This window comes from Strix uralensis, chromosome Z (genome assembly GCF_047716275.1).
Source record: "Strix uralensis isolate ZFMK-TIS-50842 chromosome Z, bStrUra1, whole genome shotgun sequence".
Classification (NCBI taxonomy): Eukaryota; Metazoa; Chordata; class Aves; order Strigiformes; family Strigidae; genus Strix; species Strix uralensis.
Window position 1 is genome coordinate 58920116 of NC_134012.1, and position 288358 is coordinate 59208473.

At 38.7% G+C, this 288358-nt stretch overlaps 1 protein-coding gene across 8 annotated transcripts; it reads right to left on the reverse strand.

The window, feature by feature from the left end:
* Positions 1–1879: 1879 nt before the first annotated feature.
* On the reverse strand, positions 1880–215010 carry FER (FER tyrosine kinase). 8 transcript variants are annotated; one of them, XM_074855735.1, is made up of 21 exons: positions 214944–214989; positions 212044–212145; positions 201313–201420; positions 195806–196064; positions 188194–188367; positions 184707–184806; positions 165491–165674; positions 162891–163028; positions 161833–161952; positions 148056–148178; positions 143213–143402; positions 118075–118167; positions 109060–109263; positions 104057–104179; positions 79327–79383; positions 76216–76331; positions 74669–74763; positions 56575–56698; positions 17516–17670; positions 14595–14717; positions 1880–10380 (listed from the first exon to the last, which is right to left on the reverse strand). In XM_074855735.1, exons 4-21 carry the CDS (start codon positions 196010–196012, stop codon positions 10238–10240), a joined length of 2469 nt encoding a protein of 822 aa, XP_074711836.1. In that variant the 5' UTR covers positions 196013–196064; positions 201313–201420; positions 212044–212145; positions 214944–214989; the 3' UTR covers positions 1880–10237. The 8 variants fall into 8 exon arrangements, 7 of the variants coding, with proteins under 7 accessions (XP_074711836.1, XP_074711835.1, XP_074711838.1 ...); XM_074855734.1 differs by lacking the exon at positions 212044–212145 and having other exon boundaries at positions 214944–215010; XR_012627031.1 differs by lacking the exons at positions 1880–10380; positions 14595–14717; positions 74669–74763; positions 212044–212145 and having other exon boundaries at positions 17649–17670; positions 214944–215010.
* Positions 215011–288358: the final 73348 nt, after the last annotated feature.

The following is a 288358-nucleotide window of genomic DNA, read 5'->3' on the forward strand; positions in this document are numbered from 1 at the left end:
GAGGCATGTCTGCCACTTGCAGAGAAAAAGAACATGCAAACGTTGGGTGATTAGCACTTCTGTGCCCAAGTGTCTTCTGTGTGGAGTTTTGCCAGTTGTACTGTACCTGCAAAGTTAGGGCTTACAAGTCAGCTAGGCAGGAAAAGTCTGAAGCAGAAAACTTGAACTGAAATACAAAATGAGGTGTTATGGTCATGTTGGAATTGAGATGTGTGTTCTCCTGCATGGGACCAATCTTGCTGCTGCAGATTGTTAGGTTTGTTAGGGGAAGATGTACCTGCATGGTTAAGTCAGGCATCTGAAGACTATGGAAATGCTGTGATCTGCCATTTAAAGTGGTCCTTAGGTGCCTAATGTCCTTTGGGATCTTCTGAGAGGTCTTATCAAGTTAATCTTTTAAACTTCAAGTCCTCTAGATCTACTTATAAACTTTAAAAAATGTAGGACTGTACAAAGGCCCTGATCACCTTGAAGGTTCTTTAGCCTCATTCCTAATTAACTGCTGTGACACTTCAGATGAGGAAATTTGATGACCCTCTGCTGCTCAGTGATTGGCAGTAGCAGGTTTTCAAACAACATATTTTTATTATTTGGAGGCCAGGCATCACTGAGCAGAACAGATTCAGTTGTAGTAATCTTTTCTAAAATTATCCTGCTAATAAATTAGTCTCTCAGCAGAACAGTACCAGAGCTATGTGCAATCCCATGCTGTGTTGTCTTCTGTTTCAACACACACTGGTGAATTCAGGGAAAAAGCTTTGGACTTACATCTCTCCCATTCACGATTACTGGGATATGGTGGGGAAAAATATCTCAAAGAGTTTGTAAGAGGGAACAATAGAAAAAACACAACACAAAACCTGGGTACTCCAGTCCCACTTACAAACCAGTGCTATATATATTTGCTTCTTTGCTAACTCCTTCAGTCAGGCACCAAGTCTTCCAGATTGCAGTGCTGTGTCAGCACACAGTGTGCTTAGTAACACTGTGCAAGGGTGCAGGTACACAAAAATCTGGTTTTCCACACATTGGTGGGTGTTTAAAAAAAGTGCATCTGCAGGGACCATAAGGCAGGGGAAGAAATTCTTTCAATGGGGTATTCATACTTTACATTAGCCATGAAATCTCAAAAGATTAGTTTAAATTTTTTTAAGGCACCATAATTCTGATTTTTCACCCCAGTCATAATTTTGGTATCACAGTCTTTATATTAAGAAGGGATTATGGAAATCAAAGAAATTGCATCAAAGTGTGGTGAAAATGGCAATTATTACGGAGATTGGTTTCATTCAAAGTAAAGCATAAAGTAGCTTTAAACAATTTGGTTTACAATGCCACTTGTATTTAGAATGTAATTTTTTTTTTTAATAGAAAGGGAACAGAGCACTAGATCATGTAAAAGAAACAGTATAAAGCTTGGATATGCTTTTATATTGCTCCATTGCTCTTCACTGGAAACACTGCAGATTTTGGTTTGCTGTTGGGGTGCTTTTCAGTGCCTAGCTTCTTAACACAATTCTGGCTTGAAGAGAAACACGTGGTGTAACATCCTCAAAACAGAAGAGCTCCAGCCCTGAATTTCTCAGCCTGTTTCAACATGTCCTTTCCCTTCTGCTCACTAAGTTACTCCTTCTTTTAATACCTTCTGATATACAAAAGATAAAAGTGACAGCCAAACTGTGAGGATCACACAGACATTAACTTCAGAAATTGCCAAAAAAAAAAAAAAATCTGGTAAAATTGATTTTTTTCTTTGTGAAATAGAGTATTTTGAATTGTAGCTATTCCCAAGAGCAGTGCTACTAGAGTCGATCTTTCACTTGACTACAGAAGCAAGTGAATAAATACAACCTGTAAATACTAAATAAAACCACACAGCTTGATAGAAATATTTTACATTTATTGGAAGAGTACAGTAAAAAGGGGACTGCAGACTCACAAGTGGTAACTGTTCCACAGGAAAAGACAAAGGACTATTCAAAAAAGGTCTGCAGATTACAAGAATACTGCAATTCTGTTTTGTAACAGCCTAAGAAAATAAAAAGTTAGCTTAAGTTCAAAAGTGTAAAGTATATAAAAAATTGGCAAATAAATAATGTTAAAATGCAGAACTATTTAAAATTATAAAGGACAGACAACTAGCAACTGTATTACATAGTTGTAATTTTCAGACTTGCTCAAAATCCAGATAAACATGTTGGTTCCTTTTCTTTTACATGTGTACTTTTGGGAAAAAAAGCACCCATTTCCAGTGTTAAGTATTATTGATCTGTTTCACAGATATATTTTTTTTAAACAACAAAGAGTATAAAAGGTGCTTTACCTGATATTAACCTTGCTGGTGCATACTTTGGCACAAAATTGAGTAGAAATCTGGACACATCTGCAAATGGTATCTGTGCCCCACTCAAGGTTACTGGTGTCAAAAGTCTTGCATGTGCTAGCAGGTCACTGAAACAACCTTCTCTCTTCCCCAACATCCCTCCTCTGTCTCCAGATGCCTACAATTACACAAAGGAAAAGTAACACATGCAACTGAAAAAACAGCAGTCCTGCCAATCTTAGTCCAAGTTTCATCTCTGGAAGTCATTTGAACATTCATATAACTACACACTCCTTTAATAGAAGGGACAAGAGAGGTGTTTATTGTTGAATTTCAGTCCTCAAAATTTTTTTGTAGGAGTCTGCTTGTCTTATGTGTCCTGTGTGATGAGCCTGCATCATCAGTTTTTCCTATTACGTTTTTAGCATTTTAGTGAAAATTAGGTGGGAAGCTTGGTGGAAAAACACAAGTTAAATTGTCAGTTACAGGTAATTATACAATTAACAGCAGAAACACATATGGTTTTCTAGTTGCTCCATCTATTGAACACTTTGAATCTGTGACATGACCGAGCAGGTGGAAGGAAGGAAAATAGTGCAGAGACTGCCCATTGTATATTGCATTTCTGCATTTTGTGAGAAAGCAAAAAATGTCACTATTTCTCCTTAAGCACCACAACTTCAGGTGTTTTACAGAATTAGCCACACTCTAAGATATAGGAAACTTCCAGTCTCTGATGGATTTATTAGTTACTTGCAGTTATAAAGAGGGGCCATGCAGACTGCAAGACCTTCTCTATGGCATCCTGGCTGCATCCACACTATGTATCAGAACCACTGACAGCACTTGAATTGGCAACTTGAACCTATCAGTTCCCTTCCCTGATAAACTGGAGAGGAAGGAAGGTACAATTCTACCTTCCTGTTGAGTTGAAGACAAATACAAGTATTACTATTGCAGAGACATCTTTAGCAAGGAATACTGCTGTTCAAACTGTGTAACAGGTTTTAATTGAAACAATTACTTTAGTGGTATTTAAAATGCATTAAGCTGTATCACCTCAGACACCTAGTGAAAGACCAGTTCCCTGTAGACTTTTATTGACTTCGCAATGCTTATCTTCTGAAGTTGCAAGTCTCAGCACTTCATGCTGGTGGTGGGGGTATAATTATCAGTATAAGTAAATGTTATATGATATACAGAAGTCAAATTTCTAACAGCAAAATGGATGACAATAATGAAAGTTAACAGTATTTGGAAAGGTCTGTTAAGAAGAAGGAAGGTTACTACATGGCTTGGTTGGAATTAAGTCACTGCTGTTAATTTTAAAGATACTGTTTGGATTTGGTCTGACAGCCATATAATTCCTTTTTCAATGAACATACTTAGCTTTATATTGTTCCCTAGTAGGGGCAGGATACAATATCACCTATTGTAAATTAGGCAGTCAGGAATGTTGTTTTTCTGATGTCTTTTACAACGTGAACAATTCATGATATATTTAGGGTTTGTAACTTAATCAAAAACATGATTTGAATAATGTGCTTCACACTGATTCACAGTCACTTCAATTTTCATACAAACACATTGCCACAGGTATCAAGGTATAACCACTACAATATTTTTGAGTCACACAAAGCAGGGATATATTTGAACTTTTCTGTCACAAGAGTAATTTTTTTGAAGTAAGCGATAAGGCACCATTAGTGGTACATGGAGCCATCAGAATCAAGAAATGTTTGGGAGATGCAAAAAGGTCAGATCATTACAGCAAAGCTCATCTAGAACTGTAAGCTTACTGCAGCCCTTTTTTAAAGAGCAGAAAGAGTCTCTAAGAATTGAAGCAAAAGATCAGAGCGAAGTAGTTTACATATCAGTAATCCAAGGATTTTGTATTACTACTGCATTTAACAATGATGGAATTTATGTGTTGAGAAAGACTGAGCTGACTGCATATAAAGACAGTAGTGTGGATCTTTTTTTAGTGGTGGAAACTTCTGGCTCATACTTTCAACATGTGTAATCTACAAGGAATTGCTGATCAATCTGATTTTCCTTTTAAAAAGCATAACTGCCTTAAACTGATGAAGGGTTTCAATGGAGAAGCATGCGCTGTCTCTCTTACCATACTCACAAAACTGAAGTTATGTACTTATCTATAAACACCTGTAGTTCTAAAACTAAATGATAGTTCCAAATAGCAACACTTTTTTCCAAGCTTTCTTTTCTAGTGGCAATGTGAGTCCTAAGTACAGGTTCACGGGTCACAATTATCTATAAACACAAAATCAGTTATTGCAGGTTTTATTTACAAAGCATTCAATTCTGGCAGGATAGAGGAAGAAATAATGTAGTTCATATCTCTTTCATGTTTTCACTTTATGACCTCAGTCAACTGTATTTGAGGGCTTTATTTATGCATTTTTTGTAAGTATGGCTAACAGTTTTTGATTTAGAGAAGGCATACATAATCTGAGATCTAGAAATGAACTATTCTCTCATAGCTATAATCTGAAAGAGCTGCAAAATAGCAATGCACCTAGCTAGCAATCTAATTAGTCCTTTATCTCACAAAAATAACCCCAAACCATCTGAAAATTCTAATTTAAGTCATGCCTATATGATATCTGAGAAAATGGTGTTCGAGAACAGCTAATAATATACAACTTCCTGAAAATGAAACAACTCAGAGTTAACACCTAAGTTCTATACCCGGAGATACATTTCAGTTAGAATTTTATGTCAAAGAGACAGAGGGACATAACAGGGACATAAGGGTAACTTACGGTTATTGGTGAAGGTAGCATTCCCTTGGAGAGAACAGTAAATATATCTCTGAACCTTCCTGTTTTATAGATCAGTAGTAAGGCTGAAATACAGAAACTGCTTTTGCTTATTTGATAGAGAACCAAAACCAAGCTGGCTTCTAGTCAAAGCTGTGAAATTTAGGGGGATTAGCTGCTTATTTAAAGACAATGTCTAGCTTCCAGCTCCTGTTCTATGTGGTGCTTATTGTAATGAATAGAATGATAACTGAATGTGTAAGTTAAGGAAAATGTGGGAGATACCAGGCAGAACTTGCTGTACTTTTTAATGACAGAGTCATCCATTCCTTGGTCTGAAAGTAAAGTTGGGTATTAATAATGCACTAATATGCAAGGCTGAAAAGTATGTAAGAGCTGGAAATCACAGGTGTATTATCAGTTTCACAAAAGAAATTGTGGCAATACTTGAACGACTGTTCAAAATGTGACAAGTGAAAGGATTCTTCTGTTTCAACTTAGAACTTCCAGGGGTTTAAGCTTTTTTTTTTAATAATTAGTTTTAAATTTCAGTTTTTTAGAAAGGAAAGCTATTCTAGGGGAATTCTAGTACAAGATTACAAAGAATATTCTTTACTCAGGTTACTCTTAAAGAAGCTTGATAGGTTTCTGATGTTGATGCATTTTTCTTGTAAGTTGTTAGCGATGATTGTTTAAGGACTGCTTTTTTTAGTATGTGGATCTGTGGAAGGAAACTAGAAGAAAAGATTTTTAAGAGCTGAGGTTCCAAATTTACCAGATCACTCTTACAAAACCCATGGTTGTTTGGAACTTCAGGAATACTGGACTTGCCCTGTACTTTCTAATGACTAATTAAAGTCCTGTATTCCTGAAACTGAAGGACTGCATGAATATGATTCTAAGAATATTCCTTGGTTGGTAGTAGGGGTATTCTTCCCTCCACATATCCTGACTTGCCTAGCAAGAATGCTTCCAACAGTATCACATGTCCTTTTGTGCTTTAGCAAAAGAAAATTAATTGGTGAACTCTCTTTTAACAGCAAACTATTTTATGCTCAGTCATAAAAATGTTACAAATCCAAGCCATTTTCAGAACTACTGCTCTTGAATATAATGTTTGATGACACTATATACACTAACTCAGGTCTTCAAATATTGCACTGTTTCAAGCACGTCAGTGGCACTGCCATTTAGAGGATATGACAGCAAGAATAACGGAAACAGGGTAGTAGTTAATCACTATTGTTAATATCTGTGCAGCAGCAGATCTGTGAAAATTTGGGGAGGAGGGAGACATTTTTAAATGCTTCTGAGAGTTAGTTACTCTACAACCTCAGGAAAGTGGTTTTTTCTTTAGTATCTTTACAATGGGTGCAAAAGGGATAACAATATTTATAAGAGATAACAAATTGATAACTTCACAGTCAGTTTTAATGCTGTGCAGTAAGTTTTCATGATGTGCTTGTACGATTTGAGTAAGCATGACAGGTGGTCAAAGACATGGATAAAAAATACTTAAGTATGAATAACCTAATATTTTCTTTACCAGTTTTCTGTTTCTCATCAATAAGATCAGGCTTACTTTACAAACTGCAGTTCTTACTGATAGCCTTCTGGTGATGCATGTTCCAATAGCAACTTCCAATAAAAGTATTAGGCAACTCTGCAAAAGGCAGATTTTTGTTAAGAAGAAATGCAATGTAACTGTAGTTGCTAAATGAAAAACTAGTTCATTGTTTTCATTAGAAACTAATGAAAATGTACATTTCGAAGAGAATGTCTTGGTGGGATGCTGACTCCACAAGATCACACTTTGCTGAAGCAAGGTTTGCTTTCAGACAAGATGCTTTTCACTATTCTACTTTCCACAAAATTGAAATGCTTAGGAATCCTCATGATTTCACTGATGACTGAACTCTGAAGCTAACATGTGCTTAATTTCTATTGAAAACAAACTAAAGATGCATTTTTGCCCTCAGAACAATCTCTCTTAAAATGATGAATGCAATTCCTTGAAAAAAGATTAAAATAACAGATAACCTGTTGAATTCCATCTCACGTAACAGGCTGAGGTATTTCTACCTGACCCTTAAGAGTACTCAGAGTTTCTCTCATTTAACAGTGTAAAAAATTCAGGTTTCCCTCAGGGTCTCCCTGGTTGGGACAGTGCTGGTGTAAGAACCTATCTGAAACACTACACTTGCAAAACTGACCGAGTCTTAACTTTTTTCTAAGTTCTCTAGGATAGACAACAGTACAGGAGCCAAATGACCAGTATCTGGCTAACCTATGACTAATGCAAGACCAAGTCATCAAAAGTCCACAGAAAGCAAATACGGCAGCTTTGGTTCTTGAAAACCACATCTTTCTTTTAAATGTCATTGTATGGCAGGTTTGTTTGTGAACTCCCTTGTGACATGTTTACAAAAACTTAAAAACAGTATCTATAGGTAAGGATTCCACTTCCAAAATTATATAATTGCAATAATTACAAGTGAGACATGATAAACAAGTTCTGCCACAAACTGCCAAATTAATGATAAGAAAATAGTTTAAATAATTGAAGAGACATGTATGTGTGTTTAAATTTATTCTATACCTATAAACTCATTCTGGTATTCTCCTAAAGAGTTACTATTTTTGAAGTTAACTGATGCCTACTTCAGCAATAAAAATAATTTTTCTGGTTCCTATAGAAATACCACATTTAAAAACAGTATTTAAACAGAAGTGTGATATGAATTACAAATGTTAACTCTTTCAGAATAAAATATGAGTGCAATTTTTATCTTTCAGTGAGAGTCAAGATGGTGACTGGTTAATTTAAGACAAATAAAACAGTATTTTATTTTATAAAAATAAAACAGTATTTCTTTGCTGTTAAGAGGGTATATAGCAAAGATACAGTTCGTCTCTTTCATAGAAGAAGAATATTAACTCTCCAGAGAAACTACGGATGCTGACAGAGGAGACACTGTTATCCTTACTTGCAGACTTCAGTGAGGCATACATAAGGATCTGCAGTTGGATGAATCTTGGATTTTTCCAGATGATTGTGGAACATTTCTTAGCTCTTAGTACACTTGCATTTGCATTAGCATACTAGCAAATTAAAGCACAAACTTTGTGTAGTACTTAAAGGCATACAAACTAATGTTTCCCAATGGTCCTGAAAAATATCTTTAGGCTACTTGGAAGTACAGAACTAAGTAAATATATCCAGTATGCTTATAAGGAAGTTTAAATTTATGCCACCAAGTTTTCCAAGCACTATGCCTTCATGGGTATGTATAGGCTTCCTTACTCCCTGAAAAAAAATCACTTAAGAAATGCAAGAAGCACTCACCATTCCTTATATTTGGATGCTGACGTTCCACCTCAGATGCAGGTGATGTGCTCCAACACGATCATTCACTGTTTTATTTGGACACTAACTCCAATGTAAGAGACAGACTCTTCTAGACTACACATATTTTGGTCACACAATAGCCCTTAAATATTACCATTCAGTACTACTATAAATACACTTCCGAGAGCAAAAATGTTGTGGACAATAGAAAAGTCACCTTAATAGAAATAAAAATGTAATGTAGTCCCCAACTTCACTACATCTCAATCCCACTGTAACAGTAAAATATAGGGTTAATTAACATTCCAGATGCTGTGTAGCTTACAGTCCCTATTTCTTACTTGCATTAGTAGCAACTGGCATCCCTTGATCCAAAAAATTTAAGTTAATTCTTAGAAAAATTTTAAGCACCTTAACTCTGGAACTCAGATCAGGATACTGTAGCTTGTTTCTGTTTCTATGTAGGGCCCTAGAAAATAATTCCAGCTACAAAGAGGACCCAGAGACAGAGTAACAAACTCTGCCTTTCCTCCCTCTCCTATCTAATAATTTGTGTTTTTTTCTGGCTGAATTTTTTTTTTATATAAACAAGGTTTTTACTCCTGGTGACATTTAAAACTTGCCTGTCTCCAGTCTTTTGAAATCTGATTGCAATTATTTAAAAATTTAGAAGATTAGTATTTCTACTCTGCCTTGCTCAACCTGTCAGAGGCTTTAAACTTACTTCTTTAGTTTCATTTCTTGAACAATTTCCTTATGCCATACAGAAGTAGTATTTTCCTTTGGACACTATGCATGGAATGTACTTTTGCTTAGCATAAACTTCTGTAGGATCCAGCTGCATTCTGAGAATTACTCCCAATTCAAGGAAAAAAATCAGGATCAAAAGCAAATCTAGCAATTCACATTCTTTAACTCCTCTAAGATCAATGACATTTATTATCTGCTGCTATCATTAGTAAACCTCTTTCTGTTGGCCTACTGCTTTTACATATTTGGAAGGCAGATGATTTGCAGCATTTCTTAGCATGTGTAGTCAAGACTTGATATTGGATTTTTTGTTTCTTAAATAAACATAGGTCATTGTAAAGGAGACATACTACTGAATTCTGATGGCTTTGAAGGAAGAAAAAGCATGGCTTAAGTAAATCACATCAAAAGTCATAAGTATTTACTATAGTGTGGTAAGAAACGCACAAGTAACTTTATTTTCCACAAAAGAAAATTCTGGATTTCACTGTTCAGTAAGCACATTTGCGTCCACAATCTAACTGACCTTCATTCTTAAAGTATTAGAAAGAATTTAAAAAATATAAAAGTTTCAAGTTGAAATACTTGTCAAAACTGTCTTCAGTCTTAAGGCCAACATGTATGACAGTCACCACATTAGAGTGCTGCTGGTGTTGACATACAGGACAGGGATAGCAGAGCGAGAACACAGCTTAAAGTAGAAAACCTCTGAAAAATGTCACTAGCAGTTACTTGTAAAACAGATAGAAGCCACAGTCCCTTAAATCTATATAGTATGTGCTTTTCTATTTACATGTAACCTAAATGACAATATTACTGTGACTGGATATATAGCATTTTGCAGTGTATATCTTTAATGCAGATGTAGACATCATTCGAGATGGTACACCTGAATATAAAAACCCAGATAATTTCAAAGTAATCCTAGAAGAATATTGCAAATAATGTTGTAAAAACGCATAGTGTTTGAGGGGAAAAATTACTTCACTGGAAAATAAAGTCATATACATTGAGTTTGGCACTTGTTTATCACTATGTCACTTTCTTTTTGATTGAAGACAGGTCTTTCTGAATCTCACTGAATTTTGGACGGTTTTCTGGTTTGTAGTCCCAGCACCTCTGCATTATTTTATATATTTCTTCTGGACATTTTTGTGGTGCTGACATTCGGTAGCCTGATACACAAAAAAAAAGGGGAAAATTCTTAGCATTGAAAACTGATGCATACTGGCAAATCTAACAAGAAATGAGAGAAGTTCAAGATCGTTACGTTAAAAAAGATCTTCAGGCTAATATGGGGAAAGTCTTCAATATATAACTCATACAAGATAGATAATTATTACACTAATCAAAGCTCAGGTACCAATGACATTTAAGTTGGGCACGGTAAATTGTCAGTATGCTTCTCATCCATAAGGGCAGCAACCTGCATACATTTGTTTCCTGTATCTTAGGAAGTAGTTACCCTCTAGGTTTGAATTGTGTTCCCTTCTTTCCCTCCACTGAGGAAATCAATAATAAACATTAAGATGGGAATAAATTTCTTTGCTCTTTTTCAAAATGGATAAACATTTATTCTCATGCCTCTTCCCTTTTTTGTCTCCTTAAGAAGTTCCCTTCCCACTTGCACTTTAGCCATCTATTTTTCCTCCTTCCTGTTTTCCTAACTTTTATATTTTCCCATCATCTTAACTCTTACTCTTCTGGTTTGCTTAGATAGGCAGTGGTCTTCCACACCTCTCTGCTGCCATCAGAGGTCTCTGACTTGGTGATGAACAGGAGAATGAACAAGCAGTTAAATACCTTAGCGGCTAATCATTCAGAAGCCACAGACAAGTGGCCATTCCAGCATATCATCCATAACTTGGACCAAAGAGATGTACTCACAGCAATGAAGGCAATTTCCTAGTGAGTAGAAAGTTGGGCAAAAATGCCAGGAGGACTGCATGGATGAACAAGGAGCTCCTGGACAAATCTGAACACAAAAATGTGTAATGTGGGAGGAATACATAAACATTGCCTGAGTATCCATGGATGATGTTAGGAAAGCTAAAGCCTAAATGGGATTAAATCTGGCCAGGGATGTCAAAGATAACAAGAAGGCCTCTTTAAGTACATAGGTGACAAAAAGAAGGCTAGGGAAATTGTGGGCCCACTGCTGAATGAGGTAGGGCACTTTCTAACATAGGACATGGAAAAGGCTGAGGTACTGAATACCATCTTCAACTCAGACTTTACTAGCAAGACTGGCCTTTGGGAATCCCAGGCCTCAGAGACCAAGGAGAAAGTCTGGAGCAAGGAAGACACACGCCTGGTGGAAGAGGATCTGATCAGGGTATACTTAAGCAAACTGGACTTGCATAAATCCATGGGGCCTGATGGGATGCATCCATGAGCACTGAGGGAGTTGGCTGATGTCACTGCAAGGCCACTCTCAATAATCCTTCATCCATCATGGTGACTGCGAGAAGTACATGAAGACTGGAGTAAAGCAAATGTCACACCTATCTTCAAGGAAGACCCCGCGAACTGTAGGCTGGTCAGCCTCACCTTGATCTCTGTGAAGGTGATGGAGCAGCTAATGCTAGGAACGATTTCGAGGCACATGAAGGACAGGAAAGTCATCATGAGTAGTCAGCATGGATTCACTAAGGGCATGTCATGCTTGGCCAACCTGATCACCTCCTGTGATGAAACGACTGGCTTGGTAGATCAGGGGACCTAAGGCTTTCAACACTGTCTCCCATAAAATCCTTATGAAGACACTGTTGAATTATGGGCTGGATGCATAGACAGTGAGGTGGATTAAAAACTGGCTGAACGGCAAATCCCAGCAGGAGATGATCAGTGGCACAAAGTGTAGTTGGAGGCTAGTGACTACCAGTGTACCCCAGGGGTCAGTCCTGTTGAACATCTTCATTAATGATCTGGATGATGGGGTAGAGTGCACCCTCAGCAAGTTTGAAGATGACAGCAAACTAGGATGAGGGGCCAATACACGAGATTGTCATGCTGACATCCAGAGAGACCTGGAGAGGCTGGAGAAATGGGCTGACAGGAACCTTATGCAGATTAACAAGGAGGAGTGCAAAGTCCTGCACCTGGGGAGGAACAACCCCAGGCACCAGTACATGCTGGGGGCTGCCCAGCTGGAAAGCAGCTTGGCAGAAAGGGACCTGGGGATCCTGGTGGACACCAAGTGTTGAACATGTGGCAGCAATGTGTCCTTGTGGCAAAGAAGGCTAATTGCATCCTGGGCTTCATTAAACAAAGTACTGCTAGCAAGTTGAGGGAGGTGATCCCTCCCCTCTGCTCAGCACTGGTGAGAGTCCACTTGGAGTACTGTGTCCAGTGCTGGGCTCCCCAGTACAAAAGAGACTAGGACACACTGGAGAGAATCCCATAAGGGCCACAAAGATGATGAAGGGACTGGAGCAGCTCTCACCTGAGGACAGACTGAGAGAGCTGGACTGTTCAACCTGGAGAAGGATCAGGGGGATCTCATCATTGTATCTAAACACCTGAAGGGAGGGTGCAAAGACGGCAGAGCCAGGCTCTTTTCAGTGGTGCCCAGTGGCAGGACCAGAGGCAATGGGCACACACTGAAATGAACATTAGGAAACACTTTTTCCCTGTGAGGGTGACTGAGCACTGGCACAGGTTGCCCAGGGAGGCGGTGGAGTGTCCATCCTTGGAGATATGCAAAAGCCATCAGAACACAGTCCTGGGCATCCGGCTCTAGATGGCCCTGCCTGAGCAGAGGGGTTGGACCAGATGACATCCACAGGTCCCTGCAGACCTCAGCCATTCTGTGACTCTGTGATTCTATGAACTCTTTACTACATGTAGCTCTCTGACCAAATGGCAGACAGTGCACAGAAGAGTGAGTTGGCACATAGGACCTACAGGTAAATGCAGCCCTGTGACTTCAGATGAATGGCACAGGTCTCTGCATCGCTCCTTCTAAAGTAGAATATAAATCATACATGGTCTCATACAACTGGTACATCTGAGGAACATTCTTCACTATATTGCATGCATCTGCTCTAGGTGCTGTATTAATGCATGGAACTTCAAAGGATAAAAGCTGGGCTCTAGGATACTTACAGACAAGATAATATGAAACTATCTAAAAATCCTTTCCTTCACAAAGTTTCCCCTAGAAACTACGTTCTTCAAAACAGTGACAGCAGCAAGTACTTTTTGTCCTTAAAGTGAAGTGATTCTATGAAGTTATTTAGAATTGAAATTATTGTGGTTTAAAGCAAGCATTCAAATAACTAAATTCACTGATGGCTCTTACTGACTAACTGAGATAGATATGATCAGGAAGAGAATCTGAGTGTCTCAGCTGACTATCATAACAGAAGAGCTGTTATATACTGAAAACCAAGAAAACAGGCTGATAAAGGACATGAAAATGCCATTAAAAACAAAATGAAAAAGAATTGCTGACAGGCCAACAGGACTATTTTCCCCACAGTATAAATAGCTGGGAAAGCATAAATGTACTTCTAAATATTTGCATTTTATAAATTTCAAGAAATTATTCTCAGTGGATTAAAACACAATCTCAGTATTTAGGTAGTAAGGCTTCTTTTTACAAACACTCTTCTGCTCTGGAGAACACTGGATTTTTTGATTTGGCCTTTTAGGGAGAAACTTTGATGGTCATCTGCAGTGCTTATAAAAAACACTGGCAATATCTATAAATTAGTAAACTAGTTGGGAGTTTTTTTAAATCATTTAGCAGTTTTACTAGCTTAGAACCTGTTTATGAGTTACACAGTAGTACTATGTAGAGGAGGAACAGTTCTGAAACACCACTGAAGATGATGAAAGTAAATCAAAGTGCTGAAATCCTGCTTACAGTTATTTGCTATTTTAAATAAAAGCCTTTTGATTATTTTGTAAAAGAGAAAAATGGCTTTCAACACTCCACTAGCTTACCATTCTCCACCATAATTGCTAAATTTTTGTATGAAATGCTTTAATAGAGAAGATTAAATGATACAGATTTTTTCTTCTGGCAGTTTAGAATATTTATACCTGCATTAGCATAATCTTAAATAATTCGTTCTGGTCAAGCTTCTGCTATGCACAGCAGTAAATCCCCCCACTTCATCTCACCTCTTAGTTCTGCAACAATGAAAGTCAGTATGCTGTAAGACTTCCGTCCTTCAAGTCACTGGTCAGTATATTCCTTTTTTCAAGAAGCCTATATATCACACTACTCTCAGAAAGCCACATTCAGCAATTAAAAAATCTCATAATATTTTTGCTAAAGTTGCTGGATAACTTGTATGTTATTTCTTTGCTATTTTATACCGTATGTACTACATACTTATGGTTCTATACAGCATTTCTTTCACTCCCTATGAATAACTACCTTTCTCGACTTGTTCTCGTGCTTGTTGATTGGTCATTCCAGGGTACGGACATACTCCTAAACTGAAGGTCTCCCACAAAAGAATTCCAAAGCTCCATACATCACTCTCAGATGTGTATCTCCCTAAGAAAAGGAGAGAAGACTCTCAGTTTAACGTACAGAGAAATTGTTTCAGGTAATTATGGCATCAAATTTTCTGTAAAGTGTTACATTGGCAAGCTTTAAGCAGAACAAAGCTGTAGCTACTAATAACACATTCTGCAGATATCCTAGTCTTCTGTATTTCAAATGATAAACAAATTAGCTTAAGGTCAATACCTAGGAATAACATAAGCTAACAAAGTTCTACAATTTGTCAGACCTTACCATGTCAGTTATTTGTCACACAAGAATTTCCTTCCTACTTAATGTACAAAAATATTTTTTTCCTTTTAATGTAAAAGGACAGAAAAATTTCTAGAAAAAGGGAAAATACATGTAAATTATAGTGACAGTTGGTGACATTACAACTGTTCTGATGTCAGAAAGTTCAGTTTACTGTTAAACTAAATATCACTTCCAGCTGTGCTACACTAGCTTGTGTGCCTCCTAGACAGCAATTATGGGCATTCAGTATGCTCTTTGTAGTAAGATTAGTTTTCCTGTCTATGCATCAACTCTCTTCTGAGTTTGGCATCCAGTAATTTAACACTTTCCATTGAAATAATTCAGTAGATATAAGATAGGTGATTAGTTTTTTTTAAAGAAAGCACAAGTTCTGCACAGTTAATTATATTTTTCACTATGACATTATCTGGGAAAAAAAAAAGGCCTGTTCATTCACAAAAAAACGCCTCCACATAGTGATTTCTTAACATGACAAGCAACTCAAAATGTTGTACTGGAAAAACATACATATTAAATGTGTATTTTAATTTTGAGAGAAGATGAAGCAAAAATACACTACACTTGGCCTAAATATGTAATTTTATTAGGAACTTCTCAAATATATTTTTCCACTTGCTCAAAGTGATGGAAATCTATAGCTCCAAGAAAAAATAACAGTCTGGAATGGCACTGAACAGCACTCACTGAACCAAAGTTTCAATCTCCAACAAGCTCCAGTAGCATCAGGATTGCAGTTATTACTTCAGATACAACTCCCTAACCACCCCAGTTGCCCTAATCTGGTTTCTATACTTCACAACTTGTGTTTTTTTAATTTAAAATCTTTTTGTGACTGCTATTAATTTGTCATATACAGTGAATCCAGAAGTGACTAAAAAATGACCTTTTACACAGTTTCTTAGGCACTGTATCATTCATGTAATGGCCAAATGAACCCATCTCTCATTTTCTTCCAAACTTTAAAGCTTGCCATTAAGAACCGACATAAACAGTGGGTGCCAACTAGTTTTGAAATATTGCAGATTTAGTTCTATTTCATTCTGGTATCCTTAAATACCTTCAGCCTTACCTACACAAATTAATTCAATACTTATGACCATATTATTAGGATGGTAAATGGTAAAACATAAACCAGTTATTTTTACCCACATCTTTCAATGGAGTGGAAAAAATGATCCTTCAAAAACACACAGAAACCTTCTACAGCATTTTGAAAGTTGTATATTAGACTGCTGAACACATTAACAAATTTTGAGCAAGCTTATTTTCCAATGCATTTTAGGAAACACAAAATAAGTAGATGTTAATTAACTATCATCTCCTCTCCTGGACTATGCAGAAAAAAAGACTCAAAAGTACAAAGTGAAGGTGTTGTCACAAGAGCCCATTTCCTGCTTAATGTAGTCCACCGGACTGCATACGGCTATGAAGGATAGGTTTCCATTATATATCAAATAAACTGTGCACATTTCTGAAATAACAAAAATGAAAATTCAAAACACCTTTTAACAACCAAAATAGAAAAGTGTGTTCCCCAGTGAACGCTAGCAACGCTAACACCTCTTAGAATAATTGATAATACAGGATCAACTACTGTAACTAAATTTATTATTATCCTTTCAAAGGGAAGATCTGCTTTATTGTGTTATGGCATTAACTCCTGCAAAAGTGCTAGAGGAAGCATCTTGCTATCAATTGTAACTATGATTTCCAATGCATGATTTTAAAAAAAAGCTCTAAGAGATGGCAGAAATATTTATAGACACTTCAAATGAAGAATTTAAAACAATTTTTTTCCAAGTACTCAACTAAAGAACTGGTTGAGAGAACCACATCCAAAATATGGCATCATTCATTTAATATGCTGCTTGTTAACAGCCCACTTTACTTAGAAGAACTTATTTTTCTAGTTTCATATAAGCTAAAAAGTTAAACAGCTTCTGTTTCTGTTCTGGAACTATTACCCACACATTATGGACCACTTCCCTCAGTCAGAAATAATGGATTTTTTTCCCCAAGATAATAGCCTAGCAATATATAAAAATGCAGGTAAAGCAAAGCTGCAGTTAAAAAAACCATAAATTAGTGACTATACTTTTCTCTAATGCAATGATTTATCTAACAGAGTGTTCTTGTATGTTAATGCTTTCTAACATTTTCAAAGAGGAACCAGAACAATCATTGCCATAAATATGCAAACTTTTCTTTTTCAATTTGTTAACGATTATGACTTAGATAACTGACTAGGTAGTGTACCAGAATGAGTCAGCAACATAAGCAACGCATAATTTTATTGCTGCATAATAGTAATTTTGATGTTGCTGGCTTATTCTTTTTGAAGGCAAAATAGTATTTTTTACATAACTTAAGACTGAAATATTAAAATTATTTTAAACATTATGGATTTGAACTAGGCACTAGGAATAGGTATATATACTGAAATATTGCCCATGGTGTACTCCTGGTGCTCCTTATGCTACTTTTGATTTTTTTTTTTTTTTTTTTTCCTCAGGGAGATACATGTATGTCCTTACCATAGTTGAGAGCTTCTGGAGCAGTCCACTTGATAGGAATCTGCTTTAGGCCTGATGATGAGTACACGCCATCATCTTCTTGCCGGGACATCCCAAAATCACTTATTTTCAAAATGTTGCTTTCTCCTACCAAGCAGTTCCTTGCAGCCAGGTCTCTAAGTTAGAACAAGAAATAAACCCCTGTATTTTTACGCATTTGAAAGTACTTGAAGCAGTTTAAAATGGCTGAGCCCCTCAGCCAAGATGGTGGTGCCTCTCAGAAAACATATTTAAGAAAGGGTAAAAAATGCTGCATAGCAGTTCTGGAAAAGAGGAGTGAAAGAGGAAAAAAAAGTCTGAGAAATAATCCTGTGAACACCAAGTTTGGTGAAGAAGTTGGGGGAAGAAGTGCTGGAGATGCTGGAGTTGCTCCAGGCACCAAAGCAGAGATTCCCCTGCAGCTCTTGGAAGGACCCAAGATGGAGCAGTTCATTAAAGACTGTATCCCCTGGGAAGGACCCACACTGGCACAGAGGAACAGTGTGAGGAGGAAGGAGCAGCAGAGAGGACCTGTTATGGACTGACCGCAACCCCCATTCCCCATCCCCCTGCACCTCTTGGAAGGAAGGAGGCAGAGGAGTCAGGAATGAAGGAGTGAAGGTGAGCCTTGAAAGAAGGGAGGGGTGGGAGAAAGGTGTTTCAGTTTTTGTCTTTATTTCTCACCATCCAATTCTATTTTAATTGGCAATAAATTAAATTAATGTTCCCCAAGTTGAGTCTGTTTTTCTGTGATGGTAATTGATGAGGGATCACCCTGTCTATCTTGACAAGCTCTTCTGTCTTATTTTCTTACCTGTCCTGCTGAGGAGAGAGAGTGAGAGAGTGGCTGGGTTGGCATCTGGCAGCCAGCCAAAATCAACACACAACAACTGCCCTCTGAGGTTGCAGAAATAAACCCCCAGTTTAACAAAACAGATTTTATGCAAAAAGAGACAGAATTTGAAGAAGCACCCTGAAACATATTCCCAGAATTATGAAAGACAGTGAGAAACCAGAGAACTGGCTCCATCTTCTCTCTGCCTATCTTATCTTAGCATTAAGATACCCATTAAAAAATACAAAGCTCCTCAGTATTACAGGAAAAGGAATTTTGGCTCACTGATGGGTGAGAAGCTCAGAAAATCAACAGCCTTCTTTTCTGTCCCTCCATCTGAAACATGTTTTTTTAGATTAGGAGACAGGCTGTAGTAATACCTGATAAAAGACCACTGTGGCTTTGCTGCAGCATATATTTGGAATAACACCTGCTAATAATAAGTTATTAACATACTGTATATATTACATTTCTTGTTTCGTAAGTTAAAATACTACATAATAAAAAATCTATTATTCCCATCTTAGTGTAATAAAATACAGGAAATTTTTGAATGTTAAGCAACAGAATTAAATCTATAACATTAGGAACATTATGGGCAAAGTAATTTTAAACTAAATTTACACTGGTTGTTTTCTGCTTAAATAGCTAATATGCTCACAAATGGCTTGTCTTATGTGAATATTCCAGAATAATTATATTAGCTTTAATATTTCGGATTGGAGCTGTAGCACAGTTTTGAAGTGAATCTCTGAGCACTTAATGCACATTCATTGGTTTTGAAGAATGATTTTGATGCATGCAAACTAGATTACTCTTGGAAGAAACTAACCTAGAACTCTGCCAAAGGTGTGCACCACATTTGTTTCTAGAGCTAACACAGAAAGAAAGGTCTCCACCAATGACAAACAGCTTCAAATGATATGCGTGGTGGGGACATTCATGACAGAAGACTGAACTACATTCAGTCTAAGTCCTGAGCCCTATATAAGGATGCTAAAGCTCGTACAGCTACAAATACTTTGATCAACTGATACATACTGATAATCACAGAATCACAGAAACATCAAGGTTGGAAAAGACCTTGAAAATCATCCAGTCCAACCATTAACCTGACACTGACAGTTCCCAACTACACAATATCCCTCAGTGCTATGTCGACCCTACTCTTAAACAAACACCTCCAGGGATGGGGACTCCACCACCTCCCTGGGCAGCCCATTCCAACACCTAACAACCTGTTCTGGAAAGAAATACTTCCTAATATCTAGTCTAAACCTCCCCTGGCACAACTTGAGGCCATTCCCTCTTGTCCTATTGCTTGTTAATTGGTTAAAGAGACTCATCCCCAGCTCTCTGCAACCTCCTTTCAGGTAGTTGTAGAGGGCGATGAGGTCTCCCCTCAGCCTCCTCTTCTCCAGACTAAACAACCCCAGTTCCCTCAGCCGCTCCTCGTACGACATGTGCTCCAGACCCTTCACCACCTTCGGTGCCCTTCTCTGGACACGCTCGAGTCATTCAATGTCCTTTTTGTAGTGAGGGGCCCAAAACTGAACACAGTCATCGAGGTGCGGCCTCACCAGTGCCGAGTACAGGGGTAAGATCACTTCCCTGTCCCTGCTGGCCATGCTATTGCTGATACAAGCCAGGATACCATTGGCCTTCTTGGACACCTGGGCACACTGCTGGCTCATGTTCAGCCGGCTGTCAATCAACACCCCCAGGTCCCTCTCTGACTGGCAGCTCTCCAGCCACTCCTCCCCAAGCCTGTAGCGCTGCTGGGGGTTGTTGTGGCCCAAGTGCAGCACCCGGCATTTGGCCTTATCGAAACTCATGCAGTTGGCTTTAGCCCGTCGCTCCAGCCTGTCCAGGTCTCTCTGCAGAGCCTCCCTACCCTCGAGCAGATCAACACTCCCACCCAACTTGGTGTCATCTGCAAACTGACTGAGGGTGCACTCGATCCCCTCGTCGAGATCATCAATAAAGATGTTAAACAGGAGTGGCCCCAAAACCGAGCCTTGGGGGACACCACTCGTGACCGGCCGCCAACTGGATTTAACTCCGTTCACCACAACTCTTTGGGCCCGGCCATCCAGCCAGTTTTTTACCCAGCAAAGTGTGTGATCATCCAAGCCTCGAGCAGCCAGTTTCACCAGGAGAATGCTGTGGGAAACGGTGTCAGAGGCCTTCCTAAAGTCAAGGTAGACAACATGCACAGCCTTGCCCTCATCCAATGAGCAGGTCACCCTGTCGTAGAAGGAGATCAGGTTTGTCAAGCAGGACCGGCCTTTCATAAACCCATGCTGACTGGGCCTGATCATCTGGTTGTCCCACGTGTGTTGTATGATGGTACTCAGGATGAGCTGCTCCATCAGCTTCCCGGGCACCAAAGTCAAGCTGACAGGCCTGTAATTTTCCGGATCATCCTTCCGACCCTTCTTATAGAAAGGCGTCACATTGGCCAGTTTCCAATCTGTTGGGACCTCCCCGGTCAGCCAGGACTGCTGGTAAATGATGGAAAACGGCTTGGCGAGCACCCCAGCCAGCTCCTTCAGCACCCTCGGGTGTATCCCATCTGGTCCCATAGACTTGTGTGTGTCTATGTGATGCAGTAGGTCACTGACTATCTCCTCCTGGAATGCGGGGGGGTTGTTCTCCTAGTCTCTGTCTTCTGGCTCAGGAGGATGGATTCCCTCAGTACAACTAGTCTTGTTATTAAAGACTGAGGCAAAGAAGGCATTAAGCACCTCAGCCTTTGCCTCATCACTTGTTGCCATGTTTCCTCCTGCATCTAGCAGGGGATGGAGGCTCTCCCTGGTCTTTCTTTTGCTGCTGACACACTTACAGAAACATTTCTTGTTGTCCTTGATTGCTGAAGCCAGATTAATTTCTAGCTGGGCTTTAGACCTCCTGATTTCTGCCCTGCATAGCCTCACAGTGTCTTTGTAATCACTGTGAGTGGCTAGCCCCTTCTTCCAAAGGCTGTAAACTCTCCTTTTCTCCCTGAGTTCCAGCCAAAGCTCCCTGTTTAGCCAGGGTGGTCTTCTCTGGCACCGGCTTCTCTTACAGCACCTGGGGACAGCCTGCTCCTGTGCCATTACGACTTTCTTCCTAAAGAGTGCCCAGCCTTCCTGGACCCCTATACCCTTCAGGACCGTCTTCCAAGGGATCCTCTCAAGCAGGTGCCTAAACAAGACAAAGTCAGCCCTTTGGAAGTCCAGGATGTCAGTTCTGCTGCCCCCTCTCCTGGCCTCTCTAAGAATAGAGAACTCTATTATTTCATTATCGCTGTGCCCTAGTTGGCCTCCAACCACCACAACATCCACCATTCATTCTCTGTTCACAAAGAGGAGATCCATCAGGGCACCTTCTTTGGTTGGTTCTCTCACCAGCTGCGTCAGGAAGTTATCTGCCACACATTCCAGGAATCTCCGGGACTGGTCCCGCTCTGCTGTGTTGTATTTCCAGCAGATGTCTGGGAAGTTAACATCTCCCACAAGAACAGGGGCAAGCGATCGTGAGATTTCTCCTGTCTGCCTATAGAATATTTCATCCACCTCTCTGTCCTGGGTGGGTGGCCTATAGTAGACTCCTACTGCAACATCTGCCCTGTTGGCCTTCCCCCTGATTCTAACGCAAAGACACTCCACGCTGTCTTCACTACACTTGTGCTCAAAGCAATCAGAACAGTCCCTAACATACAGCGCCACCCCATCACCTCTCCTTCCTTGTCTATCCCTCCTGAAGAGCTTGTAGCCATCAACTGGCACACTCCAGTCATGGGAGACATCCCACCATGTTTCTGTAATAGCCAGAACATCATAATTTTCCTGTTTCATCATGGCTTCAAGCTCCTCCTGTTTGTTTCCCATGCTGTGTGCATTGGTATACATGCACTTCAGATGGGCTGATGTTTTGCCCCCTTCCCCCTTCAAATCTAGTTTAAAGCTCTCTCAATGAGCCCAGCTAACTCCTGCCCCAAGATCCTTTCCCCCCTCTGGGACACGTGCATCCCATCTAATGCAAAAGTTCTGGCATCCTGTATACCAACCCATGATTGAAAAATCCAAAGCCCTGGTGGTAACACCAGTCTTGGAGCCACAAGTTCATCTGTTGGGTTCTCCTGTATTCTTCTTCATCCATCCCCACAACTGAAGGGATGGAGGAGAACACTATTTGTGCTCCCGACACCTTAACCAGTTTCCCCAGACCTGAAATCCCTTTTCATCACTTTAGGACCTTTCCTGGTAATATCATTGCTACCTACCTGAAAAACCAGGAGAGGGTAGTAGTTCTTGGGTCTTACTAGAGCGGGGAGTTTTACTGTGAGATCCTTTACCCAGGCCCCAGGGAGGTAGCAGACTTCCCTATGAAACGGGTCCGGTCTGCGCATTGGACCTTCAACACCCCTCAGAATGGAGTCACCCACTACAATGACCCTTCTGGGGTTCTTTTTAGAATTCATTTTAATACCTGGTCCAGAACGACCCGACCCCTTCCTCCTTGTTTGACTCATTTTCTTCCTCCTTCTCTGTTTCATTCACAAGTTCCAGGGCCCCGTATCAATTGTGAAGGGACACCATGGAGGGTGAGGGAGGTCAGGTGAGGATTTTCCTGCCTCCCTGAGCAGGGACCTGTTTCCAGCCTCCCCCATCTCTTAGGTCCCCTCCTTCTGCCTGGTAGCAAGAGGGTGAGGGATCACCTGCCTCATTTGGAGCCTCCATTTGCTCCTTTTGCTTCAGGGGTGCCAAGGTGCTACTCCACCTATCAATTTCCCTTTCGCACTCGCTAACAATTCTTAATCTTTCAACCTCTTCTCTGAGTTCCTCCACCAGGCTGAGCAGGTCATCCAGCTGATCACAGCACACAGGGGTCTTGTCACTGCTGCCCTCTGGCAGGATTGACAGGCTCAGGCACTCCCTGCAGCCTGGGACCTGGACCGCTGCATGTTGGCATGGCAGCTCCGTCTGGGTTGCCACGTTCTTTCTGGTGGTGGTTTTGACCCGAGTGGAGACCACAGCTCAGTCTACTCGTGGAGGACGATAAAATGAAACTAGTTCAGATGAGCTCTAGACCCAGGAGAGGGACTATGCCCTGTCCGTGCGAACTGCCACGCAAACTGCCGCGCCACGCCCTGTTTGCCCGTCCTGGTCGCCGCCTCCCTGGGGAGCTCTTGTACCTGAGGGGCGTTGGGTGTCGTCACTCTGGTCTCTGCCCACCCTGATTCCCCGCTGCCCTCGTTCACAGGTCGCTCTTCCCGCTCGGGGGGGGGGCGCGACTTGAGGCTCTCCCTCTGCCCTGGGCTTCTGCCTTCTCAGCTTGTGGTTTTGCCACGGGATTTTTGATGCTTTTGGAAGGGTCCCCTGCTGCTATCCTCTGCTTCGGAGCCCCTCTCCTCAGCAACAATGAGACTACATTATTTGATATGCAGACAGAGCCTGTGTTTGAGATAGCTACTATGACTTGATTTAATAATTTTAATATATATTTGACTCACACAGCTTGTCTGCACTAAGAATATTTATGCCTCTTGAGCTTGATGCTACAGTGATGAAAATGTTATTCTTGCAGTTAGAGAAGATGGACCACTTAAAAACAAGTCTGAAGTCGTAGTCTGCAGCTGAAGATATGCACAAATGTATAAAACAGCTGAATACTCAGTATGTTACATAGTTTCATGTTAGCATGTGGTATTGTTCAGTGAAAGTAAGAGAGCCACAAAACAAAACCAAATTGTTATTGCTTATACTCAAGTCTGTAAAAAGTATCACCGTGAAACTTCCAAGAATTTATGGCTTAGGTTCCAATCATACTTTAGTCATTAGTTTTTTTACTGTGTTAATATAAGTCTAGATTTTGTGACTGATGCACATAAGGACTGGAAAATGTAATGAGGTCGTATCTCAAAGAAAATTTACAGAGTTAATTAAAATCATGGATACCTTCCTACCTGAGTCTGACCTAGCATTTAAAGAAGTTTTGAGTCAGACTAAAAAAAATCTATATACTGAGCTGTCTTAGGTTTGTTTCTCATATGTAGCCCTGAATATTAGGGAAAATATATTGCAAATAGTACATATATTGCTGCTTGCAAACAAAGATTACACTCAGTTCACATAATTTTTGTCTGTTTTGTATGTGACAGTTTTCTTTTTCTTTCAGAGTCATCTAGAGGAATTTTATTTCACTATTACTGAAAATATACAAAAACATTTCCATGAAAATCAAACTGGTATTTGAGAAAGTTAGTAAAGATTGTGATACTATGTTCAGGATATATGCAAATTAACACTAGACCATCTGAAAGGCCACAGACACACAAAGTCTTTACTTCATGAAAGAATGGTTTTCAAGCTGTCTATTAGCTGGCAGTGGACCGGAGAATGATACTATTCAAGTTGCCATGCTGCACACAAGTGCCAAGGGAGGAATCACAAGTGGTTAGCTAATGGCCTACAACTTGTGCGGGGGACACAACTGTCAAGTCCACCATCAATTTTTCCAGGCAAATTGCTTCTTTTTCTTTGTCTCAGTTTGTATTGAATAGAGAAGAATTTTCATTGCCATCTTCCACAGAACATCAATAAAATTTTATGAAATAGTGAGTGCCAAGCTATTAGCAATAAGATAGATAAGGATGCATTATGATAAAACTTAACTTATTAATAAAGCTACAAATACCAAAGTAAATGTAGTAGTGCTGGTTACAAGCCTCACAGTATTAAGACCTTTTTCTGCTTTTAGCTAGAACTCACATTCTGGAAGTGATAATACTATGTATTACTTTTAATACATAATCTGTGTTACTGAAGCCTTTTGAGCACTTAATATGCTTATTTCTGACTTAAGCAAATTTATTTTCTTCCTTTCTCATGTGTAAGGTACACTCTTTCTCTCACTTAATTAGAAAATACTTCAGTTGTGAACTTTTTTTTCCCTTTTTCATTCACTTTAGTCATAGTCTTTTTAAAGGACGTTTGTAATCCCCCTCTCAGGCACTTAAGTTTTCTTTTCACAATTCTTGTGAGGCGTTGGTTCTTGTAGTATATAGAAGACAACAATGTTCAGCAGATCCAGTGATATTTAATATCATGCTAAATCCTGTCAGAAGTACTGTTGCTTTGCACTTTTAGTAGCGTGCCATCCAGTGGGGTGAAACAGTATAAGTACAATTTCATTTTCAGTGCTCCACCACCAGCCACTTCAGATGCTGCAGTTACATCACTGTAGATGTATTTTTCAGGTTCTCTTTTTTCCTGTTCTCTTGTGGTTTTTTTTACAATGTCTGTTTGACCAACATTTATTATTTCATTCCTTGGGCTTATAAATGTCCTGAAAGTCAGAGTTTCTTGTTAGTATTTCTGCTGTCATTTTACATCTGTTTCATATCCTCAGAGATTTGTTGTTGAATTTACCAGATTTCCTTAACATCTATTTGCACGCTTAAAAGCATTTTTAAAAACACTGTTACATTGTAGGCTATAGCTACATCAAGCTTTGGGGTTTTTTTAATTCTGAGGGTTTGGTTAAGATTTTTCAGTATTTTTCAAGCAATTTCTTCACTGTTCCTCCTCCTGTCTGACAGCCTCCTTTAAAAGGATGTTCATATTTTTCAGTCTCGATACAAGAGAAAATTACCAAAAATGTATTTTGGTTACTGTGATTTATTTAATTTATAGCCAGAATCTGAAAAAAGAAGCATTAAAAATTATTACTTCTCCAGCTTTAAATTAATAACTAACAGCTTTAATTTTCTTCCAGGATTCTAATTCATTTCAATTTGCTACAGATAAAAGGATAAAGCTCTAGTATAATAGTGTTAAGGATTATAAAAAAACCTTTACATCTTAACCTTCCATATGAAATACACACAATGGGGTTTCATCCAAGTATGTATGATAGGTGACACAAGTGAGGGAAAACAAGAAAATATAAATATATATGGCTGATGACCAAAAACAAGTATGAGGAGTCAATATTACAGATAACTTCAGTGTTAAATATTTGTAGTAAATCATGGCAATTTCTAGATGGCCTTTTTTAAAAAAAACCAAAATCAGCTATGCTCTACTTGTCTTCTTTTCCCTAAAAACCCCAGGTATGTTCTATTTGTTTTCTCTTCCTTCTCCTTAATGTTCCCTAAAACCAACATCCTGAAGAGGTACAGATATAATTGCATGGAATTAGGTGCTTGGGCATTGGGTTTTTTTTCTCATACAGCATTTGCTACTTGCTGCAGTAATTCCATAAAATCAGTATTTATTTTTAACATAGAAAACAAAAAAAAAATTCTTTATTTTGCATTGTGAAAGCTGTACAAATTGGACATGAATTAGACTGAACTGCTACGGAACAAATTCATTAGTAAAAGAGAAGCTGACTCTCACTATTTAGTACCAAGAGTATGTAAGTTCCTAGTGCTATTAGAAACAAAGTGCCTTCCCCCCAACTACTAAGGAATAAAAATTAATATGTAAACTGGAAATTTCTTTTTTAAGCACTGCTGTGCAGTTCCTATAAACACAAACAGGGCATGGACTAGGAATGACTAATATGGATTGAGTATGCTGAAACTGCAAGAGATAGCTCATAAGACTTTTGCTAAAAATCCAATAGACAGTTAAAGGGGAAGTAGAGGCAACTTCTCTGTGCTGGGAATTGTTACCACCTGGATGTCTGTGAGTAAAGACATAAACCTCATAAATTTTTCTCTAAGGATACTTATGCCCCACCCCCACCCCTCTGCGCTTCCTTCGACTATGCCAAAAGAACTACACAGCAGGTAATACCTAGTATTTCAATGGAATTTCATCAATTAAAGCAAATCAAAACAAGAGAGTAAACTCCTCATTAATAACCCAGCAGGACAGACTGCCTTACTGAACTAATTAGCCATTTTATATCCCATCCCTGGATCATGCAGTTAAAACACTCTTAGGTGATAAAAGCAAGCAATTAATTGGTGAACAGGATCAGTTTATCTCCTCAAAATCAGTCTACCTGATCAAAAAAAGAAGGGGTGGCAAATCTACAAGTGAAACTGTTGAGTTTTTGTGGACTATAAGACACTACCTCTCCTTCAATCACCTAAGGTAATTTCCAGTGGTGTCTAAATCAAAACACACCTATTTCAGAACTTTCTTGATAGGCATATGTGGCTACTTTTGCTGGATGTGGAGAACACAGCAAATAGTATGCGCCTAATAACAACTGGCAAAATATCAGAGGGTCAGAAACACATTCTATGTTGTCTTCCCCCTTTACACTTTGTTTTACTTATTTCTTCATATTATTTTAGCTATCAGTTCATGAATACTAATGGAGCAATATTAACTACAATGCTAATCATTTCTCTGACTTCCTCATATAATGCAAGTCCATTTTCATCTTCACAGATGAACAGTGCTAAGAAACCAGAGAAAGTCCAAGTTAGATGCAGTAGTGATTTCTCACTAATGTCTGGTGTTCTGCTTGCTATCTGTAGTTTTGGATATTGCTCAGTTCTCCTCAACTATAAAATGAATAAATTTTCCCACATCACACCATTAGTGACTTAATCACTCCCTCTAATGCACTTTGCAGTTTTCAGATGAAGTATGTAAAAATTTTGGAAAAAGAACTCAAAAGAAAAAAGTAACAAAACAAAGTCCAAATAATTGTATTCAGTAGCTGAACACAAGCAGAAAAACTAGCTTGTATCTAACAACGCATTTTTTCCACAGAACCTTTATTTCTTCCACCTGTAAGAGTAAAATGTATCCTACTTTCCAGAAATAGTCTGCATTGCGCTGCTCACTCTCATTGCCATGATAGTAAGAGCTACCAGTTAAAATGCTTTATAGTAGCTTGGTGAACACACTCCTGTGAACTAAGGCTAGTAAGATCACATTAAACAAAAGGCAAACTTCCAGTAATAAAGGCCAAAGAAAACAGAAGAAAATATAAGAGCCCAATAAAGCTTAATCATCTAAATTACTCTAATACACTATTACATGGTGTAAGTAAAAAATTTGTTGGTAAGCCGGTAAACAAAGAATCTATTCATATATGTCAGATTTCTAAAAAATAACAAAACTATATTCAAATACAAAATATGCTCCTTAGATACTGGGAGGAGTTGTTAAGTGTTTTTAAAAATGCTGTAAGGATAAACACACTGCTGGGGATCAAGTGTTCCTAATTCAAACTTCCAAACATCTATGCATTATTATTGTCATTCCCACCCTCAAAAAACATACTGTTATGTACCTGATTTTCTCTTAAGTGTTTTGCTCAGTATGTTATAGATTGTGACATGGGTGACTGTAGTAGAAAGCTACAGCATCCCATTCAGAACTGCAGATTGGGATGCATTTGGATCATGAGGACAAAGCTTATTGCTTCGTCTATTGGGGTTTGCATAGCTCAGTAATGAAACCACCACTTTTAGTGAACTTAACCTTCAGTCCCACCCCACAAACTTTCATGCTATTTACATTTCTACAGCTACACTTTCTAAACAAGTGACAGCTGTCCTGGACTGTACAAACAGCAAGAAGAAACTTCTTATCAACTGCTGTACAGAAAAATATGTTCACATTTTCTGTGCCACAGTTCATTACTGCAAATGCCTTCACATATACATACTTGAAAATAAAATTAAGATATAAAGTCAGATAAAAAGTTGTTATTGTACAGTCATTTCTGATGAACAAGTATAGTGTAAGAATCAGCAGATTATATTAATTTTTATAGTCTGCAAAATGGTCAGCTACTAATGAACAAACACAATTACAGTAAGGTATACCTTAAGGTAGGTACAAATATTGGACATACTAAATTAGATACATTATTTAATTACTTTTGTAGAGAAGTAGCAGTACTGACTTTAGGCCTTCGAACAGAATACTTTCCCCAACATGTTTATGTGTCAGAGTTAAACTTTCTATTGTACTTCTTGACCATGGTAGAGATCACTCATACCTCAAAGGGCATAAAGTGTCCATTTAGAGATACAAAAGTGAAGCACAAACGCTATATAATATTATCACTTCTCACAGTTGTAGTTCTGGTCTCCTAATACCTGGTGTTTGATATAAAGAAGTCCAGTTCTTAGAGTTGAATTGTTAGGTATGAATCTAAATTTTCATTAAGAAGAAACCGTTTAAGATGGATGGCTGTGAAGAAGACACTGGAAATGAGTTTGGAGGTAAAGAGGAATAAAAAGAAACACAAGCTTCCTATTTTCTGAATGTTTTGCATTTTTAAGTAATGCAGTGGGTTTTTTTAAAAAAATTGGTAATTCTATATGGAAGAGAGTTGAGCTGATCCATACTCCAGCTCTGAAGCGTGACAAGGTCACTCCTGTATCTTGAAGCCTTCTCACCTGCCTGATCTGGGTACATTTTTACTAGAAAGAAACCCAGGTTGCTGTTACACATTATATGGCACCTGTCACCAACAGAGGTAATAGCAGAGGAAAATTAAGCAATTGTAAACTTATTGTTTGCAGCTCAGAGATGTCTCAAGGGACTATGCAGATCTACTAACACATTATAAAACTTACAGTTTTATTCAGGTAAGCTACTATGTGTCCTCCATTTTCCTAGTAGGAGAAGGTTTCTGTACCAGCTATTTTAAAAGAGATAAAGATGGGCATAGTAGACAATGAGCACTTCCTGAAGAGAATCAAAGCAGTAGACTATGAAGATGGCAATGAAGCAATAAATCAATACATCATCTATTTCTCCCACCTTTTTCCTATTTCTGAGGTTTTCTTCACAATCCCTGTTTCTGGAATAGAAACATTCCTATCAGCACGATCTAAATGTTTTTCATCTGCATTGTTTCTCAATATTTTTAGAAGTTAACAGTTATTGTCTGTATTTTTCTGAACAATAATTTCAATGAAAACTGCATCACAGTAATTTTAGTCTGTAATAGTCTTCTTTGCATCGATATCCCTGTAGACTTTTATAACCCATTTATCCCATGCACTGCTGATTACATGTAATGTGCTAAGCAAAATGTGAGACTTTTTTTCCCTTGTACTTCATTTGTATCTTGAAACAAAGGTATGCAATTCAATTTCTTTTGTGTGCCGATTTATTTCATTTGCTTGGCAGAAAAGCTCACCTTGCCTTTGTCCAATGTGAATAACTTAACAGAGTACATTATTACTCCCTGCAATTTTATAGTAATACTCATTCTTCTATAGGTAGCTGTTTTTTCCTTTATAAAGTTACAGAAATGAAAGATTTACATAGCATATATTTTATAGCCCTGAGAAAGCCCTTTACAAATTAAGTTTGTACAGTAACCTATCCAGCCTCCTCGTTTCTCATAAAGTAATAGTTTACACCATAAGAGTGAACTCTAGGAAAAAAATTTACAAAAAGCAGTCCTAGTGATAGTCTTAATGAAAACTAAGGGTCTGGATAGTCCTAGGACTGGATGATAAGTAACTTTATGGAAACCCTACAATATTAGGGCAACTGGAAAGCGCAAAACACCTTCCAGAAATCCCCAATGACATGACACACACAGGAACAATACCACTGCTGAATCCCATGCAACCACTCCTATGCTCTTGAAGTTTTTGATAGAAACATTACAGAACATAAGAAGCACAAATATGGATACATTTATTATATGCATAAGCTTTTTAATATTCCTTAAAAATCTATTTGATATTAACTGAATTATGGGGGAAATTAAATATCCAAAAAGTAATTATCTAAGATGGATAATTATCCAAGAAAGTTTCAGTGGACTGAATTCACAACCACAGATGTCTTTAATTTCCAAAATCAGTCATACAAGTAGATTCTACTATTCATAGTAAGGCAAATACCATTTTCAAGCAAAAATTTCCACAAGTACTCTATCCTTCACAGAAGCAACTAAAATGAAACACAATAAAGCATACAATTACACTAACAAGTGTATTTTTTGTGATAATATCATGGCATTATTCAACCTGTAAGATGACGCAAAACTTGCTACAGTAACTGTCCTTGCCCTTTTATACAAGGAAGATGCCTCAATTTAGTTCTAATTAATCGCTGTGCTGTGCTGTGCTGTGCTGTGCTGTGCTATTCTATTCTATTCTATTCTATTCTATTCTATTCTATTCTATTCTATTCTATTCTATTCTATTCTATTCTATTCTATTCTATTCTATTCTATTCTATTCTATTCTATTCTAATTCTATTCTATCCTATCCTATTCAAAATATTATTGATTTCTCTGTACAGACGCACTAAGTATTTAACTTGTTTACAAACTTGGTAACATCTGAAGAGGCAAACCAGTTATGGTCAAAGATCATATTCACTTGTCCATTATACATCAGTGATAGAAAAGCTTGCAAGCTGAGTTTAAAGAAAATGTGTAAAGCAGGTCAGCTTCTAGTGCTGATTTTCTGATGATTAAGCTTTTTAGAAAATAATTTTCTCATTTTATTAAACAAAGCCATTTTCTAGAATCAAGAATTTAAAGCAATGATTGCACTGTGGGTGTTTCTTACTTAGGAAGGGAAAAATTTAAGTGGATGGCACAGGTAGCATATGCTTGCTAAGCATTCTTAGCAATAGAAGCCAGATTGACAAAGACACATAATAGTTTACCAATTCATAATCTTCTAATTAGAGTAAAAAACATTTTGTAATTTGTACCTTACAATATCACTGTACTTTTAAATAAAGATTATCAACACATGATTACTGGCATGTTAAGGTATACTAGTATTCTAAAAATAGACTGTTTTGTAACTGTCATAAAAGAACCTAAAGTAAGGATGAATGAAAATGAAGATACGTAATAATTTACTGATTGTTCTAGACAGCTAAGTAAGATTTGCGGTTAGCTTACAGAAATACATAAAAAATTTTATGTGGCTAATACATTGTAGAAAATTATACATAGAAATTGAAAGGAATAAAATTACCTATTCATTTTCTGTAAATTAACAAGTTAGGAATTAAACTGAATCTCTCTCCCCCTTTTTGTTGCTATCACTTCCAATCTACAATAAGTTTTCCATCCAAAAAAGACCCATAAAGGCGGAAGAAAAAATTGCATTCTTTTGGTCAAAAGAGGATGAAGAAAGTGATGGGATATTGAAAATTTGGGTGGGATACCTGAAGTAGGAAATGTGGAAGAAACATGAGATCACAGTGTGCTGATTAAGGATCATGATTACATCTCATTGATAGCAGCAGACATGACAGGACTGCCATAGCTTCTGGAAACTGGAAGAACTCGTATGTACATGGATGTTCATGATGGTAGGATTTTATAGCTCGGAAGAGTCAAGGAATACATGTTAATAAGCCCAGGGGCTCTGAGTTCATCACCTATTGAACTCCATACTTTTTCTCCTGTTAAAACTTCATGCTATCTCGTGAAGTCATCTGTTACAATATTGTCCTTCCCCTGGAAAATCCAGACTTCTATCCTTAGAAGAAGCCACCCTGCCTCTGGCTGTTACCTGTCTCTGTTGAAGCATGCTCACTCACGTATAATGTTTATTGCCTATGGATCTGGAGTGCTCCTGTGTCCTTGAGGGGACTGAGAAGTTTGTCAGAGGTGCAAGAAACACTTTCCTGTGCTCAATCTAAAGACAGGAATAGAATGAACTATAAGAAAACTATTGCAAAGCTATGGATTTACTCAACTTGGCTATTACTCTGAAATATTTCCACACACAAAATCATTCTAGCACTGTACTGTAGGTACACAGGATCCTCTTTACTATTTAACATGTTACATTTATTTTAGCATTTGCTGTGGGCAAAGGTTATGAAATAACCAACGTTTACCTAATCATTTGCTGAACTCCTCAAATCTTCCTGCAGAAAGAGATTATGGGTACAAAAAATTGTAAAAGATAAAAGAAAGTGTTACAATACATGACAATGCACTTAAGTTGCCTGTTTTCATTTAGCAGCTTTGTTAATGATCTGAAGGAAAAGTCAAATAGCAATGTAATTGAATTTCCAGATGATATCAAATTAGGAGCTGCTGCAAACAACAGTAAGGACAAAGAAATAAAAAGAATAAAAGAGAGAAAGCAAGCATGAGGAAATGTCTTGGAAACAACAAAACTAGATTTAACCTATAAAACAGAAAATAATATATTTTGAAAAATTAAGCCTAAATACGTTCAGCAAAATACAAATACTACTAATCAGTCATGTGGGAAGAAGAGAACAAACAGGCATGGACTCTGATTAAATACAAGTAATAGAATTAAATTGAGCATAGGCAAAGACAAGCTTATTATCTACTGATTGTGAGAAAGCTGCCTAGGAAAATTAAGAAATTCTATTTTATTAATGCAGTTACTTAAAAAAACAAAACCAGTTAAATAGGTGTACAGACCAATGTCAGTTTCAAAGAGATGAACTAAATAACTAATACAACTTTTTACTTGTATAAAATAGACATTTGAATTATCAGCTGCCCTGAAATCTATTATTATACTATCAGATACATATTACACACCAAAAAGGTAGTAGTCAAAGTCTGAGTGACCCCAAGAAGCATTCATTTTCTGAATGAGTGCTTTTGTTCATTTTATCTTATATTAAAAAATTACTTTTTGAATCAGTCACATACATGTAACCTCCGTATCTCATAAAAAAGGTTTGAAGTATGTATTTTCCACTTATAACATGAATTCCTAGCACCTTACACTAAAAATAGTGCTACAGATTTATTTTCACTGTACATTTATTTCAGTTTAAAGTAGCATGCATAGAAATTGCTATAGGCAACTTTACGATGGTATTTTGGTATCATATGATAAAATAAATCACTGCTTGCTAGCTGCTAATTAATTGATAACTGGAGAGTAACATTTTTTGAAAATAAATTTTAAAATGTTTAATAATGGGCAAACCAACAAAACTTCAAATGCAATTTGTATCACAAACTGCTCATTTCTGTACAGAAAAGTACTACAGATGTTGCCAGGTGGGTACAGGTAAGTTCCTACAAAGTCAGATGTCAGAATTTTAAATCACTGCTACATTGCCTATATTATTTGCATTAAAGGCTATATCTGCTGCATCTTTAATGCAGTCCCTCCATTCAAAATATTGAGCTGATGTGAACTTTGCTGCTACCAGAAGCATGCTATTTATAAAATCTCAGCATAAATACTAAAAACTCTAGATAATTCCAAAAAAGCTGCTGAGCTACATGGTTATAATTTTGTAAATTTCCACTGTCAACTTGAATGCAATACTGACCATAACATACAGAAAGTTCAGCAAGTGTGTAGTGACAATTAGCACTTCAAAGTGTGCCATCCCATAGACAGTCCTTGTAGCATATCAGAGACCGCCAAGACCTCATCATGAGTTGCCCACAGCATTATTTGCAAGGAGGTGATGAAACAGGAACATGAAAGATGGAGGTTTTAATTTTAATTATTTTGGATCTTAGATAATCTAAGATTAGAGCATAATCGAAGACAGAGCATGTTTGAAAGGTCATTGATATCATAGCACAAGAGAGACATCTTAATGCTCGAAGTGAAAGCTCCCACAGAAGAGCTTCAGATGATGGATGCAGCCCTCCAAGCCCCAGATAGCAGGGAGCATCTTGCAACCTCTCTCTGATGTCAGGAATGATGGCCCTCTGTCCTGCAGGAGGAGTGCTGTCTTGGGAGGTGCTGTGCTGCCAACTGGAGGAGTTACAGCAGGAAGTGAGCAGGCTACACAGCATCAGAGAAAATAAAAGGGAGATAGAAGGGATCTTCTCTGAGATGCAACAGCTTGAAGAGCTCCAGATTCCACCTGCAGTAGAGATGCAGGCAGTATCTACCCTTGGTAGAAAACTGGCTGAAAGGCTGGTCCCACAGAGTGGTGATCAGTGGCACAAAGTCTAGTTGGAGGCCAGTGACTACCAGTGTACCCCAGGGGTCAATACTGGCTTCAATCCTGTTTAACATCTTCATTAATGATCTTGATAATGGGTCAGAGTGCACCCTCAGCAAGTTGGCTATGGCTCCTTTCACCAAGCAAAGCAGTAACTTCCTATCAGTTCTTACTGGTAACAAATGTTCCTTTACGCAGTTCAGCTCTGCTGACTTCTCTTCCAATGTAAAAAGTTTACATACTGCTGAACAGAGGACTTACAGAAGGAGGTAAGAAATATTTTGCCCTACTGTTGTAACCAAGCATATCGGCAATCTTCGCCATGACAAAGTAATTGTAGTAATACAGTATCATCAAAGGTAATCATAATTGTTTATAGCTTTGACTTGGGAACATGACTTTTCCCTGCTCATTAATACGATCTCATACAATCATTCTGTGTATAAACAGCACAGGTCCCGGGCCTTCCACAGTAAGGGAAATCAAAACAAACAAAATGGAAAAAAAGTTATAGAAGATAAAAGGAAGGGCATCACCAATGGTAAAAATGAAGTGTAACTTAAAAGCAGAAAGTCCAAAGTATTGTTGTTATTATGAAGCTATTTAAAGGCAAAACCCAAAAGAAATAACAAATGATTCAGAACAATAAGAGCAGCTCTGAATTGGAAATGACCATATGTTTTCAGTATTTCTCCACAGGCTTTAAAAGCATGTTAGTGACACCGTGGAATCACACATAAAGAAAGAACATTTACTATGGTTTCTTAAAGGTAGGAAGAATAAGATCAACTTCATAGAGGTATGCATATTAAACTAAAAATAAAGATAGGTTAGGTAATTTGGAAGGGATATTAGGTAATCTTGTCATGCATGATTTTTAAACGTTTATCTCCTTTGTATTATCAAGGCAAATATGTCAGCTAGTATTGAAAGGTGTATGTATGTATAAAATCTCTAAACTCCACCTATTGAAATGCAATAGAACTGAATCACAAACTGAGGAAGTTATAGGAATTCTTCTTTTCATTCATCCCAGCATCACCTTTCATGTACAAAAGCAAAAACACTTCCACAACAATTACCTAATGTGTTAAAGGCCTATGACATTTAGGACAACAGCAATTTTAATAGGGACCAGAGATCAAATTTTAGCCTATTAAACCTTACATGGTAGAAGATGGTAGTGCATTCACTTAACATCCTTATTTACTTTTCCCTCTGTAAATATTTGTGCTTTTGATTTGTAATGAATTGATAATCAATAAACTTTAAGAGTTCAGTTGATCTTACAATTCTATATGCCCATATGAAGCACTTTCTCTTTCATTTTCTCATAGATGGTTCTCACTACAGAAACTGGGCATTTGTCAATGTGACCTAGATGACTATTGGAGTACTGAGACCTCCTTTCCATGGTACAACTTGCAATCTTTTAATTATATTTTCTTCGATGTTTTTTAAAATTTATAATCCTGTGGTGGTGGTGGGGTGTCCAGCTGGAAAGCCTGAGACCACTTCCACTATCTGACATTAAAGGAAGCCTTCCCTGACTGCAGCTATCACACTGCAAATCAAAAGATCTGGAGACAGATTTCTTGCATTCCTACTTTTTAATTTTACCTTTCTAGCCTTTTTTTGACTTTATAATCATATCACTGGTGAAAAGATTTGCCTGCTTCTCCTGGACCTCTGTTCCTTTCAAAAATGTTTACCTAGAGCATATGGAATATTTAGGGGAAAGAAGGGTGTGCTGTAAAGTGTGTGGAATAGTCTTTGCAATACACAATTTCCACAGGACTAAAGTTCTATGTTATTTGGATATGCAAGTCAACTGTAAGTCAGATTGTTTAAAACATCATTAAAGCTGGATTTAATGATGAAAAAACCAAACCTCTCGGAAGAAACTGACCAGTCTCCAGCTCACCACAGAGAAGAAAGTATGAAAGAGATGAGGTTGGAATATGAACAGATAATGAAGTTGGCATTGTGAGACAAATCTTCCTATATATAAACAAAAAGAAAAGTACTTTGTGTACAGTTAAAAACAGTCAATGCTTGTTTCTTAATTACTTCCTGTAAATACAAGCCATGATGTGAAATCCTGGTTCTACTAAAGTTAGCTAACCTAATGGAATTAGGATTTCAACCACTGTATTTAAATTGAGTTTCTTCAAACATTTGATGATACTTTTTTCCAACTTTGTTTAGTTTTTCTAAAAGTAAATATAGTGTCGAGAAAAATTCTGCAAAACTGCTCTGCATATGAATTAACACATGGGAGTGACACATAGAAAAGTGGGCCTTGGTGACAGAACAAAGTTAATTCCCTTTTTCCATAAAGAATAAAAATATCAGCTTCCTTTAGAAGCACATAGCGTTGGCCAGCTGCAACCAAAGCAACTATGGCAACTAACATCCTAAGAAGAGAAAAACATTCTCCAAATTTAAATGCTGGTTTTCCCTAACTTGGCTCATGTTTACTATATGCACCTCTCCCATATATAAACAAACATAAACTCCAAATGACAGAATCTTCAGCTTCCGTTTCAAAATATTTTTATTAGGTCAAGCAATAATATTTTACTTCTATTCACAATGCAATTTGTTACCTTATTGGATAATTTAAATCAAGCACTTTTTATGCTTTGGATTTTTATTATTCACAGAATCACAGAATCATCTAGGCTGGAAAGGACCTTGAAGATCATCCAGTCCAAACATTAACCTAACACTGACAGTTCCCAACTACACCATATCCCTCAGCGCTATGTCAACCTGACTCTTAAACACCTCCAGGGATGGGGACTCCACCACCTCCCTGGGCAGCCCATTCCAACGCCTAACAACCCGTTTTGGAAAGAAACATTTACTAATATCCAGTCTAAACCTTCCCTGGTGTAACTTGAGGCCATTCCCTCTTGTCTTAGCACTCATTACTTGGTTAAAGAGACTCATCCCCAGCTCTCTGCAACCTCCTTTCAGGTAGCTGTAGAGGGGGATGAGGTCTCCCCTCAGCCTCCTCTTCTCCAGACTAAACAACCCCAGTTCCCTCAGCCGCTCCTCGTACGACATGTGCTCCAGACCCTTCACCAGCTTCGGTGCCCTTCTCTGGACACGCTCGAGTAATTCAATGTCCTTTTTGTAGTGAGGGGCCCAAAACTGAACACAGTCATCGAGGTGCAGCCTCACCAGTGCCGAGTACAGGGGTAAGATCACTTCCCTGTCCCTGCTGGCCATGCTATTTCTGATACAGGCCAGGATGCCATTGGCCTTCTTGGTCACCTGGGCACAGTGCTGGCTCATGTTCAGCGGCTGTCAATCACGTGTCTTTGTCCATCAGTTTTGTCTGTTCTTTTGCTTTTTTCTGAGTTACTACTTTATTCACCCCTTTCTAATATCAGTGTTCAGACCTGCATGCAGGTGTTCTGTTCAGTGTATCTCTTTGCAGACTGGAGTATTTTTTATTTTCTCTACCTATTTCTAGTATGTGGATAACTATTGCACCTCTTTAAGTACCTCTACAAAACAGATACAACTGATACAGTGTACTAGATATGAAATGAATTTGTCTTGAATATACATATCAGAATATAAAAGAAGCATATGATTCATCAGTGAAATGAAAGTTGTGTATATAGGCCCGAATCTTGGGTGAAATACTTGAACAATATTTCAAGATGTTTTTAAAATATTAAGGCAGTAGCTGCAGTTAGTAACTTAGTCTATGGGAATTTCAACTGTGCCCAACAGGCACCTCTACGTTAGCAAATATTTTGGTGCAAGAGAAGCAGATGAACAGACTGAAGTAGCTGGTGCTAGACTCCTCAGATTTCCATTACATGCCATTACAGCAGTTTACTTGGGATTAGATGTATTCTGGTTTCACATGCCAATCATGGTCCTACAGTGCATGCAGCAAAGCTATCATACAAATTTTGGCTTCCTCAGCTGCAGGCTTCTTTAGGGAGCATCATTTTGTCCTTTCCCCTATTCCATGCTGACGTCAGCAGCACAAGTGGACATTAGAGCCCCTGCCATTATTGCTCACAGAAGTTCTGCTCCTCCTCATAGCATTTTTGAGTTATGTCATTGTGTCTGATGGCTGTCCTACCTTCCAGCTCCAGGTTTAGACAACATCTACTGCAAGGGACTCAAAACATGAGTAGAGGTGAACCGTATAGTTTTAAAGAATAGGTTAAAACTACCATACAAAAATACTATCTCACTGTCAAATCTAAGAGATTACCAAGCACTGTATCAGTTGTGCTAAAATATTCCCCAAAAGGAAGCTGAAGCACTTCAATTTAATAGTTACTTAACAGTGAAAAAAAGCAACAACTCCCCATTTAAGGACAAAATATGTCTTTCTATTTGACATAGAAAAATCTCCCATAACTTTTACAGTCTCTAAGAGTTCTGTCTGCCTGACTCTCTCTGAAGGTTACAATGCTCTCTTGTGGTAGGAAAGATGATTATTTACTTCTAAATTTATGAACTAGGTTCAATTTAATAGTTGAAGTCCAGCTGTGGTATACAAGAATAATGATATATACAGAAGTTAAACAAACCCTTTGAAATTAAAATAAATTAATAAATATATGTAACCACAGTAATATTCTTTCACACTTGAGTTCAGCTAAAATAAGACAATAGCAGCATGGGAGATCCTGTACTCTCAATTTTGCTATCTGTTTATGATACTCAAAATTTCCATTCAAGAACATGATAATCCCTGATCATTTCAAGCTAGAGAGATACTGAACTCATATCTATGACTAGTTTTTTATCTAAGCAGTTACACTAGCTTCCATAAGGATTATTTGCAGTATGAAAAGGGAGTGGGACTTCATGATTCCATCCATGACCCTGCAAGGAGGATAAGAAACTAGTCCAGATAACCATGTGAAAGAGAGGACAGTCTACACAAGCAATAACTGGAAGAAAAGTTGGCTTCCTGGAACAAAGTCTATGATATCAAACAGGAAGGACCATCAATTAATTTGTTAATGAATGGGAATGGAGATGTTTATAACCACCTAACTATTAAGAAGCAATATTCATAGCAGGAAAGTTAAATACTCCTTGTTTAAGCATTTGTAAGCTTATCATACTGACCTCCAAAATTCTGCCCAGGAATTACTCCAAAAGCAGGAAGCCTTTCTAATCAGGTGTTTTTACTTATTCTGCCATCCTATCTCCTATATATAGTTTTTTAAAACTGGGACTTGGCCCTTACTTCACTGCTTTATATTTATTTCCCAGAACCCATGAGACTTGATGAAGTATCTGACATCCAGCTTTGCCAGGAGCTTCTTCTGTTAGGCTTGAGTGACTCAGCTCAAATCTGTGAACAGCAAAATACTGTAACATTGGTTCAACAATTCTTACAGCTCCATGTACCTTGATGATCTCCCTCAATCTTCCAAATCAGTTAACATGGTGATAAAGCTTTCTTCACTGACTACTGCCTTGCATAAGGGATTCTGAAATAGCCTTTGACAAAGAGTAAGTCCCTATTTCAATCAATACTCACAGTGATATAAAAATGTTTCATAAAAGCGTATCCCTGTACTATAATTCTGACAAACGTGATAGAAAGAGGCTGAGAACTACAGAGCAATGACAGAAAGTGAGAGAACATAACATGCACTTATCTTACTTTACTCAATCTCAGCAACTGTGATTCCTTTAAGATGCATTAAATTTGTTCAGAATCTTTTTGTGAGCAGTACCTACTGGAATTGAATTTACCTTTGAACTGAGCTGAACACGCATTACTTCACCTAAGTTTCTCTCAGCTTTATTAGAAAAATGTCTTGATTCTCAAAAAGAGATCAACAATAAGCTGGAAAACAGCATTTCCTTCATTATTTGATACCTAGAACTATATGTCATCTATGATTATGCGGAAGTAATAAATTTCTAAAACTATGTTTTTCAGTTGCAAAAACTTTAAAAGTAATTTCTTTCATGAAGGCACATTAAAATCCATTTTACATTCTTCATCTGTTTTTCACTATGTACACAGCCACACACCTATACTGAATGTAATATTCAATGATAAAACTACAGCAGTGTAAAGCTTGGAGGCCCATCTGAAAAACCTCCTGAGGCACTGGGAAGAACTACATTAGAGTAAGGCATATACCTTACATCACTAGTACTCTGAAAAAAATAGTGGATAAACATTTTGTCAAATCCACAAAACAGGTGTAACTTCGTGTGCATATATAAACATATATGTATGTCTGTATAAAAATTAGAAAAGGGAATTATGTTTATTTTCCTCAAAAAAGCAATTTGGGAATTCACTATTCATTACTATTGACATGCAGCCTAAGAATTTTTTATTAAAATTAGTTTCTTGTCTGAGACAACTGGGGTACATTCCTCTTTGGAATGTCAAGAATCAGTATCAGGAAGCCAATAAAATATTGAACCAATACACTATATCTTAGTGCAACATGTATTTCCTTTCCTAGAAACACTAATTAGAATTTTCTGCTATAAGAAATAAAATAGGAACAATTCTACCTCCTAAAGAAAACAGTGTACATGAAAGCATGCTTTGGCTTTACTAAACAAACATTGCCATACATGCTTACCTGCTGGTCAAAAATCCATGATCAAACGAGAATCCTGTACCTCATTTCTGAGGTGATTGACAATTTAGTTGACTGCATTCTTCCTCTCCTTCCCAATCCATCTTCTGCTTTGTCTTATCCTATCATCTAGTTTGCTGTTTATCATCTACCACCAACACCTCCTTTACCCACTGCAAAAATGAAATCCTGCAGTCCTTCTTTCTTTTTGGTACACATTATCAAAAACATACATCAAAGATTCTGTGGAAACACCACCAGTGCTACAGTTGGCCACAACCATGGTTTTCATTTCCTGGCTGTGAAGTATTTGGTATCTGCTGGTATCTGACAAGGGAGTGTCTCAACTTTCTGAGCAGATTTAATGTGAAACTTGGAACTCCAAAATACAGTAAATGGAGAGGAATTACTGCTGTAGCTTCATGACAATGACAGCAACTTGTTAAATAGCATGTATTGAAGTACAGTAAAACCAGTCATTATCACCTAAGGCCTTACTTCTTTTCCAGTTGACTTCAACGACAATTTTTCTATCACTTCCAGCATGGCAAGTTTTATTTCATGCACTTAGGTAAACACACAACACTGGTTTTGCAATGTCTCCTCCACTTAAGACTTCGTCCTGTGGGATCAGTTCATTTTTCACTACAACTGAACAGTAAAATTCTTCAGAGATGGCAAGCAAACCACTATTTTATTTTAAATAACGAGAGGTAACAGGAAATTAATTTACTTCTAACTCATTGAATTCAACTGGCTAAAGAAGTTGCAGCTTTACATTTACTATTGAATTTCAGTGGGAGGTTAGGAACCTTGGTTGAATAATGGTTTCCCTTGATATCTCTTTTGACACTTTCACATTCACACCTTACCATTTCCTCCTACTTACTATTACTAAAGCTACGACATTCTCCAAACTTCACTTTTAAATCCATTCAAAAACCACTGTTTAAGGAATAGATAATTACTTCAAGAAAGTGGGTAATGGAGCTACTCCTGATAGACTACGTAAATGTTTACATTGTTCAACATTTTTCCTCTCTGGAAAACATTAGGGACTTTCAAAGTTACTTTGAAATTATGTCTTTTCCTACTGAAAGAAAGTAAGTCTACACAAACTAGCAAAATCTGGAGAAACATGTCTGATGGCATACGGGAACTTCTTGTTCTACCTCTTAAAAGTTCAGTAGTAAGTCACAGAAATTAAAATTCTTGTTTAGAGTAATGAAAGCTAAGAGAACATGGAACTGTTAAAAATTAATCCCCTCAAACTAAAATGAAGATATGAGGTAGAAATGTCTAGATGTTGTAGATGACAGCAACCCAGTCAGTGTTGCACACATATAAAAAGTATAATATTCTCTTTTCTGTACTTGCTTCTGCATAAAGTATATAGGTGTATCCTTTGACAATAGTTTCAGAGTACATGCTTTTATTGCCCTTGTATAACACAAGAGAGAAATTCACAGATTGTGAACTTAAGGCTTGCTATTTCTCTAAACAGTAGATGTCACTAAACTGTTTACATTTACCATAGAAAGTAATTACATTTCATCCAATATACTCCCATCACTACAGGACTATGAGAGTAGAGAGAGTATTATTTATTTATGTAGGAAAGCTATATGACCTTATGATCATTTGTGAAAAAAGCAGTTTCCACAAATACTAGCTGTATGTTATTTTTACCATAGTTTCAATATCCTGTACTGTCATTTTTAACTCTTCACTTCTTAACTAGAGACAGCCTGTCACTCTCATGCAGTGAGGAGATTTATTATTCTAAATAATATGATTCTAAATATATATTCTAATTTCTAAAAATCAAATAATAATTTGATTATTTTGTCTGAATAATACTTGTGAATTCCTAATATTTATCATCAGGAAAGTGGCATTGCAGTTAAATAAAAACAACCTTAACACAATACCATAACACTCAAAATGCTATAGCTTGTTAAATAAAATGAGGGAGTCTTAAGAAAATTTGCTTACATTTCTTTCAATCCCATTTGCTTTATTTCTAGCAATTTCTTATTTTTTAAGAGGGAATTTTCTGTATCAGGGATATCTCATGAGAAAAAGATACACTGACTCAACTCCACAAAGGCAAAAAATTAAATATTTTTCATAATATGCATCTTCTGTAACAAGAAAAAAATCTAAACCTCCTCTGAAATGTTTTATGAATTGTTTATAACCTAACAATTTCTTCTGATTTCTTACAATAAATATTATCCTTTCTATAATTAGCTTTTGACATTTAACTTTTCTACCCACTGTCTATAAAACACTGAGTTTTGTAATGCAAGAACTTTGTTTTTACACGTAACAATAACAGCTGTCTCACAAGAATAAGATAGATACACTTCTAAAACAACAGATCACGTAACTATATGCATCATATAAAATACTACAGTAACTCACAGTATTCTGAACACATACTTTGTATTGTCCTTTTGGGCCCTCTGATGACCATTAGGACCAAAGCATGAGTTCAACATGACAGAAAGACAGATCATTATCTAAGGTTTCTGGGAACAGATTAATTGTTACTCACTCAAACATGTAAGAGCAGAAACACCAGCTAGCTAGCAAAACAGTTGTGCTTTACGTATGCTATAACAAGAACAAATAATATTTCCTTCCTAACAAATTTTCCTTTTCCAATTTTTTTCTCATTCACATCTTAGCCAATTAGGCAGTAAAACCTGGAAGGTAGGGACAATGGAAATGAGAAGCCCTTGGACCATCAGAAAGTAAAGGAACTTTAAAAAGTGGGTTCAGGCTCATTTTCTTACAAAATATTCTCCTAAAAATGGCACATTTCCTGCCTTTTGTATTTGTATACAAAGGACGCTCCTTAGCAAGAATTTCTCATTTCATGATGCCAAATCATCTTACCATTCTGTGTACCCAGGAACCCAGCTCCACATTCAGCCTCATTTCTTCCCACAAATGACTGGGCAAATGCCTTGAAAGTTATCATCATCTCCCATCTGTAAACTACTCCTCCCCCCAAATTATCTGATCATAGATCTTATATCTCAGTGATTTTTAGACATAAATCAGGGATTGAGGTCCTTCAATGAAGAAAGCTGACCATTTAATTAGAACAAGAATGTGGATTATATGGACGTAATTATTTAAAATTAGTTAATACTGCAAAATATTTAATTTACAAATGAACTTGGATACTATCCTAATACTTACTTTATTAATTCAATACATTAGGTAAATTTTGGTCTGGCAGTATGCCCATGAATGCACTGAATGGAAAACCCAAGCTATGACCTGCTGCCCCACCCCAATAACAAAACCTGAGTTCGTACCATGAACTTTCAAAATAGTAAGAATGGGTTTTGGTAGGGTAAAAAATAGATGTTTTCAGATACAGATACCACCTCTGGAAGGTCATTCATTTCAACACAGACCAGTTCAGAAAGAGGCAAAAGGATGTTCCCAGTTAAGCAGTATATAACTTCCATCCAATATAAACCCAGTGAGTGTCATTTCCACTTTCCACATGGCAAACAATGTGTTATGCTTTCTTTAATGAAAAGACAGAGCAGAGAGGCCAAGAAACTCTAGTGGCTATGGAAGCCCTGAAATCTAAGGAAATCTTAGGCAGGACAGGACAAGACATCAGTTGGGATGGGCTGGCAGGGGCAGTCTGAACGGAAACTTTGCTCTGCTCTCATCTCCATTCAAAGGACTTCATTCACCAGGGCTGCTATATGAGTTTCTTTCAGAAGCACAAAATCTGTATTAAATTAAGGTATCAGGTTACATATAAGTTATACATAAATACATGAAACACTCATAGTTCCTTAAGAATACAATACAGAGAGTCAATTGATGAGAATGAAGAAGCTACCTTCTAAGGGTAAATCTAACCTCTAACTGCTAATTATGATGAGATGTACCAAAACAGAAAGCAAAAATGGAACCTCCTGATTTCCGCCCTGCATAGCCTCACAGCATCTTTGTAATCACAGTGAGTGGCTAGCCCCTTCTTCCGAAGGCCATAAACTCTCCTTTTCTCCCTGAGTTGCAGCCAAAGCTCCCTGTTCAGCCAGGGTGGTCTTCTCTGCCTCCAGCTTCTCTTACAGCAATTAGATATAAGATGAATTAGATATAAGAATTAGATATTAGATATAGAATTACATATAAGTTATTAGATATTAGATTAGATATAACATGAAATCGAAAGCAAATTTCAGTTAAATAAAATGAAATGTTGTAACTGTTTTACCATAAGAAAATTCAATCATTGAAAGAAAAAAGTAATTTCTCCTTATTTATTTCATATGAAGAAACTTTAATTTGCCATTTCAAACTGAGAAAGAACAGAACCTAACATCCTATACTAAACTGGCCTCTCTGAACTATTAAGTATTAATATTAGCCTCAGAACAGCCACTGTTAAACAACTTTGTTTTGCAGCTGTATTAATAGATGCCTTATAATTTAATATTTAAAAAGAATAGCAAATGGTAGAGATAATTGATGCCTGAAATTCTCAATGGCAAACAAAATCTGTCCTAATAGCAGCTGAATAAAGTAATGTGTTATGCTTAAAATAAAGACACCAGAGTTTCCAGTTCCACCATTAATGTGCCAATCATGAAGTTAATATAATCATATGTGTAGCCTACTGCTTATTTATGTTACAAAATAACACCAAAAAGCCACAATTCAAATATATATTTCCTACATACTGTGACTGACTCCTCTGATAACAAGACTGCAGTGAGCATAATTCAGGAATATATGAAAGATAGCATGGTCTTATTGAGATAACATGATATGTTGAGATTTACAGTAAAAAAAATGTATTCAGACATGTCTTACAGTGTACTCTGACCATCCAAATCCATGCACCTTTTACTCTAATTGCAAGCCTTCTGCAGCTGTGGCAACGCTAAACCTGCGGTAGCTAATTTGCTTTTAATAGAGGTTGGGGTGAATGTCAAATAAAGTACATAAGGTGAAGCAGTATCAACCTCTACAACAAATACATAGAGTCTGCAAGGAAAAATTGTATTCCTCTCCCTTTTAAAATCTGTTGTTATTCAGCCATGCCAGAATTCAATAGCTTAGATAATAGATTAGAAGGATGCTCACATTTTATTCAGAAGCAGCTCTTCATCATAGTTCACATGCACTTATATTACAGCATACTTAGAATTCAATAATCTCTCTAATTTATTACAATGAGTTTAAAGTATACAATATTCATAATATTTAACTTAATAGGTTTGGATACTTAAGTTTCCCCTGTTTTTTTCCATATTACTTTCAGCTCAGAATCACACAAGCTCATTAAATAAAAAAATAATCATGTTGCTCAAATAAGATTTCAGACAACCAGAAGTACCAATTCAGAACTGATTCAACTTTAAGTGTAAATGCATTTCTCTGGGATCAAACCATATTTACCAATGTGACAGTGGGGACAACTGTAAATTGCAGAAAAAAACTCCTTGAAAACCCTTGAAAATTATTTTTAAAAGCTGAACCCTGGTATATAATACTCTAATCTATTCCTATATGGCAGGCAGAGTGAAACATGGCAGTGTTCACCTGTCCCTCCTCCTAGATGACAGCAGTTGAAGACCACTGTATTAGTTACTTTAAGGCTGGAAATACCATATTTTGAAGAAACGCAGTAGCGTGAAAACTATGGAAAATAATTGCCTGGGGCATTTGAAAGCATGGACATATTTGTATTGATAAATATTATGGTCTGGAATGCAGTTTTAATAGATGCTGCTGAAAAAAGGATCTTGTGCAGACTACCTACCTCAAGAGCATGGCACCCTTGGAGCGCAGAGACAGGCTGAAGATTCCAAGTGCCTTGGTGAAGTGCTAAGGCTTGAACAATAGGCCCAAGCCAGAGTTGACCTATAGATGAATCCTGTATATTTTATAACTGATAGCCATTATGCTAATACGTATTATACTAAGTTATAACAAACCACCTATTCTGATGTAAAAAGTGGAAGTATTGAAGCCTGAAGAACAGGCCCTGAGCCAAAGCTGTTAACTCAGTATGTAATCATTAGTGAAATATGTATGGAAGATGTAGCTATCTTGAATGTATATTTATCTTTCTTTGTGTGTGGATAAAATAACAGGGTCATGGAGACCATTGTCTGGCACTGTGGCCTGATGTGAGACCTTGTGCATAATCCAATTAGATAAGCAGAGAGACTCCCTTAGCTTCTCCCTTGAGCCCTGGCCAGGCTCTGGGGGAATCTAATGTGAGATTGAAACCAGATATTTCCGCTCAAAACAAAGGTGCCAACTATTCTGGCTTGCTGATTTTTGTTATATAAGGCTGGACCTGCTCACAGCGACTTTGGAAGCCTCACCTACGGGTGGACGCACCGCGTAGGATTTCCCACTTGCCGGGACAGGCTCTCCAAATCCTCGCTGTAACCGGGGCTGCCCAGCGACTGCGGATCTGGATGATGGTAACGTATGCAAGTGGTGATGGATCTTTCTTAATCACTGTTCTCTCTCTCAGGTAGTAATGATTTGATGCATTACCCTGTATTTTCCTATTTGTTTCAGTGCCCTATTCTGTCTTTTTTTACTGTATGTTTTCTGTATTATTCTGTTATATTATTTAGTTATTTCTAGTAAAATACACCTGCTCTTTTCACTCTGGTGTCTGAATTTAACTGGTATCCTTAACCAGCAAATCACTTGGTACAGCACTAGCAGAGCATCAGTAAACACCGCAGCCTTAACCCAAGTGCAGCATTCCCTTCTTACATTAGAAGCGGAGTGCCAAGCAGGGCTGCAAGGGGAGCAGCATCACTGTTTTGGCAACAGTCAACACTTCTTTAATTTGTTTAGCAACAACGACAACTCCCAAGACCTGCTCTTTGAACTTATGTTTTTTGGAAAGAGTTAGCAGACAGATCCTCATTTAGCCACAAAAGAGCTGGGAGAAGAAGGGCTTCAGCAATCTTCCTGTATACTTGCAATCTGTATCACCCGTCCAAATAAAAGCTAAGCACATTTGTAATGGTTCTTCCATTAGTGCCTCTTACAACCAACAGACCAAATGAAAAATCAATAACCTGTGTAAAATCCACAATGTTGTAACTGGAGAGTGTCTCTATAATCTAATAAAATCAATGGAAATACTGGTTTTAGTGGAAAAAAGCTTACTAGTGAAGAGGCAACACGGAAGGCTGCATAAAGCACATGCATATTAAGAAATAAAAGCTCAATACACAGTACTGTAATGTGCCAATTAAATTCAAAGTTTGGCTAAAAATTATTTTACAGATATGAGAATAAATTTTGGTGGCTTTTCTTTTTTTAACACTAACAACATACCTACGTAAAGTGGCTTACAGAAAGTAACAGTTCTTCAAAGTTCCCACTTGTGGTTTTGCTGAGAAATTCTTTTATCAAACAATATTTAACTTTGTATTTAACAAGGCCAGTGAGTGATTAAAGTGTACAGAGAAGATACCTTAACCTTGAGAATAGATACATCCTGGCAGAATTGCTCCAACAAGGCTGGTAAGAAAGAACAGCTCGGCTGGATTACAAAGTTGGGAAACATCCAAGGAGAATAAATTGTCCTCAGAAGACTCATGACCATAAAAGGGAAAAAGAAGTAGAGGGCTAACTCCCCAAATGACCACCGATGACCACTCTAGACCCCCACACATGCGTAGTGTAGTTTTGCAACGCTAACATTATGTAAATGTAACAGATAGGTGGAAAGGTGGAGACTTCTTGAAAAATCTATGAATATTCATGTCTTTAAGGTACATAAAGGATGAACTTTTGTTTTAGTGTGTGCATGTTAGGAGGAATGATCCCCCATGCACCCAGTACCGAATAAAGAAATGCCTGCTTCTTAATGCTACATTGGTGTTAAGAGGTTTATTCCCGATTTCGGTGACAATTTTAACTTTAAATAGAATGGAAATATTTCTAATTTTCATATTGTAAAAAACATGCTTTGAAACATCATTTTATATAAAGCAGAGACATCATCTTATAAATAAGGCTTGAAATTACAACTATTCATTACATTTATGTGTTGTTTCAACTACTACTGACAATAATTCTCTGAAAGACTTATTTGTTGAAGCATGATCAACCTCTATTATTAACACAATAGTACAGAATTTTTTTATTCAGTAATAAATGATTAAATATTTTCTATGAATGAAAGCTATAGAAATGGAATCTTGCATCATCACTTAATTTTATACATGCAGTTCTGAATGGATCATGAAAAGCTAATTAATAATGGCAAATTAATGCTTGCACAATAAACCTTGAAGAGGCCATCTAGTTATAGAAAGGCATACTTATTCAATCGAAATGTTGTCTTTCTTCATAAGTCATCACCAGCTCAGAAAATCACAGAAAATACAATAGAGGTCTTATGTATTGCAGTTGACCAGGAGGAAATGCAGTATTCAGAAAAACACGTTGTGCTCAAGGAGAGTAAGCTACTTCAGAACAGAACCAAAGCAGCCATTCCACTGAGCACTGAATTGTTTGGAGCCAGCCAAAAGCAGGCACAGACAAGTGTTTAGCTCCTGTCTTCCACTGCATTTAGGTAGAGAAATCAAGCAGGCAGGTTCTTCCCTCTCCTTAGGAAAGAGACCTGCTCAGTTTTGGAGCTAACCTATCACTCTCCTTCTCCCAGAAGACTTGAATCACTACTGACACACTAAGTTGAACAGCACCTCTGCTAAATTGAATAGGATTACTTTTCATCCTTTTTGTGGTAGCTGAACTATTGCCCCAGGAAGAAATGGAAGATTCACAGGAAAGGAAAGACTAACTTAAGTATTTAGTATAGTTCTTAAGAACTGTATTCATGATTATGAAAGAGTTCTGGCACCTCTTTCCAAAATTCTTTACATTAGTAGTTACCAGACTAAAGAGGAAAAAAGTTCTGGGAGCAGAGTAGATTAGGTAAACTAGATTAGTAACAGTGAAGCAAGTGTTTTCCTAGTAATTCATATGTAATTAATATAAATGGTACATATCTAATGAAAACTATAGCAATCTTGAATTAACATCCACAGATCCAGGATTTCATAGCATGAAGCTAAACCAGTCACTTTTCATTTAATGTGGGGTTTGTGGTGGCTAGAAAACTAAGGCAAAAAGAAGCAGTAGTAGTATGACTAAAAATGGAAGAACTAGATCATAGAACATGATCATCTTACCAAACAACACATCTTCTTTCATTCAGAATATGGGAGACTTCTAGAACATTTACTGAAAGGAAAACTTGACTAAGGAATATACCTTGAATGCAGTTAGTCCGTATCTTCTCACACACACAGTGCATATATTGAAAATAAGTCATTTGAATCGAGTACCAACTTTATGCTACATTTGGCAGATGCACAGTTGAAGACTACTGCTGGTAACTTTAGCAAAAAACTGACATTGGGAAGGTCTATTGACTGATCACTTCTAAGATTCTAACTTTTATCATAGCTCTCTCCTAATAATGCATCTTCAAATTTGTTTAATCACAGAATGGTTAGGGTTGGAAGAGACCTTTAAAGATCATCTACTCCAACCTGCCTGTAACAAGCAGGGACATCTCCAAATAGATCAGTTTGCTCAAAGCCCCAACTAACCTGACCTTCAACACTTCCAATGATGGGGCATTCACAACTTCTTTGAGCAAACTGTTCCAGGGACTTATCACCCTCATTGTAAAAGATTTTTTACCTGTATCCAATCTAAACCTACCCTAATTCAGCTTAAAATAATTTTCCCTTGTCCTGTCACTACAGCCCTGGCAAAAAGTCTCTCTCCATCTTTCTTGTAAGTACCCATTAAATACTGAAAAGCTACAAGGTCTCCTCAGAGCCTTCTCTTCTCCAGGCTGAACAACCTCAACTCTTTCAGCCTTTCTTCATAGCAGAGGTGTCTAGCTCTCTGATCATCTTTGTGGCCCTCCTCTGGACCCACTCCAATGGGTCCATGTTCATCTTATGTTGGGGACCCCAGAGCTGGACACAGTACTCCAGGTGAGGTCTCATAAGAGCAGAGTAGAGGGGGAGAATCACCTCCCTCGACCTCCTGGCCACATTTCTCTTGATGCAGCCCAGGATACAGTTGGCGTTCTGGGCTGTGAGTGCATATTGCCAGCTCATGTCCAATTTTTCATACACCAGGATCCCCAAGTCCTTCTCCAAAGGGTTGCTCTCAATCTATCCATCCCCTTGTCTGTATTGATTGATACTGGGTGTTGCTCTGACACAGGTGCAGGACCTTGCACTTGGCTTTGTTGAACCTCACGAGGTTCACATTAAATTATTTAAAAAATTAAACTGGTTCTTAATGTATATGTAAAAGCTTTTAAACAAGGTAAAAATCAATCTACTTCTCAATAAAGCAATGAAACTGCATGCAGAACACTATCAAGAAGCACGGTAGCTAACTGAAAAAAAATATTTCTGCTAGTTTCAATTAGAATTATATATGTATTACTTGTAGATAAAGCTACAACAGAATTTTCCATACAGAAATATTTGCAAGACCTAACTGCATCCTTGATTTTGAAAGTTTGTATGGCTATCAAATGGTAAAAACAGAGGAAATTCTACAGATAATTGCTTCTCTCAATATTAAAACATTTTTTCATTTGAGTTCTACCATAATTTGCATTATTTTCATTACAAAATGACGGTGGTTAAGAGAGGGTAAAATAAAACAAACAATAGGTACGTGCAAATTCTCTGAATTGGGTAGTTGCAGCTTCTCTCCTATACTCCCACAGGATTGGTTTGGAAACCAAACATAAATTATGGACAAATGCATTCATCACATGCAAATCAAACACTGGAAAAGATGACCACTCATAAATGCCTATTGAACCAGCTGAAATTATCACGTATCCATCCTTATCTTGTGTTTCCCATTAACAGAAAAAATTGAACTATCTCAGCAGTAGCATATGGTAAAAATGAAAAGAAAGAAACAATTCTTCAAACTCATGTTAATTAAGTGGAGATGAAATGACTACATTCTTCTTTATATGTTCAACCACTCTTTTTATTTCTTTTAATAACATATTTTCATGCAGCTTTTTCTTTAAACCTACTCATTTTTGCTCTTTAAACACAACAAAGAGAGAGCAAAGAACAAGTGATATCTGGATGCTAGAAGAGATGAAAATGCAGATCAAATAGTCACTCACATGCATCAAGCATTCTAAGTCTGACAAATTTTAATTTTATATTTGCACCTAGTGAAACTCCACAACACACACAAAAATAGAAAACAAAGAGCGGATTATCTGTTGCACTGGCTCCACTACTGAAAGGCTAAATCAAAGTACGACTCAAATAGCAATTTCAGAAAGCCAGAATTAGGTAGAATTTTAAAATATAAAGGCTAAGTATAGTTAGTGCAGTTACAACTGAAAAATGGCATTAAAAATAATTTTAATAAACTGCTGAGTAAATTTTAGTTTCACATTAACAGCAAGTCAAACACACATGGTATTAAACTATGGTCACCTAAACTACTAAAAAAACGTGAGGATTCTGAACAAATCTTTAAAACAAGAAATAGAATACTGCAGAAGAACAATAGCATGAAGCAAAAGAATTTTGGTTTGGTGCAATCTACATAATAGAAACTACTTCTAATTATATAATTACCGATCATTCTTAAGTAATACTAATCAAAGCCCACGAACTTTTAAAAAAAATAAAAATAATTTTGCTGCTTAGTCCACTTTCTCTCTAGTGAATTTTCTTACCTCTTTTCTATCTAAGAATGACTTCTCAGTTCACAAAATTTCTGACAAGAAAGAATAAGTTTATTGTTCTTTCAAAAAATTACTGTTGTTTTTAGATAGTGCGCAATCTTCTTCCTACTATGAATTAAAGTGTTCCATTCCAATCTACATGCTCTCAACATTAGATTTATGCATGACTAACCTACCTCACCTGATCTAAAAAGGAGAAAACAAGGGCTCCCAAATTCCTTGTACAGAGCATGCAGTCACACAGCTGCACCTTCACTGCTCGGGTAAGGAGGGGCTGAAACTCCAGTGGGGTTCTGAGTCCTGAACACCTAAGAGCTTGCTTACAAAGCACTAGACAGTTTGACTTTTCCCTGCTAGCCTGTCATTCTCTTGTTCAGTGTATTTCCAGCACAGCACCAAGAGCGTTTCACCCACTAGTGTGCAACAGGGTCAAAGTACCCAGCAAGCAACATGCTCTGTGCTTCTGGGGCAGTCAGGGTTTCTAGACAAAATCTATCTCAGCCCATCTCCCAGGGTGCCTGGAAATCCTGGATAAATGCTCAAAATTCTCAAACCGGAAACAGAAAAACTTTATGTATGCTAATTGTACTAACATGCAGTTTAGCCTTTGGTAAAATGCATTTCAAAACTTCATGAGCTACTTTCCTCAAGTAAGCATTTGTCAATTAACCTGCATTAGCAACTCAAAAAAATCCCACCCAGAAGTGCCTCCATCATTACTGCTAAAATCACTAAACTTGGTTCTTGTCCTTCAGAAATTTTCATTACATTTACCTATCAAATTTAGAAGAATTAATTCATAAATATAGTAGGCACGTATAATGGCCAATCACATAAACCCCCAAATATTCTTGAATATCCCAGAATATAAGATTGGTAAAATAATACTGGAAATGTATATTTTGATTTATTAACCTGTGTGTTTCATAAAAGTAAGCAGTTTTCCTGAAGATACTGTTTGCTTTCTTGGTTGCACTTTAAAACTGTTACTAAAAATTTTGTTTCTGCCTTTAAGGAAAGTGGTAGCTCTGACAACCTCCTGTGACAATCTGTGATAATAATAAACTTTGTGAAGATTTTGAAAGTTAAAAAGTAAACAGGGGGAAAGGGCTTTTTCCCTACTTGTACCAGAGTACAGGTATGGTACCCCAGGCTGTGTGCATTGGCAAGTCTATGGCACTAATAAAACAGGTTAGACTAAAGCTTTTTCCTCACTTGAGATCTAGGACACATTTGTATTCAGATTTTTAACTGAAAACAATGAAACAATGAAATCTTCATACGGTAAGACATTGCTACATATATCTTGTCTCTGAAATATTGTATCTGAGTAACTATTAGCTTTGTAAACACACCATAACAAAAGCTCTTCCTAGTCACTGCTGTCAGCATCTTTCATAGATACACTGAAGTTACATTGTCATCTATAGTAGTTACAACAGTACTAATCCTTATAGATAAGCAAAGAGACACTTTTTTCAGAGTTTAAAAAAAAGGGGTGAGGTGGGGATAGCAGTTATCCACAAATAATTGTTTCTAAAATTATTTATGTTTTGCAGGCATCACACTATCATTTAATGAATAAATACCATACTCTTCTTCAGTAATTGCAATTACCAACTAAGACATTACACAATGCAGTTCTAATAAATTTTAGTTATTCAAGCTATTACTTTTCTCCTTGGTTTTATTTTCTAAAAACACAGGAGTTCTAAACAGGCACTTCTGATTTAACATTGATCTGACAGTTACAGAAATTAAGCACTAGAGCATTTATATATCATGATCTTGCAGAAGTGTTTCAATTATGTTTCAGAGTAATTTTCCAAGTTTCCAACAACATAAGATTACTATTCTATTTAAGCTTCCTTAAATCAAGTTGAACACAAAAAAAGAGCAAAAAATATATAAATGACACAATAACACTGTAAGATTTTATGAATAGGTTTTGAGCTTACTCTCGTTGGAAGAATGTTTTTAAAGATAAATCTACTTCTTGACCTGCATGATTGCAACTGAAAATTCACTGTTGATAAAAATGTAAAAGAAATGCCACTCAGACTTCCAGTCACAGCATTCATCGGAGTCGTGCTAAATATGAAACGGGCTCATTATGTAAGTGAAGTGGCACACAGTTCACCTACAAATGTTCTACAATGCAAAGCCAAAGTCATCAATATTACAAATGAAAACTAGTCCTTCACAATTTTTCTGTGAAGTGGATTATCATCATGTTTATGTCTCATATTTCAGCCGTATCATTGTGGCAGGGTATACACTGTGATATTCTGAGAGAAAAATAGGTGGAAAATAAGTACATTCCCTTTGATAGAAACTGAGTATAAGCAGTGCCATGGCAGAGTTAAACTAGAGAAGAAACAACAAAAAGGAAAGGGAGGCACAGAAATAAGGTACCCCAAAAGCATAACGCCTGATAATCTATATTTTAGAGAAAGCAGTCCAGGCAATTAATATTTTAATATATAGAACTCTACATTTTCTCCTGTTATTATCCGAGAAACCAGTGGATTTTTCTGAAACACACTTAAAGTTACACACTTAAGGTACTGAAACATAACTTCTTCATTGGCCAGGCAAGTATCTGTAAATTTCAGACAGAATATAAGCCTAAGATTGGTTTTTGTCATGATTCATTGTCACTGTATGAACTGTGCTCCTTATAATGCAAATTATTATGGTGAACAATCATTATGAACTTCTATTAATAGCAACAAACTATGTAGATCAAATAATGTAGTACTTATTTTTACCCAAATGAATGGAAGTTTTGAATTAGACAAGCAATAATGACCTCCTTTTAGAAAAAGTGTAAAGTTTTTTTTGAATTGTAGGGATTATTCCTGTGGATAACAAGCACCATGTACACTTAAACAGCTAACATTTCCAATGATCAAAATTACAATAATGAGAAAAAAAAAATCTTCCTTACCTATGTATACAATTTTTAGATTCGAGATATGCCATACCAGAAGCAGCATCTAATGAAAATTTTACCAACTGTTTGGTTTTTAGCTCATCCTTCTTTTTTCTTAAAAAGGACAGGAAATCACCTCCTAGAAAAATAAACAGACAGACAGTGAGACACAACAGATAGGGTATTCACACTTATCTCTCCTTAGGGGTTCGAGACCACACAAAATGCAGCTATTTGCTGTTCTCAAACAATCAGTTTCAGGTTAGCCTAAGAAAAAGGAAGGAACTCACCTTTCAAAGTGCAGTTTCCCTAACTTCCCATAAATACCAGGTGCTTAAAAGTGAAAACTCACAGCATGTTTTTTTTATACCCAAAATCTTCACCAGCGTACTTCAAATGCAGACTTACATGGAAACTGTTGACAAACCCAATTGATAATTTGTGATAAAGATACTCATCTAATCACAGAGTAGTTGCTGTAGAGGTTTATAAAAATTGTGAATAAATAGGTTAAGTCCTATTAGTTACATGAGAGTAATCAATTTTTAATTGATCATTTACAGTGGTGTTTCTCAAATTCTACATTGATGTGTTTGGAGGGGTAACAGAGTGTTTTATTTCCTGGACAATGTTAACTGCGTATTTGACACTGGCAATTGAAGGCAAACAACTATTACTATGACTTCAGAGTCTTCTGCCGTGGAGGAACAAAGGTGTGGTCCTCTTGTCTGTGGAGGGGAAGGGGTCAGCATGGAGGATTTCCAAAATGCAATTTGTGTTTGCAAAAAATGTTTCTGAAAAACTGATTTAGGACTAAGATAAGCAGGAGAGACATTATATGAACACTGCAGTGCCATGTTCTGATTGAAATAACTGTATAAAGACTGTTTCTAAAATATATTTTATTGTTCCAGTCAAAGACAAAAAATAATAGGGGACCTTTCCACTCTACATGACGGTCTTTGTTTCCATTCACTTTGCCCTGATTTGACTATAGTTATCCTCTCTTGCAAATCACGCACTGTTACACAATTTTACATACTGCCTTTCTTAGGAATATGAAAAGACACTATATATTAAAAGTTTCATATGGGATTTTCTTAGGAGGCCATTTCTATATATATTTTGTACTGTAAGAAATAAGATAATATTAAAGAAAAAAGTCTGCTGTTATGAAGTGTAACTTGTAACATCCTTCAAATATTAAGTTGGATTAATGTAAAATGGATTAGCACCTTAACTGCCAACTGCTCTGTTTATTCATTTTGCCTGGCATAGGTTTCTTTTAGTACAAACGATGTGGATATGATGGCTTTTTAGGCTGTCCCTTAATGAAAACTCTCAGAAAATTTGTAAGAGTAACAAAGGGTTTGTATAAACCACATAATCCAAAACTATGTACCATCTAGGTACTTAGACTGCCAGAACACATTGTTAAAGTGCAAGGATGAAAACAAAGGTGAGTGACCCTTTTTACTCACAATGCAGCGAATGCTCTCATGTTGGTCCAATCAGAACCCCTCAGGTGAGCAAGCAAATATTGCATCGTGAGTACACCAGCAGTACTGCTGGGATGCATGGAGCTCACGATGCTCTTCACTGCCAGGCTAGGTAACACACAGATGGAAAATCAAGAGCTGAATGGATGCCAATGACTCTAAAGCCAATTTGAAATACCCTCTGTTTTACAAATGATAGTTACACACACTACCTCTCCAAAGACTGACAGGGTGAATCTTGAGATACGGAACTTTAAATTCTAATTAAATCTTAAAAGAACAGAATACTACTGCAAACTGGACTGCGTAACATTCACCCTTCCTTTAATTTGAGAGGTTACTGACATAGTCTGGTAACTGGCAAAAAATAGGTATTGACAGGGAGAAGGAAGGTAAACACTCCATCGACATATGTGTTATTTCTTGCACATGTAAACAGAATTATTCTGGTTACAGCAGACAGTTAACAATAACTTTTAAGCAATTCCTCCCTCTAAAACATACAAACAAACTGATGAAAATTATTTTGTTTATATACTGAGAACTCACTGCTCTGCGCATCGGAATCATCTTTTAATTAGTAAGTATGATTATATGTCTTTATAATGTGATTATCTGTCTTTATGAATGTGAAAGTCTTCCAGTCTTGACAAATTGCAGCATTACTTGAATGAGAACAGTAAATCAAGGAAGCTTACAGAAAAAAAATAGAAGATCATCCTAAAAAAAACCTACTCTCAATCAACCAGTGTTCCAATATTGAAGACTGAGAATTTCTAACTTACTGCAGGAAGAACTGAAGAGACAGATAAGCTCAGTTTGACATACTAAAAAAAAAAGATGCCTTCTCACATAGCCATACTAAAAATGAAGGAACAAGTCCTAAGTAAGAAAGTGTTATAACAACACCAGCGTGAGTCTAAATTCATATTCCTTACAATTCATATAATTCTTTGTACAAATGAGTTACTGCTCTCCACAACAGTAAAAAAATCTGTTCTCAAATAACAAGGTACTAAAGATAACAAGGTATCAAAAGAAAAGCTAACTATATCCATTAAAAAATTTAGAAATAATACATGATATAAATTTGTTTCTAATATATTCAGGCAATCAGATTAAGATCCTAATTTTCATCAGTTCATTTCTGAACAGGATTAAAAGCTGTTCGGTTCCTTACATCAGAATATGTCAAATTTGCAGAGCACAAGCCTGTAACTTCCCAGTGTAATCATACCATCAGGAACTGATTTAGAACTTGCTAATTTTCAGTGTTTGGCATGTACTGTATGAACTTACAGTGTTTTGAGCAAAACCAGTAGAGCATACCTCGAGCTCTATACAGTGTATTTTACGTCTATCATCAAAATACAGTTTTAATAAAATTATCTTAGTCTGTCTCAGTCTCTGTAGTGAAAAAAATCAGCAAACTGCTATGTTTTTGCTAGCAGTTGTTTTCTTTTATCTGCCTTTGCATAGAGATGACAAAAATATATTTTAAATACTCTGTTCAATATTGATTCGAATGCACTTGGTTGCAGACAAAATAAAAGAGCAAAGTGATATACATCTAATTCTGTGCAAGATATGTCATTTTAGGTTAAATGTGATTATCCTCATCATTGTGATACCAGCTTAAGTGTCTGTCCTTTAACTAACAGAATTACTCTTACTAGTAAATTCTGACTTTTCCTGTCTACTGTGGTCAGTGTTCCAGCTATTCATCTTCACAGGAAAGCATTCACATGAATACCTTCAAAGCTGAGTTAAGAGGATTTCACTACAAACTCTTCAGCATGGAACTGTGGTTATGTAATATCTTTATGTGCTTCTTAAAACAAGTTTAAATATAAAAAGCCATAATCCACTATTTGCAGCACATAGTGTCAGAGCATTATCTCCAGTAAAATAGCTGTTGATAAAAATGAAATAAACAGACCAGTTAGACTATGAAACAACTGAAACAAAACTAGATGACTACATAAGAGTAAGTAATGCTTTCTCTTATATGTGGAATTTCCACTGTGCTTTACATGACTACCTGTTTTTCCAGTTAATGGCACACAACACTACCAGGAAATGAGGTTTGCTCCAACCACTCTAAGTAATACAGAAATATTTAAACTATTATAGTATTATTACCAAGCAGAAATCGACTGCCTGTTTTGGGTTTACAGGAGGACAAATAACAGTACTGGAGTGTCTGCCTAATACAATAGAATTATTTTACTAAGTAGATGACAAAATGTAGTACATAAGCAGAAGCTCCATGAGAGCAGCTTGCTATAATTGGATTCCTGAAAACAGCCACAGTATTTCACTGTGAATGTGAACTGTTTCTCATTATATGCAGAAATTTTAGGAGACTGAAAATACCACATATCAGCATCTCCTAATGTTGGCCCTACTTATAAGGCATTAACCTTATGCTGTATGTTAAGTAGTATTTTATGGCAAGGTAACAGTTCACTTAATGATGCACACAAAAGAAAGCTAAAGTTTTGCAAGAGGAAAAAAACTAGTTGTGATCTATGAGAAGAAATCAAACCACAAGAAACATCAAAGAAATATATTAAATCAGTTTACAAAATATTTAATTATAGCAATCTCTGACTTTAATGGCATTTATAATCAACTATGAGTACACCAGTCTTCTCCTGAGCTGGTGCCCAAAATGGTACCTACCTACTTGTTCTAGACACTCATTATTCTGATAACCAGTATTGACACTGAACATAATTAAAATACAGTTTTGAAATTATGGGTGAAATCTCCCACTTATTGATACTTAGATATATAGACATACATTATTTATATATCTATATAGTATCACACCATTTAAATAATGTTATAAATGATAATTATACAAATATTAATAAATGTGATAATATAATAACAATTATTAAGAATGATATGGAATTATGTATATTATTATTTACATATCAGTTTTAATAAAGTGGGAGAATTTCCTTTATTACACAGCCTTGTTAAGTAGCAGTTTGTTTAAAGAGTACACTTAGTTCTTCTTACACTTATACACACATTAATCATACAGATGCAGCATACAACTTAAAGGTCACCTAACACAGAGGAGCTCCATGATTCAATATTCATAATTGCTTTATAAGCTATTATAATATTATTGAAATGACCTTTATCTGTACCTGTAAGTATTTATAAATTTGAGGATTCATATGGTCAGTCTTTTAACTAATGTAAAGAAATTTATCGTTTCTTTACTGCCCAGTATCTTAGTCCCATATACATTTATCAACAAAACAAACCCAGCCACTGTTTCTTAAACCTATGAATTTAAAATAGCAAACATGCATCTGCAGCAATTCTAGAAGACAGTTTTTTAAGAAAGTAAGAAGCTATTTGACAAACTACTGAAAATGTAAGGGTTTAGAAATGCTGAAGCACTCTTTTCCCTTAAAATAGTGTGCCTTCACTTTTCAACTAATGGATCATTTGTGTGCAATGCAGTGCTTTCACTTCTTTCTATTTTATGTAAGTAATCACATAAACTGTAAATAAACCCAAGGTTTTTTAACTGCCTACAGACTACTATTGCAAAATCCAGTTAAAACTTTGTTTTTACTGATTAGCAAAGCTAAAAAAAAGTTGCTATAATCATGCAAGTTTTGCCATAGTAATATTACCAATGGTAGTAATGAAGTATGAGTGGAAATGCATGTAAGTGAAAACAGAAGATGAAGGAAAAAAACCAAGAGTTAAAAGGATGGTGTACATTAAGAGTCAAGGACATGATTAGCAGCAACAAACAAGTAAACACAGAGATGTTGCCTGCATCAGGACTGTTGTGCAGATGACTCTAGCAGAATACCTGTAATGAGACCACAATGGAAATGACTCACTAGCACAAAATAACTACACTATAATAAGATGAAGATGAGAAGGTTACATTATATGTGCTACGTCCTTTTAATGGGATGACAGACTATATATATACGATATTCAAAATGAGGAAAATATTGACAGTGGTCAGCAACCTTGTCTTAGATTTAAGGTGGATCAAACAAGCTAGAGCGTGAAGCCAATGATCCTACCACATTAACTTACTCCCAAATGTCCTAAAAGCCTGTCCAAAACCAAGTCTGTCATCATCTGTCAAGAAGAAACCAGAAATCATAGCAAGACATCAATAGCCAGCACCCCTTGTCCTCTGTGCTGCACAGAATAATGCTGCCCAGACTACTTAGACTCTATGTTTTGGTATTGTGGCTATGAGGATATAGGACAATGAGTGGGTAGATACAACCTACTTCAGAAATTAATTAAAAGGAAAATCATCCTCCCCCAGGAATTCTTCCATTCAGTTTTGTTTCATTAATTCCTATAATTGGACTATGCTTAAAAAACAGTAATCACTAGCCTTTAAAAGGATTCCAGATTAGAAAGCCATGATAGCCCATGTGAAACAGAACATACATGAAGGACAGGGTTTTCTTTAGTCTAGAGAAAGACAATGAATGTTTTTTAAACGCAGACACATTAAATAATAGGTATTACTTAAAAGTTGTTCTAGGTAAAGCAAAAATAATAACGTGGAATATCAACAAATAAAACTAAGCAAATACGATGCATACAGAAGTTCTTGCAGCTACCAAAACACTGCTTAATTTTTATTCAGTTTTCAAACAGATTTTCTAGTTTAATCTACTTGCTAATTAATTTTTGTACAATCTTGATACAAAATATAGTATCATCAAAGCCTAAAATATTTGAAAAGAGAAAAATCAAACTCTAGTCTCAAATGTTACAGTAAAAGAAGACTGTATAGTGGGCCTTTGGTCTTGTTTTATCAAATAGAGAAGCTATGAGTCAAAAGGAACTTTTAATCACCACCACCTACACCCCAACAAAGGAATCTGACTGTTCCCTCTCTTCTCTTAATATCCTCACAGCTGGAAACCATGCAGCAAATAGGAAGGCAGAAGCCCATATGAAGGTACAAGATGAAAAAGAAGGGAAGGGAGGAAGAAGAAATGGGGTCTGTATGCGGACTCCATAGAGGGCTGGGGGAAGAGAGTGAAGTTGGACATGTATACGTGGAGAAAGGGAATCTATGGGAGGGTGTCTGGTTCATAGGGTGACGTGCCCAACCAGAGGGAAGCAGGCAGAAGCATGCAGGTTGCAGAGAAGTAGAGACAAAGAAAAATGGAAGTTGGAAGCTTAACTGAATGCAAGAGGAAAGGATAAAGTAAGAGACAAAAACTAGAGAAACAGGCAGTGGTCATATTTGTGTGAAGAGAAACTGTAGGGTAGACAGAAGGTGGCTTTCACAACAGTTGCGTATTTAGCCAGATAACTTATTTGACTAGATAAAAAAAGAATTGAATGGAAAACAAAGCCAGTCACTATCACTGTTAAAAATCTGCATCTTCTCTCTAATTTGAGGTTGTCTAGAATTTGACTGACCTTTTTTTTGTTGTTGTTGCATTGATTTTTGACAGTGTGCAGTAAAGATTCAGCATGGGACTTCAAGATAGGACACATCTGAAATTTGCTGGCAAAAGGCAGCTACTAAGGACACACAATACAACCAGTGGATCAGATCATGCAAAACTTTATAAGGGATCTCTTTAGAGTAGCGATTGGAAAAAAATCTGAATGATCTCTATAGAGACCTCATTGCCTCCAGAAGCAGGAAATAGAAGAAAAAACAACCAGATATGGAGTAGAAAACACAGCAGCTAAATCACATAATGTGAAATTAAAAGTTAACATTTTTTCAGCATTGAGCAGAATTCCAGGCCTGTGTATGATATCAGCTGCACCTCAGAGACAGCAGAGCTAACTGTAGGCTCAGGTAAGCCACAGTGTCAGCATTCCTTCATTCAAGATGATAATTAATTTAGCAGAAAAGATCAGATAATATGGATATCATACATCATATCAACGAATAAATTATATATAACTCAGTCTCAGCACTGAGACTTTGGTTATAAATGAGCTTGTTGGCTTCAGTGCAACTAACAGCAAAAATACATGGAATTAGCTGTGATTTGGTGCTATACCCTAAAGTATCACTACATACAGAAAATAAGAGTAATTCCACAAAAGTCGGTTAAGATTTAGTAGGTTGTATCAGCTCTACCTCAGCACCAGCTCTAATAGATCCATAAGCATTTCTCCATGCTATGCCATGTAGCCCTCTTTTCCAAGAAAGAGCAAAAAGAGGACCTGATAGGTCAAGCAGAATATGGGGCTTTATTTGCAAATGCCTCTGACCTAACATGTCCCATGGAAGCAAAAATAACATACAGAAAGTAGCAATGGAGTTACCTTAATTTCAGAAGAGATGGAGTGAGTAAGCCAAGCTGGACCAAAGTCAACTGCAGGGAGGATAGTATGAACAGGGTGCAGAGGTAACCTCAGAGCTTGGGTTAAGAATGGCTTATCAGGTCCTCTTACAGGCACTACAGAATTGTTGTGCTCTTTCTGAATGTCACCGGGAGCCAGTGTAGCTGAAATCAAGCAGTGCTGCACCTGAGCTAATAAAACCTGTCACCTCAGTGACAGGTTTTGCATCACCTGTCTGCATCAATGGCACAGACAATTTGCATCCCATATGATTCAGTACAAATCTGAACAGGTTACCTTATCCAGTTGCAAAAATGCATGTTACAACCTTGCTGAACTCCACCTTGAATACATATGTCTAGATATAAGCTGAGCATACATAGTTGAAACCTTATTCAGACAACTTTCCCATACTACTAGATTACTGGATGTTTTCACAGATGTTTTTATGTACAAGCACATCTCGACCTGTTTCCAGCTACAAGTGTTCAGCAGATCTGCTCTAATGTATGTCAGCATGAGACTAAATAAAACAGGGAACACAAACTCTGTGTTCAGCTAAGTAGGGGGTTGTGTTTTTTGCAACCATGTATCCATTATCAAATAGGAATTCTATGGTGGTGTCAGGAATGCACACTAGTATTCCAGAGAAATGCCTACAAATCATTTAATATTAAAGTGCAAAACGTGCAGAAATGTCCACTGGGGACGGGGTGTGGGAATCACACTCAGAGCAGATCACTGACAGAATAGACTAAATAAGGCCTATGGCCCCAAAATGGATTTGAAGATGAGAAACAACTGCTGGAAAACTGATCAGAACTGTATGAGGTAAGGATCTTGTACAGAAAGGAGATCTAGTTTTCATAATACTGTAATATATAATATAATCATAATGTATTATATTATCATAATATATATGCTAGAGAAGTTAAATTAAGACTCAACAGACAAGCCAGATTCTTGAATTGCCTATTTTTGAATGCCTGACTTAGCAAAAAGAAAATTATTTCAAAATATTTCTGCAGATGTAATTTTAACTATGTTGATTATAAAAATGTTTAAATATATAGAAACCTGATACAGAAAGTAGGCTATCAGCTTGCGATTAAACAGTCCAACAGCTAAAAGAAGTAGGTCAGAAAAAATGTGACTATAAGCTTCCTTCTATTACCTTTAATCAACTGCTGGAACATATAAAGATGTTTGCATCTATTGTCAATTAGACAAATCCTTCCAGAGAGCTGGTGCAGGTGTGATGATAGTGCTTATCCTGACAACCTGTGCAGACTCTTTTTGCTGGAGGGACAGAGGCAGCTTTGAAGGTTCTACAAGATAAACTATTGAAACAGTTGCATGAAGTGGTAACTGCACCACAGGATTACACACCTGTCTTCAAAACGCCCCACCCTAGAACACACAGTTCACAATCACATAAAAATCCTACCTCTAAACTAAGTTCTCTGGGCAAGCTAAAATTTAAGTAAATTGAAATTCACATAAAGAAGGAGAAGAAAGAATTTTGTGGCTTGGGATTGCTTTTTACACCTTACAGATTACATTCGAATTTGATTTCTTCTTCCCCTAAACCTAGGAAAAGCAAAAAACATTAAAAAGTTTAAAGGGACTCCTGCAATATATTTCTGATTACATGGGAGATTGCACAATAAATTAAGAGCAGATGAAAACACAGTTAAGTGATCCTGAGCGTTTCAGTGAATTCAAATCCCTTATTCTGAAAACAGAAATACCATAATAAGATCCATGATCACTTAGAGAGAAGTTGGGACGAGGAAGGTAGTACTGAGGAAGGGTAAAAGAGAAGGATTTTCTAGTTTCTTCTTTTCCTGTCTTTTTCCATGAAAAGATGCTGAGTTCACTCTGACAAGAGAAAAGAACAGGAAGCAGGTCTTGTCAACCCCTTGATAATCTTTTCGACACCCCATCAAAATCCAGCATCCATTTGTCTCAGGTTACCAGTGTGGGCTCTGGTCGGCTTACAGATAATGCTAGCAGCATTCCAGGCAGTCTCTCCGACCATCATCTAAATTTGCTAAAAATGAGCTGTTACGAAAACTCCTTATGCCCTGTGTGGCCTTAAAGGAGACTGGCAAATTGTTCTTCTGTTCTGAATACTAGAGCAGCTTCTCATAATTACCTCCCTTTCTTCAGTTTTAAGGTCAGCAACTAGGGATAAAGTTAGAGCAAAGAAAAATGAATAAATAACCCAGAAAATATGAGTTAAATGCTCAATTTTTTAGATTGATGTGGCATCACAGAAATGTTACGTGCTTTCTTACACTTTACACAAACTCCTGCTGTTCCTCGTTTTGGAAACCATCCCTGACAAAAGGGAAATTAGAAAATTCCTGTGGTGTAGGCTACAGACTGCATTCACAGTCTCAAATATGCAGCAACTCTCACTGAAGAATTTTAAGACTAGTATCCCACCTTTACTACATCACTTTTCAGTCAGGTTAGTCAAGTCCACATGACAATAAAAACTCATGGCTCTATACTAACATCAAGCGACTGGCAAATCTCAACATACAGGGTTTCTTTTTCTGAAATTCATTAGCAATTCTCATTTTAACTACTTCTGTCTTTCTTAGGATAAACTGAGTACTTAAAATGTATCACAACAGATTATTTAAAAGTTACTCTAGTAAGTTATGAAATAACATAGTATTAATATTTTTAGATCAGAAGATATCAGAAAAAAATCTCCATCAATACCACCTTTGCAACAAACCTTATCAAATCATCTTAGCCGACATTTCGTTATAAAATAGTAAGAAGAAAAGGAAGAATATTACAAAGAAAGTAACTTATAGCAACCTATATAATTATCAGAGTTCTTCATAATACTAACAGGTTGCAATACCCTAACTTTTTTAAGCAGAATTTTTGAAAGGTATGAAAATCTTGGGCAGTATATATTAACGGTAGAATTATACTTCTGCTTTTCCTGGAGCTGAGCTGAATCATTTCTACTCCTTCAATGCAGGATTTAAAATTCACTGCATGATATTGCAATACAGTAAAATTTATTTCACTGTATTGTAAAATAAAACATGACTTTTTGGCATGGAATTCTCATTAACTATATGCTAATATAGCATCTGAAATCTCCTCTTGTGCAGTGGAGACAGAGAAGAAACTGGTGGTCAAATACCGCTTTTCTTTATTCAGCAGCATCACTGGAGTCAGAATCAGTAGGGAGACCTTAGCCACTGTATTCTCTCCAGGTATTGCTGCAAGGTAAATCTTACAGACAATGCTATAATAGATTACTATTAAAACACAGTCCTCCACTGAGTGCATCCCGCTTATTGTGCATATCCTACACAGGTGATCAGCAAATGCTCAACAAATTAGATGGTGTGGCTCACTGTGCAGAGAACTCTACAAGAAATTACACTGATTCTGGAACTCACATCATGCGCTCTCTGGCTCAAGACATCACACCATGTGCCCAGGGAGCTGAGATTACTTGTATCTCTATCTAGAAACCAGCACATCTGACCTACCACATCAGTGCAGAGGGCATGCCCATATCCATTGTTCAGGCCCAACCTAAATTAGGAGTCCTAACAGAATGTGAAGAGTAGAAGCTAGCAATATGAAATCAGAAAATATGAGCAAAGGTAAGCACACAGTGAAAGAGAAATAAAAGTCCGACTTCTATTAGGAACACAAAATCCATGCAAAAAATCAGCATATCAATGCATAGGTGTTATGCTCCTCAAATGTTCTTTCCTTTTAACAGTCTTAGTATTTTCAAACTGGTAACTATAGTTGTCATAGAGAAAGAGTCATAACTACCAAACAAGAAGAGGAAATCTCTATGAGAAGTTCTCCATTAGCAAAATGTTGTAATACAAAGATCATTTCCAAATAGAGGTTTTTTTAAGTTCTTAGTCTACTAAAAAATTCACAGAAAAAAGTTCAGGTTAATTTTTATTAAATGGTAGTTGAGAAGCCACACAGCAACTTCAGCATTGGGCCCATGTAAGGATCTGGGCAGTAGTTCTTTTTAGTTAATATTTCGATATCATTTAGGTAAAAAGAATAGAATTAATTATCTGGAAGACTGCTTTAAAGGTTATTACAAATTTATCCATTATGCAAACACAGATCAAAATTTTAAAAACATCTGCTTTGCTAAATTGCTTTTTCGCAGCAGCTAGCTAGCATAATTTAAGCATGCAAAAGAGTTTTCTATAGATCTGTTAACTTAAAATGTTTATAAAAAAATATTAAGGACTCATTGACCCAATTTCAATGGCTATCTTCACAATTTTGGGAAGGTGAGGGGAGGAGCAAGAGAACAATTTGCTTGGGATTTCAAAAATCATTAATTTTACTTTTTGGTAACTCTCATCATAAATTCCTGAATGAGAGTTTTACACCACACCTTTTCTATACATGTAACTTTCCATGTATATATGAAGGATGTTGTTGCTGCTAGATACATTTTAGCTTCTGTTTATGTATGACAGGGAATATTCTAATTAGGTTTTTTTTATCAATTAGAAGTGCTTTTAGAAAGCAATAATAAATCTAAGTTACACAATAAATACTGTTCTACACAAAACAGAAGTACATACCTCCCAAACAGCACTCTTTAGAATACTGATTGGGAGTTTCTTATTAGTAGGTAGCCACCACAACTTACTGATATTTTTATTTGTGGTATCTGTGTTACAAAGAATAAAAAGCAGTTGGCAGAACGTGCTCTTCTGTACTCAGAGGAACTATTTATTATATGTCTTTACTTGGGCAGTAGTATCAGTTGCTTACCTGGAAAACAAGAAAAACGAGCTCTTTAAAAAATATTCCTGTAGCTTTTCTCCTGTATTACAACGCAAGGTGCCCAATAAACGTTCATTAAAATGTAAGAAAGCTTCTCTTGTGATGGTCATTGGGCATACTTTATTTGACAACTGTAAAACATATCTTTGTTAAAATACTAGTTCTGATCTCTGAGTCCTCAGAAGAAATTGTTTTCAGCAGTTTACAGGAGTCTCTTAATTTGATATAAGAATCATGTGCAGCTTAATTTTTAAAAATCATTAAGACTCTTACTCCTATGTTTCCAATTTAGTGGATTAAGCATCCTAAATCCATGTCATCATCAATGGTACCATCATAAAAACATGGTTACAGTAACAAAAAACCCCAAGTTCTGTCTTTTCAGGCCTTCTCCTTTCTCAGTTTAAAGGTCTGTTTTTTTCATTAGATATTGTCTGAGAAGCTAGAAGGACTAGAGTAACCTCATCCCAACCAACTCTAGAAAATGAGGCCACATTCTGCTTACAGGATGTTCCTTCCGTTCCCAACTGTAGAGGTTCCTGCAGAAAGACCTGCAGGACAACACAGAAAACAGACTTGGCCCCTAACAAGCCAGCCAACAGCAGGGAGATAGGATGGATTTTTCCACATATGCATCCCTTAAAGAGAATTTATATAATACAGATATGCATTACATTAAGATATTTCCCTCAGTTCTTGACAGGTGGTGGATTCTGAAAAAGACAACCAAATCTTTCGGTACTGAAGTAATCTGTGATGGATTGACACTGGGTGGATATATACAGTGAGATCAGTATGACCAACAGCAAGTAAGTGAATAGTAAGTAAATGACAGTTCTTTTTCATTAATACATATAATTTCTCATCTACCTTTTCACTTTGGCTATGTAACTGCAACATTGTCTGCTACCATTTTTATTATTTCATTAATCCTTGCTACATCACCCATCTTGAAATTTCTTTATTAATGTGATTCCTACTTTAGGACACGTCACTTGTTATGTTAACACACACACTAAGAAAAGGGATCTACCTACAAAGGGTAATTGTCCTTGACAACTTGCTTTATTTCTGTTATCTGTTGGCAACATCTGGGTTGTTTTTGCATGCAACAATAGATGCACAGATGCTTAAATAAGCATCTGCCACCTTCTATATTATTTTATCCAGATGCATCGTTTTTAATCCCATTTACATTGGCAACAAGGAAAAAAGGTTTATCTGCAGAGACAGTTTATGACAGAATAGTAACATCTCTCTACATGAAGTGCTAAGTTTCAAAATACATTTTTAATACCTGAATTAAGAATCTGGACTGAAATCTGAATCTGGAATGAAAAGCAGAATTAGCTGCTGTTGAGCCACACCCCAGCAGTCTCAAAAGACATAGTAAGTGTATAGCCTACAGGTATCTGGGATATAAAAACAGCAGAAAAAGTGCAAACATTAAAGGTAACTCAGAAAATACAGGAGAAATCCCACATTTTATGGAGATTTTTCTAATTTTCTCCACAGGGAAAAAACTGTCAGACACTTATTAATTACACACCTTCTCAGCCATACATTTACAGAACACAATTCAAAGCTAAAACATGCCATTTTAAGTTATTAAAATGAATGTCAACTGCTTAAACACATTTAAGACAAAACACAAAGCAGATACTGAGAAAGTATTGAGTGCAAGTCAGCAAGCCTACCACTATTCTGCTGTTTGAGGGGCAGCATTAAATACCAAATCAGAGCACTAATATTTCAGATAATCTCATCCAAACTTGCCATTACAAAACATAAAACCAGTAACATCAGAATCATTGCTTCCCTGAAATGTGCTAAGAAATGTTTCATCTTTACCCTGCCAACTTCTTCAGAGTTGGCATCCTTATAGTTTCTAGCTGATTTGGTCAGTCTCATGGTGTGATAGCCAAGGTGTAAGAGAACACAGGAAAGTGTGATAGCTTGAACACAGTACAGTGTCTATGAGGGCAGGCAACCACGGAAGCTAGCCAGAGGACTTACAGACCAGCAAATTCAAGACAGGAGACAGAAGAATTATTGGATAGACTTGGACTGCAAAATAGGCATGAGAATCACAGAAAGGTTTGCACTAATTCCTCCTCAAATTCTAATATTATGTTTCAACAACTTGTCCTAGGCTCTGAAAACCCTGAACCAGAATGACAAAGGTGTTAAAAGATCAGGATTTATTTTTCTTTTCAGAGATGTCTGGAGAAGCTGATTACCAAAGTGTGCCTTAAAACCCAGGACACTGCATTTAGTCTCCATTTAAATAAACTTAATCACATGTACAAACAAAATAATCTAATATCATCTAATTGAATAAAGGCAGAAAATTCCAATAGGTCAAAGATTTCATTAGTGCTTTTGTACTAAAGCCAGCACTCAAGAATTATAAACAATCTAAGTCTTCATGAATGAAAAGGTTCTTAAAACAGCTTGCTGTATAATTTTAAAGAGAAATCCAGTGATATACAAAACAAATATAGTGTTGCATATTAAGCAGTAATGGGTTACCAAACCGTCATATTTTCCAGCTGCTGAGAAAATGAACAAAGGGGAAAAATTGCACAAAAGCTGTTATCATCCCAAAAGTTTGAAATTCTCTCCAGCCATTGCTGAATAATATGAACTCAAGATTCCAAAAATAAATCAAGAGCAACCCATAAACTGAAAAATATATTTTAGTAAAGAAAAAACTTTTATATTACCAAATATAAAACCAAAGAGATATAATATATTGAAACAACCAGAGAAGGTGCCCTGCTGGATCTCCTCTTTGTGAACAGAGAAGGACTGGTGGAGGATGTGGCAGTTGGAGGCCAACTAGGGCACAGCAATCATGAAATAATAGAGTTCTCTATTCTTAGAGAGGCCAGGAGAGGGGGCAGCAGAACTGACATCCTGGACTTCCAAAGGGCTGACTTTGTCTTGTTTGGGCAAGTGCTTGACAGGATCCCTTGGGAGACGGTCCTGAAGGGTATAGGGGTCCAGGAATGCTGGGCACTCTTTAGGAAGAAAGTCGTAATGGCACAGGAGCAGGCTGTCCCCAGGTGTAGTAAGAGAAGCCGGCGCCAGAGAAGACCACCCTGGCTGAACAGGGAGCTTTGGCTGGAACTCAGGGAGAAAAGGAGAGTTTATGGCCTTTGGAAGAAGGGGCTAGCCACTCACAATGATGACAAAAACACTGTGAGGCTATGCAGGGCAGAAATCAGGAGGTCTAAAGCCCAGCTGGAAATTAATCTGGCTTCAGCAATCAAGGACAACAAGAAAGGTTTTTATAAGTATGTGAGCAGCAAAAGAAAGACCAGGGAGAGCCTCCATCCCCTGCTAGGCGCAGGAGGAAACACGGTAAGAAGTGGTGAGGAAAAGGCTGAGGTGCTTAATGCCTTCTTTGCCTCAGTCTTTAATAACAAGAGTAGTTGTACTGAGGGAATCCATCCTCCTGAGCCAGAAGACAGAGACTAGGAGAACAACCCCCCGCATTCCAGGAGGAGACAGTCAGTGACCTACTGCATCACATAGACACACACAAGTCTATGGGACTGGATGGGATACACCCGAGGGTGCTGAAGGAGCTGGCTGGGGTGCTCGCCAAGCCATTTTCCATCATTTACCAGCAGTCCTGGCTGACCAGGGAGGTCCCGACAGATTGGAAATTGGCCAATGTGACGCCCATCTATAAGAAGGGTTGGAAGGATGATCCAGGAAATTACAGGCCTGTCAGCTTGACTTTGGTGCCTGGGAAGCTGATGGAGCAGCTCATCCTGAGTACCATCACACAACACATGTGGGACAACCAGATGATCAGGCCCAGTCAGCATGGGTTTATGAAAGGCAGGTCCTGCTTGACACCTGATCTCCTTCTACAACAGGGCGACCTGCTCATTGGATGAGGGCAAGGCTGTGCATGTTGTCTACCTTGACTTTAGGAAGGCCTCTGACACCGTTTCCCACAGCATTGTCCTGGCAAAACTGGCTGCTCGAGGCTTGGATGGGCACACACTTTGCTGGATAAAAAACTGGCTGGATGGCCGGGCCCAAAGAGTTGTGGTGAACGGAGTTAAATCCAGTTGGCAGCCGGTCACGAGTGGTGTCCCCCAGGGCTCGGTTTTGGGGCCACTCCTGTTTAACATCTTTATTGATGATCTCAACGAGGGGATCGAGTGCACCCTCAGTAAGTTTGCAGATGACACCAAGTTGGGTGGGAGTGTTGATCTGCTCGAGGGTAGGGAGGCTCTGCAGAGAGACCTGGACAGGCTGGAGCGATGGGCTAAGGCCAACTGTAGGAGTTTCAATAAGGCCAAATGCCAGGTGCTGCACTTGGGCCACAACAACCCCCAGCAGCGCTACAGGCTTGGGGAGGAGTGGCTGGAGAGCTGCCAGTCAGAGAGGGACCTGGGGGTGTTGATTGACAGCCGGCTGAACATAAGCCAGCAGTGTGCCCAGGTGGCCAAGAAGGCCAATGGCATCCTGGCTTGTATCAGAAATAGCGTGGCCAGCAGGGACAGGGAAGTGATCCTGCCCCTGTACTCGGCACTGGTGAGGCCGCACCTCGATGACTGTGTTCAGTTTTGGGCCCCTCACTACAAAAAGGACATTGAATGACTCGAGCGTGTCCAGAGAAGGGCACTGAAGCTGGTGAAGGGTCTGGAGCACATGTTGTACGAGGAGCGGCTGAGGGAACTGGGGTTGTTTAGTCTGGAGAAGAGGAGGCTGAGGGGAGACCTCATCCCCCTCTACAACTACCTGAAAGGAGGTTGCAGAGAGCTGGGGATGAGTCTCTTTAACCAAGTAATAAGTGATAGGACAAGAGGTAATGGCCTCAAACTGCAGCAGGGAAGGTTTAGACTGGATATTAGGAAGCATTTCTTTCCAGAACAGGTTGTTAGGTGTTGGAATGGGCTGCCCAGGGAGCTGGTGGAGTCCCCATCCCTGGAGGTGTTTAAGAGTTGGGTCAACTTAGCACTGAGGGATATGGTGTAGTTGGGAACTGTCAGTGCTAGGTTAATGGTTGGACTGGATGATCTTCAAGGTCTTTTCCAACCTAGATAATTTTGTGATTCTGTGAAAGATGATCCAAATCTGCATTATTAAAATGGAAACATTACTCAGCCGTGAAGTTTCTTTACATACAAGCATCTTAACATTCACTATATAACTCTATTGTTAAAGCAAGCACCATGTAATATCCTATCAGGAAGAAAGTGAAGATAGAGCTGCGATAACTTTCAGCAAATTCTGTTGTCTCAAATGGCTACAGAAAAACTCAGATTTGTGAAGCGCACTCCACTCCAAAGCTAGTAGAACCTAGTTTTTCCAAAAATTCATAACACAGGTGACTTCTGATATCAGTCATAAGAATGCAGATAAAGATAAATAGAAAACAATACATTTTACATTATGGCAACAATACCTATGAAAATATGCTGCAAAAAAAGGAAAAAAATTACCTGGAACAAGTTCCATAACAATATATATAGGTTGTCGTTGTGTGCAAACTCCTATAAGTTTTACAATATTAGGATGATCATACTGTTTGAGTATTCTGCAAAACACACAGTAAGTTTATTATATTAATAAACTTTATTGTACAAACTGATTAAATATTATAGGAAAATATCTTAAACCGTTAATGTTATTTTAATGAAACATGCCATTACTGTTATCATAGAGGAGAAAAATCAACATAATGGATCAGTCATCATTCTGTTTGAAATGGAGGGCATAATGATTCACTAATAAATCAAGAACACTATATTATTCGTATTGCAATTGTCTACATAACATTTGTCTATACAACTGAAAAATGGCCTGACAAGAACCCTTGCAATTAAGGATCATTTCAATGGTGGACCAGAAGCAGAGCTACATCAAAAAAACATGAACAGCATGCCTCTACACTTCCCTGCTGCACTTTTCAAAAGCACACTCATTCCAATTTTACTTCAAGATATTAATACCAAAAGTTTTAGAAGAATATAAGCACAGCAATTTTAATTTTGGAAATTAAACAAAGACATTTACATCTTTTTACACAAATACTTTAATAAGAACATTTGCAGCCTAAAACAATCATGCTATGATTTGTAAGTGAAATAAAGGTCAAGGAAGAATTCTACAGAGACCTTTTAACTTAAATGTTTCTTCTTTGCTGACTTAAAGCACCTCCTCTTTATTCCTTTTTTTTTGACGACCAGGAGTAGAAGTTATAAGCTGTTTAAAATTATTCAATAGATATGGTGGCTGATCTTCATTCTCTAAATGTAGATAGAATCTTTTACTTTTCCATATTAATCATACTAGTTTGGGAGTAAAAATGAAAACTATGAAGCTTCATAGAAAGAGGGAGCAAGTTAATTTAAACAATTGTGAAATTGTCTCAATACACCCCTCTACCCTGAGGTCTCAGAACCTACCTATCTACATCAGCCTGTATTCGGAATACTTAGCATATTGTGGCATGGCTGTAACTTAAAAAATAAGTATGCAGTCACAAGCATAGAATATCTCTGCTGGAGTGAACTCATCTTACAAAGAGAAAATTACTAAATGGGGTCTATACAGTAACCTTGCCACATTTGATCAGGTCTGTTAGTCATGCATGTAAGGTAAGACTTATGACACAAATAATCACATTTAAATTAACAGCATCTTCCAGTCTTCTTATCCTAATCTTCATTGCACATCTCAGAAGAAATTCTAAATGGAAGCACTTTCAACAACAAAATTGTGTTTTATAGGCATAGGCATATTGCTTTGTCTAAGATGTAGTTTCAGCAAGTACAGATGCTACTGCATTCACACGTTAAAAACGGTTATGTTTAGTTACTGGGGCAATAGCTGTAGAATGTGAAGGAGAGAAAAGAAGGAAGAAGTTTGACTACTGTTTCTTTGAGTTTTTCTGAAGGTCAGATTTTGTAAATCCATCTAGTAATAAAGGTTGAAAACAAAAAAACCCCCAACAAGTATATATTTCAATTAAATCTAGAGAACCTACCTGGCTTCTGACAGAAATTTTATTTTCAATTCCTGAGGAAGATCTTCTTTACACGTTTTTACAGCAACAGGAGTTTTATCCTTTAATGTTCCCTTATACACCTCACCAAAATTACCCTGAAATCAGGACAAAAAAAAAAAAATCATCCTAAGAAAACAAAATTTTCACAGGTCTCCAGAAAAATAATGTAGACAACTAATGTAACTGGCACGGAACTTTGAAATGTGTTTATGAAGTCAAACAAGGTGTTCTTCCAGTACCTGCCCCTAACAATGTAGTTCTACAAACATAGTGCATCTATTATATGGACACAGCACATGAGTTCTACTTTGACCTTGCTCGAAAGAAACAAAACTACATTAATTGTGTAATTACAACTTTCACATAAAACCTCCTAGTAACCTCTAAAGTCAACAGATATGGATAGTAGTATATTTTTTTCTTATTCTTACTCCTGCACTCTTACATTTTCACACTATTGTATTTTATCAACAGTTTTTAACTTGCAGTCTGTAAAACACCAAAAGATGATCTGTGAAACTTGGACAAAACACATCAAAATAACACAAACGTTCTCACATATACAAGAAAGAAAAAATGCAAAATAGGAAAAATAAAGACACTGAATATTAATTTTGATCATAAATTAAAACCACTGAAAAAAATGTACTTTAGTCTCTGCCCTGGAAAACTCACAGTGTTTTTAAAAGCTAAGCTCAGCACTGCTCTATAAAGGCAATTATGTAAGGCCTCACATTTGGACAAGACTTTAGAAAGTAGCTCCTTTTATAATCAGATTTTTTAAGTCTTCAACAACATACCTCCAAGGTAAGTTGTTTATTATTTTAGCTTTCATAGAAAAAAACTGAAACAATAAAGATCATACAAAAATCTCCATCAGATTTTTTACCTAAATAAAAATAAAAGAAAAATTAATTAGGACACAAATTGAAGGGAGAAGGAAATTGTGGGATATACAACAAAACACTGGTATCAATGAAAAACACCTTAGAGAAAAAAAAAAAGAAAACTGAAGATCTCATACCTTTAGTTAAATTTTGTATTTCGCAAAGAATAAATACAACTCAATTTTAAATCTATGTCTGATAAATTTGCACATGAATTCCACTTCTGCGTCCTGGTATCTGGGGCTGCATGTGACTTCAAAAACCAGCAAAACTCTGCTAGAAATGTTTTTTTTTTTTTTCCTGAGTGATGAAGATTTCACTGTATCATGCATTTAAATATCATATTGCCAAAGGAAAAAGATGGAAAAGGGGAAAAAGAAACTCACAGATGGAAAACAGTAAAGTGCTGCTAGTAACAACGGAAGAAATTTAGGCCTAAATGCAGGTTTCCAGTATTATTTATATATCTTAGGATAAGGAAGATATAGCTGGCAAGCAAGGCAAAGGATCTATGACAGCAATCTGCCCTTCTGAAATAGCACTTCTAGAGGCCAGGACACTACTTCCTGTCTAAAATGGCAAGAGATGCCCAAAGGTAAGAAGCTGAGTCACTCCCAACACACTTTTCCTCCAGCCTTCTCATCAGAATTATTTAACAGTGAAAGCTGAACACACCTTAAGGACTACTTAAGTATTGAAAATGCCTTTTTTCTTTATTTAAAATATTTAATTATTATCATATATATGATTTTTAATATAACATGTTCCTTTCATATAGCTTACATTTTGTGGGGTATTATAGAATTAATACTGAGTAAATAAACAGACTGTTCACTCCTGAGGTGAAAGAAAACCTTCATCTCTTCTAAAGCTCTAAATCCTCTTATGCATTAAGTTTTTATGATTTTCCCCCTCATCTCTTTCAGGACACTCAAGAATTTATAGACCATCAGATTTCTCACTTCCATGGTGAACAGCTGTAGTTCATTTAATATTTTGTCATATGGATGCTGATGATTCTGTCATTCTTATCTTTTCCAGTTTGACTATTTCTTTTTAGAAATGGATACATAACAGATTTATACTGTGTTTGAAAAAAGTTTTTATCCTGTTCTGTACTTTTTAAAGAACATATCCTTCTATAATCACTTTTAAGCACTGCGTTGTCTTTATTGAGTGTTAAAAATGCTTTGTGTCAAAACCATGCAATGCACATGTAAAATCAGTTTACTAAATTAATGCATTTTCAGATTGCTTTGTGTTTACTCATCAAGACTAATTCATATTTATTTTTTAGCAAGACAAAGCTTTTTTAATGCCAGAAACATCTTTATTTTTCTCCATTGATACCATTCTGTTTAAGTATGTGAAGCTGTCACAGTACCTGAATTTTATGCAGACACTGGTAGATAATGCTTTTTGTCATCGTACACTGCAAATGAGATTTTATCCTGGGTAACAGAATTTTCTATCTAATTCCCCCATTTCTTCAAAAGTTTATCAATTCTTTTAGTGTCTATCAAGGTAAGAAGGTGATTATTACTTTTATTTGTCTCCTCCTCATTTAAGCCTATTTTTCAGGTTTTAGGAAACCTTTTGGAACATCATGTCCAGAGTGGCATTTGCCACTGTGTCTTTGTAGGTGCAAAGGTACTAAAAATGTAAGTGAAGAACGGGGCTTACCTGATTTTAAAGACTCCTAAGCAGAATTTTTGATATGAACTACATTGCACAATAATTAATTTCATACATACATGATTGTGAAGTTACCTAACACTCAACAAACCATACAAAAGCAACAAACATTTAATATAGATTTAGTAATTTTATCAAATTTTATATATAAATACATAAATTTTATAAATACATGAACGTAAATCTATTTATAAGGTTTTATTTATATTTTGTAACATTTTGTAAGACACACAAAGTAAAACAGCTACATCTTGCTTTGTAGAAATCGTTAGCTTAAAAGCCTTCCGAAATAGAAAAATACATATGCTAGTTTAACACTTTCATCACACATATAATTTACCAGTAAATGTGATTTACATTTATTTAAAGCACAATGCTGTCTTGTGTATTAAAGTAAAAGAATTGATATAAGAATACCACACTAATATAAAAGGCAAACAGGAAATGTATAGGCTTAATGATTAATACATACTTGTTTAAATGTTATTTAGCTCACTTTATTACTTACTTTGCCCAGTAATTCTGCCAATGTGACATCTTCATGATTGAGAACCCATTTCTTGTCCTATGGGAAGAAAAGGAAAGAAGAATTTTTTCAGTCTGTGCAAATATGTAAGATACAGTTTCTATAAGATACATTTCAGTAGAAATTGAGCTAATGAAGCATTATAGTCAGACTGCTCAATCAAAAGCATGACATTAAGTTTTAAATCTATGACTTAAAGTTATAAAATGACATGAAGTTATAAAACAGAGTTTAGAAAACTTGGTACACAATAAAATATTGACATATGCCATACACAAAATTTCTATCAGAAGATTAAGCGTACAACATAACAGTATGTATGTAGATAGAGCACTGTGCAAATTTTCACACAAGCTCTGGAAATGATATCTAGCACCCTGTTTTTAACAATTACCTGAGTCAAAATCAGATAACAAAAATTTCATTTTAGTATGCAAAATAACTTACTAGTAGATCAAAAAGAACATTTTTCTCCTCAGTGTACATGAAAAAGAACTGACTTTTCTACTTAGTGACTATTAACAAGAAACATATTTGCATCTCTTAGATCTTCTGTGGTAGTTTGAAATATTACAGGCAACTATTTGAGAAGACAACATAACAAATGGCAGTTAAAGTCTCTGTTCATGATCAGCCCTGCAGATGCTCTCCAACAGCCTAAAGACATATAAAAACCAATTATAAACATATTGCTACTTAGCTAAAATGCTAGAGTAGGGTATTTTAAGTCTAACCTGTATTTACTATTTTTCTATTTTATTTCTCTGTTAGCACGTCATCACAAACAAAACACTATTACTGCTTCTCATGTAAGTGGCAAGGTCCTAAGCATTCTTTATTACTAATGAAAAAGGCAAATATCGAAACAAGCGTATACCAACTCATTAAATAATTTCTCATTAAAGCTCACAGAAAACCAAGCCAAACACGCTGGCTTTGAAGTACACCTAATATATCAGATGACCAGGTTTTCAGGACCATGAGGGATCTGCAGCGATCCTGATGGGAAGACTGTCGTACATCAAAGTGTTAGTGATCCACACAACAGCTAACTGCAGTGAGTGAGCCCAGGCCTGTGCTATGCTGCACAACATCCTTGGCCACAGGGTGAACAGCCACCACATTGCAATAGAGCCCACAGGCAGCTCTGACTGGGTACCAGCAATTATGCCACCTGTGTGGCCTTGCCTTTATCTATAAGTGCTCCCAGAAGTTCTTATGTGGACATCCTTTCTGTTTGCCAGTGGAAATAACGAACAGAGTTGTTTCCTTGTAAGAAAATCCTGTTACAGCTCGAATGACCAAAATAAAAGAATCTGCTACAGGCAGAGACTGCCCAGCACGCTCTATTAGATCAGTGGCCCATTCAATGTTACACCACCCGAGGCTCCCACTGTCTAAAGGTATGCAAGATTGTCTACTCCATTCTCTCTTTACAATGCTAGCTCTAATAGATACTATTTTAAATGATACCTTAAGACTCTGAGGGCCTTTCTTACTGGGATCATAGCAGCACCTCCTGGTGAAAAATTGGATCTTTTCAATGTGTATAAATACCTGATGGCAGGAAATGAAAAAGCAACTAGACTCTTCTCAGTGGTGCTCAGTGACAGGACAAAAGGCAATGGGCACAAATCAGAAAACAGGAAATTTGTTTTGAACTCGAGGAAACACATTTTTTAGTGTGAGTGTAGTTAAATGCCAGTACAGGTTCCCCAGAAAGATTTCAGAGTCTTCATCTGTGGAGCCATTCAAAACCCAACTGGACACAGCTCTGAGAAACCCACAGTAGCTGAACCTGCCTGAGTAGGGTGGTTAGACTAAGAATCTCAAGAATACAGTTCCAACCTAAATGAGCCTGTGACTCCAAGACAGAGAAACACCATCTGTTTGTAAATAGAACACAGAATCACAGAATGGTTAGGGTTAGAAGGGACCTTTAAAGATCATCTACTCCAACCCGCCTGCAACAAGCAGGGACATCTCCAAATAGATCAGTTTGCTCAAAGCCCCAACTAATTTGACCTTCAACACTTCCAATGATGGGGCATTCACAACTTCTTTGGGCAAACTGTCCCAGCGTCTCACCACCCTCATTGTATCTAATCTAAACCTACCCTAATTCAGTTTAAAACCATTTTCTCTTGTCCTGTCACTACAGGCCCTGGCAAAAAGCTTCTCTCCATCTTTCTTGTAATTACTCTTTAAATACTGAAAAGCTGCAATAAGATCTCCCCAGAGACTTCTCTTCTCCAGGCTTACCAACCCCAACTCTCTCACCCTCTCTTCATAGCAGAGGTGTTCCACCCCTTCGATCAATTTCATAGCCCTCTTCTGGACCTGTTCTAATAGGTCCATGACTTTCTTGTACTGGGGACCCCAGAGCTGAAGACAGTACTCCAGGTGGGGTCTCACAAAAGCAGAGTAGAGCGGCAGAATCACTTCCCTCACCCTGCTGGCCCCGCTTCTCTTGATGCAGCCTGGGATACAGTTGGCTTTCTTGGCTGCAAACACACGTTGCTGGCTCACATTCAATTTTTCATACAACAGGATCCCCAAGTCTTCTCTGCAGGGCTGCTCTCAATACATTCATCCCTCAGTCTGTCTTGATACCGGGCACTGCCACAATGCAGGTGCAGGACCTTGCACTTGGCTTTGTTGACCTTCATGAGGTTTACATGGGCCTTCTCCTCAAATTTCTCAAGCTCCCTCTAGATGGCATCCCTTCCCTCTAGTGTATCAAATGCACTACCTCAGCTTGGTGTCATCTGCAAACTTGCTGAGGGTGCACTCAATCCCACTGTCTATGTTATTAATAATTATATTGAACACTACCATTCCCAATATGGACACCTGAGGGACACCACTTGCTACTGATCTCAATTTGGACATTGACCTCTTGACTGTTACTCTTTTGATGCAGTTATCCAGCCTATTCCTTAAACACCCAAATAGTCCATTCATCAAACCCATCTCTCTCCAATTCAGCAACAAGGATGTTGTGTGGGGACTTTGCTCTCTAGTTATAGGAGCAACCCGCCTGTAATATGCAAGGTCAAACTATGTTATCTGCCGAGAACCAGGTATTACATTAAAAAAATTTCTGCCGAAGACTGAAGAGCTAACAGAAGGCATTGCAACAGTCATCAGTGCCTTTAACAGATTTTCAAATTTAAAGGAAAATTTAGAGTATACAATTACTATTTGTTTAGTTATTAGTGAGACAGATAACCAAAAGGAGAAATTTTGACTCCCTGGGTAAGGAAGCCATTTTAAAAATTGTATCTATCTATGTATCACCTGCAATGGCTAAATTCTAGGTCACTGGTACAGAACAATGAGTACAACCTGAGTACAAAGCTTCCTTATAGGGGCCTTCCAGTTCTTAAAGGGGGCCTACAGGAAAGATGGGGAGGGACTCTTTATCAGGGAGTGTAGTGATAGGACGAGGGGGTAATGATTTTAAACTGAGGGAGGGTAGATTCAGATTAGATATAAGGAAGAAATTCTTTACTGTGAGGTTGGTCAGACACTGGAACAGGTTGCCCAGAGAAGCTGTGGATGCCCCCTCCCTAGAAGTGTTCAAGGCCAGGCTGGATGGGGCTTTGAGCCACCTGGTCTAGTGGAAGGTGTCTCTGCCCATGGTTTCTCTGCCCATCTTTAAGGTTTCTTCCAACCCAAACCATTCTATGATTCTATGGCTGACCTTTTTGTAACATAAAGCTTGACATCATCTCAAAAGAAGGTGAAATATATATATACATATATATACAAACTGTGAAGATTCTCCTTCCCCTTCAGATGGGGGCTAAATCTTTAACAAAACGTTCCCCAAAGGCAGCAGTGTGAATCAGCACTATTTCATTTGACCTACAAAACCAGTAGTCTGCTGTTAAATCCTAACAAAGGTGGAGGCTAGTACTGACTTATGTCTCTCTGGTTTTGTAAGGAAAAACCATTCAGCAGGTAATCCAGAGATGTTCTGGGTAACTGAAAGAATGAAAAGAGTACAGAACAATGGGGCTGCACAGTGGACCTTGCTGGAAAGGTAGCTACTGATTACTGTCCTCCACATTTTTTCACTGACATGAATTCAGGAGAGGAAAAAAAAAGGAGGGGGGATCATTGCTATTGCAATTTCTATGCTTTTTTGTTATGTATAATGTCACAAAATCACACAGTCCGTTGCTTCTATAAACTGTGCTCAGTGTGTATTCTAGAGACTCTCTGAATGCCTCTTCACCCAACAAAACTCCAGTCAGCCCCATCACATGAATTCCTGTACCACACCACCATGCTGTGTGATGGGATCCATGCCTTGCCATTCTTCTTCCCTGGGTGGGGCAGTGGAAGACTTTTGAGGAAATTCTCAATAACCATCAACTGATTTTTCTCCTACAGACAAGATTCTTAATTAAAACTATTGCCTCACTGATCAGACATCATAAGTAGCATATTTCCTTCATCTCCTCCTTTAGATTTTGCTAAAAAAAACGATATAAATGTTCTACTCACTGAAGATTTTCTATATATTTTTTGCTGATTGGATGCCTCATTCGGAAGCTGTTACACTACAGATAGCAAGTGCCATCAAACTGCTCACTTTCCTTCACCAGTAAAACTCAAGTTTAAGAAAACAATTTGCAAAGAAAGCTATAAAGAAAAATCCACAAAAAAATGACATCTTGGATGTTTTTAACATTGAAATAAGTACTGTAAAAGCCAGAAAGTTATAGAAATAAAATTTAATTCATTTTTTACTGTGTAATTCCAAGGATTCAGTACTTCAGTGAATGACTTGATAATACTGACAACATGGCATTTCAAAGGCTTGTTTATTAAGAAAAAATCTGATGCATAATCCTTTAGAGGACTAATTAAAGAAAATGGCACTGTAATCTGGAATCAAATAATCTGTTGAAGGATTTGTTATCACTGTATCAGTACATTAATCACTATCTGTACTCTTCTATGAAAACTTTCAGTCATTTATTATACCAGTGTAACCCATTCATTACATTATCATGGTTCTGCCAGATTTTCCACAATCAAAGAATTATTCAAAGTTTGATAGGCTTTGTTACTGAAGTTCTTGGTTTTGGTTTAGAAAAGAAATCTTTATTGATGAGCACATGCAAATTATGCTATCCTAGTATTAGTTTCATAAGGTATCAATAAGTGAATACTCATCTCAGTGTACGTAAATTGAGAGTTTGCTGCTTGAGAGCTGCCTATGAATGGAAATCTTTAATTTGTAGGTATACAAACTACACCTTAAATTGAGGAGACTTGTCGTATGTGTCACTCCTGTGGCTAAGTGGCTGAGCCAGCAGGCTGAAAAGGAGCAGGTACTGTTTCAACGATCCTTTCTGCTTCTAGCTGGAATCTCTTCAGAACTGTTTGTTTACTACCTGCACAGACCTCAAAAGCAGAGAGCTAAATAAAATGATCCAAGACTTGGCATATTGCACTCTTTTTGATCGCACTTCTCATCATTCATTTAGGTTTTTAACTTGTGTATTTAACACTTTTAACACTATGCAGAGATATAACACTATGCAGAGATATATAAGCCTATGCAGAGAGAAGTGCCTAAGCCCTAGCACTAGCTAAGCCTGTAATTTTCTCCTAAGATTATAATTTCCTCCTAAAGTACATGACTCCTCATGCACTGAGAAAAGAGGCTGGAAACCTAACTCAGGGCTTTGCATTCTGTGACGGTAGTGAAGCACTTCCCACTATGGTCCCTAAGTCCACCTGTGAATTCAACTCTGAAGCTGCAGATGATCCCTCTAGCCCACAGCACTAGTCAAGTTGGTTGAAAGAAGCATTTCAAGTAGAAATATTAAGTTAAAAAAGGCTGGAGCTTCACATGCATTTCAGTTTTATCTAGTGTCTTAAGGCACTTATGGAGTGACACAACTCCTGTTAAACTGCACCAAAGCAGTTTCTTCAGCAGATAGTGAGAAAGAGTCTAAGAGAAGAGATGCTGCCATCTACATCATATCAGTGTACAATTCTGTCATTAAAAAAGAAAAGAAAAAATCTAATTTGCAATGTGTTAGATAACCATTTACATACAATTTCAGAAAAAAGTGTCACTGGTTCAGATAATTACCTTTAATAAACTATAATATGAACAGCACTGTAAGGTATACAGTAACAAGGACCAGACAGTTTCTACAGCAAGCATGTTGTTTTACTAATTCTGTTGAAACTGCACCGACTTGAGTATGTCATCATTCAATATTTTTGGATAGGTGTCGGTAATTAAATAAATCAGATAAGCACACAAACGAGTGGATGCATATTAGCGTATCAACAAAAGTTAGAAATAAAGTAATGTATTTTTTCTGTCTGATCATAAACTTCATGATCTTCTGTAAGTGCTTAATTCTGGTTGTGAATAGAATGCAAGTATTTTTCCAGTTGTTAAATGCTATTACCCTACAGATTAATCATGTGTGAAAAAGATACTTAAAAGTTACAAAAGAAATGTGACAGCAAAATGGGAAACCAAAAATAATCTTTACTGTAGGTATAGTTAAACAGACACTGTAATGCCCATCAGTCCAAGTCACTGAAATTTTCATTTCAGTAGAGTTGCTTCTAAATCAAATAGAGCAAATCCACATTTCTGTACCTAATCATAAACTAATCTGAATGAGAGGAGGACAGAACTCTTGAGATTATTAATGCCATTACTATTCCCCCTAGAAGGAACCTGCTTATGATGTAGCCCTCTTCTTGTAACACTAGTAAAATCTCTTTACCTCGTACTTGTTCAGATTTTTCTGTCGTTGATCTTGGACAGAGTATAGAGCACTTTAGACAAATCCAGTTAGAGAAATCAGAGTTTGAGCACAACTGTTTGTTATCTTAATGGTATACTTTATTTCCAAATGGAATTACTTAAGAAATCCAGAAACTTTAGCACATTCTACTTTATTTATGTCCTCTGGTTTACCCCAGGAGGGGAAACTGGATTACATGAGTGCCATACTTCTTCACCAAGCACAGTAACTGACTTGGCTCAGCTCAGATAGTGCTTCAGTGCCTCTTGAGAGATAACCCTTTATCAGACGTGATGAGCTACTTGGCAAAAGCATGCATTCAAGATCGTCTATGGAAGGATACCAGGGAAATGACAAGATACCTAAAGGACAGGAAGGAACTACCTCAAGGTGAACAGTTCTTGGGAGGAAAGTGAAAAATGAGCAAGAGCCCTACTGAGACTGCTCTGGTTAGTACACAGTTGTTTCCAGAGCAGGCAAAGGGGTTCCTTATTTCCTGGCTGGGAAAGGCATTACTGTCTTCTGTAGCCACATCCTACCACCTACTTTGTTCAACGGTGTTACCATTCCCTGATTATTCTTCTTCATTTGTTACTGAGCAGCCAGGGTCACGGTGTGCAAATGAGGGCTGGCTGCTCCCAGGGGATGAGCAGCCATCGGAGACCCCTGGCCAGCCGGACCGAGTCTTACCAACCAGGTCCCACCCCACCGCCTTCAGCAACAGCACAGGGCAGGCAGGGGATTAGCCCCAAGTTCAGATCAGTCAAGTCTGCAGTGATAAAGCACGTCTGGGGTCAAGGTGGGAAGTCAGCCTGTGGGCAGGGGTCAGGATCAGGCACAGTGAGGTGAACCAGCACCAGACACAGCCCCATGACTGGTGGGCAGGTTCATAGTGACAAGACACTGCCCGGGTCAGTCCAGAAACCAGCCAGGAGTCAGGGTCCAGGACCAGATGAACAGGGTGTGTGGCCAGGCACAGGCAGGGCTGCGAGGCAGCAGCAGCTGGGGCTCAGATGGGGCTGAGCAGTAAAGCCTCAGATGAAAGCAGCTCCCATGGGACAGGGTTTGGCCCTCCCTGGGACATTCACCCCAAGGAGGTAAAGCCTCCAGCTGAGGGCTGAAAGGAGCAGTCCTCAGCCAAATTATTGTATATTGGTCCTGACCCTGGTCAGGAGTAGGGATACTCTCAGAGCCCTTACTGAGATAGTTGTTTACTAATCACATGTTTGGAGTCCTAATCACTGTATCTAACCTTTGGAGATACTGCTAGATCTGTTGGCCAAACACTGAGAAACAAGTTGTCAACTAGGTAATTCACACAGATGAGAACTTGCTCAGCCCTGACACTGCTACCCTTCCCCAGTGGTCAGGTACTAGCTAAGAGTCATCATACTGGAAGTTTATATAAACAACAGTTCGGTAGCGAATACCTTTTCAGACTTTCTGAGGCTATCCAGGATGTTTGGTTTCAACAAAGATAAGCATTTTCAAAGAGAGGAGTTATTTCAAGGGTTAACTGTAACTCACAAAAAAACCCCCAAACCAGTAGTTAAAGAAATAAAATCTTCAACTGAGAAAAAGAATACTTCAAAAATAATCAGAAATTTCTCTTTTTATTTTAAACTAAAGTATTCTGGATACGAGAAGATACTAAGTTTCACGATTCCTTGGACCATGGTAAATTTCAAGTCTTGAGCAATCAGCAGGGAATCGACTGTGCACTGGTCCTCTCTTCAGCGGAGATGTGGGTACTGAAGTTGTGTGAAAGGCCACTAAGGCCACAGTACGAACAGCAGCTGGTCGCTGTACAAGATGAAATCTCTTTTTCTGAGCTATGAGACTGAAATGTTATCACTATTATCCTAAATTTCTTCCAAACATGTAAGCTTAAGCCTGAAGTGCAGTCTTCCTCCTGCCTATCTCCCTTCATCAAAGAAATCACAAATTATTATGCCAGGAAGAAGGCTCACAATTTAGTTGCAGTAAATTATAACAGTTTTCCATAAAATGGAAAACATAACCCAGAACAAATACTTAGTGTTCAAACTCCCCTAGCATTCTTTTTCTATAATTTTAGGTAATGACTTCAATCATGAAGAACTCTAAAATAGTACTTTTTCAAATTAACAACTAACAGTAAGGCAATTAGATATTAAACATTTTAAGAACAGTCATTTTGGGAATTAGATATGAATAAACTTGGTTTTAAAAATCTTACCATTTGTAACAGGAGAGAGAAAAAGGGATAAAAAGAAAGTTACTTGTACTCAGTTTCAGAGCACCATCAAAAAATCCAAGATTCTTACTCAGACTCCAAAGTAAGATTTGCAAAAGAGGAAGAGTGAGAAAATCCTGATCAGGTTCCATCACAGTATGAATAAGACTTCTATGTCATCACCACTGTTATTATCTCATGTTCTCTGTGACATTATTTACTCTAGCTAGTTCAGACCACATTATCATAAAGCTAGATGCCATCATACTAATGAAGGCAGCACCTATACCAAATTTTACCACTGCTTTTCATCTTAGCAGAGGATGTAATGAAAGCCAAAAAGCCTAAAAACCTCTAGAAATTGCAAAACTTAGTTGATTTAGGGAACATCAGAATGACTCAACCAAGAGCAAAACATATTGCTTTGAGAGAACTGAAAACATAAGACTTTCCAATGTAAGAATCTATCTGAACACAGCATGGAGAATTTACCAAAAACCTAAATATCTGTCCCCTTTCCCCCACCCCAGTGATTTCTTCATTAACCTTCCTCTAAAAAAAAACCAAAGTAGAGAGATATTGTCAGCATCTCGTAAGTATGGTGCGTAAACATCCATTGTGCAAGTTTCTTCATGTTCTAAGCAGAAAACAAGCATTCAGAAAAAGAGTTTGGAAAGTAGTATTTGCTCTCCTTCTTCCAAATGAAATAGAAAATATCACTAGTATGAATTACTGCAGCTAAGAGCAATTTTCCTAAAACAAAAATGGAAAATCAATCTTTCATTTTCAGTATTAAGGATAATTAGAGTAAGATTCTTTTTAATGGCTAAGAAAATAATAATTGCAGATAATTTTTCATCACATGGGTATTCAAATAATCAGTTACCAAAACTTGATGAACCAGAGAAAAAAAAAGAGAGTAACAGTTGTGTACATGTGGATACAGCCTATCAATGTAGAAACGAGAAATTATCTTCTTAGAGAAGTACTATTTTTGACACCACCTATTCCAGTAAATCTAATGTGCATATCAATTTCATGAATCATAAACTATGTGTTTCATGTCCTTCAGATTAAGCACAGAAATAAAGGTAGCTAGTGGAAAAGATTTTGCATAAGACCAAGTGAGATTTACAAGAGGGGTTTTGAAAAACCCCACTGACAACTTCTTTAAAACTATTTCAGAATAAAGATTCATGAGCTGTAAAAATTGTTATAGAAGTTATTTTGCATTATTATCAGCACTGTATTAAGCCACACTGATGAAACTCAATGTGAACTGTAAAACAGAGTACTAAGACAGATAGGTTCACCTCCTTGGAAAAAGTACTATTTCATCTGACTTGTTATTGTTCCATAAAAAACCACTGTAAAGTTCAAACTTTCTGCCAAACCAAATTCTAAATGGCCATAAACCAAGAGGGTAGAATTAAGATTTGCAAAAGCTGCTATTCAGCATATAAATTGCAGAAGTGATCTCAGAATAACTGCACAGCTTTTCTCTGAGCATTCTTTCTTGAAGATCAATAGACAAAATGACTGTAGCAGTCAACATACAAAACCATTTTTCTTCACTTCTCTTTGAAGGATATGCATTATTTCCCTAAATTTGTATTCTCTTATTCATCAAAGGACTAGAAAGATGCTGAGGATATTTCAGGAAAAATACAGGAAATAAAAAAAAATAAAGGAGAAAAAAAAGACTGAGAAGGAACAAGACATAGAATGTGAAATCCTTAAGCACAGGAAAAGGAAAGTCAAGTTTATGTCAAAACCACTATATTTCAAACACATTAAGGAAACATAGCATTCTTCTCTACTTAATATAGTAAATTCAGCTCCCAAAATAAAGTATTCTGAATCACCTGTTAACCAAATATATGCAATCAGAGAAATTATCTGTCCTTTATCAGATACGCCCTCCAAAACAGTGAGTCTTCTGTATGCTCAAAGGCAAACAAAACCGTGTGATAATTTAGTTTTTAATTCAAACATTCTGTATGATTTAAAGAAAGAGGAATGCAAAAGCACTGTCGTATTATGCATGCATGCATAAATACACTCAAAGTGGTTAAAATACACTAATATATTTTCACGTGCACAAACACATTTTTACTTTCACCCATGTGCATGAAGAGATATCTACAACTGGGGTTGGGGGACTACAGATGTACATAAAAATGATCAAGAGAGTCTCCTTGAACTATGTAAGATACTTAGCCACATACTTAGTTCTGTCCTGACAACTTCAAAACATCCAGCTATTTCCAGCTATTTTCAGTTGTATAGTTTCTTTTCCCCAGGAGATAAAACATTTAACTCATTCTTTTGGCAACATCCACAAACTAAGGAATACTCTCTGCAAGACTGTTCCTTTACTGCATCAGAAATAGCGTGGCCAGCAGGGACAGGGAAGTGATCTTGCCCCTGTACTCGGCACTGGTGAGGCTGCACCTCGATGACTGTGTTCAGTTTTGGGCCCCTCACTACAAAAAGGACATTGAATTACTCGAGCGTGTCCAGAGAAGGGCACCGAAGCTGGTGAAGGGTCTGGAGCACATGTCGTACGAGGAGCGGCTGAGGGAACTGGGGTTGTTTAGTCTGGAGAAGAGGAGGCTGAGGGGAGACCTCATCCCCCTCTACAACTACCTGAAAGGAGGTTGCAGAGAGCTGGGGATGAGTCTCTTTAACCAAGTAATAAGTGGTAAGACAAGAGGTAATGGCCTCAAACTGCAGCAGGGAAGGTTTAGACTGGATATTAGGAAGCATTTCTTTCCAGAACAGGTTGTTAGGTGTTGGAATGGGCTGCCCAGGGAGGTGGTGGAGTCCCCATCCCTGGAGGTGTTTAAGAGTTGGGTTGACATAGCACTGAGGGATATGGTGTAGTTGGGAACTGTTAATGTTGGGTTGATGGTTGAACTGGATGATCTTCAAGGTCTTTTCCAACCTTGATGTTTCTGTGATTCTGTGATTTATACATCCAACAGTCCTTCCAAAATAATTTCTAAATTATAGTGGTTAGTATGCAATACCTTTCAAAGAGCTGCAGTTCCACATTAGAGCTTCCACCAAATTACTACTTTGTTCAAAACAAAAGCCTAGATCCTTCACCCTATCCCTTCCTAGCCGCATCTGCTCATCTTGCATTGGCTTTCATAATCTTCAGATAACATGTTAAAACCACTGAAACGGAACAGCATTACCCTCACAAAATTTCAAATAAGTTGCTGTATTAGCTTAATTTGTGATTGGGAAATCATGTTGCATTAAGTTTTTTACATCAGATACACGCTGCTCTCTAACAAGATATGGCTAGCTTCTCAAAAAATTTCAAATAAACTGCTGTATTAGCTTAATTTGTGATTGGGAAAGAGCAGGAAAAGGCAAATCCACACAGAAAGGAAAAGGAATGAAGAACACCCACCCCTCCCACACATACACACATTTGTGGCACCAGCAATCTGTTCACTTGACTCAGCTATAACATGAAACTGCAGCCTTAATTTATGAGCTCTTTTTCAATGTGAGAATCAGTAAGCTCTGTCTGCATTCCAAGTAAGACAGATGATGGCTTTGAATCAGAAATCATACAACATTACATAAATGCCAACAGTTTAAATGAATCATGTTGCATTAAGTTTTTTACATCAGATACACACTGCTGTTTAACAAGATATTGTTAGCTTCTCACATACCACTAACTCGTTATTCAGAGTAGTAAAAGTGCTGGGAAATCTCTGGCAGCAATAAAAAAGCCAGACAATGAAGGACACACAAAGGGAAGTGGTGGAGACACACCAAGTGGCTCAGCTAAATATTAGCAGCTTCTATTAATACTCATGTACTCTTCTGAATCCCGTATTCAGCAAATATGTTTTTTCTCTTACATTAATTACTTTGGCTTGACAAAATTTTCCTATATGGTCTATGGCAATCTACTCTGTTGCACCTTACTGTATCTTCTGTACCTTTTTCTAAAACTCAGAAGTCTAAGAATTAGTTATGCAGTGTCCTCCTCAATGTGTCACAACTCCTTTTGAACAAACTGGCCTATAACTAAGCAAACAAATTTACTATTCATACTTTTTAATGTAAAACATGAACATGGTGAGGTAAAGGAAAACCACCTATGTCTACCATTTAAGTTCTTCACCTTGCTTTTGTTACTTGAAAAGTACTGTAAGTCTACAAGTTTTTCTGCTGGTCATTCTGTAAAACACTCTAACTTAGAAAGAATCACCCCTTTTCACTTTGTTCATTTGTAGACAAGAAATCCATTGAAAGCAGTGTTTCAACTTTCACAAGCACCTCACCCTCACAGAGATCTAGTCCTTCAATGTGCCTTCACAGATTCGCAGAATGGTTGAGGTCTGCAAGGACCTCTGGAGGTCATCTGGTCAAACCCCCTGCTCAGGCAGGGCCACATAGAGCCAACTGCCCAGGACCATGTCTCCAAGACTCCATAATCTCACTGGGAAACCTGTGTCAGTGCTTAGTCAGCCTCACAGTGTGTGCTCACTGACTCTGGTCCTGTCACTGGGCACCACTGAAAAGAGCTCCATCCTCTTTGCACCCTCCCTTCAGGTATTTATATACAATTGACAAGATCCCCCTGAGCCTTCTCTTCTCCAGGCTGAACAGTCCCAGCTCTCTCAGCCTGTCCTCATGTCAGAGCTGCTCCAGTCTCTTCACCTACTTGGTAGTCCTTATGGGACTCTCTCCAGTGTGTCCAAGTCTCTCGTGTACTGGGGAGCCCAACACTGGACACAGTACTCCATGTGTGGCCTCACCACTGCTGAGCAGAGGGGAAGGATCACCTCCCTCAACTTGCTCGCAGAATTTTGTTTAATGCAGGCCAGGATTCTGCCTCCTTTGCTACAAGGCCATGTTGCTGATTCATGTTCCACCAGGACACCCAGGTCCTTTTCTGAAAAGCTGTTTTCCAGTTGGGCAGCCCCAGCATGTACTGGTGCCTGGGGTTGTTCTTCCCCAGGTGCAGGACTCTGCACTATCTCTTGCTAAACTGCATGAGCTCCTGTCAGCCCATTTCTCCAGTCTGTCCAGGTCCCTCTGGTGGATCAGCCCCTCCTCCCAGTTTTGTGTCATTAGCAAACTTGCTGAGGGTATGCTCTGCCTCATCATCTAGTTCATTAATGAAGATGCTGAACAGGATCAGACCCAGTATTGACCCCTGGAGTACATCAGTAGTCACTAGCCTCCAACTAGACTCTGTGCCACTGACCATCTCCCTCTGGGGTTGATCTTAAGCTTAGTAATCACAATGGATACACTAGGTAAATCATTGGCAACCCTTTTAGAATTTCAACTGACTGAAAGGACAGAACTAGTAGTAGCAGTTACTGCATTATGAACTGATTATGAGACCCATGCACTACCCTAAATCGTACATTATATTTAGTATTTACCATGTAAATAAGGCATTCTGAAGGCCTACCTAATCTGGTCCCTGAATTCCTCCTTAATCAACATTTAAATAGCGGTCAAACAGATCCATTTTCTTGAGAATTCAGACACTATTACATACATCTGATGCACACACCAGATGCAAGAAAAACCCTACCCTTCTTAGTGCTAGATGCTTCTGTGTGTAGTTTGCTTCTCCATAGCTTAAATGTCAGAAGACAATGGACTTCACCAAGTAAGTTTAATTCTTTGGTAGCTTGATCTTGTAGAATAATGTAGTATCTCTGTGATGAACTGCCAAAAAACTTAAGTGCAAGCAATCCTTGAAGAGCAATCGTATTTTTGGTGACAACTACAAGAGATACGCTATTCCTGCAGATCCACATCTGCAACAAGCCCTATGCCACTGTAGATACTTACAGAAGAGCTTTGTTTCTTTGATAAACAGTAGCTATTTATTTAGGAATTCAAGAGCTATTTCCAACTGAACTGCTCAATTTGAAATAATTTTCAGTGCAACAGATATAAAAATAAGCACCATACAAACAATGTTTACTGGTAGATTTTTATGGGGGCTCTCCCACCCTTATACACATATTACCTGCAGCTTACTTTTTGCTCTATTGGAGACTCCAGCAATCAAAGGTTGGGAAAGAAGGGAAAGTGTGTGTACCCAGTAACCCCTGAGCAAAGAACATGGGGGAAGGTGAGACGCACACACACTATGTATAGGCTAGGACAAAAAAGCCCCACAGCTCAACCATTAGAGGAAACTTATGCACGCACAACGGACAGTACACTGACAATAGTCCCAGTTACTAGCAAATAATTTCTCACAGGATCAGATACAATAACCTTTAACTTCCAAAACTCACTAAAACGGTTTCTTTAAAACAGTCTCTTAAACTAGGGTTCTAGCATATACATACGGTAATCAGAATCGTAGTGATAAGAATAAATTGTGCTTTTACAGATTTTGTTGGACGACTCCTAAAGTATTTTATGCGCATCCATGACTTGCTTCACTTAATGAAATATACTGCGGGTAGGAATCCAACTCAAGGGAATCTTCTATCAAAAATGACCTGCCCTATGCAAAAAAACAATGTACACTAGAGGCTGATGTGTAACTCACACCCTTAAACTCCTTTAACAACAAAGTCTGTCCTGCAGTTTGTATTATCTGACTATCTTTTCTTAATAAAATTAATAAAACACAGACAAACATATAAAGAAATCAATCTGTTCTTTAAAGTCATGCCGGAAAACAACGACCAAAACTAAATGACCATTAAAAATTAATACAAAGTTACATGTCAATACAAAATCAATTCTTTTTACGTTTTCCACATTTACACAAAATTGTTCCACATCTGAAGTGGTTAATAACAGGACACACTCCTTCACTGTAACACTGAGCTTCAACTTGACCTACTTTTACTCTCCACACTTAAAGCTTAAAATTAGGCTGCCCATTATGGAAGCAAAAAGACATATACAGTACACATAGAGAAAAGACCTTCCAATTTCACATACGCTGCTAAATAAGTTATGATCACCATAATGTTTATTTTATTAGTAAGCTTTAGATGTCTTTATTCCTGGTGGTCTGTATATGAAATCTAACTCAATAGTAAGATTTTTCCATGATGCTTAAAACAGACAAGCCTCAAGTCCACTGCCCTTCCACACAAAGCCATGCACACATATACACACACACACATGCAAAAGTGAAAACTACATATTCGTGAGGTTTCCTTCCATGTAGAAGACAGTTTATGTCTAAAGAAGATAGTAACATGCTAAAGGGCAGTGGTACATATCTGCCAGCTATTCCTGGAAAATGTTGGTACAGAAAAGTTCGCATCTACAGAATGAACAGACACTATTCTCTTATTCTCTCCTACCCAGGAAATCCACAGAAAAAAAAAAGTTTATTGTGATGCCATCACTTTCCATGCAAGTTTCTTGGAAAGGGCTTTGATGGGAATCAATGAACCACATGCACCATTCCATATGAACACATGTGCTGGCTCCAAAGCACTGCAGGATCTTTTTGTTAGGGTCATCTTTCTTAGAGGAAGCGTACTCGCTCTGAATAACGCATTCTGTTTGTGATATGGATACTGGAATTACCAGTCCAATTTATATACAGCACTTCTGGTTTGCAATCCATGTAACTATCATTATCTTATTCTTCCAACATATACTGGTGAAAACCTCAGGTGCTTCTGAGATAATCTATGAAGATACATGTATGTAAACCACTACAAATTCCAAAGGAGCGACCTACTACAGCAGACACATGAGTTGCTGCAATCACATGAAGCTCCACACAAACTAATCTACACCCATGTAGGCAGGTAGTAAATATTTAATACCAAAATAGTTCAGTTTTAACAATGTCAACCTAAGCACTAATTTACTACAAGAAACAATTTTAACAGCTCTAACAGCAGGAAAAACAGCTGTTTAACACTCTTTCTCTGCCCAAGTAGAAACATGAGAATGACACACTGCTTAAGCATCTGGCAGATTTTGATGTTACAGACATGGTAAACTATTCCAACAGAAATATTTACTTATATATTCCTGATTAACAACAAAAGAATCCAAACCAAAAATCTGCATTTAAAATTTGTAGCTACATTAAGACTACTTTTCTTTTAGTAAGTTTAAGTATCTACACAATGCCATATACAAAGATGAAGCCATCTCATAACAAGAAAGAATAGATAAGAAAGGCAAATACTTACTGACAAAACAGTCTGAAAAAATAAAATGGAATCAAACCCCATGCTACATTCCTTACTATCACCTTTGTCATCAATCCTGTGTTTTCCTGGTATCTTCTGGTCATGTTATAAAAGGAAAACAAAAGCAAAAAAGCCTAGCTTGCATACTATTTACGTCTTCAGCTAATTTGTAGAAAGAATCTGTCCATATTAATCATCTCTTCATCATCAGAATGAGAAACATTTCTTGGACATTATTTTGAGCCTCTAAATATAAAGTTGTTTCAAAACTCTAAGTAATAAGGTTTCTTTTTTCTCCCAGAATAATTTGCACAATGTGGACAATGTGTGCGTAGACCATATGCTATTATTCACCTGTGGTAAAACACATATAAAGACAACACACCAATTAGCTTATTTTCCTTAGAGAGAGGAAAAATGCTCTACGAATTTCTGCTGTGCTATTATTGTAGAAAAAGTGACAGTCAATCTCATTACTATTTTAAAATCTGCAGTAGCTTTGACTTGGGTGTCACTGATAACCAATAGAAGTTCACTCTCCCTGGTTGTTCTTTACAACATTTCACTCCTTTTTAACATTTTGTTCTACTTAAACTTAGTTAGAGGCAATCACAAGCTACTTCACAGTATCTCACCTCACGTAACTATAATGCTACAAAGGTATTTAAGAGCACAAATTCTGATTCTTACTCTTATCTATGCTGGCTTCTGACATGTGAGAGCCTACATTCAAGTAAGGTTGCATACTTGTCAGCCACATCCTTCAAATCATTACTTGAATTAGTCACACTGACAACACTAGTAAAACACAAAAAGAATACAATCAGAGGCCTACATGAAGGTTGCAACTCACAATTTTATAAAACGCAATTATTATATAATATTGGAATTCCAAATCTGGAGAAGCAGTCAGCATTAATAAAAAAAGCAACTTACTACTGCAATCCTACCCAGTTCTAATAAAATTTTATTATTGTGCTATATTAATGTCTGATTATAAAGTTTCTGATAAAGACACTGAAAAGCCACAGTGCAAAGCCCCAGTTTTTACAAGTGTTCCATAAAGGCGTGACTCACAGTCAGAATACTACAGAACAGTCAGTCCTTTGATTTTCACATGTATATTCAAAATGTTAGCAATGAAGTCTGGTAAATCCAAATAACCTTTGTTGAAGGAATCTTTACGTGAAGTAGACTATTCTTCTAGTTAACAGTTTTTGTCCAAAATCCCTTCCTCTAAAATCTTCCATTTATTACTTTTTTTTTCCCTCCTAACAACATACTTTTAAAATTTTTTATTAAGAAGGGCTTATGTCCATCTCCTGCTTCATAAATTTTGGTTCTTTTTCTCGCTTCTTACCATTTCAGTTGTGCTCAAGATAATTCCTTTTGCTCAATTTATACCCCACATAGCAATACGGCACTCTCTAATTTTTTATATGAAAGTACAGAAACCAGGAATGCACATGCAGCCGAGGTGCTCATTTAATATTTCTAGGACAGAGATCTTTCTTTAAGAGATTGATTTCTCAAAAATGACACTTTGTTTGCTAAAATGGAATTCATATACTTGATAAAAATACACTTTTTTCTCGGTTTGAGCATAAGCTAATGCTTACACCCTTTAAGAGTGTTATCTTTCAATTTTATTCTAAACCTGATCACAGAAAGAAATACCATAAAGATTGAACCAGAAATATTAATTAGAGCAGATTTTTAATGCCAGGGCCTTTAGAAAAAAGCTACAGAAAACTTTGATCACTGGATATAAAACAATCTTTGTTACTCTTTGTTCAGGTAGCCTTATGTGTGTCTGTTATTACCACATATTTTTAAGAGATTTTTTGAGAAAAAAATCCTCTAAATTTTAAAAATTAATAAAGATACCTGGAATTATACATAAATTTGGTTTTGTACCCTGTTAGCACAAATTGAAAACTACTCTCCTTTTCCCCTTTTCTCATTAGGATGAAACGCCTTGACAAGTACAGGACACCATTATGGAAGATGTATTCTTTTTGTTACCTGACAGAATTATTGCAACCCTCTCTGCTAAAAACAAATCCTGTAACACCTCTAAATTTTGAGGACATAGGAACATAACTGAAATGCATCTCTAATATTAAGATATGAAACTCTGTTACCAAATACCAATAGCTGCAGGCTTTTCTTCAGCTTCCAGAATTAAAGAACCTATTGAAAATTTGCCTAAATTCTCTTTAAAAAATACTGCCAGTTTCCCTGACATATGAATCACAGGCCTTCTGCGTGACCATAATACTACTGAATAGCAATTAAGTGGCAAAAGAGTAATTTTATGCTTATGCAATAAATACAGTCATTTTCTCTAAGTACATCTTTTACATATTATAAATTCTCATTTCTCATTGTGGATTTAATTTCCTTAGAGAAAATAAAAGATGTATTTTAACATTTAAAAATGCATGTATCAGACTTTAATCATGCTCATAAGAATTAGAGCTTTGGGGCAAAAATCAACACACAGAGACCATGACCACCAGGTGCTTCTTGGCATTCCTACAAGCCTGGCCAGATGTGTGGGTACCATGCAGGTAATTCACAGTGGGATTCACTCTAGAGCTACAAATCTAGCCTAGGTAAAATTGCAATAACTGAACTGCTCGCTGCTATATCCTGCTTCTTCTTTTCGGCTGAAATTTCTGCTCCTAAAGAGCTGTCCTCAGGTCGAACAAATGCAAGATGATCTTCCCAAAAGGTAGCATCATTACTGCAGTTGTTTCCCTTTTCAGCATTTTAATTCTTTCCTGTCACAAGATGAGAATCTCTAATCAAATGACAGGACTTTTGATAAACTTGAAAGTCTCTTTGCTAAGTCTCTTTGTTTCTCTCCAACTTGTCTCACTAGGCCTAAGATTGCTTGCCTGAAAGTGAGGCTATTCAGCAACCTTGTTCAATTCCTCCATGTCTGCCTTGCTAGCCTGAGAAACACACACTACCTATACCATGAGCACACTTGTCCACAACAGTGAACTTCAACTTGTTTTTGCAAAATATTGCAAAACCAAACAAAACACCTGCAAAACCAACCAACACTAAGGGGAGCCAAAAAACGGGGAAAAAACTTTTGGTTAGCTTTGCATCGATAAGTGTATGTTAACTAATTGCTGAAGAAGATGGTATTAGTGCTGTGATACTACTAAGAAGTTGAACCATGGAGCAGACATTGTTTATGCTTTCTGTCTTGGAAAGCTGAGCTCAAAGACTTCTAAATACAAACTACAGCTCAAATTCTGAAAAATTAGGGTAATGTTAGATTTTTATCAGTGCATTTTCATGAAAAGAATTACCTTTATGTTCTCACTTAAATTTGTATTTCTTCATGATTTCTTTTCATGTTTAACTCATTAACATACTCACATCTTGCAAGACAGCATGAGATCCACACAGATTCTCATGTCATTTGCAGACTTACTCATCAACACTAGAACCACTACTATGAAATACACCTTCTTTTTTCCTTTTAACACTTTTCAGTCATTTCACTCAACATTATTTACAGTTCACCATTTTCCTGTGTACAGAAAATGTTTGAGGCAATATCACAGGCATCTCTGTCACATCAAAACAGATCCAGAATTTTAAAACGAAAGTTAATGGCAATCAATACGTAGCCTAACTCATTTGACAAAGCAGTTAATTTTTTTTCCACAAGCTCAGAATTTGAATTTACTACAGAGGATCCAAAGACTAGTACTACATTAGCACTAGTGAAATAGTAGCAGGTCTCCAGAATGAAACAGTTAGTGCTGAGGACCTGAAACATACATTTTTGGGGAAAAAGCATTATTTCAGACTAGATCTTTCCTGGTTCTGAAGACTGGACACCCTCCCATCAGCAGTTGTGCATCTTCCTATTTTGTTTCAGATGAGAGTAGTAAAGTCTGAATCCTTGGAGACTGCTCAATGATGGAAACATAGCATCCTAAGTGGCACTGGGCAGATTTGCTTCAAAGTTATATTTCTGATCCAAGTAAAAACATTAATGCAGATGTATCCAAATAAAAATTATATTCCTTATTTCCTTGATGATTCTCTTTTCTAGTAAACAAAATGAAGCATGGCCACAACTTAATACAGATTTCTTAAATGTAAAAAATGTACATTTTTTTACATGAGGTTAAAGATGTTAGAAAGTTAAAATATATTTAATACAACTAAAATTGCATTTCTACTAATAAAATCCTTGGGTATGCATTGAGCTTACTCAGGGACTTTATCTACCAGTCATTCCATCAATAATAAATTGAAGAACATAACGTAACTTTTAAAAAAAAAGATTATAAATAAATATGAGACTTTTCCATTAAAGAAATCACTTGCAGATATCTTTTTAATGGCTTTAGTTTTCTGATTTAAATTCTATTATTAGAGTATCATTAAAATGCCAAGCAGGCAGATTTGGTCTACATGAAATGGGACATGGGTCAGCCCTTTTGTGACACAATTAAGACCGTTCCTTTCAAGGGCAACATCACAGAAAGTGAACACTAATTTTACTAATATGGTAAAGGAGGATGAATGACTGCGGGAAGGAAGGAAAGCAAAACCAAATTACATAGCATAATTTTTTTCTGTTCTCTGCCATATCTGACTTTCCCTTTCTAAAAACCTTATTACAGGGACAGGAATTTGCATAAAAAGATTAAAGATTGCATGAAACGTCAAGAGACTGCTTTGCAGCTATAATATGAATAAAGAAAAAAACAGACTTTGCAGATGTGAAACGCATGTTAAGGAACTGATCAAAGATATTCTGATAATAGCACATGATGCATAAAATACACCCAACACTAGGTGTCAGAGTGCATACGCTATTTCTGAAAATAACTTACTACGTCTCCACTTCCCTATATGAAAGCCACAGCTACATGCAAATATAAAAGGAAAGCTCACAACACTCTTTTTCTTAGTTCTGAAATACTTTTATCCAATGACTAGTTTTGATCAGGTGGGAGAACTACAATCATCAAAAAATCATGGCTCAAACTGAAAGGTATTACAAAACAAAAAAATTTCAATATTTTTTGAAACAGCTGCTCTAAAGCAGCAATTTACATCATCTAGCTAACACCCTTTTCAATACTGTCTTATTTGGTTCAAATTGCTGGTCATGAAGCACTAACTACACTATACGTTGTGTTTAGTTCATACAAAGCATAAGTAGGTATCAGACACTCAGATCATTTTTCATAAATTCTTGAAAGCCTACATACAATATATGTAATATATATATTTTTAAAAACCTATGCAATAATGTTTCCTGTAACCCAATACTCTTCTTAGCACTAACAGTCAGTATTACCATGGACGTCCTTTCCATTACTTTATGTAACCTACCAGAATGAAAGTTGAAAAGTTCATCAACCCTAAAGAAAGTACTCTTGAATATTAAGACTGATGCACACCAGCACAAATTCATCATATGATGAAATAAATGGAGCCTGGGTGATTGGATTTTATGGATCGATGCTGATTACTTGCAGCACTTTGGGATACCTAAGTAGTCAAAGTACTCAAATCAGCTACCAACTGGTCATAAAACTAGCATGATCCTAGAGGAAATACTAGTATTTCCACTAATTTTAATTAATACTAAGACTAACTCAAGTCAACAAGTCCAGAGAGGAGTAGGCCCACTTCATTTTCCCCCTGAAAAAAAGGAAACCAAAAAACTGACTTTGCAGCCAGTGACAGTAGAAAAGCTAAGTCTGTCTTAAAAATTGTCCTCCAGCACTTTGTAAGGAGGTTATGATACATCTGAATGTAGCGGTAGTGGTATGGATTCAAGTTCTGGAAAGACTCACCACACAGTCATACATACCTTGCATGGCTATCATCAAGGGATTTAGAGTATCCCTATGTGCATTTACACCTCAAAGACCATGAGATGAAGTACAGTAATGGAGAAGTGATCAGGAAGGTCATTTGGGACTGTATTTCTTCCATAGTATAGGTACTAGAAAAATTCTTTGACTATACACAGTTACACAAAACTATGAATAAATTAAAAAACTTTATAAAAAAAAAGCGCAAAATGAAACAGAAATGTCAGGAATATGGAGCTCCCTGTCTTCCAAGTAAACAGCAGAAAATGAAGAGAATGTTTTCCAGATGATGTTTTCCTGTTTAACCTTAAGAGAATAACTAAGAATAAGTCCTTTTATCATTTAGTTTGTAGTAACATACCGCACTATGGTTTTACATTTACTAAAACAGGGCTGCTCTCACAGTATGTACATTATGCAAGAGCAGAAAAAATCCAGGAAACAGAAAGAGCATTAAACATTTAAAACAGGATATTGTAAAAGACAAAAATTTGTAAACAGATATAAAAAGATTCCATTTTGAGTTTGACAGTTCTGTATTTTTAGCTTAAACAATTTACATCAAAATACATTTATTCACACATCAAAAATAATGTTCTACACTTTCTCGTATGTTCAACAATGAATTTAAGCAGTATTTTATATTCACTAAAGTGTCAATTTGGTAATCAGAAAGACATTAACCTAAAATGCGTACTTACAAAGCCTCATTCTTTTAATTTTAAAACTAAATAAAATAGGTAAGCACAGATAAATGCAAACAAATCACATTAATTTTGAGAAAGGGAATATGCTTTAATTTCTTATAATTATTAGCAGAAAAGAACTAAGACCTTAGAGTAGGAAACTAGCTATGAAATAAACACTGTTATGCTTCCTGAAGTTTTGTAGAACACAGAAGGTGCTTTACAAGCTTGAAACTAGTCTTTTTTTAAAAAATCAAGAACAAATGACTTATAGTTAAAATGAAAGATTTAAATGGAAAAGATTTGGTTTATGAATGAATTATCAACTAAGTAGATACAAACTGCAAAACTACTAGAAGCAGCCAAGGATATTCTTAAGCTTTCTAAGCAGTGATATACTTTAACTTTTCCATCCCTTTTCTTTTCCCGCCTGAAAAGACTTTCTGCAAACTGATTAAAAGGGGAATTTTTATTTCAAGTTTTCAATGATGCTGGAATGACAGTAACTTTTACCGTGTCTGTATAACTTATTGCTGAGATATAAAATAGAGACAAAACGGAGTTGTCATAATTCTTCCAGATTTCATGAGAACTTTACCACTTGAGAACACCGTTTTATCAAAAAAATTTCTTCTTCACAAATTTATGGGCAGTGAACTACTACGTTCAATTACTTAGTAGTGAAATCCAAATGGGAAACCAAAAAGAAAAGTAGGAGGATATTCTGTGAGATGCTGAATGCCATTCTTTCAAGATAGTAAATATTTATTATAAGAATCAGTATGGGAGTGTTACTTTAAAGGAATGTGTAGCACAGAGCAGAGAAGGTTGAAAAAGCTCAGAAAAAAGAGTGACAAAATGAGCAAGAATGAAAAAATCTTCGGAGAAGCTGCATGTGAACATATTATAAATAACAATACCCCCCCCCCCCCCCAAATTCTTCTCAGAGTTCTTGGAATGTATGCATTACCTTAACAACAGGATTCAGGAGAACAACACCTGATTTCTTTGTAATAACTTGCTTTGTTGTGTAATGATGTTCTATGAGCTGAGGAATAGTTGGAAACCCAGTTCCTTCAAAACGATACTGATTCTGTATGGAGGTAAAAGGAAATAATTGTTCCTCTACAAGCAGTATTTCGAAAAAGAAACTATAAAAATGCATCGCTTCCCTCAGTAGTAACAAAACAATGTTCACTTTTATAGCATTAGATTTTTCCTGATCTCTTTAATAACATTTATATTGAATTAAATGGAATGATAGGAAGAGGATAAATTCATAAATCCAAAATTTAATAAATGCAAAATCACTCATTTAAGGCAACATATTAAAATAGCCATTTATTCAAACTCTTAATTTAAAGAGATAGGACAGTTAAACTGAAAACTCTGACAGAGTGAAATAAAAATATTCTAAACCAGAAGAAACAACACTAACTTCCTAATTACTTAAAGTCGTAACAATTACAGAAAACCAACTAAAAAATAAACATCTGACAATAAAATAAACAACAGATAAGTAACACTATCTTACTCATATCCTACTGCATTTACAATGTTTGATAAATTAATAAATCCCTGGCACAGAGCTAAAAACAAATGCAGGTCATGCATATGATTCATAGAGAAGCTGGGCAAGACAAAATTCCCCCTCTCCCCACTTCATGAATTTATTTCCTTTTATATAGATAATTGAACACAATGGAAACAACTAAATCTCCTAATATTTTCTCAGAAGCATGTAACATTTTCTTAGCAATGACTGCTATGACATATCATTCTTTCAGGTGTTAAGGGGAAAAAACTGTATTTTCATTGTTTATCTTTGCCCATACACTTGACAGGGAAAAAAATAGTAAACATTTATTTCATCTTTCTGAATGTCTTAAATTATATACTACAGCTGATTGGGAAACAGGATAAAGTCTTGTGCCTATACAAGACTCAGCATCCACGGTTAGAGAACTCTTCCCACAAGAGAGGAACTGCCATAAGCCAGCCTGACAATGGCAACAATAAACAAGTACTGCAATTAAAAAAAAAATCAAAGCGCAGACTGTGATTCAAGTTCATTTACACAACTGGGCAATGAAAACCTCTACCACTGGCATGTAGACTTTTTTCTTTCTAGCTTCCAGGGCTAAATTCCTTGCACAATGCATTGTAAATTTCTCTTCCTTAGAGGTTAAAGCATTAACTTCATGGAACGTGTTATCATTGTTAGTAAAGAAAGCTTGATCATGTCACCAATTTTTAACATTCCTCATTCTTTACCATAAAAATGTTGTCATAGTCTGAATATTTTTGTTGTTTATTTTGTTGTTTAACTTCATTCACTTATTAAATACTGATTCAACTTTGACACTAGTTCCCATTCCTTTCAAATAAGCTCCTCCATATTTCTATGATGAGGATCAAAAAACCCCTGATGTCCTAAGAGTCTACCTAGCACAATAACTGGTACTGCCTATTATTTCCTCAGCCCACACCCAGTCACATGCCCATCTGCTGCTATCTATGTAAGACCTTCAGGGTAGACTGTGTTCTCTGATTCATGCATTTACACTGGATCTTGACTATTATTAAGATCATCATTTTGGCACTGTCCTGCATGAAATCCTTATCTCTAAATTGGGGAGACATGGATTTGATGGATGCACACTCCATGGATAAGGAATTGGCTCAATGGTCGCACTCAAAGAGTTGTGGCCAACAGCTTGGTGTCCAAGTGCAAAGCAGTGACAGTGGTGTCCGTCAGGGGTCGGTGTTGGGACCACTGCCATTTAACATCTTTGTTGGCAACATGGACAGTGGGATTGAGTGCACCCTCAGCAAGTTTGCCAATGACACTAAGCGGTGTTGTGCGGTCCACATGCTGGAGGGAAGGGATGCCATCCAGAGGGACCCTGACAGGCTTGAGAGGTGGGCCCGTGTAAACCTCATGAAGCTCAACAACGTCAAGTGCAAGGTCCTGCACATAGGTTGGGGCAATCCCAGGCACAAATACAGGCTGGGCAATGAGTGGATTGAGAGCAGCCCTGTGGAGAAGCACTTGGGAATATTAGTAGATAGAAAACTGACTATGAGCCAGCAATGTTCACTTGCAGCCCAGAAAGTCAACTGTATCCTGGGCTGCATCGAAAGAAGCATGGCCAGCAGGTCAAGGGAGGTGATTCTCCTCCTCTACCCACTCTTGTGAGAACCCACCTGGAGTACTGTATCCAGCTCTGGGGTCCCCAAAATAAGGAGGACATGGATGTGCTCGAGCAGGTCCAGAGGAGGGCACAAAGATGATCAGGGGGCTGGAGCACCTCCCTTATGGGGACAGGCTGAGACAGTTGGGGTTGTTCAGCCCGGAGAAGAGAAGGCTCCAAGGAGACCTTATAGCAGCCTTCCAGTACTTAAAGGGGGCTACAGGAAAGATGAGGAGGGACTCTTTATCAGGGAGTGTAGTGATAGGACGACGGGGTAATGATTTTAAACTAAAAGAGGGTACATTTAGATTAGCTATAAGGAAGAAATTCTTCAGTATGAGGGTGGTGAGACACTGAAACAGGTTGCCCAGAGGACTTGTGGCTGCCCCCTCCCTGGAAGTGTTCAAGGCCAGGTTGGATGGGGCTTTGAGCAACCTGGTCTAGTGGAAGGTGTCCCTGCCCATGGCAGGGGGGTTGGAACTAGATGACCTTTAAGGTCCCTTCCAATTCAAACTGTTCTATGATTCTATGATCACTAGCAACAATATGAAAATAGCACAGCCTCAAATAAGCAGCAGTGAAAAACAACAGTAGCCTTGAATGACAGCAGTGAATTTTGATGCTTAAAGCTGAACAATGAACTTGTTTATCACACAGTTTTATTAAGATTAGCCTTTAAAATAGTGGTAAAACTAGAGAGAGAATAATTATGCAGTTATAGGACCACCGTTAAAACACGTATATGTCCCACTCTGCCTTTCAGTATTTGATTCAGAAGAAAATTTGTATATGGACACTAAGCTTGGTCTCCATATGGGGACCTGTCAGTGATCCAAGAGTGTGATCTGACCAGTCACGAAGACGTGATTACACATTGTTCCTGCCAATGTAAACAAACAAATCCCCTGCACTAAACTCTCCTCAAACTTCCTTACCAAAATGTTCATTAATGCAATCCCTCTTGTAATATGACCATAACAGTCCCACAGTCTACTAACTCCTTTTTAGAGCTTAATAAGCTTTTTCTCTTTTTACAATCAATGCTTTTTTCACAATAAATGCTGAAAATTCACTCCATAGGAGTACATAAGGAGTCATGCACTTCTTCAAGAAAAAAAGTTTTAGCTTCCATGATTGTCAAGAAAATCTGCCACAAATGAATCCCAAGAGCAGATGAACATAATGCCCTATTACTAAATGTAAAAGCAGACAGTTCTAGGGAATTGATGATGTTTGGACTGTCCGAGCTATGCAATATTAAACAATATCCATCTTACATTTCAAATGTAATTCCTAAGAGGAAGTAGTGATATTATGGAAATAAAGATAGCTATTATTTTTTTTTGTGGAAAAAACAATACAAAAAAGAGTCAGCCTTCAAAGTAATACAAAAAACCCCCTCTATTTTAACTGACTTGAAAGTGCAAACTATATTTTTTGAAGATCTACTTGTCACATACAATGATTTACACAAAATTATTTCAGCCACACCAAGTACATGATATGCATTTATTTCTGCTGGGTCAGGATCAGAGAGCTCCCAGCATCTTGTAAGATTCTATCTGTCTAAATACAGGTAATCTTATTGCTCTTATATTCTCATTCAGCACTCTGACACAACAAAAATACTTTAAGGTCATAAAATCAAAATAAAATAAACACTGACTTTATGTAAAAGTTCACTTCTACAAGAAAACTCTAGGTGAAAATTAATGAAAACTCTAACTGGACAAGTGTCCATAATCATTGATCCTACAGAAGCCCTCCAACTTCTATGAAGTTTGAAAAATACCACTGTGTCTCATTAAAAAGAAAGAAACCAGGTACACAATACTGATTTCCCCCAGGCATGCTGCATCAGCAGGGGATTTAGACACAGAAATTCCCTCAGCGTAAACATTGTTATGCGATTAAATTTGTGTATTTTTCTGTATGTGGGAAATTTTATTACAAGAGACTGAAACACGTTTTGGCAGCATTACTGAATCAAAACTGAAAATGATTTGCTGCTGTGCCATACTTCAATAAGAATTTCTAGTAAAACTGTTGTATTTTGAATGAGTTTGAAATTTGGAAAGGTAAAAAGAAAAATATATACATTAAAAAAATCAAGTGATGCATTGAGAAGAATGCAAATAAATACATTGGATAAAGGCATATAAAAATTAACATACTCTTTAAAATGACCAATTTTTCCTAACTTAGAACAACAAGGAGATCAATTCTGGTCCTTTGAATCATTTATGCTGTGCAACACCCACAAGCATTTGTATTATGCTGAATAAAACAATACCCATAGGGCTAAAAATAACATAGGCATCTCTAGTCCAGCAGGGACTTCAATTCCCAACTGTATAGAAACCAACTTAGATTATTTTCTTCTCCGTGAATGTTTCCATTTTTCAGGAAGATTCAGTGGAATCTTTACAGTCTGATTAAAAAGTAGTCTAATTAGCACCAACTATGAAAACCGGATTAAAAATAAATAAGTGTATATGAATAAATTAGTAGTAACAAGTTCTGGATTTCAAAACATTTACAGAAATATCTTGGCTTTTCAATATAAGATAAAAGATGTTGAATAACTTCATACTTTGTATTTTCTCTTTGTTTCCCAAAATGACCTTTTCCCCTGATTTCAGCACTGATAAGTATTTCCAACAGTTTCATATTTTCATATAAAGCCATTTGCCATAGTAAATTATGTAGATACTAAATTTTTTAGCTGAAATTATAAACTTACTAACATCAAATATTCAGTACTATATCAGAGACGTACATCAGCATACTGTATGATAAAGTGTCTCCGTTGTCCATCTGAAAACACAGAAAGGACATATTCACCAGGTTTCCCGTGGCTCTCTCGCACCAAGAAGTCTCCTTGCTGTTTTAACAGCTCCTGGGCTTCTATTCTTGGAATTGCGCCATGATACCAGTCTTGGTCAGCCAACGGTTTCTCAGTGGTTGAAATCACATCAAAGAACTTGGGAAAAATATTGAAGAATAATGTTACTATAACAGTACATTTTACAGTTCACTTTTACATGAAAAGCACGATAATACTTTTTATTTCTGTATCTAAATTATGTATTTCTATTAATATACAAAATCAAGGCTCTCACATTTACACAAAAGGCATATTGATCACCTTCTTCTCTATTGCCTAAAAGATTAATATATAAAAAGCAGATGTTTATAGAAGTGTCCATAAAACCATGTAATATTTTTCACTTGGCCTGCTATTTTTCCTAAGCCATCTCAACCAAATCTTTCTCACACATGCTACTAATAACAGTTCAAGATGAACCACTTCTTTATTCAGACAGAAATTTCTTAGACATAAAAACATAAGAAATTGATTTATGTGAAGCATTTGAATTGGATAAACTGTTTTCACAGAATGTACCAATTGCATTCCAAATTAATTAATAGCTCTATGAGACATTTTTCCTAGCCATTTACACCGTAGCACAGAATATACACCTGGGTATATTGGATGAACTTTAGCATAGAGTTTCTGAAAGCACAAAGATAGTAAGAAATTACTTTCACTGACTATAAATGAAAGTAAATGAGTTTTAACCTACAATTTCACATATTAAATTTGACAAGCTTACATTGTTTAAGAAAACACTGAGGAAAACTGTATTTTGTTCAATGACCACTTCACATTTATTTGTTATGGCTAGACAGACAAGTCCTTACTTAAGCTGTATGTCATTCAAATTCACTAGTGCCAGAGCTCACAGAAATTCTCACTGCCAGAGTGGCAAAGCTCTCAACAAAGTAACGCACTGCACACTGTATCATGAGCTGAACAAACAGGCGAAGGTGCCCCAGGCAAGCCTGCTGAACTGCGTTTTAGATAACAGCATGAAGACCCACACCTCAGTTAAGCATGATCAAACAGATATAAACAAAGCATACGATTCTGAATTAACCTCTCCTACTGCTCTGCCCTGATAAAACCATGTTTTTCTTTGTATTATCAAAGATGATACAGTATTTCCCCTATGGGGATGGGCACTCCATGGGTGCATGCAAACGTAAAATTTGACATGGTGCATCTACAGGTATGGCGGAGACTATCTGCACATAGGTCTTCCTGGGGAGATATTTAGGTTAAGATGACTTACCTAGCTGAAAAACACTAAGAATAATCTCAGAGTCTCAGAGTGTGCATGAGCAGACCCAAGAAAGCAAATCTACTCAGAACTTCTTGTTTCCAAATTCCTGTAATTCTTCAGCACTTTCATAGTAAAGTTTCTGGTATAAAAAATGCCTCTGCCTGTGGGTTCCTGGCTGCTTTTCTAAATTATACCTCAAAAGGTCTTGTTTAGTCCAGGATCCTGATGGAAAACTGGAGAATATATTTAAGAGCCTGACAAAGGCTCATATTCTCAGACATCAACACTGGGATCTAGAGCCCTGGGCCCATATCAAGGATAATTTCAGACATGAGATTTGAGGCCAGCACTGTAACCAACAGACTCATCACTAGAAAGAGCGAGTATGCTCTATTACAGGTTTTGCTCCATTACAGATTCAGAGCTAGGAAGGACTATGCAAGAATTAACAACAGCTTGAACATAAAGTATACAGTCAGGGTTTTTAGGAGCAAAAAATGTACTCCAAGGTACTGAGTTTATCAGCATAGTGAACAGATACTGTTTGGCCAATAAGGCAGTCATTTATATCAATTTCATCAACAGTTAAATACACCTCATATTAGCTGTCTACCACTGTTAAATGACAGTCATTCTCTTTTAGAAATTCCTAAAAGGAAAAATAAGCTTTCAGAATGTTAGACAATGTTATTTACTTGAACATTTATTGTTCAAAGATGCTGAGTTTGAATCACCAGAAACCCCAGACCTCTGCTATGCTATCAAGAAATGTTAGGGAGTTCAGAGTAGCAAAACCTTTGCCGCAGAAACACATTTCTACTGGAGAGGAAATGTTTCTAAGGATAAAAGGACAGTTCAGGGTCAATGAACTAGTTCATGGTCTTCACAAAGGAACATTCAAAAAAAATAAAACATCTAACATGCAACTCATTTTATAGCTTACTAAAGAGGAAGCCACCAGAAAATAACATCTGCTTATGTTCAAACTGGGTCAAATCTGAGTCACTGCTCAGACAATCATGATCACATCCCAGAATAAAACATCTTAAATGCCTTTATGACAGAAAAGAGTTTATGGAAGAACAACAGAACATTTTAGACATCACTAACTATGGGATTGCTTATGACACTAACACCAATCTTGCCCCCTTTTAAAAATTTGATTAAAGGAAACAGTGAAAATTCCATAAAGTATCCTCTGCTGATTGTCTCCTACCTTACATTACCTTTACTTTTTGTCATACACTATGAGGCAATCATAACCAAGGTGGTTTCTCTGATGAAAAAACTGGTAATTATTCATGTTTTGAGTGTTATTAAAGTTGCATTATCTTTATGAACAGGTCTTCTGACTCCAACATATTTTCTGTATGATACAATATTCACCCTGACTGGCTATGAAAGAAAGCATAGCTGAAAGCCCAGAAAGAACAGTACAAATGCAAGACATATAATCATTTTAATATTGATTTCAATTCAGTTTACACCACTTAGTGTTAATGTTTCTACTGCATTTCATAGTTAGCACTAACTTGTTTAAATACAAGAAAGGTTACTCTTTAAGGAAGGTAGAGGAAAAAAAGCTACCCACACAAAATTAAAATTCCCATCTCTTTTCTTTAAACTCTATTGAGTTTAAATATCAGTAAGGAACTTAATAAGTAACTTAATATGACTAATTACACACCTGAAAGAACAAGTTTGCATTCTAGGCCTCAATGTTTTACAGTTTCACCTGGGGGATGAGATCTCTCCCTCATTTGTATGCACTTATTTAAATGAAGAACTTAAATGAAGAAATATTTTTCTAAGATCTTTGTTGTTGATTTGACTGGAAGCTTACATTAAACAATTAACAAAATCACACAGAAGAAAAGGAAGTCACACTGCTGAATTTCTACTCTCCCTCCTAACCACTGGGGTTTTTTTCCCCTTTTCCCTTCAAGATTTCCATTTATTGCCAACTCATGGGTTATCTGCGGGGCAGGGGTGGCGATGGGGTGTTGGGGTGCATGTGCCCTTATACACTTGATCACACTTTTCCTTCTGAGAGAGGAAATGCCCTCATACACTTCAGCATGCTCCTCATGGACTGTCCTCTACTTATTCTGAGCTCCTTTCTCTCTCCCTATTTAACAATCCATTGAAACAACTTTTTCCCCAACAGTAATATAAAGCAGTTCCCAGCTGCTGCCCTTATTCAAGAGAAAAACTGAACAAACAGCAGTGTATTATTTCTAACTCCAAAAAATATTATTCCTGTACTTATGCTGTCAATGAAAAGAAAATAATAATGGGAATGGTATTTTATTAAACCAATAGCTTGCTTAGTATTGTAATTTCACACATATTCTGAGCTCAAACTTTGCGTACTTCCTTATTTTCCATCTTTAAGCAAACAAAACATTTTGTCAAAACATTTTTTCTCTCCCAGTGTAAAAGAGGGGCACAGACACAGGTGAGAAAGTAAAGCATTAAATTTAGGTTGATAATTTAAGACAATTCCCTATGGAATATCCTGCCTTTAACTTCAGGGTACCTGGCTCATTCCCACATGATAATATACCATATGAAATCAACATTAATTCCACCTATTATCCTATAAATGATAAAAAAGTTATCCTGCAAACAATAACATGTCTGTGCCAAGCTCAAATGCCTCAAGTGAAAAAAAATTAGGCAGAAGGGCAGAAGTTGGCATTCATGATGCAATTCATTCACTCTACATTCAGTTCGTTCCTAGCACTACATTACAGGTACATGAAAGCTGCCCCTTTTCTTGTGTTTTCTCTCCTCATTTGATTAAACATGTCTCTTGCTATTACAGAAAAATGGTTTGCATTCTGTCCAAGAGAAGCAACCTCAATCCCTAACTTTGATGTTTTCTCTTCAAACTATACTTTTTCTCTATATTACACTTCACCTTCTCATTCTGAGAACATGTAAATCATTTAAGCGCCAACACATAATTAACAGTTAAACTCCTGGCTGCTTTTGAAGTACATGGTTTCTCTATGACTTTCTTCAGATGACACAAAAAAATTTCTCTAATTACACAAAAAATTCAACCTCTCCCACCAATTAAACGCAGGACTGTTTTTAGAATAGCACTACATTTAAACCAAAATATGGCTCCACATTTAAAGTTTCAATATACTTTAAACACAGAATATGAGAACAGGTAGTTAATATCACATTTTTAGACTATACTCTGTCAGAGGATCAGTACCAGTCCTTTTCCTACTCTGCTTCAAGATCCTTTTTTGCATTAGTCTATTTAAAAAAATAACAAAATGTTTTATGTATGTTATTATTATTTTATAATTAATATACCTTCAATAATCACTTTGTATACTATTTTGATGGGTAATAAGTTTTAACTACCAGCTTATACATTTAGCAATAAGTATGGTTATGTAATTATCAGCAGGAAAAAGACAAGCATCTGATCACATCAAGAGCTAAGTACTAATTTGTGAAGCAGATTTTAACTGTATATGCACGGTTATCTTTTCTAACACAAAAGAAATAGCTAAATCAAAACAGAAATTAAAACTGAAAATTGATTGGTTTATATATTCTGACTCTGAAGCTCACTTAAGTGATAATCAGGAGGACACTCATTACTCAGATATTACTTTCTGCCTCAAATGACCCATTTCCAATCTTATTTCTCCCAAACATATTCCAAGGCTTCAGCAAACCTATCTGCCATGTATCTACAACCAGGTTTACACCAACTTCTATGGCATTAATAGTTATACAGATTGGAATGAAAATCAAAATGAGGCACATACATTATTTAAAATATCACTTCAATTAAAGCCAATGAAAATTCTGACATTGACTTCCCCTAATTTCATCTTAAATGCTTTATCTTAATCCTCTTCTTGAAATTTTTCCTCTTCCAATTTGTCTCTGAAGCGGGTTTAGGTAGTATTTTTATTTTTATTTTAAAAATTGCAACAAGTTGCATAACACAAATAGACAAAGTTGAAGTCTAAGTCTCACATACACACAGAGCAGAAGTCACAGCAATATACATTTTAATATGCTTACAAAATGTTGCATTTTTGCATCAGTTAGAAGTTTTATAAATCAAAGGTCATGATAAGGTGGAGATTTTTTTATCTCCAGGGATATTTTAATATTTTAGCAGGGTTCTTCCCATTACTTTTCAAATATGTCATGAAAATTTCATATTTTTCATAGGAAAAGCCTTCCTGTCCTAATTTTATCTCATTATCATATTTATTATTCCATTAATTTATCACTACATAAAATTTTCCTATGTATCCACATGTATATACACATATATGTCTATGTCTATATCCATATGCAATTGTACTCTCTTCCACACTTCCTGAATATTGTTTAGCTTAACTAAAGTTTAATGCATCCTTGGATGCAACACTGCAGCATAAAATAGAAAGTTCAATCATTCTAAAGTTTTCTCAAAAATGCTAGTTTGAGCTAATGTTTCAGGTGACAAGATCACAAGTAATAGGCAATTAAAAGGCAATCCCTCACATTAGGGAAGCTGAACAAAAGCCAGCTAGAAGTAAAAGATACTCAACAACCATTTTCAGTGGGGATTGAAGCAAGGTGTGTTAACACCTAGCTGCTTAAATAGTACCAGTTATTGGGGAAGTAGCAGTAGTAATAATATGTTGTTGTGGTTTGAACTTGGCCGGTAGTCAATCACCACGCAGCCGGCCACTTACTTTCCGCCCCACCCCCCCACCCCGGGTGAAATAGGGGAGGGACAAAAAAAAGGAGAATTTGTAGGTTGAATAAAACAGTTTAGTGATCGTAACAAAACAACAGTAACAATAGGAAGTCCAAACGGGTAATACACAATGCGGTGCTCACCACCCAGCAACTGGTGCGCAGTCTGACCCCAGCAGTGATCCCGATCACATCAAAAATCCCAGGCCAGCAGCAGAAATGTCACAGCACACACCTCCTTTATATACTGAGCATAACATCACATGATATGAAACACTCCAGTGACCAATCTGGGCCCAGTCCTCCAGCTGTGCTCCTTCTCAGCCCAAGGGAAGTTAACTCTATCCCAGCCGGAATCAGGACAGTCTCCACCCCTTATTCCATGTCACTGACGTCATGCTCAGGTTCCAAATACATTCTAAGGAATCACCCCCCATTCCCTGGGTCTCACAGATATCATTCCCTTAGTCTATGGACCATCCTTCCACAATGTCTGCTGAGTTCATTTAGTCCATAACTTCGGGTTCCATCTGTTATGACAGTCTATAAGGCTGAGGAATGAGGCGGAGTTGGCTCAGCAGGTGGAGCAGGAGGCTTTGGATGTGGCAGGGGAATGTTGCAAGGCACCAATTGCAATAACAGGGTTATTTGACAGTTTGGTTCATTGGCTATTCTCACCTAAAATCAAATCTCCCTGAGGCAGACATTGGAATTCTCCGTTCTTCCGCATTAGCAGGTGCACCCAGGTCCTTGGGCAAAAGTAATCCCACGCATGGGTTTACCTTTACCCAATGCACGAGTAACCCAGATGGTCTTCCCCAACATATTCCTAATGCGCACTACAGGGGCTTTATCCCCATTCACAGTATGTAGGAGGTTTGACTGAGCAGGGCCAGCTTGCTTGGCAGATCCTCTGGTATTGACTAACCAGGTGGCTTTTCCTAAATGCATGTCCCAGTGTTTGAAAGTTCCACCACCCATTGCTCTCGGTGTAGTTTTTAGCAATCCACTGTATCGCTCAATTTTCCCAGAGGCTGATGCATGTTAGGGAATGTGATATATCCACTCAATGCCATGTTCTTTGGCCCAGGCGTCTATGAGGTTGTTTCAGAAATGTGTCCCATTATCTGACTCAATTCTTTCTGGCGTGCCATGCCGCCACAAGACCTTCTTCTCAAGGCCTAAAATGGTGTTCCAGGCAGTGGCATGTGGCACAGCATAAGTTTCCAACCAACCGGTGGCTGCTTCCACCACATAGTGTTTGCCGTGCCAAGTTTGTAGGGCATGATATAATCAACCTGCCAAGCCTCCCGATATTTATATTTTAACCATCGTCCTCCACACCAAATGGCCTTTAACTGTTTGGCTTGCTTGATCATAGCACATGTTTCACATTCATGGATTACCTGTGCAATAGCATCCATGGTTAAGTCCACCCCTCGGTCACAATCCCATCTATATGTTGCATCTCTTCCCTGATGGCCTGAGGAGTCATGGGCCCAGCGAGCCGTGAACTGTTCACCCTTATGTTGCCAGTCCAGATCTACTTGAGACACCTTAATCTTGGCAGCCTGATCCTCCTGTTGGTTGTTCTGATGTTCTTCAGTGGCCCGGCTCTTGGGTACATGAGCGTCTACATGGCGTACTTTCGCAACCAGATTCTCTACTTGAGCAGCAATATCTTGCCATAGTTCAGCAGCCCAGACGGGTTTGCCTCTGCACTGCCAGTTGCTCCGTTTCCACTGCTGTAACCACCCCCACAGCGCATTTGCCACCGTCCATGAGTCAGTACAGAGGTAGAGCACTGGCCACTTTTCTCGCCCAGCGATATCCAAGGCCAGCTGGATGGCTTTCACCTCTGCGAACTGACTCGATTCACCTTCTCCTTCAGCAGCTTCAGTAACCCATTGTGTGGGGCTCCACACAGCTGCCTTCCACCTTCGATGTTTCCCCACAACGTGACAGGACCCGTCAGTAAACAGGGCATATCGCTTCTCATTATCCAGTACTTTATTATATGGTGGGGCCTCTTCAGCACATGCTACCTCTTCCTCTGGTGCCATTCCAAAATCTTTGCCTTCTGGTCAATTTGTGATCACTTTCGATATTCCCGGACGGCTGGGGCTCCCTATTTGAGCCCGTTGTGTGATTAATGCGATCCATTTACTCCACGTGGCATCAGTTGCATGGTGTGTAGAGGGGACACTCCCTTTGAACACCCAGCCCAGCACTGGCAGTCGGGGAGCCAGGAGGAGCTGTGCTTCAGTCCCGATCACCTCTGAAGCAGCTCAGACCCCTTCATATGCTGCCAGTATCTCCTTTTCAGTTGGGAGTATAGAGTCCTTGGATCCTATGTATCCCTGACTCCAAAATCCCAGCAGAAATGTCACAGCACACACCTCCTTTATATACTGAGCATAACATCACATGATATGAAACACTCCAGTGACCAATCTGGGCCCAGTCCTCCAGCTGTGCTCCCTCTCAGCCCAAGGGAAGTTAACTCTATCCTGGCCGGAATCAGGACATATGTTTATTTACTGTTGCTTTTATAACAAATGTGGGGAATGTAATTATTGCAACAATGGGTAAGACATGCATGACCATCTGACCTACTACAGAATATCGTAACACACTGCATTTCTAGTAAATCAGACTCACTGAAAAGAGTACTCTTAAAAGTAAAGTACCAGTCTGGGAGCTGCAGAGAACATATAAATGCTCTTTTTTTCCTAAAGTGCAACAAGTTGTTCCGACACACTATTACGCCACAATATTATCATGTCCACTGATCAATCAGAAATGTGTTTTTATAACATTATTTTAATGTCATACTTGTCCATGTAGATGGAAATGCATGATGTCTCAGAACAAAAATCCTACTCAAGCTGTAAAAATAACAGAATGGAGTACAAGACTACATTATTGATACTACTTACTGATGATGAACCCAACATCGATTTTGGAGACCTTATGATTCCAGCTATGGAATGACGTATAGTGTCAAATCTTGAGACTTTATCCTTCTTGTCCTAGGAGAAAAAGCAGTATCTCCAGTGAAAACAAGCAAATCAGTATGATAATTGAATTATTGGAGAACATGGAATGTAGACTCCTGGATTTTATCTAAAGAAAAGATAGGGGCTGAGCCTCTACTGGCAGAAACAAGTTAAGTGTCAACATCAGTGGGATTAAGCTAACTCATATCAATTCAACCACTGACAAATTCTATAATTCCTTAAATATTTTGTGCAATTATTTTAAGAATCACTATTGCTAACTATGAAGAGAACTGAAATTTTTTACACCCTAACAACAAAGGACATAATTCTCAGTTCTCCTGCAATGCCTATTAATTTAAAAGGACATTGATTTGAAACCATATAATAAAAAAAAAAATCCACATAGTAAAAAAAAACTACATATGTACATTATCCTTACCTAATATATGGGGTTTTTTTTTCCTTTTATTAACATGTTCTTCTCTAACAATACACTATTTGTAAATATTAGTACCAATCAGTGCAAGTTATAGGATCCATTTGTATTCTGTCACTACTTGTAAACCATAGGTGAAGCCACCATCTGGATTTTCAATTCCATAAGAAGAGGGCTCTAACTGGAACACTGAAACAGCCTTTACACACCTCTAGTTCAGCATAAATCAATGTGAATTCTAAGGTGCTCATAACTTCACTTAGTCCAAAGACTCTGTATTTCTTAAATCTCTGACTTATCATCAGCTCTCAAAATTAATATCACAGAATCTTTCAAAAATACAAAAATTTTTAACATTTTAACAACTTTTTTTTTTATTGCCTAGCTGCATATCACCCTAGAAGGACCATTAGATCTTGCAGGAAACCAGTTTTCTTTGTGAATAGTATATTCACCAGTGTGAAGAGATAATTTTTAATGCATATTAGGTATAAATTTTTCCCTAAGTATTTTAAGAATACAACCCAGATCAGCTCATCTACTTTACATATATACACACACACACACACACGTGTGTGTGTGTGTGTGTGTGTGTGTGTGTATGTATGGTCTTATTAGTTAAGTCAGGGTGTTATTTTAAGTCCGCTTTCGAAAATAACAGGAAATACACATCAGAGCTGTCTTTCAGTGATCTCCACCCTAGCCTCATTAAATTTTGAATCTCTCAGACAAGGCCCTCACAATTTAGCAAAGAATTTAGTAGATGAAAGGATGATCTCAGGATATTAGGTTATTTAAAATTTCTGAAGGAAGCTAACAGAGACCAGAGACTCTGTGTCCTCAGAAGAAAAGTTCATTATAATTCCACACAATACTCATTCCACAAGTATCAGATATTTGACCAATCAGCTCAACCATGCCGGTGATGTAGTCACCACATACACTTCAAACAAACTTGCAAGACATGTTACTATTTGACTAAAGTCTTGAGAAGGACACTGGAAAGGAATTAGGAGTTCTGCATCAGGGATGCTGTAGGGAGCATTATGGAGTAGTATGCTTGGCGGCTACTAAAACATATTAGCTGATTCAGATTCATTTTGGTTTAAATGAATTACTTTCAGAGATATTAGCAAAATGGTAGCATGATTTGTCACTTCCTTTATTTTATACCACACCAACTTCATGAAAAAGAAAACTAATCTGTGGGCCATAACATTTTATGCAACGACTGAATTACTGCAGGATAAATTGTACTTAACCATTTAGAAGCTAGATATGTATGAAAATATATGCTGTCATTAGATAACATTTTAATCTATTTCTTTGACTGTGTTTAAAAGTACCTGTAGCATGAGAGCACATCATACAAGGAATTATGGAAAATGCATTGACTGATATTTCTCCTTCAGGACTAGCCATATTTCTAATCACTCTCCAGGGTGAATCAAAATGAATCTCCACCAGACTTGGGACTGGCCCTTAGAACAGGTTATGAATTTTCTACCCATTGAACAAGTACACCTAGCAAAACTGCTGAAAATCCAACTACTTATCCCAGAATGATGCAAGACTGATGAACTCCTGTATGGAATACAAACAGCTGTTTTATGAGTGGGACATTTTGTCATCCTCTTTGGTAAACAATACAAAACACTACTGCTTTTATTTTAAAATAATACGGAAAGGATTTACTAAGACAAGTAACTCTTTTATTGAGAAACTGACTGACAGCAACTACTTGTAACATCAGATTGGAGTGCTCTGTCTTATTTTACAAGCAACTCATTTTGGACGCAGCAGTGTTATAATTTTTCTGCCACAAAACAAGAAATGCTGAAACCCTGTTCCCACTTGTATGTACCTTAACCAACCTTTTTGTTCCAGTTCTCTTTTTCCTTCTTAATTGTCTAAAAATTACCTCAGATCTTTTCAAGACACATCACAGCAGAAGACAATCACTCTGGCACTCTTTAATTTTACTTTCCATTTTTCTCTTCTGACAAGATGCAGAGAGAAAAAATAAAGCATAAGAACCTGTAGCGGTTTGAACCCAAGAGGGAAGCAGAGCACCACGCAGCCGTTCACTCACCCCTTCCCCTCCAGTGCTGGGAAGACAATGAAGCAAAAAGCTCAGAAATCCAGATAGGACAGGGAGGGGTGGCTTACACATTAGAGTCATGGGTGAAAGATAAACTCATTAGGGGAAGAAAAAGAGCATCACTTTAATTCAAACACTAACAAAACTAACACTTAACAGATAGAGTGGGACAGTGAGAAGCATTATCACATCTTAAAAACACTTTCCTCTCACCCTTCCCTTCTTCCATGGCTCAGTTTTGTTTCTGATCTCTCTGCCTCCTCCCCTCAGTGGCACAGGGGCAGGGAATGGGGGGTTTTCAGTCAGTTTGCTGCCCCTTCCTCCAAGGAGGTGCGGAGCACTCCTCTGCATTCTTCCCCTGCTCCATGTCATTCCCTTCTCACAGGTGACAGTTCTCCACAAAGTTTCTCCAACATGAGGCCCTCCCACGGGCAGCAGTGTTTCCCTAGCTGCTCTGATGTGGGTCACCCCTGCATGTTGCAGCCCTCTAAGTGCTGAACTACAACAGCAAGGGCAATTCCCACAGAGTCACAGACTTCTTCAGGTGCAGGCACCTGCTCCAGTGTGGGATCCTCCACAGGCGAATCTCTGCTCCACCAGTGACCTCCATGGTGGCAGGGGGGCAGCCCTGCCATCTCACCATGGGATACAGGGGAGCTCTCTGCTTCAGCACACCCCCTCTACTTCCTCCTCCTTTCTTCCACTGACCTCAGTGTTTGTATAGGTGTCCTTCTTGTAACTCCTCCTCACAAGTCCCAACCCCCTCTCAGGTTCCCCTTCTTAAATATGTTATTGCAGTAGCACGGCCACCATCACTAATTAGCTTGGCCTTGGCCAGAGGTGGATCCAATTTGGAGCCAGAGGGAGCTTCAAGAATTCTGTCACAGGGGGCCACCACTGTAGCCCCCTCCCCCGCGACCAAAAACCCTGCCACATAAACCCAGCCTAGAATCCAAAAGAGCAGCAGGATTCAGGCCAGTTGAAAAACACAAGTGAAGCACTCCCTATTTTGCTTGAGGATTTCCTCAGGTGCATCTTATATATGATAGACAGAAAGCCAAGCTTCTGTGTTGACTATGCTTTTACTATGTGTTTACTTTGAGGGACTTTGTGCAACATGAGGTCCCGTCCATTTTAATGGTTTTTCCAGTAGAATTTATCTTGTACGGTCATGCATTACAACTGTTAGGGTCTTGTGGACAAAAATCTCCCTTTTGCCAGACATATAGTTCTGTCACTGGAAAAAATCACCACAGATCTTAGAGTGCATGAAAAACAATACAATACACTCAGAAGTGTGACACAATCAAAATGACAGGCCATATGAATCATATTTGTAATGGTATTTTGAATGGGCAAGGCTAAGCAACAGAACAAAAGATGTTGCTTAAATTGAACTGCATAATGTAAAAGCACAAAAGAGCTTTTTAGCTGTATAAATCCAGAAAAATGGCTGTATCTTAGGTATTATTATAAAAGAAAAATAATCTATACTCTTTATTAGAAAAGCAAGGAAGTAAGAAGTTGGAGAGAGATCCAAGATAAAACAGAATTAGTGCTTCTGAGGGACAGGCAAATAGTAACACTATCTCTAATGATCAAAAGGTGGAAGATTAGCAATAAGAGTGACAACGGACAATGCAGCATATATGGAATACTGTTAAAAACACCAGCCAGACATGAACATATAGGTGATATAAATAGGTCAATACTTTAATATTATTCCATTCAAAGAAAGACTGCCTGATGAATCAGATATAAACCATCAGCATGGATACAGAAGTTGAATTTGGGCTTGGAAATTAAATTAGAGAACCTCATGGGAAATTTAGAATAAATATGTTGAGGACTCTCCAACTGAAAGAGAAAACAGTGTCAGAAGAAAAGGAGATTTCAATTAGAAGAACATAATCGGTGATATCTAAAAGATACCACCATGATAGTACCATTTCTGAGATCTGGCTAGGGAATTGGTGCTCACAGATTTTTTGAAAACTGTTTTAGTACAGTACAAGAGCTCGAAGGTAAAACCAGAAGGGACGAATTCCTAGTAGCTATTGCAAATGATATGTTCAATGAACTTAAGAGATAAAAAAGACATACCAGACAGGATCTGCCAGAGCAATTAAGATGTTCTCCTTTTCACTAAATGTTAGTTTCATTCCTGGTTTGAAGACATGATTTTCCTGATGAAAAAGATGCCAGAACAACATTCACCTTAAGGCTTCAAATTTAGATAATGGGGAGAACAAGGAAAATATTTGCTTTTAGAAGGCTGTATATGTCTGGCATCAGACTGGAATTTTGTGATTTATAAGCAAGAATTCTTCAAAGAAGCTTTAGAGAAAATAATTTTCTGAAAATGATCCCCTGCCTTAGTCACTTCAGCAGTGGAGATTAAAAGTTATTTACGAGAAGCCTCAAAAACATATAATAGACTATGACAGTAACTCTGGTCTGCCTGTTGATGAGTGGATATACTAACCACAAAACCTTTGTGTGTCTGTTTTACAGGTATTAGCACATACTAAAGGAGATGTAAATGTCGACATATATTAAAACCTGAATATACAGTAGAGCATGCCTGATGTCCCTGAAGTCTACGATTTGATTTCAGCAATAAGACTAATCTCATACCTCAAAAGGCTTTTTCTTCTTCATCTATGACAGAACTGAGTATCTCAGAAAGACCACAAGTAGAAGATCAGATACAGAATCATGTTATTTTTACTTATTTTAAACCATTATCATGAGACTCACACACAGAATGAGTTGCTGGCTGAATCTGAGCTGATTATTTGAGCTGAGCAGACCACCTATCTTTGGAGCACCTTCTCGGGAATAATAATATGCATTTTCTTAGTTTGCTATTGTAGATATCTAGAATTGGGAGCAGCACTGTGCAGAGACATGAAGATGTAACACAGGTAATAAACTAAAACATTCAAAGCTAATTAAAAATATCTCAAGTACCCAGTAAAACCAATTAAACAACATAGTTATTCAAAAATCATTTTCTGATAAGCTAACATTTTCTGTTTTAAACACATGTAACACCTTCCAAAGCAGCAGGAATGATGAATAATTGACGTTCACATACTGTAAAACACTGCACTAGATGTAAGTTAATGTTCTACCTTCTGAATTGCAGGGACTAGCCTGAAAAACAAGACTTACTGGTGTGAAATTTAAGAACAGCTGTATTTTCTCAGACCAAAGATGCATCCCAGGCCATGCCAGTGGCCTAATGGCCTGTAAGAAAAGAATGATAATTTTTCATAGCATATCTTTGTCTTCTGAAGATCTGTGGTAGAAGATCTGTCTCAGTGGTATAAGTTTCCACATGTAACAGTCATGGAAGGATTCTTCTTCCATAAATTTTTTCAGCTTTTTTCTGAATCTATATAAATTATTACAACCCACTGCTGTAGCATCCAGTTGCACGACTTAATTATGTTTTTGAAAAACAGGTTCGTCTTCTTGCTTTGAATCATCTGCCTACTGTGGTTATGTCATGGCCCCTGCCTCTTGCTGATGAAAAGACAGTGAACAACCATTATTGCCTATTCACTTTCTCCACACCATCCAACGCCCAACATGCTGTATGTATACATCTTTATCACATTCCCCTTCAGTCTGCTTTTTCAAGACTGAAAAGCCCAATCTACTTATTCACTAATTTTACAGAAGCTCCTCCACATATCTGAGCATTACTTTGCCTTTCTGAATTCTCCTACATCATTTTTGTAATTTAGGGAGTTGAAAGTAAAAGTGGTTATATGGAGCCAGACTCTTCTAGGTGATACACAGCAAATGGACAAGCAGCAACAGAAAATTTGCATTGAGCAAATTTCAGTTAGATACTCAAAAAAAAGGATGGTGATCAAATACTGAAACAGGTTGTCCTGAGAGATGTCTGTTACTGGAGCTGCTAGAACCTCAACCACAACACGGCACTGTGCAGCCTGACACAACATCAAAGATGACCCTGGCTCTAAGCAAGAAGTGGGACCAGATGGCCTTCCTGTGACCTCTTCCAGTTTGAATTATTCTGCAGTTCTATGGCATTTAAGAAGCAGGTGCAAATCAGCTTATACAGTGATGTAATGTTTTCTTCTCTATTCTCTGTTCCTTTCCTGAAAATTTCCAGCATGTTTTTTGGGATTGATCACTAAGTAATAGTGAGCTGGTATCTTCACTAACATTTAGACCTCATTTTGAGTGGTAACTCAAAGTTCATTATTGGTATATGTGAAATTAAGCACTGTTACTACAATCTGGTCTGCAGGAATGTAATTACACAGAATGATGCTAACATTAAAAAAGAAAGACTGTTAAAAATATGTATAACTTCTAACAACTCAAGGAATTCACTCAAGTTACTATCAAAAAATATTTGCTTTATTTCCAAATAAAGTTTTCTGCTCTTGTGATTACTTATATGTATATGATTACTTATATACCAGAATCTTGAAGGTGCCACACAGGTTAGAAAGTAATTTTTTTTTATTCAGGGAAACAGCGACAAGGAAGAGCATTAAACAAGAGATTGGTGAACTATCTGGAGACAAAAACCTGAAAGCTTTTGGCAGATTCTACTTAGGAAAGCCTCAGATGTCAACAAACACTGTATAAATAAATTATTTTTTAAAAAAAGGAGCAGGAAAACTATGATTGATCCTTTGCTTTCTTTTTGAATGACTATCAGAACAGAATGTACAGTTAAGTTGTCTGCACCATGTTTTGTGTTTTAATAAGAGTTTCAGAGGACGAATTTTTCAAGCTATGTATGAAATGTCAGGAAAATGTCACCTTCATCTTTGAAATTATTAGTAAATCTTCCAAACACAGAATATGTATTAGAGGTCTTTGAGGAAGCAGAGTACCTCTTAGTGGGGGCTGGAAATAAGGTTTCCAGAGACATGGTGAACTTTACTTATTATATACTAAACAGCTTTTTTATTTAAAAAAAAAAAAAAAAAAAAGACAGGATTTTGATTTCACCTAATTATCATCAAGAATGTCAATTGTGCTCTAGAGAAGAAGATGACTAAATGTACTGCACCTAAGCTGAGGCACTGAGATCCTCCCCAATGGCTACTTTTGCGAAAGAAAAAAATAGCCACACAAAGGTTTTTGCAAGGCAGATAGAGAGGCCCCTGAAATTCAGTACAGAATTTCTGCTTTGTTTAATGAATGTACCTGTACACCACTAAATCCTTACACCCTCCCTCCACTGACCACATAACGATGGCAAATACAGGCAATTTAACAAACCAATTCAGACTTCTGAAACCTTAGAGCCAAATTTAGAATGAATACATATTTTTGAAAAATTACACTTAAATGCCATTACCTTACAATACATAACAGGGAAAATGAAGACTTCCATCCTACAAAAACCTCAGACTGGTATATAACTGTTCACATATGAATTGTTTCACTGATTTCAAGAGCACTGTTATTAATCAATAATGCTATTAACTGAATGTACAAATATTTTATTAATTCTTACACTGTCACTTTACTAATTTCAAGTAATCAAAAATGATCATATTTCAGTCAAATTTCAGCACTTGCTATAGCTGAAAGGAAAGTACCTGGTCATAACATGATCCTTCTCCTCCTTGGTTGTCATTGCCACATCACAGTAAGAGATCCCCTAATACACACACAAGGCCTCTCTTTCTATAATTCTGTGTAAGCTCATGAAGTTGCAATGGGGGAACATAAAACAGACTACACTGAGTGCTCCTAGTTGTACTGCAGTACCTAATGTTCACAAAAGCAAGAAAACCTACATCTTCTCACATCATCTGGCAGCTCACCATCCAAAAAATCAAGCTGCTGGTCAGTCAACATCTGCCAGGTCAACATCTTGCTCAGCATTCAGGCTGTGCTGCTGCTCGAGAAAACCAAGAATCACAACAAGCCAAAGAGCAGTGAATGAACCACTGTTCCAGGCAAGAAGTGACCAAAACAACCTGAACAACAGTCAAGAATGGGTGCAAGGTGAGGTCAATACAAATTGAATAGGAATGTATTACATTTCTTCATATACTCTCCCTGTTTCCAAACATTTTCATCTTCCTAAGCCGGATATAATTTTAGCCCAGAAACCAGCATTTATGATTTGACAGTTACATATACTAACAGCATCAGAATAAGCAATCAGTGAATGAGATTTCATGAATGTGACTTGAAATTTCAAGAATATAACCATAAATTTTAAAACAACATATAGCTCAAAATGTTAAGAGATCACAAAACATGCAAAGAAACCGACTGTGAGGAAATTTTATATTTCCATCATCTAAACATTACGGTTTGTCAGACAGCTATGAAAAGCACATGCTTTGTTAGCTAGAAATACATGTGTATCCAGAAATCATTTAAAGTTAACAATTCTTAGGAGCATTTTTGATGCAAAGAGGCTAGTTTTATTCTGTACTTTATTACTGTATACATCCAGCTGAAATAGTTTCAGGTGTGTATGACACAAATTGTACAGAAGAAGAGAGAAATACAGTGATGCTATAACTGCTGCCCAGAGTTACAATCAAGATCAACACTATAGCTGTCATTTGAAGTGATGAAGTCTTCAACATGAAATATGTTTTAAAATTCCTAATATGCATGCATGTACACACACAGAGATTGACCTTGCCATCCCCCTCTCAAGTTAAAAAACAAAAACCAAAACCTGGTCTAGAAAGAAAATTCTTGATAAGGTAATGGAAGAAATGGATTGCTTCTAAATACATACATGTGCTATGCTGCATTACTAGTATTTGGAAAACTTCATTTCTATTTGACTAAATTGTGATAAAACATCAACTGAAGAGTTTTCCTTCACTAAAGATGGACATTAGTGTAGAAAACAGATTCTATGTCCTGAAATTTTCATACACTAATTTTTCCACAGAACGTATAAAGGCAGACAGTGGTTTTGGCACTTGTTAACAAATGACAGTATTCCATAATAGCACTTCCTTGATTGAATGGTAAAGTTTTAGGGGGCCAGTAGATAGCCTAACTTTTAAAAAGGTAAACATCTAACTCTTCGAACTTGTAAATATTACTTTAAGACTAACAGAACTTCATCACAACCACCGACCTAATAAAAAGAGGTAGAGTCATCCCTGCTGACCTAGGTTCAAGAGAGCCATTAAAAGTAATTTTAACAGTGCAAAAATTTGGTGAAAGACAGCTATATGGGCTAATAATACAAAGCCATAGGTGAAGAACCTCTAAGCTACATTTTGTGTGAGGCATGAACATTTTTACAGTGCAGGTAGCTAAAGTACCAAACCACGCAGGCGGTGCATCACACAATGAATTTGGCAAAATAAGCAGATATAAATACAGCCTCCAGGCATTTTTATGTGAGGATCTGGACTGTTGAATACAAAATGTGTTGCACAAAGTGGCCAAAAAAACCTCAGTTCCTAATGATCTTTGCAACAGTCAGTAGCTGAAGTAAGGAAACAATGAAGATCACCCGCGGTTATCACAAGTGTGTTGGTGAATCCCTGGAGAGCAGTGTACATGCCAAAAAATGTCTTTACTAACCACAAAATTAAAATAACAGTATTAGGCTTGACAGAAATCTATGTATACTTACATACCCTGCAGACTCAGAAACACAAAACATTCTCTTTTTCTCATTATCAGCAAAAACCTGTGTTCTGGTCTTTTTAAACTTTCAAAATTCCACATAGGAAGGCAAGCCACATTTCAGCAAGGCACAAAGCATTAACCGTTTTCAATCCTTTATTCCTGATCTGCACAGGCAAAGCTCTTCTGGTTCCACTGACTACTATGGCATCAGTATCCTGATGAAACATGATCTCATACAGCAAATCTGGCTGGCAGTTTGTAGGGATGGGATGAGAAGACAGCAGAGAGAAAAATTACAGCTATGAACTACAAGTAGGTGAATTATTGCTGTCATGGAGGCTAGTCAAAAGACATTTCAGAAAAATACAGGGAATACAGAGCAAAGGTAAGAGGTCAATGAGAAGGACAATTTGGGGATTTCTTCCTAGAGATACTGAAAACAAAGTTTCACCTGACCTCAACTGAAAAGTTCCCTCCAAAAGGAGATTTCTAAGGAGGATGTGGTGGGATGCCTCACATGACTGGAGTGCTGCAATCGATGGCTACAAGCTCTTCAGGAGGGATAGACAGGGAAGGAGAGGCGGTGGAGTGGCCCTGTATGTTAGAGAATGCTATGAGAGCTCAGAAATCAAGTATAGTGATAATGGGGTTGAGTGTTTGGATTAGGTTAGGGGCCAATAAAGCAAATCTTGCTGTGGGAGTCTGCTATAGACCTCCCAACCAAAGCAGTGAGGTGGATGAAGCTTTCTATAAACAGTTGGGGGAAATCTCACAGTCACTTGCTGTTGTTCTTGTGGGGGACTTTAACCTCCCGGGTATCTGCTGGGAGCACAACACAGCAGAGAGGGAACAATCCAGGAGGTTCCTGGAATGTGTGGAGGATAACTTCCTCACACAGCTGGTGAGTGAGCCGACCAGGGAAGGTGCCCTCCTGGACCTGCTTCTTGTGAACAGGGAAGAGCTTGTGGGGGAAGTAAAGGTTGGAGGCCGTCTAGGGTGCAGTGATCATGAGATGATTTGAGTTTTCGATCCTTGGAGAAACAAAGAGAGGGGTTAGTAAAACTGCCACCTTAACTTCCGGAGGGCAAACTCTGACCTGTTCAAAAGACTGATTGACAAAATCCCTTGGGAGGCTGCCCTGCAGGATATGGGAGTCCAGGAAGGCTGGACATACTTCAAGAGAGAAGTCTTAAAGGCACAGGAGCAGGCTGTTCCCACATGTCAAAAAACAAGCAGGCGGGGAAGGACACCGGCTTGGCTAAACAGGGACCTTTGGCTGGATCTCAAAAGGAGAATCTATGACGTTTGGAAGAGGGGGCAGGTCTCTCATGAAGACTATAAAGATGTAGTGAAGCTATGCAGGGAGAACATTAGGAGAGCCAAAGTGCAGCTAGAGCTCAACCTGGCTACAGCTGTTAAAGATAATAAAAAATCTTTCTATAAATAAATAAAAAATGTTTCTCTAAATTCATTAACAAAAGGAGGATTAGGGAAAATCTCCCTCCTTTATTGGATGCAGAGGGAAACATGGTCACTAAGGATGAGGAAAAGGCTGAGGTGCTCAGCGCCTACTTTGCCTCAGTCTTTAGCAGTGGAACTGGCTGTTCCCTGGACACCCAGCCTCATGAGCTGGGAGATGGGGAGGGGAAGCAGATTGAGGTCAGCACAACTAAAGAGGAAGTGGTCAGAGACCTGCTACACCACTTGGATGCACACAAGTCTGTGGGACCAGATGGGTTACACCCAAGGGTGCTGAAAGAGTTGGCAGATGTGCTCGCCAAGCCGCTTTCCATGATTTACCTGAAGTCATGGCTAACTGGGGAGGTCCCATTGGACTGGAGGGTGGCAAATGTGACACCCATCTACAAGAAAGGCAGAAAGGAGGATCTGGGAAACTATAGACCTGTCAGTCTGACCCTGGTGCCAGGGAAGGTCATGGAGCAGGTCATCTCGAGTGCCATTACAAGTCTCATAATGGACAACCAGGGGATCAGACCTAGTCAGCATGGGTTTATGAAAGGCAGGTCCTGCCTGACAAACCTGATCTCCTTCTATGACAAGATCACCCAACTATTTAACAAGGGAAAAACTGTCGATATTGTCTACCTGGATTTTCGAAAAGCATTTGACACAGTTCCCCACAGAATTCTCATAATAAAACTGGCTGCTCATGGCCTGAATGAGCGAACAGTCTGCTGGGTCAAGCACTGGCTGGATGGACGGTCCCAGAGAGTGGTGGTCAATGGAGCTAAATCCAGCTGGAGGCTGGTCACAAGTGGTGTTCCTCAGGGCTCGGTGTTGGGACCATTTCTGTTCAACATCTTTATTGATGATCTTGATAAGGACATAGAGTGTATCATCAGTAAATTCGCAGATGACACCAAGTTAAGCGGGAGTGTCGATCTGCATGAGGATAGGGAGGCTCTACAGAGAGACTTGGATAGATTGGATCAGTGGGCCAACGTCAACGGGATGAGCTTCAACAAGGCCAAGTGCCAGGTCCTGCACTTGGGCCACAACAACCCCATGCATCGCTACAGGCTTGGGGAGGTGTGGCTGGAGAGCTGTCTGGAAGAGAAGGATCTGGGGATTCTAATTGACAAGCAGCTGAACATGAGCCAGCAGTGTGCCCAGGTGGCCAAGAAAGCCAACAGCATCCTGGCTTGGATTAGAAATAGTGTGACCAGCAGAAGTAGGGAGGTGATAGTCCCCCTGTACTCAGCACTGGTGAGGCCACACCTGGAGTATTGTGTCCAGTTTTGGGCACCTCAATATGAGAGAGATCTCGAGGTGCTGGAGCGAGTGCAGAGGAGGGCAACGAAGCTGGTGAAGGGCCTGGAGAATAAATCCTATGAGGAGAGATTGAAGGAGCTGGGACTGTTTAGTTTGAGGAGGAGAAGGCTGAAGGGAGACCTCATCACTCTCTACAACTACCTGAAAGGACATTGTAGAGAGGTTGGTGCTGGTCTCTTCTCACAGGTAATTAGTGACAGAACAAGAGGGAATGGCTTTAAACTGCAACAGGGGAGGTTTAGACTGGACATTAGGAAAAAATTTTTCACAGAAAGAGTGGTCAGACAGTGGAATAGGCTGCCCAGGGAGGTGGTGGAGTCACCATCCCTGGATGTGTTTAAGGGTCGTTTGGATGAGATGTTGGGGCATATGGTGCAGGGGATAGCCATAGAGTAGGGGATGGTTGGACTCAATGATCCCAAGGGTCTTTTCCAACCTGAATGATTCTGTGACTGCATCTCTTTGTAGTTCAGCATTTTATATCCGAAGGAGAAGACATGGATAGGCAACTGAAACAACTAACTGGATACTGTACTAGCTGCATAAAGTAAAAACTGAAGCTATAGGAGCAAGTAGGCACCAACCAAAAAAGCAGAGCACTGTGTCAAGTGGGGGATATGCAGCCCAAAAGATATCCAAATACAGTTATTTATAAACATAGCATGAACTCAATACAGCATGCTGTTACTGACTGTGCTTAGTATACAGGTCAATAACTTTAATTAGAATGCATTGCTCAGTAACAGAAGGAATGACATAGTCTTTCCAGATCTCATTAAATATACATTCAAAAAGCTGTCGTTTGGATTTGGTTGCTTTTTAGTCACAGGTATCCACAGTAATGCCTGCTAAAGAAATGTGTCTGACAAATGCAGTGGTGAAGTCCAGATTTTAGCCATTTAAGCCTAAACTTTGTGATAGCTGCAACACACAACTTTAGCAACATATCTGATGTAGGCTTAATGAGTAACCTTTGTAGGGTGCCAATTTAAAATTAAGCTTTTATTCCTATAAATAATATATACTGACATAAGTACTGGAAATATACTAGTATTCTTGTTCAGAACAGACATGCCTAATATGCAAATACCCACTACCTTTTCAAATAAGGGAAACAGCAAAACAATGTAGTGTTAGACATTTTTACACATTAAGTAAACACCACCACAAATATGTGCCAGTTTAGACAACAGAAAAACAAAAATGCAAACCCAATAAATAGGCAGTGTTCAAACTCTACTCTGACTAAAGCCTATGGTCCACTGAACTCATGTCATACCTCAGATCGCAGCTGTATAAATCATAAACACAAGACTGTTCTGAAAATACAGAATACAGGAAAGAAAGACTCAGTGTGTAAGTCTCAGTAATGGTACCACAGACTAACAGATTTCAATCCTGTCCTCGATTCGTAAATTGTATCTAGTACAATGAGCCAGAATAAATTAGGTAGCATTTCTCTGGCAGAATTACAAAAGACTTTTGAGTTGTTATCCTCAGAGGTCAACAGGAGTCTTTAACGTTTCAGTCATTAGTCATTAAAAGGGGACTGTCCAACCAAGGGTTCTCTCCTCAGAGTTCATCAGTAGTACCTATTAAACATCCTCAAGCTGCTTGTCAAATCAAATATCAGCCTTCTCTGTTACAGATGAAACTTCTTTCGCTCCCCCCACAAAAAAACCAATAATTTCTACAGATTATGGATATAGTTATACATGACCCAATGCATCAACTTCTTCATAAGTATGTTGAAGAAAGTAACTGAGATGGTATTTCAGTCATCTTGGTTGAAAATCCCTATTTCCTCACTAATTTTCATCACATATTATAAAGCTACATTTGATTATCATGCTGTTCCTAAGACACTTCAATGCCAAGATCAAACTGTAGATACAATGATCCATATAAAGAGTGATAATTTACAAATTATAAATCCTGAAGACCAAGCAGATTAACCATACAAAAGCAGCAAGCACCTGAAGTGGACCAAAACCCTCTACCACACAGCCACAGCTGTGCATATTACCACACTGGCTCTCAGTGGAGCTCTCCTAACAACCACATTAGTGACCTTAAAGAGGATGTTTCCCAACAAGAACAGCCTTAGAAGAAAAGTCACATTTTTCAAAGTCCTACTTCATTGCCCCATACAAAAATTACTTGAAGACAAATCATTCCTCCCTTAAGGGTACTTACGTAGTTGTCACATATTGCTTAGTCTGGAACTTGCATCAACTATCACTAAACAAGCACAATTACACTGTAACAAAATCCTGTTAAGTAGGAAATGCTAACAATTCACACCTGCAGGTTTATCTTTTTGTGCTCCCCACAGAGGTAACAACATCTCGCTTTATGCTAAAACAGCAGCTAACATTTACAGCAAAGGAGTTAGCATAAGAAAACTGAATTTATATCAGCTGTTCTAAACTTTCGCTTTCCTTAAAGATTGGGGCTTCTCTTTCAGACTAATGAAATACTTGGGTACCTAAAAAGTTTCTTTTTTTTTCCTAACCTAGAAGTTACTTTTTAACTTTTTTTTTTTTTTTTTTTTTTTTAGCAGAACTCTGAATATATCTTCCCTCCTTAAAAATAATACAAAATTCACATCCTGTTTTAGTACAGTGGTATAGTCACCTCATTGTAACACCTGCTCAGTCACATCAGCTTCTCCTATATTACAACATTGTCTGTTAACCCAGAATGAATTCAGTGTAACAATCAGTGAGTTCAAGCGCTCTAGAGAGCTGCTAGCACAGAAGATGAAAACTTCAGGTTACCATGATACAGAAATTGTCAAGACTATCAAGCACCTAATTTAGGCCCCCTGCCTCAATACCATCAAGCTTCCATTTCTCTCTTTCCTACCTACAGTTTTTTTATCACAGTCAATAAGTAAATGCTAAGTACAGGCTTTCAGAGAGAGAGAATTTCAGTTATGCTAGTCACTGTGAAAGTCCACAATATCACAAAGTTTTGGCAAAACTAGGTAAACTTGAATTAAAGCAGGAATGACAGAAGTTTATATTACATATAAACCTAAACATTTTATTTTATTTCATCTTAGTACTTGAAGCCAATATCTGGAAATAAACCAAGTAATTCTGAGGCACATCAGAACCAAACATTTGCAGATACGGTTCCAAATTCTTTAAATTATCAGGCTGTCTCACTTGTATCCTCTATTTTCCTTGATTATACTATTTATGCTTTGATTTAGCACCCAATGTATCACTGCAGCAGCAGATGTTGATAAAGGCTAAGCCACAGACTCATGGAAATTTTCTCTCTCATGGAATTATAGTAACACTGACAACCTGTAAAACTGCACATGCATGTTGAAATTGTCAAGTTGGCTCCATCTTCTCATTCTCTCACTCAACTAATCTACAAAGTAACAAATTAAAATGGTTATTTCATTCAGCAGGTGTCTATTGAAGTATTAATGTCAGCGTCCTGAGGCACCAATAGGCTGTCCCTGCAGCTGTCCATGGACCTGATTAACATCTGGCTCTGCCAGTGGGCTCAGACCCTGTGGGATGGCACTCCATCAGTGAGGGCACTGCCCAGCCTGGGGTTCACCCTCATCTACTGGATCACCCCCTCCTCTTTGAGCACCTGGCCCTTGCTGCATCATAACCACTTAGGATTCATTTCCTATCATATCTCTGGATACTGCCTATGCTAAGAGATTTTAAAGTGCAATTGAATCTCAAAGAAAGAAATCGAGGGGAACTTTTTTCCCATAATTTGATTCACATATATCACAAGTTCCTGTGATACACTGAGACAGGAAATATCTATGATCTCATTTCTCTCAAAATGTCATGTTTATGAAAGTTAACAAAGCTGTCAAATGATAACAAGAAGTCAAATGAAATACCTGTTCCATCTGGTTTTAATAACTCCCTAAAAGATCTAATAGAAAAGAAAATATTTGACTAAGAACTTTACTTGCTCAAGTAAATGCTGATTAGGAACCAAAGGACCAGTTAGGAGCAGCTGGTAATTAGATGATCTAAATTCAGCATCTCACAGATGTTAGATTTCAACTTTTTTTCCCCCAAAACAAGCCCTCTGCCTTCTCTCCAGCCAAGAGAATTATAATACTTTCTGGAAGAGGACATACCTTTTCTTTTTTTTTGGTTTGGGTTTTTTTTTTTTTTTTTTTAGCAGATGTCCTTCATTAAAGGCACTGAGTGAGACTATGGAAAATTTGAGGCTGGCAAGTCATTCTTAGCTATTCTATCCTTGTTTACTTTTATTTTTTGCTTTGGGGTTTTTGGGTTTTTTTTTGAGTTGCACAGATCTATAGCTCAGTTTCTGGACAATGAACTCTTGCTTTCTGCAATTAAGAAGCTTAGGGGGGAAAAAAAAAATGAAAAATTACTTTGCAGAAAAATTCTGCAGTAACTTCCAGAAAACAAACCTGCTTTTGACCCACACAATTTTACAGACCAGGAATGTTATCTGATTAAAACCAGAAGTAATTCATCAGAGTTCAATAGTGCCCCAAAAGTAAAGGCCTTCAATTATTTTCAAGAATGACACATTTCAATGCATCTTGGCTGTGATAATCCAAGCTTTCTTTCTTTCTTCTTAGAATGAGGGTATTAGCTTCAGAAACTCCTGGATATACACTATTATCTGTGTACAAATGTCATTGCCTTTCTCACACTACCCTTACACAACAGCCAAATAAAGATGAGTTTCTTGTGGCCTGTTTCTATATTCCCTAAAAAGAAGTTGAGATAATTAATCCTATAATTTTTTGACTGCATTATAGTGATCATCACATCTCACACTGGACTTTTGCTTTCCCTACCATTAAAGACTTTTTTGAGCCAAGAACTTCAAAGTGTCCATTGGAAAGTGGACTTCACCTGTTTGGATATCAATATCTACTATTCTTTATGGCTTAGGTTATCCAAGACATCTACATGGGATGGCAGACATAAGTCACAGCTTCATGTCTGGCAGGATACCTCAAGCAATCTAAAAATGTCACTGATGGTGATGTTCAGGCATGTGGATCCTCAGCTGACCAGAAATCTTTTGCATCTATCTTACTGCAGGATGACCCAAAGAAAAAATATTCAGTGATATCTGAAAGATGTTATTTTATTTACCCCACTGTTAAAGAGCATCAACAGTAAAAAATAAAAAGGAGAACAAAAAATGATCTGGTCTGTATCTTAAGGGTAGTGGTCTGAAAAATGGATTAGACTGCCATTTCGGGTTTTCAGTCTGTAGCAGGCAAGAGCTTCCCCACCTGGCAGAAATGAGCAGAAGCCAAAAAACAAACCATAAACTCATGTTTCTAATCTGGCAATAAACTACCAGTGGCAATAGATTAAAACCATAAATTCTAATTCAAATAAATATTTTATAGTAGATTTTAAGACTTTTAGAAGCATAATTGCCTTTAAGAACAAGGGTATTTTTAACCAGCCACTTAAAAAAGGAAAAAGAGAAAAAGAAATGGATTATTTCAAGCAGACGAATTCTATCACATTATTTCCTGCGTGTTGCCTAGAGATTATGAGAAATTAATAATCACACTAATTCAGTCCCATCGCTATGGAAAAGATGCAAGAAGACAATGGTGATAATCCAGACAGAGAATTACTACCTTCCTCCCAGCACACACATTCTACCACATTCTGAAACATATGCTGGATACCAGTATGTGACTTTTGTTCAAAGGGAAACTTCAGAGTGAAGCTTTCCTAATTCACAGAGAAAATTCTGACTGAAATAACAAATCACCAATGGACATGTAACATAGGCAGCACATAGTGCTGCAACACTACTATGATGACACTTTCTTCCTCAAGAAAAACTGAAAGCTCTTGAAACATTTTTGGCAGTTCAAGAAAAGTATATGTAGTTATCTCAAGTACATATACTGCCCTTCATATGGAGGGTAAACTAATTCTGCACTTAAAATATTCTGAGAATTTTGTTTACTCTGAATGAGCCACCTCCCAAAGTTCACTTACAGTTCAAATTTTGCCTTTTCCCAAGATGAGGTTATTCCTCAACACTTTTTGATAATAATATGCTAACCTCAAGAAATACATAATTTATGAGCCTTAGTCTATGAAAAGATTACTGTCAGGTTAATCTTTTACTTCAGAAGTTCCAAGACATGTTTACTGGAAAGAGGCTTGACAGCTCCACTGACCTCCCATGTCGCAAATTCTGAACCAGTCAGTAATACCAACGTGGGACAAAGTATGATATGACTGAGTTTATCTGTCCATTACCTTAGCATCTCCTTTTGGATTGCTCTTCCTCCAATGTATGTCCACCAGGCAAGCAGGATTTACAAAGAGAAGAAACAGAAGCTAGAATATACTCACTCTGAGAGCAAGAGGAACAGAGTTCACTCTTCACACTTCCTAGAGTCATCTGACATTTGGAGCATTTTTGCTCCATAAGTTCTGGCTGTAAGTCAGAATCACAGGTCCCAGCCAGCAAGCTTGGTAAGTGGCCCAAAGCAAAGATCACTTAGCTGAACTTCAGCTGTCCAGGCATCCAACAAACACAACTGTTTATTTCCAAGTCTTTTACAAATTAATGGCCACAATTTCTACAACATGACCGCACTGGAAGTGTTTCCTCTACTGAGATGAAAATAAGAGAAAGGATAAGGATACCAATGCTGCACAGACTTACTTTGGCCCTGTTTCTATTGACAAGAAACTTAAGATCTTGGGATAGCACAGTGGAAATCTACAAGGTTTGTAAATACGTAAATCAAGTAACCTAACACATGCCCTCATATAATCTTAGTTTTATATAAATGTCATGAACCACAAATTAGTAGAGGATTGCTCACATGGACAGATAAAGAAGGGAGCTGTTTGGCAATGCATTACAAAGCGTAGGAATGCCTCAATTCTTCTGAGTCAGTAAGAAAAAAGTAACATTTTTATCTCTACCATCAAGCTTTCCACTACTGCTGCAATGGGCTGTCACAGAAGCTAACCGTCTTCCCTGCATCTGTCAAAAATAAACATCCTATATAGCCTGTAACAGTACGGGAGAAGGAGACCCCCTAGAGTGTGGGTACATCTCTCAGAAGATTATGTTTCAGGGCCTTATGATACATTATCTGAAATGCATTTAATGAAGCATCTTTAATCACATAACCAACTCCTGTAAATCCTTTCATATCTATGTAACTGACTTAAAAAATTCGAAACATACAAATTGATTAAATTTGTCAATTATGATTTTAGTGAGAATCCTGAAAATATTTGCCTCAAACCCAAACTTGCAGACTATTGGTTTGTTGATCACACTATTAGAAGGAGCAGTGGGTCATGGATTCCAGAAAGCAGGGATGGAAATATAAAGCATTCACATTAGGAAAATAGAAAGGTACTTTTAGAATAATTTACAAATACTAAAACTTTAGCACCATTTTATGCATTTAATATTTTTTCCTCCATAACCACTGAGAACTTTTTTTAAATATACCACAATCTTCACGAAAGGCTGGCTTATCTTACTCTTAAAGCAATCACAGGTAATAGAATCTCTGAAGCCTTTTAAAAAGAAATGACAAATACTAAAACCAATTAGATAGGCAGTGAACTTTTGAATTTTTGTCCTTCTGGATAATTCTGCTACAACAGATAAAACCAGAATACAGAAATGCATAATAAAATCTCTTACTAATACCCATTTTCTGTTACCTCACTGTGTACAGTTTTAAACATGGCATTCTCCTTGAATGGTGCATTAATAGATCCATCCCACTGGCTGTATCATGATGATTCAACTTCCTTCTGCTCTGTGTACCTTTCATGAGTTCATATTACCAGAGACATTATGTTCTCCATCCTGACTCATCTGCACTCCAGAGCCTTCCATCCTGACAAGCAAGCTGGACTGGAAGTCCTTTAAGGAATGTATGGAGAAAGAACAGTGACTTTGTACTGTTGCTCCATGGGCAGTATAGCTGTACAGATCTTTTAGTTCTCTTGTGTGCTGTTGAAGACCATGCATTAGAGTCTTTCTACGTTACCATCATATTTTATTATTTGTGAAAAAAAATAAAGAAAATCAGAACGAAACCAAACCACACCACTATTTCAGATTACTTAGATGTTAGATAGATGAGAATGAACATTTTTTCTTCCATATTTCTGTGTCTCATATGCCTTTTTTAAACATATGTAATGATGAAAAATTTTGATTATTCAGTCATAACTAGTCTTCTGTCACTGAGCTCCACCTGCTGACAAGTCTTTCAAGTATTGCACAGCCTGCATACCAAGTCTCAGTTTTATCAATCGTTCCAGTATAATGCTGCAGTATGAAACATTTCTACAGTGAGAAAACCATATAGTTTTAAATACATATTCTTAAAAATAATGGATTTGTACCTTTCTAGTCTCTGTTTTTACCATGTAAAGAAAACGGAGATGACATATTAAAGTGGCATGAAGACTTCATTGTATTATGGCTAAACAAAATGAGTTACTAATTTGTATTAACTAAATCTATTGCCAGGCTTAAGCACTCCCTGAAGATCTCCTATTCTGTAACAATTTCCAAGTCAATACTGATGTTGTAATTTTAAAGTCTTACTATGAAATGCAAACCACCATCATTGTTTAATTACCTGAGCAAATATTTAACTGGCACTGAAATATTCCAAATATTCCTGATGGTTTTATAAGAGTTTTGTTGTTGCGGTTTTCTTTGTTTTAATTATAGTGGATTACTGCCATGCTCTGTTGATCATATTAATAGCAAGAACAGCATATGTATCTTAGAACAGATGACAGGCTATATATCTATTGACTGAACATCTAAATGCTGAAAAGTTCAAGCTTCCAGTTACTGGTTAATTTTTGTAAAGTGATGTAACAATTTGGATACTATAACATTGTGGCAAAAAAACCAGTTGTTTACAAGGAATAACGAGCTTTTTCTTAGATCTATCTCCATACTATAAGTATAGAAGAAAAAGTTAACTATGATTCTCCCAATTACATAGTGCATAGTATCATAACTGCATAACTCTAAGGGGCTCAAGACATTATTTTAAACTTGCAGCACCTTCAGCATTAAAATTATCTCTGTCTTGCATGGTTATCTCAGTAGAAATATATAAATGCTAGAAACAAGAAAACATGTTTTATTTTTCCACATATGATGCCAAAATTGTTAAATGCAATGTTCAGGAATGGCCAAAAATAGAATTTTTTTAGCTCCTTGCTGTGCTATCACAATTAAGCAAAACAGAATCATCCAGCAATTTCCTTTTTTCTTAAAATGTGTACATGACCATCAATACACAGCTAACATTCTACAAACAATAAAATATATTGACCAAACCAAACCATACTGAAAAGACTAACAAAATATGAAACTTACTATAGTTAACAGAGGCAAAAAAGAACAGGGAAACGAAATTATAACACACGTAACATAACACCATCTATAAAAAAAATCAATTTCAGAATTTCATTTCTTGTTAGTATTCTATTGCACTGTTACCTAATGTAAGAGATGCAAAAGAGAATTTGCAAATTATTCCACTATGAAATTGGCTGTATTTATGTGATACCATATAAATAGAGACATGAAACTTTACAAAGTTGTTTTGTGTATCATACTTGTAATTTTAAATTACAAAAAAAACCTGAATACATGAAAATTTACTTCATATGCATACTCACAACAAAAGCCAGTTAAGATTTTGTCATTCTTAGGAAAAGAGTTTGTAAAACAAATGTTTATGATGAATTTCTGAGGAGAAATAAATAACCCCACTCAAATGTAGTATCAGACAACATTTAGATGAACTGGTTTTAGATAAAGAGGAGAAACCTAAATGGATTTATAGCTGAAGAAACAATGATCCTCTTGTATGATACCAAGATGAGCAATCAGCAGCAAGAACATTTCATTTCTGATTGCTCAGCAGCTGTATAATTTTAAGAAGTTTTACTTAAAAAAAAAAAAACCTTACAAAAATCACCAGGTTGCTTATTTATACAAACAGCCCATCAATGTATTATTTTTTCATCTTGAGATACAGACAAGACTGTACGTCTCAAGGTATAGCAATTTGAAAAAACTTTAATTTAGTCTTCAGTTGTATCTACCACTTTTTAGTCAATTTTACTAGCACAGGATAGTAAATAGTTAAACAAAATGTAAGTGGTATTTGTCGGTCTTAAATAACTTACTCAAGAGAAATCACCAAGCACTTAAGTCATATTACATTATTTTTCATGGTGTGTACAAATTATAACACTAAATCTTCTGAAGCCAAAATAGTGACATTTTTCTTACTCTCAGCACATTTAATATATGCAAAAATGTATTTCTGGCATCATTTGAGAAATCTCAGTATGTACCTCCTCCAGAAAAAAACTAAGATAAATTCTCATATATAACTTTTATTCCAAAAAAAATTATCAGGTAATAATTCTTCAGTGTGTATTGTACACATGTGCAAGGATTATTTTCTCCCACCCATTGAAAGAGAGATTGGGACAACCAGAAGAGCGCCTTTAGAAATCTTGAACTGAGGTAGAAGAATACCATTCCGTTGAACAGACTCATCATCTCAACTAACCCTTACAGACAATATTCACTAGCACTACTACAGGATATTACATGAAATAACTAACAAGATAGCCTACCCCAAAAAGATTGCAAGCCCCCTAATGTTTCACAATCATTATTCTGGATCCTTCCTTTCTCCTTCTCCATCTTTTCATGCTTTATCAACTCCTCCTATATCATGACAAGCATACCAGCTTTGTAAAATAATGTTTTGTACCAGGGAAAATAGCAACCACCTGCTAGTGCCTTGTAAAGATTAAAGAGAATCACAGAATCAGAGAATCGTCTAGGTTGGAAAAGACCTTGAAGATCATCCAGTCCAACCATTAACCTAACATTGACAGTTCCCAACTACACCATATCCCTCAGCGCTATGTCCACCCTACTCTTAAACACCTCCAGGGATGGGGACTCCACCACTGCCTCGGGCAGCCCATTCCAACGCCTAACAACCCGTTCTGCAAAGAAATACTTCCTAATATCCAGTCTAAACCTTCCCTGGCGCAACTTGAGGCCATTCCCTCTTGTTCTATCACTCATTACTTGGTTAAAGAGGCTCATCCCCAGCTCTCTGAAACTACCTTTCAGGTAGTTGACAGTAGTAGTGGAAGAAAGACAACACTGACAATTAAGTATAAACATAGAATAGGAATGGAAGAAAAAAAAAAACTTGGTTCCGCAAATAGAGAAAACAAATGCATTCCTCTCAGAAACAACCATTTCAGTATCATTTTACTGAGCTACTGCTCTGTGGGCCAAAAGAAATGGCAGGTTAAACCTCTAAAGGAAGTAAGTCACAAGCACCTCATATGTGTCAAACCTAATTCATAAAAACAAACACTACACTTGTCCCTTCAGTAAACAGGTACTGTTTGTTTGCTTTTTAATACACCCTACTATCTCTACACATAGCTGCATACAACTGAGAAAAGGAAGTCACACAAAATATTAGCAAAGTACTTATTTAAATTACATGGGGTCTCACCATAGCACAAAAAGTTCCTTTTGATTATTAAGATCATGTAAACATTTAAAAATAAGTTGCGAAGAAACTAGTGTTTATTTCTGTTTAAAGAGAAGAGCAATTCAGTATGTAAAATTCATTTTTCAATTATACAATATGTGCAGTGATTCCAACAGCTTTTACTGTTAGTTTTCTATCTGCAACTGTGAATGTATTTCAACACAGCCGATGAAATTACCAGTAGCTAATCAGTCATGTTTACTACATCTGTTTATTAACTTACACTTTTGATTATACAATCTAATGAGAACCTAAGCATTAAGTGTACAGAAGACCAAACCAAGCCCACAGACATACAGACTGTGTTAAAAGTTACTGCACTTTAAAAAAAAAAAAAAAAAAAAAAAAAATCACACAACTGAACTGTTTTTCTAAACAAGTCTCCACAAATGTAAAGTGAAGTTTATTCACTTCCATAATCCTTGTGAATATCCTGAGACTCTGATCCAAGAACTAAAAAACAATAGCAAGGCTGCACAATTCAGTAAACAGATTTGAAACTTACCATAGAAGTCACAGATCTGGCATCTTCTTCATAATTCACTACAGGTGGTGGCTCCTTCCCATCATTCTCTTGAACCTTTTGTTCCAATAGTTCTTTCTGGGCAGCAAATTTTGCCTCAGAGCATCTTAATTGCTGAACTGTTTGCTTAAGTTCTTCCAGGGCTTGTTTTTGGCTCAGCAAGAGTACAATACTGCAGAGAAAAAAACCCAAACAATTTAAAAATATACTTAATTTAAAATACATACTTTGTTTCACAAAAGCTGGAAAAAAAAAGGATGAAAATTCCTGAAGAGAATTATTTGTTGAAAGGCATAAACACAAGAAGCAATTCTAGAAAATTTTCAAAGCTACAAGACAGTGCAAACACCTGCTTTGCCATTCTCTTTTCTCAAGCTATCACAAAAATCATGTTGTAAAAAATATAAATGAAACTAATATTTTTGTCCACTTTTAACTGAATTTAAAAACACTGGGGTTCCTCATCCTTTAGAGAAGAAATACATTTTTAGATTATGATTTCCAGTGATGAGAAATCTACTGCAATCCACACAGGTATTGTAATAATAATCTGCACAATTAAACCCACCTTACATTCAGTATAAATTCACCTGGCATCAAGTTGGAGATATCTATTGTCTCTTCTGGACTGAAATGTCCTCTATTGCCTAAGTATTTCTGGACTGCAGTCTAATATTCTTCTTATGAAGTTAAATAAATTGAACTCTATGAATAATTAAAAGCTATTTTTTCTTGTCTTCTGCATGTTTTTTTCAGCTTATTCTCTGAATACTCCTCACACCCCTGAATACTCCTAGACAGGCAACATAATTCAACCATTACTGAAGGACAAGCAGACCCCTTAGAACATCTGCAGGTACCTAGATGACTATTATCCTAAGAACTGCCAAAACCAAAGATGGACAAAAGCTACCTAAAAGACAGAACCATCCACAGCACAACACAGACACCCTTAAAAGCACTCAGCTGGAGCCCAGTGACATATGGTTTATAAAGAGATGCAGAGTTCTCAGTCTGTGAGAACAGATGAAGGAGCCAGAGGGAGCTGAACCATGAAGAATGAGGACAGTATTTTGTCACTCTGTAGCTTCAGAATAATCCCTGGGAGACAGACCCTCCTGCAAGCCCTACCCTTGGAGAAAAAAAGAAATCTGAAAATCTTTCATATTGAGATTGTTCCTTCACAAACAGATGCTGAGCCATGTGACTATTCCAACAGGTTCCAAAGTGATAAGGAACCATCTGTAATAAAATCCTTATTGGCAGGAAAAGATAAAAATCATATCCCTATAGATGAGCATTGTACAAGCCACCAAAGAGCAGAACTCCGTGCAACAAGCAGAATGATCATTCATGTAAGAAGTGTGACGGTCCGATGAAACCATAGTTAATATCTCAGCCATTCGGTAAAGAACTTTGGCAAACGAAATGGATCCTATGGAAACGCCGGGGCTCTGCAGGCAATGGCAAGGAGGCGCGGCAAGAGGAGGGGTCTTGTGGAGGTGGGACCACACTTTCCGGAGGTTGAACTTCGCTATCTCAAGTGACTCTGTGAAGAGCCAATAGATAAGCCGTTTTCATGACGCGTGTGCTAAAAGGAAAGGCCAAACTACGGTCACACCTGCAGGGAGGGGGGAGTAACTCCCCAACGACCCCCAAGTACGCCGACTCACTTCCAGAAGAATGTGAAGGTACAAGCTGTGCGTGTACCAAAAACAAGGAGAATTCTAGAAACATAAACTGCGTGTGATGCCTAATTAGCCTAACGAGTTCAAGTGCCCAACCCCGAGGAGGGGCAAGGGATTATAAAAGAACAAAAGTCAACGCTGTGGGTGGCTGCACCCCTCCAGAAGTGGACTGCTAGGCTGGCTGGACCGACGATGGAAGCAGGACTGATAAAATCTTCCTTTTAGTCTCTCTTCTCTCTCTTCCTCTCTCCCCTTTTCTCTCCCATTCTTACTCTCTATGCCTGCATATAAAGGCAAGGCTTGTCGGGGCATGTTTAAGGCTTATCGGGGTATGTTATAAAATTTGCCACTAGTCGGCAGTTTAATGACTGTTGCAGAGGTTTCTGACAGTTTCATGCCAATTATCTGTTGTGACCCAATAAAAATTGAGTTTTGTGAATTGAAGAATCCTTGGTGTGGTTGCACCTTAATCCTGACCCAGGAATCAGCAAATCTGAGTTGTCATCTCGAGAAATTGAGACATGACAAGAAGGAAAGCTATGACATATGAAGACACAATTAGAGGACCTGAAACTGAGCTCTGACACAAGACTGCACACATTTAAAAGCATCACACGAAGAAATGAAAGAACATTATCTTGACGATAATGTCAGGATAATTGTTCATCTGGTCCTCATTAGGAGAGAAAAAAAGAGATCACCCTATGAAAATGATAGCTTTCCACCATCAGGAGGGCTTTGGTGAATGAATATACACTGACTAGAATGCGAACATCCCAAACACTGAATGGTTTCAACTCATCATGATCAGGAGATAAGAAAACATACCCTGCAAGTTAAAAGTCACAAGTTCCTGAACTGTGGCAAGATGGATTATCGCCTAATTGGTTTGCCCAAAACTGACATAGAATGGTCCCCATTCCACCTATCCAAGAGTAACTAAAACCTATAAATTTATTTGCCTATGGCTTGCGTGAGTGCAGACTTTATAGTCCTTGTGGCTAGCAAGAGCTACTAGCAACCTCAGAGAGTCAGATCTTGTGTGAAGAATCCTTGCAAGACCAGAACAGGGCTACAGCTTAGGAAGTGGTAAAAAGGTGAACCAAATCAAAAAACAAATATTCAATATGCTATCATGTCACAAGGGCTTATGGTATGCTTGACAATAAACATATATAAAAGAAACATAATTAAAACTCTCTCTGTGTTGCAGGTAGTATCATCATTTGAAGGCAGAAAGGGATATTGGTGCCAGGGTAATAGTACCAATACAGCTACATATTGAGGAGGAAGACAAAATCAGAGACCTGGAGATACACTTCTGCGTGCAGCCTAATGAAAAGTGTATATACAAAGATCAATTTGTAGTTTTTCCAGAATTAAGATACCAATAAATGCTTTGAAGCCTCAGCTCAGACTGCCACTGCAAAGTCAGTGAACAACTCAGAACCCATGGTACTGAAGCTGTGTCAGAAATAAGTGGGGAGAGAGCTGAAGTCCAAACTGGTTCAAGTGAGGATACAGAAAACATGATTTTGCAGACTTTTACCATCATTTTGTCCAGATAAAACAGACGAGATTTCCTCAGCACTTAAGGGTGAAGCTCAGCACTTTGGATGAGGCTCAACAATAACGTATGGTCTAGAGCTCTTGCATTTGGAGTGGAGTTCCTCACTTTCTTTTCTGGCAGAAGACTTGCATTGCACCAAATGAATGACATCTGGCTGAAAAGGCAAACTTTCATTTATTGCTCAACTACCTTTACACTTGCCTTGCAGCACTGAGGCGTGTCATATGCTATGACAGAAGTCAAGAACATGCCACAGTTAGACAAGGTCTTCTAGGGACCGTAAGTATGTGCAAAAGCATCCTGATCACTCTGCACTGCTGTTAAAAGGTGAAAACGAGGTCTGTTGGAGGAAGGCTTACAACTAGAAACCTAAGCCAGATTTCATGCCTTTTAATAAGACCTACAGGTACTGGTACAGTCTGAACTGAAATCATCTCTTCAATACCACAAACATCTGCTACAGAATCAGTCAAAAGAGCCTACCCACAGCAAGAAACACAGGGATGGTCTGAACTATTTTCAGAGATAGAAACCCCATCAAACTCATATAGTTCAAATACAGTTCATCCTTTTAAGTAACATGCAGCAAGGAAGGTAGGTCAAGAACCAAAAAATTGGAAAATAAACTGAGTACAATCTTCTGAGTACATTCTTCTCACCAGAGAAAGAACATGAAAGTACCTAATCAAAACACTGATATCATATATATACACAAAGTTTTGGATATGAATGAAATACTATCCAATGTATAAAGTGACAAGATGCCATCAACAAAGAGCTTCAAGACTTCTTCAGGGAATGAAGACAAGATTACTTGAGGACTTGCATTCCAATTTGCTGGTATTGTAAACTAATATTTATAACCAAGTTAGTAAGGTTATGACTGCAACAAGAATCTAGAAAAAATATCACTACAGACAGAATGTCTCTTTATGTGTTGTATTAACTTCAGTTTAGACTGGAATGTGAATATTTTTTCTAACCAGGGGTAGAAAAAAACCTAAAGATCTTGCCCAAGAATAATTCGTTATAACAATGTTTTATTTATGGCACTATAAACCACTCATTAACCTCTTGCCTTCATTATTTACTACGCAGTACTACAGGATATCAGCTTTATATTGTTTCATAAAGAAAATGTAACAAAGAATGAACATAACCTGATGAGTTCCAAACATGTTACTGCATAAGATAGAGTACGTCTTGCACATAACTCTGAAAAAGTCTTTCACAAAAATTTTATCTACACAGTGAACTCTGTCAGAGAGGCAATCTGGACTGACTCCTTCCATCAAGCTAAAGTTATAATACTAACCAAAGGTCCATTTCTTGAGCAATCCCAACACTATGGCAATTATATTAAGCTAATGGAGCTGCTCAGTTCTCAAATGAATTAGGATCTGCAGTGGGTAAGGGTTATTTTTGAGATGGGAAACTAACTTGCGTTTCACAATAATCACTTCTCACAAAAGCAGAACAAGATTAGTGGAGGTTATTATTTAAGTCTTAGAAATTGCATTATAGATGCTTTTCCCTCAGTGTATTTTGAAATTTCATTTTCACTTACTCAGACTTCTTTTCACAAGTCTTGGAGGACTCTTCTATCTTTTTCTCCAGTTCCAACACAAGTTCCTCTTTGCTCAAAAGGGTTTGCTGTGTCTGAATCAGTTCTTCTATTACTGTTTTTAACCTGTAAGACATAGATTTCAGAAACCCACATTGTGAATACAAAAACTGTATATATTTGGGAACATTGTACTATTTTTTTCTGAAGATGAAATGGAGCATTATTCTTTAAACTACCTTACTCAGTGCTTGGTGATGGTTTTTTGTGGATATGCCTTTATATTATTAACCCATATTATTATAGATCCCATACTAGCCTCTGTATACATACAAGTTACAGATCTGCTGCCTGCAGACTGTCCTATCAAGAAAATTTTTTCCAGATTGTGTGATGAGTTCTGTGAATTAATGCCTTATTGCTAATTTATGAGATGTTTTATGAAAGACAAAAGCCTTCCAACTCCTGAAGTACATGTTAAATAAATACACAGAATCAGTAACTGGGCTGTATTCATCTCTAGAAATAACAAAAATACAAATTGACACTTTCTAAGTGATCTGCATATTTTTCTCTACAAATAACTTTTTTAAAGCAACACAATCTGTAGTAATGGTTAATTCAAAGGAAAGATAAAACTTGGACAATACTCCTCAATCCAAATGGAGAAGCGGTTATTGTATATTAAAACCACTACTGATGTTGTGGTTTAAGCCCACCCAGCAACTAAGCACCACGCAGCAGCTTGCTCACTCCTTCCTCGCAGTGGGATGGGGAAGAGAATTGCAAGAAAAAAGGTAAAAACTTATGGGTTGAGATAAGGACGGTTTAATAGGAGAGCACAAGGAGAGAAGAAATAATAATACTAATAATGCTAATAACAATATATAAAGCGAGTGATGCACGATGCAGTTGCTCACCACCTGGAAACTGATGCTCAAGCCTGTTCCCGAGTCACAATCCGTCCTGCCCCTGGCCAACTCCCCCAGTTTATATACTCAGCATGACCATCAGATGGTATCAAATATCCCTTTGGCTAGTTCAGGTCAGCTATCGTTCCCTTAGCCTATAGGCCATCCCCCTAATGTGTCCATTGAATTTATTTAAACCATGACTTTGGGGTTCCATCTGTTATAACAGTCTTTCGGGGCACAAGAGATGGTGTGTGGTGTTGGATTGTTGCATGCTGCATCCAGAGCTCGTGGCTGGTGTATTTGGTGTGTCCCACACTCGCAGTCTGCAGCTTGAAGATGTTGATCTTGAGGAAGTTGCTGGATGCCAGTTGCTGAAGTCAGTTCAAGTTGTATCATTGCTGCATTTCATTTGGTATCATCAAAGTCTATCCTTCATTGATTTATGTGATTCTTACTGTAATGCCATTGATACAGCATATAGCAACTGTAGTAGTGATGACATACAGTGGCAGAGTTACTTAGCAATTAACATCATACAATTTAATTCACTGGCTGTTCTCACCCTGTGGTGATGCAATTCCTCCCCCCCCCACACCCCTGCACAGTCTCCTTGCTACGCTGCTTGGTGCTTGGTGTAATTCCAACCCCATCTGGACTACATACCAGTCTGGGGAGGTAAGTGCTGCTAATGACAGTGAACCAGAGTGTTTAAAGCACCCCTTTGATAAGCCTGGCTCATGCTCTCCCTATCACATGGGAACAGTTATAACAGTCCATTACCTCCTGACAGCCTGGTACACCTGTACCTGGGATGTGGTCAAGGGAGAACAATAACAGAGTTGCAGATCCATCAAGTTCTTGTGCAACTGGTGGAAGATACCAGAATATCTCATTGTTCAAGCTAGGCCAGAGTGAAAAGTATCTAACAAAAGCCAATTATCTTGGGCCTTATAAATAGCAAACCCAAGGAGACCCTTTGAGCTCTCCTGGATCACAGCAGGCCTGTGACCAGCATCTTGCCTGACTTGGGACGTGTCTCAGGTATCAACTCCTCGCCAATGCATTGTATTTACTCTAAACTCAGTAATAGGGACACTGATGCCCAGATGTCTATGAGGTGGTTTCAGAAATGAGTCCCACTGTCTGACTCAATTCTTTCTGAGATGCCATGTAACACTGCTTTTCAAGGTCCACGACAGTGTTGTTCTAAGCAGTGGCATGGGGCATGGAATATGTTTCCAGCCATCCACCACTGTAATGGTGTAATGGTTGCTTCCACCATTGTAAGCACATGGCACTTGCCTTGGCAGGTTTGTTGGAGTGCGATACAAACAAGCCGCCAGGCCTCCCCATATTTATGTTTCAGGCATCGTCCTCCATACCACAGGCTTTAACTGCTAGGTTTGCTTCACAGCAGAACATTTCACATTCATGGATAACCTGTGCAATAGTGTCCATGGTCAAGTCCACTCCATGGTCAAGAGCCCATCTATACATTGCATCTCTTCCTTGATGGCCTCAGGAGTCATGGATCCTCCAAGCTAGAAATAATTCACCGTTATGTTGCCAGTCCAGATTCACCTGAGCCACGTCAGTCTTAGCAGCCTGATCCACCTGCTCATTTTTTTTATATTACTCAGTGGCCCTACTCTTAAGTATGTGGGCATCTACGTGAGATATTTGCACAACCAACTTCTCTAGCTGGGCAGCAATATCTTGCCACAATGGGGCAGCCCAGATGGGTTTGCCTTTGTGCTGCCAGTTACTCTGCTTACATTGCTGGAACAACCCCCACAGGGCATTTGCCACCATCCATGAGTCAGTATAGAGTACTGGCCATTTTCCTTGATCAGTAATCTCTAAAGCTAGATGGATGACTTTCACTTCTGCAAACTGGCTCAATTCACCTTCTCCTTCAGAAGTTTTCTGCGACCTGTTGTACAGGACTCCATACAGCAGTCTTCTATCTCCCAATGCTTTCCCACAATGCGACAGGACCCATCAGTGAACAGGGCATATTGCTTCCCATTTTCTGGCAGTTTATTATACAGTGGGGCCCATTCAGCATCCATCACCTCCTCCTCTGGAAATATTCCGAAATCTTTGCCTTCTGTGATAACTTCCAGAATTCCTGGGCAACTGGGATTTCAAATCTGAGTCCGTTGTGTGATCAGTGCGACACATTTACTCCATGTGGCATCAGTTGCATGGTGTGTAGAGGGGACACTCCCTTTGCACATCCAGCCCAGCACCGGCAGTCGGGGTGCCAAGAGGAGCTCTGCTTCAGTACCAACCATTTCTGAGGCAGCTCGAACCTTTTCATATGCTGCCAATCTCCCTTTTTCAGTTGGAGTGTAGTGGACCTCAGATCCTCCGTATCCCTGACTTCAAAACCCTAGGAGTTGGCCATTCTCCCTGGCTGCAGTGTAGAGCACATTTTTAACACCTTGTCCTGCCCAGACTGGTTCCAGGGCTACTGCATGTACTCTCCCATTTAATTTGGTCAAAGGCTTGTCGGTGTTCAGGGCTCCATTTAAAATCATTCTTCTTCTGGGTCATTTGATAGAGCGGGTTTACAATTAGAATGTAATCTGGAATATGCATCCTCGAAAAACCCACAATGCCTAAGAAAGCTTGTGTTTCCTTTTTGCTGGTCGGTGGAGACAGAGCTGTTATTTTGTTGATAATATCCATTGTGATCTGACGACACCAGTCTTGCCATTTTATTTCTAAAAACTGGATCTCCTGTGCAGGTCCCTTGACCTGACTTTGTTTTATGGTAAAACTGGCCTTCAGAAGGATCTGAACTATCTTCTGCCCTATCTCAAAAAATTCTTCTGCTGTGTTGCCCTGTATGATGATGTCATCAATGTACTGCAGGTATTCTGGGTCTTCACCCTGTTCCTGTGCAGTCTGGATCAGTCCATGACAAATGGTCGGTGTCATGGCTTAAGCCCAGAGGGCAACTGAGTACCATGCAGCCACTCGCTCACCCTTTCTCCCCTCAGGAATGGAAAGGAGGAAAAATAAAGCAAAAGGCTCAGGAATTGACATAAGGACAAGGAGGGATGATGGTCATGGGCGAAAGGACACGATAGGGTAAGAAAAATAATATCAATTTAATTCAAACACCAACACCACCACTTAACAGTCAGAGTAGGACAGTGAGAAGTATAACCACATCTTAAAAACACCTTCCCCCCACCCTTCCCTTCATGGGCCCAGCTTTGCTCCTGATTTCTATACCTCCTCCCACGCAGGGGGGCAGGGGATGTGGGTTGTGGTCAGTCCCTCACACGTTGTTTCCACCACTCTTTCCTCCTCAGGGGGAGGTCTCCTTGCACTCTTCCCCTGTTCCAGCATGGAGTCCCTCTCATGGGAGGCAGTCCTTCATCAACTTTCTCCAACATGAGTCCTTCTCATGGGCTGCAGCTCTTCCTGAACTGCTCCAACGTGGGTCCCTCCTGCATGCCACAGTCCTCCCAGCAACTAACAACAGCAGGGGCTTCCCTCAGAGTCCCGGCCTTCTTTGGGAGTAGACACCTGCTCTGGCAAGGGGTTCTCCATGGGCTGCAGGTGAGCATCTGCTCCACCATGGACCTCATGGGCTGCAGGGGCACAGCCTGCCCTCTCAGCACAGACTGCAGGGGAGTTTCTGCTCCAGTGCATCTCCCTTCCTCCTCCCTTATTCCACTGACCGCAGTGTTTGCATAGGTGTCTCCATCACAACTCCTCCTCACAACTCCCACCCCTCCTCCCAGGTTCCCCTCCTCAAATATGTTATCACAGAGACACAGCCACCATTGCTAACTGGCTTGACCTTGGCACAGAGCTGGGAAAGCTTCAAGAAGTTTCTCACTTCCCCGCTACCAAAAACTCCACCACACACACAAACTCAACCCAGTAGGACTGCTTCCACCTCTGAGGCAGTCGGTTCCAGGTGTAGTGGATACACCTCCAAGTGAAACCAAACTGTGGTCTGCACTCTGCTGACAAAGGGATTGAGTAAAATGCATTAGCGGTATCAGTTGTGGCATACCACTTGGCTGCCTTTGACTCCAGTTCGTATTGAAGCACTAGCATATCCCGCACGGCAGCACTCAGCAGGGGCATGACTTCATTCAGGCCACAATAGTCTATTGATAGTCTCCACTCTCCATTAGATTTTCACACTGGCCATATGGGGCTATTAAATGGTGTGTGAATTTTGCTGATCAACCCTTGGTTCTCCAGTCGATGAATCAGCTTATGGATGGGAATCAGAGATTCTCGGTTGGTGCAATGTTGCAGCCGATGCACCATTGTGGTAGCGGTTGGCACCTGTTGTTCTTCAACCCTCAATGCCACAATGGAAGGGTCCTCTGAGACACTGGGCAAGGTGGAAAGCTGTTCAATTTCCTCCATCTCCAAGGCAGCTGTACAAAAGGCCCACCAGTACCCTTTTGGGTCCTTGAAATACCCTCTCCTGAGGTAATCTATTCCAAGGGTGCCCAGGGCCTCTGGGGCAGTCACAATGGGGTGTTTATGCCACTCATTCCCAGTTAGTCTTATTTCAGCTTCCAAAACAGTTAGCTTTTTGGATCCCCCTGTCACTCCAGAAATATAGATGGGTTCTGCCCCGTTATAGCCTGATAGCACCAGAGTCCATTGTGCACCAGTGTCTACTAGAGCATTATACTCCTGTGGGTCTGACATGACAGGCCATCGAATCCACACAGTCCAATACATCCAGTTGTCCCTTTCCTCCACCTCGCTGGAGGCAGGGCCCCTCTAATCCAGGTCATAGTGTTCATTACTCACCTTTTGTAAACATGAATCCCTTCAAGAGGATCAGAAATGAGATCAGCCCTTCTACTCTGTCTGGGAAGCTGCCCGCTGGAAACTAGAGGAGCATTTTTCCAGTAACAATGCCCTTTTGTGATTGTTTTTCCATGCAACTCATGTATCCATGCCTCTAGGGTTGAGGTAGGTTTTCCATCCCACTTCCTCATGTCCTCTCCATGGTCACACAGGTAAAACCACAGGATATCCTGCGGTGTGTACCTTCTATATCCTCTCTCTTGATCAGTTGAATGCTAACTCCTAGTAGCTGAGATACAGGCCCACACAGGTGGGGAGTAGGACGTATCCTTGAATTGCTGGAACTCCCGTGACAGTTTCTCCACAGCCGAGATGCAGGCCCATAGGGAGGATGAGAGATTTCCTTCTTATTGTCGGAGTTGGCCAGCCACTTCATCATTTGACCCTCGCCTTCTTTCCAGGACATTACTGCCAATGAGTTGGCACATGACAGTGGTGCACTTCATAGAAATTTCCACCACATGGATTATGTGCATTGGACTTCATATGGATATGTCAGTAACTGCTCGTTATCCAGATCATTATAAATCATCTCCAGCATGGCTAATTCCCTCAGGTACCAGATACCTCTCTCCATGGTGGCCCACTTGGCTGGGTGACATGTAACATCTTCCTTGAAGGGATACATTTACTTCACGCCTGACAGACATCACCTCCAGAGGCTGAGGGCTTGTGTCTTTTTTCCAATCACCTTGTCAGTGTCCCCTTCTCTAGACAGGGATCCCAGCTGCTTGGCTTCCCTACCCTCTAATTGCAAGCTACTGGCCCCGTTATCCAGCATCAGAGCATCCAGGTGACAAACAATGTGCTCACTTGGATGGAAGCTGAAATCTTTTGACATATCTCACAGCTCACTTCAGGGGTAGGGATCGGGTGATTATCTCTGGTTCTGCTTCTTCCTTCTGTTCTCAGGATAATCCTGGTTCACCTTCATCCGTCACTAAGTGGACTGAATGTTTTGCATATTTCTTCTGGATAGGGGTGACTGATACCAGCACAGGTTGGTTCTCTGTTTCACCTGCACTGCCTGTTGCCAGGGTTTGAGTAGCCGCAGTGCCTGTCACTGGGGTTTGAGTAGCCATAGTGCCAGTTGCCAGGGTTGGGGGAGCTGCAGTGCTTGCCACGAGGGTTGGAATAGCTGCAGTGCCTGTCGGTCTATTTTCACTCCCTTCCCCCTGAGGGTGCTGCATCGTATCGAGCAGATTGGTAGATACTGGCCAGAGCCCAGCACAGTGCACTAAGTTGTGCCTCTTTGGAATAGCCACAGCATTTTCCTTTCAAATACTCTATCACTTCATCAGGGTCCTGTAGTTGTTCAGGAGTGAAGTTCCAAACCACTGGAAATGAGAAGTTCTCTAGATACCTACCCATATTCTCTGACATGCCCTGCCACCCATTACTAACCAGCCTTGGGGCAGATCACTGGATGGTATTCTTAAAAAATTTTTGTGTAACTCCCAACAAGACCTGACACATTCAGGAGACGTAGCAATAAGACCATGCTGGCTTGAACATCCCAAGAATATTCAAAATTCTCAAAAGCTGCTGTAATTAGCCTGAAGGACAAAGGGGAAGTGAAAGAGTAGGAGAAAGTATCCCTGCCCCATCTTTGCCACAGATTGGGTGCGATTACTAATAAATTCCAAGAGAAGGCACCAAAGGCACCATACAGGCATGGCAACAATGCCACATAGAAATATCAGCTTAACCTCATGACCAGTGATGTAATCAAATCATGTTAACATTACCCAGTACAGCAAACTGACAGTCCTGATCCCTCTCCCAGAGGTGATAAACATCACTGCAGGGAATAGTGCATATAAGGACTTACATAACACCACTATGTGAACAAGTGAACCAATGTTGTGACCAGAGACTTATTAACTAATATAAAAAATGTGTGTAACAAATTTGTTTTAAGATGCTCTAGTCAGATCTGTCATCTCAACCCTTCATGCTTTATGTTGGTCACTGAAAAGGACTGTGGTGGTTTAAGCCCAGCCAGCAACTAAGCACCACACAGCTGCTCACTCACTCCTCCCCCTGCAGTGGGATGGGTAGGAGAACTGGAAGAAAAAAGGTAAAAACTCATGGGTTGAGATAAGGACAATTCAATAGGAGAACACAAGGAGAGAAGAAATATTAATAACAATAATACTAATAAAAGAATATATAAAGCAAGTGACACACAATGCAATTGCTCATCACCCAGAACCCGATGTTCAGCCTATTCCCAAGCCGTGATCCCTCCTCCCCCTGGCCAACTCCCCCAGTTATATACTCAGCGTGACATCACACAGTATTGAATGTCCCCTTGACTAGTTCGGGTCAGCTGTCTTGGCTGTGTCCCCTGCCAGCTTCTTGTGAAAATTAACTCTATGCTGGCCGAACCCAGCAACCAAATAGTCAACAAATGTACAATAACATCTGCACTCTGAACAGTGTAGATAAATGGATCACATAATGATGATTCTTAAAATGCATACCAAAATACATACGTTGATTTCAAGCCAGGACACAACTTTTTTAAAATAAATAAATACGTACACCTCATTTCCTTCTCAGCATTCACCTATCCATCTTTAACTGTCTTACCCTTCTTCCCTTGCATTTTCAAGCTCAATTTCAATAAAGAAGTTATTGAAGTAAAGAGTGAAACAAAGGCAAAATACATATAGTACTTACCACTGCACAGGTCTATTGCCCCATACCATTCCAGACTCAGGGGTGGCACAGAAGGTGAACTGAGAGTAATTTACATTGACTCTAGATACATAGGAGCCACTTTCCATGTCCATATGTAACAAACTAACTGAATGATTTGATTCTAAATATTGAATTAGTTCTCTCTCCTCCCAGTATACTTTACACAATGTTGATTAAATATATTCTTTATTCAGACAGTCCCTGACCTTATCTTGGAAGACTTGAATTACTATAAAAAAGCTGTATGATGAATGATAAAAGTTTATTTCCCAAACGAACAAGCATCTGCATGTGTTTATTTTGAGATAAGGGAAATACTTAAAACATTTCTCTCCAATTAAATCCCCACAGCTCTCTTTTTAATAAACATTTTATTGATTTTAGGCTATCACAATCTGTACGCTGAACTTCTCAGAAATGACAATTTTCTTACACTGAGTCTCCAATTTAATATCAACAAACTTTTTTCTTTTAATATCTTGCTAAGAAAGTAATTACCAATTTTGTAACTGCAGATACTGGCTTTTGGTCAGCTTTCTAATCAAAATTTTAATTAACATTGTATTGGCTTAACACTTGATTTACAGGAAGCAGATGTTACATCTAATGATCAAGCACCAATACTCAAGAAATTAAAACCAAATTAATACGATCATTCATCATTGGAAGGTATGAGTGTATACATGCAGAAACAACATATTAAAGTATTTTACCATTTCAAAAATATCAGATTTTATATTGCAGCATCAGACTGAAATAGAAAGTTGATGTAGTTCTCCCTAAAACTTATGAGATACTTTAGCATGATTGTATTTATCTTAGAGAAAACAAAACAAAGCAACCATATACACACATTTGTATTCAAGATCTGTGTTTTGTTTTAAACAATAATTTTCATTCACACTGGCTAAAACTGACATCTCCGCATCTGCCTTGTATCATCTTGGTTGTGGTTGTCAAAGGAAGTTTCTTGTGGCCTCATATTTGCCTCCTGGGTAAAATCAGTTTACAAAAGTGTTTTTATTACTAACCAGTTAGTCACTATAATCCTTATTAGCATTAATAACCACACAATCTGAAATGGTCAGGTTTTAGTGGTGTGAGAACACATAAAATGAGACCCCAAAAAAATCTAGAAAGCAGACATCTTCAAACTAGATTCTGGCTACCTGGAGAGCTGCCTTTCATATTTCTTTAGTCATTAGCACCATTCTGCCTCAAATATCAATAAAAGTTTGTGCTTACAAAACTTATATTTCGGAAGTTTTTTTAAATTTATTTGGATATTAATTCATATGCCCACTGATCAACACCTCATCCTGGTTGCCTCCTCTCAGTTTTTAATGCATGCATCTTCAAAGCATAAACTTTTATTCTGTTACTCTTTCCAGAATATCTCAATATTAGTCAGTGACAGTCATCAACATTTATCATAAGATGTCATACCTCTCTCTCACTACTTAGGAAGGTTAGCTAGTCAACACTGACTTTTAACTACCTCCCTCTATCAAAACTTTATTCATAAATATAAACTTACCTAAAGATGTAGAAGTGAGTCAGTTTTCTCATGTTTTCTCAAAATATAATTTATGAAAATCCTTAAACAGTAATGTATGTAAAGTTGTCGTTTTCCCTTCACATATTCAAAACAACTGATTCAACCAAAATTACTGATTCTGAATCAATATATGTCTTTGAATCTATTAAAAGTCTGTGAAATAAATCCACTATGTGTACTGGATTTATTACATTTGGTAGATAGTGAAGGTAGCTCTCCTGTGAAGAAGCATAATGATGTAGTATTTTGAAGATTCCAGGCCATGACCTCAATACTAAAGATCAACAGTCAAATTTCCATTGTTTCAGCACATACAGAATGGATTTTTAAAAAGTCATCATCTGCAGATAAAGGATGTAATACACTTATCTTACTTTCAAATTTCTAGTCATACACAGTATATTTTTTTTGGCTGTAGTGGTTTTAAAGCAAGACTTCAACAAAATATATCTAAAACACAGTTAACAAGGTATATGAGCAAACGCAGCTAGAGAGAACTAAGCAGTTCTAAAAGGAAGGGTTCTCACCTGCACTAAAAAGCAATTAAAAAGAAGAATGAAGATGATAAAACAGTTTCTACAGTGCCAGGAGCTAGGGGAGCTTCACAAAAATCTGCACTGCTTAATATGTTCATAATAATCCAAATAAAAGGACAGTTTAAAAAGTGTCAAAGAATGCTGACAGTAAACCATTATTTGAGGTAGGGGGAAAGGGCTGAATGTGAAAAATACAAAAGGATTATTCTGGATCTTATGATACTCAATAACTGGACTGTCATTTAGAAAGGGGGAAAACAATCCAAAGCTTTGTCTGTGTAGTGAATGGCTTTAAGCTTACCATTACCAGTCAGAAATGAGATCTTCATGATTTTGTGAAAACACTGGTTTGATACACTGTCAGAAAATCAAACAATGCTTCTCTAGGATTTGTTAGAAACCAAGCAGAACAAGCTTACAGGAAACCTCAGTATGCCTCTTTCTAAATTATGCATCTGGATTACTTGTGCAATTCTGGTCATTCATCTCAAAACAGTAACCTTGAAGATATTCAAATAAAGATGATGACTTTGATAAAAAGATATGAGTAAGTTTTGTGAAAGGATAGACTAAAGCTAAAGATGGCTCTGAAAAAGAGAACACAGAGTATGACAGAATTTTTCAATATCGTAAGTGGAAAGGAGTAGATCATTCCTATTCTCATCCAAAACAAAAGCCTAAGAGCCATAAAATAAAACTAAGTTCAGATACTATGAAGTTAATCTCTAGAATTCCTTGACTAAAACTTCTGTGGACAACAGATACTTGTACATACTGAAACTGACTGGACAAATTCATGAAAGAAAAATACCTCTAAGGCTATTATAACAAATGCTACTTCTGTCTCAAAACATTTCTTAGCTGAAAATTATGGGAGGCTGAGAGATCATTCTGAGGAAACAGCATTGCATGATCATTCTGTTCTTTTCCTCCCTAGACTTTTCGCTGTTGGGTAATGTAAGAGAGAAGGAAGTTGGTTAGGTCAGTCTTTGGTCTGACCTAATACAGTTTCACTTTTTTGCTGAGAGTCCTGTATCTATACCAGAAAGTGAACACCCTAAAGACAGCAACACTTAAAAGAGCTATTTGATTCCTGTTCCAAAAATAAGGTCACACCCTAAAATTTCTCTCTCAAATTCACAAAATAATTTAAAGTGGGTGAATATAAGATTTGTAACAGGACACACTGTATGTATGTATATATGTAAGCAAATATGCAGACACATATTTATAAATACAAATATGCATTGCATCAGAAACATTTACCAGAAAGGCAGCATTTCATCTCTTTCACTTTGACATGCTGATGTCTTACTTCAAAACAATGGGATACAGAAGACAAGCCGAACAAGAAGTTATTTCTCTTTTTCAGCTACAGAAGGCAGAATCTTTGAAAAATTATAAACTTTATTAAAAAGGGAGATGTAGTATATATATACTTTTCCTGTTACTGTGCTGAAGTACATCTAGATGTACAACATAGTTTAAGCAGGAATAATCTAAACTTAGAAATTATGCAGAATATGTTAATAACAGAAATCCTTTAATTATCAAGGGATCCTTTCATAAGAAAGATGAAGCTGCTTCAAGACTAAGGAGAAGTCTGACAAAGGAGGCTGAAACTTCATATTAAAAAGGTTATTTCAATATGTATTAAAGAATAAATTTCTGTCCTGGTTTAGCGAGGATAGGGTTAAGTTTCCCCAGCAGTGGGGGGGAAGCTCTAGCCGGGTTTTTCACATATCAGGCTGACATCAAGTCCAGCGCCAGAGCGCGGGAAGAATCGGTGATCACGTGGGTTGGTGCAGCCAGTTCTCTTACTGCTGTATGAGTAGACATCTTGCTCTGTTCATTGTTATTGTTATTGCTGTTGTTTGTTGTGTTGCTGTTGCACTGTTGTATTAAACCTTTCCTTATCTCAGACCGGGGCTTTGTATTTCACTCCCTTTGTGGGGGAGGGGCAGCGGCCGCGTGGTCTCAGACCGCGGCAGGGACTAAACCACCACAACTTCCAAAAAGTAATCAGGTTGCATGGAAAAAAGAGAGGGTGATTAATAACCTTGAAAAGGAATTAATAAAATCCAGAGATTCTGTCATATTGAGAAAACACAGAGATTAGAGTAATCTGCAGAAGACACTACAATGTGTTTATGTTTGAAATACCTCACCGTTATTAGGACTCACTATGATATTGGTTTTCAGAAAAACCTACAAGAAATAAGGATCATAGTTTGATTAAGCAGATGAAAAATTTTAAAAAAACTTAAACCCCACAACACACTCCTGATATCTTATTTGGATGTTATCCTTTGTAAAGGAAAAAAACCTTCAAATAAGTCAAACATGGACTGAAATACAGTCCAGACAACAAAAACATCATCAACCAATGAAATTCTGAATTTTTAATTGCCACCATCAATATATAAAAATTTTAAAAATTACATGTACAATTAATAGTTGCATTCTCACAAGTGACTGGATCAGACCATTTTATGCCAAAAGTTTAAGATGATAATATAAGAACATAATAATCTCAGCAGGAGATTTGTTCCCCAGTAAAACGTGATTAAAGGTGAAGTTGGTAAAAGTAATGAAAAGATTTAATGAGGCAATATATTAACAAAATACAGAGATAGGTAGTGTATCACCCTGAATAGCTAAAAGCTCCATGAAATGCAATACAAAGCTACATCTGTGTTAGTAAGTCAATGTATTTTAAAGGTCATAATAATGAATAAGCATTTCCTTTGGAAAACAAAAGCAAACACTTCTAAGTGGAATAAATATATTCATGAAAGTTTTCTGCACAGCAATTTAAATCACTGACTACATCACTGTACTCAGTGGTGCCATCAAAAGATTTCAGTATTTTTCCTAGAGTACTGAATGTGGAAACATTTTTGGGAAGATGAATCAGTGTGTTCACAAGAAGGGTTCATGATGGATTTGGGGCATTGTATAAATTAACTGGCAAGGACAGGAACATATATTGAAAGTGATGGCAAGATTTTGGCGGAACTGGGGAGGATTTTTTTCTGCAAAGGAACTATAAAAACAGCATAGGAAAGAGCATATAGCATGAAAATACTATTTTTAGAAACTGGACTTTAAAAATTAGGACACAGCTATGCAATGATCTGAGTGAGCCTAGATACAATGTATAACAGCATTTCCAAAGGATGAAAGGTTTGTAAAGAAAGACTTACATGACTTGTAAACCTTCTGCTGTTAGATTATTCCACATGATCTCATTAGCTTGCAGGTTTTCATTTTCTTCCAGTAAGGACGTATCAAACTCTATTTCTTGTTCAACAACTTCTGATGACCTTATTTAGTAAATAAATGTTATATTTTCAAAATTAACACATACCTTTGAGTAGGTATAAAGCAAATAAAGCAAATCATTATGTTTTAAATTTTTTTAATAACTAGAATATAGTTTAAATTATATATGAAGAAAAGGTAGCAACTGGATGCATATACTTTTTCCTCTGAATGAAGAACACAGTCTTAAAATCATACCAGATAATAAAATGGCATACAATTCTTTGAATTAAGATCACAGCATAACCAAGTTTCTCAAGGGCTATCAATGTGAACATTCCACTCTTTGCTATAAGTCTGCATGTGATAATTATCAATTTGCCCATAACAAAAAAAGAATGCAAGAAGTCTTAGGACTATTTCTGCATACACTAATAGAGAGTAACACTTCAATAAATGGCAAACAGTTTATTTTTAAAGTAAAAAACTTTCTTCCATTATCTGCATACTCTGTAGTCTCAGGCACTGCTCAACCTGCAGTTACTGCACAGTACACAGAGGTACCTAGAGGTCACCTCAAACTAGAATTTGGACAGTAAGAGAAATAAAGCAGAGAAACTTAGTTTAGCCCAGAACGCAAACTGCATCCAAATACACAGTAAATTGGCTCACACTGAACCTGGACTGTCATGTATAGTCTGCTGTCAGTACCAAAGTTATGCCTACATGTAATAACGGTAACTGGAATTTTGTTTTTCTAGAGCCAGACGAAGAGACAGATGGCTAAAGAAACAGTCAGATTAAAAACCTGACTTTCAGCCCACTTTCTGTACCTACAAGTAGAACAATTTTCAAAATACAATAAAGCTTTACAAGTAACAATGTAAAAGGAAACAAAGAGAAACAAATTCAACTCTGATCACTTAAGCAGTGCTCCAGTTTAATGCAGGGTTTTCTCAAGAAGAAACATGAACATGCACACCAAGATGAAAATGTATACCTGTGAGTATCTATGAAGTCATTATACTCAGAATTAGGGTCTATCTGTTCAACCGAGGTCTGGATCTCTTTATGGACATTCACAATCTCCTCTGTTACAAGACTGGTGATCTGGCTATACTCATCCAAGATTCCTTTTCTAGAGAGGAAAAAAAATTCTAGTGTATAACATGGCACTGAAGGCATAGATGGCACTGAAGATGCTTCAAACTTTCAATCTGCTGTTTCTACAAACTCTTGTTGCAACTGGCTAAAAAGGGAAAAAATAAGACAATATATTACTCAAAGAAATAACAGACCGACTGTGGCCCTTTCTTTACAGATTGGCTATGAGTGAGAACAGTGCACCTACATACAGGGTAGCTAAGCTAAAAACTGTAGAGATTACAAGGAAAAGGGATGTATACAGCTCACTGATGACACTGTTCTTCATAAAGGACTTATGCTTGCTATAACCTACACTAAAGCTTTTCAAGTTCTGACTGACAAAATAAATATATTCTGGCATAAGGAAAAGAGTCACAAAATAGCGTGCACTTTCTTTAAAAACTGGTTTTTATTGTTTTAACTATCTTTCATATATTTATTTTATGATTTGTCATTCACACAAAAATAAGCATATATCACAAGTTAGCATGTATTTACAAGAAGAAACAAAATCAAGCAAGAAATTCCTGTAAGAAAGTACAAGTCACCCAGTCTTGTCTTTACCTGCTTCCAAGAGTGGGAAAAAACAAGTGAATAGGGAACGGTAAAATAATAGGTGATACTGTGCTACTACTCTTAATATCATCAGTGGCATATCCTCAGAACATCCTCTTTAACATTTAGCTTTCTATAAATGAACCCTCATAATAATTTCCTATTTTGTTTTTGTATCTGATAAACTTGCTAGCTTGCTGGGCTCTGAAACACGGTGAGCTTTCTTAAAGTACTGATGAATTTTGGCCAGCTCAGAGGAACATTCAGAGAAAAAAATATCAACAGATTTTTCCTGCGTAAGATCTCAAGTTATGTTTACTCTGTAAAAAGTTATATGATTGGGATTTTTTTAATATTTTGTCTGAGAAAACAGACAAGAGAAGGCATTAAATCTTGTCTTGCCTGCGAACAATATGTGTGAAAAGGTTCCAGAAAATAGTTCAGAATGTGATGAAAAGATAGGTGAACGTCAACTACAGCAACGACATATCGAAGAGAAAAGGAAACTATGTCAACTACAAAAAAAAAAAATCATTAGCAATGATAGTCTACACTTCAAGTTTACCGAACTAAATCATTTGCAAAATCAGAATTATTATGCAAATAGTTTCACACAGATGGCCACACCAAGCTGTACACCTGATATCATTACCTCTGATTGTACACCAAAGATACTAGGAGTAATTTTCCATATATTCAGATGTCACAAAAAATGTCTCTGCAGTGACAAATATTTTTACAGGTTTTTACTCCAGACATAACAAAGGTGAGTGGGTTCGATAGGTTCTTGTTCCATCATAAAATTTTTCAGTGAATTATCATATCACAGTTCTGAAAAATTACCTTAATTACAGTACACAAATTTAACTGTAGTTTTTTTCTGTGATTTTATATACAAAATTAAGATTAAAGGGACTGTACTGAGATTACTACAAAGGTCTATTTCATTTTGATACCTGCACCACAATCAAAGAAATTAATATGATACTGCATAGGGCAGCTAATGGTGTCTGTACCACGTGAGCATGTAAAGTGTGAAATCCCCAACATTCCCTCACTGAAGATGGTGGTGTGCTGAAGTCAAGATGAATGTAGACTTCAGAGAAGGTAAGAAAATAAGTTAGAGTGCCTCACATCTAAATGAGCAATACCTACCAAAAAAAAGTAACTGCCCTTTCTTTTAGGCTAAGTGATTTAAACAACACCCCAGAAAAAGACATACAGAACAGACTCCCTAATCAACTCCCATTCTTCAGGAAAGACAAAGAGGCATGGTGTTTACAAACCAGAAAAGAGGGTTTAAAGTGCTCACTGTCTGTTCTCTGAGATTATCAGTTTGCACATCTTCTGTAATGATATCAAAAATGATCTTTTTCAGAAAAAGGTAACTGTATTTTTAAGGTTGGATTCCTTACAGTGAGCACAGGCTTATATGATCCTGTTACTTCTCTCACACATATGATTAACCACGCATCTGCCTGGCCCTCCTCCACAATGACTTTCAAGACAGTTGTCCAGTTTAAACAAAATTTGTTGCTGGTGGAATTTCATAAAAATAAGGCTACCAGACAGACGACAAACTTGCCATAGTATACCAGCTGAAGGACAAAGCATGAACCCAGCTATAAACACTGCAGTTAATCTGTAAGATTTAAAATTTTTATGAGAGACAGTGTCTTGCTAGAATGTTTAAGTAACCGCTCAAAACTACTGTCTGCATTATTTGGATAGACTTTCTATGCACGATCATTGTAAATTGAAAGACCAAAACCTCTTTTTTCATTATCCCTTGATATATAATTAATCACAGTTTATTATTTTCAAAGAATCCTACAAATTAATCAGAATACTACACATATAAAATTCCACAAGTTAAAAATATATAATAATACATCTTACAGGGCTTTAATCATTTCTTCTTGCATCTTCTGTAGTGAATCAAGTAACAGAGGAAGTGTAGTATCATAATATTGGTGTTGATGTAACTGTGCTCCTTTCAGTGCCAACACATACTGATTATGCAACATATGAAGCTTCATAGTGGCTTTATCACACCGATCTTTGGCCTTCTCAGTCTCCTTTCCTAAAACAAAACAAAAAAAAGAAAAATGCACGTGGTGATTTGAAAGAATACAAACTTTTAGATAACTTAAATCTAGTATTTTTATGGTAAGTTTGCACCTTTTTCTACTGTAGTCTTTTCAAGGTACTTCCCTGAAGAAGGTCAAATCTGACCATTTTCAAGTCATTAGTAAGACCAAATGTCTGGGTTTTCTAATTAAAAGACTAAGAAAAAACTGCTGTATTTTCTTTGAGCAGAAATGTGAGAATTCTTTATCTAGAAGTATATGAAAACCACTATCTACCTAGGTATGAAAATAATATAACTATGAAGAATAAAGTAAAGAGTAAAACTCATACATATGACTACCACAAAGCTAATCTTTTATTTGCCTCAGAGCAAATAAACATTTTTAAATGAAGAAAGTTAAGATGTCCTATAAGGTCAGATCCATGATTCACTAAAAATCTGTCATTTATTGTGAGCAAAAAATTCTATTGCTACATATTGTAAAAGGAACAAGCTTTAGAAAACTGTTTTCTCTTAGGATATTATTAATAGCAGGAATAATGAATAAATAGATATTGTTTGCAATAGACCACAGGTGCTCTAGGAACAATACTGACAGTTCAGTGCATCTGACTTGTTAAAAAAGGAACACTGTGCATCTCTGTCCAAATTACAGTTTTGCAAACAGCAAGTGAAATATCTTGGATTCATACTAAAGCCAGGACTTCCTGATTATTCAAAACCTTTTAAATTGTGATGAAAATAAAGGAACTGCGAGAGGGATGTTAGTACAAACTTTAGGACCACATGAATGACCTGTTGCCTGTTTTTCTTCTACATTAGACCCAGTGACTAAAGGAACTCCTTTTTGCATTACAGCAATAGCAGCAGCAGCTGAAATGGTAGAAAAAAAACCAGGACAATTGTCCTAGTACATCCACTAACTGTCTGTGTACCCCATGAAGTAGAGGTATTATTAAAACAATATGTGGAGAAAGCTTTATCTCCTCAAAGGGTGCATAGATATGAGATAATTCTATTATTGGCTAATAATTTGAAATTGGAAAGGTGCAATATGTTGAACCCTGCCACCCTAATGCCTTTACCTTCCGATGGAGAAAAAGATAACCATAACTGTGTTCAATTATTAAGTGAAACCAGCAAACTGCAACCCTGATTTGAACCTCTTCACAGACGACTCCTCCTATTATGAAGAAAGTCGAAGATGTACTGGTTTTGCAGTGACCACAGAAATGCAGGTACTATTGGTGGGACTTTTTCCTGCACCTTTAGGTGCACAGGGAGCAGAAATAATTGCTCTTACAGAAATGCAAAATATGGACTTAAATATGCTTTTGGTATCTGCCATGCAACTGGGACTTTATGGAAAGAACAGGGTTTCTTAACATCAGCAGATCAAGGAATTATTAGAGGCGATACAATTACTCTCTGAGATTTCTGTGATCTATATAAAAGCACATACTCAGAGGCAAGATATGATTTCTAAAGGAAATGGTTTAGCTGACCAAGCAGCTAGAGCCACAGCACGACAGGTTGTGTCCATCATGTCATTATCACAACATGAGGTGATATCCAAACCTCTGGATAGAAATAAGTTCTATGAAGACCTCCCTGATGAAGAAAAGGAGCAGTGGATCTGGCTTGGAGCCCAGCCACAAGGAGAACAATGGATGCTTAATAACAAGACTCTTCTTCCAAAAAGGTATTTATTGCCGATTACGCGATGGCATCATGAAAAAACTCATGGGGGCCAGATTGCTTAGCGCTCCGGATTCAAAGACTTTGGGCTGCCCCTGGAATTTATGCAGCAGCCAAAAGAATCTGTGAAGGACGTGAACTTTGTGAACAATATGCTTCTGTATGAATTAAGGCACCCAGTGGAAAGAGAGCTCCAGCCACCTTTCTTTTTTCAAAAGTTCCAAATTGATTATACTGAAATGCCAAAAAAAAAAAAAAATGGGGTACTCTTACATGTTAGTGATAATTGATCGGCTAACAGGATGGGTAAAAGCTTTTCCTACCAGGAAAAATGATTCAAAAGCAGTAGTAAAAAAATTTACTGAAGGAAATAATTCCTAAACAGGGAGTTCCTGAAGTCACTGATTCTGATCATGGGGGTCATTTCACAGCTGATAATTTAATTCCAATTTATAATTCCTTAGGAATTTTTAGTCAATTTCATACTCCCCATCACCCCGAATCATCCGGCCAAGTAGAACGAATGAACAGAACCTTAAAAGAAAAATTACTTAAGGTTTGTAAACAGACTGGCCTAAAGTTGCCCGATGCTTTAAATTTAGTGTTATGGGATATAAGGAATACCCCAAGACAGCCAATTGATATTTCCCCAGCTTAAATTTTGTTTAAATTAATTTTTATTATTATTTTAACAATTATAGTCATAATAGTCTGAGTGATTGTTTTGTTTCAATATTACATTGGTTGTTGTTCTTTTATAATACAGAAGATAGAAAGAGAGATGTGGAATTATAAATAAGAAGGATCGCAGGAGTGCAATGGGAAAAACAAAAGGAGGAAATCTGTAAAAGGAACAAGCTTTAGAAAACTGTTTTCTTTTAGGATATTATTAATAGCAGGAATAATCAATAAATAGGTATTGTTTGCAATAGAGCACAGGTGCTCTAGGAACAATACTGACAGTTTAAGCAACTTAGAAAAGCTAAGTAATGAAAAGCTAGACATAGATTAAGTATATGTTAAATAGAACATTTTGAGTCTTTTGTCAGAAGTCTAAAAGTGAATTATGATGAAGATTGTTCAGAAGATAAGTAACCATGATGACCGAAGACTGCATCAGTGAACAGTGGTGTCCAAAGACGAATTAGAACGGAACAACAAGAACTAGTCAAAACTGTGGAATACAATGGACTTTTGAAATTGATGATGAATTAAGAGCTGAAAGTTCCTGGAAAATCACCAAAGACTCTTTGTATTGTATGTTATATCGTATATATAGAGGGCACTTTTTGTTAGCTGTTGCCACTCAACTGAGGTGGTGGCCCAAGTCTGAGTTGTTAATAAAGCAAGCCTAGAGATACCCACAGTCTAGTAAAATCCTTTAACACATATCATCTCAATAAAACAATGGTGCAGTCTACATACGAGTAGCTAAATTGTCACACTATTATTCCTGTCCAAAATGGGCAGTTTTTCCACTACAACTTAACACTTCCTTATCACTGACAGTATCCTAATCAGGAGGTTGGCTCTACAATCTCAGGTCTACTGTATTAGAAACTAGAAGTCCTCAAATTCATGCTGACAAGACCAGATCAGTGCTGAAACTGAGAGCTAAAACATACTTCAAGAGGTAACCTATTCTATTCTTTGCCACAGTAATTGCACAACAGTAATTGCACAACTATGCAGCATTAAGTTTTATGATTTTCCTAAGATCTCCAATGACAGCTAACTTTGCAACTTCCTAGTAACACTGAGGTATGGTGCTATGCTAGCTGAAAGCATTCCCCCACCTCCCTGCCCCTTCACTCTCCAACATAAATCTTTATTGCTTTAATTTAAACCCTTACTTCCTATGTGCCATGGGTATGAAAAATAGATTCTACCATCCCCTGCAAATCATGTTTTATGTATTAGATTACATACTCTCTTCTTCTGCCCAATCTTCTAAACTTTATACTAATGGACCTACAGGTCTTCCCTTGTAAGTCCTGCTGTCTTTTTGCAGTAGACTGGTTCACAATCTTACACAAGTACAACTTCAGCCAAGGAGTAATTTTACATTCTAGATACTTCTAGCTCATAAAAAAAAAAAAAAAAATTAAATATTTTTTGAAATAAGAAAAAAACATGTCTTTTTTTAATACCATACAAACATGGCATCACTGACTACTTTTGCTTTGGCATCTGATCCTACCAAGTAACACTATTTTTTTGAGACTCATCTCTCAGTTTATCATACCATTTTTAACTCTACAGCTGCCTTCCAGTGCACTTTCAATCCCTTCAAGGCAAAGTGATGCCTGGGAATTTAAAAAACAAACTTTGAAACAAAGTAATGAATCATTGAAAGACCACCCAAACCTAATCTCAAGATACATCCTACAATGTACCATAGGATACATTACTATGACAGGACCTCATTAACAATCATTCTCCAAGCAGCTTTATGCAGTTTTTGCACCTCTACTAGAATATTTCCGACTTGATCATGCATTACCCTTGTCATAAAAGGATATGAGATTATTCTGACATGATGTCTTACAGAGACACATAAGCTTTTACTCATATTCTTATCTTCTTTATATTTATGAATTGTCTCATTTTTTCAGCAAAGACATTTTAAATGAATCCTGTACCTGCAGTTATCAAGTGCAGATTCACAAATACCTGCACAGATAAACATACACTAACTAACCAATCTCACTGAGACCGCTACCTTTCTTATAACCTTAACATAATTTAAGTAATAAAAAAGATTTTATTTTAACATTTCTACCACCTATCACAAAGTAGTTGAGAAAAAAAAAAAAGGGAAGAATTCACAGATAAGTGGCAGAACAGAGGCTTGAAAGCAGACCTTGAAAAGTTGAAATTGTGTCATATGAGGAATACAGAAAGAACTGTGAACTCCAATAAATGAAAATACAGAAATACATTAAGGCATGTCCAAAAAAAGTTGAAGGAAAAACTTGTAAAACAGTAACAAAACCTTTTTCATATACACTGGAGTCAGCAAGCTTGTCAGTAAATGTAAAGGACAGTCACTATAAAAAAGGAGCTAATAGGATGAAAAGTTTTTTTGCATCTGTGTTCACTATGGAAGACCTTCAGAAATTTCCAGGCTGAAATGTCTCTTTATGAAAGAGTCAAGGAATCTCTCTCTCTTCTAAGCTGTTAGAAGAAGTAGTTAAAGAATAAATAAAATAAGACATTATGAGAACTAGAAGGTGTTTAGCTTTGGAACTTCAAAGGAACTTGAGAAAGCTTTAGTTGAAATATGATTAGTTTTTATAGGAGGAAGTAGGCACTCACTGCAGTGCCCCAGGCATATCAGTCGGGTCCTGACACATGAAGTGATGAAGATGATGATGAAGATGCTGCGAAAGAAAGTCAATAGGAGAACCAAATGTGAAGAACTGGGAAAAAACCTTAAGATGTACTGATTAAATTACAAAATGGTAAATTATTGTGTATTTATAGAAGAATGGGCATATAGCATATGGGGAAAAAAACTATTCAAGCTTAGTAATCTCTTGTAAGCTTACAGAATGTACTCACGAATGAGATCTTGGGGTTAGTACAGAATAGAAATGTTAACTCAGTATTCAGCAGCAGTTAGACAACATATTATTTAGCAAAGGACTAGGAAGCATTGTTATGCCACTGATTAAATCCACATAAACCAGTATGCAGTTATTTCACCTCAAGGAGGACATATTGGAAATGAAATGGTTTAGAGAATGGCATCAAGGATCAGAAAGGTAGGGAACAGAAGGAATCCAGAAGGAATGACTAAAAATGAGGACTCCTGAAGCAACAGGAGACCAAGGAGCAACATCTGAGAGGGGACACACAGTTAACAGATCTTCCCAACTTCTTTCAATGTAACAATTGTAAGGCATTATATGGAACTAGTATGTACTTTGTTAAAAACAGGATGTTTTTAACTAGCATGTCTCTAACCTACTCAGTCTTTTCGTAAAGTTATCATAAGCATGAAAAAATTAAGACAGTTTAATAGTGAATGAACATGTGTACACAAAAAAAAATCATGAAGTGCTACCAGTAACAAAGAGACACACCACTTCTGAGTCAGGAACTCCCTAGGTAACAAATTACTATGAAGTTGAGACAGCTGTCTAGCTGTTTGTCTCCCCTGTATGGTTCTCTAGACACTTGCTACCTTGCCACTGTCAGCTACATTTTAAATCCAAAGTAATAAAAATTACTTTAAAAGGACATTATGTCTGTCATATAATTGAAAACAATCCAACTGCTGATGTAATTTTATATGTGGAAGGAACAGATTTCTTACACTACAGAACCATGTAGGTTGGAAAAGACCTTGAAGATCATCTAGTCCAAACATTAGCCTAACACTGACAGTTCCCAACTACACCATATCCCTCAGCGCTAAGTCGACCCGACTCTTAAACAACTCCAGGGATGGGGACTCCACCACCTCCCTGGGCAGCCCATTCCAACACCTAACAACACGTTCTGCAAAGAAATACTTCCTAATACCTAGTCTAAACCTTCCCTGGCACAACTTGAGGCCATTCCCTCTTGTCTTAGCACTCATTACTTGGTTAAAGAGACTCATCCCCAGCTCTCTGCAACCTCCTTTCAGGCAGTTGTAGAGGGCGATGAGGTCTCCCCTCAGCCTCCTCTTCTCCAGACTAAACAACCCCAGTTCCCTCAGCCGCTCCTCGTACGACCTGTGCTCCAGACCCTTCACCAGCTTCGGTGCCCTTCTCTGGACACGCTCGAGTCATTCAATGTCTTTTTTGTAGTGAGGGGCCCAAAACTGAACACAGTCATTGAGGTGCAGCCTCACCAGTGCCGAGTACAGCGGCAAGATCCCTTCCCTGTCCCTGCTGGCCACGCTATTTCTGATACAAATGGTATGGTATACAATCCCATTTTTGCATCTGCCTTGACGACTAAATTCCTTCTCTATATACATTATTCCTCAACTGAACACCTCAACGAATTTCAGAATAAATCAAAGTATCATACACATTCAGTTTCTAAATAGAGTAGGCTACAGTGTCAACCTGCTCATCTGCAGACCAAGACACACACCAAGGTCTTTCTGGAGAATGCGAGGCATGTGAACATGGAAAAATAACAGAAGGTGACTGAAGAGGGTTTGGAGGGCAACAGGTCAAGTAGTACTTAAAGTATAGGGACTGGATGAAAGAGGAGAGGACAAAGCAGCTCTAAGTCAGAGCTGGAATCAGCAAGTTTTGCTTGCCCTGGCCTATTCCCCTGGGAGATACACTGGTGAGGGAAACAGGAAGAGGGAGACAAGGTGGTAGCAGAGGGAGAAATGATGGATTATTTCTTGGGGTTATTGTATGTTTGGCCACTCATACGCAAGCATGCCCTAGATTACATAACCCAAAATTATTTTCATATATCATAGTTTAAGAGCTTAAAACCTACAACTTACCCATGCATATCTTTAAAATACCCCCTACAGCTTTCAGCCAAAAAACAACATATGTCAAATTATACTGTGTACCATCAATACAGGCTTCTGACTTATGAACCACAACAAACAGCCTTCAACAGTTAAACTAAACTGAAAATTTACGCTAAAAATGAACACAACCACATAACTACAGACTTATCAATACTATCTCTTTCAGAAACTTCATTAATGCTTAAACTATCCCATTTTCCCATCTGCCTTGAGGACTAAATTCCTTTGCTATACATTATTCCTCAGCAGAACATCTCAACTAATGGCAAAATAAATCAAATTATCATATACACTCAAATTTAAATACAGCCTTTTAACCTATAATTAATACAAGAAACACAACTACAGTATTATTTCCATAACATAATTTATTTTTTAAAGCAGCAAAATGCAGCGAGGCAAAGTACACAGTTTTTCTGCATGTCAGTTAGCACAGAGGAAAACATCCAATTTTCTTTATCTGTATTATAATTCAATCATAAATAGATTGAATTATAATTCCACTGACATCAGTTTTTGACAAAACTGCTTAATGTTTTAAGAAACTGACTGTGCACACACTATGTCATGCCATAAACAGTATTATGAAGCCTGCAAAATTCAATTATGAAAGTTTGACATTTGCAAAGAAAAGGTTGGCATTATTTTTAAAACATTCTAGAGAGTCAAGTATTTAAATTTCTAATAAAAACTCTCTTAACACACAGAACAATAGAGTCATCCAGAAAAAAACAGTTTAGGGTATTTTTTATTAAAAAGGCAGATTTGCTATTCCGAAGTTCTTGCAATTGTATTAGTCTCTTGTAGCCCAATATTCACCTAGAATGGAAGAACAGAAACTGGATAGGACAACCAACTGAGAAAAATTTCAGCCCATAACATTCATCTTTTTTTAAATAAGCATCAATGTACAGTGCAAATAGCTCAAAGAAACTGACTTTCAGAAAATAAATATTGCAAATACAGAAAATTTCATACATATTTTGGACTAAAAAGCAATAATTATATTGTAAAGCTCAGGTTTTTACCCCCTTACAACTTTATCTGATTGGTCAAAAATAAAAGTCAAGGCTCGTATTCCCTTATATGTTTACTACATTAATTATCACTAATTTCAATAAAATTTAATACTAATGAAGTCTTCAAATTTGCATTATAGATTTTGATGTTTTATTTGAAAAGCAAAATTCTGATTCTGTGGAATACAGCGTAAAGCACTTAAAAATTCACACAGGACAAAGATCCACCTCCTGAAGGTTACCTGTAGTATGACACTTAAGACTCAAGTCAAGACTTGGTAGAAGCCTAGATGTTCAGATTTCAAATCCAGCTTCGTGATAGAATGTTAAACTACGGACTGAGGCTTAAATCTACTGCTGTTGTTCTGCAACAAAAAATTGAAGTTAAGCTGCTTTAGTTACAGCCCTTCAGCTAAATCTTATGGGCAAGTAAATGCCTAAAAGACAAAATTATTTTCTTAAAAGATCTACTCTTTTCAAAGAGAAACAGCATACAATGATGTCCTGGTTTCAGCTAACATGAAATACAAAGCTTTTCCCTCAAAATCAAAAGCTCAAACAGAAATATTTTGGATTGGTTTACTAAAGAAAGACATCAAAAATAATTCCAAAGCTGAATGCAATAAGAAATTATTTCTTTATGTCTCCACTGTAGATCAACTGCTAGTAAAAAAAACCTCAATACTATACTTCAATGGATATACGGTACAGTTAGCCCTGAACTTCTGTTTCACTGCAAATGTAACAAATCAGCCATTCACTCTGGACAAAGCCCTATATCAATGACATCCCACACTACAGAAAGATTATATAATTTTCCTCTCAGTGTTGCTTTCCAACAATGGTCAGAAAAACTGTCTAGAAAACCTCCTGGGAGTATCAGTAATTAAGCTATTTGTTCTTAAGTTTGCTTTGCTTTGATTTGTTTCTTCGGGACCTTTGAGGACAGGAAAGGAGAAAAAAAATTAAATAAAAACTTGGGAAGGCACAGACAGTTCAAATCTAAACATCTATTCATACTTGAGATGCTCTCTCAAATTTTTGCATATTTAAGTGTTTGCTTTTGAAAGACAATAAATATCGTAATTGCCTTTTGAAGAGGCATAATTGAAATGCGAAATATTCTTAAAAGTTTGTGAAAAAAACATAAATCTATCAGTTAGGCATATTTTGGAATGTCTACAATTAGAAAGACTTTCTTGTCCAGTTTTCATATAACTCAGACAAAGCCTGTCTGGAGTCCAATGTTATGTATTTCAAGAAAGACTGCTCCTTGCTTCTCACTCTTGGGAACTTTAGTGGCACCGATAGGTATGACCTTCAGCTATTTTCCAGTGATGACAAAGTGTTCATAAAAGAAGCAATGGAGATCACTGTAAAGGCTTAGCTCACAACAGATGAATTAACGTTCTGCATTTAAAGCTCCTGGCATTGCAACATCACCTTTGGCTTCAGCGCACAGTGAATGCTGTCCCATGACAAAACACTAATAAAGATAACATCCACCTGACAAAGGTGAGTATCATTTTATTACACAAGCCCAGTTTTTGACAATGAATTTAATTTAGTTTCAAAAGCAGGCAGAGACACACCTGACATGACAACAGAGGGTTATATACACCCCAGTAGAAACACGGTGACAAGCCTTAAATATGTCAGAACTGTGGAAACAGAAAAGGAGCAGAATTACAGGATAAACAAAATGAAAATTAGAAGGGCAATCTGAAGACCTACACACGAGTACTAGCAGGGAAGAAAATCTTTATACAATAAATAAAACTGTGTCTTACAATCCGAGAGAATCTTAGAGGACAAGAACATATGTCAAGAATTCACATAACTGCCTCTGTAGTTCGGGAAGTGTAAAAAGCAAATCCACTAAAATTCCTGGGTATGGGTAAATGTAGAGAAAAATAGCAGAGGCAATGTTATAATAAATGTGGTCATCAGTGATACTGCCAGAGAAACTTGGAGAATATCAGAAGTGACTACAGAGCTCTTGGAGAAGCCATCAAGGGCATGGGGGCCCGGGTGGTGTCCTCCTCAATCCTGTCAGTGATAGCAAAGGGTGCAAGATCTCATCGGGATCATGGAGGTGTGGTGGGATGGCTCTCATGACTGGAGTGTAGCAATAAAGAGACACAATCTCTTGGGGAAAGACAGGCCAGGAAGATGAGGAGAGGGAGCTGTCCTTTACGTGAGAGAGCAGCTGGAGCATGTGGACTCTGCCTGGGGATGGATGCAGAGCTCACTGAAAGCTTATAGGTTAGGATTAAAAGACAGGACAGGCAAGGTCCCAGGAAAAGCCAAGAAGCTTGGCTTGGGAGTTCCTGCAATTTTCTGTATTATAACCTCACTGGAGTATCACAAAACTTGATTTCAGAAAATGTTAAAATGCACAATAAAGAGGGGAGTATCAGGGCTTTTGCCTTTTTTTTTTCCCCCCTCTCTTTTTTTAATGAAGCAGCAATCCTCCTCTGAGAAAATATGCAAATCTTCAGCATATAGTAATGACTCAGAAAAAACATTTCTTTGGTTTGCTTTAGAATCTTTTATTTTTGTAAATATCAGCACTAAAATATAAAGCTGTCAATTCATATAGTGATCTATTAGACATTTCCCAGTGTTTATGATAGCAGTTTTTCAAATAATTCCCTGAACTGCATTTACCTTTTCATTTACCTATTTTTCACCATTTTCAATAACCGAGGTAATTTCTGAATATTTTGCTGTCTCCACATTTGTTTACCAGTAACAAACCTCCAATACAGTCACTTCCTCATTTATTTTGACTCTGGAGACACATTTTCATGGAGCATTATTTCATTATGACTGGAAAAGAATACTCCTTTACATTATTTGTTTGCATTATTCTACTGAACATATTATTTACACTCATGAATGAAACGACCAGGGCTTTCAAATAGCAATGAAATATTTTTTCATTAAAGAATCCTAAAGCTTGACTTAAATCTGCTTCCACAGACTGGTAAGTGGAGGGAATACTAGTGGAACCTCAGCATAATCTTTCTCTTAAGTGAATTTTGGTAAGGACTAAGCACTTCTTAATTTAAAGCAAATAATTTTAAAACCAAGACTACCCTTACAGTGATATATCAGGCCAATATAATTAAGTATATTCAGGGTAATTGATTCCCAATTCTGAAGAATATGTTACACAATTTACAGTGAATTCTTGAGCAAAATTTGTTGCCCCCTGCTTTTGGAGGCAACCCTCTAATTTCTCCATTTCTTCTATTAAGCATTTCTTCATAGATTGTTCAATTTCCCAAGTCTTCATCACTGAATAGGAAAGACACAGCTCATAGAATTATAATTGATTATTCTATATTACCCATTGAACTGATTTGGGGACCTTTCTGACCGATGTTGTCTGCTTAAACTCAGTATTTCATTTGCTAGGCACATCTAAATACTACAGGTGATTATGAAAATTATTTCCTCATACAATAGTTCTTGCTGATCCCAAGAAAACCACCAGTGACACGACTTTTAACAAACGACACAACTTTTGAAGCATTCTGGTTCCCATGCTGAACCTGGCTTTCCTACCCTAAGGCTAGACTAGAATAGCATAGAATAGTTCAGTTGGAAAGGACCTACAATAATCATCTAGTCCAACTGCCTGACCAATTCAGGGTTGACCAAAGTTAAAGCATGTTTTTAAGAGCATTGTCCAAATGTCTCGAACACTGACAGGCTTGGGGCATCAACCACCTCTCTCTAAGAAGCCAGGTCCAGAGTTTGACCACCCTCCTCAGTAAAGAAATGCTTCCTAATGTCAAGTCTGAACCTCGCCTGGCACAGATTTGAACCATTCCCAGGCATCCTCTCACTGGATCTCAGAGAGAAGAGATCAACACCTCCCTCTCCACTTCCCCTCTTCAGGAAAATGTAGAGAGCAGTGAGGTCATCCCTCAGCCTCCTTTTCTCCAGACTAGACAAACCCAGAGTCCTTAGCCACTCCTCACAGGTCATTGCTTCCAGCCCTTCCACCAGCTTTGTTGCCCTCCTCTGGATGCATTCAAGGACCTTCACAACCTTCTTAAATTGTGGGGCCCAGAACTGCACACAGTACTCAAGGTGAGACTGCACCAACACTGAATACAGACAGATAATCACCTCTTTTGACCAGCTGGCTACACTTGTTTGATGCTGTGAGAGACTGAAATGTTCTATGACTGTCTCAAAGCCTGCTTGTGTCTGTGCAAACCTCCAAGATAAGCTGCTGCGGCCTGTGAATTGGTCTGGGGAATGTCGCCCAGAGAAGTGGCAGTGTATTGAAAGATGCAGCCCCACTTCTTCGCAGTTGCATTGTCAAACTCCTTAGATAAGTCTCAAAGGGGCAGAGGTGTGCTGAGCTGGCCCCATCCTGTAGCCATTTGTGGCTCTATTGTGTAGGCCAGACCCCATGCATGCCTTGCTAATGAACTGACAAGAGGCAAACGTTCCTGCCCTGAAGCCAGATGCAACAAAACCTGTGGGACCAGAGAAGAAAAAAAAAAAATCTAAAGGTGGGCTGATATGCTAATCAGTGGATAAGATGAACTTAAAAAGGCAGCAGAAAATTTTGCTCAGTGTGCATCTACCATCGAAGCCAGATCCATGTGCACCCACCACCGAAGAACTGAAGACTGAGGACCAACAGGACGCTGCTGGATCCATGGTGGTGACTATTCTTGCAGCCCTATCCCGCATCCTTGCTTTACTTCTGTCTTTTCCTTCCATTCTGTCCTATCGCTACCCCTCTTCACTTTTTTAATAATAAAAACCTGTTTTGGGTATACGGCATTTGACCTCGTTTGTGTCTTAATCTTGTTCTTGGGATCATATTGAAACCTCCCCCAACACTGGATCGGGACAGATGCATCCCAGGATGCAGAGGTTTGCCCTTTTGGCTGCTGGGGCACATGGCTGACTTATGTTGAGCCTGCTGTCAACCAACACTCCTAGATCCTTTTCTGCAGAGATGCTCCACAGCCACTCCTCTCCCAGTTTATACTTGTGCCCAGAATTCAGGGGACTTCAAAAATAATTTATGCCCATCTACAAAGTACTTTTTATGCAAACTGCTTCATCTAAATTTTGACTGTTAGTTCTGTCTCATGAAGCAAACTTGAAAATTTAGTGAGTGACCAGCCTTATCATCCCTCTCTAAATACAAAGATGCAAATGCAGTGCTCTTAATTAGCACGGGCCTCACAAGACCAAAATCATAAAGATAGACAGAAAGAAGATAGGACCTTGGCTTTTAATCTCTAAGGTCTTTTTTCCCTTTATGTCTTGCAAGAGGCTTACATGAATGTGTTTATTCAACAAATAAAATCACCCACTCCTTCCTCCACTCAACTTATTTCTGAGAAGAGGGTTTTTCCCCAAACCTTACTTAACAAAATTAATGACTGCAAATAACAAATAGTTTTCTAATGAGAAAAAACTATTTGTATATACTTACAGATTTCAAATTTACAGAATACCAGACCTGAACTTCTGAGTTAAGAATTAGTTCAATAGTCACCTGCTTAATGTTAAGATATACAAATAACATAGTACAAAAATAGCAAAAATTAAAGTGCAATCTTTTGAACTGTCAGATGTTTGAGCTAATAAGCACCACTAGTAAATTCTCTCAGACCTGTAAGGGTTGGTCTGTGAGGACTGAGGAATGCACATCCTGGGGATGCATGTCCATGTTGAGTGGAAACAATATGCCCAAGCTGGTCCCACACTCCAGAAGAAGTCACCAAGATCTCTTAGCTCTGTGCTCCCCAGGGTTTCCTGCTCTAGAAGCTTTATTTTACACACAAGAAGCAACCCTAGGTTTGGCAAGTACTGGTAGTGTCTATGAGTTGAAATGCTTACGACATGGTATTAGTTTGAAATCCAGCCAGCCTGCTGACATCTGTGAATATGACAGGCCAGTCTGGCCAGTGTTACTTGTTTTGTCTTAACAATGTGAGAGTTTCAGTCAAAAATAAACTCAAAAAATACTCCACTAGGAGTTTTCCTGATCTCAGCAACAACTAAAGGCAACACGTGCCATCAGAAAATGTAGTAGTATAATCATAATTTTACAGGCATGTCAGAACGAATGCACCAGCCACCTCAAAGTTTTTTTGACCACTCAGCTATTACAAAGAATAGTAGGACAATACTTTGATTTAATGAAAGCTTTTTCAACAGCTTCCTTATTTATCATAGATATAGCTTACCTGTCATGCAACTTCAGTATGTACCACAGAAGTCAGATCAATGCTGAAGTATTAAATCACAAGAGTTGCAGAGATTGGAAAACATGCTTCCAGCAGATGCAGTGTTCTATAATGTCCTAGGTGCACTGTTAATATTCTTAATCTCCTCTAAATCACAATGTTGTCAGGGAACACAAGCCAACCTAAGGAAATCTGGTACAATACTTTTTAAATGCTGCTGTAGCAGCATAAAATGAAACAATGAAATTAAATACTAGAATCAATACATTTTTCCTTTACTATTTACTTCAGAACCATTCTTCACATAAGAATGATGCAACATAGTTTCTACATTCAATCAGTAATTATGTAGTAACAAGAATACAATAAAAACCTGTAATGGATGTATTTACATGAAAACTGTAAATTTTGCTAAAGATTATATTGTATTAAAATCCAGTATGAACCTCCCAAAGCTACACAGGCTCTGTTCCAATTTGCAATATTAACTGATATAAAAAAAACCTATTTCACATTTAAACATCAAAATCGACTACAAAAATAGATGCTAAATTGTTAAGAATTAATGTTTCTCAATTTAAAAAAAAAAAATGTAAGGAAAAGAGCAAATTATTGTTTATGGTTTCAGGTACTCATCATTCACACATTTAAAGGTTTTTTTTATATAGCAATATGTAGCGCTTAATCAAAAAAAATCAAGAATGAAAACATTAAACCCCCACTCTGAACTACAGCTAACAGAATGCACAGTTCTGCAGAAACAGAAATAATTGTAGAAATAGCAAACTTAAGAGGAAGCAGTTACTGATCCAATCAAATGAGATTCAAACTGTAATGAGATACCATACTTGATATCTACAGCTGTTCTACGGTTTCCTTTTTGTGTTCTTTACCATTATTTATTTTTAAAAGCTTTGTGATGTCTTCAGCCAATGTCTTTAGCATTTGGCATAAATTTTGTTTTGATGTGTTTTCCTGCAGCAACATCAACATGCCACACTCTTTTTACCTTGTTACTCAGCATCACTGATGTCAGCAAAGCATTGTAGGCTAGGAGTTGTATACAATCTGTCAGTCGGACCACTGTTGTAAGAAGTTTACACCATGTTTTCTCAATATCACATGTCCAAAAGATGTCAGAGGGCTGTCTATTTCATGGAAAAACAATCTAATACATTTTTATTTTATATTTTGCTCCAATGACCCCAGAATGCCCTATGGTCCCAACATGCCTTAATGCCCCAGTTTTGCAAAGGAATACATTGTGCCTTCTCACTACATACTTTTTTTGATTTGTTTTTTTTTCACAAAGGTTTCCAATCCAGAAGAGACTACTAGAATCAGTCTGTCCATAGTCCCTGAAGTATGCCTCATTAGAGAGGCACTGGAGTAGTTCAGCTTGCTGACTTTAAGCCCTTTTCAAGCTTGCTTTCTCTCACCATACATTAAAAAACCATAAGAATTAATGACTGGGAAAAAAAAAAAAAAAAAAACAAAAAACAACCAATTGCATAACACCAACCAGACTGCCTGACACCCAGGGTTTCCATGCCCAAGACCAACCAAGCAGGCTGCATTTGTGCTTCCCATGGTAATCACTGGTACAGAAAGGAGCAGCAACGCATGACTCAGTGGGATAAGGGATAGAATAAGTCGATTGAGACAGCATGCAGACACTGGTGGTCACAACAGGGCAGTACAATCCAGTCTAAGGACCAAGTGGCAGCCAAAGCTCAGTGTTGCACCCTCTGCAACACAACTGTCCCTCTGCTACCCTGACACCCAAGCAGAAGTAGTGCTAGCAGTGGGTTCCCTAGAACAGCTTATGAGCCGGCATCTCAGACACTTTCATCTTTCTCCAGATCTGGAGAGCACAAAGGCTTCCATAATGAAAGCAGTTCCCTTTTCCTCACTACGAAACTATGTAAAATCCCCACCAGTCACCTTCCCATTTCCCTAACACAAACAAAACCTGTAACTAACCAGTATCATTAGTCAGCGCTTAACCCTTATTCTTATTACTTTTTCCATAAGTCCTCTTAGTGTTTACATCAAAAAGTGAAAACAGCTGTAACCCAGCATTAGGGCATTAAGATGTTGACTCAAAGTGACTGTCCTGTTAGTTGGTGGGAAGTATGACACACAGTAATTCAAGTTTACCTAAGAATACATTGTGACTGCAGAAAAACATAAAACCAACTACTACTGCAGAAGATCACTTTCCACTGTTTATAACTTTGACAAGCTTTACCCTTTTTCAGTTAATATCCTCTACTCTGTGTGTTTAGCCCAGAATTAAATGACATTTTTAACAGCTCAACCAGAAAACAGGGAAACAACTGTCTTCCCAAACTAGAGAACCACTTGTACTTCTTTCACTAGCTGCTCTAGTAAACTTACTCTTTCACTAGAAGATGGCTTTGCTATTGCAAAACAAAACAAAATAGAAGTCACTACATTTCAAAATCAGGCAACACAGAGAAATTCCTAAGCCATTCCTTTGTGTGGCTTGCATTCTTTTCATGTTGACAGCTTGTAAAGGTACTGCACAGATTTACAGGTAATTCAGCAATGCACAAGCCCAGAGGCAAAGACAAAATAGTATGTCCTAAGGAGTAGTTGTCTCTTTCAGCTCCAGAAAGGAGGGTCAGGCACTGTGATGGAGATGGTTTGCCAGAAGGAACAGAGTCTGTTGAGAACAGCATTTTACAGAGGTGAACCTGGACTGGTTCTTTTAACACATTTCTTGCAAGAGCTGGTGTCCAAAGATTTTAATTTTTTTTGTTTAACAAAATGTTTTTTGACTTACTTCCAATACTTAGTTATGCCCTCCCAGTGTTATGGTAGAAAAACTGAACCAGTTTGTATATTAACAAAAATCGTATTTCCTAATAGCACATAATTTGAAAAAGTACTAGTTACTGAACTATTGCCTGGAATAATGAAGCATTACGATTTTAAAACCTCACTAACTTGTTCACTTCACAAACCAGTTTGACAACGTGAGGGCTCAGAAACCCTATGAAAATACCACAGCTGAAAAATTTCAAACAGCTCAGATGACCTGCAGTTGATATACAACTGTCAACTATATATATATATATATATTTGTAAACAAGTACACAGCCTGGGGTGCGACAGGGGAGAAGAAATTCTGCAATTTTGGGGAGAAAAACCTGCAACATTTTTCTGGAGGTCAGTGTTTGTTAAAACAGATTTACACTAAGATATTAGGGAAAGTGAAATTAAGTACCAATTGTAATAAGACAAATACTAAATGGAAGCCTGAAAGAGATGGTCAAGGAAAACCACAGGAGAAGTAAGTGTCTTAAAAAACAGCTTGCGTTTGCTGTCTATCTAAAGAAATATTAATTCAATCAGAACATCAAAACATCACAGCTGCTGACAGCCAAAACACTCTGATTTCAATGAGAAAGTTTGGTGCTTCAGGAATGGAGAATGATCAGAGCTATAACAGGAAGACAGGATAAAAAGAATACACTAAGATTACAGCACCCTATTATATCTTCTATGATACATACCATATGTTCCCATGTTAAGTAGTTACTTGGGGATAAACCAAGCAACCAAATTAAAGCTATATGTAAAAAACAGCTAGGAAATTGGATGAAATGAATGATTAAGTATTTACATTTTTAAGGGAATATGATCAGTTAAAAAAAAAAAGCTGAAGCTGAACAGTGCTAAGTATAACTTCTCTTATCCCATGTTGTTTTGTCATTACATTCACATATTGGCTACTGCTCCAAATTTCAGACAAACTTGGAAAGAAACAGTCTTTCTCTCAGCACTGACAGATACTATATTGTACTGTGAATTATAGTACAACAGAACCAAGGGTAATAACTGTCATTTTAGGCAGTCATACAAAAACTTAAGATGGATCTTGGAATTACATTTATATACTGCCATCCAATTAATTTTCTGTGAAGAAAGAAAAAATCTTAGAAAGGAACACAGAAACGATTATTAACAAGACATTAACACTGAACAAAGGCTCTCCTTTATCTAATCATTAGCACACTTCAACAAGAATCAAAATCCAGCAGTTTGGACACATCATCCCCCAAAAATCTTTGAAATGTATCAGTGTGCAAATGAATTCTTTTCCTCTTTTACTTAAGAGTGCAAAGATCAGATCCATTAAACTGTCAGGAACTGATGCTGATGCCACTGCAGCAACCATAATAGGTCACAGGATGCAAGTAGGCTACAGCTACATTGCAGCTACAATGTAGATGAGATGGAGTTGCCACCGAGTTACCACTATTAATAGTTCATTTGAGCAATCTTACATTTCAAATGCATCCACTGAAGGAATAACAGAATTTTTAAAATTACCATTTATATTAAAAGAAGGGTTACCCTTTATTTTATAATTTTTAAGAGAATCACCAACTACAAATGATGACAATTAGCCTGTCTTACTTAAGATACTAAATAAGTTTTTATGTTGTAATCGAGTTGTTCGAAATTAAGACATAACCCTGTTTCACTGTAAGAGTTTTAGCAGGTTTGAGAAAGGCACTAATAGACAAAATTAACATGTCAGTCATACCTTTAGCCACAGCTTCTTTATACTTTTCTTTCGCAGAATTTACTTCTTTTATTAGTTGTCTATAGCTAGATTTTAGTTTCTCTAGTTCTGTCTTTGTGACCTTTAAGAAAATAAAAATATGAAAAGTATTAAAAATACTTATCCTCAACATATAAAAAATTCACAGCATTAGTGAAAGAGAACTAACAGGATTTATCTTCCAAAAAAATGATGTTACTGCTTTCCACTGGCTTGAGAGAATCTTAACGGGTTATTATATGGTGTAACAAAAATCAAAATCAATAGATGCATATAACGAAACAAGACGCCTTAAACAGAGATCCCCATCCACATCAGTGTCATGAAAGATACGTTTAGGAAATCCAGCTAATCATAAACACTATTGCCCTTTAATGACAAGGTAAAAAGCACCAAGAAGATGCTTAATAAATCATACTAGATGAAAAAGTTCTATACATAGGAAGGAAATCTTTAGCACCTAAAAAAAAAGCAAGATGGAGGAATTTTTAGATATTACAGTTCATACAAACAGCATAGAAACAGCAACTTTGCATGAACCAATCTATCTGTTTTAAGACTTAAATCACTAAAAAGAAAAAGAAACCAAACAAACCAAAAAAACAAAACCCAACCAAACTACAGTGCAACACAGCACTAATTTTTTTTTGCAGTGGAAGCAGCTCCACTGAACATGACATTTTTGGACAAAAAATTAAAATAAAGTTGTCTCTTCTATCCCCAACTTTCATTCATTGTGTGACAAAATTAGTGCACTGTTCAGAAATAATCACAAATCATGAACTTGCAAACAAAAGCTAATGATGAACCAGCCACTACAATACCAAAAAGGTGGCATATATAGTAAAGGATAGTAAAAACTTCGACAATAAGAAAAATACACTCACAACAGGAAACCATCGAAGAGGAACTTAATTTAATGGAAGTGCTCCCCTCAACTACTGTGCAGAAAAGGAAGTCTGTTCTACAGAAAAAACTTTTCCTCTCACAGCTGGCATGAAGAACACTGGAGTTCACAATTCTCGTTTTTTTCATGAGGCAAGGCCCAGATACCACCTACTTTCACCTTCAAGAACAACATCTGAAAACTTAACGGAATTCCTCAAAGAGCCAACAAGGTGCTGTCTACAGTTTCTATTTCTGGGCCAACTGTGCAAATATTTAATCTAAAGGCAGGAACTCTTCTCCACAACAAACCCATATTCTTGTATTTCTACACACTGTAAATTATATTCACAACTGTTGTTATTACAGACTAATAGAGGTGATACAGGAAAAACTAACTTTATGACAAATTTGTAACATAAAGACACCATGAGAAATGGAGGAAAAGATTAAATTAGAAAGTAGTGAACACAATTAAGACATAAATAACATTGAATTGCTCCTCTTATAGAAAGCTAGAAAATAAAAGGTAGCCCATCAGTATTATGAAACCTTTGTAATAATTGCAAAATATATTTTACTGATTCTTAGACTATTCTTCCAACAGACAAAAACAAAACCAAGAGCACCTCTGTCCCCAAATAACACTTAAGGAACTAAGACAGCCAAGGATTATCTTAAAACCAGTTTTTATATCAAAAAGTCTTTCCCACCTAAGTAGCATGGTACTTTACTTTTTTTCACCAAATTCCATGAAGAAAGAAAAAAATATTCGATATCTTAATGGGAATTGGAATAAATCTACAAGATATGAGTTTTATTATATTTGTGTAAAAAACATGGCATTTCACTGTCTGTAAGGATTTTATCAAAAAGGTTTCTCACTGTAGAGGTGTCTTGAATAGGAAAGGATGATACATATGCATTTCACCTAAAGGAAATCACATTTTTTTGCCAGCATACCCTATAGACATGAACTGCACAGACTCCAATCATCACAAGGTCTGGATAATGTCCTGGGAAGTAATAAGTATTTTGCTTCTGTGTGTAACAAAAGCAGAAATAACACCACAGAATATGAGAAGTATTTTGAATTTCTGGCAACCATTCTGTAAGTGCGCCAGTGACACAAAACGTTTGAACAAACAACGTCAACTAACAATGAAAGAACATATTATATCAAACAGACTGCTATTCAAATGCATCTTAGGAAAATCAGGCAGGGGGGAAAAAGAAACCCAAACAACAATGTAAGCTTATTCATCAGGATGCAAAATATTTGCATGGCCATGCAGACCAGACCATAATTAAAGTCAACATGGTTTGTAATTAATCATTTGGGGAGTGCTCAATATGCACTACATTTTTTGCAAAAGCCTTATTTTAAAAGACAGTTTTATTAGATATTTTATTAATTTATTAACAGAAAAAATAAATGTTTTGCAGTCTCTTTTAAAAGTATACCTGAACTTCCAGCAGTCTTGTTTCATCTAGCCTCTCTTTCTTATGTTTCTTTCTTTTTCCATTTCTCCAATTCTCTACAAATTTATTCTCTATTATTTCTAATGTATGCTATCAGTTTTTCATCTTCTTCCATCCTGACTATTTTCAGATGCACCAATTTGTAAGTGGCTGTGAGTGATTACTTGGCTTGGAAGTTTTTTCAGGTAAGACAGCCTACTGACCATGCTTCAAAACGGATACACTCCCCATAGCCAATACCTGGGGACGATGCCAAGATCCTAGCATATTATGAAAGCAGTCCTATTAGAGCCAACATATTTAACTTAATATATGCTTAGTGCTAGTTTAAAGTTCTTCTCATAACAGCCTAAGAATCTTTTACTCATCAGTCCTGATATTTGTACTGTACTACTCAGATGTTACATTTTAATTATACTACTCCAAATCTCAAATTCTCTGCTGGAAGAAAGAACGCTTTTCCTTCTCTCAGTAAACTTTTCAGACCAGCAATTTGATTTTTGACATTTGCCATTGAACTTCCCCCAGACAACCTGAATAAAATGGTAATTTCTGTCAATTTTACTGACTAGATGCAGTACTTTCAAGATAAACAGGTCAACTGACATGTAATAGAAAAGCCCCCGAAGAGCTCCATCTGCAGCCTTAATGTTTGGTTTACATTTGATTTATATTTTAGAATAGGAATTATAATCCTGTTCCCACCCAAATCAGTCTGGACTGTCAAGGGCATTCATTAACAAAAGTTTTCAGAGCCCTGGTCCCAGGGATGTCTAGAGCAGAATGAGAACAGGAAGAGAGATGGAATAGAGGAGTGTCACACAGAATCATCCTCTACTGGAACAAGAGCATTTCCAGTGGTATCTGTCCATAGAAATTCATACAGAAGAAAGTTTTCCACCTCTGCCTTGTCAGCTAGCAAGGGAGACAAAACATGGAGGAAATAACTAAAATTTAAACTAGGCATTCTACATACCATAAATCACTAATTTTATCATAGCACAAACAAAAACAGAGGAACTAAAAGAATCCACTCTCAAGATGCTACTTTTTAAACATACAAAACTATAATAAATTTATAAAGCACAGTTGAGTAAAATACCTTGTACATCTCTGCTTCAATTTGTTGATGAACACCTACATAACTCTTCTTAACTTGCTGCTTATCTTTGATCATCATTGTAAGCCTATGCAAAGGCCCAGAATTAAGATCCTCTGCATGTGTCTTCATTATTTTGCTCAGCTGTTCTGTTTGCTGTACCACGAGCAACCAAGACTATAAAAAAAGTCAGAACAGAAAAGCACTTACTTATTCTGGCTTACAAATAACCAAATGATGAACATGAACTGTGGGAAAAGATGCATAACTGTTTAAAACAATTCAGTAAAAAAATAATTTTAAACTTACCCAAATGCACTTGAGATCTTCAAAAATAAAGTTTTTCCTGTTGCAGCAAAATCATTCCTCAAACTCACTCATTAAATCATAAAAAAGCACCAGACAGAACTACAACATTGTATGTTCACCCTTCAGCACTGTCCTAGTACTTCTGAACACCAATGAAAGCTTTACAGCCTTTTTTGGAACACATCCCCAACATCCCTCACAAGCATATTCCCCTGTACTTTGTTCTCCTGTTTCCCAGCCACAGTTACTCCATTCAAGCTAACTCCTCTGCCCTTGTCTAAACACCTCACAGTAATATGCATCTGAGTGGTTACTGTTTAAGACCATCAGCTGCTTCAAATAAATGACAGCATCAGAGTCAGGTCACCAGTATCACAGCAGAAAGCGCTAACAGGTTTTTACACGAGCATTTACTCATCCGTCTTAGTAACTCAACATCTTTGTGTACCCTTACTTTAATAACTTCCTTGGTCATTCTGTCAGTCAATTTTCAGGAAGCTTAATGTTCTGTTCGTGGCTGTGAATTGTGATTAAGAACTGTAAGGTGAACAGAGAGACTTCCAATGCACCACAGACACAAACACGAAATTAAAGTTCAGTTCAAATAAAATTATTTGTCACCCTAAAGATCACTGTCACACTTTGCTGATGAGAACAGTACTGAATTCCTTAGAGATAACTCCCTGACAATGAATGCTATGCTATATCTAATATTTCAGAATGGATACATGCCATACAATTATCAGGTTTTGAAGGCAGCTAGCATACTAGTTCTATAGCATTTATCTTATTCTTACTAAAGCCATAAATCTACCTTAGATCATCAAAACTTAGAAAATTAATTTGTTTGGTGGCTGGGGTTTTTACAATTATATTTTATTATTTGAAAATATAAAAAGCTAAAGCAAGAAGCTATACTTCAGGAAAGGCTTCAAAAATTGAAATTTATATGAGACAGAAAAGGAGCTGGGTGGGGACAGCAGAAAAGGCAAAGCATTTCCCTTCACAGAAGATAACCACAATTCATCAAAAGCAATCAAATATAATATTGTTCGGTTTAACAGTATTTTTTAGACATACATACACACCAAAAAAAAGCTGTTCTGAAGCAGTTAAAAATACTGCTTTTCTAGCATTAGCAGTTGCTGCCACCACACCCTCCAGCAAGTTTGCTGTGTCTGCATGAAAAAAATATAGGACAGATTTTCCCAAACACCATTTCTCTCACAGTGCTCACTCTTGCTGTGCACTTAAAACAAATAAAAACAAAAAACATAACAGATTAGACAGCTTGGTATTTGGCTTTGATGCCACATAATACCAAAAATTTAATATATAGGTATTTTAAATCTTAGGAGATGTAAGATACTAGATGTATGTCCCATAATATTTGGTCATACTTTGATTCTGTAAAGTGTCAGGAAGAGAGAAAATGTATCATGAAAAAGTAAAGCAAATTACAATAAGGTGACTAAAGTAATAAATAATTCAGACATTTTAACTGCCAAAACCAATAAGACACTGTGTTGCTACACAACTTTAAAATCCAAGGTGACAGTGAAATTTCAAGGCAAGCCCATAGAAACAATCTATCAGTAGCATATGAATATTTTTGCTTTATATAAAAATGTAGAGATCAGCAATGGGTCTTGAGAGGAAAAATGGTACCTTCTCAAACAAAACAAAAAAAAAAGGGGAACAAAAATAATTGTGAAAGAACAACTTGAGTGCCTATGTCCAAAACAAGATTTCAAAACGTGACACACATGACTTTCTTCAATGCAAAAAGAACACGGCTTAAGTCAGACCTTCAGCTTCTTAAAATCTATTTCCTCGCAGGAAGTGTCCATGTCACTGACATGAAACGTTCTAGATTGAGTTAGCTACATGAAGGTTAAGGGTTGCTTATAACTTATAATACTAAATACCCTGATGCCAATGTTCCTTTATTGTTCTACCCCTTACCTGTACTGTTTCATCCCCTAAAAGAATTGGAAGACAGTTTACCTAGCACATAAGAGCAATTCTAGTGCGGCAGCAATAGAAATTACTAGCCATATCACCATCATTCTATGCAAAACTTTGGGATCCAACAGTGTAAAGCTTGAAAAAAAATACCTGACATTTTACCAGTAACAATGCTTTAATACTTCTTTACCAAAATCATCACAACTTAAACAGCAACAGCTATAACAAATAGTGTATAAGAAACATAACCAGGTAAACAGCATTTCAACCACACTACCAAAACGGATGAAAAAAAAGGTAATATGTCACAAAATCACAGAATCAGAGAAACGTCTAGGTTGGAAAAGACCTTGAAGATCATCCAGTCCAACCATTAACCTAGCACTGACAGTTCCCAACTACACCATATCCCTCAGCGCTATGTCAGCTCAACTCTTAAAACACCTCCAGGGATGGGGACTCCACCACTGCCTCGGGCAGCCCATTCCAACGCCTGACTACCCGTTCTGTAAAGAAATGCTTCCTAATAACCAGTCTAAACCTTCCCTGGCACAACTTGAGGCCATCACCTCTTGTCCTATCACTTATTACTTGGTTAAAGAGACTCATCCCCAGCTCTCTGCAACCTCCTTTCAGGTAGTTGTAGAGGGGGATGAGGTCTCCCCTCAGCCTCCTCTTCTCCAGACTAAACAACCCCAGTTCCCTCAGCCACTCCTCGTACGACCTGTGCTCCAGACCCTGCACCAGCTTCGGTGCCCTTCTCTGGACACGCTCGAGTCATTCAATGTCCTTTTTGTAGTGAGGGGCCCAAAACTGAACACAGTCATCGAGGTGCGGCCTCACCAGTGCCGAGTACAGGGGTAAGATCACTTCCCTGTCCCTGCTGGCCACGCTATTTCTGATGCAAGCCAGGATGCCATTGGCCTTCTTGGCCACCTGGGCACACTGCTGGCTCATGTTCAGCCGGCTGTCAATCAACACCCCCAGGTCCCTCTCTGACTGGCAGCTCTCCAGCCACTCCTCCCCAAGCCTGTAGCGCTGCTGGGGGTTGTTGTGGCCCAAGTGCAGCACCCGGCATTTGGCCTTATTGAAACTCCTACAGATGGCCTTAGCCCATCGCTCCAGCCTGTCCAGATCTCTCTGCAGAGCCTCCCTACCCTCGAGCAGATCAACACTCCCACCCAACTTAGTGTCATCTGCAAACTTACTGAGGGTGCACTCGATCCCCTCATCGAGATCATCAATAAAGATGTTAAACAGGAGTGGCCCCAAAACCGAGCCCTGGGGGACACCACTCGTGACCGGCCGCCAACCAGATTCAACTCCGTTCACCACAAGTCTTTGGGCCCGGCCATCCAGCCAGTTTTTTACCCAGAAAAGTGTGTGATCATCCAAGCCACAGGCAGCCAGTTTCACCAGGAGAATGCTGTGGGAAACGGTGTCAAAGGCCTTCCTAAAGTCAAGGTAGACAACATCCACAGCCTTGCCCTCATCCAATGAGCAGGTTGCCCTGTCATAGAAGGAGATCAGGTTTGTCAAGCAGGACCTGCCTTTCATAAACCCATGCTGACTGGGCCTGATCATCTGGTTGTCCCGCATGTGTTGTGTGATGGTACTCAGGATGAGCTGCTCCATCAGCTTCCCAGGCACCAAAGTCAAGCTGGCAGGCCTGTAATTTCCTGGATCATCCTTCCAACCCTTCTTATAGATGGGCGTCACATTGGCCAATTTCCAATCTGTTGGGACCTCCCTGCTCAGCCAGGACTGCTGGTAAATGATGGAAAATGGCTTGGCGAGCACCCCAGCCAGCTCCTTCAGCACCCTCAGGTGTATCCCATCCAGTCCCTTCGACTTGTGTATGTCTATGGGATGCAGTAGGTCACTGACTATCTCCTCCTGGAATGCGGGGGGATCGTTCTCCCAGTCTCTGTCTTCTGGCTCAGGAGGATGGATTCCCTCAAGACAACTACTCTTGCTATTAAAGACTGAGGCAAAGAAGGCATTAAGCACGTCAGCCTTTGCCTCATCACTTGTTGCCATGTTTCCTCCTGCATCTAGCAGGGGATGGAGGCTCTCCCTGGTCTTTCTTTTGCTGCTGACACACTTATAGAAACATTTCTTGTTGTCCTTGATTGCTGAAGCCAGATTAATTTCTAGCTGGGCTCTAGACCTCCTGAGTTCTGCCCTGCATAGCCTCACAGTGTCTTTGTCATCATTGTGAGTGGCTAGCCCCTTCTTCCAAAGGCCATAAACTCTCCTTTTCTCCCTGAGTTCCAGCCAAAGCTCCCTGTTCAGCAAGGGTGGTCTTCTCTGTTGCCGGCTTCTCTTACTACACCTGGGGACAGCCTGCTCCTGTGCCATTACGACTTTCTTCCTAAAGAGTGCCCAGCCTTCCTGGACCCCTATACCCTTCAGGACCGTCTCCCAAGGGATCCTTTCAAGCAGGTGCCCAAACAAGCCAAAGTCAGCCCTTTGGAAGTCCAGGATGTCAGTGCTGCTGCCCCCTCTCCTGGCCTCTCTAAGAATAGAGGACTCTATTATTTCATGATCGCTGTGCCCTAGTCATCCTCCAACCACCACATCATCCACCAGTCATTCTCTGTTCACAAAGAGGAGGTCCAGCAGGGCACCTTCTCTGGTCGGTTCACTCTCCAGCTGTGTCAGGAAGTTATCTGCCACACATTCCAGGAATCTCCGGGACTGGTCCTGCTCTGCTGTGTTGTATTTCCAGCAGATGTCTGGGAAGTTAAAGTCTCCCACAAGAACAGGGGCAAGCAATCGTGAGATTTCTCCTAAATGCTTATAGAATATTTCATCCACCTCTCTGTCCTGTGTGGGTGGCCTATAGTAGACTCCTACTACAACATCTGCCCTGTTGGCCTTCCCCCTGATTCTAACGCAATGACACTCCACGCTGTCTTCGCTACACTTGTGCTCAAAGCAATCATAACAGTCCCTAACATACAGCGCCACTCCACCACCTCTCCTTCCTTGTCTATCCCTTCTAAAGAGCTTGTAGCCATCAACCGGCACGCTCCAGTCATGGGAGACATCCCACCATGTTTCTGTAATAGCCAGAACATCATAATTTTCCTGTTTCATCATGGCTTTAAGCTCCTCCTGTTTGTTACCCATGCTGTGTGCATTGGTATACATGCACTTCAGATGGGCTGATGTTTTGTCCCCTTCCCCCTTCAAATCTAGTTTAAAGCTCTGTCAATGAGCCCAGCTAACTCCTGCCCCAAGATCCTCTTCCCCCTCTGGGACAGGTGAATCCCATCTAATGCCAAATGATCTGGCGTCCTGCATACCAACCCATGATTGAAAAATCCAAAGCCCTGACTGTAGCACGAGTCTTGGAGACACAAGTTCATCTGTTGAGTTCTCCTGTATTCTTCTTCATCCATCCCCACAACTGAAGGGATGGAGGAGAACACAATTTGTGCCCCGAACCCTTAATCAGTTTCCCCAAGGACCTGAAATCTCTCTTCATTGCTCTAGGACTTCTCCTGGTAATGTCGTTGCTACCTACCTGAAAAACCAAGAGAGGGTAATAGTCCTTGGGTCTCACTAGAGCAGGGAGTTTTGCTGTGAGGTCCTTGACGCGTGCCCCAGGGAGGCAGCAGACTTCCCTATGAAGCGGGTCCGGTCTGCATATTGGGCCTTCGACATCCCTCAGAATGGAGTCACCCACTACAATGACTCTTATGGGGTTCTTTTTAGAACTGGTTTTAATACCTGGTCCAGAACAACCCGGCCTTGGTGGACCTTGGTCTTCCTCCTTGTTTGTCTCATTTTCTTCCTCTTTCTCTGCTTCATTCACAAGTTCCAGGGCTCCATATCCGTTGTGAAGGGACACCATGGAGAACAAGGGAGGATGGGAGAGAATTCTCCTCTCTCCCTGAGCAGGGACCTGTTTCCAGCCTCCCCCATCTCTTAGTCCCCTCCTTCTGCTTGGTAGCAAGAGGATGATGGATTACCTGCCTCATTTGGAGCCTCCATTTGCTCCTGTTGCTTTAGGGGTGCCAGGATGTTACTCCACCAATCAATTTCCTTTCACACTCCCTAATGCTTCTTAATCTTTCAACCTCTTCTCTGAGTTCCTCCACCAGGCTGAGCAGGTCATCCAGCTGATCACAGCACACACGGGTGTTGTCACTGCTGCCCTCCGGCAGGATTGACAGGCTCAGGCACTCCCTACAGTCTGGGTCCTGGACCGCTGCATGTTTGCATGGCAGCTCCGTCTGGGTCGCCACGTTCTTTCTGGTGGTGGTTTGTCAATTTACAAGACAAGAATTTTTGTGGGGGAAGGAAGCAACAACAGAATTTGTTCAAGATAACACTGTCCAGTGTTACTTTTGGGGCAGCTGAAGCAGGCTAGCTATAGCAGCGCAGCTTTCAAGTCACATACACCATCACTTTAATCCAGTATAAATCTAGACTGCTGCATAGGGAGCAGTCATGTTCCTAATGCTATGCCACAGCTAGTATTCCAAGCAGCCACCCCATAAGATCACTACAAAAAAACTGCTGTGTCTAACATTTAACTTGACCCAAAAAGAGTGTTTTCCTGCAGAGGGGAGATCAGGATTCATGCCAGACTGAAAGGACTGTGTAACCACTGCCACGGCAGAAGGGCCAAGAATTGAATAAGCCATTAAAACAGAATCGTCTTCTCTAGTCAGGAAGGAATCCAAGTCAGGAGTGAAGCTTACAAACAGGTGAAATAGGGATGTTTGCTTCACTGGTACCTTTACTGCACTTCCTCTAAATCTGAAAATGAGTAATCTGGGGGGAGGACAGCCTTACCATTATAAAAAGTCAAAACAGTTATTTTAAAATGGATACAAAATAACTTCACAATTATGAGAAACATCCTGAATTAATGTTTTGTTTTTACCACACGTGTTGCAGTATGAATAACAGCTGGAATGCTAGGCTTTGCCTTGGTTTCCTGGCATTTTTCTATTTCTACCACAAATTCTATATAACGTAAACAACAGCTCCTACTTAACTGTCTTAAAACAAAAGCTTACTATAGAATACTGTATTTTCAAAACACTAACCAAAAGTAGCAGCCTCAACCCAGGAACCCAAAATACTGAATTTCAGAATTCAGGATTGATTCTAATTCAGTTATTATTTTCAAAGCAAGACTGGAGCTTAACTTCTGCATATTCCACTAAGGAACTAAAAGGAGCCCATTTTAAATACTTTGGCAACATTAACTCTCAAGAAGCTGAATGAACAAGAATCCAACTCAAACTAAAACAAACAAAAATAAATCCAGCACTGTTATTTCCAAGGATATTCCAAATTCAAAATACTTCAGTCTTACCTTGGACACATTGCTGATATAATCCAGTTGACAAGCGCTCTCTTTATCTACTTGATTACAAAGATTCTGTAAAGTGGAGGCATACTCCTTATCACTTTTTACTCGCATTACCATAAATTTCTTCACTGTTTCCAGCAGTCGTAGTTCCCAGTCTTGCAGTTTTAATAAAGCATCATGAGAGTACTTCAGGTCACCTCCAAACCCCATTTTTTAAGGCACTATATACCACACAGGGGAAAATACAGGTTCTTCACCACATCTGAAAGCAGAACAAGATTCATGAGACATGTATTGAAAGAAAAACTTCTACTGTGACAAAGAGCAACTATTAACGTCTAAACATTGAAATAACGATAAAATTAACCACATACATGTACCTCCTCAATATAAACTGAAAGGAGGGTCAGAGCACTGTTTCAAACACCCATCTATGACTGGAAGAGATCTCAGGCTCAGAACTGTCCTCCAGTTTCCATCTGCAAAATGTACCTCCATAACTTAACATGGAGTTGTGAAGGAACACATAAAAGCATCTAAGACAGATACTAAAGACCAATTCACATATTTAATCAAGCAAGCACCGCTGGCACTATCTCCAGACAAGAACTGCCAACTACACTGTTCCACTCCTGGTGACGTGAAACATTTGGTTCTGGTGTTTACCATCCTAGAAACACAGAAAAAATCCAAATAAAATACCAGCTCTCAGGCACTGCATTTGTGGGAAATGGATAACTAGTTAGAAGCTAGTTTACTCCTAAACAACATGTTAGTAGGCCATTAAAATTGCAGATTCAGCCTCCCAAAAATCAAAAAATACCCCAAACCAGGTTCCTCATGCAACTGTCCATTGCTCCCCTGGGACACACATTAGGGCAGAGTCCTTAAGTTCATACAATCTTCCCCTAAGGCAGACCAGTCTTACTGAACCAAATGGACATCATTTGATAAACAGATAAGAAATGCTGCCTTATGAAATCCTGTAACACAACTGCAGGACAAAGACACCTTTTTGAGCTAGCTCTAAAACACCTGCATCTGATACCGATAAACATGTAGCCACATTATAGAAGACCTGAACACACATATGGGCAATTTCCACAGACTTGCATAGCTTTTGTAATGCCAGCTGAAGCCTCTTTTCTGTGTGTACACCAAAAACTTGTTCCTATACTAATCAGCTTCAAACTAGGTAAGATAAACTTACATAAACTGCAATTATAGCCCTGGACTGCAGTGCAGACTCAGCCTCTGTACTGCTTATTCACTAATTCCTGCACTCCAGCCAAGTCTTAGTTCTTTTGAATACAGAAGTACCAACTTCTTCATAGGCTTTATATTGCCACTTAAATTAGCAGAGTGTGTTACAAACATTAACAGATTTATCTTCCTAACAGTCCATAGGGTGAAGCAGGGCTAATAATCTTATTTTATACCAAGAACTGTCACATAAACTAATGTTATCATTGTACCAGCTAATACTGGTATGTACAAAGCTTCAAGAGACTTTTCAGAGTGCCTAGCATTTTTAGAATATTAAATACCCAGGAAAAAAAAAAAGTTAATAGTTTCAGTTATCGCACAAAATTTCAGAAGATTTTGTAAATCAGAATCTAGAGCAATCTCCAAGATAGCCTGACTCCCAGGACCATTCCTCTCTTCCTGCACTTCCCTGCCTCCACCAGCTCTTCCAGTAAGTTACAGAAATAAGCCTCATCCACGACATGTTTATTTTCAGAATGCAAACCATGCTACATAATGAAAGAAACAAAGATTCTATAAAGAAAATAAGAATAGTGCTGTGTTAATTGCATCTACATAATAGAGACAAGTCAAGGTTGTACAAGTAACCTTAAATCTACAGCAAGCTTTCATATGCTCTTTAATTTGAAGCTGTATATTTTAGTCAGAATTCTTGCTGATAGCTAGTTGCTCAGTCATAAAGAGCAACAGCAAATAATTCACACTGGCTGTATTTATGAAGGATGGACTATGTCATTATTGGTTGTATTAATGATATATTTTCAAGTTAAAGTTTAAGAACAGTCTTGCAAAACCACTAATATTTTAGTAAGACAAGTGAAAGAAAAAAATCTTAAAAATACCTACTTCTTAACAGGACAGGAGCTGCACTTGTGATTTTTTGACACCCTCTAGACCTACATCCACTCTTGTGACCAAGCTTATTTTTCTCCTAGCACATTTTAGGACATTACCTAAATACCCTAGCACATTAGCAATGAGAAAACATAGTATCTTTATTTTCTTACATTCCAGATTCAGAAGACATGGGAACTGAATCTCAGGATAAAGTCTGGCCTTGTGCTATGAGTAAAGTGCTGGCTTACTTGCTGTTACTCTAACCTCTGTCTTTACTGAGAAGCAGGAAGGCAAAGGAGGGAGAAAATATTCTCACCATATGATATTTCAGTCTGCTCCTACTGTCTTACTGTGGAGCCATAAGATTACAAAAATCAATAGAGCAGTAGATCCAACAACATCTCACTCCAGCCTGCTAAACCTCCCTTCGCTAAGCAGTAATTAGATTTCTTCCAATTACACTAGAAGATACCTGAGTACATAGACAAAAATTGTACACATACTGGACTCTGGGCTTTGTTTTAAATTATTCCATTCACCGTGACAGAAGCAGCACAGTAAAATTTGTTTTGAAAAAGCGATAAAATTCTGATTCAGTAAGACTAACAAGCATAAAGTCTCAGAGTTGATGATTCCCAACTGGGTAAGCCAGCCACCATGTCTTCCTTGTAAATTAAGAAAAAGTTCAACCAAGACATTCAGCAAAACTCAAATGCTCCATATCGTGTAGCAAAGAAGTGGTGATCCAAGACCTAAGCTACTTAACTGCCAATAAGCTAAAAATCAAAGCTTTTAATTAAAACCACTTTTAATTTTTTAACACTTTCAACACTTTTTAACGCTTTCAAACACATGAAAACATTACAGATCACACAGTCACTTACTTAAAGTCAAAACTATAAGAATTAACCAAACACGTGAATTGTGTTCTATGCGATCTGTATTACAAATACTCTTAAAAAACACAAGCACATTTCAAAAGATCAGTGTTTAAAAAGACAGTATCTGGCACCAACACAGACAAGTATTTTTCTAAATTTGGTATCTCCCTGTTTAGTGTGCACAGATGAGTTGACAGCTGAGACCCTTCTACAGGGTGAGACCAATATAATAGAATATTTCTGTTGGAAGGGACATACAAAGACAATCTGGGCACAATGATCCATTTAGATCTGCGCTTTGTCTCCAACCATGGCACCAGGAGATACTGTTTAAGGACAGCGAACAAGTTGGGCTGCTCTTTGTGGTGTGATCCTCCTTGTGCTTCCCCATGTTCACAGCTACTGGATTATGGAAGAAATACTAATAATCCCATTTTTTGGCTTTACCATGCAACATTACAATGCTCACACTGAATATCTAAGACAAAGACAGATACCCATCCAGATTTTGTAACCACAGACTACTGAGAAAATTGAGTAGTGCAACAAAATCTGAACCAAGGAAAGGTTTACCGTGGAACCAGTAGGAGATTTGGGGAGTCTGAGACACAAACATACTTTCTACTACAGTGTTGAAAAGATGAAAATATAATGTGAAAGATCTTTCTCAAAAAAACATGGCAGAGTATTTTATCTTAAAGGAAAAAAACAGAGATGGCATCACATTTTGAAGTAGATAGATGGAGAATTGATGACAACGAACACATGAGATGCTTCCGGAATTGCTTACTCTTTTACTGTGAAGAGATCTTTCATACTTCTAGCAGATACCCATGGGGTTTATCTCTGTTTCCACACATGAACAATGCTTGCATAATTTGACATGCCAGTGAAGTCTCAAACTGAATTATAGCATGTTTTGTAAAAGTAATAAAATCCCAGTGGCAACAAATAGGACAAATGAGTTTCAGCTAGGTTGTTTTTTTTTTTTTTTTTAAATGTGATATATAAATTACTATAAAATTTACTGTATATGCAAATTAGTCAATCAATATTTGGTATGCTTTAACAGTTAAAATATGTCTCAGAGACAATTCCAAGAAAGACAGACTTACTTTCTTTTTAGAGTCACTCTCAAAATAACAAACTAATTACTGACAGGAAGTAAATACTCAGTGTACATTTAATAATATACTGTGAATGAGCAACCAGGCCTTGAACAGTTCTAAATTTAAGCATAGTTACTGAAGATAGTTTATGACTTGTCTCAACCACCACCACCACAGCAATAGTCAAATTCTGAATGAAGTAATGTTAAATTTTGTCAGCATGACAGTGAGAAACTTCACTGACAGTCACCTAATTTTTCAACACTGTAACACTTCCCTTCAGCAAATAAAGCCATTATTCCAGCATTAGTAGTCTTTCTGGATTCCAGCAACAACTCTGAAAAAAGTACTTCTCATAGCCAATCTACATTTAATTTAAAAATTGCAATCTGGCCATACCACAGATCAAAGGTCCTGTGTGTCTTCTGTGTCTGACAATGACCAAAATCAAATGAGCAGGGAAGAACAGAGCACATATACAGCAATACTTTCCAGGATGTTCTCCTACCCTTGTAACAACTGGAACCTTCTGTTATATATTGCCATGAAATGTACCCAAGACAGTGACTTAATCTTAAAATAACGATGGATCTACACGCATCAGTTGGAATTTATGGCTTCATAGTATCAACTGCAAGGTAGGCAACTGATAAGCCACAAACCAGAAGCACGTCTGGCCCCCAGATAAATTCAGAACAGGTAAGCACAGCACACATCCGGCCCCTCCAGAAGGAAGAATATGGAAGGTGCACAGTAGGCATAGAGCATCCCACTCACTCTTGATCTGTCAACTCCCTTGCTCCTAAATCTGCATGGGCTCCAAATCACTTAGCATGGCTTACATTTTGCAGACCCTTTCTAGAGACATTAAGAATATTGCAAAATCAGAAAAGGAAGAAGACTTGGATTCAGGAGATAAATCCTCAAATACAAGGCTTCTGTACTGATTTAAAAGCAATTTTATAGCAGGTGATCAATTTGTTAGACACTCCATCTCAGTTTCTGAATGTGAGGCTTATAGTAGTTATATTCCATTAAAACAATGAAATAAATCATTCTTATCCCTCCATCCACATCTTAAATAAAAATTAGACTGTTAAGCAATTGACATTTCTGTTATTGTAGGATCTACTCCTGGAACATACAAGGCCATGAAACATAAAACACATGCTTAACCTACCATTTGTTTACACTAACCACATATTCAGAACATTATCTGCATATGGATATGCATGGTATGGAAGATGAATTAGCTGAATTAATGCTTCCATAGAGGTATTGCCACCAATAAACATCCGAAGTGGTAATCTAAAGCTATCCTGATCATTTTAAAACTAGTCTGAAATATTAGTCCACTCAAGGCAAATTAAGCTGCTTATTTTCGGGAAGTCTTTTCTGCAAAACACAGTTTACGTACCTTAACAAATTTTGCACAAGAAATTATCCTTAGTGCACCTCTCTTTATGTCAGCAGCTACTACTTCTGATTTTCACTTCCTGTAATACACTTGTTTTTTCTGGGATGTCTGTGAAAGAGAAACAGATCAAACTTTTTTATTATTATTTCAGCATTTTAAAATACATTGCAAAACTTAAGTAAGTTGCTTTGCATTTTCAGATTATTACCAGAAGGCAGATTTTTTTAAAAAAGAGACAGAGTTCAAGAAAACCAAAAGAGCAGACTACTCAAAAGACTGCAAGTAAGTAGTATGCTATCACTTCATACACACAATTTTGAGGGAAGGAATAATTTTGTCTCTACACATGTAGCCAAAGATTTTAAGTTCTTGGAATTTCTTATGATACAGTGTACTGTAGCTGGAAAATTAGATAATTTCATTTGTTTCTGAACTTTGCCCTTGATAAAACAAAAAGGAAACCCATTAAGAGGGAAAACAAAAGCATGCAAGACCAAAATTCATTATATGAAAGACAAACTTAGTAGCAGCATTCTCACTAGACTGTAAGAAAACAAGTGGGAACATGAGAAAGGGACCAATCAAGACACAGAGATTTCTTACATGACTAATTACTTCAATGTCTAGAATAGTATGCGGTCAGAAAGTTAAGATGGCTGCAGCACTACAATTTCAAACCGTTAATTCTGGACTGCAGTCTAGGTGTAGCAAACTGCAACAGAAAGCTGGATCTTTCAGGTTTTATATTAAGAAAGAAGTATATAAAATATAAAAAATAACAAGAAACAGGTTTTGCGTATAGCTTACAAGTGCAAGGTATACTACATAAGCTACATCTGGATCAACATTAAATGTTCACTCACAATCTCATACCAGAATGTCTCATCTAAAGTTAAATCTTAGATTCAATATTAGTTTAGCAATTCAATATCAATTCAATATTAGTTTAGCAATGCCCTTGTTAGAAAAGACACATTAAGCAAAACTGACAGACATAGTGTGTAAGCGTAAAAGAGAAGTGTTTTCAAGATCTCCACTATTTAAAACAAAGCACTAATCATGGACACATTTACAAAATCTTAGAAAGAAATAGTTTTAGTTCATATTCAAGCAGACATTATTTAGAATTCCTTTCTGGTTATTTAGTGACATTCTAGAACGTGCTGCCTAATATAAAACTTCCATTCTCCATGATGAAAAATAGAAAAGACTGTAAGTGATGCTAACATTCAGTCACTGCAAAGAAAGAGCAGCTATGCAAGCAGATATGAAAGGAGAAGAACAAACACACCACATTCTTAATAATAGATACAAAAATACTTGTGGCAAAGTTGCAAAGCCCAAGAGAAAGTCTTCACCAGCAAAAAAAAAAAAAAAAAAACAAAAGCAAAACATTATAGTAAATTTGGCTCCAATCCTCCCATCACAAATACAAACCAGCTGGGAACACCAGAATATCACTGAACAGGAACACATTTTTAACCCTTTTCCTGGTTCAAATAGGACTCATGAAAGTAAAACACATGCTACCACCAGCACCTGGGCACATTCAGATTTCAAGCCGATGTTAAAGAATTGCATGTGGTAAGATGAACTCCTTATGAAAATTCCCTTTATTAAATGAAACAACATATTGGAGCCACTTAAACACAGACAAACTGTATCTTCTGCTCTCTGCACACAGACAAAAAGCACACCTTTTTTTTAAAAGAAATAATCTATCACATGTGTTATGATGGAGAATTTTGTTTGTCAATATAAAAATAAAATGCAAACCAAACTTTTCTTCAGAATTCCAATTACTACTGACTTTTTATCTACGTACATATTTTCATCTGCACACCGGTCATTAGTAGAATTTAAAACTGGTAATACAAGTCCAACACCGGTCTAATTGATAGACTTACACTAGCTAGTACATGGAAGTATAATAAAAGTTTGCCAGTGAACTACACAGCCATCTGTAAGAGAGAAATAAAATGTTACAAAATTCTCATTGCTATTTCTGAGATCAAACATAGCAGAATCTGAGTTACAGACAGCTTGCTACCTCAATGCAATAAACTACTAGATAATGAAGACATAAAAGAAAAAATTAAAATAAGATAGAGAAGAAAACCTAGATGATCTGTTTTCTGAAATTACTGCCAAGCCAGCCAAAGCCAGTCCCACACCAGATCCTCTTTAGACTGGAGATATATAACGTATTGTCTCAAAATGAAGCATCAGAGGAGCATTTAAAAGTATCAAATTAATAGTAAGAATTCACCAGAGCCAGATACTATTCAGCTGAAGTGTTAAAGCATCAAATATGAAATTGTCAAACTATTAATTCTGCAAAAATTTAGGCTTAAGGTGACCTAAGTAAAGAGGTCTGGAAAGTGGAAAATATATCAATTTTTTTCCAATCTTGACAAGGTAATCAGGAGAAGCACAACAAAGACAGCCTGACTTCCATACTGGGGAAGGTGGTTAAAACCATACAGAAGAACTTGTAGCCTGAAACAATAGGGAGAAAAAAAACAGCACAGCTTTTGTAGAGAAAAGTCATGCTTCACAACTTCATGAGTTCTTTGAAAGAATCAAGGATAGTGTGGATACTGTTGGAACCAGTAGTGAACAAGACTTCTAAAAAGTTTCCCCTGATATATCTCATAGGAAGCCGTTACAAAATTGAGGACCTTGCTGGGTAAGATTTAAGAGATAAAGATTCACAGGGGAGACAGAAGTCTCATGAGAATCTGTGCCAGGACTTGGGCATATCTATCATTTCAGATATCATCTGTGTTTAAATTTGCAAATTATACAAAATTATTATAAGCAACCCAAACTGACACATCATTAAAAAATTTGCAGAAGAACCCCAGAATACTGAGCAACAAGCATAAAACAGATGAAGTCACATATTAGTAAATGCAATGTAACAGACTGGGAGAGAGAACTCTACATTATTTAATGCCACTACCAGAAAAAAGGTCTGGTAGTCTCTGAACATGTATCTTCAAAAACTTTTGTTTAGTGCTTTGAAGTGGTCAGGTTAGGAGCCATCCAGAATATCAGATCTTTTTTTAATGAAAGAAAGAGAGAACATAACATATTCTTACACTGCTGATACATTTGTGGTGTTCCTATACCTTCAAATTATTCTATCTCATGAAGAACGTAAAGCACAAAAAAAGTATAGGTAATACTGATCAGAGTATGGAGCAGCTTCTGCACAAGAAAGTAGAGAGAATTTTTTAGCTCACAAAATAGTTAAGTATGATGGGCTGCCAGATCAAAGTACAAAAAAAAATAATCATGATAGTACAAAGTGACATGGTATGTCAGATGTCTGAAGTGTTTCCCAGAAGAACATGGCAACATCAAACAAAATTTTAAAAAGTTGCTCCTAAGTACTTCTTTGCCTAGTAAATAACTGAGAGAATTCAATGGCTAAAGACATTTTTGAGACCAAGAAACAAACAGGTTCAAAAATTATTATAAAAATTCATGGAAAAAAACCAGATCTGTTGAACAACAGAACTTCCATCTCAAGGTGTCTCTAAACTGCAGAAGCAGGGTGGGAACTATTATTCTACGTTTGTGCCAACAGTCCCTTCCTACCTGACAGTAGCAAGTACTGAGCTACGTGACTTCACTTGATCACATACATACATCTCACTCTCACTCTTACCCCTGCAGCTGTGTGAAGAACAGTTTTCCCTAGCAGCTGTCGCAGCTGTGATCTTATTAAAAATACATGCAAATAAGAAGCAGTAAGCTTATGAAAGAATAGGACTTACACTTGCCAATACTACAAAAACAAAAAACCAAGCAAAAACTAAACCAGATAAAAGCCCAGAAAACAACCCTCAGACCCTCTGCCTAGAATTACAAGATACACTTCCTTTTTTGGATATACAGTTTTCATTTACCTGTTGGAATTCTTTTCACACATACAAATGGTAGTAACAGAGATGATTGAAGTAAGTCACTTACACTCATGTAGGTGTAAGGCCTATGATCTAAAGACACTATCTAATTATTTTCCCTTCCACCAAAGAACCCCATATGCTTACCTATGGCATAAAAATTTTTGCCAAGACTCGGTCTTCTCTCTGATCTAGCATTCCTTTGCCCTTAGCACATGGAAAAAATTTCTCAATGACCAAATCTCACCTTCCCCTTGGCATGACCAAGGAATAGAGAAGAGACTACCTTTTTCTTTGCAACGTGAATATCCTATTCTTTGATCAACCTATTCTAATTCTTTAAATCTTTCATTTGAAATAATTCTCTAGACCACTGTTATCCTCTTAACACACTCCAGTTGGTCCCCAACTCACTTAAAGTTCAGAACCTAAAACAGTGGGGAACTGTAGGACCCACCAATGTGAGAAGAACAGAGAGATTACTCCAAATTACTTTTGAGCTCCTGCCCGAATGCTTTAACCTCTTCCCAACAGCATGATACTGTGTCCTTCTTAGTTTGTGATCCAAAAATTCCAGGTCCCTTTCCATAGAACTACACCTTACCCTGTTTCTTCCTCCATCACGTTCCCATTCAGTCCAGTCTACAGACAGTATGTTGCTTTTGTGCTCACTGACACCCTGCTTTGTTCCAGATGATGTCTTCCATTTGCCAAGATTATTCCAAATAGTAATCTCATTCTCCACCACACCTGCAGTGGTTCTCAGCTCCACATGGCCTGAAAGCTTCCTCAGTATGCCCTTTATTTTATTGTCTCAGGCATCCTGTAAAAAATGTGCAATGGGAAGATCTGCACTTGGTAGTAAACCATGTGGTAAGTGTTCCTTAGATGCAGTTACTCAACCAGTTTTGCTTCCATCCTGTAGAAGTTCCTACCTCCCAGTCACAGGTAAATAGCAAGGCAGGTGCTGGAGACTGAATCTCACCAGGAGAAAAGTAAAAGAACGTGAAGGTAGCTACAGGGTAGCAGAGCCCTGATCTGTAGCAGAGAAGGCTGTGCTACAGAGCAGAGCTAGACTGGCTACCACAAGTCACACTGTCACTGTGCCTCAAGACTCAGTGCTGTGTTCTTGTTATCTCTGAAAAAGGCAGTGCCGCATACAAAATAGCAGACAAACACACATCTTGCTTTCAAAGGGTAAATTCACCTAGTTTCTTGTTACCTTCCACGTGCTTAGAAGAAAGCTTTCCTTCCTGTATTTTTCCAGGAATTAAACTTTCCTTAAATTAAGTTCCAGTCTGCAAGGAAAGCCAAAGAAAAGCACGTCCTCAATAGAGAATACCTGGCCAAAGAATTTTCACTGAACTCTCAATTCTGCTGTGTTGCAACATTTGTCTCCACAGTAGATCTTAACATAAAAATGGATTGAGCAGAATGAGGCTGATAAAAATAATTCTCATGTGGCAGGCACTTGTGCTCCGGTATCTCCAACGCTGTTAAAAGTTCTACTGGCTAAAGGACAGGACTATTCTAGAATTACAAAAAAAAAAATATGTAATGCTAAAATGACTGAAAATTGGCCACAAATTGAAAAAAACTAAATACACATATCAGTGACTCAGGTTTGCTTAAAGTGTATATTATATAGTGCATTAAAGAACTTTTGAACAAACGAGCAACAAGACAAAGTATTGCATTTTCAAGAGATTTCTTGGTTTAGGTGAACAGTGAAGACAGAAACAACTGCTAGGAAAAGTGGCAGCAAGAGTCAACACTGAAATTAAAAAGTAGCTGTAGTAATCTTGTTGACTAATGAGTTAGTCTGTGCACACTTACATCCTCACTGATTTCTTTCATTCAATTAGATGCCAACATCTCCAGTTCAAAGGTAGGAAGCAGTCTTCCTTAGTTGGAAAAAACCCCAAACCTCTGAAGGTAACATTTAATATCTTGATATCCATCTGCCTTGAGATAAATGCATGGCAAGTCATAATGAACACACACACACACACACACCCCCCCCCAAAAAAAAAAAAAAATCCAGGTGCAAACACTCAATCCCAAGGCCACCTACTGAAGTATCTCTTTGGGGAAGACAGAGGAGAGAATACTGACACAGTACTGAGGGTCTCTCATCATCATAAAACACCACATACTACTCCTTGGAAAGGTTTTGGGTCCCAAAACTCTTCTAGCTACTGACTGTGACCATTCCAATTTAGAAATCCAGAATACTACTAGGAGCTTCTTCCAGGAGCACTGTATTACCTCTTGAATTCTAAGGACAGCCATAGACAAACAGAAATCCACAGGATGTGAAACACTTCTAAAAGTCTAGAGGCAGTTTAATTTCTTTCTATGGCCCAACATCAGCCAGAATTTCTAGCTGCAGCCAAACAGTAAGATTAAAAATCTGCCTTTAGGCTGTAATATATGACTATACTGGTCTCCTCAGGAGAAACATAATCTATTTCCAAGTATTTACAGCTCTGAAAAGAAATTCAAAGAAGAATCAGGGTGTTGCTTCTTCTTTCCTTCTTCACTAAACTAATTATATCCTTCTGGTTCATTAAACCCTACCTAGTTAACTCACTGTTCATTCAGTCTTCTTGAGTTCACTTAATTTCCTTGGCACCATTGTATCACATTTCACGTAGTTCGATTACACAGGATTCTGTACAGAAAACCAGCTCACAAGGAACACAGGTCCAGGAGGAAGAGAGTCCTGTCCCTTCCCAACAGCTGATATTCCAGAATGTTTCATTGTGGGAAACAGAACATACCCTGTGCTTCAGTGAAAGGTGTTACCTCAAGTCTTTGTTTGCTGTTTCTCAGGCTGAATGACCTTTCCTTTGCACGCTTCATCTCCTAAAAGATACTGAGGTAACTCTCTTAAACGGGATACAGTTACTCTCACTATGAAGGTAGAGTCACAGAAAGACAGATTACTGAACTACGCATTTGCACCTTCTTAAATACTTGAAGTGCATAATAAATTTTAATACATACATTTTACAAACATATACCAGAGCTAACTTTTCAAGATACAGAAACCTACCTTAATTTTTTAGATCTATCATCAGCCTTCCCACTTACAAAGAACACTCCTTCTGAAGGGTATTATTCTCATTTGAAAATGTATAAATTGATCAAGCTTTAGTTAATGGAGATTATAACAAACAGTTAGAAGCTGTGGATGTTTAGCCTCTCAGGTGTCTGGCAAAATGGCACTGAAGTACACATGAGCAAAAAAAAAAATGTATTTTTGGATTCTTCACGTGGAGTTATTTGCATACATAAGATTCAGCCTAACTGATCTTTATTGCAACATATTATTTTTTATCCCCAATCTTTCACTCTGCCTATAGGAAGTATTCTTTCCAGAAATGGTACCAAGCAGTTAACTTCTCATTTACGAGGCCAATGTTCTTCAGGTTGCAGCACCATTCATGGATACTCTTCAGAAAAAAAAAATTTAGGGATGATAATAAAGTTTGTATTGTAGGCAAGGGTTATTTAGGTCCTGCAGAATTCTTGCCTTACTGTACTCTGAGACAGTTGAAGTGAATTTGACTGACTGCATCTTTAAACCTGAAATCCCAGTTTAATCTGAGAAAAATTCTGTAGAGGCACACAAGCCACACTATAATAATAGTCAAATGTTAACAACCACCTGCTTAATCACTGCTTTGGAAGTGGCAGCTCCCACCCACTGAAAGCAGACTAACCATATCCATACTGCAAATCCCTGCATCTTCACTGGGCTCCCCAAGTCTGGCTGGGGGGGCTTTGGTGATGAAATACTAGAGCTCAAGAGATCACCATGTCACAGCCCATCAGAATGATGTTTCAGCAGCATGATACACAGGGGACACACTTTATGGAAACAAGAAGCCTTAAGTTTGAGGACACAAGGCATACAGGGATAGGATGCCTCTGGAAGACTGGTCTGCATAGGACACAAATCTGCTGCAGTATGTATCCATACTGTGGCTGGAGCAGAGCCTGGAGGAAACAATCCCCGTCAGTTGTGGGCAGGTTTCCTTTCAGAGGGTACCAGCTGGTCCCAGGAGAACAGAGTTAGAAAGCATGCAGCACACAAAACTAAGAGGCCATGGAGGAAGACAAGGATTGAATCAAACTGAGATTTTGACCTCAATAAAGATGTAATTACCTCCTCATATAAAAAAAGAATCATTTAGATAACTTGATCTAGAAGCCAATTAAATTTGTTAAAATAGTAGCTTCAAATTTACTTTACATATTTACCGATGAGAGATTTCCCACTCCAATTTCAATATTCACCTAATCCAAAAGGCAGAACTTGGTATTAAAGGCTTTCCTCTATCTTCCTTACAGACCTTTAACTCTTTACAACTCTCTGCTTTTTTGGCTGTGCACTTCAACTGCTAACATTTTTCTGTATTTGGTGAATCAGGCACCTCCTTTTATCTGGTGAACTTCAGTTATCACATCTGCTGAACTAGTAAAGAACCATCTTATGGAAATTACGGAAAATATATTCTCCTTGGGAGAAAAGATACCATTCACAGCATCAACATACAACAAATATAATCATACCAACAATAAACAAGTGTGTGTTTTTCTGATTCCATGCTTTATAACTTTCAATCAGTAAAAAGGTTCTCCAAAGTTGTACAAATTTCCTTAAAATTGGCTACAAAAGCAATTCTCACAACATTTTGCAGAAGGGATAGCACAATTGTTTTAAAATACCATTATTTACAATGTTTCAGCTGTCATATTTTAAAACTTAGCCACTTCACTTATCTGCACCCCTTATCTGGAATTCTTGAAACTTGCTTGGGATACAGATACTGTGGGGTACCATTTTACATTCATGAACATTTCAAAGCAGAAGCCACAACTAGGAAGTCAGATGCTATCTGAAAGAAACCCAAAACATTAAAGAAAGCTTTAACATAATTCACAAAAGCAGTATTTTAACAGACACAGTGGCAGTACACCACACTAAACAGATTTTTAAAAACTTAAGACAATTTAACAGCATACAGGACAAGCTTTAGACATTCAAGGTTTATCCTAAGACTCTACTCTTATTTGTTTACCAAGGGTGAATTTCATGATTTACTAGCCCAGAAGCTAACAACCTCCACCAGCTGAGACATTATTAATGTTAGTTGTCTGAGTATTACAGCACCAAACATTCAATAAAATTACTCCTGCCTTTATTAAATAACCATTAAATCTATGCCCTTTCCCACTCCAGTCTGTTTTGTACCGAAAAAAAACCACATTCTGCCATTCTCAGTTCAAACAGCAAGCATTATAAACGTCATGATGAATTCTGTAAATTACCATATGCTATCAATGTATGGAATAAGAATTTCCAATTTTTCTAAAGCAAAAAGTTGGGCATAAACAGAGCTAGAGAAAAACAGCAAAGCTGACAATAAGAGATTCACAAATTGAGGATGAAAACCTAAATGCCACTCTTTGGAATATACATTAGGTGATCATGTAATTACTTCCACAGTGCTTTAGTCCATAAATGCCTGACTCATTTATTACAGAGGATGGAGTGCTCTGGGGATGGTTCAGCATTCTGTCAGAGGGCTCATTGTCACAACTCTGTCACACTCATTGCTGTCATTGTATGTCTCCCAGTTTCTAAACAGGCAACCTCAGGGAACAAAACGCTCATGATTAATGTACTTTATTGCTATTCTGAATTCTATTTCTGCATAATATGCAACAATTCACAAACTTTTCACAGGTCGCCCCTACTTAAAAGGTAATTGATTTTTTATTAGGTCTTAAATACGGTATTTTATTTTGATGCTTAAGCTTGATTTCTTAATGTCTCAGCTCCTCATGATAAAATAAATAGCTTCCAAAACAATACTATGAAAAAAAGGTTGTGAGACTCTAAGATCAAATGATGACAATTACAAGAGAGCTTGCAAAAGGACAGTCTTCACACCAAGATTTGAATACCATATAGAAAAATGCTTAATACATAATAAACTATTAAGTAGTTATTTTCATTATGTATTTTCATTACCAGCACTTAATAAGACAGGGTTCCAAATGGACTACAGTATTGTGCAAACAATATTGTAAAGCATACCCAGAGGGCAGATTAAGAGTAGACATGCAATGTTTTTATTTCTCCCTTAACAGTTGAAAGTTTCATGTGATCATCTTAACAGAGAGCTGTATCAGAGAAACATCTCATAGTATGCAACTACTGCTGCCCAAGTCCACATTCACCCTATCAACAACATAAGGGCAAGATTTGGCCCAAGTAGTAACTCTCCCCCCAGCAGAAAGTAAGAGCAACTATATCACAAAGCCTAGCGAAATACCCTCGTTGCTCAAGGTTTGTACCTTGAGTTCATAACATAGACAAGATTAAGCAGCCAGAGCTGTGTTCTAACAAGCCGACTAATACATCGTAAAGATCAGGAATTCTGACAGACCTGTACAACTGGACAGAAAACAAGTCACTGAACAGTGCAGTTACGAGTATGGAGAGTTGTCTCTACACACTTCTAGGACACTCATCTGTGTGTCGTGAGCAGGTTAGTAGCAAGATCAAGTTTGGCATTTTCCCTCTAGTGTAGAAAGGCAGCAATGAAAAGGAAGCTGGTGACTAACAGAGCAAATGGTAATCTGAGATCCAAAGTAGAATGATGTTATAAAGTACAATTCACTCAGATTAATAACAGCAGTAAATCTCAATTTATTAGGAATTTATTTTTATCATCATCAGGGAAACACACAGGACTGAAAAAATCCCTATTACTTCAGACTCATTACACTCAAAACCAACCTGAACTCTGCCTTTAAACTTGCAGGAAGAATTAGAAAAGATTACAGTCATGCTCTCAAATATGATTTCATGCTACAAAATCCTCCATCCCATGAAGTTGTCCTAAAAGAAAAAAAAAAAAAACAACCCAACAAGCACAAGAAAAGCCATTTTGGACACACCCTTTTCAGGAACCACTTCCAAAACTTCCTATGCACTGTACACGACCACATATGTAGCTATTAAAAAGAAAGGTAACTATCTTCCTTTAAACCCCTGAAACAAAGCAACAAATTCCACTGATCCACTACTACTAAGTTTCCAAAATAAATCTTCCTGAAGAAATGCTACAGTTACCTAACGCAAATGTTATACAGCAGAAACTTGCTGCTTATTAGCTCAATATTTTAAACCCTTTAACTCCCTAATAAAATGAATACTCAACAATTCCAAGACTACTGTATATTAAACCTCGCCACTAAGTTTTCAAAATCCATTTTTATAAGGCAAATACATCAACACTAATTAAGACAGTACTAAGTGGACAGTTTTATCTTAAAATGGGAGCATATACGCAATTTACTTCCTGCTGGAATGAACTTAGGCTTTCCTCTCTTCTCTTGCTGCTTTTCCTCCCCCCTCAAGCAAAAGAACCCCCTTTCCTTTTCCTAGACCCACTTCCCACACACTGCAAAAAAAATCCTCCCTGTGAAGGGATGACCTCATGCTGCTAGCCCATCCCCTTGTATGGAGCAACTCCGGGCTTGCTGCCAGCTTTCTCCGCCTTCAGGCTGACATGGCAACATACCTTCCTTCACCCTGCCGCTTCCCAGCTGAAAGCAGATCGGGACGCGGCAGCAAGCGGAGAGGGCAAGCCGGGCCAGGAAGATGGGGTCTCCGCATGGACAAGGAACAGACGGCCAGGCGCCGGCCCTGGACTCGCGTCTGGCATAAGCCTACTTCGTATCACCAAAGCACCTCTTCTCTCCATTGCGTGAAGAACTAAACTGAACTCTGGACATTCTTAAGTACGGAAATATATCCTATGTTACCTAACTGCAGTGCAACCCCACGTAGCTGAACCTTGCTTCCCCGTGTTAAACCTCTTTATGTTACCTCTCTAGCTCTCTTCACAAAGACCCATTTTATCATCCTGTGTATCACTCTACTTTAAAACCCTTCCACCTCTTCTTCAGTCTGTCTTTACTTTCAAATGCCTCCTCAGAATGATTTCTACATGATCACTTTATAGACTGGCAATCCAAATACCAACTCAGGAAGAACCCTCCTTTGATAGACTCAGTTGTGACATGAAGTTATAGTTGTAGGAAAGCACAAAAGGATCTTGGTGATAGTTAACAGAGCTTTTCCACAGCTAAAAAGTAACCTTGTACATCCAAGACTTGACCTTCTCCTTCAAAGAAATCTACCCAAAGCTCAATTCTTCTGGGGTTAACATTTCATGTTATTTTAAAGCTGTAACAGTACTGACAATTTGCTTCCACATATTAATAAGAAATTTGTAAAAGGAGAGAACATACCTTTTTCTCACCAACAATAATCATTACTGTAACAACACATATGTCCATCACTTGCAATTTAGTTTGACTGTGAGCAGATTAGAAGTATGAATGCCCCACTTCCTTGAGTCTTCCAAAGACTAGCACATGTGTAATATACTGTATCAGTCATCTATTTATTATAATTAGTAGGTACAATTACCTAAAAATAATACCCAGCCAATTCTTCTGATCAAAAAGTTTCAGATGCCACTCAGGTTTTTCTTACAATCCGACTTGTTAAATGAAGCTGCATTAAAATACAGCAGAGCATCGAAGTCACTTTGTGCAGGTTTGTTGCAAAGTGGGGAAAAGTTACATCAACTACTTGGAACCCACTGCTCCTTCCTCACAGGAGATGAGTTGGCTTGTTTGAAAGTATAACAAAGTCCTAGGTGTTTACATAGAATGTGTCACTTCCAAGGGTGTACACTCGTGTAAATTCAAACAAAATAGAAACATACTCCAACATGAAAAGGGATGTTTAATGCCCTTCTATATATTTTGTTCTCAAATACCAAATATGTGAACATTTAGCACCCCTCCAGATACTAAAGCATAAAAAGGCATATGAAAAAAGCATAAAAAGATACATGAAAAAAGCCAGGGCAGTAGAACTAAGAAGGTCCTATCTACATAGGCTCTAAATCAAATGTATAAGTTAAGAAAGTTGCTAACTTGTACAGCGTTGTCACTGGAGGGGAGAGGAGAAAAGAAACTAGAAGTAGGGGCTTTCCACGTATGGGAGTCGGGCGCGGGGCGAGGGACACATCACAGAGTTTCAAGCGCTGGCTGGCACATCCTCCCGTTATTCGCAGCGGTTACAGACCAGCCGGGGTGCCGTGGCGCAGCCGGAGCACAGAAGGGGAACTGACATGCCGGGCACTGGCGGGAACTGGCGCCGCAGGAACCGGACCGAGTCAGCCCTTTGGCTCCCCTCGCCCTCTAGCCCGGACCACGGTCAGCCCGGGGACCGGCCCCGCGCCCCTGGCCCGACGGCAGCCCCAAGGGCGGGGATCCGCACCCGCCGCGCTGCCTGCCCCGCCGGGGCGGAGCCGCCGCCGGGCGACAGGCGCCCCTGACGTCTCCCTGCGCCACCGCCGCGGGAGGCGGCCGGATGCCGCCGCCCCTCGGAAGAAAACGCGAGTGGCGCCGGTGCCCGCCCCGCCCCGCCTGCCCGCAGGTAAATCCCCGCGCGGGGCCTACCCGTCCCCCCTGCACTGGCTGCCCGCTGGGCGGGCGGGCGAGCGGGCGCGCAGGACACGGCAAGAGGTGGGGCCGGCCACCTCCCGGCCCGGGGGCCGCTCCCGGGGCGCGGACGCGGGCGGCCGCACGGCCGCGCCGCACACGGTACCCACCTACCTGACAAGCCGAGCCCCCTCCGCCACTGCGGGCGTCACGGCCCCGCTAGCGCCACGTGACCGGCGCGGGCCAGTCAGCGCCAGGGTCCCCGCTCCCTCCCAGCCAATCCGAGCTCTCCCCGCCTCCTGGTGACGCGCTGCAGCTGGCGACCACTCAGCGAGGGCACGCGCGCTGCCGCTGCCGCCTCCCGGCGCGGAGGGACGGCGCGATTGGAAGGGAGCCGTGCCGCTCCGGGGGGGCGGGGCTGCCTCGCCCCGCTCCGCCTCCAGCGCGCGCTGCGTCCGTCTCCCAGCAACGGTTTTCCTCGCAACTTCTCCGTTTAAAAGACACGCCTAGAAATACCTTAGGGTTAGTGGGGAATGGTCACAGAAGGTTAGATTCAAGGTGTAATAACGTAAGGAATATTTACGTAATTACAACACTGCGATACAATGTACACTCGTTTTAAAGTATTCCTATAACTTCTGTGCTGTTTATTACTTGATCAGGGAAATGTAGATGCGAACATAAAAAAAAAAAATGTATGAGACTAAAACATGTCAAATCCTGAGAAAATAACTCCTGGACATCACATCTTATGGGCAGATAGACAAGGAGTCTGATGTTTCATCTTGTCAACTCAGGGTCAGGAACAGGTAACGACAAGCAGAAAAAAAGAAGAAAAAAGAAAAGGGAAAAGAAGGGGGAAAAGAGGGAAAAAGGAGAAAAAAGAAAACAAGAAACAAGAGCTATTATTGTGACACTAATTTGAGAGGTTTAGGGAAACTTCACGAATATTAAAGTGTTGTACATTATCTTTTGTGACAGATTGTGTTGCAAATTAAAAATTCAATTTAATTAAGTAATAATAACAAAGTCTGATGCATTTCATACATACAGAAGGGCATAAGAATTCCATAACAGGTTAGATTAGAGTTGCAGACAAATACCCTTTCTCAAGAGGTTGCCAGTTGCTGGTATTTAGGAAGGAGTCTGAAAACCAGGATGTGGTCAGAGCAATCATATTCCAATCCACAAAGTGTTTAAAAAGCACTAGTGAAACTTTGCTGTGTGCAGTTTTCTACCTTTGTTTAAGCCATTTATGCCTTTTTCTTCCAAAACATCTTACAGAAATAATTTCCTTTATTTACCTGTTTATCAAATGAGAAAGTATTATATTCTTTTGTACCTCATCCATATGCACCTTGAGGCAAGTTAAGACCTATATACAGTTAGAAGCAAGTTTGCATAATACTACAAAAAACCTATTTAATTGTAGTAGAAAGTGGGTTTTTGAGATGTAATTTACATTTGGATACTTTCAACAATGTTACATTTGGGATAAAAATCTTAATTTAGATGCAAATAATTCAGTATAAGAAATCATCAGTGACAGGGTTTTATGACAAATGCAGGTGCAAATGGCCTGATTCAGTCTTGGTTCAGCTATATTCAAACATAACCTATTTTACTGGGCAGATGTCTAGTCAGTTGAGCTGCCCCCATGCCTAAAGAAGATCTTTTATGATTATGTCTATAGTTTGGTAATTTAGCTGGCCTTGAGACCCTTGAACATGATGAAAACTGGTAGACAATAGTATGTGGGTAGAAAAATCTCTCCTCAGTTTTCTGATTAGAATTTTTTAAACTTTACTGAAGAACTTCCTTGACTTTTGAGGATTAAAGGATTCCTTGTTCATTTTTGTGGTAATTTTTTTTTTTTTTTCCGAAAGCTTTTATATAAGCTTTTAGAGATTTGTTAAATAAAGATGAAAAAAGTTAGGCCTATACTCTAGTCAATCTAACGTAGGCATATGCAAACTATTTTGAAAATCGAATTGTTAATTTTATTTAGAAAGTGCAATTATTAATTGAATATAAAAAGCTTTAAAAGTATGTTAGCACTTGCAATTGAAAGCCAAACTAACAACTTTATTTCTACCATGCTGCAGATGCTAATCCTTTTCTCTCTTCCCTACCCCAGTCATCCAGTTCTGCACACATTCCTCCACTCAGCCCCATACATGATTTCCTCTGCCCCATTCCTACCTGACTTGACCCAGAGCCCACTAACTCCAGAAGATACTGAGTCCTAAAAGTATCCAAAGGAGACAAAAAGGATCAGGAAATTGAATATGCTTTTTTGTCAGGACGTACTGTCAATCCCTGGACATACTTTCTTCCAGCCTCTCCCCTTTGCTCCTATATATTAAATCCTACACATTAAATTTATAGCTTCATGCTAAACCAAAGCTGATGAGCATCAGTACTTTAAACATGCTGGTTTGGACAACGGTGGCATCGAAGCATTTTATTGCAAAATTGGCTCCCAAGAAACTCCCAAGACACATGCCAGGTTCTGTGGTGCAACCCCTCAACACCTACCAGGCAGAGTACTTCATGGCTCGACTAGCTGAAACAACAGCAGCTGTCTAGTAAAAATACCTGAAAAATTTGGTTTAGTATCCTGGGTCTGTCTCCTCTTCTCACATGATTCATCTTCTGTAAGCCCATTCTTTAATTTCTGCTGGCTTCCCAACTACCAGAGAATTTTCAATCTTTTTATCATTTGTCCACCATTGTGAACCCAGAGGTTCATAGCAGAGGATTTGCTCCTTAAATAGTAAAAACTCTTGTCCTATTTGCTTGATCTCTAGGTTTCAAGAATCCTTTTCATTTTTTTCTGTTTGCTGCAACTCTTCTGGTACACTGCCATCTATAATTCAGACAGTACATTTTCATAATTTTTAATGCTTCTCTTCTACGTTTATCTAATTTCTTTGTTTATGTCTCATTGCCTAAAATTCCTGGATGTGACATGCAAGTTATCTGCTTTATACTGCTGATACTCATGTTGAAGAACCTTAAAGTTATTTTTAGGGGACAGATACTGTATCATTATATTACTTCAAGAATGATAACAACTTTAAATTAAATTACATTCCTGGAGGAGAAATATAAATGTAGGAAAGAGAGAGAGGGGAACTTCCTCATTATCACTCCTTCAAAATACTAAAGTAAAATGGGAGTCACTGAAAAATCCAACATAAAAAAATCTCCTGGATATAATAAAGAATTCTATTATACATAAGTCAGTAATACAAAGAAGGTATTATAGAGGTATATTCAGAATAAAAGGTTGCAAAGAGATGTCTGTAAGGGCTAAAAATAATAAATTGACAAAAAATTCCCCAGTAATCTCAGGCTTTTGACCAACAATATGGTTCCTTGATCCCCAAAAAGGGCACATTGATTCTTCCCTGTTGAGCCAGATTTGCTGCAGTGCCTTGACAAGTTAGACACAAATGAGTATCTTTTTTTAAACTGTTGTATATATTTGGGGAAAAAAAATGTAGTTTACCATTTTACTCATTCTTTCTGTATTTACTATCACTATTATTGTAAAGAAATAGAGTACAAAGTTTAAATAAGTATATAAAATGTGTATTAAAGCACTGGAGCTTTTGTGTCAGAATCAGAATAGTGTTACTACCACTGTTATGAAGATTACTCTGGTTCTTCTGTTACATGTCTAGGTAATAACATCATTAAACTCAAGCATGTTAAAGCAATGAAACAAAAAGCATATGAGTACAAGCTGAGCAAACAGATGAACTCTCTTTTCACCTCTACCATAGACACTCTACTTATGCAAAGCTCTCTCTGCTACAGTATTTCTATGTATAAATGGCAGCATCAATACTTGCTTGAGGGATGTTAGAAGGTGTAGATTGTTAATATTTATAAAGCATTTTCAAATTGTATGGGAAAGGTAAAAATTGCAAATAAAAGTATGCAGAGTAAAAATATTTTAGTTATTCTATCTTTGGTTATACAAGTCTAATTTTCATATTGTTTTTACAGATTTAAATTATTACTTGCTATTTTTCTCTTCTCTACCCTTCTTTTTCTCCCATCCCCATTTTGTACTTCATATTCTGAATTTCAATGTCTGTTGCTATGACAACACTGATCTGACTAGTGCTGCCTTCAGAGCCTTTTCACATCTATGCTGTGCTATTTAAAACTATACATTTTCTGTTTAAAGTGCCGGGAGATTTCCTTAGAATAAGCTGACAGGGTTTTCCCAATCATAAGCTGTGGTGCAGATATGCATTCCTAAATCCTAGTACCTGCCATTGCTTTTCTATCGCTGTACACATCACTTTGACTAATTGCCTAAATGAAAGATGGTGCGATTAATAAAAGGAAGCATATTTTCCAGTCTTTCCATATATATAAAAAAAAATATATATACACCCATATATATGTATATAGATATAAAAATAGGCACATGTCGAGCACAAGTGTAGTGAACACAGGGTGGAGTGTCTTTGCGTTAGAATCAGGGGGAAGGCCAACAGGGCAGATGTTGTAGTAGGAGTCTACTATAGGCCACCCACCCAGGACAGAGAGGTGGATGAAATATTCTATAGGCAGACAGGAGAAATCTGACGATCGCTTGCCCTTGTTCTTGTGGGAGACTTTAACTTCCCAGACATCTGCTGGAAATACAACACAGCAGAGCAGGACCAGTCCCGGAGATTCCTGGAATGTGTGGCAGATAACTTCCTGACACAGCTGGAGAGTGAACTGACCAGAGAAGGTGCCCTGCTGGATCTCCTCTTTGTGAACAGAGAAGGACTGGTGGAGGATGTGGCGGTTGGAGGACAACTATGGCACAGCGGCCATGAAATTGTATAGAGTTCTCTATTCTTAGAGAGGCCAGGAGAGGGGGCAGCAGAACTGACATCCTGGACTTCCAAAGGGCTGACTTTGTCTTGTTTGGGCACCTGCTTGACAGAATCCCTTGGGAGACGGTCCTGAAGGGTATAGGGGTCCAGGAAGGCTGGATGCCCTTTAAGAAGGAAGTCTTAATGGCACAGGAGCAGGCTGTCCCCAGGTGTGTAAGAGAAGCTGGCAACAGAGAATACCACCCTTGCTGAACAGGGAGCTTTGGCTGGAACTCAGGGAGAAAAGGAGAGTTTATGGCCTTTGGAAGAAGGGGCTAGCCACTCACAATGATGACAAAAACACTGTGAGGCTATGCAGGGCAGAAATCAGGAGGTCTAGAGCCCAGCTGGAAATTAATCTGGCTTCAGCTATCAAGGACAACAAGAAATGTTTCTATAAGTGTGTCAGCAGCAAAAGAAAGACCAGGGAGAGCCTCCATCCCCTGCTAGATGCAGGAGGAAACATGGCAACAAGTGATGAGGCAAAGGCTGAGGTGCTTAATGCCTTCTTTGCCTCAGTCTTTAATAACAAGTGTAGTTGTACTGAGGGAATCCATCCTCCTGAGCCAGAAGACAGAGACTGGGAGAATGACCCCCCTGCATTCCAGGAGGAGATAGTCAGTGACCTACTGCATCACATAGACACACACAAGTCTATGGGACCGGATGAGATACACCCGAGGGTGCTGAAGGAGCTGGCTGGGGTGCTCGCCAAGCCGCTTTCCATCATTTACCAGCAGTCCTGGCTGGCCAGGGAGGTCCCGACAGATTGGAAACTGGCCAATGTGACACCCATCTATAAGAAAGGTCGGAGGGATGATCCAGGAAATTACAGGCCTGCCAGCTTGACTTTGGTGCCCGGGAAGCTGATGGAGCAGCTCATCCTGAGTACCATCACACAACACATGCGGGACAACCAGATGATCAGGCCCAGTCAGCATGGGTTTATGAAAGGCAGGTCCTGCTTGGCAAACCTGATCTCCTTCTATGACAGGGCGACCTCCTTACTGGATGAGGGAAAGGCTGTGGATGTTTTTTACCTTGTCTTTAGTAAGGCCTTTGACACTATTTCCCACATCATTCTCCTGGCAAAACTGGCTGCCCGAGGCTTGGATGATCACACACTTTGCTGGGTAAAAAACTGGCTGGATGGCCGGGCCCAAAGAGTTGTGGTGAATGGAGTTAAATCCAGTCGGTGGCCGGTCACGAGTGGTGTCCCCCAGGGCTCGGTTTTGGGGCCACTCCTGTTTAACATCTTTATTGATGATCTCGACGAGGGGATCGAGTGCACCCTCAGTAAGTTTGCAGATGACACCAAGTTGGGTGAGAGTGTTGATCTGCTCGAGGGTAGGGAGGCTCTGCAGAGAGACCTGGACAGGCTGGAGCGATGCGCTGAGGCCAACTGTAGGAGTTTCAATAAGGCCAAATGCCGGGTGCTGCACTTGGGCCACAACAACCCCCAGCAGTGCTACAGGCTTGGGGAGGAGTGGCTGGAGAGCTGCCAGTCAGAGAGGGACCTGGGGGTGTTGATTGATAGCCATGAGCCAGCAGTGTGCCCAGGTGGCCAAGAAGGCCAATGGTATCCTGGCTTGTATCAGAAGTAGCATGGCCAGCAGGGACAGGGAAGGGATCTTGCCGCTGTACTCGGCACTGGTGAGGCCGCACCTCAATGACTGTGTTCAGTTTTGGGCCCCTCACTACAAAAAGGACATTGAATGATTCGAGCGTGTCCAGAGAAGGGCACTGAAGCTGGTGAAGGGTCTGGAGCACATGTTGTACGAGGAGCGGCTGAGGGAACTGGGGTTGTTTAGACTGGAGAAGAGGAGGCTGAGGGGAGACCTCATCGCCCTCTACAACTACCTGAAAGGAGGTTACAGAGAGCTGGGGATGAGTCTCTTTAACCAAGTAATAAGTGATAGGACAAGAGGGAATGGCCTCAAACTGCAGCAGGGAAGGTTTAGACTGGATATTAGGAAGCATTTCTTTGCAGAACGTGTTGTTAGGCGTTGGAATGGGCTGCCCAGGGCAGTGGTGGAGTCCCCATCCCTGGAGGTGTTTAAGAGTCAGGCTGACATAGCGCTTAGGGATATGGTGTGGTTGAGAACTGTCAATGTTAGGTTAATGGTTGGACTGGATGATCTTCAAGGTCTTTTCCAACCTAGATGATACTGTGATTCTCTGTACATGTGCACATATACAATTTGTTTTTCCACTGTGTGCAACCTGGAATCTGCCACTGAGCTTCTTAATGATGTGAGGGAATTCAAGTCATGGTTTCATTCTTAAAAGGAGCTACTGGTCCTTGCTAATGCCTGAATAGAAAAAACGAGCATGTAATTGAGGAGCCACTCATAATCCAAAACTAAGGACAAGCATTCAAATCTCTGATTTCCTTAGACTGTTTAAATCCATGATAAATTTACTGCTGTTATCATTAATTAGAGTCAGGCTGCAACCTAATAGGTGGTCACAGATACGCTGGTCAAGTACTATAACAGACACACTGTAATCTCAATGTGAGATCTAAATGATGCACTGCATCATCTAGTGATAAGGGGGGGGACAGGAGTCCCATAGGTAAGTTCCTGAGCACTTAGACCAATTTAAAAAAGAATTACAAAGTTTTTGCAAAGGTATAACAAACACTGGGCCCCCATTCCTAATATGACAAGCCCTGGTTTTATCCTGTACATCAGATGGCATTACAGACTGACATACTGTTTTTATTTTCTTACCTCTAGCTCTATGGAGCAAGCATTGCTAATCCATAATATTATGCTCCTGACTAGTAAAAAAAAAAAAAAAATCACAATCTGCTGTGAAAATTTGTTTCAGATTCCTCTTCTGTTGCTGACTGAAGAGCTAGTTATGACTCTTAAGCCTGAGGAATAACAATATCTCAGCTAAAAGTCTCTCCTTCAAAGTCATGGAATTTATATCTCTCTGCTTACTTACCTGTATTGGAAAAAGGTATGAATGTTTATGAATCACACGGTACAGAAGCCACCTATAAAGAGTTCAGCAGTGTTAAGGCAAATTAATTTTCCAACTGGAAGAAAGTGTGACAGCCATACGTTAGTCTACCTAAGTAAAAGCACATTGAGCTTTCTGTTGATATTTTCTCTCGGACTATAGATTCATGATGTTAAATCTTTGGATACAGTACCTTAAGTCACTGTTGCTCCCGCTGCCACCCTTCAACTGCCACGTATTCCCCTCCCAGGTCTTCAGCACACCATTCTCTCACTTCTGTCCCCAGAAGTGTTTATGCAACTGTTCTGCAAAGTAGAAAAGGGAGATGACCCAGCTTAAAAAACAGTTGCTATTATTTTAAAATATATGTAATTTCTTTATGTAAGTCTTGTTATGTTTTTTTAAACCAGATGTGTTCCCTATCTGGTTAAACATCACAGCCAGACAACTAGTTGGGCCAGTACAACTCAGCCACACAAGGCTAGGTATGAGCAGTCAGGAAAAGGGGATGAGTGTGGCAATACCTCAGTCTACTATTGCCACTGAAGAGTGCAACTCCTGAAGCAGAAGACTGAGATTACATCTTTGGTGGCATCATACTATCCCTCCAAGCCCGCAATAGGAAATCCACCTCTTTCTCAGCGTATTTGGTCAGTGCCTCATATACACTAAGGAGGAGACAGTAATGTAATGCACATGCTAAGCTACTTTACATGCTTAAATAAATCATGGACTTCACTGTGCTTACATTTGTATGAAGCAGTTGTCAGTGTATCAGAAAAATACACCTTGAGGACAAATTCCAGTTTAAGGTATTTCTGCCTCTCTGCCACAATGCACATTCCTTCTCCCATGCTGTAATATGCTACTACGCTAGGCTGTGCTGACACAACTGTTGGTAGGATTACACTGGGAGCAAAACTTATAAGCCTAAATAAAATCCTGCAAACAAACAAAAAAATCTGTAAGACAGGACTTGTTAATCCATGTTCTAGAAGTTGAGCCTTTGCCTTGAGACATGTTTTTCAGAACATGTTGATGATTTAATCCATCTGAACAGGTTACAATTGTACCTACTATGGCGAAGGACAATAGTATTTTTAAAATGTAAGCAGCAGCAAAAGATAAAGGTCAACATATTGATTAACCTGAAAATCTCCAAGAAAGCAGACAGGAAACAGAAGGGAGAGTTTATAAGATTACACATGTCTTAGGTGTTCTTCCTTTAAGAGAAAGCTTTTAGCATTAAGAGTTTGTATAAATTGGTATCCACAGCACCACGGCTGGTTAAGTGATCTTTAAGTGATCTTTATAGGTGAATGATGAAGAGAGGTGTTTCTCAAAGTTAGTGTACCAATAGATGTAACTCTTCCTCTAATCTCTCGCTAGACCTAACAAACAAGTTGCACACACCTGCTTTGTGGAATTAAATTACTCTTATTTTACCCTTTCCTGGTGCCAAGGGTAATTTCAGTATTAAAACCTCTATAAACCTTTTCCTCACTTTCTCATTTCCATACTTCAGAGGTTTTTTTCTAAGTGGGGTATATGTTGCCCCATATTTTCAAATTTTGGTTTTGCTACCTAGATAGAACTCAAGGAAAGAGCTAAAGTATTATTGTTGCCCTGATGTCAGAAACATCTTATTAAAATCCTGTGTCTTTTTGTAACAGAACTGTCCTGTCTGGCAATATTTTTTGGTACCTATTAGTAAGATTACCTGGAGGGACACCATGTCATTGCAAACTACAGAGCAGGAGAATTTAGAAAGAGACCACACTGGAGTTCCCAAGGCAAAAATTGTTAATTTTGTCATTATTTGCTTTGAAGCTTTTATGGACAGACACAGTAATTTCCTTTAGAAGGTCTCTAAAATGGAATTTATCTTAGCAGAAACTGCTTTAGATTTCTGGAGCTCAGTCCCCTGGGATACTTTATACACCATTACTCTTCTTGAAATAGACTGTATTTCAGAATTAAAATTGTCTTTTAAGTATTACACAGCACAGCAATAATAACTGGGTACAAACTGCCAGACAGTTTGGGTCTCTTCCAACTATATAAGAGCTCACACATCCTTGACTGGAAACACCAGCTAGTCAGGTCTGTGAATAAGCATACATACATTAATGAGTAGATTGTCTCAGAACATGAATTAAGGGGGGAAAAAAAAAACAACAAACAAAACAGTAAGGGGATCAATAGCTTTCTCAGCTTTTAATACAAACTCTTCTACTACTACATGCTACTGGTAAAGTTATAGCAAGTTGGTTAGCTGATAGCCCTGGAAATTAATCTGGTGCTTCCTGGCATATCTAACATGTTGTGCCACTGGACATTCAATGACTGTGTAGCAGATTTAGTAGATAGCCCCTGGCAGGCCTACACAGTCTTTTAAGGATGAGTGAGTACATGCACGCCTTTTCATGAGAACATTGGTCAGTGAATCACACTGAAACCAGCAGTAGGATTTGCAAACAAGTTTTGTGCAACAACAGTCATTATTCCACTTAGCGGCAAGCTTTTCCTGGAAAGTACTGATACCCTGCATATTGAAGCCAATGTGTATCGACATCGGTGGAGTGGGAGCACATCCAACAGCCAACGCTGTGAATTTCACAGCTTGCAGCAATATACACTAAATGAAAAACAGGCAGATATCCATCTTCCAGCTTTGAACACCTGCAGTTAAAGCTGTAACAGATTGATTGGTGGTTTTTACTTTTTTGCCCTTGTCTAATCAGCTGCAGTAAATCAATTGTGCCCTCTAGAATCCAAAGAGGATAAGACAAGCTTCTGACTTGATTCAATATCGTTATTTAAATATGAAAGTCAGCAAAAGATATTTTAAAGGAAAAGTTTATCAAAATAGTTTACTTTTTATATAAATGTTAACCTCATCTCTGTTTTATTCCTATTATATGTAATTATAAATAGTGTTTCTTGTAAAACGCAAGATTTTTCCCTGCTCTAATAGGTATTCTAGGACTATGTTGATACCATTTTAGTAGAAACTGCACTAAAATTGTTGATGTAAGTGCAGAGAATAAAATGTCTGTAGCTTATCAGCATTCCTCACTTACTGTTAAATATAAAACTACAGAAATTGCTTGGCTACTTTATATTGAATATCTGGAACAGTGTTTGCACTTAGTTAAAAATAACCTTTTTCAACTGTAGGAAATACTGTTTTGATCTGATTTGTTATGATCCTTTTAGATATTTGGGCTAGCACATTTAAAGACACATTCTGTTTGTTTCATCTGAGTCTCTGTATAATTTATAAATGCAACAACATGCCTAACCTTGAAAAAAGTGAATGTAGCAAGACTGATCTTGCTGCATTATGGTGAGTTTCCTTACTGAGAAAGACTAAATGGATCTTCAGATAGAGTATATAATCTAAGATTTTCATTGACACCTTTCTATACATTACCCAAATAAACATTTCTAAGTATCAATGCCTCACATTATTGTTCTGTCTTGGTTTGAGCAAGACATGGCAGCATTATTATCTTGAACCCCATCTATAATAATTAGGAGAACTGTGAACCCCACAAGTATTTGTCACCATGTGAAAAGGTTAGATGCCTTTTTCCCAGACACCTGTATTTAAACTTTTGAGTTGTGAGTGCAGAGAACTAGCCACTTCAAAATGTAATTGAAACTAATCCAGGTGCCAGAGCACAGTGAGGGCCAGCTGTTTCCTAAGGGCCAGTATCTCCCTAGGCCCAGGGGAACCCCAGGGCTCTCAGGACAGAGACCTCACCAGCCATCTCACTACCCCAGGAAAGGAGCAGGGCAGCTGCTGGGGGGCAGGCATGAAGAAAGGGTGGCCCCAAAACCAGGGTATCTCATAAATCTATGAGGATGACGCAGTGTGCTGGATTTGTGTGTGTGGCAGGGGTTTTTGGTAGCAGGGAGGGGGATGCAATGGTGGCCCCTTGTGAGAAGCTTCTCAGAGCTCCCCCAGCTCCAAGTCAGACCCACCTCTGGTCAAGGCCAAGACAATTAATGATAGTGGCTGCACCTCTGCTATAATATATTTAAGAAGGGGAACCTGGGGGGAGGAGTTGCAAGGAGATCATCAATGTGAACACTGAGTTCAGTGGAAGAAAGGAGGAGGAAAGGGGGGGAGGTACACTGGTGCAAAGCCTCTGTAGTGAGAAGGCAAGGGCCGCACCCCCCGCCACCTATGGAGGTCCATGGTGGACCAGTGGTTGACCTGTGGCCTGTGGAGGACCCCGCACCAGAGCAGGTGACTGTACCTAAAGAAGGCCAGGAGTCTGTGGGAAGAAGAAGCCCCCACTGGTGTAGTTTAGTGCTGGGAGCATTACATGTGGGAGTGACCCACACCAGAACGGTGCGGGGAGAGCTACGTCCCATGGGCAGGACTCATGGTGGAGAAAGTTTGTGGAGGACTGTCCCCTGTGAGAGGGGAACCATGCTGGAGTAGTGGAAGAATGTGAAGAGTTCCTCTCCGCCCTTGAGGAGAAAGAAGCTGCAGGACTGACCACACCCCCCATTCCCTGACCCTGAGCCACTGGGTGTGAGGAGGTAGAGATATCAGGAGCAAATCTGAACCCAGGAGGAAGGGAGAAGTGGGGTGAGGGTGGTTTTAAGATGTGGTAATACTTCTCACTATCCTACTCTGTCAAGTGTTGTTGTTGTTAGTGTCTGAATTAAATTAATGTTCTTTTTTAATTCCCCTAACAAGTCTGTCTTCTGCCCATGACTGTAAGTCATCTCTCCTTGTCTTTATCTCTATTCCCAAGCCTTTTGTTTTATTTTCTCCTTCCCAGCACTGTGTGGGAAGGGGGGAGTGAGCGGCTGCGTGGTGCTCAGTTTTCCTCTGAGCTCAAACCACTACAGGCAGGTTATAGATCAATCTGGAAAATCAGACCACAGGTCAGCATTGGTAGGGACTATGGGCAGATGTAGCTGGAGACCAGCACTTCTAGGTAAGGGCCAAAGGCTTAAATGGGCCCCCTGTGCCCGTGGGGGAGGGTGGCATATGAGGGTGATCAGAGCTGCTAAGGTTGATTAGTGCCCTACCAGGAGATTACCAAGAAGGGCTATTTGAGGGAGATAGAGACTCTCTTGGTGGCTTTCGGCTTGACTTGCTTCAGTTTGTCAACATTTCTTGTACTGATTGTCCAAAACTGGATGCAGTAGTGCTCTATATGTGCTCTAACACGCACTGCATAAGGCAGGATAATCACTTCCCTTAAATTGCGCTTGTGTTAGTATAGACCAGGATGCTGTTGGCCTTCTTTGTCACCAGGGCACACAGCTGACTCATGCTCAGCTTGCTGTATACCAGGACCTCCAGCTCTTTTCCAGCAGAGCTGCTAGTTAGTTGTTACATCCATAACATCCTAACTTGGATACAAGAATATTGCAGAACAGGGTGTTCAAAGCCTTGCCAGACCTACAATATAGTCAGTGAATGAAGCTGCAAACCACAAAGGAAAAAAAGTAGTTCAAAAGTTTAAAGGTTAAGACAAATGGATGTTGGTCACAGGAGTTGAATCCTGTTCCTGCCTTTGTTGTGTAGACCTTATGTTGTGTTTGCAGGTTAGTAGCAGTTCTGAGAATCAGCAACTTGGTATTTCATAGAATCATAGAATGGTTTGAGTTGGAAGAGACATTTAAAGGTCATCTAGTCCATCCCTCTTGCAGTAAACAGGGACATCTTCAACTAGATCAGGTTACTCAGAGCCCCATCCAACCTGACCTTGAAGGTTTCCAGGGGTGGGGCATCTACCACCTCTCTGTGAATCCTGTTCCAGTATTTCACCACTGTCATCATAACAAATTTCTTCCTTATATCTAGTCTGAATCTACCCTCTTTTAGTTTAAAACCGTTACCCCTTGTCCTACCACTAGAGGTCCTACTAAAATGTCTGTCCTCATCTTCCTTATAAGCCCTCTTTAAGTATTGAAAATGTCCCCAAAGCCTTCTCTTCTCCAGGCAGAACAACCCCAACTCCGATCATTTTTGTTGCTGTCTCTGGACCCACTCCAACAGGTCCATGTCTTTCTTGTTCTGAGGACTCCAGAGCTGGACACAGCACTCCACAGGTGGGGTCTCACGAGAGCAGAGTAGAGGGAGAGAATCACCTCCCTCAGCCTACTGGTCACACTTGTTTTGGTGCAGCCCAGGATACGGTTGGTTTCCTGGGTTGCAAGCGCACATTGCTGGCTCATGTCCAGATTTTCATCCAACAATACCCCCAAGTCTTTCTCTGCAGGGCTGCTCTCAATCCCTTCAGCCCCCAGCCTGTATTGATACCATGGGGTTGCCCCAACACATGTGCAGAACCTTGCACTTGGCCCTGTTGAACCTCATGAGTTTTGCGCGGGCCCACTTCTTGAGGTTGTCCAGGTCCCTCTGGAATTCATCCATTCCCTCAGGCCTGTCAACCACACCACTGAGTTTGGTGGTGATTGCAAACTTGCTGAGGGTGCATTCAGAATCACAGAATCATCTAGGTTGGAAAGGACCTTGAAGATCACCCAGTCCAACCATCAATCCAACATTAACAGTTCCCAACTAAACCCTATCCCTGAGCACTAAGTCGACCCTACTCGTAAACACCTCCAGGGATGGGGACTCCATCACTGCCCTGGGCAGCCCATTGCAACGCCTAACAACCCGTTCTGCAAAGAAATGCTTCCTAATATCCAGTCTAAACCTTTCCTGGTGCAACTTGAGGCCATTACCTCTTGTCCTAACGCTTGTTACTTGGTTAAAGAGACTCATTCCCAGCTCTCTGCAACCTCCTTTCAGGTAGCTGTAGAGGGTGATGAGGTCTCCACTCAGCCTCCTCTTCTCCAGTCTAAACAACCCCAGTTCCCTCAGCCACTCCTCGTACAACATGTGCTCCAGACCCTTCACCAGCTTCAGTGCCCTTCTCTGGACACGCTCGAGTCATTCAATGTCCTTTTTGTAGTGAGGGGCCCAAAACTGAACACAGTCATCGAGGTGTGGCCTCACCAGTGCCGAGTACAGGGGTAAGATCACTTCCCTGTCCCTGCTGGCCACGCTACTTCTGATACAAGCCAGGATGCCATTGGCCTTCTTGGCCACCTGGGCACACTGCTGGCTCATGTTCAGCCGGCTGTCAATCAACACCCCCAGGTCTCTCTCTGACTGGCAGCTCTCCAGCCACTCCTCCCCAAGCCTGTAGCGCTGCTGGGGGTTGTTGTGGCCCAAGTGCAGCACCCGGCATTTGGCCTTATTGAAACTCCTACAGTTGGCCTTAGCCCATCGCTCCAGCCTGTCCAGGTCTCTCTGCAGAGCCTCCCTACCCTCGAGCAGATCAACACTCCCACCCAACTTGGTGTCATCTGCAAACTTACTGAGGGTGCACTCGATCCCCTCGTTGAGATCATCAATAAAGATGTTAAACAGGAGTGGCCCCAAAACCGAGCCCTAGGGGACACCACTCGTGACCGGCCGCCAACCAGATTCAACTCCGTTCACCACAACTCTTTGGGCCCGGCCATCCAGCCAGTTTTTTACCCAGAAAAGCGTGTGATCATCCAAGCCTCGGGCAGCCAGTTTTGCCAGGAGAATGCTGTGGGAAACGGTGTCAAAGGCCTTCCTAAAGTCAAGGTAGACAACATCCACAGCCTTTCCCTCATCCAATGAGCAGCTTGCCCTGTTGTAGAAGGAGATCAGGTTTGTCAAGCAGGACCTGCCTTTCATAAACCCATGCTGACTGGGCCTGATCATCTGGTTGTCCCACATGTGTTGTGTGATGGTACTCAGGATGAGCTGCTCCATCAGCTTCCCAGGCACCGAAGTCAAGCTGACAGGCCTGTAATTTTCTGGATCATCCTTCCAACACTTCTTATAGATGGGCGTCACATTGGCCAATTTCCAATCTGTTGGGACCTCCCTGCTCAGCCAGGACTGCTGGTAAATGATGGAAAGTGGCTTGGCGAGCACCCCAGCCAGCTCCTTCAGCACCCTCGGGTGTATCCCATCCAGTCCCTTCGACTTGTGTATGTCTATGTGATGCAGTAGGTCACTGACTATCTCCTCCTGGAATGCGGGGGGGTCATTCTCCCAGTCTCTGTCTTCTGGCTCAGGAGGATGGATTCCCTCAGTACAACTACTCTTGTTATTAAAGACTGAGTCAAAGAAGGCATTAAGCACCTCAGCCTTTGCCTCATCACTTGTTGCCATGTTTCCTCCTGCATCTAGCAGGAGATGGAGGCTCTCCCTGGTCTTTCTTTTGCTGCTGACACACTTATAGAAACATTTCTTGTTGTCCTTGATTGCTGAAGCCAGATTAATTTCTAGCTGGGCTCTAGACCTCCTGATTTCTGCCCTGCATAGCCTCACAGTGTTTTTGTCATCATTGTGAGTGGCTAGCCCCTTCTTCCAAAGGCCATAAACTCTCCTTTTCTCCCTGAGTTCCAGCCAAAGCTCCCTGTTCAGCAAGGGTGGTCTTCTCTGGCACCAGCTTCTCTTACTACACCTGGGGACAGCCTGCTCCTGTGCCATTACGACTTTCTTCCTAAAGAGTGCCCAGCCTTCCTGGACCCCTATACCCTTCAGGACCGTCTCCCAAGGGATTCTGTCAAGCAGGTGCCCAAACAAGCCAAAGTCATCCCTTTGGAAGTCCAGGATGTCAGTTCTGCTGCCCCCTCTCCTGGCCTCTCTAAGAATAGAGGACTCTATTATTTCATGATCGCTGTGCCCTAGTCATCCTCCAACCGCCACATCATCCACCAGTCATTCTCTGTTCACAAAGAGGAGGTCCAGCAGGGCACCTTCTCTGGTCGGTTCACTCTCCAGCTGTGTCAGGAAGTTATCTGCCACACATTCCAGGAATGTCCAGGACTGGTCCCACTCTGCTGTGTTGTATTTCCAGCAGATGTCTGGGAAGTTAAAGTCTCCCACAAGAACAGGGGCAAGCAATCGTGAGATTTCTCCTAAATGCTTATAGAATATTTCATCCACCTCTCTGTCCTGGGTGGATGGCCTATAGTAGACTCCTACTACAACATCTGCCCCATTGGCCTTCCCCCTGATTCTAACGCAAAGACACTCCACGCTGTCTTCGCTACACTTGTGCTCAAGGCAATCATAACAGTCCCTAACATACAGCGCCACCCCATCACCTCTCCTTCCTTGTCTATCCCTTCTAAAGAGCTTGTAGCCATCAACTGGCACACTCCAGTCATGGGAGACATCCCACCATGTTTCTGTAACAGCCACGACATCATAATTTTCCTGTTTCATCATGACTTCAAGCTCCTCCTGTTTGTTACCCATGCTGTGTACATTGGTATACATGCACTTCAGATGGGCTGATGTTTTGCCCCCTTCCCCCTTCAAATCTAGTTTAAAGCTCTGTCAATGAGCCCAGCTAACTCTTGCCCCAATATCCTCTTCCCCCTCTGGGATAGATGCATTCCATCTAATGCCAAAAAGTCTGGCATCCTGTATACCAACCCATGATTGAAAAATCCAAAGCCCTGACTGTAGCACGAGTCTTGGAGACACAAGTTCATCTGTTGAGTTCTCCTGTATTCTTCTTCATCCATCCCCACAACTGAAGGGATGGAGGAGAACACAATTTGTGCCCCGAACCCTTAATCAGTTTCTCCAAGGACCTGAAATCTCTCTTCATTGCTTTAGGCCTTCTCCTGATAAAGTTGTCGCTACCTACCTGAAAAACCAAGAGAGGGTAATAGTCCTTGGGTCTCACTAGAGCAGGGAGTTTTGCTGTGAGGTCCTTGACGCGTGCCCCAGGGAGGCAGCAGACTTCCCTATGAAGTGGGTCTGCATATTGGGCCTTCAACACCCCTCAGAATGGAGTCACCCACTACAATGACTCTTATGGGGTTCTTTTTAGAACTGGTTTTAATACCTGGTCCAGAACAGCCTGGCCTTCGTGGTTGGTCTTCCTCCTTGTTTGTCTCATTCTCTTCATCCTTCTCTTCTTCATTCAAAAGTTCCAGGGCCCCATATGTATTGTGAAGGGACACCATGGAGGGTGAGGGAGGTCAGGAGGGGATTTTCCTGCCTCCCTGAGCAGGGACCTGTTTCCAGCCTCCCCCATCTCTTAGTCCCCTTCTTCTGCTTGATAGCAAGAGGATGATGGATTACCTGCCTCATTTGGAGCCTCCATTTGCTCCTGTTGCTTAAGGGGTGCCAGGGTGTTACTTCATCAATCGATTTCCCTTTCACACTCCCTAATACTTCTTAATCTCTCGACCTCTTCTCTGAGTTCCTCCACCAGTCTGAGCAGGTCGTCCAGCTGATCACAGCACACACGAGTGCTGTCACTGCTGCCCTCCAGCAGGATTGACAGGCTCAGGCACTCCCTGCAGCCTGGGACCTGGACCGCTGCATGTTGACGTGGCAGCTGCATCTGGGTCGCCACGTTCTTTCTGGTGGTGGTTTTGACACGAGTGGAGGCCATGGTTCAGTCTACTCGTGGAGGATGATAAGATGAAACTAGCTCAGATAAGTTCTAGACCATGGAAAGGGACTGCGCCCTCTCCGCTCGCCCTGCCTGCGCGAACACTCAATCCCATTTTCTGTCGTTGATGAAGATATCAAACAGTACCGGCCCCATTACTGGTTCCTTGTCTTAGAGTACTTGGCGTGACAACTTTAATTATTTAAGATAGGTCTTTATAAGCAATTAAAATTTCACTAAGTTCACTAGCTTCTTCTCTTCCCTTCAATTCTGTTTTTCATGCAGTGCAGAAATAATTTTGTAACTTTGAATATAAGCAGTAATAGCTGTGCCTTTTCTGGTTTTTTTCCCCACTTTTCAGCTGTTTAAAACAATAGTAGTATCTAAAAATGTTTCTCACATTCATCTTGAAATGTCATATGAATATTTAATAGTCCAGTTTCAAATCTGCATATGGCCAGCTGTCACAGGGTGACACTTCATCCGGTATGACTTTTGTGTAAGCTATAGAGTCATATCCATCCCTAAATCTAAATTCACTTGATAACTTAGAGATGTAGCTGTTATCAATTCCAGGAATAAATCCTTTGTTGCTTTCATCTTGAATCTCATTGCTTACTTGGTGCAAATTGGCTTCTGTAGATAATGGATGTTGAGTCTCACCAGTGAGCAAGCTGAAAAGTTCTCTGTTGTGAAAACCTAGTATTTTTCCAGAAGACCTGAAAAGGTTTATGGTATTTTCATCTGGGGTTTGTTTTATCTTTCTTATTCTGTCTCTGAAGAAACTGGTAGACAGCTACAACTGAAAATTATTATCTGGTGAACAAGATTAAAAATAATCAGTCATAAGTGTTTTTCCTAACTGTAACTTAACAAATTGAGAGTGAGTATAGATTTAATGGGCAATAAGATCATGCAACTGTAAAATGGTCACCAACTTAGGCAACTATCAAAGTCCAACCGTTCACCTACTGAATTGCTTCTTTTCATTTAATTGGTAACCATTCTTTTAATTTTCACAGAAAATACCAACACTTTTATTGAAAAAAGGGAAGATGAAATTTAGCTTAGATGAAATTTAGCTTAGAATCCACCTATTATTTTAGTAGGATAAATGCCCCACATTACAGCTGTGTATTAAATCTTTAAACTTTCTTCTCAAGCTCCTAGGTGGTAGCTATGAATTCAGGCATAAATCTCTGATTAAGGCTGCATAAATCATGCAGTGCTTTCTAGAATACTTTTAAGATTGGAATGGCTGCTGATAAAATCTCTGAAATTTAAGTAGCACTGATCATCCCCCAGAAACAAAAAATGCTATAAAAACTGCACACTCAGTCTTCTATTCCTGACTCACAGTACTAGCAATACAGTCCAGATTCGTGGGTGCAGCCATTTGTAGTAAGTCATGAAAGTTACTTTCACAGCTATTAAATCCTAAGGGTACCAAACTCTTTGGATATGCCTATCCCAGTATTTTCCCTAGCATATTTTTGTCCTGTGCCTATCATTACCCAAAATTATCCTTGGGTATAACTGGGGAGTCAGAATTTGTGGGGGCATTCCCTGCTCTGACAGGTACTTTGCTTGCAGCCCCTCTTTTTGAGATGTGCCCAGAGACTTTACTAGAATAGCTACAGCCATTTTGTGGCCTCGATTTTCAGGAACACTTCCCTGGCACATTTAATTTACTGGTGTGGATGAAGCCTCTGACTATACTTGGCATCACCTGCAGTAGCCCTTGATGGTGTTTCAGGGTGCTTTCACATCTGTAAGGCAGGAGAAAGGGTTTCTCATTCACATGTTTCTTCTAAAAGGGGCACCGATTTGTGTATGCTGAAGTGACTTAAAACTTAACGCCTTGTCAGAATGATCTCTGCAGAGTACTATAAAAGCACTTCCCACCTACTAATTCCCTAAAATATATCCCATGCTGTGAGTCCCTTAAGACTTACCTACATTGCCCTCTGTCATTATTTGCTGACGCTGCAGCCACTGGAGAAGAACAGCATGTCAGCATCACTCAGACAGCAGAAATCATATTGTCCAATGTTGACTGCATACTCATATATTAAATATTATATAAAACATTAGTCATGCACACACTGTATGATGCTCAGGATCTCTGATGTGTTACAGGCTTTCTAGTGAGGGCTGGTAATACTAATAGTGATGAAAAAGTTGATCATAAGCCTGGACAAAGCTGAGTCAGCAGGCTTTACCCTCTATCCCTCATTTTTAAATGAGGCTTCTGGGTCACAGTCCCAATGAAGTGCTCCAGCAGCCAGTGGCTGAAGTATATATACTTGAAAAGATACTAATTTCCCATGCCCACATATTGGGACTGTTAAAGAGAGGTGTCATAGTACTGGAAGTATTTGGTCAGGGGAAGTTTAAGGTTTCTTCATGCTAGCAGATTAGCCAAGGCCATTTTAACAGAGTAGGATCTGATTCCAGAAGTTTTTCTTGTGTTACATCTGAGAGAACGAGGTCTGTAGTTATGAATTATTTATTCCATTCTTGTATACGGCTCCTTTTAAACAAAATAAACTGGCTACACATAGCAGTAATGCTTCAAGAAAAGAAGTGAAGAATTTGAGTAGGTTTATTCAAAACTGTAAAGTATCACTTTTAACAAGCACTCCAAATTGGAAACTGGTTAGTATGGTTTTTAATACTGGATCTCTTGAAAAAGTGACAGGGATCCTTTAATGACAGTAAGCTGTAAGGCCAAATTGTTGTGCACCATTTTAAAAATTGTACTTTTGAACTGTTTCTCCCTTTGAATTTTGCACTATAGCAGATGACCAGAAATATATTAGAGACAAAATGTCACTTTCAAAATCTCTGATACCATTTCATTTCATACTCATTTTATTCCTCTTATCCCTGAAGATAAGGAGAACCCTTCTTTTTTCTCACACAGCCAATTCCAGCAAGGAATATCATATTCTGATACAAATTCTGATACAAAAGAAGAATATTTTAATTGAAATTGGAAAGGTAAGGAAGAACAAAGAATTACTAAGTGTCAATGATATGAGTGTTTTTCTGCTGTAATTTATTTGTTGTTTGGCCACACAGGCTGATGGCATAACATACCCAGAGCTATTCTGTTGGTTTTTACTGATGTAACTTTTCCAGCTGCTGACATATCATGAAAGTGTCGTTCTATGGAAATTTTTTTCTGCTTAATTTTCTACTTTATTGGATTTTTTTTACCTTTTTCTTCACTTCTTCCAATCTTGATATTTGTACTAAATTCCCACTGATTTTTTTTTGCTTGTGCTCTAATGATATTGTTCATTCACTGTCTTACTGTAACTAAGAGTATTTTATGGTAACTAGAGGATTTTTAGATTTCCTGTCACTCCTGGACTTTTTTTTTTTTTTTTTTTTTTTTAATAGAAGTACTATTCACTGATTGTTATCAGAATTTGTACTGTTTTTCAAGATGTGTGTTTGGAAAATTTATTTTTCTCTGATTGATAGATTCAGGACAGTATACCTCATCACAATGGCATTTTTGTTTGGCAAATGGGTTTGGTCATCTTTTCTGAAAAAGCAGGCACTTTGTACCAACAGGAGTGTGAGATCTAAGTGCAAAAGAGATATTGACAGAGTGTCTTTTTAGACATTCTATTCATTGTTTTACAGATACCAGAATATACAGAACAATTACAGTAAGTACAGCAGGTATTACTAGTGAAGCTTGTGGCCTAAAACCCACAACAGTTTGCATTATACTAAAGATTAGGGTTTGTGCTGAGGTCTCTTGAACCTCCTCTTCCCCTTTTCCCAAGGTGAAAAATCAGATTGGAATGGTTGCTGCAGAATTATATTAAAAAATTTTAAGCCTTTTCTTAAGCTTAACTGACCAAGAGAGATTTCTGAAGTACTCAGGCATGCTGAAGCTCATCCATTGTGTGTGGCAACTTCTTGAAGCTTCTTAGCAAATATCTGCCAGTGGCTGAAATTTCTGTCTACCTCTCTAAAGCATTTAAATTTATCTAGAGCAGAGGATTTCTAAAATTCTTTGAAAATGTAAAACCCATTGTCAGGGTAACGGAGCTAAATGACGTGCTGTATGCTGTTACATGGTGTCTTCTTAGACTCACCTGTTTGTACTTGGTGTGGATAATGAGTTCAGACAATTCATTGCTCGGTTCCACACAGACTCCTTCTTCTCTCAAGCTTTACGATTACGGCTGATTTTATGTCTGTCTCACTCTAGCCTTCCTTCTGGAAAGATGTCCAGTGATTCAGGTTAAATTAACATACTGTCCTAATTAGGAATACTGCTTGATATCTTTCAAAAATGGAACATTTCTCCAGTGAAGTGAGACAGAGTTACTTAACTTTACCATTATCTGTATTTCCATTTTGCCATCTATAATTTTGTTCTTCCAAAGTTACAGTCACATTTGGTGTTCACAAGAGTCCTGTCAATGTGGGAAAAACATAAAAATGGAAGAGCACTAAACCCAGCAACCACCAGATGCCACCTAATGTTCATTATATTTACTAAGTAATTATTTATATTCATGAACTTCAAGTAGTTTTTAAGGTGGATCGATTAAATTCCAATTCCCTATAATAATATTTAAAATATTTCTTTTCATATTTAAACTGGTATCTAAATAGAAAGGAAGCCTAAAAGACTCAAATATATAAATTGAAACATACCTTACTGCTATTAAGTTTGATTTACTTTATACCTTATCACTTCACCCTCATTGTGAAATGAAGTTATGTACAAAACTACAAGACTACTATAGAGGTACTTTTATCTTATAAACTTTTAATTTAACCTCTTTGCCTCTGCTTGTTGTTTCATAGGTATAAGAAATTATAGAGTATTAAGGTTGTTAAGTACTGTCTGGGAAAAGTGATGTCCTGAGTTTCTATTTCTGTAAAAAAACAGTATTCTGCAAAACTGAGGATAAATTTTAAAAATTTAGAAAAATATCATTAAGAATACTTCCCTGTATCAGTTCATTCTGCAGAGATCTTGAGAATATCTCTTCCCCTTCTAAAGAATTTTTTGATAATAAGAAAAAGGAAATTTATTGCTAAAGAAGCATCATCCCATATACCTAAAAAACATTAGTCCAAGTTTTATTAAAAGCTCAGTGAATGAGTAACTATTCAACATTTTGTTTCTTTGTTATTGTTCAGTGTATGGTCCCCTGCCACACTTTAAAGTTCTGCTCTCAAGACGGACTCTTTAATTTCCTCCTGGGCTTCTCTGTGGTGCTCATCACTACAGTGTCTGAGGGCTTTACGAATCTTAATGAATTTATCTTCACAGCACTTCTGTTCACTGAAGAGGAATTATTATTCTAATTTGACAGAGAGAGAACTGAGGCAGAATAAATTAGAAAATATCCACTATTTTTGACAGTCAGTTTGAAGTGCTTATGAACTGATTTTTCAGATGGTTTGGTATTATACGATACAGGATACATTCAGTGCCTGTTGCCTATGTTGCAGGTGTAGATACTTAAATGGTTTCAAACCACAGCAAGGGCCTGGAGTTGCAAGACAGAGAAACACAGAGGTAATGACCACTTTCTAAAAGTTCTCTTTGTGAGTTGGCTGTGAGACATCTGTGAGAGAGAGAGGGATATAGTTAATCAGGGCACCACTCCATTCCCCTGAATTTTCAGACCATCCTTTATTTTTATCTGGTGTCTACTGCATCCACTACTGCACATCTTCCAACTTCTGCAAAAGTAATATAGGGATTATACAGCATCCTACTCTGTATAATTCTGATTTGTCCCCAGAGCAAGACTACCCAGAGAGGACTGGATGAGGAACGAATGTGCTGTAAAATAAATTCCCAAATTATAATGCAAAGACACAAGAGGGATTTATTAAGTTTGCGTAAGAAACTTCAGAAATGCTTTAAGCTATGTTTTCGCATGTCACCTCCTGTTGGTTTTTTTTTTTTTTTAAACCAAACAAAACAAAGCTGTGAACTCTATGTCACCATACAGATACTCACCTGGCTGATGCTGAGTCTTTAGATGTATAAGAGCTGGGGCAATAGTCTCTGTAAATTGACTGACAGTAAAGAGGATTTGTGAAGGATTTGCTGATAGCTGAGGAACTGTAAAATTTGGGAATTATAAATTTTAATCTAATTTCTAAAGGAGATTTTACCACTGTGAGCTCCTGCCTCTTTTGCAAATTTGACTCTTTCTGGTGCTTTCCCTCCAGTCTGACAGATCCAGTTTTGTTCCTTTATTCCCATTTTGAGTCCTTGTTTACTCTAGGTGCCCCTTTCTCCTTGTTCATCACAGTTTTTATCATCTTATTCAATCTAATCTCTCCTCTAGGGTCCCTAATCAAGCCTCAGACTTCACAGAAAGATCTCCAAAAGAATGGCTTTCAGAATACCCTTTAGTGCAGCATTGTCATAGTGTTGCTTTTTAAATGATACCTGTATGCTCACAAAGCCATTTGTTATGCTCCTGTTTAATGCATTACAATTCAAAATACTATTGTTTCTATGCTATTTGAGCTTAAACCTTATTCCTTCTATTGATAAATAAGCTGCAGAAAAAGAAGACCCATGAGATAGTAATCTAAAAAAACTGAAAAAATTGTATGTGGCTGTGCCATGAATTTTTTGTGTGTCCTGGATAAATCATGTAAGTTCACTGTCACTTTCTAGCCCATGGGCAAAACAGGGGTAGCAATATTTCCATTCTTTAATCCAGAGTTTTCCTTGTCCATGTCTAACAGATATGCTTAACATTATTACTGTGCTTAATTCCACTGTTTTCACAGGGTCAGAGGCTGAAGGTTTTTTGCCCCTTAGCAGTTCTTTTGTAATAAGATCCTGATCTCAGTTAGGGCCTTTGAACTCTATTATAGTCGCAGCAAATAACAGCAGAGTTGCAGCAATTATTATATAACACATAAAACATACATGGTGCTGTGTGAAAGATTAGCTATAGCAAAATTGCCTTTCTTTCCTGCATAGGACTATATGCAATGATTAGCTCAAAGCATGTTTGGTAAGTCAATCATGATATAAGTGGATTTTAAGAATTTCTTGCATTTATTTTAGAACAAGAATATTGTCTTTATTTTAGAAGGAGAATGTATCTGATATTGACTCTGACTATGTCATAATAGTATCTACAGCAGCAGAAATATGAAAAAATAGGACTGTTGACGAACAGGGAAATTAAAAGTTTGTTCAAAGGAAGCACCAAATGGTTTAGAGAGAAGAAAAAAAGAGCAGAAGGTACAGAGGAAAATTAGTCTCCTGGAATGATGTAATATAGTTATATGTGGAATAAAAGAAGTATACAGTAATTAGGATAGGTAATTTACACATATGTATGTTGTCACTGTGTCTTGCAGATATTAATTACTGATAGTTATTATTACTGAGTTCTTAAATAAAATTCACTGAGAAATCCCACAGTCACCATTGTAGTATTAGTTCATTCCAGTTTCAAAAAGTGAATGGTTGTGTGACAGTGGGCATAACAACAACAACACAATGGTAAAACACTATAAATCACTTAGAAGAGGAGCAAGACAGGAAGACATGTCAGGAAATTAATGCATGATGTGAAAAGAGGCACCCAAGAATGTTTCTTTGTCACCACTTTTTCAGTGATATGTTTTTGATTTTATTTTGCTGGAGGATGGGAGCTGATTACCAACCCTCACATAGTAAGAAAGAATCTGTGGAAGATACTTCTTAGTAACCTCTCAGGCTGCAGCAATTCTATCTTGTCATCGTTGGCTATGTGGATGTATGTTATCTTCCAACATAAGCAGTTAAACTCAGTAATCCTATTACTGTAGTGAAGTAGGATGCAAGAATCCTCTAAAGCAGAAAAAAGCCAAGACTAAATTAAATACATTTTGAGACATCAAAATATCCTTTAAAAATCTGCTTTATGCAGTGTTGGGATTTCTGCATGGATTTTTGTTATTAAATAAGCAAGTGAATAATCATTAAATGATTTGTAGTTATTCTACCCTGAAGGATACTTGATGGTATTCTGTGTCATGGTTCTGCTCAAATGAAAGTATCAGGCAACTGCAATTAGGGGAGTCTGTGAGGAAATACAGGTAGAAACATTTTCGGGACAACAGCATGCACTCATCTCGTATCTGCAGCTCATCCTGCACACAGTGTGATCAAGTATCTCATTAAGAGCTTGGTAGAGACTGTGGCATGGTTGAGAGCAAACTGATTAAAGTTCAGTCTGGATATTAATACTAAGATGATGAGACTGGGGAAAGCAGCCAGAGGGTATCAAAAAGATTTCAGCCCTTTTACTGAGGATTTGCATCCATCAGTTGTCACTTCAGCTGACTTCTGAATTAGAGTGCACCTTTCTAGATTTTCCACAGTTTTCACATCATCATGTAGCTGTGTGGATCTAGCTGGAATTTTATTTATTTTTAAACCTGGATCAGGTCACAATATTACATAGGACTCTCCAGTTTTGGAACTGATGCAGAATTAAGCTGCTCATTTGTAGAGCACAGCATCTTACTATGAACACTTCATACAAGGTTTCTGCACTTGTCTTGTGCTAGTTCTGGATAGAACAGGTGTGCTGATTTGAGCTGACAGTATGGAGCACTGAAGCTTTAATAGCATAGGATCTGACATCTGTAAGAGAAGAAGTAAGGAGACTGGGGGTACTCCAGGCACACGACCTGTGGACAAATCACTTCTAAAATGGGAATAATGTTGTTCATTGTGGCACTTCTTAAACAACTTTAAAATCTTTAAATGGAAGGCCCCATGGATTTTCTGGCTTTGATTTTCTTCTAAATAAATAAAGGGCTGATCATAACAACGTTTTCTATGGAGCTACTTGATTATGTCTCCTTCATCTGAACAAGATCTGATTTGGTTGGGGAGTGGGGAACATCTGACTCTTGTGGGCAGAGACTGTGGCACTCTTGACAGCATACTGATAAAAGGTCAGACTGGGTATCAGCTCTGTGATGATGACACTAGGATAGGGGAAACAACATGTAAATATGTTGAAATATGTTTAACAAAAGCTGTGGTGCATTTAATAACTGGCTGCCTTTAGTTTTTGAGCTGTTATATCCAAATCCTTTCTTGTCCAAGCACTAGTAATCAGTATCACAATGAACAGTATTAAGGAATAAATCTGGCTGAAAATGTATCTCTTTTCCTTGGTGGATTTTCAGTTTCATCATTTCCTTGGTCTACCTCCCCACTTAGCTGCAGGAATGTCAGCAAACATTTTTATCTGATTTGTTAGATTTTTTAAAATACCTGATTTCTATAGGTTAATGACAGAGTTTTTAAACAACTAGTCAAAACGAAATACAGGGATGAAATGTCCATGAAAATATTACAAACACTAAACTTTCCATTAAAAAAATATACAGTTCCATTTCAAACTTATTACACTGGAAGGAAAGGAAGAAGGAAATTTCACTGTATCAATAACACAGAAAATGCTGACTGCTGAGTTTATGTAGTTTCTCTCCCATATCTGAAAACAGGTACCTCGATCTTTATGTGACTGTTCTGGGACCACAGCAGTTTGTACAGCAGTCTCTGGGTTCTGCTTTGGGAGCTTCTCGACCTTCTGGGGACAAGGTCCAGGATCACCAAGGAACACCTGGAAACCTCTGAGAAACTTGAGGGTGCCTGTTGCTGCTAGGTAGGGGTAAGGTGAGGGGAGCCACAGGGCTGTGGTCCCATGGAAGCTTTAGCAGCTTCCAGCAGGCATGACAGATGCTCTTGACCCAGGATGCCTGGAGCCTTTGTTGCAGCTGGCCCCATTAGGGAAGGTCAAGTGCGCTTCAGCCAGTGCTCAGGAGAGGCCAGGACCAGAGCGCAGCCAACAGAGGCAGCAGTTTGCACAGAATGGTGCAAAAGGGCCTCAGCTGAATTTGTATCTGCATAAACCATCTCAGGTATGGTGGTGACAAGCCACAGGGTAGTTTCCCCAGCAGGTGTTGGATTCACTGCCACAGACAAGATAGAGGCTTCCACAGACAGAGCTTCAAATGGTGGATGCAGCCCCAGGCTGCAGGGAGCACCTGGGACCTGTCTCAGGCATGTCAGGAATGATGGCCCTCTGCGCTGCAGGAGAAGTCCTGTCTTGGAGGTGCTGTGCTGCCAACTGGAGGAGTTACAGCAGGAAGTGAGCAGGCTACACAGCATCAGAGAGGATAAAAGGGAGATAGAAGGGATCTTGTCTGAGATGCAACAGCCTGAAGAACCCCAGACTCCACCTGCAGTAGAGATGCAGGCAGTGTCTACCCTTCATATTAAGGTAAGGGCAGTCTCTGGAAAAGGTGAAGGATGGAAGCTCATGACTTGTTGCTTCAACAAGAAGGCTTCTGTCCCACCCTATGGCTTACAACCACAAAACACGTTCATCACTCTCAAAGCAGAAGAGGAATCAGATGTGCCTTCAGCTAAAGGATCTGGGTCACCTGACCCTAAACCATGCAAGACCACCAGGAAGAAATGGTGAGTGATCATAATTGGCAACTCCCTGCTGTGGGAGATAGAGGGATCCATCTGCTGACCTGACCTATCATCAAGAGTTTTTCTGCCTTCTGGGGGCCTAGATCCAGGATGTTGTGGAGGAACTGTCAAAGCTTGTCCAACCCTCTGACTACTACCCCCTCTTGTTCTTCCATATGGACACCAGTGATACTGCCAGGGCAATGAAAAATGAAGGCCTCTAAAGACAGGATCAGCCTCACATTGGCAAGACTTTGTCCTCATGGAGTACTTCAACCACCCTGATATCTGCTGGAGGGACAACACAGCAGAGCATAAACTATCCAGGAGGTTCCTGGAGTGCATCGACAACATCCTGACCAAAGTAATAGAGGAGCCAGTGAGGAGAGGTGCTCTGCTGGACCTCATACTTGTCAGTGATGAGGGGCTCACTGGGGCTGTGAAGGCCAAAGGTAGCACTGGCTGCAGTGACCGTGAGATAGCAGAGTTCAGGATCCTGAGAGGAGGGACAAGGACAAAAAACAAGATCACATCACTGGACTTCAGGAGAGCTGACTTTGGCCCCTTTGCTTGTCAGAGTCCCACAGGATAAGGCCCTGGAAGGAAAAGGGGCCCAAGAAAACTGGTTAATATTCAAATATCACCTCATCCAACCTCAAGAGCAGTCCATCCCAACAGGTAGGAAATCAGACAAAAATGCCGGGAGGCCTGCATGGATCAACAAGGAGCTCCTGGCAAAACTCAACCACAGAAATAAAGCATACAGAGGGTGGAAGCAGAGACAGGTAATGTGGGAGGAATACAGAAACATTGTCCTAGCATCCAGGGATGAGGTTAAGAAAGCCAAAATCCAAATGGAATTGAATCTGGCAAGGGATGTCAGAGGCAACAGGAAGAGCTTTTGTAAGTATACAAGTGACAAAAGGAAGGCTTAGGGCACACTGCTGAAGGAGATGGGGGGCCTGGTGACATGTGACATGGAAAAGGCTGAGGTACTGAATACCTTCTTTGCCTCAGCCTTTGCTAGCAAGACCAGCCTTCAGAAATCCCAGGTCCCAGAGACCAGGGAGAAAGTCTGGAGCAAGGAAGATGTGGAACAACCTCCTCCTTGGTCAAAAAAAATCAGGTTAGGGAATACTTAAGCAAACTGGACTTATATAAGTCCATGGGCCCTGATGGGATGTACCCATGAGTACTGAGGGAGCTGTCTGATGTCACTGCAAGGACATTCTCAATGATCTTTGATCAATCATGGTGACTGGGAGAAGTGCCTGAGGACTCAGGAAAAGCAGCACAAGACAGACGAGAAGGATGACCCAGGGAACTGCAGTCTGGTCGGTCAGCCTCACCTCAATCCCTGGAAAGATGATGGAGCAACTAATCCTGGAAACCATTTCCACGCACATGTCAGACAAACTCATCATGAGTAGTCAGCATGGATTCACTAAGGGCAGGTCATGCTTGACCAACCTAATCACCTTCTATAATGAAATACTGGCTTGGTAGATAATGGAAGAGCAGTGGGCATTGTCTACCTTGTCTTCAGTAAGGCTTTTGACACTGTCTTCTGTAAGATCCTCACAAAGAACCTGCTGAAGTGTGGGCTGAATGAGCAGACAGTGAGGGGGATTGAAAACTGGCTGAATGGCCAGGTCCAGAGGATCACGGTAAGTCCCACAAAGTCTAGTTGGAGGCCTGACTAGCAATACTGTGTGAGTCCTGTTGAACATTTTCATTAATGAGCTGGATGATGTGGCAGAGTACATCCTCAGCAAGTTTGCTGATAACATGAAACTGGGAAGAGTGGCTAACACACCAGATGGTCATGCTGACATCCAGAGAGACCTGGACAGGCTGGAGGAATGGGCTGACAGGAACGTCATATGGTTCAACAAGAAGTGCAAAGTCCTGCACCTGGGGAGAAGCAACCGCAGGCACCAGTACATGCTGGGGGCTGCCCGGATGGAAAGCAGCTTTTCAGAAAAGGACCTGGGAATCCTGATGGATACCAGGTGTTGAACATGTACCAGCAAATGTGCCCTTTACCAAAGAAGGCCAATGGTATCCTGTGTTATGGGCTGTGTTAGAAGGAGTGTGGCCAGCAAGTCAAGGGAGATGATCCTTCCTCTCTACGCAGCAGTGGAGAGGCCACATCTGGAGTGCTGTGTCCAGTTCTGGGCTCCAGAGTACAAAACAGTCATGGACGTACTGGAGAGAGTGCTGCAAAGGGTCATGAAGATGATGGGCTGGAACATCTCTCCTAGGAGGACAGGCTGAGAGAGCTGCGACTGTTCAGCCTGGAGACAGAAGGCTCAGGGAGATCTCATCAATGTATATAAATACTTGAACGGAGGGTACAAAGAGAACAGAGCCAGGGTCTTTTCAGTGGTACCCAGTGACAGGACAAGAGGCAATGGATACAAACTGTGAGCACTGACACGGGTTGCCCAGAGAGATTGTGGAGTCTCCTTCCTTGGAGATATTTAAAAGCCATCTGAACGTGGTCGTGGGGAACTGGCTCTATGTGGCCCTGCTTGAGCAGTGGGTGTTGGATCAGGTGACCTCCAGAGGTCCCTGCCAACCTCAGCCATTCTGTGGTATGATAAGGAATAAATTACATTGTATTTTCTGATTACTTTTTATAGCTTATATTTGTTTTATGATCCATTATAATATATCATGTATGTATATGCTGACAAGACACATTTTTCTTGTCTATTTCTTGGAACGGAGACTAGTGTGTGGTACTAGATGTTTTAAAGTACTTTTCAGTTCTAAAAATGAACATAACAGGCAATATAGAAAAAATCTAATTCAGCAGTCCCATCTTTCAGTTCTTGAACATTTCCCCGTGACTGGTAACTGGGCTTATGCTAGGTGAATGACTGGTTAAACCAGACAATATGAAAGTGTTCAGCTAAATGTGAGGGGAGATTGCTGTGGTATAGCTATAAAGCTCGAGAAAGGAGCGTTCTTGTAGAAAGTCAGAGGGGGAATGCTAGGACAGTTCAGTACAGGAAAAAAATGGCTACAGGTCAATCTATTCCTCTTTAAGTTCACAGAGGATGAATCTGGAGCAACTGATGGGTTAATATTGACTGGTTGAAACTGGCTACATTTCACATTTACTGCAAACAGTGATATTTCTAATGCAAGATGGCCAGTCTGGCAGTTTTCCATCAGAAAAAAAAAAAAAAAATCTTCTGAATGAAGAAGGAGTACTTTGTTCTATTATATAATCTTCTCACATTGAATTTTTTTTTTTTTTTTTCATTTAAGATGCTGTATTCTGGCCATCTGGCTGCCTCTCACTTCCTTTGGCTCTGTTAGATAGTCAAGATAGACTCTTGAAAAGACCAATATTATTTAGCACATTATTGAATCTCGAAGACATTCATACTCAAGTTTCTCACTCTTCTGATAAGCTTTGTTGGAAAGAAAAGAGGCTGGAACTATTGCATGTGAATTTATCAGTGTTTATTTACTGTGAGTGGAATTTTCAAAATTTCACAGTATAAGAGCCTGAGGCTCTTTTCAAAAAATGATCTCACCCTAAAACCAGATTGCCAAGCTATGCATATCCCAGATCTAAAGAATATTTATGCTCCTAATGTCTGCTTAAGGCCTCAAATTTCTATCAATTTCCTTAACAAGGTAGTAGGATACTAAATATTCTGTTGGTTCTGTGACTAGTTATCTAATGATAGAAACAGACACCAGCTCCTACTTTGAGAAGAATCTATGTATTTACCTAAATCTATAATTTCCCACCTAATAATGAAACACATTGGAATGATTCATATAATAGATGAAAAACAGTTGTTATAATCTATTTGGAAAATATTGATTGTTCAGAAAGAAACAGAATGTAGTACTATATGCCAAAATTGACATCACCTGCTTCAAGTCATTTACCACCTGGAAGCAAGTTACCTTGAATGCATATGGATTATTTTCCAGTAAGTAAATTAGAATAATATGTGTCTTTTATATATCATTTACACACCATATATCACTAAATGTCACTAAAGTGCTGGGTGAGCAGCTCATTGCACAATATATAAAGTGTAGGGTGAAAAAAAAAAATCCCTAAATTACCAGTCTGAATGACATCGCACTTCTCTACCAGTACTACAATATGTTTGAAAAATTTAAAAATCCTAAAGAATAAAGTCTTGAGCTTAATCCAAGATGGGGGGAGAGAATTTTATATAAGACATTATTTTGTAATGTGTTATGTTTATTTGTGATGAAATATGAGTTTGGAACTGAATGATTGCTTATTATAACTGATTAGCCTTGCATGAAAACAGAACTCAGTCCTGCAACATACATACTTGAGACTTCACAAATGGATTTGTAAGTCTTAGTGGCTGCCATGCTAAGGCACTTAAGCCCAAAACTGTAGCCTGGCAAATTCCAGGTGCAGTCTATCACAAGGGAAATTTAAGGTCAATAAAGGTCTCAGTTGCTGACACCAACATGCACTGGGTACCTAATTTTGACTTCTGGGTATTGTCCTGATATAGCTCAGCTTTTTCAGTGCTGACCTGTACCTACTAACTGCCAGAGCTCTCTCTGGATCCATGACCCAAATCCTGCAGGGGTGGTGCTTGATGCAGTTATTTATACACCAAACATAGTCCCAGCCCGAAGAGATGCAAGCTTTAAGCATGTCAAAAAGGGACTGCAAGAACTGCTAAAATTGCCTTAAGTTTGTGGTATAGTTTGATGGTAAAGATATATATATACTTATGAGGGGGATTGGTCTCTGGATCTCTTTCAGGCAGAAGAGACACCTGTGCTCTCAAAGACCAGGAAGTTTCCAGTAGGCTTTCAGAGAGAACGCTCCTAATGAGGGAAGAGTAAGACATATCACCAGGCTTTATGTCCACCTCTTATTCACTTAGATACATGACAATAAGTTTATCAAAATTATTCATTAGAAGTGTATTACTGAATTGTAATTACATGAATTGCTTTGAAGTTCAAATTTAAGAGTAACTTGAATTAGTCTTTCTTACATGGCACACTAACCTGAAAGTTAATAAAGCTAAGAAGCACTGTTCAGCAAGAACTGGCTATTGTATATATTTAAAATCAAGGATCTTAAACATAAATGGCATTTGGAGTCCATAGTTTATGCTGGCCATCTTTCTAAAAAGTTACCAATGCAGGCATCTTGTTCAGCCAGAGCCTGTAAATTAGTCTCCAGGCTGCTTCTGTACTGGTTTAACAATTAAGAGCTATGGTACTTGAAAATATAAAACATCTTTTTATACAATTAAATTCTAAGGACAAAATAATTTCTTATTAGTTATTAAAGCAGGCTGGGATTTCACTCTGGTTCTGTTAAATATTTTACCTTACCATGACATGAAACAGCTACCTGATAGAAATGGGAAAAGAAATGAAGAATGTAATTTTTTAAAAAATTATTCAATTTAAGCAATTGTAACCTCTAGGTCAGGTCTTGTCCATCATTAACCAGCTGAAATTGTTAAGTTTGTCTTAGACCTAGTCCAATATTAGCTTCTACCAAACACTTCTCTTGTTAACTACATAGATCTCTCATCAACGTGTAACAATTGCAGAAGAAAATGGTATGATTAAAAAAAAGCCAAACAACTTAAAATAGGTATTCTTTGCAACCATACATGTTTCTTCACATCAGTTAAATTACTTGGATGCCCCTTTTGCTAAGATTCACTTAGTCACTGGCTACAAAAGGATTGCTATGTCCTTTGTACCTGCTTGGAAGGCTATGTCATCACCTACTCTATCATGTCAGTTACTAAAAACCAGGAATGGCTTAAATTTAGGTCTATTAACATACCATATTCAAATGAAGGAAGAGGGAAGCTATCCACAAGTTTAATGGCAGAACAGCCAGCAAGTCTGTCTAGAATCTTACATCTCTAGAAGTGTCTGCAAGCAGATGCATGTTCTTTCTCTTTCTAAAAGCATTTGAATCCAGGTGTAGCTGTATTTCTAATTATGAACAGCATCAAAAGGCAGGAGCAGTTTAAACTTAAGAACTGGCAAGATCTCGGTATCAGTGTCAGTGGTATCGAAAACTGCTGAGATGATCAAGCTGGTCATAAGTGAGAAATGTTTTTTGTGAAATGTTTTGTTTCTGAAAGTTTCCATGGGTTACTCTGGAGACATCTCAAAGCAAATTACCAGGGGCCTAGGAAACCTGAAGTCTCTAGCTCCTTCAAGGATTAGTTCAGCATAGGCCTAAGGAGTAATCCTTCACCCTGAAATGCAGTTATTAACTGTTAAAGTTCTTCATGCATAGATGTTTTGCTTTCTGCAAGATCTTTGACAGATGAACTCTGGCAAACCTTATTGCAACACTTTAAGATGTTATCTCCCCAGCTGCCTAACTGATCTTGTGCTGAAGCACAAGTAGCAGAGACAGAAAACAGAAGTAAGTTTTTGAGCTTCAGTCACTCTATAAGCCAAACCTTTAATGGAAAGTTTGGCTGACAAAGGTGAGCTGTTGACTTTGCCACATATAAGTTACTTCTACCAGAGATTTGGTAACAAGCAACGGCAAGTTGGTAAAATCATAGATGACCACAGCTGTCTGATCACGTGTTTCAGAGTTCTTAATCTACTACTATTGCAGGTAAGATATTGAGCTAGTGGACCTTCAGTCAGACTGAGAAGACCTCTGGTGTGACTTTTATATTTACACAGAAAATGCAAAAATAAATTATTCAGGAAAGAAAACTAAGAGAGCAAAACTGAGATGAGTCTTCCTTTTATTACTTTTTCTTTAAAAATTCAGTGCAGGTAAAGCTGGAGTAAGAATAAATTCAGGTGCAAATGACCTCAGGGCAATTTTTTCATTTTTTTTTCCCCAAAAAAATATTCCGGGAGGTTGTCAGGACTACAGAAAACTAAGTGCAAGTTAAAATCTTGGTTTATTAATCAGTGGTAGATTAAAAATGTGTGTCTTACTGTAAGCTGTGTGTTTTCATGCTGCTTGTTGCTTTGTCTTCACCCTGTGTAAAAGCCATCTGTCATATAAACATAACTACCTGGGAAAGAAGGATAGCATGTACAGACATTAATCTGAATTCTGAAACTTCTGTTTTGCCAAGTTTTTGGTCCAATTAATTCCCTGTTTTTATCCATAGACGTTCCCCCAAGCAGTTGTGCTGGCAATACTAAGGATGGGGATGGAGACAGATTCTGTGACGCAGAAGTAGGGCTGAGTTAGTGTACTGGGTTTGGCTGGGATAGAGTTAAGAAATGAGGAGCAGCTAAGTTAAAAGTACAATCGTATCACTGCTGAGTGTAGAGCTTTATTTTCAGGAAGGAGGCTACAGCAAAATATGTGAAATCTATGGAATTTCAACCATACAAGGGCTCTGATGGTGAAATTGAGTTTATAGAATCTATTGACATTTTTTCTTCCTCATCTCAAACATCATTCAGGATAATAAAATGATTAATTTTTCAAGACACCAGCAGTCTTCTCTCACAATACCTTCAATTTAATAGCTTTGCTCATAGGTCTGCTGTGGTGTGATCAGTGCTGGCAAAACTTTAAAAATTATGCCATCTGTTGTTGGATTGGCTACAGATGTCAATACTTTTATCTGGGCAAACACTGAATTGTTCACACCACAAGTAGGGTATCCTGAATGTTCACATCCTGGATTGGCAGTCATGGTGATCCAATCATTACTCAATTATCATACAGTAACTTAAAACATCTGATAACGTAAATTAGACATTTAACTTTCACACTTTTTAACTTTCCAATCCCCAAAACTAAATGGGAATATTTCTGGCAACTGAAAATCAGCCTGAAGGTTTTATGATCAGAGAGAATAGTATCTACCAATAATATATGCAAACAAACTATTTTACATTTATTCTATTTCTATATACCAAGTTATAGTTTTCCATCTTTCTTTCCTGCTAGAGCTTTACAGAAGTCTATTTCTGTATCAATAAAGGTGAAAGCATAACTACCATGATGTAAGAATCGATTGTTAAAGGTTTAATGAAAATTCTTCAAACCCAATAGAAGGCCAGGATGAAGCTCAGTGACAATGCCCCATGTCTTTTGAATACCATGCCAGTTCAAAATAATACAAGAGATAATGATGCATTACATATAAAAATATTATTACACTAATATCCACTGTGATGTTTATTTTACATGACATTCAAATAATTTCTACACTTCTGACCCTAGCAGCTAGACAAAAGCCTGGAGTATTGCCAGTTGTTCTAATCAGGAGAAAGAGTGTTAATGCCCATTCAACAACTCTGTGTATCTTATTAAAAAGTAGCCTCTTATTTTTCTTGTTTGTATTAACCCCTATTTTCCTGAATGCTGGAAGAACTGAACAAGAACATTTGTCCTGTGTTCACTGTCTTATGCTATGTCAGTTGTGTTTATGTCAAAAGCTCATTCTCTTGACTATTTTTAGGGTTAAATCCTGCTCTTCATATAAGTCTTCAGCTTTACCTCAGGTCGTGAAGTTTCATACCATGAACATAAGTTGCATTTGGCTTCTTATTTCCAGCCCCTAACAACAGCATTGGCATCTCCTGCTTTTGCAGTCTACTGCTATGGCATCTCTCCCTGCATCTGGTGTATGCAAATCCCGAAGCAGGAGAACTTGTGACACTGTGCTGCAGTCAGTGGTGAGCACCCCAGTGGAGCCCAGGCTCAAGATGTTGTGCTACCATGGCCCCAAAGGCAGCTGCTCAGTTTTAATGATTTAGTTTACTATTGAAATGTAAGTTACAGAGCATTGTTTACTAGGAAAAGATGAAAAGTGTATTACGTACTGTGGTTGATGAACTGTGAACTATGTGAGATGTAAAAGGAACAAGCTTTAGAAAACTGTTTTGTCTTAGGATATTATTAATAGCAGGAATAATTAGTAAATAGATATTGTTTGCAATAGAGCATAGGTGCTCTAGGAACAATACTGACAGTTTAAGCAACTTAGGCTGGGTAATGAAAAAGCTAGACATAGATTAAGTATATGTTAAATAGAACATTTCTCAGAAGTCTAAAAGTGAATTATGATGAAGATTGTTCAGAAGATAAGTAACCATGATGACCGAAGACTGCATCAGTGAACAGTGGTGTCCGAAGAGCAATTAGAACAGAACAACAAGAACTAGTCAAAACTGTGAAATACAATGGACTTTTGAAACTGATGATGAATTAAGAGTTGGAAGTTCCTGGAAAATCACCAAAGACTCTTTGTATTGTATGTTATATCATATATATAGAGGGCGCTTTTTGTTAGCTGTTGCCACTCACTGAGGTGGTGGCCCAAGTCTGAGTTGTTAATAAAGCAAGCCTAGAGATACCCACAGTCTGGTGAAATCCTTTAACATGAGATCCTCGATTAGTGTAAAGAATATCCCAAAAAAGGGCACAGTTTTGATCCCCACATCGTGAGGATCATACTTGTTTGATCTTTTCACTTTGAGCATCAGAGAAAAAAAGGAATAACACAGAAAGACTTGTAGTAGTGGAACACAGAAAATATGTTTCAAAAAAACCTGAAATTAACCTATGCAAATAACTATGAACTGATTCTGGAATGCCTTTGCTTCCATTTGTGTCTCACTTAAATGAGATTGAGTATAACCAGCTGTTCTATACAGTGGAAATAACTTGTAGCATTTACTGGCAAATTCAGGGAAAAAAAATTCTAAATTAGTCTTTGCATTTAAAAATTTTAAAGGAGAAACAAATGTTTCTCTGTTAGGCTTGCTGTCTTGTTAAGGGGAAGACATCCATTCAAGTGCCTGTTCAGAATCAGGCAATTAATGTATTTGATATCTTTGTAGCCTCCAGCCAAGATCAGTGTCTGCCAGTTTTGTGCAATATGCTGGGGTGGGTTTCATACTGTCTCGTCTGCTGGGGCTTTCCAGCTATACATAAAACAAGTGCACTTGGAAGCTCTTGCAACTGGAAAATTTCTATTTCAGTTAGCATTTATTTTTATAATATTAAAAAAATTAGGTTAAACAGCTTTAACAGGAGGGGCTGTATAAGTGCTCTAAAATGGTTAATTGCAACAGAGCAACTAATTGACACAGTCCAACTAGTGATTGAGAAACCAGATCTGCGCTATAGACTGCTGGTATCCAGCCTCGTATCAAGGGCACCTGAGTGAGTGCTTGCCTGCCCTGACACAGAAACCAGAAAATGCTGCAGGTGAGGCTGCTATGACAGAGATGCTGCTGCTCAGGTGTCCCTACCCTGACAGAAGCAGTAACAGCTGCACAAGGAAAATGAGCTGGGCTCCAGCCTTCAAGTGCATCCACTTGGAGATTGCATTGGGGTTAGGTAAGATACCCATCAGTGGCTGCATCTTCACATCCCAAATATCTTCTCTGGAACAAAGAAAGGTGGATTTCAGTAAATTTCTCCAAATAATCTGATTGTAAGTATATTCAAGGATCACCCAAAATGCCAACCCAGGCTTTTTATTTAAACTCTTAAATAAATATTCAAGTCAATATTCAAGTATTTGTCATTTACTTTAAAATTCTATCTGATATTTTCATTGAAATAATGTACTGAAGAGGAAGGATTGACTCCATATTTGGAGCTGAAAAGAGAGTCTTTTCTGTTACAGGATGTGATGCTGAAGTACAAGGAGAATGGTCTGATTTCAATCAAATGACATTTTAATTATTTAGTCTGTTTAATCTATTATTAAAAACTTTCATAATGTAGCTCTAGAAAACCCTCCTGTACTAAACTAAGTTTTTTTTCTGGTATTGCATCAGAGGTTTCCAATATTAGTTAATCATAGCAAGGTTATATGCCCTGTAAAATCAGCAATATTTGAACCTTCAGTATTTCATTTGATCTTAATAAGAATGGTCCACTAGAGCCAGTGAGTTTTTCAAAATAGATTAAGCTACAAAAACCAAATAATTAAACAGTGATTTATTGTTAAAACTGGACCATCATTTTCAAATTTCTTCAGCACTTTCTACAATTAGAATACTAGTATGCATATGTAAGACTTTATTTAAAAGATAATTATCCCAAACACACTTCTCATGAAAAAAAAAAAAAAAAAAAATCAATATTTACTGATTGTGCATCTATGAATTCTTTAAGGATTTGGAGGCCTGTAGCTCTGACAAGGTTATTGGAAAGGAAGGTGATCCTTTAAATTCCAGCAAGCATATATTCTCATTCAGTCAAGGTCACTTACCAATGAAATGAATGTCATTTCATAAACACCCCTGAACAACTGTGTTCTATTATCTAAATGGAAAGGAGAGGTGTTAATGGGTGTCTAAGGGATGAAATCAATTTAGCTTGGAGGCACTCAGCTGTTAGAACAGTTGTGAACATGTCTGGCTGCTAATACATGCTGATTAGTATTAATATCGTACGATGTCTGGAATGTGGCTGGAATGACATTTCTAAACCAATAAATGGTGATTACAACTCTGTTTTCTTTATTCTCTTATTTGAGTAATCGCTTCTGGCTGTGTGGACTATCAGGTTTATAACACACACAGTAATGAGTTTGAAGATTTGTACCCACAGGCATCTTCTCATCGCTGTGATCCTGTTGGAGAAGGCAAATAAAGAGCATTTAACCTGTTACTTACTAACAGCAAAGGGTCCAGCGTAGCACACTGAGAAAGTAACAAGGACCTGCAGTAAAGAATTAGAAACATAAGCATATCGTGGTATGCTTGATGCTTATGCTGGTGACATATGCTTGATGTGTTGATGCTGACAAACTGGAGTTTTCAAGTGCTGAATTACAGAATAAACTTGCCTTTGTAGTCCAGTCTGGATTCTTTATGATTTTTTTTTTTTTTAACCCCCCTAACACGATGTGGGTATGATGGAAAAGTTTAGTGCCAGAGGGGAGACAAGATTGATTAAAAATATCAACAAAACAAATGTTTTGTTGTCTTTACAGGTGAGTAACTTATCTACTGTACTGTTTCAGTAAAAGAATGCAGAGGAATCAGGAAAAATCAGGGATGCTCAGACTCTCGGCACCATCCTAGTATATCTCAAAAACTCCAGCGAAGGTAGCTCTGCAACAAAGGTAAACTTGGGCTCCTGTCCTAGAAAAAGAATCTCTACCAAAAAACCTCTTCAGAAAAAGAGATGATAAAATCAGTTTCCAGAAAACTCTCAGCTTTGATTCAAGAGTATTCAGTGATTTCTGAAAGAATAGGCAACAAAGAATCAGAACTTGAGGTGAAAAAAGGAAAATATTAAGTAGTTAGCAAAACAGAAAAGCTCTTTACTAAAACCAAAGAAGTGTTACAGATAAAACTGGAAGTAGAATATAGGATTTCAAGATCCTATACAGAAGATAGGATCCTGAGAGAATATAGGTTTTCAGATGTCTTTTATCCAAGCTTTATAATGCAAGTTTTTTAAGTCTGGGTCATAGAGGAACAAATTGCTAAACTGATGAAAATAGCAAATTCCATTTTTACCCACAGGATCCTTAAGTGTGAAAATAACAAAGTGTGCATACTTCATTTGCAAGAAGAAACAATCTACAAGAGCTGATAAATCTTCATAAGAATTGTTTTTAAACATTATATCGAATCTAAACTGTGTCATATAGCTTAATTTAAAATAATTAGACTTTATTCTAAAAAAAAAAAAAAAAAAAAAAAAAAGGACAAATTGAAACAATTCAACATTGCAGTATCTGTCATATTCCAAACACTACTTCGGTTTGTCTTGGGTATTGAGTTAGCCAAGGTCAAACTGGAACACATGTTCAAATGCCTCAAAAATAAATTGCTAAGCATCAGTTACAAACACAGTTGTCTCCCCACCATATAAGAATGAGAGAATTATCTTTTTATGATGCTGGAATGCTGTTAAGGAACATTTAGAGCACTATGATCCATCACATCACCTTGGAGGAGTTATACTATTTGTCCTGTCTACTCGTCATACAGGGAAGAACAGTCAATTTGCAGAGAAAAAAATTACATGGGACATAAGTAAAAAAATCCAACAATTTTCACAATATCTGTGTAAGAAAAAAAGATCTCTGTTAGTTGGTGGGAATCGGTCCTTAAACTGTATAGAACACTGGGAATAACTGCAATTGGGTTGTCATGGAGATAATCTTCCTTTCTCTATTTTTTAACATGGAAAATCTATAGAGTGTATTTTTTCTCAGCTTAAAGTAGCTTGCACATGCATTCATGCCCTGGTATCCCACTCCAAGAAAAACAAAGTCTTTGCATCTTATGTTTTCTTAAATTAATCCAACAATTGTGTATATGTATTCAGAAGGATACACTGATGGGTTTGCTACTGATACAAAACCATAGGGTAATCACGATTAAAGTATGTGGATTTAATTTATAAATATAGCCACTGTTTATTTTTGCTTAATGTAATCCAGAAGAAATAAATATTACTAATTAGTTTAAACACAAAACAGTTAACAGATACAGCTTTAAAGCAATGGTGTAGGTGGTTCTTATTCCAACTCATAAACATAAGCATTTATTGTCTTTACAGTGAAGCTGTTGAAGATCTAGAGCTTGGGAAAGAGAAAACAGAACACAAAAGAAGATTTCAAAAAAAAAAATCAAACAAACTAAAAGTAAAGGAGGAAGGGACATTAAAAAAAAAAAAAAAAAAGGCTTCAATGCAGAAAAAGCAACCTCATAATCTTGTGCCAGTACGGTAAGTTTTAGTAACCTAATTCATGCATTATAAAATTTAAAAACTATCACTTTTCAAAGATAATTAAGTGAATAGTAAAAAGGATATAAAGGAAACTCAGTTCTTTTAGAATTAATCTACTTTCAAAATAGCATTTTGGAACATATGGAAGATCAAGATTATACTCTTAATGATGTTCAAAAGAATTAAAAAATGTGATTCATGCTCTAGTATTTTTATTGAGATAATGTCAAGACTTTAAAAACCTCTCTTACATTTGGGGTAATTCGATTCAGGAGTAGAACTGGATAGTTGTTTTTCTGAACTACTTTAGCTATGTCCTAACTCATTTATGTATCGAAAAACAGGTAACATTGTTTGTAACAGTATTTCTGAGTTACAAAAAAAAAAAAATCAAATGAGATTTCCAGTTGCTAAGCTTACAAATATTGGAAGAAGCAAATTATTTAATGAAGCTACAGGCCTAGGGATTTTTCCCCTGCTTACTGTGAAAGCATTATTTTGCTAAAAAAAATAATTTTTATGTATTTCTATTTTCAAAGTTAGAATTACAAAATAATAAAGCAATTTAACATAGTCAGAAATGCTATAATTTTTCCATCAAATTAAAATCATACATCTGTTTGAAAATGTTTTAAAAAATTTTTTTAAGTATAGACTGATTCTGTTTTGAAACCAAGGAGAAATAATAAGCTGTTCAGCCAGAATAAACATATATTATTTAGAAAGGACTTCAGAAGGTATCTTCTTAAAGATTGTAATTATTTTGCTTTATTGTAGTATTTTAAGATATATTTTTAAGAATATGAAATAATGGAGGTGTGTTAGAGAACAGAGGAGGATGAGTGAGAATCATCTGGACAAGTGGGTACCTTTTAGCAAGGCAGGTGCCTGAGAGAAGGCAAATTTTCGTTACCTGTATTGAAAGCCCTATGTATTTTCTCCAAGGAGACCAACACAGACATAGAGCAGTTTCTTTGCCTCTTGAAACCTGAGGAATGCACCAAGCATACCTGTGAGTGCTAGCTGAATAAAAAACAGCCCTTCAATGAAATGTCTTCATCCTGAAGCACCTGTATTTCATGTTCCACCAAAGACTTGCCTTTAAAACTTTTTGTAGCTGTTCTGTGAAAGAGCTTCAAGTCAGAGAGAGCTTAACCTGCCTTGTAGTCTTCATGGCCTCGCTATCTTAGTCTGTAGCATGTGTCATCTCAGTCAAAGGAAATTTCCATGTTCATGAAGTAGCAATGCCCAAATCCATACTTCTGTGCTGTCAGTAACGTATATGATTTTACCTGTTCACTGCTCTCTCTTGGGAACCACAAAGCTTTGATCTTGCAAAAAGTATGAGCAAGGAAGGGTACATTTTTCTTTAAGCGTTCGCAGCAGTGATAGGAGTGGATGCCCTCCTTACTTGATGGTCCATTATGTTTCCCCTCTGGAGTCCTAATGAACTGAGTTTTACATCACTAGTATACCCCATGGTCCATATCTTATACTATCTTTTGGCCCTAAGAAGTCTGTCTTTGAATCCATGTTTCTTAGCCTGGTTTTTCAATAAAATTACTGCCATACAAATGGTTACACAAGAAATGGAGGTGTACATGATATTATGATAATATATATATTATATATAGGCTGAGTAAAAAAAAAAAAAAAAAAAAAAAATGTAGGAACCATTGTATCTCACTCCAAACCTGATTCTTTACAATTAAAAAAGATTGGACTCTGTGAGTACTTGGGTAGGAGACTTTAAAAGAAAGGCTTATTCGAAAGACAAACTATCTAACTGGGCTTATGAAAACATCCAATTTTTGGTACTACTGTTAGCACCACCTCTGCCCCATGATGTTGTCTGAAGTCTTACCATCCTTATTTCTGTAATACCTATTGGGATGCTTATGTGATAAAACATGAGTAAATGGAATTTTAACAGGCGAAGAGGTCAGATAAGATTTAATTTCAGAGGCTACTTCCATTACCTTGACAGAATGATATTGCACAGAACAGTTTTTCCACAAAGGTCTTATATGTGGTAATTCTACCTACTCCAAACTTCAAAAATATCAGTTAAGTGAAGGTCATGATTGAAAGAGCTGAAGTGTTCACAGACATGAACACAATGAAGAAAGAGACCGCAGAAATTAAAGTAGTGGCTTTTTGCCTATTTGGGTGTGCTAACTGGACTTGTTAACCTACAGCATACCATATAACATGCTATCTGGATATCTGTGATGTATGAAGACAAACATCCTTTTGTATTTCTATCACCTGAAAAGAGAATTGTTATAGGGTCAAGAGACAATTTAGGATTGTACTGTATAAAAGAGGTAATATATACATATATTTTTCATCTTCATCTCATCACTTCTTATTAAGACCATGCAAGGTTATAATTTCATAGACAAGTTATTGACTTCCTTCTTTATGTAATCTTTTCACCATTTTGTGATAAAATGTTAACCTTCAGTGCTTTACAAGAAATTACCAGAGCAAAATAATGTCATAAATTAATTCTTGTTCTTCATTTTGTATGTGACCAAGTATAAATGCAGTAGCAGGTTGGCAATGACCAAGATGAATGATACTACTGTGCAACTTTCTAAGACCTGGTGGATACGAACGTCTGGATGTCATAATTTTCACTGTGCCCAGAAGTCATCACATAAAAGAGATAAAGATTGTCTCCATTTTGGCCTTAAGCAGCACATCACTGACAAAAGTTTGCCCAATTAGTTTATGCTGTGGAACAGAATTTCACTGTATTTTCTAAATGAGCAGGAGAAAAGACAATTTAAACCTGCTGTAGGTCTCAAGCTGGTACCTCCTAAAGCTTCTGAATTCTCAAGTAGCTAAAAACTGGCCTGTTGTGCTATGCCCTAAAGCAACACAGTGGTGTTGAAACTGTGTCTAATTAACCTCCTGCTAAACCTGAAATGTCAGGAAGGATTATCACTAAACCTCAAAGGCTTTTTAACTTGGTAGATGTGGATAGGACTATTTCTTCTAGAATTCAAGTCAAATGCACTAAAAATTGACTAGACAGTAATGGATATCTAGTTTGCATTTAAAAGCCAGAATTTTGCCAAGAGGGAATTTTAATTTTTTCTATATTTTCAACCTAATGGGTTAGGCAGAATTACTTTTCTGCTCTACAGTTTTTAAAGTGAAGTCTGTTTGTAAGCAGTTGCTTTTTCTTGCTGTGGAGGTTTCTCCTCCTGTATGTGCATAGAACAATTTTAATTCATATAAATGTGGCAAATAGAAGTGATCATTTGTAGTAATTTTAATCTGAACACTTTATTTATGTGATTTAATTCTTGATCCTCAAAATTTATATCTGAACATTATGCAAAAATATTAATTATTTTTTTTCTAGGTAGCTTAGTAAAACCAGATGTGAGGAGAAAGGAATGCTTAGAAACTAAGATGCCCTTTATGAATCTCTGCCTGACTGGGCAAATATTAGTTGTTGCATAATGATCTTGCATATGTGCATCAGAAAACAGAGAATATGAATATCAATGTTTTAATTACTTATGGTTAAATTTACATTCCCATATGCAAGAAAATTTTTTCATTAAAATAAGATTTTTTTGACTGGCATGCAGGAACTCTATGAATAGGGAGGCATATATGTTTTTCCCAGGTTTGTCTTTATCTTGCTCATATTCAAACAAACTTGTCATGGGAGGCTTGAGTTTAACACAAACTCACCCTCTCAGGATAGGTTTCACTGTAAGGACTACGATTTAAGAAGGCTGGTTACCTCTTCACCCCCACCGGCCTTCCTTCCCCCCTCAAAAAATACCCTAAGTGTATATTACTAGCAGAAAACTTCATTTTCCTCCTCTTAAAGGATAGTAGCATACACATAGGATACTGTATCTTCCCCAAGTTGACTACTGTGGAAATGAATGACCCAGTGGTCAAGGTTATAGATGAGGAGAAAGCATATGCACTTAAGGAAACTATGGAAATAGGAGTAACTCTTCGGAGTCCTGCAGGACATGTAGAGAACCCTCTGCCCACCTGACCTACTTTCAAGCCTAAAATGTAATAGATGAGGATGCAGATTTAGTGTGAGAGAAACAGGAGTATCTTTCCATCTCTACTGCCTATGAAACCACCATTCTGGACTTTGCTTCCCCTCCCAGCTATTTTTCTTTATCTAGTGGCACTGTTGAAGAACACCAGAGTTAGCTCTGAATAGTGCCAGTTTGGTCTCACAGAGGTTATTTCCTTAGGCTTTGCGATACAAGAAGGTGAAAATATAATTTCTGAGGTATTGCCCACTTTTGTTCTGGGAGTCTTTAGTGGTTTTGGCCTGGACTGACAGTGTCTTCAGAGTATTGTATGCATGTTAATCACATCCCCCAGAGTTAGCGTAGTGACACTGGACATAAGTCTGATTGTAATCACACTTTGGTTTGGCTGCAATATTTAAGTATCATACTTAAGAGGAAAAGCAGTAGGAATCAGCTATCCTAAATCTGCTATCACCTCTGAGTACTACAGTTTAATAGGTATTTAAAACCCTGCTAACAATTGCAATTCCTTGACAAGTTTTATGGAGTTTGGTTCATTTAACCAGTTTATTTCCAGTTAGTCTCCCCTTGCCTCCTTGCCCCTCAGAGAAAAGAAAAAGCTTTGCATTTTGAAATCTGAATTACTCTTCCATCCTAAACCCTGAAATTTACTGAGTTTTCCCCTTAGAAAATCCTGCATTAGAATTGCACTGGACATCAGTGATACAAAATAGGGAATAAACCACTCAGCAAAATATATGTTTATTCTGCAAGGTAATAGCAAGAACTGTTGGTGCCTGAGAACTTCTGAAGTCAGAAAGAGAATACACTATTATTTCAGATGACAAATAATATTTGGCAATTATGGAAATTTGCCATAATATTCTACGCATCTTTAAAAGCATGCCATTAAATTACACACTAAATACAACTGCAAAAGTTGCAGTAAGTGACCCTAGATACCCTTATGCGGTACCAAAATACTAGGAAATTGAACTTTGGTGGGATGAATAAAAAAGTAGGAGACACATGGTGCCAGTGAAATCAGCAGTCTAAGGGACACAGTCCACTTAGCAGTGCTAGACGATTACCTGTGATGGAGGAAATTATTTAAAGGACAGATTGTAAGTGTACTGTTATGCAGTGTTAGTCATAGTCTGCTTATTGAAAACATTATGATGTGATAATTAGTCAACAATATACTTGATCAGTAAGGTAAGAAGGCAATGTTTCTCCACCCATTCAGTGTATGCCTCTTGAACTTATGCTTGGACTCTTGGATACTGTGGGCTCAGAGGCTTTTTGAATTCTCTTCAGTTTTGTGGTGCTTTCTGAAAGACAAATGCAAGGGGGTTGTACATTAGCTGAGAGCACAAATTAATGTGAAAATACATCTGCTATGTTTGCTTCAGAATTTTGAAACAACTTTGCATTATCTTTTATGGCAAAGAGATCCTGAATTTTATTCTTTAATTGTAGCAGACAATACTGTCTGCAAGCCTTGCTACTGAATGTGACAGGCATCAAGCTTAACTACTGCACTGCATCAATTCATCATTTATGTAATCTATGTCTACTTTTCATTGGTTACCCTCTACCACCTAAAATACTCTCTTCACTTCATGGATGTGATAAATGGAACGAGCCCCTTATCTTTCTTTGTAGGTTGAAGTATACTATTAAAAGTCTGGTGATTACTCAGGTCAAAATTATCTTGTTGATTACACAGAGTTGAACAGCTTTTTGCTTTTAATTTCATTTTTATTTCTAGTATTTCTTCTTGCCCTATATAAACTGTCAAATTTTAAAGAGATCTAACTATGTGCTCTTCTGAGAATGCTGTTTGCTTTTTTGTGATGTTTTTTTCCAAATAAGTTGTAATAATATCAAGATATATAAGTGAATAGCAATTATCACTTACAAATGACTTGTAATACTCAAAATTTATGGCTACCTGACTTCCTGAGACAATGAGATAAATTGAAAGAACATTTATAAGTAACAGTGAGATTTTGAGAATGCAGTTTTTCTATATTTTACATTTTCTATATTTTACATTTTACTGGCAGGTATCTGTTCTGCCTTCCAGAAGACCATGCAAATAAATAGGCAAAAAAAAAAAAAATGCCAGACAACTCTTATGGGACACATTGCTCTCTCTGGCTGAGTTAAAATTACAGTTCCTAGTGAGATGAATGGGTCCTGTATTTGAAATGTCTTAATCACCACACACTTGACAATCTATTTCTTAAATTTGGCAGATATGTGCAGCTTCCTTTCATTTTGCCAGGTGTTTATATTCTGTCTTTGAACTCTGAACTAAATCTTACATTTACAGAGGCATTTGACTTTGCTCTCTAAACTGTTTCACATTAAAATTAATTTGGAAACAACTCCCCCTGGGTCATAATTAGAAGAAGTGAGAGAGAGAACTAGTGGCTAGGTCTGACCTAAGGGTAAGGAAATGACCTTCCTTCCATTGTAGAGACAAGGGATAAACAATGTGCAGTTACACTGCCTTGCTGCTTTTCACTGCTTCCCATTGACAGTGCATTCAGAAGTAACTTGTGTGGAAAGATACAGTATCTCTGAAGAGTAGACTGGCTGAAGAGGTTGCGAAAAATAGGAAGAAAAAATAAAAAACAAAAAAACCCCAAAACTGGAACATCTGCTTTAACTTCTGGGTACTTTTGTTAAACACATAAACCAGAAAGTCTGAATAAGTAAGGAGTTCTCCAATATGATGAAGGTGTGCTTGGAATGACAGGTACTCACTGAGACTACCTGAAAGACAGCCACTAGGCCTCTGGTGAAATAAGAGTACAAACCAATATGTTTCATAGTTTCAGTGGAGCTTGTGTGTGCAAGGGATCCCCTGCACCTCCAGCCATCACCCACACATCTACTTTTCCTCTTACTTTGCTCTTGAGAGGAGAGAGATGGTGAAAACGGATGTTCCCCTTACATAAGGAAAGTCCTCCTTTGGAAATCACAATCTGGCTTAAATTCATTTTTTATCATTTGCATACTAGAGAGCGCTTCAGCGGATAAGGGAACCCAGCCAACACATCCTGTGACTGCTGTGTCAGCCAGTCTGTTAACAATGGGGACTAATAGATTTTTCACATTTTTTGTGTTTCATTTTCTCTTTTCACCTTAAAGAAAATAAAGTCAAAAAACAGTGGATCTGCCTGTCTCTATAAAAAAAGAAAAAAACCACACAACACCCAACCCCCCCCAAAGTAACCATAATTTTTTTCAACACAATTTTTTAATTTTGTATGTAATACAACAGAGGGAAAGTAACACAGCTGTGGGTGGAATCATGTTGCAAGACCTTGTGTGTGTACCAGAGTATCCTCAGGATTGTATATAAAGGCCGTAACGTGCTAGTTTTCAATTGGCTTTGTGGGGGGTCTTGGTTTTCTGTGGTTTTTTTCCTTATGTATTCTTTTTATGTGACCTTGGAATACATCTGCATTTTAAATACTGTATGGTACATCAATTTTTGGAAATAACAGTTCACACTATTTTCTTCTGAAGTGACATTCACAGCTCAAAGTTTGTGAAAACCATTCCACTGTCACTTCTCTTTACTTTAAAATGCTGAGTTATTTGTTTCATTCTCAGTATCAGTGCCTTTTTGATACTTGATTACTTGAGCAGTAAGGCTCATGTATATTTTGTAAACAGTCAAGCCCCCAAATGAGTTTAAAAAGGATTTTGCTGGCCAGAGTGTTCGGAATGCAGAACAAAATACAACTAAGTTTAAAGACATATTTGTAGTCACACCTCAACAGTGCTGAGTATGCTGATCTTTCATTTCTGTACATAATGAAACAAGGTCAAATAGTATTCCAGCTGCTCATTTTGCTATTCAAGATGATGGACCATCAATGCATTCTCTGAAAACTCAAAATAGATCTTAGCATTCATACTAAGTTGGAAAGAGATCTCTTACAAGGCATTATTCTTTTTAAACATTACATCGAAGGCTGAAAATCCAGGACAGATTTATTATAAAGAGTGAATTCAATAATACTAAATTACAGGCTTACATTGAATATTAATTAAGTTTTTTAGGAATTGACTTAGAAATAGATTACCCAATTGTTTTGCTGATTAAGGATACCAATTAAACTCGGACACCAGAGTGAAAAGAGTAGGCGTACTTTACTAGTGATAATCAAGTAATGTAACAGCGTAATACAGAGAACATGCAGTAAGAAGAAGCAGAATAGTGCACTTAAAGCAACAAACAGAGTAATGCATCAAATCATTACTACACGAGAGAGAGAGAGAATAGTAATTAAGAGAAATACATCACCACTTGCATATATAATCATCATCATCCAGATCCGCAGGTGCTGGGCAGCCCCGGTTACAGCGAGGATTTGGAGAGCCTGTCCTGGCAAGTGGGAAATCCTACGCGGTGCATCCATCCATAGGTGAGGCTTCCAAAGTCGCTGTGAACGGGCCCAGCCTTATATACCAGAGACCGACAAGCCAGAATAGCTGGCACCTTTGTTTTGAGCGGAAAGTTTCTGGTTTCATTCTCCTGTTGGATTCCACCGAAAGCTTGGCCAGGGCTCGGGGGGGGGGAGACCAAGGGAGTTTCTAACAAGGCCAAATACTTGGGTTCTCAGCCTTGAAGAAGGCTGCGAAAGGAAAGTCGGATACATTCTCTCCTCTCTACTGATTTTGTCTTTCACTAGCGAGTTTACATATTTTATTAATGACTACATGCAGCTTCAGCATGGGGCCTGTTGTTCAGGCTGCAGTATTTCAATACTTTAGTACTTTTTACACCAGCATAAGTGGGTTGTTATAACTTAGTACAATACCCACTAGCACAATGGTTATGAGTTATAAAATATACAGGATTCATCTATAGGTCAACTCTGGCTTGGGCCTGTTGTCCAAGCCTTAGCACTTCACCAATCAGGCTGCAGGGAATCTGCAGTTGCTGACCCATAATGATGGGATTCCTTTCAACTGTCCATTTTCCATGTTGTGAGTGGTTCTATGTTGTTGATTTGCATAATGGCAGTGTTGTTATTTCCATAGCTAAAATGTAAACATGTATCCCTCTAAACTGATCACTACAATCTGGCCACTCGGACTGGCTCTGAGCCACAATTTCAAAGCCTTTTGTTTGTTTGTATAGTCATACATTCTCTGTTCCAACTTTCCAGAAAGTTGTGGGTAACAAACACTTGCATGAAATTAAAGTGATAGTTGGAAAGTTGAAAAAATTAAAGTTTTGATGCAAAAACTGAGAGAAGGACTAAGACTGAAAGCGACAGCTTTTATTACACCCTTTCTCCCTCCTTTTTATCCATTCCCTTCCTTCCACATTGTTTTTATGAGTAAGTACAGGTTTCTCTGCAGAGTATTCTTGTTTACCACAGTTCTTTGTGTAAGAAGATTCCCAGACTCAGTTCGAAATAATAATTATCTCTAATAAAATATCATTCATTTTTCTTTTCATATTTGATTCTGACATTTCCCTCTTACTTGCACTAAGATGCTAATAAATTGTGCATCTTTTATTTTCGAAATAGTACACTTAGGTGAATGTTAGAATCAAGCCTGAAATGCATAGAATTAAGATTCATTTAATATAATCATAACAGCCTGGAGTGGATTTAAGACAGAAACTGGAAAAGGTGTAGGGGAAGACTGCTAGATGATCAAGGGAATGAAGCATTCATACTAGAATGGGTGTCTGGAAGAGCATCACTTTTTTTGGCCTAGCAGCATGAAAGAGAAGAAAAGATACAATTACTCTTCGTAAATACGTGAATGACATATTAGGAAAAAATCCCAAGGTTATTGCTGACAAAGACCAAATGGTTATGAAATGTTCATAAGTATATTTAGATTGTAAACTAGAGGACTGTTTCTGACTATTAAAAGTGTTTTGCAACAGTTTTTTGGTAGGAATAGCAAGGATTTGGACTTCCTTATGAACATGTTGGTATAGCATCCTTGTCTAAAATAGATGAGGACGGGATATAGTGATATTATTGGAACAACAGGTATCTAAAGCTCAAATCTGGCAGAACTGCTAACAGAGTAAAGGGAACACTGAAAAACTTCTGTTGCTGGTATTTTTAAAGAATTTTATCTTCTACTGACAGGAATTAATTAGCTAAGGAAAAAAGCTAGCAGATGTTTGTCAAGCAGAGAACACTGAACTAAGTTTATAGACACGCAGTCTCAGTGGATAAAGGCAGTGCAGCATATCTGACAAAACTCATCTAACTATACAGTATATACAATTAATGGAAACAGCAATGCCTTGTTAGCAGTATACTATAGTATAGCGTACTATAGCATACAGCCTCATTAGCAGCATAGAATAAGGGAGTACATTTTTTTCATATCAGGAAAACTCATAGCAATGAATATAGTGACACATGGACTCAGTATGAAAAAACAGAATTCATGTATTTAGTAATGACTTAGAGAATGGTGTTAATTGAACAATAATTAACTCTGGTAATGAGAAAAAGGCAACAGTACAGCAAATACAAAATGTTTAATGTACACATGATCTTATTTTTCTTGTCTTGTTCTGATCTATGTGCTAGATAAAGGTTAAATATAAACCAGCTTGCTATGATTATTATTTTTCCTTGTAATCTATTTTTTTGTCTACAGAAAAATCAATGTAAGATATAGCAGATGTCTGATGCCAGAGAAAAGGCTGTGTAGGAGAAATTTCAAGAGTGTGATTTTTGACTCAGTACTATGGGTTTAAAATATTTTAAAGTTATTTTCTGCTCTTGTGACTCCGTATAATTTAAATAATTCAAATTCTAGTACATTCCAGTACCTCAAAACTGTGAATGCATCTCTACTTATTTTTTTATTCTAATTAAATTTTAAAAAGTTATGAACACTTATCAAAGCTGCTCTAGACATGACTCCTGTTGGAACGGAAACTTGTTTTTGCTTAGCTCTTTTTGCTGAATATTTTTTCGTATTTTGATTTACAAAAAACAAGGAAGAGAATCAAGATGGAGTTTACATCCTTACTGCTTGGGACAGTTGCATGCAGGAATAACTTCAGGAATAACAAAGCTTGGGAGAGTTAACTAAAAATCAAAGTAAATCACTGTAAAAATATATATATTTGACACCTTTCACTGCCTGCATCTTTAAAATTTAGCTTTAAAAGCGAAAACTGAACCAATAATTACATTTGAATAGTGTTTATGAAACCTACATAGACAATCTTCATGTAGCATTACATTTAGAACAACAAGAATGAAAATAAATTTTTTCTGAAAATAATTAAGTCAGTTCTGAAATTGACTAAAAATTAAATCCCGTGAAATTATTTCATACTTCAGAAATGTAGGCGAGAGCATTCTTTTTTGGTGAAGATATTTAGAATTCTCTTGTCATGTCCAAGACAGAAAAGAGTCCCTAGTAGAAAAGGAATGCATCAGTTACCTGTTTTTATTCTTCATATAATCCTACATACATGTCTAGCCTAACCCAACTCAGCTTTGAAAAGTCATTCCTTTAATAAAAATGTACTGTATTCAAGGTAATTTTTGCTAGAGCATATCACATGTTAATGAGAAATTCCACGCCTTCTGCACCTAGCTGAACTCAAGTTTCTCAAATTGTCCTTTAATTGAATTTTATACTGTCTTGCTTTAAGACCTGTTGCTGAAGTATGTTTTGAAAACAGAATAAACTTCAAATCCAAACATTATCACAAAAAGCTAAAGCTCGTCCATTATCAATGATTCCTGTTCCAGTGGCAACTTAGGTACAGAACGGTACTTAAGCGACACAAGTAGCGTAAAAAGGACATGGATCTGCTCGAGCAGGTCCAGAGGGCCACAAAGATGATCAGGGGGCTGGAGTACCTCCTCTATGAAGACAGGCTGAGAGAGTTGGTGTAGCTCATCCTGGAGAAGAGAAGGGTCCACGAGACTTTATAATGGCCTTCCAGTATCTAAAGGGGGCCTACAGGAAAGCTAGAGAGGGACTTTTCACAGGACATGTAGTGATAGGACAAGGGGTGTAATGGTTTTAAACTGAAAGAGGGTAGATTTAGATTAGATATAAGGAAGAAATTCTTTACTGTGAGGGTGGTGAGACACTGGAACAGCTTGCCCAGAGAAGTTGTGGCTGGCCCCTCCCTGGAAGTGTTGAAGGCCAGGTTGGATGGCGCTTTCAGCAACCTGGTCTAGTGGAAGGTGTCCCTGCCCATGGCAGGGGAGTTGGAACTAGATGATCTTTAAGGTCCCTTCCAACCCAAACCATTCTATGATTCTCTGAAGTATAAGATGAAAACTACTCGGCAGAGAAAAATAATTTTTTTCACCTCTTCAAGGTGAAAATCCCTTTAGGGGACAGAAAAAGAGCAGATAGTAAATAGTTTATTAATTGATGATTCAGTCTAATGCAAAGGAGCACTGCTGCTGATAAGTCGGCACGCAGTCAACAGTGCCAAATAACTTACTGTAGCCCAGGAGTTTCTCCATTTGAAGACATTAACTATTAGTAATATTGATGTGGAAGAACAGAGGTATATAGCCTGCTGTTTACAAAATGCATGACTGAATAGGACAAGATGCTGTCTTCAGGATTTTTCATTTCTGGAAAAGAAACAAACCAGCATTAACTACTGAATTTGTAGTAAATGAAAAAGTCTGGAAACGCCTATGAAAAAGCTTAAATATGTAGATTGCTAGGTTTAAATTCTCTTTCCTCTTCACTTCAAAATGATTTATTTAGAATCTTTCCCCCTTTGTATATATTGTCACTTCTATCCTGAGCTAAAATGCCCTGGTATTTCTGGCACCAGATTGCAACCCTGTGTTTGGCAGCCAGCTATTCACCTGGTTCCTAATCCACTGCACTGAATTGTCACCAGCTCAGTCCCCCAGTGCATAACTTCTGACTTTGAGTCATGAGCAGAAGCTAAATCTTAACAGTGTTATTGTTTATTATAAAAGATAGTGGTGTAATGTTTTAAGTAGTCATAGAGATGTTGTATTTAGTTTAAAGTAACCATACAACCAGTTACACTGCTGGACGAGGTACCATTGTTAGACTGTTCGGTAAGGATGATTTATTGCCCTGTAGACCAGGTGTTTTAAAAGTTGTATTGTGAAAGGGCCTTGAAGCATGTTAAAATTGCAATGTGAGCCAAAGTCCTTGAGTCAAGGACACTGGGGAGTCTTTCTCTTGAGTCAGTAGTCCATGGTGGTCGCAAAAGCAGCCCCCCGACTCATTTCAGGACTCAAGTGCACATGACCGGGAAGAGTGGGAATATGAAAATGAGTTACAGGAATTCACAGAATCAGAGAATAATCTAGGTTGGAAAAAACCCATGAAGATCATCTAGTCCAACCATTAACCTAACACTCACAGTTCCAAACTACACCATATCCCTAAGCGCTATATCAACCCAACTCTTAAACACCTCCAGGGATGGGGACTCCACCACCTCCCTGGGCAGCCCATTCCAAAACCTAACAACCCGTTCTGTAAAAAATACTTCCTAATATCTAGTCTAAACCTTTCCAGTTTGAGGCCATTACCTCTTGTCCTGTCACTTGTTACTTGGTGAAAGAGGCTCATCCCCAGGTCTCTGCAAACTCCTTTCAGGTAGTTGTAGAGGGTGATGAGGTCTCCCCTCAGCCTCCTCTTCTCCAGACTAAACAACCCCAGTTCCCTCAGCCGCTCCTCGTACGACATGTGCTCCAGACCCTTCACCAGCTTCAGTGCCCTTCTCTGGACACGCTCGAGTCATACAATGTCCTTTTTGTAGCGAGGGGCCCAAAACTGAACACAGTAATCGAGGTGCGGCCTCACCAGTGCCGAGTACAGGGGTAAGATCACTTCCCTGTCCCTGCTGGCCACACTATTTCTGATACAAGCCAGGATACCATTGGCCTTCTTGGCCACCTGGGCACACTGCTGGCTCATGTTCAGCCGGCTGTCAATCAACACCCCCAGGTCTCTCTCTGGCTGGCAGTTCTCCAGCCACTCCTCCCCAAGCCTGTAGCGCTGCTGGGGGTTGTTGTGGCCCAAGTGCAGCACCCGGCATTTGGCCTTATTGAAACTCCTACAGTTGGCCTTAGCCCATCGCTCCAGCCTGTCCAGGTCTCTCTGCAGAGCCTCCCTACCCTCGAGCAGATCAACACTCCCACCCAACTTGGTGTCATCTGCAAACTTACTGGGGGTGCACTTGATCCCCTCTTCGAGATCATCAATAAAGATGTTAAACAGGAGTGGCCCCAAAACCGAGCCCTGGGGGACACCACTCGTGACCGGCCGCCAACTGGATTTAACTCTGTTCACCACAACTCTTTGGGCCCGGCCATCCAGCCAGTTTTTTACCCAGCAAAGCGTGTGCCCATCCAAGCCACAGGCAGCCAGTTTTGCCAGGAGAATGATGTGGGAAACGGTGTCAAAGAGCTTACCGAAGTCAAGGTAAACAACACCCACAGCCTTTCCCTCATCCAATAAGCAGGTCGCCCTGTCATAGAAGGAGATCAGGTTTGTCAAGCAGGACCTGCCTTTCATAAACCCATGCTGACTGGGCCTGATCATCTGGTTGTCCCACATGTGTTGTGTGATGGTACTCAGGATGAGCTGCTCCATCAGCTTCCCAGGCACCGAAGTCAAGCTGACAGGCCTGTGTCCTGGTTTAACCAGGATAGGGTTAAGTTTCCCCAGCAGTGGGGGGGGGAGCTCTAGCCGGGTTATTCAGATACCATGCGGATGTCACATCCTGGCAGGTCACATTTTCCTGGCGCGGAGCGCGGTGCACTCGTGGTTTTGTACATCGTGCTTCCCACTGCTGTATTTGATAGCTCTTTTGCTCTGTTAATTGCTATCACTATTACTGTTATTGTTATTGTTGTTGTTGGTTGTGTTGCTATTGCATTGTTGTATTAAACCTTTCCTTATTTCAGTCTTGGGGCTTTGTATTTCACTCCCTTTGTGGGGGAGGGGCAGCGGCCGCATGGTCTCAGACCCTGGCAGGGGCTAAACCACCACAGCCTGTAATTTCCCAGATCATCCTTCCGACACTTCTTATAGATGGGCGTCACATTGGCCAATTTCCAATCTGTTGGGACCTCCCCGGTCAGTCAGGACTGCTGGTAAATGATGGAAAGCGGCTTGGCGAGCACCCCAGCCAGCTCCTTCAGCACCCTCAGGTGTATCCCATCTGGTCCCATAGACTTGTGTGTGTCTATGTGATGCAGTAGGTCACTGACTATCTCCTCCTGGAATGCGGGGGGGTCGTTCTCCTAGTCTCTGTCTTCTGGCTCAGGAGGATGGATTCCCTCAAGTCAACTAGTCTTGCTATTAAAGACTGAGGCAAAGAAGGCATTAAGCACCTCAGCCTTCTCCTCATCACTTGTACCATGTTTCCTCCTGCATCTAGCAGGAGATGGAGGCTCTCCCTGGTCTTTCTTTTGCTGCTGACACACTTATAGAAACATTTATTGTTATCCTTGATTGCTGAAGCCAGATTAATTTCCAGCTGGGCTTTAGACCTCCTGATTTCTGCCCTGCATAGCCCCACAGTGTTTTTGTCATCATTGTGAGTGGCTAGCCCCCTCTTCCAAAGGCCATAAACTCTCCTTTTCTCCCTGAGTTCCAGCCAAAGCTCCCTGTTCAGCAAGGGTGGTCTTCTCTGGCACCAGCTTCTCTTACTACACCTGGGGACAGCCTGCTCCTGAGCCATTAAGACTTCCTTCTTAAGGAGTGCCCAGCCTTCCTGGACCCCTATCCCCATCAGGGCCGTCTCCCAAGGGATCCTCTCAAGCAGGTGCCTAAACAAGACAAAGTCAGCCCTTTGGACGTCCAGGATGTCAGTGCTGCTGCCCCCTTTCCTGGCCTCTCTAAGAACAGAGAAGAACTGTATTATTTCATGATTGCTGTGCCCTAGTTGTCCTCCAACCGCCACATCATCCACCAGTCATTCTCTGTTCACAAAGAGGAGGTCCAGCAGGGCACCTTCTCTGGTCAGTTCTCTCACCAGCTGTGTCAGGAAGTTATCTCCCACACATTCCAGGAATCTCCAGGACTGGTCCCGCTCTGCTGTGTTGTATTTCCAGCAGATGTCTGGGAAGTTAACATCTCCCACAAGAACAAGGGTAAGTGATTGTGAGATTTCTCCTAACTGCCTATAGAATATTTCATCCACCTCTCTGTCCTGGGTGGGTGGCCTATAGTAGACTCCTACTACAACATCTGCCCTGTTGGCCTTCCCCCTGATTCTAACACAAAGACACTCTACCCTGTCTTCGCTACACTTGTGCTCAAAGCAATCATAACAGTCCCTAACATACAGCGCCACCCCACCATCTCTCCTTCCTTGTCTATCCCTTCTAAAGAGCTTGTAGCCCTCAACTGGCACACTCCAGTCATGGGAGACATCCCACCATGTTTCTGTAATAGCCAGAACATCATAATTTTCCTGTTTCATCATGACTTCAAGCTCCTCCTGTTTGTTACCCATGCTGTGTGCATTGGTATACATGCACTTCAGATGGGCTGATGTTTTGTCCCCCTCCCCCTTCAAATCTAGTTTAAAGCTCTGTCAATGAGCCCAGATAACTCCTGCCCCAAGATCCTCTTCCCCCTCTGGGACAGGTGCATCCCATCTAATGCCAAAATGTCTGGCGTCCTGTATAGCAACCCATGATTGAAAAATCCAAACTCTGACAGTAACACCAGTTTTGGAGCCACAAGTCCATCTGTTGATTTCTCCGGTATTCTTTTTCATCCATCCCCACAACTGAAGGGATGGAGGAGAATACAATTTGTGCCCCCGACCCCTTAATCACTTTCCCCAAGGATCTGAAATCTCTCTTCACTGCTTTAGGACTTCTCCTAGTAATGTCGTCACTATCTACTTGAAAAACCAGGAGAGGGTAGTAGAGAGGGGAGTTTTGCTGTGAGATCCTTGATGCGGGACCCAGGGAGGAAGCAGACTTCCCTGTGAAACAGGTCCGGTCTGCGTATTGGGCCTTCGACACCCCTCAGAATGGAGTCTTCTGCGGTTCATTTTAGAATTGGTTTTAATATCAGGTCTAGAGCAACCTGGGCTTGGTGGACCTTAGTCTTCCTCCTTGTTTGACTCATTTTCTTCATCATTCTCTGTTTCATTCACATGTTTCAGGGCCCCATATGTATTGTGAAGGGACACCATGGAGGGTGAGGGAGGTCAGGTGAGGATTTTCCTGCCTCCCTGAGCAGGGACCTGTTTCCAGCCTCCCCCATCTCTTAGGTCCCCTCCTTCTGCCTGGTAGCAAGAGGGTGAGGGATCGCCTGGCTCTTCTGGAGCCTCCATTTGCTCCTTTTGCTTCAGGGGTGCCAAGGTGCTACTCCACCTATCAATTTCCCTTTCGCACTCGCTAACACTTCTTAATCTTTCAACCTCTTCTCTGAGTTCCTCCACCAGGCTGAGCAGGTCATCCAGCTGATCACAGCACACAGGGGTCTTGTCACTGCTGCCCTCTGGCAGGATTGACAGGCTCAGGCACTCCCTGCAGTCTGGGACCTGGACTGCTGCATGTTGGCGTGGCAGCTCCGTCTGGGTTGCCACGTTCTTTCTGGTGGTGGTTTTGACCCGAGTGGAGACCACAGCTCAGTCTACTCGTGGAGGATGATAAAATGAAACTAGTTCAGATGAGCTCTAGACCCAGGAGAGGGACTATGCCCTGTCCGTGCGAACTGCCGCGCCACGCCCTGTTTGCCCGTCCTGGTCGCCGCCTCCCTGGGGAGCTCTTGTACCTGAGGGGCGTTGGGTGTCGTCACTCTGGTCTCTGCCCACCCTGAGTCCCCGCTGCCCTCGTTCGCAGGTCGCTCTTCCCGCTCGGGGCGGGGGGGGGCAACTTGAGGCTCTCCCTCTGCCCTGGGCTTCTGCCTTCTCGGCTTATGGTTTTGCCACAGGATTTTTGATGATTTCAGAAGGATCCCCCACCACTATCCTCGGCTTCGGAACCCTTCTCCTCAGCAACTGATAAATAGCATGTTTATGTATGAGAACTTCATATGTATTACTGTATCCAATATAATCACCATGCTACACGAGTTAGGTGTGCGTTGTTGGTAAGATGACTCCCCTGCGCACCTGGCCATTAATAAAGGGGTGTCTGCTTATCTACCTGTGGAGGTTTGAACTCAGCCGGCAGCCAGATGCCACGTGGCCGGCTGTTCACCTCCCCCTCCCCCTCTGGTGAAACAGGGGAGGGACAAAAAGAATAGAATTCATAGGTTGAATAAAAAGAAAGAATTTACTAAATATAACAAGAGAACAACAGTAACAACAGCAAGTCCAAAAAGCAACGGATAAAATTCAGCAGTGGCTTACCGAGCACGGCGACCACCCCCGCCTCCCCCAGCAACAACAAGACCCAACCGAGCACAGGAGCAGACAGCTGCGCGGCATCCCGCGGCAGGCGTGCAAGCCCCAAGTGAAAAGCTCCAAGAGAGACCCCGCCCACCTAAATCCCTGGGCATGACATCACATGGTATGAAATACTCCAGCGAACATTAACTCCATCCTGGTCGAAACCAGGACGCTGTGACATCTTTCAAACAATATTCCTCTTAATCTTTTCATGTCCTTTTCATACCTTCCCACAGGTACTTTCTCTTGTACTTCTATGTGATGCTGTGTTGTTCTTCAAGAGTGTAATTCCTTATCTGAGAAGGGTTCATTTTTAGGCTACTATTTAGGCTCAAACTCTATCTGAAACCAAAGATCTGGGATCTAAAAGACAAAAAAGCAGTATCTACCCCAACTAACTGATGGAGAGAGGCTCCCCTTATCAAAGTGAGGGGGACTGTGTAATTATTCTTTTTTTTCATTTGTGGCTTAACACGGATATTTAAAAATATTTCTTAGGGTACTAACTAATTAGAGAAGCAGAAAATTTCATAGCTGTTAATACTGAGTCAAGTACAGTCACAACATTAATCACTGCTCAAGTTAGCTATGTCAGCTGGAGTATATGTTTTATTAACTGTATAATATGACAGCTATTAATGAGAAATTTATAACAAACGTTTTGCAGTCTTAGTAAAATGCACATACTACCTACATACACAACAGATATGGGAGAGTATTGTGATTCCTTGACTGTTGTATATTTTGGGAGAGTGTTTCACTGGTGATGCAGCAGCAGCAGCTGTTGCTGCTGGCACCTCTTACTGAGCTCCATTGCCTTCTGCTCTTGTGGAGCTGCACTTCCTTTTCAGGATGTCAGCATGCAGATGACCTCTGAGAGAACTGCAAAAGCGGAATATTTATGTTATACCTTCCATGTTTAATCTTAATAAGTCACTGTCATATAACTTCAACCATTTGATACTGGTTGAAGTTCAGCACTCTTTGGGGATGGTTATTCTGCAACTGTACAATGCCAGTTATAACAGCAGTAGTGACTGCACATTTTTGTATTAAAATTCCCCATATTAGGTGAAGTGGAAAATAATCTTACAACTGCTTGAATTGGGCTTGTGTTTTTTCAGAAGGGTAACCACTGTATGAACAGAAAATGTCCCTTTTGCATTAATCTAAAATACTATCCTTCTTGTTCTGGAAGGAGGAAAAAGGAGGAAATTCCTTGTCTCCATAGATCAATACTTCTACAGCTTGGTTTTTGAAAACTTGCAGTTGCTGGGTTACATATTGCTGTAAGTAGTACTCTTCTAAGGCAAAAGTCATTACAATAAATTACAATACAAGGAATTGACTCATATAAGAAATGTATCTTGATCCTGTAATATGGGGGGAGGGGGAAGAGAGGAAATTGTTGCTTCTTCTTGTTTTGGTTTTTGGTTTGTGGTTTTATTTTTTATTTTGAAATTCCTGGTTAATTATTTTTCAGTAATTTAGCAAAGGTGCTGTTGTAATTAGTTCCTCTTCAAACTTCTGAAAAAATGTAGCTGCTGATTTGACTGCTTTAGGAAAACACAGGTAGAAAAACAATCCAGGGTTTCCCAGAGTCCCCTAAAGCACATTTTTACTCTAAAATATTTCAAACTGACTAAACTTTTCTATTGATACTTTTTTAACCCATCATCAGTTAAAGATGGTCCTACTCAATACGCAAACCCCCTCAAATTTGTAGGGTATTACAACATTCAGTATGGTTACTGCCTGGGAATAAGGCTTAATATTATTATAACCTGGTACTTGCACATTTTATTTCTCTTGTATTTTTTAAATTAACAATGCCTCATCTGAATGTCTCATATGGCATTAACCTTGAGCTCACTCTGTCTGAAGCAGTTTCTGTCATTGAATTTTAAGTGAGTATAGAATCCATATTTATGGATAAGGTCATGGTGCAAACTGTCATCCATAAATTGATAAGCAGCATTTGTTCAAGATGAATCTGATAGCCTCATGCAACAAACTCACAGAAAAGAAATACATTTTCAGATTACTTACTAATAAATCTCTGATTCATTTCAGTGAGATCAGGATCCAGTCTCAGAGATATGTATATGACCTTTCATAGAGTTCAAAGTTGACCTTTTCAACTTCAGGGGCTCTTGCTGAAGAGGACTGGTGGACGATGTGGCGGTTGGAGGACAACTAGGGCACAGCAATCATGAAATAATACAGTTCTGTATTCTTAGAGAGGCCAGGAGAAGGCTAAGCAGCACTGACATCCTGGACTTCCAAAGGGCTGACTTTGTCTTGTTTAGGCACCTGCTTGAGAGGATCCCTTGGGAGACGGCCCTGAAGGGGATAGGGGTCCAGGAAGGCTGGATGCCCTTTAAGAAGGAAGTCTTAATGGCACAGGAGCAGGCTGTCCCCAGGTGTAGTAAGAGAAGCTGGTGCCAGAGAAGACCACCCTTGCTGAACAGGGAGAAAAGGAGAGTTTATGGCCTTTGGAAGAAGGGGCTAGCCACTCACAGTGATTACAAAGATGCTGTGATGCTATATAGCGCAGAAATCAGGAGGTCTAAAGCCCAGCTGGAAATTATCCTGGCTTCAGCAATCAAGGATAACAATAAATGTTTCTATAAGTGTGTCAGCAGCAAAAGAAAGACCAGGGAGAGCCTCCATCTCCTGCTAGATGCAGGAGGAGACATGGCAACAAGTGATGAGGAAAAGGCTGAGGTGCTTAATGCCTTCTTTGCCTCAGTCTTTAATAGCAAGAGTAGTTGTCTTGAGGGAATCCAGCCTCCTCAGCCAGAAGACAGAGACTGAGAGAACAACCCCCCTGCATTCCAGGAGGAGACAGTCAGTGACCTACTGCATCACATAGACACACACAAGTCCATGGGACTGGATGGGATACACCTGAGGGTGCTGAAGGAGCTGGCTGGGGTGCTCGCCAAGCCGCTTTCCATCATTTACCAGCAGTCCGGGCTGACCGGGGAGGTCCCGACAGATTGGAAACTGGCCAATGTGACGCCCATCTATAAGAAAGGTTGGAGGGATGATCCAGGAAATTACAGGCCTGCCAGCTTGACTTTGGTGCCTGGGAAGCTGATGGAGCAGCTCATCCTGAGTACCATCACACAACACATGCGGGACAACCAGATGATCAGGCCCAGTCAGCATGGGTTTATGAAAGGCAGGTCCTGCTTGACAAACCTGATCTCCTTCTATGACAGGGCGACCTCCTTACTGGATGAGGGAAAGGCTGTGGATGTTTTTTACCTTGTCTTTAGTAAGGCCTTTGACACTATTTCCCACATCATTCTCCTGGCAAAACTGGCTGCCCGAGGCTTGGATGATCACACACTTTGCTGGGTAAAAAACTGGCTGGATGGCCGGGCCCAAAGAGTTGTGGTGAATGGAGTTAAATCCAGTTGGTGGCCGGTCACGAGTGGTGTCCCCCAGGGCTCGGTTTTGGGGCCACTCCTGTTTAACATCTTTATTGATGATCTCGATGAGGGGATCAAGTGCACCCTCAGTAAGTTTGCAGATGACACCAAGTTGGGTGGGAGTGTTGATCTGCTCGAGGGTAGGGAGGCTCTGCAGAGAGATCTGGACAGGCTGGAGCGATGGGCTAAGGCCAACTGTAGGAGTTTCAATAAGGCCAAATGCCGGGTGCTGCACTTGGGCCACAACAACCCCCAGCAGCGCTACAGGCTTGGGGAGGAGTGGCTGGAGAGCTGCCAGTCAGAGAGGGACCTGGGGGTGTTGATTGACAGCCGGCTGAACATGAGCCAGCAGTGTGCCCAGGTGGCCAAGAAGGCCAATGGCATCCTGGCTTGTATCAGAAATAGCGTGGCCAGCAGGGACAGGGAAGTGATCTTACCCCTGTACTCGGCACTGGTGAGGCCACACCTCAATTACTGTGTGTGGTGGTTTAGCCCCTGCCGGGGTCTGAGACCACGCAGCCGCTGCCCCTCCCCCACAAAGGGAGTGAAATACAAAGCCCCGGGGCTGAGATAAGGAGAGGTTTAATACAACAGTGCAACATCAGCAAAACAAACAACAGCAATAACAATAACAGTATTAACAATGAACAGAGCAAGTTATGTACCGATACAGCAGTGAGAGCAGAGAGATCGCATAACATACGCGTTCACCTATTCTCCCGCGCTCCTGCGCTTTGGCACATGGAGGTGATGTCAGCATGGTATTGAATAATCCGGCTAGAGCTTCCCCCCCACTGCTGGGGAATCTTAACCCTATCCTAGCTGAACCAGGACAATGTGTTCAGTTTTGGGCCCCTCACTACAAAAAGGACATTGAATTACTTGAGCGTGTCCAAAGAAGGGCACCGAAGCTGGTGAAGGGTCTGGAGCACATGTCGTACGAGGAGCGGCTGAGGGAACTGGGGTTGTTTAGTCTGGAGAAGAGGAGGCTGAGGGGAGACCTCATCGCCCTCTACAACTACCTGAAAGGAGGTTGCAGAGAGCTGGGGATGAGTCTCTTGAACCAAGTAACAAGCGATAGGACAAGAGGCAATGGCCTCAAGTTGCACCAGGGAAGGTTTAGCCTGGATATTAGCAAGTTTTTCTTTGCAGAACGTGTTGTTAGGCGTTGGAATGGGCTGCCCAGGGCAGGGGTGGAGTCCCCATCCTTGGAGGTGTTTAACAGTAGGGTCGACATAGCGCTGAGGGATATGGTGTAGTCGGGAACTGTTAATGTTGTGTTGGTGGTTGGACTAGATGATCTTCAAGGTTTTTTCCAACCTAGACGATTCTGTGATTCTGTGATTTCTAAGTATTCTTATGCAGCCAGTAACAAAGCTGTTTGAAAGTTTGTAAATATAAATGGTTTTTCCTTTTAAACACCAAAAGCCTCTTCTCTTGCATGTGGTAACACCTTACGAGATGTATGCAGAAATGCAGTGTTAAAGCTAAAAATTAGTGGTTGCCTGTAGAAACAATTATCATAATTTAATTTTATATGTTCTATATGTATAGAATGCAGTGCCAGCATTCCAAAATCAAGTTTGAATTTTCTAAAAAGACAACTAGACTTGAAGCAACTATTATTATAATGATTTGAAATTCTCTTAAACTAAAAACATGGAAAGTACTAATGAAAACTAGAAATTCTCTTGAAGGATACCTTACTGAATAGCAAAAGCCATTATTCCATAAACAGAAGTTACAGAATAAATTTCAACAAATCATTTAAGTCAGATGTGGTGATAAAGCATTTTTCACCATGAATGTGCTTTTAAATAGAGTTTAAAACATAGAAATTAAATGTCAATGAATATACACTTAAAAAGTAAACACAGTTCTTAAAGAGGAAAATAAAATGCATATCAATGGCCACTCCAGTCAAGGAAACAATTAATTAGGTCTCCTTAAGTCCTATTCATGTCATGACAGTCATTCTCTGTGTGTGACTGTCAGTTCATTTCATGAAGGTTTGGCATTTATACCCTAACTGGTATGGAAACATCAATGTAACTTGCTAAGCACTGCCAGCCAGATGTGGGACAATACATCTGTATTCACTACCTAGCACCTTTGACACTAGAAGAACAAATGTGACCTTGCTCTTAGGCACTGGCTGCACCAGAGAACATATCCCATGCAGGTGGCATGGGATGTTACATCCCCAGCTTTCAGAGCTAATGCCAATGAGCTAAAGATTTTCCTGTAAGTGTAATCTTGTAATGTTTAATGACTTACCTCTGGATTGTTCAGCATGATGAAAGGATCCAGCAAAAACAGTTCTGGGCAAACTATTGTACTATATATGCATCATATGCCTGTTGCAGTATAACAAAGTCAATGAGAACATAGCTTTGATAGCAGATAATTGACAAGATGCAGATGGTGAAGCTGTAGATGGCAGTGTAGAAAAAGTAGAAGTTTCTGCTTTGTATTCGGAACAATGTTGGGAATTGTAGCTGCAAAGGATGGTATTGTGGACAGATAGATCAATCCTATAGCCTTTGTTTTTTTAGAAAAACATTAACAGCTTTAATTCAAGATAATCACAACAGTAATATTCCTGAAGAATGGAAAAGCCAGTTAAATACAGAATTGCACCTAGTTCCAGGACTGGCATCCTTGAGAGGTAGGACAGTATGATTGAAGAATGCAAAGAAAGAGGCCAAGAAACAATCAAATCTGATCAAAATAATTTCACTGTAAGATGAAACCTGCAGTTCTGTCAGAAATATGTTTATCCAAGAGGTTGAGAGCGTATGGATTATTGTAGACCTTGATTTGCACAGACACTTATCATTTGCTTAGTTGTATCTGCCAATGATACCTCCTAATTCCTTTATATATGTCGTACTAATACTGCAAGCTAGAAAAACATTCAATTAGATTAAAAATTCTTTCTGGCAGACCTTAAAAAGGTGTCAAAGATGTGAGGTCACTGAACAGGGCACACAGATTTCTTAGGAAATAGACATTGGCCCAGGATTTTGATATTTTTCTCAGTTACTCAGTAGAAGTCAAATCTCTGCTGATAAACTGATGATAACTCAGCAGGAGGTGCTAAACTTAATGAAAAGTTGCTGTCCAGTTGAAAGCACTTTCCTGGCTAAATGTTTGCATCCAATGTCAGGCACTTGGATTTTTGGGTGGTGTATCAAAGTCATGTAATGAGAGGAAACCAATTCCAAGATCTGCAGTTTAGATTTAGTAAGTATTTCCAACCTGATAAAGAAAAAAAAAAAAGCAGTATTTTGCACCTTACTTTCATAGCCAGAGGCAGACCTTGCTGGGCAGGCTCATGCAACTCATCATGCCTAGGAACCCTCTGCAATTGCAAAGTTTGGGCACACTTAGCACTCCTTTTTGACCTTTTGGCTTGTCTCATGTGTGATATGCTCCTGAAGCTGCTGTGGCCATCAAAAAATAGTTTGTACTGCAGGAGGAATAGAGCACAGCTGACCCAACCATCAAAGCTGGTTCATATCATCAAGGAAGAAAGTACTGTAAACCATACAGCTAACTGTAGTGACATCTTCGAAAAGAGAAAAATAAAATGCTGTGCTGTATGCACAGGTCTGCAACAGAGTTAGCAAGCCCCTACAGTCAATGATTTGGAGTGGGACCCAGGTTTTGGGTTCTCACTCTTCTTCCACCTTTTTCTTGTTATCTAGGGAGAGATTAAGCTTTTTAAAAGTTGTAATACAAGGAGAAGACTTAATGTGGTAGTTGGGAGGGGAATGGTTTGCTTTTCTGTCGTGTATGTCCCTACCGTAATTTACTGTAAGTTACTAAATGTAGCAGAAAATAACTTGACATTAGCCCCTGGCCTATGGTGTTAACTCCTATCATCTGTGAAGCTATAAATAAAATTAGATCATCCTATTCAGTTATTTTCAGCTGGTGTGTTCACTAATTATATCCCTATCCTCAGTAATGAGTCCCTTCAAAATGCTGTACAAAATACTCAGGAAATGGACTACAAAAAATAAACGCATGTTAAGCAAAGAACATTACTGCCTTTTTTGAAAGCACTGTGACTCAGCAAGATGACAGAAACAGCTAGTACATAACCCATAAAAGTACAATGTAATTTACAACGGGACCCCGGTTTAATAAGAATTTTGGAGTGGTTCCACCTGTGCAACAAAGTGGCTTGGAATGTCTAAGGTTGTCTTTCATTTGAACACAAACTAGGATAGAGCAGTTTTTAGAAGACATGGAGAAAATGGAAACAGACTGAAACTAAAGGATTCATACACAAATCCTTCCTTGCCTTGTCCACTCTCCTGGCAAGGCAGTCCTCTCATTTAGGCTCATCTTGAGGTGAAAAACTTTTACGGGCCTCCTGAGTTTCCATGGACTTTCAGGACTCTGGGCTTCTCCCCATGCAAAGTTGGTGTTTCTGTCTGCCCTTTGTCACTGCTCTCTGCCTGGCCTTGCCCTGTAGGCTGTCGTTGTCTTCTGTCCCAGCCCATGTGGCAGAAAAGCTCAGGGAGACTGTGATCTTTTCCCTCCAGGCACAGAGCAGCCTCAGGCAGAGCAAAGAGGCTACTTGCTGCCCAGCCACTCGATTGAACACACCTGGCTGTCAAGCATTTATATAGTAGACCCTGAATGAATGAGCAGGTCTACAGCTACACAAATACTTAAAAGAAAAGCTTGCCACCAGAGCAAGTAGCTGAGGACTGCAAAACAGTAATGTACTCAACTATAACTTGCTTGATTTGCAGATTGTCTTCTCTATCTTAAAGGGTATGACTACTAAAGACAGTGAAGAAATATTCATAAAAAGGCATATACTGTATACCTTTTGGTCTGTAAAGGCATTTGATACTGTCCCTCACAGCATTCTTCTGGACAAGTTGTCCAACTGTGAGACAAGCAGGCTCACAGTGTGCTGGGTTATGAACTGGCTAAAGGACAGAGCTCAAAGGGTTGTAGTGAATGGGGCTACATCTGGCTGGAGTCTTGTCACCAGTGGTGTTCCTTAGGGCTCAATCACAGGGCCAGTTCTGTTCAACGTATTTACCAGTGACCTGGATGCAGGAGTTGAATGCACCATTAGCAAGTTTGCTGATGATACCAAACTGGGAGGTGCTGTTGACTCTCTCAAGGGACAAGAGGCCTTGCAGAGCGATCTGTATAGACTGAAGCATTAGAAAATCATCACTGGCACAGAATTTAACAAGAACAAATGCCGGACTCTGCACCTAGGATGGAGTAACGCCAGGCACAACACTGCTTGACAGTAGGTTCAACATGAGTCAGCAGTGTGCCCTGGCAGCCAAGAAGGCAAACTGCACCCTGGGGTACATCAAACACAGCATAGCCAGCCAGTCAAATGAGGTGATTATCCCTCTGTATTTAGTGTTGGTGTGGCCTCACCTTGAGTACTATGTGCAGTTCTGGGCCCCACAATTTAAGAAGGCTGTGAAGGTCCTTGAATGTGTCCAGAGGAGGGCAACAAAGCTGGTGGAAGGGCTGGAACTAATGACCTGTGAGAAGTGGCTAAGGACTCTGGGTTTGTCTAGTCCGGAGAAAAGGAGGCTGAGGGGTAACCTCATTGCTCTCTACATTTTCCTGAAGAGGGGAAGTGGAGAGGGAGATGCTGATCTCTTCTCCCTGGGATACAGTGACAGGACGCTTGGAAATGGCTCAAAGCTGCAGCAGGGAAGGTTCAGACTGGACATGAGGAAGCATTTCTGTACCAAGAGGGTGGTCAGACACTGGAACAGGCTTCCTAGAGAGGTGGTTGATGTCCCAAGCCTGTCAATGTTTAAGAGGCATTTGGACAATGCTTTTCATAACATACTTTAACATTTGGTCAGCCTTGAAGAGGTCAGGCAGTTGGACTGGATGATTGTTGTAGGTCCCTCCCAATGGAACTATTCTATTCTATTCTATTCTATTCTATTCTATTCTATTCTATTCTATTCTATTCTATTCTATTCTATTCTATTCTATTCTATTCTATTCTATTCTATTCTATTCTATTCTATTCTATTCTATTCTATTCTATTCTATTCTATTCTATTCTATTCTATTCCATTCCATTCCATTCCATTCCATGCTATTCTATTCACACACAGAATCACACAGAATCATCTAGGTTGGAAAGGACCTTGAAGATCATCTAGTCCAACCGTTAACCTAGCACTGACAGTTTCCAACTACACCATATCCCTCAGCGCTATGTCAACCCGACTCTTAAACACCTCCAGGGATGGGGACTCCACCACCTCCCTGGGCAGCCCATTCCAATGCCTAACAACCCGTTCTGTAAAGAAATACTTCCTAATATCTAGTCTAAACCTTCCCTGGCGCAACTTGAGGCCATTCCCTCTTGTCTTATCGCTCATTACTTGGTTAAAGAGACTCAACCCCAGCTCTCTGCAACCTCCTTTCAGGTAGTTGTAGAGGGCGATGAGGTCTCCCCTCAGCCTCCTCTTCTCCAGACTAAACAACCCCAGTTCCCTCAGCCGTTCCTCGTACGACATGTGCTCCAGACCCTTCACCAGCTTCGGTGCCCTTCTCTGGACACGCTCGAGTAATTCAATGTCCTTTTTGTAGTGAGGGGCCCAAAACTGAACACAATCATCAGGGTGCGGCCTCACCAGTGCCGAGTACAGGGGTAAGATCACTTCCCTGTCCCTGCTGGTCATGCTATTTCTGATGCAAGCCAGGATACCATTGGCCTTCTTGGCCACCTGGGCACACTGCTGGCTCATGTTCAGCCGGCTGTCAATCAACACCCCCAGGTCCCTCTCTGACTGGCAGCTCTCCAGCCACTCCTCCCCAAGCCTGTAGCGCTGCTGGGGGTTGTTGTGGCCCAAGTGCAGCACCCGGCATTTGGCCTTATTGAAACTCCTACAGTTGGCCTTAGCCCATTGCTCCAGCCTGTCCAGGTCTCTCTGCAGAGCCTCCCTACCCTCGAGCAGATCAACACTCCCACCCAACTTGGTGTCATCTGCAAACTTACTGAGGGTGCACTGGATCCCCTCTTCGAGATCATCAATAAAGATGTTAAACAGGAGTGGCCCCAAAACCGAGCTCTGGGGGACACCACTCGTGACCGGCCGCCAACTGGATTTAACTCTGTTCACTACAACTCTTTGGGCCCGGCCATCCAGCCAGTTTTTTACCCAGCAAAGCGTGTGCCCATCCAAGCCACAGGCAGCCAGTTTTGCCAGGAGAATGCTGTGGGAAACGGTGTCAAAGACCTTACCGAAGTCAAGGTAAACAACATCCACAGCCTTTCCCTCATCCAATAAGCAGGTTACCCTGTCATAGAAGGAGATCAGGTTTGTCAAGCAGGACCTGCCTTTCATAAACCCATGCTGACTGGGCCTGATCATCTGGTTGTCCTGCATGTGTTGTGTGATGGTACTCAGGATGAGCTGCTCCATCAGCTTCCCAGGCACCAAAGTCAAGCTGGCAGGCCTGTAATTTCCTGGATCATCCTTCCAACCCTCCTTATAGATGGGCGTCACATTGGCCAGTTTCCAATCTGTTGGGACCTCCCCGGTCAGCCCGGACTGCTGGTAAATGATGGAAAGCGGCTTGGCGACAAGACGACACTTGTGTGTGTCTATGTGATGCAGTAGGTCACTGACTGTCTCCTGGATTACAGAGGGGTTGTTCACCCAGTCTCTGTCTTCTGGCTCAGGAGGATGGATTCCCTCAAGACAACTAGTCTTGCTATTAAAGACTGAGGCAAAGAAGGCATTAAGGAGTTCAGCCTTCTCCTCATCACTTGTACCATGTTTCCTCCTGCATCTAGCAGGAGATGGAGGCTCTCCCTGGTCTTTCTTTTGCTGCTGACACACTTATAGAAACATTTATTGTTATCCTTGATTGCTGAAGCCAGATTAATTTCCAGCTGGGCTTTAGATCTCCTGATTTCCACCCTGCATAGCCTCACAGTGTTTTTGTCATCATTGTGAGTGGCTAGCCCCTTCTTCCAAAGTCCATAAACTCTCCTTTTCTCCCTGAGTTCCAGCCAAAGCTCCCTGTTCAGCAAGGGTGGTCTTCTCAGTTGCCGGCTTCTCTTACATCACCTGGGGACTGCCTGTTCCTGAGCCATTAAGACTTCCTTCTTAAGGAGTGCCCAGCCTTCCTGGACCCCTAAACCCTTCAGGATCATCTTCCAAGGGATCCTCTCAAGCAGGTGCCTAAACAAGACAAGGTCAGCCCTTTGGAAGTCCAGTATGTCAGTTCTGCTGCCCCCTCTCCTGGCCTCTCTAAGAATAGAGAACTCTATTATAATTTCATGATTGCTGTGCCCTAGTCATCCTCCGACTGCCACATCCTCCACCATTCCTTCTCTGTTCACAAAGAGGAGATCCAGCAGGGCACCTTCTCTGGTTGGTTCTCTCACCAGTTGTGTCAGGAATTTGTCTCCCACACATTCCAGGAATCTCCAGGACTGGTCCCGCTCTGCTGTGTTGTATTTCCAGCAGATGTCTGGGAAGTTAAAGTCTCCAACAAGAACAAGGGTAAGCGATTGTGAGATTTCTCCTATCTGCCTACAGAATATTTCATCCACCTCTCGTCCTGGGTGGGTGGCCTATAGTAGGCTCCTACTACAACATCTGCCCTGTTGGCCTTCCCCGTGATTCTAACACAAAGACACTCTACCCTGTCTTCGCTACACTTGTGCTCAAGGCAATCATAACAGTCCTTAACACACAGCGCCACCCCACCATCTCTCCTTCCTTGTCTATCCCTTCTAAAGAGCTTGTAGCCCTCAACAGGTGCATTCCAGTCATGGGAGACATCCCACCATGTTTCTGTAATAGCCAGAACATCATAATTTTCCTGTTTCATCATGACTTCAAGCTCCTCCTGTTTGTTACCCATGCTGTGTGCATTGGTATACATGCACTTCAGATGGGCTGATGTTTTGTCCCCCTCCCCCTTCAAATCTAGTTTAAAGCTCTGTCAATGAGCCCAGATAACTCCTGCCCCAAGATCCTCTTCCCCCTCTCGGGTAGGTGCATTCCATCTAATGCCAAATGGTCTGGTGCCCTGTATGTCAATCCATGCTTGAAAAATCCAAAGCCCTGACTGTAGCACCAGTCTTGGAGCTACAAGTTCATCTGTTGATTTCTCCGGTATTCTTTTTCATCCATCCCCACAACTGAAGGGATGGAGGAGAACACAATTTGT

Bases quoted from the DNA above. Each gene is read 5' to 3' on its own strand.
- FER (XM_074855734.1), bottom strand. From the start codon at position 196,012: ATGGGGTTTGGAGGTGACCTGAAGTACTCTCATGATGCTTTATTAAAA. The intron at 148,179-161,832 runs GTAAGTCTTTCT...TATGTCTTACAG, and splicing joins GCAGAAGGTTTACAAGTCAT to GTTAAAAACAGTAATAGAAG. The intron at 10,381-14,594 runs GTAGTTATTCAT...TTTGTGTATCAG, and splicing joins ACGAGAACAAGTCGAGAAAG to GCTACCGAATGTCAGCACCA.